General features: G+C 36.9%; 10 protein-coding genes and 1 non-coding gene across 11 annotated transcripts; 4 read left to right on the forward strand and 7 right to left on the reverse strand.

Moving 5' to 3' along the window:
- The first annotated feature begins 5,639 nt into the window (after positions 1 to 5,639).
- Positions 5,640 to 25,891, forward strand: LOC146170327 (serine/threonine-protein kinase SIK2-like). The gene is made up of 19 exons (XM_083380419.1): positions 5,640 to 5,999; positions 11,396 to 11,512; positions 12,106 to 12,169; positions 12,819 to 12,934; positions 13,193 to 13,238; positions 13,704 to 13,828; positions 14,535 to 14,658; positions 15,243 to 15,343; positions 16,465 to 16,587; positions 17,350 to 17,508; positions 18,077 to 18,266; positions 18,708 to 19,003; positions 19,585 to 19,731; positions 20,620 to 20,863; positions 21,330 to 21,514; positions 22,375 to 22,535; positions 23,306 to 23,473; positions 24,315 to 24,503; positions 24,830 to 25,891. Exons 1-19 carry the CDS (start codon positions 5,874 to 5,876, stop codon positions 25,200 to 25,202), a joined length of 3,054 nt encoding a protein of 1,017 aa, XP_083236545.1. The 5' UTR covers positions 5,640 to 5,873; the 3' UTR covers positions 25,203 to 25,891.
- A 4,295-nt stretch (positions 25,892 to 30,186) lies between these two features.
- Positions 30,187 to 50,361, reverse strand: LOC146170328 (MAPK/MAK/MRK overlapping kinase-like). The gene is made up of 13 exons (XM_083383096.1): positions 50,187 to 50,361; positions 47,798 to 47,912; positions 47,088 to 47,177; positions 46,099 to 46,169; positions 44,005 to 44,083; positions 43,888 to 43,936; positions 42,832 to 43,010; positions 41,114 to 41,215; positions 38,823 to 38,999; positions 34,648 to 34,777; positions 32,870 to 33,034; positions 31,951 to 32,055; positions 30,187 to 31,286 (listed from the first exon to the last, which is right to left on the reverse strand). Exons 1-13 carry the CDS (start codon positions 50,350 to 50,352, stop codon positions 31,209 to 31,211), a joined length of 1,506 nt encoding a protein of 501 aa, XP_083239222.1. The 5' UTR covers positions 50,353 to 50,361; the 3' UTR covers positions 30,187 to 31,208.
- A 10,964-nt stretch (positions 50,362 to 61,325) lies between these two features.
- On the reverse strand, positions 61,326 to 111,891 carry LOC146170329 (disheveled-associated activator of morphogenesis 2-like). Its single transcript, XM_083390874.1, has 24 exons — positions 111,514 to 111,891; positions 102,530 to 102,619; positions 101,998 to 102,072; positions 84,838 to 84,929; positions 83,528 to 83,663; positions 82,648 to 82,845; positions 81,371 to 81,490; positions 79,477 to 79,647; positions 78,275 to 78,392; positions 77,428 to 77,563; positions 77,020 to 77,078; positions 76,426 to 76,616; positions 75,643 to 75,705; positions 72,463 to 72,924; positions 71,631 to 71,693; positions 69,937 to 69,963; positions 68,609 to 68,758; positions 67,738 to 67,877; positions 66,599 to 66,687; positions 65,802 to 65,970; positions 65,361 to 65,468; positions 64,515 to 64,719; positions 64,059 to 64,229; positions 61,326 to 63,672 (listed from the first exon to the last, which is right to left on the reverse strand). Exons 1-24 carry the CDS (start codon positions 111,706 to 111,708, stop codon positions 63,442 to 63,444), a joined length of 3,459 nt encoding a protein of 1,152 aa, XP_083247000.1. The 5' UTR covers positions 111,709 to 111,891; the 3' UTR covers positions 61,326 to 63,441.
- Positions 111,892 to 113,727: 1,836 nt separating this feature from the next.
- Positions 113,728 to 113,846, forward strand: LOC146170330 (U5 spliceosomal RNA). The gene has a single exon (XR_014501359.1). It is a non-coding gene; the product is annotated as a U5 spliceosomal RNA (small nuclear RNA).
- Positions 113,847 to 114,217: 371 nt separating this feature from the next.
- LOC146170331 (potassium/sodium hyperpolarization-activated cyclic nucleotide-gated channel 2-like) lies at positions 114,218 to 122,163 on the reverse strand. Its single transcript, XM_083388294.1, has 10 exons — positions 121,525 to 122,163; positions 121,143 to 121,345; positions 120,285 to 120,393; positions 119,051 to 119,212; positions 117,922 to 118,146; positions 117,441 to 117,590; positions 116,685 to 116,816; positions 115,918 to 116,043; positions 115,275 to 115,419; positions 114,218 to 114,393 (listed from the first exon to the last, which is right to left on the reverse strand). The coding sequence occupies exons 1-10, from the start codon at positions 122,161 to 122,163 to the stop codon at positions 114,218 to 114,220; spliced, it is 2,067 nt and encodes a 688-aa protein (XP_083244420.1).
- An 824-nt stretch (positions 122,164 to 122,987) lies between these two features.
- On the reverse strand, positions 122,988 to 127,002 carry LOC146170332 (protein mono-ADP-ribosyltransferase PARP16-like). Its single transcript, XM_083389025.1, has 4 exons — positions 126,832 to 127,002; positions 126,456 to 126,590; positions 125,652 to 125,858; positions 122,988 to 124,909 (listed from the first exon to the last, which is right to left on the reverse strand). Exons 1-4 carry the CDS (start codon positions 126,964 to 126,966, stop codon positions 124,334 to 124,336), a joined length of 1,053 nt encoding a protein of 350 aa, XP_083245151.1. The 5' UTR covers positions 126,967 to 127,002; the 3' UTR covers positions 122,988 to 124,333.
- A 4,275-nt stretch (positions 127,003 to 131,277) lies between these two features.
- Positions 131,278 to 134,590, reverse strand: LOC146170333 (lysophosphatidic acid phosphatase type 6-like). The gene is made up of 4 exons (XM_083389076.1): positions 133,965 to 134,590; positions 133,459 to 133,613; positions 132,396 to 132,592; positions 131,278 to 131,877 (listed from the first exon to the last, which is right to left on the reverse strand). The coding sequence occupies exons 1-4, from the start codon at positions 134,431 to 134,433 to the stop codon at positions 131,469 to 131,471; spliced, it is 1,230 nt and encodes a 409-aa protein (XP_083245202.1). The 5' UTR covers positions 134,434 to 134,590; the 3' UTR covers positions 131,278 to 131,468.
- Positions 134,591 to 136,852: 2,262 nt separating this feature from the next.
- Positions 136,853 to 153,044, forward strand: LOC146170334 (rab3 GTPase-activating protein catalytic subunit-like). Its single transcript, XM_083388311.1, has 13 exons — positions 136,853 to 137,140; positions 138,347 to 138,446; positions 138,610 to 138,741; positions 139,095 to 139,225; positions 139,587 to 139,668; positions 139,967 to 140,065; positions 140,210 to 140,289; positions 140,642 to 140,770; positions 141,186 to 141,362; positions 146,862 to 147,100; positions 148,873 to 149,040; positions 149,642 to 149,808; positions 150,248 to 153,044. The coding sequence occupies exons 1-13, from the start codon at positions 136,865 to 136,867 to the stop codon at positions 152,851 to 152,853; spliced, it is 4,386 nt and encodes a 1,461-aa protein (XP_083244437.1). The 5' UTR covers positions 136,853 to 136,864; the 3' UTR covers positions 152,854 to 153,044.
- LOC146170335 (Parkinson disease protein 7 homolog) lies at positions 141,783 to 144,184 on the reverse strand. The gene is made up of 4 exons (XM_083397864.1): positions 143,933 to 144,184; positions 143,238 to 143,399; positions 142,786 to 142,936; positions 141,783 to 142,000 (listed from the first exon to the last, which is right to left on the reverse strand). Exons 1-4 carry the CDS (start codon positions 144,020 to 144,022, stop codon positions 141,849 to 141,851), a joined length of 555 nt encoding a protein of 184 aa, XP_083253990.1. The 5' UTR covers positions 144,023 to 144,184; the 3' UTR covers positions 141,783 to 141,848.
- A 966-nt stretch (positions 153,045 to 154,010) lies between the features above and the next one.
- On the reverse strand, positions 154,011 to 159,221 carry LOC146170336 (pseudouridylate synthase TRUB2, mitochondrial-like). Its single transcript, XM_083389351.1, has 6 exons — positions 159,039 to 159,221; positions 158,290 to 158,451; positions 156,932 to 157,012; positions 156,169 to 156,388; positions 155,457 to 155,596; positions 154,011 to 154,763 (listed from the first exon to the last, which is right to left on the reverse strand). Exons 1-6 carry the CDS (start codon positions 159,157 to 159,159, stop codon positions 154,432 to 154,434), a joined length of 1,056 nt encoding a protein of 351 aa, XP_083245477.1. The 5' UTR covers positions 159,160 to 159,221; the 3' UTR covers positions 154,011 to 154,431.
- A 4,253-nt stretch (positions 159,222 to 163,474) lies between these two features.
- On the forward strand, positions 163,475 to 180,630 carry LOC146170337 (molybdenum cofactor sulfurase-like). Its single transcript, XM_083388323.1, has 13 exons — positions 163,475 to 163,480; positions 164,545 to 164,653; positions 165,616 to 165,761; positions 167,394 to 167,508; positions 170,064 to 170,169; positions 172,735 to 172,827; positions 175,051 to 175,226; positions 176,210 to 176,347; positions 177,204 to 177,330; positions 177,891 to 178,013; positions 178,486 to 178,620; positions 179,590 to 179,725; positions 180,430 to 180,630. The coding sequence occupies exons 1-13, from the start codon at positions 163,475 to 163,477 to the stop codon at positions 180,628 to 180,630; spliced, it is 1,611 nt and encodes a 536-aa protein (XP_083244449.1).
- The last annotated feature ends 29,898 nt before the right edge of the window (positions 180,631 to 210,528 follow it).

The raw sequence follows: 210,528 nt of genomic DNA on the forward strand, positions 1-210,528 counted from the left end.
CGATTAGCCGATTTTTGAATAACACAAAAACAACGACAACAGCAGTGAGCATGGTAAAAAGCCAGTCATAAGATAAAACGCTGTCCTAGTGTGAACCAATGTTTTGGCAGCTGGTTTCAGCTAAACCTAATTAGGTTAAATAAATAATTAACAAGAGAATACGTTAACCAGCTTACGAAGTGGTAAACCTTAACACTCTGCAAGAATATCGATAGAACTTAACAGTGTAGCCCAGTGTTAGTAATGACTGAAGTCAAGCCTTGACTTAAGTGCATTTAAGACACTGTGTTTACTTGACTTAAGACCCAATTCTTTTGGGAAAAATTAGTTCACTTGACATTGACTTGATCATTTGGACAAAAATTGGGTTATTTGTATTCAGTTTTTTTCACGTAAAGCTGTTTGCTTGCTATATGTTGCGTTTTGCTCTATTTTTTTTACTTAAGTTATTGCTCATAATCGGAGGAATTTACCAATTTTAATACTTTAACGTTTTGGACTGACTGGCCATTGACTTGCTCTGATTATGGCTTGAGTGGAACTTGTTAGTTTTTCGAAAATACTTGGTCTGGACTTAGTCATACTCAAACAAATGACTTAACTTTGACTTAAGTTATTTTACAAATGACTTTACTGTGACTTCTGACTTGTTTACTACACCAGTGCAGTCTACAAGATGCTGTGACGCGAAAACTAATGTTCCCATGAATTGTGCAATCTGACAAAGACAGAACTGTAGCACAGTGGTAGTGGGAGGCAGGTCGCAGCAATCCTTGGCTTGCTCTAATTATGACTTGATTGGAACTTGTTAATTATTCCAAAATACTTGATCTGAATTTAAGTCATTTACAAACAACTGCTATGAAAGATCCGAACAGTGATACGGGAATTGACATTACGTGTTCGGTAAGCTAATGACTTAAATAACATAGTGTTAGTTGGAGGCGGGTTGCAGCAATCCGGGCAGTGCACTAGCGGAAGCGGAAAAGATAGCAAAAACGGGAGGCTCAACGGCGGAAGCTACGTAGCGTTACGCGATTGCCAACCGTCGCTACACGCGTCACATCAATTCCCAACAGGCAATAGCTAAACAACCAAGCTGCTGCGTTCAGTAAGTGAACACAACTGTACAAGTACACCTATCATACAATAAGTTGCCCTGTCTAACCGTTCATTAACTGAGTTACGCAATGTGAGGATCCGCGAATTCATCGGCACTTTAACGATTTCAGACAGTCTACATTATAAATACTACAGTATCTTTTTAGATTGTGAAGATCGTTTAAAAAACTGACCGATGTGTTGCATTATAAATATATGTACAGACGAAATCAAACATTTAAAAATGCATGGAAAGTATTTTGCTGTTTATGTCTACTATTTGTTGTCAACAAGGTTTCTTTTTATTTCAGTTAAACATGATTATAAGCATGGAGCTTTTTGTAAAGAAATACTCAGACATATAATTTACCTTTGAAGCTGATTGAAACAGTTATTAGGTATGTAAAAGCGTTCTTCTTGTGCTATATAAAAATTACACCACACATTTGGCTTTAGAAAGAGGTCGCACTTAGCCCTTATCATTTCGCAGCTAGAGAAAAAACAAAACGCTTTAGAGCGGTATCGTTGAAAATTGAAGAGCGGACCGATTCACACAAAAGCGTCAACGGCGAAACTCCCCGATCGCCTGTTGAGGTTTGCTGTGGTTTATTTGTTGCCGCGTCCGGCCCAACCGGTAGAAACACCGGTCTCTTTCTCAGCTTACGTTGCCTGCCTGGCAGGATATTACGGCGGTGGCGGCGTCGGCAGAGATACAAAGAACTGCTGCTTTTGTTGAACACGCAATATCTACGTAACAGCGGGAGGCGTGCCTTGATGCTGCTTCTGTTCCTGATGCTTTGTAGCTGCTGAGAGGATTGCTGTTTTAAGGCTATGTTGTCTGCTGGGTGTTAATTGGAACAGGCGCCAGGAGCCGTAAAAATGCTCGTTACTTTTGAACGCGACTGAAACACTTAAAATACTTTCATAAGTAAGAAATCTCCCGCAGACAATAAAATGTTAAAGAAATATTCTTGCGTTCGTATCAGATGATCTTGAGACTGCTTATAAAAACAGGTATAAAACATAAAATAATTTCTTAAAACTTTGCGGTAATATATATTTCGCCTTATAAATAGGCGATCATCAGTTTCTTATTCAAACAGAAAAAAACTGCAATACCTGTTTTTATAAACAGTCTTAAGATCGAGTAAAACATTTTAATTAAAATATCTGGTTAAGACCTTTAAAATATAGAAGTTAGCTACGTTTTAAGTGATGAGGTCATTATGAGTTGTAATAATAGATTAATTGTGTCTTGCGATTGAAACACAATCTGAGAAACTTTAAATATTTCTGATTTATTATTTGTGGATGAGCAAAGATTTCATTTGACGAAGTCCTTGAAAATATAGACTGTTTACAGTTTCAGCGATCAAAAGAGTTTCAGTATGTTTAACTGTGTCGCCATATACTGTACATGTAGTTGTTGCAATTCTCAAACCGGCTCATTTTTGAAGGGCCTCTTCAGTTTAGGTTATTGTGGCTGTGCCATGCCAGTTGTGTTCTTGTTGTCTCTTGTAGCAGCAGAGTTAAACCGTTGACATGTTTGTGTGCGCCAGTTAAAAATGAAAGACAACCTAGATTATAATGCGTTACAGATTGTTCGGCTATCGCACAGAGATTTTTTGCGTTTTCCACTGATGAGAAAACTTTTGCGTATTCCACTGATGATTCGAAGCACTTTTTGCGTCGATATACGACTGAAGTACTGTCGATGATAACAGGGTATCATTAAAGTAGGGTGTGTTTTCTGTAGTGGTACAAAAAGACCGAAACTCGCAGTTTCACTGTACACGTGTTACCCGAAAGGGAAAAAAGTTCACTGTCCATGCACCCAATAGGCACCGCCGTGCTTTTTAATTTTTGGCCTTATCCTTTGTGTGAACTCGGTAATCTCCCCTGTAAGAGTAATGACGTCATCAACATGTTACGTCATACATGTAAAGACGTCTCATAAACCTCAAGTCAGAGGCAAACCAATAAATATTTGGAAACAAATCAAGTAAAGGTAAAATATCGCGCATTTATTTTGAAAATAATCTATTTTGAAATAAATATATTGTGATTTTTGTAACCGCACGTTATGGCATACATCCTTTGCGTGAACTCGCTGGAAAAGATTTTCCGAATCCGTTTAACCGCGGTTCTCGAGACCAACGTGAAACGCGTCAGCATCCCACAATATCGCGCCCGGCCTGGATGACAAATTTACAGCGGAAGCGCGGAATGACGAGCCTGTCCATGGGAAATGCGAAAACGTTGGTTTGACTCGAATCTTTGAACTTGCGAGCAAGTGCTTTTGGCAGTTTCGGCGATGCGAGTTTGGAATGAACCGCATTTTTATGTTACCCTATCGTTCTATGTATGATATATTCAAAATTGGCGGAAAACCTACTCTCGTGTGGGGGTAAGGAAGTCAGTTACCAAACGTGTCGAAAAAAATAACAAATATATATATATATATATATAGGAAGTCCTAGAATGGTCAGCCATCACAGAACCCGGTGTACTTTAGCCATGCATCAAGATGTTTTAAAAACTATGGTTGCAACGCTAGCTCAAAGGCATCAGTTCCTTGTTGTTCATGTTCGCACTTCATTGCCTTACACGGAATTCACGGAGTCAATGATAGGCGGTCGGGAGACAAGAAATCAATGCTTGTGCACTATGACGTCAATAACTTCGAGCGGGCGCCTGCAACGTTTCAGGTAGCTTGCACCATGTGCGGGCGAAGCTTGTGACGTCATAGCGACCGTTGTTGCGTCACGTTTAAGGGGGGTGAGAGTCAGAGTGCGATGGTGAAGGAAGGTTTTGAGTTTGCGAGGGAAGATTCCCTATATAGTAAAAGAGACCTCTGAATGCGGGTTACAATTGATGTCCTATTTTTAATTTTAATGCGATGCTTCCTTGAGCGACCTTTACGATTTTTTCTAGAAAATTTCATATTTGTCAACATTGTTAGCCTATTCAACTTTGTCGTTTTTCAAATGGCTATGAATCCCATTAAAATGCGGAAATCACAGGCAACTCATTCTAAGCCTAGAAGATATCGAACGATTGTTAGTGTTTCCCGCGTTAAGCGTTTTCTTTATCTTTAAAAGACATTCCTATTAAGGCAAGGCAGTTTTAATTGCCGGACATATCCTTTGCGTTTGCAACCTTTTGCAAAGTAATAGTTAAATCACCAAAAAAGTTTAAAATTCGCGGGCTTGGGAGATAATTTATTGAAAACCGCGACAAGCAATTAAAAAGCTTTTAGTGTTTGTGGTGTCATATATTTGTTTGCCGTGCAAATAAACTCGCCTTCAAAGGCGGAACTTAAGTTGACGCTGGGTCAACACATCAACGAAACATTCCCATGCTGTTTAACTTTAAATGACAAGAAGATTCCTTGTGGTTTGATTCTACAACTTAAAAACAATAGCAAACTAAAAACAGAAAAATTATGTAAAAGTTTGAATTGTTTATAATTAAACTATAGAATTGAGTTGTTTTAGGTAAAATATAACTTCTTGCGTTTTTTGACCGTAAATCGCTTTTGTGATGAGTGCAAGTGGTGTTGATGAGTTTTTATTGTGAAAAAAGTTTTTTTTGTGTATTTTTAATGAAAATTAGTAACGTAATGTTTTAAAGACATGTATTTTATTCGAAATTTTATTGTTACGTTATTTGGCGTAATTTTTCCTCTCAAGTACAAGTACAGTTTTTCGCTTTAGAAGTGCTTCTCACTGCCCATTGATTTATCGACTGTTACGTCACACCCGGTAGTTTTGACACACTATCGTGTCAAGTGGGCCCATTGACGCGCGAGCACCAACACGTGACTCACGTCTCTATGACGTCAAAATCCCCAGCCAAATATCTGTGCAATTGCGAAATGGCCTAGCAAGCACGCGTTGGCCATTCATACAGAGCTTGCCAGTAGCTGTCTTACGGATGACAGAGTCACAATGAATATAACGGGGTTAAGTTAAGGCAGACGAGTATTAGTTTTTCAGACTCTATAGCAGTGATTTTCAACCTTGTATGATTTATGGCACCCTTCAAACACAATAAATAGATTTTCGTCACCCCAACTGGATTTTTTTCTTGAAAGGTTACTGTAAATTGGAACTGGAACAACACAATCAACTAACATGTAAGAAATTGCCCTTCGATATAATGGTCTCTATTCGTACACAAATAGTTGTATCAAGAAGCTTACCAATTGAGCAAGAAACTTAAAAAAAAATCTCAATACCTATCAGCACCCTTGAGCATTACAAAGGGCGCCGCGGTACCCCGGTTGAGAACCACTGCTAATTGCTATATAGCGTTCTATTTTTTAACTTGAGTTTAAATTAGAAAATATGCTCTTTAAGAAAAAAAGATGCTTCCTTTAAAAGATGCTTCCTTTAAAAGGCGTCAGTTTTCGCAAAATTCTAGCCTAAGCAACACAACCGTAATTTGATGTACCCGAGATTGGAGATTAGACAGCTAAATGCCGAGGCGTATATCGGTGACAAGGTTTTGCAACTTTAATTCTCTGTGATAAGCTGAAGTTTCTCTTAAAATTACGATTAACGCTGTTTATGCTGGGAAGTTAAGAGTTTACGTGCTTCGGCGTTTTCAACATGCTTTTAGATTGAAAAAAAAAACGCCTTATTGAATTTAACACAGCTAACCAATATATTTTGTTTCCTCATAGCGACAAATTTACCTAAGTTAGGAATGTTTCTGTGAAATTCCGAGCAAAGTGCAAAGAAGCAAACAAAAACCGCTAGCCGGTTACTATGGTGATGGCGGAAAACGCTCGAAGAGGCCCAATTAGCGTCGGGTACTATGACATCATAAAGACAATTGGCAAAGGCAACTTCGCCGTGGTCAAGCTGGCCAGACACCGCGTCACGAAAACCGAGGTATGACGTCACGCTTTGTTCTGTGGATTAGGAAAATTTGCGCTATTTCGGGCTTTAGGGATTGTCCGGAAATACAATGGAAGCAAGCTTTAAGGCGAGTCCGGACAAAATGCCCTTCTTCTTTATTAAAGGCGCGCCAATAGTTGTTAGATCTTGTTGGTACCCGAAAAAACACTATATTTAACTGTTTTTTGATCACTACAAACACTATATATAACGCTTTTTAAACGGCGTTTCGCGACCTTTATTCTATAACACGGTATGCGTTGATTTAATTATTTTTATTTTTGTGACAATATTTTATATTTTATTGCTATAGAGATGTATACGATATATTCACATATTACTGTCAAGTGTCAATAGTACGCCTAAAACAAAGAACAAAGTACTCCTTTTAAATTTAAGAACCACTGCTGTGGAGGATTAATTTATTTATATTACCAGCTTTCGAAATCGCGGGTATATGCGCAGGATAATTCCTAATGGCATATTGATCAAATCCAATCTAGCGATAAAGGCCCGGGGTCACCTTGCTCGAGATTTCCTTGACACGCCGGCGCTGAAACGCGATTAAGACGTCACACAGGGCTCGGTCAAATCCGTTTATTGCGAGCCTGTTGAACCCAGCTGGCCTTTTACGGAACTGTAATTCGTCACACAGAGCAGCCGCCTTAACCTTAACCGCATCTTTACGCCCTCTTTTAATTCTCACGCCCACTTAGAAACCCACGGCTTCCCCTATTCCAGCCTTATGTGGTGCTGTTGTATGTGTAACTGGACGTATTACCTTTAAAGGAACCAGCCTATTTTATTCATTCATATTCAGGTCAAGGCACATGGGCAAAATTAAGAACAATTGTGGCACACCTTGTAGCATTACATAAAAATCCAGTGCTTTTATAGCTTGGCAAATGCTATTACTACAATGCGAGGCAATAATACTACAATTATTATCAGTTGTCCAATGAAATATTGTACATTCACAGTCTACATGCTTTCAACCTTATTTTGGAATACGAATAGACCATATAAGCGTAGTATGTGTTTCCACAACATAATCTTGCCCTCCAACAAAACACATAATGCCGACGATAAAAGTTCTAAAATTTCTACAGCGGTACGCTTTTCAAGCTAACACGAATAGACCATTTTCCCAAATTTACAAAAATTACGCGAGAGAATCCCCAAATGTACATTTTCGAGAAATACAGATTGCGAACCACTGGTTCAATGTAAATGCCCAGCTTTTTGGAGCGGCCATATAGTCACCTTGTGTACCCCGGCCAAACGATGACCCTCGCGACCGCCTGTTACCTAATAATGGTCCTCAATTCGAAAATCGATTGTTGGCCCGCGTCGCGAGCGTGCAATTGTCCACGTCACAATGTGTCTCATTGTCTCAGCGCGTATCTAATTCACTATCCACAAAACTAATTGTCACATATCTTGGCTAATTGCCATTCCCCGTATGTAAGTAAGTAACATGTTTTGCCAAACAACTTTAAAGGTTAAAATTTATCTCCGCGGCGCATCGTTTCCTTATATGTTAACAATGTCGCTTGGCGGTGGCGTTACGATAATTTGCCTTGAGTTACGGGCGAACAACGAGTAAAGTCATCGGCGCCTGATCGTAGGCAAACACCAGCACGCCCATATTTGTCCCACGCGGTTTGTTTGATCGCTGTATCACGCAATCGGGAGTTGGCGAAGAGAGATAGACCGCATAACTACTATCCGAAATGCACCAGGCACTATTTTCTAGCGATGCCTTTTAGCCGCTTTATAAAACCACTTAGCCAGCTGCAAAGCCGTTTTTTTCCTTTAAAAGGGGTTTAAAGAAGGCACCTTTTAAAAAGGCCTTTGTAAGCTGGGCCGTCGCGGTATCTCTTAAAGTTTCAACCAAGTTCCATTGGCGTCATGCCTTTGAAGATAACGCCAGACACCGCCGTCCCTACGCCACGCGATTTTCGCCGGCAAATTATCGCTTCGCACTGTTGTTTTTTGAGATTTGGATGGAAAATATTCGAGGAAATGTGATAAGGTTCGGCCGCCAGACGATACGCATATTTGGCGGTCGCACGACCTGTCGCCTGTACACTGTACAGCACAGCTTTATGCCCTTTATCGGTTTTGCTTGAGATAATATCGCCCATTTTGCGTTGGCCATGACCTAAAATGGAAACCGCCGTGGCTTAATCCAGGCCTCTTTAACTGTGAACTTGATTTCTTCGGGGTTAAGCTTTTTGCCTTGCTAATGGCGCTAAGTTTATTGTGGCAAGGTTAGAACTTATATACTTGTTTAAATAATTTATAACAAGCTGGGTTAGGTTACAAGCCTATGATCAAATTACTGTTCTTTATTTCATTACCCTTTTTTCCATGTCAGTAAAACTGCCAATATACTAATAAAATGAACTTCAAATTTATATTTTAGGAGCTAAAATCGTAGTGGGGGAATTTTGCTACAAATAGACGCCTAGGGGCAAGCTCCAAAATAAGTAGTTGCGGTTAAGTTGTACCGCGTTTCAATTTCCCCGAATCGCTATTATTTTTGGACACTATTTTTGCTTTAAACTGTACTTTTATAACTTTACGTATGTTTGCTGTAGTTTTCATTTGTTAGAAATTATCTGCTGTATTACAGTGTGTTCCTAGATTTGCGCGATCCAAATAGTACTACAACTATCGTATGCCTACAAACTAGAATTATGGTGCGAAATACGCCATGCTTGTATTCAGTCACGCTCAATGTCACACTTCACTGGCGTTTTTTTACCTGGGCCCTAACTTTGACGCCGTAGGCACGTATATGGCATTTTTACCCTTTGCTTTGCGTTTTGCTTATTTTACCCCGACATATTGTTAATACGAGGGTAACACCTGCTTAGAGCTTTGACAAACAACAACTTTGCCAGACATTCGTCATTTTTCAGTAACAACTGCCTACTAAAAAGCGGAAAGTGTAACCCTTGGGTCACTGAATATTTTTGGAACATCTTACATTAAACGTTGCAATGCCACAATTTTGAAGCAGCCATCAAAACCCAGTGTTGTAAGGAAAAAACTATTTCGACAAAAACCTTCTTGTCTGTGACAAGAATCTTTTTGTTTGTCCAAGGAACAAAATGAAAAAAGTAAAACCCAACCAGTTTTAACCCCCCTTGCAACGCAAGTTTCCAGATTCCGTAAGCTAACCAAACCTTCACGTGTTTCGGCGATATGCTGCGTAGCTCGAGGCTACCGCTGCCCAGGCCTCAACCGTCTGCTGCTGCACTCTGTGACATCACAGGGCAAGAATCTCGTGCGCACAAGTGAGCCGCTCTGACGCACATGGGCCCTTTGTGTGTCACTGTGCGTCTGATAAGCGTCGAGCGAGCGGCTGCGCCTCAGCCTGGGTTCGACAAGCAGCAGCCTATCGTGTGTTTCACTTGCTAACTGACGCTTTACGGTGTACAGAGGGGAGTCATTGGGTTTGCTGTTGTTCCGAGGTGGAAGGGGGTCATTGGGTTTGCTGTTGTTCTGCAACTCATTTGCTTTCTTCATGAAGTAATTTGAATCGTTTTTGTTTTTTGTTTTTTTTTTAAATTACGATTATTTCGAAATCAAATGAGTTAACGAATCAATGCAATTGAAACCTTGCCAAACTATATAAACGCTTGTGAAAAAATACAAGTACACTGTCCAGTGTGGAAACCTTGGGTTCAAAATGCCATTTTTTTTATCAAAAACAAACAACAACCGTAGTTTAAAAGAATCAAAAAGCCTACAAGAATCAAAATCATAGTTTGCACAGAAACGGATACCGAAACGTTTTAAGCAAAAAAATGTTTTAAGCGTACAAAAATAAAAAAAAATTCAATACTACCAATAAAGTCCAAGTCGTCTCATTTAAAAACAGTGACTTGAATGCATTAAAGTAAGATCATTATTCCTAAGGGTCTAAGACAGTGGTTCTTACCCTTTTTTCTTTCGTGGCCCATTTTCGTTGCACAAAAGTTCTGTGGCCCAATAAATGTTTATGAAAAAAAAAACTATAAAATAGGTTTAGAACAAAACAGGTTTCAAAACAGATTATTTATTCAATCGTGCATTAGTGAGATACTTGCGCCTGAACAATAAATTTACATTCCTTCTCGATTCCTCCCCAATCCATTATTCTTGTAAAATTATGTATAGTGACACAAATGAAACTAAATTCCTCCATAAATCTAGCTTTTTTAATTGTTCTGTGGCCCACCAGTGAGCCATGGCCCGCTTGTCTAAGATGAATGAAGTTTCCAAGCAACTTCTTGCACCAGTTTGTTTTGCTCGCAATGATAAGCTCGAAGTTGTCCAGTGTTTAATTTGACGCGATCGCTCATAGCATCGTGACGTCTATTTACGACACACACCCGGGGTTGTTATGATTGCCGTTCCGCCCGATTGCTCGCATTAGCGAGGAAAACTTGCCGGGCCCGAAGTTTTCACGTGACTCTCGTGTTGTGTTGTTTTTGTCGCGTCATAAACGCGCCTTTGTGACGCACCGCCGGCCGATTGTTCGCGGTCAGCCGGGCGTGACTGTTGACACCGGCCCAGATTTGCGTGATTTTTTGCTTGGTCGGTTGTTTTCCAGAGTGCATTGCGCTATATTTGATGGACATGCTTTAATATGTCAAAACAGGAATATTTTTCCTGAACATATAAAAGGGCGTATCCTTATGGAATTCAAAACTATTAGCAGCAGGTTTTTGCTTGTCGATCACTGTTCCGCTGACACGTATATAAACAAATGTACTGCGTTATTTAGCCACCGCGGAAGTCTATTTTGACAACTGCAAAACAAAATCAAAACAATCTCAATAAGAAACCAATTTGCCCGAATGCAGTTAATTTTGGTGCCGATATTGTAAAAAGCAAAGATGCCGTTTCCTGTTGTTTTTAATTTTATCCTAGAACTTATTCCGACTGAAAGTTGTCAAATTTGCCCTGGTTTCAATTTATACCAAGGAAAGTTTCAAATTTTGTGTTTGTTTGTAATTTATTCCGACTGCAAGTTTTCAATTTTGTCCTTGTTTTCAATTTATACCAACTGCAAGTTTTCAATTTTGTCCTTGTTTTCAATTTATACCAACTGCAAGTTTTCAATTTTGTCCTTGTTTTCAATTTATACCAACTGCAAGTCTTCAATTTTGCCCTTGTTTTCAATTTATACCAACTGCAAGTTTTCAATTTTGTCCTTGTTTTCAATTTATACCAACTGCAAGTCTTCAATTTTGCCCTTGTTTTCAATTTATACCAACTGCAAGTTTTCAATTTTGTCCTTGTTTTCAATTTATACCAACTGCAAGTCTTCAATTTTGCCCTTGTGTTTGATATACTCATAACCCTCACTTTAAGTTTCGATTTACCCCTTGCAGGTCGCCATCAAAATCATCGACAAGACGCGCCTGGACCAGACCAACCTGAAGAAAATCTACAGGGAGGTTCAGATTCTCAAGCTCCTTCGTCACCAGCACATCATTAAGCTTTACGAGGTAACAACGCTATTTATTGTTTGCCAAAAATCTATGCATTGGTTTGTATAGTTATAGGTAGGCTGGTAGAATTTTGTAATTGTTTTTTCGAGAGCTGAAAAACAATATTTAAAAAGGTTGGCGCCGTTGAAATGTCGACCTTATTAGAGGAGTTTATTCTGCGTTAAAGCAAGGGCCACTAATTTTTATATATTGTAAAAAGTCTATTCACTGGTTTGTATAGTTATTAGTAGTCTGGCAGAATCTAATAAGTTTTTGAATATATTTTTTTTCACCAATTTATTTGGTTTTCTGGCTGATTCTTCGGCCGACATAGTCGCCAAGTCTCCAGCATTCTGCCATATGGTTATTGGAATATTCAGTAAAATTATTAAGTTTAAAGTTTGAGCGGCATAGATATGGTTACTTGAAAGCATCTGCGGGTTGGAATGAACTTTTCAGAAAAACAAAAAAATATAAATAGGTTAACTCGCAAACTAAGTGCATAAACCACAAAATATCATCATACTAAAGTCCATCGATTTTCTATCGGAAGTTGCTCGGAACACTTTGCCCTTTCACCGAATGATTTTAACATTGCTGTGGTTTTCCAGGTGATGGAATCCAGCAGCGTGATTTACCTTGTGTGCGAGTACGCAAGCCACGGTGAAGTGTTTGGTGAGTATCTACTACCTACGTTCGTTGAGCTTATCCTCTTTTTGTTTGTCGTTTCTATGTGTTAAAGTGTGGGTGTTTTTTCGCGGACATTTTCGCGTATCTTCAACCTAACCGAAAAAAATTACCCTGAATATCACAAAAATAAACTAAATCTTTAAAAAATGAATTCATACCAAAACCACAACGAAACATTGTATTGTAACGTTTAAAATAAGAAAGTGTTTTTTTTATAAAAGTTTAACGCGTTAATCACACAATCATACGACAATTTAAACTTATTTTGCTGTCTTTGGATTTAAAACTGCTGTCGTTGGTTTCCAAAGATACACATTGATGTAAAAATCATTCCCAAAATTAAAACGGAAACCGGAAAATTCTCAAACCACTATCGCATTAGATTATCCTAAACGTTTAAAAACCAAGCAAACTATAGGCGGCCAGGCTTGAGGACATGTAGATTTTACTTGCATCATTATTAGTTAGTAAATTAAACTTCTACGATGTATACTTTTTTATGAAGCTTTAGACAAAAGAAAACCATAGCAAACCAAAAGGGAATAGCGGCAAAAAACAAGGTTTACCCCGAAAATAAATTTTCGGCACATATAATAACACGTGGCTCTTTAACGATTGTGCGTTTCCGTCCCAGACTTTATCACACAAGAGGAAAAGATACCTGAGGACAAAGCTCGTCGTATGTTCTACCAGGTGCTCACCGCCATCGAGTACTGCCACAAGAACAATGTCGTCCACAGGGACCTAAAGGTAGGCCAACTGTGACGTAGGCAACTCGCGTTGTGACGTAACAGTAGCGACGCGCGACCGTCCCACGAGAGCCGATCTTTGTGCGCTTTTGGTTTGTTCTATGTGGACGTTGGTTGTTAATGCGACTTGCGGTTATTGCGATAATGGTCTTTTGGCAGGTTTCGGCCGCGTTTCGTTAACATCGATTTTTATTGAGTTTCATTAACGTTGATTAAAAACGACAATTTTATTGAGTTTATTCGTTATTTTTTCTTCCAGGCAGAAAACCTTCTTCTGGACCAGAACGACAACATTAAGCTGGCAGGTAGGTTGTTGATTTTGTCAGGATTTTATGATAGTTAAGCCATGTTTTGTACAAGTTGGATTGCTTTACTGCCAACAGAGTTTCGCCTTTAGTTTCCTCTACTTTGGATATATTGGTTCCTTTTTAATGCGTGCAAGATAACAGGCGTTATTTATTTATTTGGTCTTTATAACTCTTAACCTAATATTCCCACCCTTAAATCTTTAGCCACATTTTTATAAATATTTAAACGAGCTGTTCATAAAAGAATAAAAACGAGTCTGACCAAGAGTTTTACAAAAAAAGTAAGCCCATACAAAAATTGGTAGCATTTTAAACGCCTAGAATGACTCTTTGTTCACTTTTTGTAAACGTTCAGAATGCTACCTACTGGTGTATATGGGCTTTGATTTTCTTGCTACGTCATTCTACAACCTCCAACCATTATGCTCCAGACTTTAACCGATTTTATGTAAAATTGTTCAGACTTCGGCTTCGGCAATTTCTTCCAGTCGGGGCAGTCCCTAAACACGTGGTGCGGGAGTCCCCCTTATGCGGCACCCGAGGTATTCGAGGGAAAACTCTACGAGGGACCCCAGCTCGACGTTTGGGTGAGTAGCCTTCTACTAGTGAGTATCCTACTACTCGTGTGAATTTTTTGTGTAACTAGAATCGAGTTTTAGGCGTTTGCCGAGTTCAATGGTCAAGGCGACACTACTTCATCTTTTTTAAATGGTGTATTGTTTTTACCAAAATGTTAAGGCAATAGAGAACCGGATAATTAAAAGTGATATTTATAACGGGAAAACGACCGTAAACTACCCATGGGCTATAATAGCATATTAGCTCTGTTTGTAAGGGTACTGCTATTAAAAAAACACAATTAAAGTGAAATGTTTAACGGGAAAACTACTGGAAAACTACATATGGGCTTTAAATAGCATATGAGCAATGTTTGTAAGGTTACTGCTATTTTTCAATGAAAAAACCCCAAAGCAGATGCAGTCAATCGTGCTCTGATTGTTTCTAACTTGCCAAGTTTACTTGGTATCTTAATGTCCTCACTATAACAGGGTCTATAAGTTCCAATAATTCCAAATGCTAGTTTTCTATAGCATTGAATTGCTTTTACAGGATTTCCTAACAACAATTCTATTATTAGTGTTACTTAAGGGCTCTGGCGTCCGTTTCTTTTACCAGGGCAATTTCGTGAGGGCCTGGTCACAGTTATACACGGTCAAAGTGTTTCTATACACGTTACTGCGATGCAGGTTTTATCTTACTGAATAACCTCATTTTTTTCATTTTTTGCTGCAGAGTCTCGGCATCGTACTTTACGTTCTCGTGTGCGGTACTTTCCCGTTCGATGGCACGAACCTGACTATTTTGAAGGAACGCGTTTTGGCTGGAAGGTTTCGAATCCCGTTCTGGATGAGCCAGGGTAAGAAGTGTAAAAAGTGTTTCCTCCCTTTCTGTGAAGTCAAATGGTCCATTTATTTCCAACTCCATATTTGGTCAATTGGCTAAACAGCAGCAAACCTTTATTCCGTGTTTGCTGCGCAGCTTTTAGGGTAAGAAGTTTAAAAAGTGCGTATAGCTCAGCTTTCTGTCAATTGACGCAAGGTTGATTACGCACGTAGGGGTTATCTATCTGGCTGGCTTTAGTCCAAACAGTCCACCTGACAGGTCAACCGTACGTTTAGGCGATTTGAAGAGGATGTCCTGCTTATAGTTACTTTAATAATGCAAAGATTTACTTGAGGAAATGGCTAGTTGCTTTAGGAATGCAAAGATAGGTTGAGGTTTCAGGTTTCATGAAAACATACAATCAAAGAACACGTCAATTGGCAGAAAGAACATAATTTCGTGGTCATCAGTAATCTCCCGTAAATATTTTATCTTTCCAGTGATTGAACCAAAAATTTAAATGCGTGGCGAAACTGTAGCAATCACGAAAGACACAAAGCCGTTCCAGCCTGATTTTTAACGACGTCCGACAATAAACACCCTCGATTTTTGTTCCAGACTGCGAGAACCTGATCCGTCGAATGCTGGTCGTTAACCCGAAGAAGCGACTTACAATCTCGCAGATCAAGAAGCATAAGTGGATGCAGGTGTTTGCCCAGGTAAGCTACAAAACTGGATTTTTAATTAAGTGCGTTAATTAGGCCTGTAGTCCAGTTTTTCTCATCCTTTTATGGCTAGCGGCACCTCTGAGAGAAATAACAAATAGATTACAGCACCTCTATAAGATTTGTCCGTGGGTAATTTACTAGAATGTCACAATAAACGGACCTGGAACAACACACATCAACTCTGAACAATGTAGGAAGTTATAATTGGATTCATTCCACTGTAATCTTACACAAAAAGTTGTAGGAGTCAACCAAAAATCAGATTCTTAAACATTTCCAAATATGTCGCGACACCCTTAAGGATTAGAAATGGCACCCTATGGTGCCGCGGCATCCTGGTTGAGAACCACAGCTGTATAGGCTCTGTTGTTTTGCTGTTATAAGCAGGATTTCTAGGCAAGGGGTATCCGCCCTAACAATCTACTATGGTCAACTGACGATGTAAACAATTTCTACGTGCCGTTCCTTGTCAGCTGTTCGCTAATTGCGCTGTTTTTGCTCGTCATTTTTGCCGTAAGCCACTATACAAGCGTCCATCAGTTATACCTAACGAGGTCGCGAACGCGCTGTTTATGAATGAGAGATTGCCAAGCCGGGTATTTTCGATCATTATTCAAGTCCCGTGCAGCGAAACAGCTGCTTTCGCAAACCAATTGACCAACGTGAAGATTGCCGCTCATTATGTTAAACGCCAGGCCGCCTGCTGTATGTTGAACGTGTTGACACGCATGCCTTTAGTGCAGTTTTTCGCAACTTTTTTTGGCTTGCGGCAACCTACAGAAATTATGAATATTTCGCGACACCCTTGCTCATTATTAAAACGCTTACTAGTAGGGCAAAAATTGGAATCCTGAAGAATGTGAAATATCTCTCGGCACCCTTAAGCGGTAAAATGGCACCCTAGAGTGCCGCGGTACCCCGATTTAGATTGTAATAGATGACTTGATATAGTTTAACAATAAGAGCAAAAACACATTTTGCGAAATAATTGTTTGTAGCATATTAAGGTTAAAACTGTAAGGGGTATGTGATGTCCGATACCCGATCATAAACCGTTTTTACCTTAGCTATACACTGATAATAAAACAACAATTTGCTTTTGTGCCTCGCAGAAAAACGACGTCATCACGAAAGCCGACTCTCCGGCGCCACGTGTGGCCGGAATGCCCGAGTTTAACGAGCACGTGTTAAAATGGATGCAGAGTCTCGGTCTAGACAGACTGGAAACGTTAGAGGTAAAGCATTTGCTGGTTTTAAAGTTAAGTCAGATACAATAAAGAGATTATAAAAAATATATATATATTTCGCCAACAAAGGCATTGTCAGCATATCTTGTATAAGTAGAATTGCTTTTTACATATCCTTTAAGATCTATTAATTGTGTCTGACCTGAATTGCTAGCTGTGCTAGAGTATTTTGAACTGTTACTGATCAGGAATTAAAGTCGACATTTATCATGCAAGGGCCAAGGTGATTTCTATTATCACATATTTAGTGCAACATTAATTTAAACCGATATATCCTTTTACAACCCCGGTTTGGGCAAGGAAAAGGGTATTGAACAAGGATTTAATCGGAGATCTTGGTCTCTGCAGCCAAGTGTATTTAATATATGTAAATGCTTGACATCAACTTGTATATTTCGAACATTGGCTGTCTATACGGTTGTATAAGTGTTTGTTGAAAAATGCGCAGCTATAAGTGTGACAAAGTCACTAGATAGTTGAAGTTTAAAGTTCACCTTGGCACTTTTAAGATAAAAACGTTTAAAATTGATCCACACCATACCGGGTACCGCATTTCTGTTTTTCAATCGATCGCTTTCTGGTAATTGTAATTATTTATCAACATTTCGGCAACCTATTCAAATCGCCTTTGTCAGGGTGAATGACACTCAAATTACAAATTACATTTACCAGGGGAGCTGTTTTTTGATTTATATTACTATGCCTGGTAGCAACAGTTTATGTAAATCGATCACTTTGTTGATTATTTAGTCTCTGCGGAATTCCTCGTACGACCACCTCTATGCTATCTACCACCTCCTAGTGGACAGATTAAAACAGCACCGAACCAGTTTTCCGCTGGAGGCGCGCATGTGCTTTGACGCGAGCCGAAGAAGACCTTCGAGCATCGCGGACCAAACGCTTACCAAGGTAAAACGACTTTGGCTTTTATTGGATGATGATCTGCTACTGTAGACCACTTCAACGTGAAGTTGCTTGTACTAACAGAATTTAGCCAGCATTGGCTTATGGTTGTTTCTCGACTCGCTCCTCTCTTAGCTCAGTTGGTAGAGCGACGGTCCCGGTATGACTGGAGGTCGTGAGTTCGAACCTCACTGCAGGATATTCTTTTGTCGTTGATTAGGAAGATTTCCTTATTCACATACTTTGTGTGTTCCCGTGAGAAACATGGAACCACAATCAAATACATTGGCAGTTTTAGACAAACAGCTGTAACCATCAGTAACTGATTGGCAATCGAAATTGATTTGAAACCACGATCAATATGCTCATTGCTCAGCAACAGATTTTCGCCCAATTGTAGTCGGTACAAAGCTACGAAACCAAAAAAAAGATACGAAACCAAACAAAAAGCTACGAAACACCGTTTAACGTCGGCCATATTTTACTGATTTATTTTGTAGTTACAATACGTTTTGCAGATAAATCGATAACCGACTGACTTATTTGAAATTGAAACCTTTACCATTTTACTCAGGTACCCCTCATCACCCCCAGCGTTAGCCCCTTTCAGCCCGAAGTCGCCCACAAGCCCCAGTTCTTTCCAACCAAACGCAGCACGCTGCAGCACGCCTCACCTATGACGTCATTCGACGATGACGTCACGCCGGCCAAGCTGCTGCACGCGCAGGCGATCGAGCGGAACTTCGGCGATGATATTTGCCACGGTTCGTACGGGACAGACTTTCTATTGGAATTTATCTAATAAGAAATTGTGGGGAGTGATAAACTTGATGTATCTCTGTTTGACTTTCTATTGGAATTTGTATATTTCTCTTTTTTGAACTTGTTTGGAGAATATACGGAATAATACGTCTAACACCTAATAATTTGGGTTTTGAAAACCCTGAAAAAATCTCTCAAAATTGTCCCAAACTTTATTATTCTAAAGTTATTTTTTAATATTTATTGATATTTAAGGATATAAATATTTTTTATAGATCAGACTATATATATTCAGACAGAGTTGTTTAAAAAATTTTGAATGTTTCGCAATGTGATGGTTTCAAATGTGTGATGTTTATAGATCAAACAATATGTATTCAGAGATGGAAACAACATATTTTTTAAATAAAAAGATACTAAATCCTCAATTTCTCCTCGTTCAGAAATCCCTCGCCTACAGCGCAGCCTGGCCATCGGGGGCGTCGGCGCCCAACAGCCCCCCGTGCACCACTCGCCCCCCAAACACCGCTACACGACCCAGGGGCCCGGCCCCAACCGGGGTCCTCTGCCCCACCAGCCCTGGTCCTTCCATTCGGGGGTTCGCATCTCGGCCTACCAACGAATAGCCAACCCCAGCTCGGTGCCTCGCTATGGGGAGGCGCGTGACGTCATGCCGTCTGTGACGTCAATCGACGAGGGCGTCGAGCTTTCTGACATCACGGAAGAACAATCGGCGATGGTGAGGGGATTTTTTGTGTGTGTTTAAAATCGAATGAAATCTTGTGTAAAAAAATAAAAAATGTACTGAAAAATGTGACACAAAAAAAAACAAAAAAAAATGTGTCGTCTAATGCTAAATAACTACAAGTACAATGAACCAGATATAAAAACTGCACTTAACACAGATTTTTCGTGTTTAAAATTGAACAAAATGTTGTGTAAATAATATAAAAAATGTCGCCTAACGCTAAATAATTATAAGTATAACTGATATCGCTACAGCGATCTGGCGAAAGCAAACTAAGCTCGTACCGGGGTGACGTCATTTAAAATTGAACAAAATATTGTCCCTATAAAAACCCCTTCATACTGTAGTTGTACCCAGCCTGGTGACCATCTTTTCTGATAAAAAAACACAAGTACCCTATCGTTAAACACGCTTTTGTTATTTACAACCTTAATTGATTTGTCAATGCTTTTAAATTTATAAACATCAGCGAAATCAACTTTGCTGATGTGCGGTAACCTGTAAAAAAAACCATAACTGTCTTTTTAATATACTTTTTATGGCAATTTACTATGAAACTGATTTTTTTACAGATGCGCCAGGCGTCGCAGCATCGACGTCACACGCTGGTCGTACCAGACGTGACGTCATACCCCCCCAACCTCAACTTCCACGACCCCCAGACGCTAAACCGATCGACCGGCTTCGTCGGGATTACGGCCGATACCCATCACAACACTGTAAGTTAGCAGTATATGGTCAGATTTAAATACAAAGACATGGCTCATATTAATTTAATTCTTATTAAAGCTAGTGTCTTATTTGTGAGATGTTCACTTTAAGCCTACGAAATGTTCACCAAAGAGAAACTGTGTAGTCAAAGCTTTGCTGTTGAACCTACGTCTAGTGTTTGGGTTGCCGCCAAAAAAGGTTGAGCAACTCTGAATTAACCGTTAAACTTTTGAAAATGCGCTAATTAGGCAGTTTTCTTAAACAAACTTTAAGTTTTAAAGCTTCATACAGGCTACCCTGTATTTTCCGAGCCGACTTTAAACCGTTCGGGTGCTGGTTATCTGTATCCGCCAAATATTTTATGTAGACGCCAGGAATTTTTTATGCGTTGTGGACGCAGGATCGGGGCTACGAAGTGGGTTTAAAATAATCGAGTCCGACTCTCGAGTCTCGGGCCCGACTCCGGTCAAATGTGCGATTTCGTCGAGTCCCGAGTCCGGCCCTGACTCTACAGCCTTTATGGAATACTCTATTAGTTTTCAAAAATCTGTCACACTAAAAGTAGTGCAAATAAACATTGACATCTTAGTAGCTTTTTCACCTCTTTCTCAGGTTTAAGCGAACGTACAAACTGACTTTAAATCAATAAAATACTTTAAGAGTGCCTTCGACGGCGGCGATTCGAATTTTAAACAAAGCAATACAATTCACACTTTCCCGGTAGTGTTTGCAGTTAGCGCTCAATCGACTGAAATATTGTTATTTGGCTTGCATGTGGGATACTCTATTAGTTTTCAAAATTCTTTCACACTAAAAGTGGTGCGAATAAACACCTGTCTTAGTTAGAACTTCTCTTTTTAGGTCAAACTGACTTTAAATCAATAAACTACTTTCAGAGCGCTTTCGACGCCGGAGACTCGCTTTCGAGCGCCTTCTCGGAACAAAGCGACGTCCTGGAAATGGACCTCCAAATACCCCCCATGCCCAACAACCCTGCCTATGACGTCACCAACAACCGTGGCTATGACGTCACGCCCAAACTGGTACTTTCCCCGCCCGTCGACGCCGCGCACCCGATGGTGGATCCCCGAGTGACGCAGATCGAGAACCAGCGACAGTTGCTGGACGTTTCTCCAACAGGTGAGAGCAGTTATTCTCAACCTTTTATGGCTTACGGCACCCCTCAAAAATAATAAATAGGTTTTCGGCACCCCGAATGGATTTTTGTTATGGTATTTTACTGAAATGTCACTATAAATGGAACTGGAACAACACAATCAACTTGAACATGTAGAAAAATATTATTTGATGTACCGGTCTCTAATCGTACACAAATAGTTGTAAGAAGCTTACCAATTGAGCAAAAATCAGATTCTTAAAAATTCTTAAATACCTATCGAACCCTTGAGCATTACAAATCGCACACCAGGGGTTGCGGCACCTCGGTCGGTAGTGCGTAGGTCTATATAGTTTGACGATCATTTGAAAAAACGCAGCATTGCACTTGGTTCTTTTGGTAAACGCCCAATCGTTAACTCTCACTATGTTCGAATCCCACAACCAGTGGTGACGTAAAACACTAACGCCCCTCCCCGTCCAATCACAGGCTTCCGTCAGGGCAGGAGGGCCAGCGACGGTCTGCTGTTGCTAGGCGACAACCGACTGGGGGAGCACCTCAAGTTGACCAGGGTCCAGGGATTCCCCACCATCACCCAGGAGGAGACCGATGACGCCTGCCTGGAGACCAGTGACGTAGAGTCGGATTGCGTCAGCACGATGCCCTACCAACTGGTGAGTGACGTCATGATTTGTTGTTGAGTTTAAATGTAGTGGGAGTTTTGTTATTAAATACTCGTTTAAGTAAATATTTATCGCGCGGTTGTGAGTCGTGACAATTTTGCAAAAAGGAAAACGTCAAGCAAACATAAAATCCAGCGCCGAACCTTTTGCCGCATATTTAGAATATAAAAAATCCCAATTTGTTTTTTTTAACACCGCATGCTTGTCTTTGTAATTGCCAGCTGCAGTTATTTTTTCTTTGCAACTCACGTTTTGCTTCTTTAATTCCATCTTACCGTTACACATCAATCCTGTCGGCAAAAAACCCTCAAACGAAACACATCGAACTTACCAACTGTTAAAAAAGCAACTAACTTGCAGAAGCTCTTAGCGTTAAGTCGAATAGGGGGATATGTGTTATAGCGTAATATTTTGATGTATTGCTTTTGCACAATGTCTTCTTATTGGAAACAATTCATTTGGCTGATATTCTCTACCTGTTTGATACAATTTTATGCTTCCAAATCTTGTGTTAACGGAACACCAAATTTACAGCAGTTGGTTCGGTTGCTGTTGTATATGCTTCACTTTAGCCAATATTGTTCAGTTTTAAGTATTTCGAGCTAACTCTGGGGTAACCGTTGGAAAGCCACTGTAACGATAAGTCATTTAACAAGTGTAGTCTACCGGGTATTTTGCGCAATTACTCTATCCAGGCGAGCATTGAAAGATGAAGACACTCGCGCCAAAGTTCGTGTAATTTAATAACCACTGACTCTTTAGTTTGCTTTGCTTTTTACCACTTGGTTAGGATGCTTATTGTCATTTAAAACAAGCTTTAATATTAATCTTATTTTTTTCATAATTTTTAGAATCATCTGGCAGCTCAAAAGACCACGCACAACGAACTGGGAATGATGTCATCGCACTCGTCACACCACCTCACCAAGGGCGGTGACGTCATCAATTTCCAGCCCTACACTCCGACGAGCCGAAGGAAAAGCCTCCAAGTTTCCCAGGCGCTCGGCGAAAGGTAAGACTCGTTTTGTTTAGCTCTTAATTCGCTGACGAGATTTTTGTGAAGTTTTACGTACCTTTGTGGAAATGTTTGCGTGTTTGGACTGAAAATCGCTGGAAAACCTAAAAGAACTTTAAAGAAATACGTTTGAACCATATTGGCAACACAGGCTAATTGCACCTATATGGAAATATTTTGAAAATAGCTGTGAAAATACTGCATTGGAAATATACTAAGGCGGATGCTCCATTTTATAAATATCTCAGAAAGCAAGTAAAGTTAACAAATCGAATTCCGGTCGGAAATACTAACACAGCAAGCCTCGATTGGCTTCTCACTGTATTTATTTCATTTAAAAAAAAATTTTTAGTTTGCTGAACAACGAACAAAAAGCAAATATAGCAAAACTACCAGTTTTCGGCCAGCATTCATAAAATAAGTCACGTTTAAAAATATAGGCACATCGGCTCCACAGGTGGAACCACGAAAAACTTTCATAAAACTCCCAAAACAATTATAAATCAACCCCTCGAAGCCATGTTATATGCGATGTACAATTCGGTAACTTCGATCGTTCAAATAAAGCAAAGTCAAACGAAGATAAGGTTTTAGAGCTTTCTGTAGCCACAACACAAGTAGAAATAACATATTATAGCATAGCACTATACTGCAGTGTTGTAAACAAGTCTTTTTAAAATGACGACAAGCGATTCAAACATAATCGTCTGACCCCCATTAGTCTTCCATCATAATAATCAACAATGTTTTTTCCTTATTTCCTACAGAAACAGCTCTTCAGTCACACTAAGCGCCTCGCCTACCAATCATCCATCAGCGATGGAGCAGCTGGCCGCCTTTCAGCAGCAATACATCTCATGTGATGCACCTGAAGCCGACAGCCAGTACCAATGGTCCTCGTGGAAAACGGTCAAGGAGGAGAATTGCATTCCTGGGTGAGCAAAGACTGCTTGCGACAGTTGTGCGCAATGTGAAGCTAATAGGCGCGGCGTAGTATGAATATCAAAGCCCATACTTTGATTTTGAACGTTCCGAAAATCTATTTGTAAATTTTCAACTTTTTATTTAATTTTCTTGGAAGTTGTTCGAAACGTACAAATTGCTAGCTGCTTCTGTATGGGCTTTGATATTCTTATTTCGTCTTACTACAAACTCCAACCATTATGTGTGAGTTGGGTGTTTGGGACAGAATAAGGGAAGTATACAGTCACCAATGATGGTCTAATGGCTTCAAGCCCTGCTAACGACGCTTCTTGAAAGTTAAGCATTATACACAGACCACAGATTCTTTTGAAAAGACCATAGAATTGGCTGTTTAACCCTAGCAATATCAGGGTTGGAAAGAATAAAAACTTGTTTTTAATGGCATTCAACAGAATGACAAGTTTATTACACAATTCGTTACAATTTTTAAAACGTTTGGCGCGGGTAGTCAAACTAAACGTGTGCTAAAAGAATGGCGTGTTTGCATATGTTAAAAATGAAGCTCTGTTTGCCTCTGTAGAAAAATATCACAGACGCGTTGGTAAAGTAATTTCCTCCTGATGGTACACATACATTAAAAAATCCGACCTGCTCAGAACAACAGATTTTAACGACTCCGTTTAAACACACGATGCCGCTTACATTTTTTAAAGCGTTTAGCCAGGAAGAAATGAAGCTCTGTTTTCCTCTATAGAAAAATATCACAGACGCGTTGGTATAGGTGTACACATACATGAAAAAAATCAGGCCTGCTCAGAGCAACAGAGTTTTAACGACCTTAACTCCATTTAGACACACGATGCCGCAACGCGTGTCTTCCAACATGGCTCGTGTCTACGCCGCTCCATTCGTGGTCGCGTCAGACGAGTCCATGATCCGGTCGGCCGAGGTCGAGCTGGCCCAGCGCCAACCCAGCCTGCCCAGCCCCACGTCCCACCACATGGGACACCCGAGTCTAGGCCAGCAACTGCAGCAGCGAAGGTAAGCTCACGTTCGGCTTTGTTTTGGTTAAAGCAGTGCTTCCCAACCTTTATCAGTTCGCGAACCACTTTAAATGCAAGTTTTTTTGTGCGACCCACAGTGAGATATGACCAAATAAATAAAGTTCTATAAAACCTGTATCTCATCTCCATTTTTTTCGCTGCTGGCAAATATTATTTTTGTTTACTTAGCAGAAATAGTCTCACAAACATAGGCCGCAATACTCTTCAAAGTAAAAAACAGATATCAATTAGAGATCAGCCGCTTAAAACCGCAGTGGGTGTGGTTTACAGCTGTTTAACGTTGGTTTATTTGCTAATCCGCAGATTAAAACGGCGTCTGAAGGTGGCACACAACATGCAGTCGACACCCACCTACCAGTTGCCAGTATCCGAGCTCCAGCACCTGCAGATTGACCCTGAGTTCGTAACCGCTCCCTTTGCTGGACAACTGGACGCCTCCAGCTACCCAGAGGAGCAAAGTGTAGGCGGCTACCAGCAGGCCCCTCAAATCGCCGCCGACCCTACAAGCCTTAATCGCGCCTTTTCGCCGAGAGGTGGGACTCTGAACCCTGCAAACTTCCACTTTAAGTCGCCTTCATTCGAGGAACGGCAGTCACCCGGGCTCCCAGCTTCCGGTTACGCAAGGCACCAGCCGGTCGAAGTCCCCAACGCTATATTGGACTTTTTTCGCTCCTGAACGCACGCGAGCGCGATAGGTGGACACTGTGACGTAACAAACGCCCCCCCCCCGTCCGCCCCGACGGTCATCGAACAATCATTCACACTATGTACCTGTTCTTGTTGTTGTTTTTTGTGTTTTGTCGTTATCGCATTCTTCCTATTTATTCGCGTTCCTAACCCGACCGTGGCAGGTACACAAGGGGTTAATTTATCCGGTGCTGTAGCAATCGTTGTTAACTTCTTTTTTTGTTTTGTTTTGTTTTTCTCTTTACTTGTCAATAAGAAAGCCAGCAAACCTTTGACGGTAAACACGGCTTTTTACAATGCTTAAAAATAGCGTACCTCGCAAAAGCAGCTAAGTTACATTAACTAGCTTCGCCTTTCAACTTTTTGGAAACAAGATTGCTGTTTTGATGTTGCAAGAAGACTGAAAGCTGTGTTTTTCTATTTCGCACTTCCTGTCGTCCACTAAATCGATAGCATTGGGGCAACTATTACGACAAATTATTACTAACCACAATTACGTCAATTCAGTTCATTTACTGGAGCATATGTTTTATTATTTGATGTCAGCAGCCCTATTTGAAAGTTTAACCAACCGCTCAATCTAGTCTGTTTAAAGTTACAGTCAACATCGACAAGAATAGACCTTTCAAGTGAACAACCAAGTTTGTTGCCACTGTACGCGCTTACCAAAATAAACTACAAAACAATTTGTGTTCGTTTGCATTCACTTTAAGTGGAAATGTGAAGTTGATTGTTATACAAGCATACAACTTGCAAGAATGGCAAGGAAAAGCAAAAATAGAAATAATTAAAAAACTATATTTTGCTAGTTTTGAAAAGGACTTTGCTAGACTTTTGACTTAGCAAGAAAGGAAAGAATTAGTTTGAATTGTTAATAAGTGCTTTAAAAAAACTATTATAAAAGTGCCTGTAAAATGTACTCAGTATAGTATAATGCGATAGTAGGGTAAAAGAGTGGAGCACAAAAAGTATAAAAAATACGTCATTACTAGGCCAAACAAGCAAAAGAGATGAAAATAAAACGTGGGTTAAACATGTCTACAATGCCTAGATCCACTTTTTCTGTCGGATCAACATTCAAACAACCTCAGTATCGCGGAAAACTTTGCCGACTCTGCAATCTAGTCGGCAATTTTACAATAATAAACAGCCCTTAAGGCTACAGTAATTAAATAAGTTACGCGACGTTTATACGTTTCTGGTATCAATAGTTTCACACCCTGGTACGATTTGTACTCTAGAAATGTCCGATACTTGGCACTTTGTTTCTAAACGTATGTTTTAAGACAAGTTTTATTTTAAATGAATGTCAACTCACACAAAAGCGATATTATCTTTAAATGCATGTTTTCAATAGCAACATAGCAGCCTAAGTAAACCATTTTTAAATTGGAAATAAAACAATGACGACTCATTGTAGCATATGTATAATAATAATAATGTATTAAACTGGTAAAAATCACCTGTTAAGTTGGTTTTGAGAAATTTTGCTTGGCTTGCTTGAGAAGAAAAGGTGTCGTGGTAGGTCATATTAGGCAAAAATGTCCATAAAGATTGAATTCCTTACTAAATGACTGTGTTGCAAATAGCCTACAGTTTAGTATTTTGGTAAACTGGTAAAGTGTAAATAACGCCGCTTGTACTACCATCATGCTCATAACGATTCGTCAGTATTTAAGTATTTTGTTTTAGGAAAAGCTAAATAATACTTGGAAAAGTAATGTTTAAATCAATGTATGCATCCGAAAAATATTTTTAATGTAGTCATCGGGCTAAAAGGAGTTGTATTTGAAGCAGGCAAAGCATTGTGTAACAAGTGCGGAGTATAGCCTATCAATATTTGAAAGAGTTATTAATTGTTGAATGATGGCCATTGCATATTTTCAACCGGTGCTTCGTGAGAGATCTTTAGGTGTCCTGCAAAATATATTAATACGGCTAACTTCCATGGAACACAGGCCGAAAAACACTGCTATAACCCAATGGACGCAAGTAGCTTGATTTTTCTGAAAATTTTCCTTTTTTGAAAAACTTACATATTGTAAAATTACACGCCATCTGTTTCCACCATTCTAATTTTCGAACAGGACAATCATGTGAATGCTACCGAACAGATATGACTGGTATTTCAGGATTTAATTTGATACGCGATTTAAGTACATGGTTTGGTACTCGTCCGATACTATAGAGTGGTGTTGGTATTTTAATCCATTGTTGTGATCTAATTGAGTGTTGCACTTCGGTAATTGTTTTAGAAAATGGTAGCTATCAAGGTAAATAGGTACACCAGCATTACAGCATTTTCTCCTCACAACTCCGAAAACATTCCGTTTGCAAATCAAATCAAAGCAAAACAATTTCGACACAAACAATATATGTCAGCGTAATTTTGTATCGGGACGGCCGTGCTTTTGTTGCTTCGAAAATGATTGGGAATCATCGACATTGAAATGAAATGCAAAGTATCGATTATACCTTACTGCAATGGTCGGCAAACTGTGGGCCACAGAGCCATTTTTGTGGGCCGCGAGTTATTTTTGAATCCCGTAGTTGTGTGCCGCGCTAGACCCGTACATTTATTGCATTAACTTTAGAAATTTGGCGTGGCATAGAAATTTTATATTGGATCAGCTGGAAAAGGCCCACGTGACAAATGTGGTCCTGAGAGCCTGTCGAACTATGTTTTTGTTAACTTTAGCTATATGTAAACGCAAAAGTACCGTATTGTTTTCGTTTCATAGTATGTTTTACATTATGACATGATAACGTTTAGCCCATCAAGTCGCTGTGCAATATTTCATCTAAATCAAATATCCTGTATCCGCCACTGTTTTCGTAGTAGTTTTATGTAGTGGGCCTTTAATAGCTCTGAAAAGATTGCTTTGGGCCGCGATAATAAAAGTTTGCCAACCACTTCTTTACTTTAACCCCTTGCCCCATATTCACATGTCAACAACTGCACGATGTGGTGTTGCCAGAGATACGTGACAAACCGAAAGGCCTTCGGACTCAGCGTTGGCGCTCGCCTAATATCGAGCAGCAGCAAGTGCTCACTCATACCAATTGATTCCAGTAGCCTGCAATTTAGCAGCACTCCACGTCGGCCCTAACATATTGGCAGGCGCATCAGTCATCAGCAGTAATTCGCTCGTTCGCCGAACCGCGAACAACTTGGGGCCTAATCCGTCAGCCCGTTGCCAACGGTTACACTCGCGCCAGGCACTTGTCACGTCATAGTGAAGCTGAGTGCTGGCAATTGTGATGTCGCGACACCCCCGAGAGGCTTTTTTTGGGGGGGAGGGGGGAATGGATTTTTTTATAAAAAAATAGTGCTAGAAACGTGTCACAGGAGTCATTAATACTACAAGTTTCAAACAAACAAGATATGGTATTGCTTCCAACACCGACTGGCAACTAGCCGAGTGCGGGTTATACGGCCAACTTTTATGATTGAAGATGTTATTTTATATTGCCATTTGGGCCGCCCTTAAGCTTGTTTGGAGTGAGTTTATCGTACCAGCAGGTGTCGCTGTTCGACAGCTCTTCAATTTTTGTCGTGCAAATCGAAACAAACTAATTTTTTTTAAATTGAGAGAAAAGGGTATGCCAGGGCTTTTTTACTACCAATGCAAGGCTTTATTTAAGGGTGCATTGCTAAAAAAATCGCAATCATGGTGCAAATGATCCTGGCTACACAGAAGACTGATCGGCGTTTATGCGTATACGCAACACAAACGACCTAAAGATGTAGGCCAAGTTCCAAAATTTTGAGGTTTCTGTACCACGATCTTTTTTCTGGTGATACATTAAACCCCCCTCACATAATGCTCGCCAATTGCGGAAAAAAAACTTATATGTTTAGTGAAGCACCGTATTTACAGAAGTGCCTACCTATCTGCTTCGGATGCTGTTACACAGGTTTTGAAATACAGTAAAATGTGCAGTATTTTTGAATTAAGAACGAGACAGACAAACAGCAACTAACAAATTATTTTAGTTTTTATCATAGAAATATGACTTTTTCTATAAATGAAAATGATCAAGAAAAAGTTTGCAGCAAACTTGTAATTCTTAACTTTATATTATTTAACCGAGTTGGAAACTTATCAAACAACACGTGCGGGAATATAAAAGTATTTCCTTTCTGCGAAAATCCCGCAAACCAAATTGGGCCCGGCATCTTCTAAAAAGTGAGAGTGGTCCTGCCGAGCTCTGAATTATTAAAACCCTGTAACCCAAGCCTATTTCCAAGCCATTTGCTTCCAAGAGAGGCGTCGATAGTGCGCAAATCGGCCGGAAGAATAAATGACCTCTCTTGTCATAACAAACCACAGACTAAGGTCGAGCACACTTCAGGGACTAATCAGATTTGAAACAAGTCCGTGCCACAACCGGTGCCATCATGACATGAGGGGCATAACGGGTGCTTAGTCGACACTAAAGCTGTCGAAATTGCCGCAGGGCTGTCTGGCCTTGTGCTTGAAGCGTCGGGCGGCTTATGATGGTCATTAATCAGCAATACTTGTTGAACGTACCGCTGCGGTATACTAGCCTCTGATCGACCCGTGCTTTTCTCCTGATCTGCGACATGGGACGTGGCGTTGTTTTGCATAATGTGCGCAAAAATTGATCGCACATCTTAACACGCCTTTAAAAATGTGCACACTTTTCTAGGATGTTGTTTTGCACAATGTGCACGCTAAAATGTGCAATTTTGTTTAGAATGAGCGCACATTTTAAAATGGCCGTAAAAAAGTGCGCACATTTTTGTGTTTACGTTAGAGTCAAAGTTAGAGCTAGGAGTTGTCCCCGCATTAACTATTTCAAAATGTGCGCATTTCTGAAGGCATTTTAAAACGTGCGCACTTTTTTTGCACATTTTTCTGCACATTGTGCAAAAAATGCTCGCATCCCCGCCTGACTCAAGTGCTGCTGCTCCTGCCTCTGCTGCGTTCATAGAGGCGGTCTTGAAACAAGTCGCTTTGTTACCCCGTTCAAAATGTTTTCGGGGCCAATTCACATTTTCGGGCGAAAAAGAAACGAACGGTTAAGGCAGTGGTTCTCAACCGGGGTGCCGCGGCACCCTGGGGTGCCATTTATAATGCCCAAGGGTGACAATAGATATATTGACAATGTTTAGGAATCTGATTTATGCTCAATTCTTACAATTTTTTGTGCAATATTAGAGTGAAATAAATCCAATTAAAACTTCCTACGTTTGTTGTGCAAAGTTGATGTGTGTTGTTCCAGTTCCGTTTATTGTCACATTCAGTGAATTACCTAAAAAAAAACTTTTTAGGGGTGGCGCAATCTATTTATTAGTTCTGAAGGGCGCCGCAAGACATAAAGGTTGAGAACCACTGGGTTAAGGATAAGGGTACGAGGCACAGCCGAAAAAAAGCGTAAGCGGGTGCATTCCGAACCGGAAAGTTTAACGCGATCTAATATATAATCTTCTAAACTGAAAGGTACACAAGCGCACATTTAAAATTAGGTGTTTGCTGAAATTAGAAACTGTTCTCGAAACTGTGAATTGTTGCAATGAAAAGTTGTAGCCGACGTTTGAAGAAAATCGGATACCTTTGTGTATGCGGTTTGTTCAAAGTGCATTTTCGCCCACAAATCGCAAAACAGCGGTTTTACAGTTTATCGCCAAACGTCTACAACCATTGTTCTATCTAAACGTAAACGGCGAGAGATTGTCGCAACGCGCCGTCAAAGAAAAACAAAAGCAAAAAAACGATACGTAAATTATACCTTGCGGCAAACGAAATAACAACAAAGTGGAAACCGCGAAGATTATTATTAATAAACGGCTTTGCACAGTGACGCGTTGTTTTTAATATTTGGGCGAAAAAATGCCAACCCACTACAGGGACTCGATTTAAGAACGTCCTTCCCGCATTGGTGGGTGGTTGTGCTCGCTGTGTGTGACGACGTGATGACGCAACACTGTGACGTCATGGTCGGTTCGTGACGTCACACGACGAGGGGGCTAGTTGTGGTAGATGTGGCGGTTGATGGAGGGCAGTTGGTAGTGGCCGTACATGGTTTTGGTGGGAGGGTCGCTCGGCTGTAGATAAACGAAAATCAGTTTAACTGTTGCTGCCAGGCAATGATATAAATCAAGGAAAAGTGGAGTATTAATGAAAAAACAGATCCTCTGGTAATTGTAATTCTTTACCAACGTTTCGGCAACCTATATTCAAGTCGCCTTCGTCAGGGTGAATGACACAAAACGCTTGTACAATATTTGGAAATCAAACACACAAGGAAATAATGCAAGAAATTTTTTTTTTTTATAAATATTACTATGCCTGGTAGTAACAGTTAATATAAAAAAGTTGATTGTTGGAAAAGACAAAAAAAAGGGAACTTTCTCAATTCGGAGATCAAGGCAATTTAGTTGTGCATTACAACCGATTATATTGAAAAATGTTTTACACATGGCATCGTTGCTAGTCATATGGGCTATAAACTTTCCAGGCAATGCTACAGCCGATTTAAAAATTTAACGCTCTAGCAAAGCACTAAAAAGCAAAGCAAAAGCGTTTTTGAAGCAAATATTAATGTTATTTCTTTTACAAAAAGTGTTTACATGCTGGCTCTAAAAAGGTAGGTACTACTAAATCCCAAGTTAAACCGTTGGATTGACAGAAAATTCCTAATAAGTATTCCGAAATAACTTTAAATACGCGAAGAGTCTCTCTATACTCTTAAGAAAACGCGGCACTTGCCTTGATTTTTGTCTTGTTGAAGGCCTTGGGCTGCAGCATGTTGGTCTTGAGTATGCCAGGAAGCATGGTGGAGGCGGTGGGTTGGTGGTGGTGCGGAAGGTGCACCTAAGAAGAATATACAACCAAGGGTAAAAAAAGTAATTTTTTTTTGGGGGGGGATGTTGTTTTAGCTACTTTGCTGATCTGCGTGTGCGCTTTAACAAGTAGGATTTATTTATGGCAAAGGTTAGGACGTTTGTGACTTATTTTATCTAAATGGGCGAAAAACTAACGTGAGCTACAAAAAGACTGATAATAACCAAGAAGGATAAACGACCAAGGGTAACCTGTTTTATGTTAACCGCTTTGCTGAGCTATGTGCGCGCTCTAACAAGTTTAAGATTTATTTATGGATAATCAAAAATAGGGTATAATGCAAACAAAATAACTCAAGCAAAATGCATTTTTCACAGAAGTCATTGTACATGGATAAAATATGAACCAAAAGGATAAATTGTTTGGTAACTGTTTTACTCTTTTTGCAAAAAAATATTTTAGGCCCCACAATTAAAATAAATGTCTTTTAGTCAATATTTTTATGAACCCTTTTTTGAGACAATAATTTTATGAACCCTTTTTGGGGTAAGCCAATACAGAAGTAGGTATATATCATTTTAAACGTTTCGAATAACTTTATTTTCAACATGGTACCTTCTTCTGTATGAGCTTTGATATTCTTATGACGTCTTACTGCAACCTCCAACCATTATGCTTCTTCTTATAAAGAAAAAATTTGGGCCCATACCTTCAACACCCGACAAAAACATACTTAACCCGCATTTGTAATAGCTCGTTTTAAATCTACGCAGAAGATACTTACCCTGCTGTATAAACGCAAGAAACTTTAAATCAAAACTTAAAAAGGATAGAGTTAAAGCACCTTGGGCAGTGTGGTGTACTTGGAGAGCCCGCTATAGTTTGACTGTGCGTGCATGGAGGTCCCGTTGACCGGCACCAACTGCGGAAGCGCGTTTCCAGTGTGCGCCGGTACGCCACCTAGTGCCTGGTGGTTGTGGTGATGCTCCACTAAGCGTCGCTGTCTCCTCTGCAAAACATGGAAAAAAAAAGTTTTATTTCAATACTTTTTATAAAAAAATATCGTTACATTTTATTGTCTGCGGGTGATTCCTTACTTTCTAAAAGTGTTTCATTTCCTAAGCTCCTTTCGCATATTCTCCCGAAGTTAACTATGCCTTAACACCGAAGTACTACAACCCTGAAATCTGTCAATACCTGGTTCAACATCTTCAACCCCTTACTGGGCTGCTTCTTAGACTGGCTGCCACCTGACTTGCTCGATTTCGATTTTTTCTTTCCGCTCTCTGGCGCCGAACTGTGGCCAACCGTTTCGTGACCATCGTTGCTAGCTTTCGACTTTTTGCTGGCGCCCTGGCCCCTCTCCGACTCGGGCACTGTACCCCGCGTCTGTTTGGGGGTGTTCTGGAGAAACTTCACCCTCTTGATGTCGTGCTGAACTGAGTTTTCCTTTCGACGCCGCTGCCAAATATCAGCCGCGTCGCGATCACGTGACGTGGCTGAGTTCTGCGCATGCGCAAAAACGCGTCTGTTGTTTTTGGCGCGTTTTTTGAAAATAAACAAGTCCTTCCTGGTGTGTATACAGTATACTTTCGATGGACAGATTAATCTGTTCTAATGCCTGCATTTTAGTGACTGACTCCAGGCAAAATATGGCTTAAAACTGTTTGTCTGACCTCCGATGGATGACTTAACCTTTACGCAGGCAAACAGGATTTTCTAGTGATTTCAATAAAAATGTGATACTAAAACTCGATAAAGGCGACATATTTTCATGCATTCAAAAACATTTAGGGAGAAATCAAGCCATCTTCATTGTAAAATTAAGCTAAAAAAAGATAAAAAAAAAACATCTATTCTTGCTTATATATTTTTTTGAAATTGCTACTAAAGTCGATGTATCGTGATTTAATTTAGCAATACAAAACAGTTATTTGCTCTACTTCCAAGCTGGTGTAAGTTGAGCTGACTTGTTATATAAACTTGTACTGTAAGCTAATTTAGCTCCTTACTCATTTTCTGTTATTAACAATATTACGTAGACGTTTGTTCTATGATGCTACAAAAGCGTCTAACTTATGAAGACGCCCGACCCAACCTTTCTTATGTTAAAGCCAGGGCTGCAGAATCGGACACCATTTCACTTTCACATTTTTGGACCGAAATCAGCGGATTTATGAAGTTTATTTGTATTGTGACGTAATTTTTGAATTTTTTGTCCACGCAAGGCCCCCAAAAAATTTTAGGGGTCCGCGGTAAAAAAAGTTAAAAAAACCCTGCTCTACAGCCTGTATTTACCCATTTACGTACAAACAATTTAAAAAGGATAATATTCAGCAATTCACTCATAGGGTGACATAAAACTCACAAAGAGACAACACACGCCACCTTTACAATTTAAAGTTTGTGGCGTTATCAATTTCGAAATTTGGAACTGCGCATGCGCACGTCTGCCTTGGTTCTCGGGTTGTTTTACGAAGTCTTACTCGAGTCCCTAATCCGACTCCAGCAAAACTAACCGACTCCGTCGAGTCCCGAGTTACGAGACCAACTCCGCAGCCCTGGTTAAACCACAGTATATGAACAACGACGCATTTTTTCTTGCGCCGCTCGAAAACTCACCCTTTTCTTCTGTATCTGGTTTTGTCTCCACAGCGGTACATCCCCGGCGTTGGAACCGGGCCCGCCCTTGACCGAGTTGGAATCGTACTTGGACAAATGGTGGGCCTCCTGGGCTCGCTTCTCCAACTCCCTGAGAAAGAAAAGAAGCGGGGGTGTTAGGAAAGGATAAAACTGATGTTTGACGCGTCAACTTATCACACAAACTTATATTCCCGTGTTTTTTTTTTTGTTTTTTTTTTCGCTACGCTGTTTGGAAAAAATGGTTAAACTTGCGAAGCACTTAAAGGTATAGGAATTTTATTCTTTTTTGGCTAAAAAAGTTATAGGAATTATACTATTTTTTTGCTAAAAATCCTATACAAAAGCAATCATATTTGATTGTTCATTTTTTTTAAATCTTTATCAATTGCAGACTTTTGTTGTAATAAGTTCTAAAATATATGCCAAGTGATAATTAACATCTGCAGGAATTTTATTTCCGCAATGGGGTTTAGATACGAAACAAAATCACTGTGCGACGACTCTGGAATTTGAAACAACGCACTTCGGCGTCACCACAAACAATTGAGTAACCTCTGCCTCATACATTTGAATATCAACTTTAAATTTATAGAAACCAGGGTTGCCAGTTAGAAAAAAAAAGGCTTTTGTAAACCTCTTGGGGTTTTATTTTTAAAAATCCAAATGAAATTTAGCTTAATAAGACTTTTTTTTGTTTTATTCAAAATTTCATGAGTGTTATGCTAAAAAAAAATCAAACTGACACAAAAAGAGAAAGGAAATGTACCAGCATGACTATTTATTGTATTATATTTGGCTTTATTTATATAAGTTTGGCTTTTTTTTATTTTGGTCATCTGGAAACCCTGATATAAACTGAGATACTGTTTTTGCGCTTATCGCAAAACATACAAGTAAAATAAATAGGCACAACTCTATTATGGCAAAGGTACCGGAAGAATTTTGGAAAGACAACTTATAAAACTGTGTTAATTTTAACCTTGGTAAGTAAGATTTTTCAGAAAAACTTTTTTCGCTGCAAACATCGTAGTGTTATATTGTGTTATAGTGACTCCTAAATTACAAACTAAAGTCATTGCAAACCATCTTCTAACTGTACATTATTACAATCACCAGAATCACAATTACCAGGGGAGCTGTTTGTAATTAATATTACTATGCCTGGTAGCAACAGTTTATATAAACTGTACATTAATTTGCCGGTTGCTTTGTAGAAGTGTTTGAAAAACGCAACACACTAAAAGCGTTTTGCTGCTCACATTGTTAGAGTTCGCGCAGGGGTTCTTAAACTGGGGTCCATGGACCCCTTGGGGGTCCGCAAACTAGCTTTAGGGGGTCCATGAAGGTCTAATTGAAATATTAGTGTATATTTAAGGGATAATCAATTTAATTATAAACAAAACGATTTTGCACTGAATGTATTTAGACTCCATTTCACTTTCACATTTTTGGACCAAAATCAGCAAATTTAGGAAGTCTATATGTACTGTGCCGTCAATTTATGACGTCATTTTCTCATTTTTTTGCCTACAGTGGTCCACGCGAGATGAAAGAAAATTTTAGGGGTCCGCGGTAAAAAAAGCTAGAACCCCTGAGTTAGCGGCATATGAAAAATTGCTGTCAATTCTCTTGACTTTATATTACATACGACCTCTCAAATAAATCTCATGTTCACGTGGTGATAGAAGCTTTTAAATCAATTTAAGGGGTTAAATATTAAACAATAGTTATGAAAAAAATCACAAAATGTAAGTCCAAAAGTAAATAAGGATGTTTGTTTATTTTCACGATTTTTTTTTGTTAGGAAATATGAAGAACTACAAAGATAAATATGCAAAACTTAATTTCTTACTCGACTTCCTGTTCGTCTTGTGGCAAGCAGATTATGGTCAAGTTGTAATCGACCTTTTTAGGAATAGTCGACATAACGTCCAAGTTAATTACACGTCTTGTTTAAGGTAATATCGTGGAAGCATAAGCTGAGCCCTATAACGTAACAGGTTGTTGTAGTAAGTACATTCAACATCGTAAGCGCAGTCAAATAAGCAACAGGGGGCGTGGCGTTGTTTTTGCACAATGTGCTCAAAAACGTGCCCGCGAAAATGTGCAAAAAACGTGCGCACATTTTAACATGCCTTTAAAAATAAGCGCACGTTTTAAAATGGCTTTAAAATGTGCGCACTTTTTTAGAATGTGCGCACGGCTTAAAATGCCTTTAAAAATGCGCACACATTTTTGCACATTTTCGCGGGCACATTTTTGCACACATTTTTCAAAATATGCTCCCTTCCCCGCCTCCAAAATAACGTAACCAACCAAGCACATGTACAAAAGGTTCAACACAGTATATAAAGGTAAACTGTGTTCAAACAAACGTCGCCAAGAAGTGGTCCTGACCTTTCCTAAACTTACAATGGCGTTAATGTAAACTAAATGTTTATCGAAGATACCACCTCGCCCTTTGTAAATAACTGACGAGAAAGACGTGGTTCATTCGTATAGGGAAACTGATTATGACATTCCGTTGCAAAATGTATTTCTCTGTATAAACACTGGGATAAAACAAAAACTAAATTTTTGACAGCGTTCCAATTCGGTCGGAAGAATAACATCGATAAATATTGTGCGAAAACAGCAGTTAATAGTAAATCGCACTATTTTAGCGTTTTCTTCTTGCCGTAGTGGTTTATTTTAATCACACACAACCTAGCCTAACGCTGCCATAAGGAACACGTCCATTCTTATGCGCTTTATCTTGGAAAGCTAAACGAGCGAGAGATTTACTGCGTGAGGTTATATATTCGAGGGCAGACAATGGAAAGAAGATGTCGAGGCAAACACAGCCTTGCGGCTTGATAATTTTACCAAATTGTCGGTGATTTTCAGAGCTAAAGAAAGGAAAGCAGGCCTGATCAAACAGGAGAGGGATCGATTCGCATTAATTCGAGTTCCGAAATGGGCTTCAAACACGGTTCCTTAAGCTGGTCTGATGCGACAAGTGCCCGCACAAGAGATAGGATAGCGGACATGTCGCGGCATGCAAGCGGCATACCACACTCCCCTCACGTATTACGTTCACATGCGGGGGAGAAAGGGTCAAAATCGCTTTTCAAATATGCCTAAAAACCCGCAGAAAGCGGCGAAAAAAAGCATTGACACGAAAATTTCTAAAAAAAAGGCTTCTGTGCGTACTTAGTGATCTTTTAGTTGTTAAAATTAAACGTAATTAGGGTCGAGTGTGAGAGTTCGTCCTTGAGTTTACTGACCTATGTGCATTACAGTATCGACTCTAGTGAAGTTTACGAAATGTCAGCCAAGTGCTAGTCGGATATACTTTTTTAAGATACTCTATTGGCGAACAAGGTTTAGAATCACTGATTTACATCACATATAGGTAGATAAAGTAAGTTTTGTCTATTTCAAACAAAAAAACTGTCCGAAACAGGATTGATAAATACTGAAAAAAAGTTCTTCTGGTATTTGTTTGTTTGTCCAACGTCTTTACAGACTTCATCAGGAAATGACACACACGGCCAACACGACGCAAAGGAAATTGACACAAAGGCGCCGTATCAACAGTTGCTAAAGATAACAACAGAGTTGTGCGTTGTCGCTCTTATCGATTTTTATTTTTTGAACGTTGTTTCACGAATTTTATCTCTTTTTTTCCTTTTTATGTAGAACTTATTTTTTCAGAAGAACCTTTTTTAGTATACTGTGCCTGGAAGCAGCAGGATATTGAATAATAAAGCACTGGCCCCTTAGCAAGCCAAAAATCAAGCCACCAACATCCCATCCTCCATGAACAAAAACGTAAAGTCAAACCCTAACCCTAATCCTCGGCAAAATAGTGGGCCTTTGTGCCACTTTAGTGGGCCGCGGACCAATTTTTAATTTTTTACCTTAATCCTGTACTTGTGGTAATCCTGTACTGTACTAATCCTGTACTGTACTTTAATTGTCGTTATGGTTGTTAACTGCTAGAAAGTCAGTGTGTAATAAATTTAAAAGTACGTGATATATTCTATGTGGCCAAATTGTAAAATTGATGAACGATAGAAACAATGCGGCCGTCAACAGCTATAAGGTTGGGCACCCTTGGCCTAAACCTAACCCTAACCCTTCATGCACAAAAAACGCAAAGTGCTATATACCTGAGGTCTCGGAAGTATGAATGCCGTAGCGCCTGTTTGGCCGTTATTCTCTCGTCAGGATCGTAGGTGCACATCTTGTATATGAGCTCGATGCATTGCTGTGAGGCGTGAGGAAGAAGCTTCTCGATCCCCGTTCCCTTCTTGGGCGGGAAGTCGAAGTTGATGCCGCGGTTTCGACTGTGAAAAAAAAAAGTTGGTTAGGCTGAGACGCAGAATGTCGCTAGTTGCGACTGTATATCATTTATTATACTGCTTGCAGCAAAGTTTAGCTAAATTATTATGTCGATCAAAGGAAAAAAATAAATAATAATGAAAGAAAAAAATAACTCGACCAATCATCCCTCGATACTTTAGCCAACATTTTAAAGTTAAATTAAACAACTGATAAATGGAATAATTCCTAATACTACTAAATAAAAAGATAACTCATTTTAAACTCAAAAACAAACCCTTGTTTTATGTTAGTGTTTTATGTATAGGTCAAACATTTTATGTACGTGAACAGAGGTTGGATAGGCCGAGCGGCAGATTGTCGCTATAGCTGCGTCCAACTTGGTTTATTCTGATAATTTTTAGGCGATTTTGTCGCCAATAAATTTTTGTTCGGCAAAAACGCGGCTATAGTTCAGCTTATTAGGCTGCGCAGCATACCAAATAATCAAAGTCCTTTAAAGTGGTAAAAATATAGTTAAAATCAACCAAAATTCCTGGTTAATTCATTATTATATAAATGTGTGGATTTAATATATCATACTGTAGATAGGGCGAAACGTTTGACAACGTTGCCTGTGAAAATTCGGCTTTCCAATAGTTGCCTTGCGGGGAAAAATTGAATAGGTAGCCTTATAGATCTTTATTAGTCATTGCTCCTTATATCATCTATTCTAAATGCTTACAATAAATTTACTACAATTTGAGCAAAAGGGGCCGCGAAAAAAAGAAAAACTACAGCTCTAAAGAAAACGGACCGGTTAAAGGGAGATTTACTTTGGTTTTGACAAAATTTAGTGAGGTTATGCGTCATTGAGTTTTTAGAAACGCAAATTCCATGCTAACGCCGATAATAAAAATAAAAGGTAAATTAAAATGAAACATTCCGACAGCAACGCAATAAAACCGCATCGCAGGTCGCAATAAGTAATATCACCTGTAACACACGACGTAATTTGTTTAATCTTTAAACGGCAAAGGATCAAGTATATTTGCGCGACAATAAAACGTCGTGTGCACACCGGTACAGGTTTCCTGTTAATAATGTAAGTGCAAATTCACGTCGTAAAAGTTGTCATTTTATGGCCGGTAAAATGTAAGGCTTTTTTATTATAACCGGCGTTTTATATAGCGGGTGATAAATTTAGGTGCAGTCCTTGATGATATAGGGATATACGTCGATAGGCCTTCTGCTTAAAGAATGTTCAGTAAAACCTTACACTATATTAGCATAAAAACAAACATGTTGCAACACCATTTAATTGGAAAATTAACATACTTCCTAAAAGTTGAAGTACCACTTTAGAAATACCAAGTTTTGAAGAAGTCGACGCCAAAACTTATACAGAGATACCAAAATGTTAAAAACGAATAAAGAGTTATTCAAAACGTTCAAAATGCTTCCTACTTCTGTATGGGCTCTGCTATTCTTATTACGTCTTACTTCAACCTCCATCCATTATGCTCCAAGGATACCAAAGTGTTGTATCATATTTGTTGGAAAGATAAATAACAAAGCCTATTTGAACGTAATATCATCTTAAAGATCCAAATAAATCTTGATTCCGTTTTAGCATTGATTTGAAAACATTGTCGTATTCCTTAAGACTTGAGTGCTATTTAATACCTCTTCAAAGTTAAATTTGGTAAAATACATTTTGTTTGCCGAACATATTTTTCATTGCTGATGTTCCTTATGTATAGTTTGCTTTCTTTTATTATCGTTGATGAATTCTATACTTGCTGTAGTAACCTGAGTTTCTTATAGCTTCAGGGTCAACTGACTCGATAAACATTTTGTGGTTCTTCGTTGATCCTTGCTGCTGTGTTCGCATTGTAGCATCAAATAAACAGTTACATCGTATTGAAAAAAAAATTGCCGTATTCCACAAGTGCTATATATAATACCCTTCAAAGTTAACTTTGGTAAAATACATTTTGCTTGCTGTTATTGTAGTAAACGAAGAACACGCTTGAAGGCAAAGTCATTCGATTTGGGCCTGCTATACCAGGTCAGGGAATAAGCAGCCAAGGTAGTTGTGAACAAACTAAATTACTTAGTTGCTATTGTATATACTTACTGCTTCATCTTGTTGAGAACGGCCGCATCTGGCGTCCCAAGAACGTCGTGGATCTTTGCGATCTGATCAACTTCGTTCGATCCGGGAAATAGCGGGTGTAAGCTGCACGCAACAGACGGTTACTGTTGTGTAACAATGACCGTTTATGTCTTAGTTAAAAAAAACAATTCCTTTAAAATTGCCTGTAGTAAACTGCTGATTAAGAATGACCGTTTTCGTCTTGTTTGAAAAACAACTTCCAGGAAAATTGCCTGTAGTGCCTGTGCGTTAGGAATACACGTGGCATCCGCAAAAACAGGCGTAAAATTGCGCTTGTCAGTCATTTTGTCCGAAGCATTTTCACAACTTCTTTACGTTGGCATTTCGAAACACGTAAAAACTTGAAAAAAAAAAATTTTTTTTTTGGGGGGTTGCGAAATTCTGTTTACTGAGAATGCGTAAAAAGCAAAATAAACCTACCAGCGTAGCATTGCGTTTTAACTAGGACAAAGCTGATTAAAAGACTACATTCGTAAACAACACAATATACTCGTTGTTATACTGAAGTTTGTGATAAAACTGTTAACCTATAGTCGGTGGGCATTTCCAGCAGCCATGACCTACACACTTATTACAATGGGTTAAACTCTCTCAATAAAGAGAGGACTGCAGCAGAAAGACTAAGCCCGCATTCCAACTACCTCCGCTTTGTTTTATGTTAACTACAAACAGTCTTTGAAACAAACCCGTGAACCGAGAACGTTTTCGTCACAAGAAAATATAATAACTGAAGCAATTTTACCAAGGATTGTAATATTGTAAGGTCGCCTCATATAAGCGAGCACGCTCTTGGCACATAAAATACATTTAAATAATTTGAAATTTGTTAAAAATTGACAACTATTTTGGCTGAACTTGATCAAAACGTGGATAATCTGGATAGGCACACCAGGCAGCTTCTTTAGCGCAAATATTTTTTAAGCAAACACCGATTCGGTTCTTTGAATGACAGACAATACACACTTGATTTCAATGGCTGCCAACTTTTGGAAGGTTCCTTTGTATGACAATTCCTCGAAAAGCATTATCTCACTGATTTATTGACATTTAAGGAGAATCCGTGCGACAAAAAAACTTCTTGTGCCATCAGCACACCCCTATAGGTCAATTGCGAAATTACGCACCAGGTGCAAGCAAATTATCGATTATACCACTTTGGGCCGAAAGGACATTAATAAACCAAAGGCGGAGAGGATAGTGGTGATTTGAATAATCAAATCGATTTATTTTGAAATTTACAAAAACTGACCAATTTTTAGAACTAAAAAAACCAAAAGTTTCGAGGACCGCTAATTTTTGTGTTTGTAATGTCAACTATTGTTCAAAATTAGATGAGATTGTCAAATTTAATAGATTAACTTAATTGATGCTAATATTTTAACCTGGACTTGTTTTAATACTTATATATTTCATGCTAATGACGTGACCAGCGTTTATTTTAAAAGTTTAACATTATTGTGACCAATATAGTTTATCTTACACTTGACTTAAACATAATATTATTTAAAAAAAAGTTTAACTGTATTGGTGCCGATAGTTTGATTTAGACTTGACTCAAACTTAACATGCTTAGGTCAAAAACCTACACTTGAATAGCATTAGTCCAATAACAAATTGACTTTGTTATTGTTGCTTATAGAAAATGACATATTTTAAATAATTAATTGCCTCAGTAGTACCTCATGACTTCAAAGAAGACGCAGCCTACGCTCCACAGGTCCATACGATACGAGTAGTAGCCGTCAGTGAGTAGGCACTCAGGAGCACGGTACCACCGTGTGCTTATGTACTCGGTGTAGGGCGGCTTGCTGTACACGCTGCGGCACGAACCGAAGTCCGCCAGCTTCAGAACGTCGTCCTGTGAAAAAATCGGGACGTAAGTCAAAGCAAACAACATCCATAACAACGCCTATACGTATTCAATATATGTGCGTCCAAAAGCTTCTAACAGAAGCCTTAACGAAATCCGATTGCGAACAACTGTAAAAGGATTGTGATTTAAACTGGTAAATTTCCTGCGCCGTATTTTTACGCAACTTTAATTAGATTTGAATACAGCGAAAGCAAGGATATCTTTCTATAAAAAAGGATCGCACTTTTCGCCCAAAAGCCATCATACAATATCTTTGATTATATAAAAGGGTAAAAAAATCGGGACTTTTGTCAAAACATCGCCTCAATACGGTTTCAGGACTGCGGATTTGGAGTCAGTCTCGGTACTCGACGGAGTAGGTTTGTTTGCTGGAGTCGGACTCCGAACTCAGGACTTGAGTAAGAATACCCGAGTCCCGAGTCCAATATGCGCAGTACCAAATTTCGAAACTGTTAAGGACGCAAACTGTTAATTGCAAAGCTGGAATAGCATACAATTTTTCAACAACATATTGTGGGCGGATAAATTTATATAACACCACTTGGGTGGATTGCTAAATATCTACATTGTTCTGTTGCGTAAGTGGTATTAAAACAGACTGTAGAGTCGGAGCATTTGGCCGGAATAGGATTCGGGTTCATTTTTGCCAGGAGTCGGATCCGGTTTATTTTTAACTGAACGCTAATCAAACAGTTATAATTTTTGGTATTAGGGGTAAAATTCAGCATGGGAAGAATTACAACTTGAACACAGGGACAAAGAAAATTTGGGCCACCAGAGGAAACTTAAATACATTTCTGATTGTTAATAGTTTTTAAACGGTTTGAAAAACATTATTTAACAAATGTTCAAATGCAATTACCTTTATTAAGATGTTTTCTGGCTTAACATCTCTGTGAAATATTCCACACCTATGAAAAGCAAATAAGTTTATATTATCATAAAATAAACGTATTGTTATAATGATTTAAAATCTTACCTGTGCATATGGTCAAGGGATTTCAAGAGTTGGTACATGTAGTTTTTGACTTTTGTTTCAGGAACGTAATGGCGTCGCCCTATGTAGAAATGAATTTTTAATAGGATAAACAAAATGAACATCTGTATATTCATAATTATGCAATAAATGAACAGCAAAAAATGCATCCAATGGAATATTGCAACAAAAATACAAAAGGTATTGAAATTAATTTTGGCATATCCCTAGAGCAGGGGTTCCTAAACTGGGTCCATAGACCACTTGGGGGTTTCTAATTTTAGGGGGTCCATGAAAGAAAACTATAAAATTAGTAAATAGTTTAGAAATAATTAATTTCTTAAAGAAAATGGTTTAATTAAAACTAGAACGTTTAGGACTGAATGTATTTAGACTGCATTTTACCTAAATCACCAGCATATCCCTGAAAGTCTATTTGTACCGGTATTGTGAGGTGAATTTATAAAAAAACAGCATATTTCTGAAGTCTATTTGCGTGTGACGTAATTTTTAAAATTTTCTTGCCTACCATGGTCCACGCGAAACAAAAAAATTAGGGATCTGCGATAAAAAAAATTTAAGAACCCCTTCCCTAGAGTCACCCTTTGATCCATTTAGTTTTGATTTCTTTGAAAATAAAAGGTTACATCGCTGTACAACATCTTCCACACAACCGGTCGAGATTTTGTAAAGGCTCAAAACAAAGACATCCGTCCGGCCTATCAAGTTACGAAGCATGATAAAGGCGGGAACACGCACACAATCGAATAATAAACGCCAGGAATCGACAACAAAGGACCAAAACTACTGGTCCCAGACGTACAAGCCACAACAGACTGTCGGACAAAGATTCAACTTTGCCCGTCCTCTGCTTTAAAAAGGCGCACGGTTATGGTGTTGCCAAAATAGCATAACTTTTAGTTGTTCAGGTTTGCACAAACAAATTTAAAAAATAAGTGTTGAAAAACATGACAAAAGTGTCGATTTAACTAAATTAGAGTTATTTAAGTTTTAAACCAGTTTATGCAAAATGGAACATAATTGGGCGCTGGTGTAGAATCCTACCACATTTTTCCTATAGTAATGAAACGAGTTTTAAAATAAAATGGAAAAAATAAATATGAGAGAATAAATATAATAGTAATACTTGACCTACCCGAACTCAAACCCAACTCGCACCCTAACCAAAATAATGTTAGCAACATAAAATCCTGGACGAAAATGGAGTAGGATTCTAGATCAGGGCCCATAATTGCAACGAAGGAATGCTAAAAATGAACACACCCTATACAAAAGGCATGACCGGAGGTCGTGAGTTCGAATCTCACATTATTTTTCTAGACTGCTTCGCTTGCATCTTCATCAACAGAATCGGTTAAATTCTGGAAGGCTTTCGGTGTTACCCATAAACAAATCTATTTTCAGGATAAAGGGTGTTGGAAAAAGCTATTAAGAAAGAAGCTTCTTTCTTGATGTCATTTCAGTCAAAATCGAAAAATATTAGAGCTAGGAAACAACAGGCTAAGGGCAATAAGGCAAGGTTAAAATATCAGCAATAAAATATTCATGGCAGCATGATATCATAACAATGCCCCTAATATGGCATGCAGAAACTTAAGTAGCACAAAAGTGCATTTAATATTAATGCTTTGAAGAAATTGGAATAGGAAAACACAATTTAACTAAAAAGCTAAAACTTTCACAAACAGTTTAAAAACTGATACGTGAGTCACAAATACAAATCATAAAATTGTGTGCACAAATAGATTCAGAAATTATTTTTTTTTGTTTATAAAAGTTTTTCAAAGAAAGCCAAAATACAATACAATTGGTAATTCCTTTTTATATAAACTGAACAAGCAAGAACTAGTAAGCCAAAACTATTTAAGAAATAATAGAAAGAATAGAGAACTATTGTATTGCTAAACCTGTTACGTGCAACGTGTTTCTTTTTTTACATGTTGTATAATTTAGCAGATTAAAATCCTGTAACTTTTAATTTAATGGCAGTACACCAGAAACTGACAATCAAACAGTAAAAAGCATGACAGCAAAAAAAATGTTCAACTAGTATTAATACTACAAGAAAATACATACCGCGGATAAGCTCATATATGTTCATATCCATCAGTTCACATATTAATGCCACCATTCCAGTTTTCTTGTCACTGAAAAGAGTATTAATAAAACAATAATTTAGTTATATGTATTCTAGTTTTAGAATAAAAAAATATAAAATATTTTGAAACATAAATAGTTGGGGTTTGGGAAGAATCTAAATTAATATTTAACAAATCAATTGTATACACACTCTTTCATAGAATCAAAACCTTAAAAAAAAAATCACAAGCTAATTGTTCACCAATAGACATTTTTTATAAATGTCATAGTTTCAACAGAAACTTGTATTAGAAATCACTGTGTCAAACCCATAAGAAGAGAGAGGAAAAGAGGTAGGGTAGTTTTATCTTTTGTGATTTTATAACCCTTGTAAATTGGCCTTGACAATATAATGATGGATTCAACAACGGATGAAGTTCTTAGTAATGGACAGACAAGCATCCAAAGGTTCTTACTGTGTTTTGACAACCTTCAGACTAACACAGAAAACACTAAGCCCAACCACTTTTTATTAGTGAGTTGCTGAAATCACATGGTCTTATTTAAACAAGCCTGCTCTGAAAGTCAATATTTAATTAAAGCGTTTTAAAGTCCCAATAGCTTACACACAAGACCAACGGTGCGAAAATGGTTCACTACACTCTATATTATATCTATAGGTATAAGTTCAAAATAGAAAAAACTAAAGAAAATGTTTTGTAAATACAAAGTTTTTCGGATGTTCGTCATAAAGTGCAGTTTTCCTCTATTTTTAACACGAAAGTCAACATACACATCTTGCTATACCAAGAAACATTGTAAGCATAAGCATTTTTACACATTTGACTCAATCGATTAAAGTGTTATATATATATATTTACAGTAGAGAAATCAGGTGGCAGTTTTTACCGACAAATTGTATTACAACAACGAAAACGGTTTATCAATAAAGATATATATTTACAATCAGGTAGCATATGACTTACTAAATGATTTCATGCAAGCCAATAACATTAGCGTGTGGATTGAGACGGCGCATTGCTTGGATTTCACGCAAGTTATTCACTTGATCAATTCTGTAAATATGAAAGATGCAAATTATACACCTGATTAGAAGACCTTTAGTACATAATTCAGTTTGGAAAATAATTATGAATATGGGAAAAGGTTTGTAGCATTTCACTAGTGTCTTATTGGTTTGAAACACAAATGCAAAAGCATATACTGTACATATCTCTAGATTATAGAGTACTATGCCAACAAATTATTAGGGAACTTAGTGATGTACTTAGGGGTGGGTTTGGGGCTAGGTGAAGCGCTGTTTAGGCCTGCTTATGGTCGTTTAGGTCTAATTCCGACTGATTTAGGATTTATTCCGATTTAAACGACACTATGACCATTGGGTATTAGGCCTATTTTGGTCTTATTCCTAACTGTGTTTTATAGACAATGATGTTGTTCTTATCTTGATCTTATGGCTGGAGTTTCCCTTTTGCTTTAAACAGGTTTTGTGAAAAACTAAAAATGCTACAATTTAAACGAAACACTTCTTGATTTTAATAAAAACCTTTGTGTTTGAACCAGTTTTTATGTGTGCTTGTTGGCATTATCTTCCCCTTATAACTTTAATGACAATTTCTATGAAAAAAATGTTATATGACTCAACTGTCTGTCACGGCAATGACTTTTAACTTACCCGTCATAGTGCTGCTTCATCTTTTTACAGGCGTAGAAAGTCCCATCCTTGACATGCTGGCACTTAAGCACTTCAGAGAAAGTGCCTTCCCCCTTTTTGCCCAGGACGCGATATTCTGTGGTTAAACGTAACAGGGATTACTATCCAGAAGTACTTTTGACATCTTCAATAATGACTATATTCAGCAAAGGGAAAGTTACTACCATATTACAGGTAACGAATGAGGTGTTTTTATCACTAATACGAAAAGGCTACATTATGTATTTTTCCGAGGTAAAGTTTTTGAAAATAAATATGTCCAAAAATCGACAATACCAGAGTATTGGGAGCCTGAAATGCGTCAACACTGTTAAGTGTTTTAGACACAGTATCAATGTACATTGGCTGACTATTACTCTTATCTAACTCTAACAACACAAACTTACTTGCAATATACCATTGTTATATATAATGCCTTTAAATCTTTCTACTGAACATATGGAAATATTACAAGAGAAATTATATTTAAATCTCACCCTGTTCAAATGCTTCAAGATCTAACCTAAGTCTTGCTGGCCACATTTTCACTTTCCTCTAGCATTTGGTACTTGCTCTGTACAACAAATTAAACATATTTCAGAACTAATCAACTAATTCAAGTTATTCTGCTCTCAAACTTTGCACTGATAAATTACCTTCTCTGTTTTCAGTCTGGAGTTCGGCTCTTCCTAAATCACTGTTTACAGCAACCTTTATTATTTATGAGTAGCAATTACCAGATACCCACCGAAAAACAAAACAAGTCATATCTTGATGCAATCTTGTGGGATCACAAACTGTCATTTTGTTGTTTTCACACATAATCCCACAGTACATTATACAGTTACCGTCTGATTAAAATGTTTTATTGGAATAAGTTCATTTACTCACTAACTATTATACCTGGGAATTATAGATCTGGGATGGTTTATGTAAAGCATCTTGACAAATCTTTAAATATAGCCATTAATTCCACCAATTTAATCCTGTATATATATATATAGTATTTCATGTAATAATGAAAACAAAACAAATAAATTTGCCACTTGTTCATCTGAAAAATATGGCAGACCTCAACGAGATCTCACAAGAACTTAAGCGAACAAATAGGGGTGACTGAATGCATACAGATTGAAGTGCAAGACACCTGTTTAGAATCTGGGAAAATTGGGGTTAAATTGCATATTGTTCTGTTATAAAGACCAGCGTGCACCTACCATGCTTTCCACAGTCAGTCACTTTGAATACCAACTTTCTAATTTGCTGATTAATTTATAAAGGTTAACATGCTACCTTAACCATTTACTGAATAAAACTTGTCTTTAAATTGGTATGACACTTAGATTTTAAATTGTTAATAATCTATGTTAAAGCTTTTACTTACTGTGCATTATAGCTTAAGCGAAGAGTGGAAACGCATGCAATACGATCCTAAGGTTTGTGGCAAGCAGGATCAACTTTTCTTGCCGAATTATGTTAAATACTCATGGCGAAGAATATGTTTCATTGCAACTTTACATTTTTAGTAAAACAACCCTAGTTGTTACTGAAAAAGGCCAAAACCTTTATCAAAAAACATTATCTATGATTTATACACATTCAAAGCTAAAATATAAGCTACAATTTATCTTTAGATCATATCTTTAAATTTTTATTGATCTGTTTTTAGTTGCTTATATATTGCGCATAATAAATCAAAACATAATTAAACTTTTTCAATACTTAACAGACTAAACATAAAACAACAGCTATATCTGCTTCAAAAATTTAGGCAGGTTATTTGTTAGTAATACAAACTATTGTGAGAATTAGTATAAGGTATTACAAGTTGTCTGCAAATTTCTCGATTGCAAATTCGCTTCACTTGCAACTTAGCTTCACGTTACCATGGTTCTCATTCCAATGTGACTTACCAGCGCCTTCTAGCGCATGCAGTGAATTTATAGTGAGGATATATTATTTAAATTCAATATGGGGGATTTAATAAGCATTGCAAATTGGTCTGAAATATTGTAATATAAACACTATATTAAAAGTGCGTATTAAAGTCCTAGTTAATTAATATGAAGTTAGTTTGAATATTAGACATGAAATGTAAGATTATGTTCTTGAAAAAATTCCTAAGAACATTAAACAAAAGTGATTAGCGTAACGAATATTAATAGTGGACAAATTGTTACCAGGAATGCATATGTTTTAAAGATGTTTTACCTTTATTGAACTATTTTATAAAGTTTTTTTGACGAAGGTCTCTAAAAAGATAACTCTGTTTTGTAATTATTTAGATTTTAACTACAAGAGAATTGGAATCGCGTGACGCATAATTAGTTAACAAGAAATAAATAAATCAGAAAATGATGTTTACTCTTACCGTGTGCACGCAAAGTGTTGCTAAACACGAAGTCATAGCTGCTTTGCTGTTCTCTGTGTGAGGGCGGCAACCCTTTACCATAGGCCAGTAGATCCTTGTACAGCGAGCCCATGGGTAGCTTGGACTTGCCCTGGAATTTGTCAGGCAGAACGCTGGACAACTTCATCGGACCTGCTTAGTAGCTTGCATCAGCGTTTCTTTTAATTCCCTGTTCAGTAGCTATTCAGATAATCAAAAGCAAAATTCCACCGGCTACATACTTATAAAGAGACTTAAAGGAAAAAAGATCTACAATAAAACCACATTTTTTTTAATATTTAACAGTTTTTCTATTTGTTGAATCAATAAAAGATAAACAACACACGAATGAAATAAACTCTGTAACCAAGCACCATTCTTGTTTTCAAAACTGTTTTAGGCCCCACCAGAGTTACTATTTTCTTTGCCATAAAAATACAACTTTCTCTGTCACTATCTACCTTTATTGTCAAATTGTCTCGTCGTGGTGAATAACCTACTGGTTACCACAGCAAAAGGACAATTAATATATAGCCTACATATACATTTGGTGATCTGCTGACTTAGAAAGTCAAGCATACGTGAAAATCGAAGGGCACTGTTCTTACAAGCGTAAATATCCAAGGTTACATTTTCTGGTTGCAGCCTTACCCCAGCATTTTTTTACAGTACGGCAATAGTCAGACTCGTCCCATGCGGCTAATTCAACTATACCTTCCAAACTCTTACATCAAAAGGATTTGTGCGTACTCTGATTTTGCTCAGCACAGCACAGCCAAAAGCGTCAACAGAGTGCTTACGGCGAATATGAGAGTGAGCGACATTTGTTGGGCCAGAGGGGCCTACAGCTACAGCAAGAGTGAACGAGTGTTGTTACGGGCTCGAGCCACTTGTAATAACAGATCGATATATTCGGCTTCTCATAATGTCATTCTGTGTGTTTTGCTCCGCGCAATTTTGCCCAACATTTGCTTTCCGGTTAAAAGCAACGACAAGCGAAGTTTTCCGCGTGACGGCTTCAAGTAGATTGAAATGGAGGGAATTAATCCTGTTTTTCTTTTCGGGAGAAGGAAAGAACCAGCGAAAATGTGTTTCAGCCCGAAACAAGATTTGATCTTGAATAAAATTTTTAACTCATGCCCATCGTAGGTATTTCACTGGATAGCATACGACTTTTGCAAACCACTTACCAACTGACGTAAAATCAAATGTTATCTTTATATCGCATTTAAACTACAAAGTACATAAAAATATTACATTTAGCATTAACAATACATTAAAACAAGAAAGATAATATAAACTTCGATGTGTTTATCGTAACTAAAAATCTCAACCGGCTGAACTACGCAAGGCTAATTACACATGTTTTAAAACACACAGCAATTTTGAGAGAATTAGAAAATAGCTTTGCACTGAGTTACACATCGTTAAAAAAATCCACTGATATAACTTTTAGGTTTCACAATAAAATAAAAATAAAAGTCGCAACAAACACAATTTTTGCATTAAATACAATAATAAGTCTCTCATAGCTATGTAGAAAATCGTTCACACTTTATTTGCGAGCACTTCCTAAAGTTTCAACCAAAGTATCAATCAGTTCTAAAGAATGGCCTTTAAATCATTTGTTCGCCAATAAAATAAACAAACGTCCGTAAAGGGTCGGCATTCCGGAGGCAGAAAAACGACATCACTTCTCACACACAATGGCGCCTGACTGTGACGCCTAAATTGTCACCTTTATGACGAATGTGCAGCCCCGTAACTGTGGGTTACGCGCGGGTAAAGGGCCGCTCCATTATTCCACACCAAGCCATTATTCGCTCATAAGCAAACACTTAGCCTGGAGGGTCATTACAGTAGCCGGACCGAAAGCGACAACGATTGGCGCAGTCGAGCTAACCTGCTGTGGCCTGTGCTGCGCTAGTAGGTGTGAGTTTAACCACAGCCTGTTGTAATAACAAAACTGCCAGCCAAGCGAACTTCACAAAGAGTTTAAATCCTTCCAAAACAACACAACTTTCGACGTGTCATGTCCTCATCAAGTTTGGCGTAACAAGGAGTTAGTAGTGAAGTTAATTTTACAAAAGAGCGGTTCAGTCTCTGTCTATTTCCAAAATGACAACCTTCTTCAGATTGTTAAATGCAATTTTAGAGCTACATTTTTTGTGGAAAAACGCACAGTAGTGAACCGAAAAGGGTTTGTAAAATCAAACAAAATATATTTTAACTGTATCCATCTATATTATTTTATAATATTAAAAAACTACGTTGATATTTAAGGTTATACGCCGGACATAAAGCGTCGGGTAAAGGCGAAAAGTACAACGCCAAGTAGCTATGAAACATCTTAAAACTCACAGCTTTGTTATTTTATTAGGCGTCCTAAGAACTGAAACGGCAGTTTCGCGCTCTGCAACTAAAGTTCTTGACAAGGAAACTAAACAACACGAAATGAACAAGAATATGAATTTGTCGGGCAACTTTTAAAACAGAAAATGTTACGGAGGTCGATCCACACTTTTAAACTTAGTAGCGATTTTATTCATATTTAAGTGATATATTAACTAATATGGCCCTTAAATTACGACCACCTTATACCACGATTCGAGAAATATGGATTATAATACAGAATACATGATTTCCACTTTTGAAGGTATAGTCTTAAAGCTTTTAACTCTTATTTTTTCGAACATGTCTTCAGGTAAATTCTTTTTCAACGTTGAAGCATACTGGCTGGAGGCTGTATAGTTAGATGTTGAAAATAAATAAAGAACTATTCCTAACCTTCAAAGTATGCAAAATATGCTACCTATAGGCTCTACATTTCATTCTACGCCTTCTTCAACAGTTTATGGAAATTTTAACGGATGTTTTTCATGTTCTTAGCAACTAACAAACTTTGAAAACTAATAGTTGCTACGAAAATAAATTTTAGGGGGTGAAACTCATAATGGATTTTACAATACGAAACTGGTTACCTACATAGGATAGTAAACATGCCAAAATAAATTAAAAGTTGCTGCACTGTGTCGTATAGACGTATACCATAATAAACTGACAACATACTTTTTTATCTTGGCAATTTTATCGCCTCATTATCCAACGGGTATCGATTCTATGACCTGGTATCACGTTTGGTTAAAGAACCAATGCAACAGACAAAACAAACGCACATATAAACTATAGGCTACGTGTCGCTATTGTAACTCAACTCAACTCAACTCAACTCAACTCAACTCAACTCAACTCAACTAAGCTCCTTAACTTACTTAACTTAACTTAACTTAACTTAACTTAACTTAACTTAACTTAACTTAACTTAACTTAACTTAACTTAACTTAACTTAACTTAACTTAACTTAACTTAACTTAACTTAACTTAACTTAACTTAACTTAACTTAACTTAACTTAACTTAACTTAACTTAACTTAACTTAACTCAGCTCAGCTTAACTAAGCTTCTTAACTTAACTCAACTCAACTCAACTCAACTCAACTCAACTCAACTCAACTCAACTCAACTTAACTTAACTTAACTTAACTTAACTTAACTTAACTTAACTAGTAAAACACAAACGTAAAAGCCAAGTTAAAAACTTAAACAACGGAAGCTCAAAGTATATCCAAATAGGCAACGGTACACGTAAACGCGAAAAGTTCAGCCTTACAAACGAAATTTCTAGCGTTTCAGTCGCTCAAAGATCCGGCATAAATCACACAATCTTGCAACCCAAGACTCAATCAAAGACTTCCAGCCTATTGAATTACAAACTTGGAAGGGCGACTTTGACAATGGGCGCATATAGTGCGAAAGACTAATAATATATCGCGGTGTAACAATAACGGCGCGGTCTTTTTTGTGTTGACTTGACGTGCTCTTGGCTCCTTTTGACCAAAGGGCTTCAGCTTGCTTAAGTGATTTTCGTTTCTATATACGACGAGTTGGTTTACCTTCCTAAGTTGCGCTTATACGACCAAAAATAGACAAGGGGATCTTGAATTGAACTGGGGATACTTAGAAATTTAAGGAGCTTTAAGATTTTGTAAGGTCAAGTAAGGATGTATTTTACTAGTAACATATAAAATACAGTCAATTTAATATTCACTTACCCACTCATAGGCTTCACCTTCTTAAACTTCTTTATGACGAAATTCTAAGTGTTTAATTGTTACAAATGACGTCACAATTAGAGCATTGTTGTTTTGTCCTTGCATCACTAACCTAGGTGTGAAACAAAATTTAACTAATGATGTCGCAAACTTTAAAAAACTGAACAATCTGTTGATTATGCGTCTTAATGCTGCACTGCTTTGTCAAAATCATTTATATTTGCGTCTTAAAACTTCGATTCAATGAATAAGTATTCTGAAAACTATCCTTGTCCGCCACCCAAACCTCTATTGACAATCATTTTGTACAAACAGGGTGCAGTTGACTCGATGTACCTTACGGTCTTTCACTGCATCCTGGAACAAACAACTGTAATTTTCTTCGTAACTTTGTGCTGCGCTCTAGTTGTTTCGATTCCCAAAAAAATATAATCTATCTAACTATCTGACATTTTGGATTTTACCTTAGCTGCGTTTATTAGCCAAACGCCAGAAAAGCCTGGGAATTGCTTCTCATCTGTACAATAAATGGTCACCCCTAGGTAACGGTCAATAATTGATGTGTGTTTTCCTTTATAGAGCTCAAGGCAAGCCTCTGTCGCGTAGCTTTGAATGCGGACTTGGGCAACGGGAAAGTCGCCGCTACTCTGCCACAACAATAGCTTCCATACATTATTGATGGCGCCGTAACTTTGGGGTCAAGTGGCACGTAAAATATTTATTTCCACTTATCTCGCTTTGTAGCGTCCCTTTTTGATCTCAAAACGTTAACGCAAATCCTTTTTTAAATATTCTGTTGGTAGAAGTAGAAAACAATAAGATAAAAAAAAAACGGCCATTAGAAATACGAATTATCAGCAGGGTTACCATCAGCTAAGATAAAAAAATAAGCACAAATCTTAGAAATAAGCACGGTATGGCAACCCTGATTATCAGCAACGAAACGAAAAATGGATTTTTTTTAACATGAAAGATTCACAACATTTGGTACCATTTTCTGAAACAGTAAAATAAATAAAACGTTTAAATATTTCAACCCACGTTTCGTTGACCGTTTAAAAAAATCTAAAAACAGCTGTTTAAAACAATAAACAAACTGCCTCCAACCGCATAAAAGTTCTTATTTTCCTGCCCAGATATAATATTACGACTATGATTTTGAACGGACCTGTTCGATCTTGAGTTTACAGACTGTCCCAAAGCACTAACCGACAAGCTGATACGGTCACTACGGAAAGCGTAGGGCTCCCTTTTTTCAGCCGCTCTTACACAGTTTACAGCAGTGGTTCTGACAACCATTCGAATTAAGGAACTGATGATGCCACTTGGCGAAATATATTTTCCTTTAAACAAAACGTCTGATCCTGTTTTTACTCATGTTTTTAACTATGAGGTTTACTTGTTAATATACGTGTCAGCGGAGCAGAACGACTGGCTAAAACCTGCCGCCGATGGTGTTGGATTTTATAAAGATACACCCTATTGTAGAGTAATTTTACAAACGCTTCCAATACGACAAACTGTGTAAATGTCTCAACGTTACAAATTTTCACTCGAATCACACTAGTATGCCGAGGCACACTGTTTGTGAATCACTGGTTTACAGCTTTTCAACATCAATGGATTAACAAGCTTAAGACTCGCATTTTTTTCCCTTATATTTACATTTTCATACGCCGTAGGTTCGCATCGCAAGGGACATAAAACGTATGCGCCGCGGTTAACATTTCCATTCGATTAAAAGCCTTCGTTGCGGCCAAATCCTAATGGTCTAATTAACTTGGTGAAGTGTATGACCGATGATCGTTTTATTTTTCTGACATTTTGCTTTACTTTATTTTAGTCTATTTAGTAAAAAAAGTCAATTGCGTGTAGTATAAAAAATTAAACACTTTCGTTTGAAATAGTGTTTTCTGAAAAACTTTTAACTGATCCCATAAACATCTAAGGATGGTTAAAATTGCTTGTTTTTTGGACAAAATGTCTAAAAGAGTTTATACATATTTCCATAGTCTGTAAAACTAGATACACTATCTGTCGCGTATGCAAATTAAACGTTGTACCATCGACGCATCTTATAACTCCGTTTTTGTTAACTTGACACATGATTAGCTTATCTCATCAGTTGCATGTATTTTTTATTAACACTATTTGCTGTTACGATTCTTTATTCACACCTTTCAAATCAAATTCACTTTAAAAACGTCCGCAATTAACTCAACTAATGATCGAACGAGTACTCACTAATAAATCTCCAATACCTCGCTTTAAACTCTACAGGGCGATGTTGGAATGCCGCGCGATTTGCTGGCAGTGCAAAACTACATATGCGTACACGTGCAGGAAAAATAGATTTCATGAGTTCAATACTTTGATGGTCAAACAAGTACAGCAACTTGTTTAAATGACAACCCAACTTATCTTAGAGGCGGATTTACAAATGGGAGACAAAAAGAAAACACTGTCTACAAGCTGCGCGAATTCCGAGCAAATATTGGAAGAGAAAACATCAATAAAACACTTATCATCGGATTTCACGCCGATTGGAACAGTGCTGCTAAGCTTTTGGCCGCAGCGCGACCCGAATCGGTGTGAAAAGGCGTGTCATGGAACATGCCTACGTAAATAAATCTCAGCTAAACACAGAAGGCAAAATGGTGGCTTTTCCCTTGGCTACGTTGCGCATTTAATAAATATCCTGTTGCTACCAGGCATACTATATACTAAAAATAAGTTCTTCTGATATTTATTTCTTTGTCCAACGTTTCAGCTAACTATTTAAAAAGCGTTCATCAGGAAATGACTCACACACATTTTCTTGTGTCATTTTACTTTGCGTCTTGTTAGCCATCTGTGTCATTTCCTGATAAAGGCTTTCTGAAAAGTTGACCGAAACGTTGGACAAACAAATTAATACCAGAAGAACTTATTTTCTGTATTTACCAATCCTGTTTCGGACAGTTGTTTTGTTAGAAATAAACAAAACTTACTTTGTCTACCATGTGTTGTAAATCAGTGATTCCAAACCTTTTTTCGCCCATGAACTATATATTTACATCAGGGAATGACACACATGGCCAAAAAAAAAGTAAATACCAGAAGAACTTATTTTTAGTATAGTGACGCATAGCAGCGGTCTTGTTCTTAAACAAAGACCCAACCGTGTGGGTTTCGCGTTTTGAAGTGGCAAAATAAAATCAATTTACCACTCGCCCTGTAGCAGTGGTTCTCAACCTTTTTAGCATACGGACCGGTAAAATTTCAAAACAAGTTTTGCGGACCGGTTGACCTATAAAAATCAAAATCATTCCAAAATGTGTTACGACAAATCTATGCAACTTAAAAGCAAAGAATGGATATTTTAATTTAATGAGAGTTTTACCGCTGTCTTTTTGGTATCATATTTGTTATGCGTGGTTCTATTGAAGTTTTTTAAAAACAACTGGTCTTAAAGTTTAGCGAGCTGTAGCCTACTTTTGAACAGATTGGCACAACACTTACAGCATTGTGACGTACGATAAAGTCCAGCGAAAACGATTAACTATATATTACGTCACAATCCTGCAAATTGCGAAACTGGCAAAGTTCTAAATTTGATGGACAAGCCTTCACAAGTTGCATTTTGCAGTTGAGATATAAAATTGAATATATTTGGCGGACCGTCAGAACGCGGACCGGCGGTTGAGAACCACTGGCCTATAGCGACGTGTTTTTACCATTGTATCTTAGGCACGTGGGCGAAATAAGTGGGATGCCGCGTAAAAATCAATAGGTGCTGCCCACTATTTGCTACAGCACAACAGGCAATTTATTGACTGTATTTTAACATTTTAACTCTCCGTATATGGTCAATTGAACTACAGACATTGTCAATGATTTGCTACTAATTCCAATCTATAGCATACAAACGCCAAGCACTATATAGAAATCACATAGAAAAAGACGCTGGTCGCTTGACGACGCAAAACTAATTTAAAATATATCAACATATATACTTTTTACATCGTTACCCATTTGCAAATAAAAAGCAAGGAAGACACAAACAACTCAGGCGTTGTTCCACCTGTAAAATTGTTCTTCCGGCAAAATTTTATTAAAGAACGACAGATGTTTATCTTGTTTTTCGCGCCTCGTGGTTTAGAAACTTTAGTTTTAAAACGTGGTCAATTGTTGTTTTTCTTTTACTGTTTTTTCCTTTACTGTCTGGTATGTATATATATATTTTTTGCCTAAAGTTGCAATTATATCGCCCTGAAGAAAATTGCTCTAATATAGGTGGTCGAAAAGTACTTAAATAAAATTTTACCGGAAGCACAACTTTACAAGGGTTGAATGTTTGGCAAAGCCGCCTGATAGCTTGGCGCAAAGTTTGCAAAGTTGCATTTAAGATAACACCAAAACAAGTGTAACCAAAAAAGTGTAGTGAATTTGAAGAAATTGTTATATTCTACTCTAAAACTGCAGTAACGTCACGGTATGAAATTTACAACCAGCACTTTTTATTGGAACTGGAAATTTCGCTGTTTGCTTCTATAGTAAGGGCGGTTGAGAATCTGAACTAAACACATATTACTCGTTACCGCCCTCGCGCGTATTTATTACGACAATAAAAAATGACAAAAAAATTCGGGGGGTAGGGACTAAATTGGTCGCTATTGACGCTGTGCTAATCACGCTACGAGAATTTGAATATCAATTATAGAAACCTCGTTTGACCGTAAAACACGAAAATCAGTAATTATAAGATATATACGAGTTGCAAAATGATTAAAAACTAAGTTTTTATAACAATTTTTTGATTGAAAAATCGTGAGAAATTATAATGTAGACATTTTGGAAAACAACCAAAGCAAAAAATCGAGTACCTTTTTGAGTAAAAATGAAGTATTAATATTTACAGTGTCTTTGTAAAATAATGTGGTTAATTTTTTGCGGCGGTTCTTCGATAATGTACCCGGAGACATAAATTGTTGGAAAATAACTACATATTTTAGCTATGCATTTAAACTTCAAATAAATAAAAATGCATTTGAAAATCTGATACTATTTTTGATATATAGTATTTAAAGATGGCTGATTACAAAATAGTAAAAACCGTATTTTTCTTTTAAAATTATTTATTTAACAATACCCATAAAATATATTCAACAACGTCAATCAAAAACAAAATTTAGAACAGGAATGAGCGACTCGCTATGTAAGACAAACAATATAAAATCCAGACTTGGACAACTATAACCATCTTAGCTTTTTAAAATTAGATGAGAATTAGATTTAGAGCATTTCAGTTTTTCCAAATTAGTTTACTTTTGAAAATTAGATGCTTTTCGTTTTCTTAAATTAGATTAGAATTTTCGAGTTCTTCAAAAAGAAAATTTAAACTAGAATTTGAACTAGAATAATATTTAATTATTCACAATCAATTTAATTTAAATCGCAATTTATTCTTATTAGAATGTGAAAGGTAAATATTAGTCTGATAATTTTTATATGTTTTAACATAGATTATGCTTTTCTGATTATAATAGATTAGAATTAGAATTAGCCGCATTTTGCTTTAATTCATTGAATTAAAAAATTAAAATCTAGTTGTCAAAGCTAATGAGGCGTTACTGCAGGAAATTTGCGCTGGAAAATAGGTATATCCCCCATGACAGCAGGGCCTGATTAATGGTACTATAGGCCTAAGGCTTTTACTTAAGAAGGGCATAATTACCATAACTTCCATAAGCCTAGATATAGGCCTACCTAATTTAAAAATACACTCTAACTTAGTGGTTCTGAACGGCCGGTCCGCGTCAACTTTCCTGCCGGTCCGCCAAATATATTAATTATTTCATGATATTTATAACGGACCTAAAAATAGTTGGGTAGCTCTGGTAGCCTCGCAACTCATGTCGTTGTAGAATTTGGCATTTGTATAACATTCATGGGTAAGCCTTTTTCCAGGCTATAGGTTTCGCCGATCCCTCATCGGTAATACTTACTAATGTACATCTTGAGAATGGACTTTAGATTGCAAGCACTCCAGTTAAGGCGATTCTGGTGTATAAAACAATGCGTTTGGTCAGTGGTGTGAAGTTGCGATTTCGTGTCAAGTGGACTCGATCACATATCACTTTACTGTTTCATAGGGCGGTATAACATACTGAAGATCGATCAAAGAAAGCGCAAGCTCATTCCACTTTATCTAAACCTAGGTTTGGCGTGGAGATTAAATTATTTGGGAAAAGATTTTCTTTGTTGGTAACTTTCCCCGAAAAAGCAACGGAGCCCATTAGCCTGGAACCATTTGTGAGGTCATTGCCCGACACACCTGAGTAATTTCGGGGGTTAGGGGGGTCATTGACGCCACTTAATATTTCGGCTTAACCTCTTTTTCGCGTATTAATTTTTTGGAAAAATAACTTCCTTTAACTCCCTTCCGTTGCGCAAAACACACTTTTTTTTAATTTTTTTGGGCATTTTGTTCTTGTTTGTTTTTTGTGCAGAAACTGATAATGCCTATTCATAAGGCGAAATATATAGGGTTTCCATAGTCTCTTTACAATTTAAAAAAAATATTAAAAAAATGAGATATCGCAATGAGGTTTGTTTTATGTTAATCAGTATTTCATAAAGTTTTTATTGACACTAAAATTTATTGTTTCAGACAAAATTTCTAAGTTAACCGTTTAGATGTGCTTCGTGTTCGTGCAACTAATGGTGCCCATATAGAAGTGTATTAAATAAAGTAATGATATTTTTAATTAAATGTTGATTAAATGTTTAGAAGTGTATTTAATGTGTCAATAAAAACTTTATGAAATACTGATTAACATAAAATAAACCTCATTGCGATATCTCATCATTTCACTCTTTTAATAATTTTTTAAATTGTAAAGAGACTTTATGAACACTCTGAATATTTGTGTAAAATTTTAAGAAAATATTTCATGTTGTATACCTGAACTGGACCGAATTGTGCAGAAACAATATATGCAGCAATCGCGAGCAACTGTTAAAGCCATGGATTCTTTATTAACCAGACCGGCCTTCGCCAAGAAGGAAAAAACGCGACTGGGTGACGTAACATGGTACCGTGGCAACGAGTGACGTACCTCGAACAAGGAAGTGACGTCACAGAACATAAAACGCCAGTAACGCGAAAGAATCAGTAAGAATGCAAATTTGTCCAAAATTCAAATAGCAAAAGATACCACACATGCCACGCCTTATCGAACATCTGTAAGATACGGCATCAATTTTTTTGTTTTTAATTTTTTTTTAAATATTTATATTTTTTCCCGGAATTGTTACGTCACCACGCTGGCGGCCTCGTTTCGGGAAAGTGAAATTAAATTGAGACGAGAAGGAAAAACGAAAATTTGAAGCGTGGAAAACGTGTCATCATCATTGACGCTGGAACAACCGAACTAATAATGTACAGGAACAAAAGATCTCGCGCCATTCGCAGTCATTTCACGAAAAAAACGAGAGAGAGAGAGAAAACAAGGAAAAAATCAGCGATTCGGGCGCGAGTGTGACGTCACAAACAGTACTTTGTTACGCGCGAGCGTCGAAGAGCACCGGACCCTTGATTGGCTGCCTCGTGCGAAACGACGATGTGATATGACGATCGCTCGTGAAGCGAAAAAACTAGTTCGGCGCAAAAAAAATAGGTAAAATCGTCTGTTTACGCTCGGGCTGAGGATTATTTTACTTCAGAAGGGCAAAATACGGCCCGGCCCGAAAAGCAATATAATCCAGACCTCGGCTCCATTTTTAACCATTTTTTTTTTAAACAGACCTTGATTTTTTTTTCTTTATTTCAGAATATATTTTATTGAATACATAACTATTCTAAGGCATCCTCACCTATTGATATTTAAATATTCGGTTAAAATGAATTGCACGTTGTATTACGTGTTTTTCAGAACCCAATTTTGACACGGCCCGCCATACATTTCTGTTTCTCATGCGGCCAGCTGTAAAAAAGTATTGCCAACCTCTGTTTTACTCACTACTTTTCAAATTGCGGCCTTAGTGAGGTTATTCGACGAGCGAAAAGGCACGTTGCCTATACGTGTAGACCAGGGGTTCAAACTTTATTTACCATGGACCCCTATTTTTTTGCTTCGCGTGGACCAAAATGACGTCATATATTAAAGTTACAAAACAAATACATGTGTTGATCACGGTGTAAAATGTGAAAGTGAAATGGAGTCTAAATAAGATTCAGTGCACAACCATTTTATTTTTAATTAAACTATTTTCTTTGAAAAATTGATTACTTCTTAAAAATACAATTATAGTTCAATAAGGCCTAAAACTAGTTCACGGACCACCAAGGGGTTCATGGACCCCAGTTTAAGAACCCCTGGTGTAGATAGTGTTACAAGCCGTTGGCGACGCGCGAATTAAAACAACGGAGTCGAAAGTTGAAAGTTGGCGAAAAAACGTACAGGAAAAACAAAAAGCTCGAAAAAGCGCAAGCTGCTACCTAACCGCGCACACACCTTGCATCAAACGCAATACAGTGAGCCTTTGTAGCCCGAACTAGCGGGCTTCGTCGTATGAGCTGCTCTTTTCTCGGCTACTTTGCTAAGAGATATGTGCAATGCCAATCCGCAGGGCTCGAAACCAAAAGAGGCGTCTACGCTTCCCGACATTTCTAGCCCTGCGTATGTAACAGAGGCAAAATGTTAAGCTATTCGTTTCTAACTAGGACTTCAATACATTTTTAGCCCTGCGATTAAAACAGGGCCCTAAAAAATCCATTTCAAACCCTGACGTTGTGACAAAGTCAAAAGTGTTGAGCCCTGCGTTGTAACTAAAGCTGAAATACATTTCTAGCTCTGCGTTTGAAACAAGGCCCTAAAAAATCCTTTTAAACCCTGCGTTTGTAACAGAGGCCGCATTTTTCGCTGTGTTTACAACAGGGTATGAAGTAGAGCCATAGTACGCCGGACACGAACGCACACAATTAAAAACAGCGAAAAGAGAAAAAAAGCAAGGAAAGCGACTCGCGCGACACCAGGTGGACGCCTGCGCCCCGAATTTCAACCGCACGGTGGCTCCACATGCCCGACGCCGCTTATGTTACTGCTGCTGACACGCCCACTCTTTAGAGAGCCGCGATTGGTCAGATGTTGGTGGTGATCTTGGAGATGACGCGCTCGCGGTCGGACTCGAGTCCGGATGCAGGACGACGGTTACGGTTCCTCTTTTGGAACTTGCTCACTTCCTTGTCGAAGACCTCACCGGAGCGGAGAGCGGACACGAGATCGTCGAACTCACCGCGAGCGTCTTCTTTCCTCCCAACACCTCCCGGAGGATGCTTGGAGCTCTTGCGCTTCTGACGGTCGAGCTCTCTCTGTCAGGAGAAAGGGTGTTGTGTTTTTAGTAAAGAAATTTTCGGAATTTTTTAAAAGGGGTTTTGGGCCGTTGAGGTGAACGAAAGACAACAAAGCCGTGGCTTGATCAAGAAGAATGGCAATGTGCGGATCTGGACAGTAACTTGAACTAAGTGACCATATGTGTTCCTAAATTATTTCAATGGTCTTATTCGATTTTCACAACTTGAATTTTGTATTTTAGCACCTGGCTTGTAAACAAAGCCTTAAGAAGCGTGCTATAAACTACTGCCATTTAAAAAAAGTATAAATCACTCTCAATGTTTCAAGGGATTTTTTTAAAGGATCTATTAGACTTTTGATGTGTTGCTTTCTTGAAACAGCATCTTAACATCGGCGATCTCACCTCCTGCTCGACCTTTTTCCTCTTTTCGTCGTCATCTTTCTTCTTCCTCATTGCGATGTTGTCTTTCCTTGCCGACTGGAAAGAATCGACGAAGGTGGTGAAAAGACCGAAGAACTCGTCGGGCTGAAACTTGCCCGGGTTTTCGGCGAACAAACCGCAGATCTTGTCGTACTGCAAAAACGTATCACGTTATGTTTTTCGTTAATTATGTGACCGCAAAAAAAAAATATTTTTAATTATAATTATTATTAATTTTTCTGGACACATGCTATTTTGTCCGAATCATTAGTGCTTTTAGTTCCTGTTTTTGTAACGCTTAGGCCTTAGGCGTAGTTTTAACGAGCACAAATAAAAGGGAAAATAATTTTTGACGGTAATTTGCGGCATATGGCTTTGAGATCTATTTTACAAGTTTCTAAAGAGAGTTGCTTTCTGCTATTTCACAAAAAAACTCACCCTCTTCTTGGCCTCGGCGTGCAGTTCTTCGAGCTCGGTGAAGCCGAACGTTGCCACGGTTACGAAGTCGGTCATGACCGGCACGAACTGGTCCTGGGGGTCATTCTGGCCACTGGCCGCCCGGGTGCTCTGGATGGTCAGCTCGGCCTTGAGGTTCTTGAAGCCCACGCGCAAACTTGCAAGGTCCTTGTCAACTTCGGTCAAGCTGTCAGGTAAATGAAGCAATTACTATAGGTATGTTGCATGGATTATTTATCGTTTGTGTGTGTGTTATTTGTTTCCATATATTACCGTTTGTGTGTGTGTTATTTGTTTCCATATATTACCGTTTGTGTGTGTGTTATTGTTTCTATATTTTATCGTTTGTGTGTGTCTTATTGTTTCTATATTTTATCGTTTGTGTGTGTCTTATTGTTTCTATATTGCATGGTTTGTACGTGTGTTATTGATTCTATATTTTATCGTTTGTGCGTCTATTGCAGGGTAGATGCTCAAAACAAAAACGGACTTGCCAAAGGTCCAATATTTGACCTTGAAGACGACAAAAAAAAACGGGCTTGAGACTAGAAAGATCAAATATTTGACCTAAAGGTGACAAAAAACGGACTTTGACTACCAAAGTCAAATATTTAATCTTAAAGATGACAAAAAACGGACTTAAAACTACAAAGGTCTACAAAGGTCAAATATTCAACTTTTGGGACCACAAAGGTAAAATATTTGACCTTAAATCTGACAAAAAACGGACTTGGGACTACAGAGGTAGAATATTTAATCTTAAAGGTGACAAAAATGGATTTGACACTAGAAAGGTCGAATATTTGACCTTGAAGGTGAGCCACTCACCTGACGCGCGACGCGGCGTCGATGTGGGCAAGGTCCTCGGGAAGGTTCAAAAGGTCAGGCGAGTTCTTTTCCAGCATTCCGATCAGGAAGTGCATCAGCGTCACGTTCCTTTGTGACGTATGAATGGCGATTTTAGATTAAAAACACAGAGGAATTCAAAAGATGCAAAAAATAAAACGTTGAGGCTATTAAGTCGGAAAATAATGTTATTATCCAGAATGAATGCAAAAATATACAGAACATTGAAAATCTAATAGAAAATACAAAAGCCTGTGAAAAAATCATGTTTTAGCTTAAGAACTTTTATTTGTCAAGCGAATAAAGCTGAATCAATGGGAATGGGAAAGTTTAACCAAATTTACTCAAGTTTTCAAATAAAAATTAAAAATGTTAAAATTCAGCACAAAACTGTGAAAACAGAAAGAAACATTTTATTTTCACCTGTTGGAACTTGACTTGGTGTCGGCAATCTTGTTGAGACTCTGCAGCCTGAAGCCGTAAGCGTTTCCCCTCTGCCCCTTGTTCATGTAGTTGCCGAATGCGAGAACAAGTTCGAGAACCTTCCGCAGTCGCTTGCTTCCCTCAACCTCACGAGCCGCTTTCACGATCGCTGAACGAACGTTCAGTTACGTTGTGATGCGTAACGTTATGTTGCCAAAGAGTGTTTAACCAATTTTTAAGTTGTTCTCCCAGCCATTCGTTGTAAAATAATCTAAGGTTATCGAAGTTCAGGAAAGGGATACTGTAGGTCCATTTTTACATTCACCTGATGAAGCACGGTTATGCGAAAGCTTGTCGAGAATACTAGACAATTTATCTTTATATAGTTCCACCTGATTACCTTATTTGGAATCAGACAATTACGGCATTTTACAAAGATTGAAATACACACACAAAAACACCCACACTTCAAACTGGCGGGGTATTTGGTGAAAAAGTGCGAAAAATGGACTAACAGTAAAAACGAGGGCAAATTTCCCCAAAACGTGCCTTATAATGCCGTCTTTATTGTTTTTAGGCACTGCCTAATTGTCAAAAAGTTTTTTTTTGTTAAATATCCATATTTCAATAATCTTGCTGTTTTTTGCAGAATTTTGAAGCAGTGAAACGCCTTCCAATGTAAGAAATCTTGTGTTTTGTAGGAAACTGGTAGCATCGCACAGCACATGGTTGCTGGGAGTAAATAACAGCCGCTCTAAATCAGTAGCTGTAACTAGAGTTTGGTGCAGTCCGCCTACCTTCCACTTTAGGCTGAAGCTCGGATATTCGTTCGTGGAACTTCTTCTTGTAGAAGAGCGCGTTCAACTTTTGTTCGTAATGGTTGATCCTGCGAAAAAAGGTGCTGTTTTAACAAACTGGATGAAAAGATTAATTTGAAGAAGATACTAAAGCCCATAGAGCAGAAGTAGGTAGCATTTTGAACGTTTCGAATAACTCGAAGAGTTTCGAATAATAAAAAGAACACAAGACACGTTTTTTAGTAATTTCAAATAAAATACATAAGACATTATAACGGAGTGTTGCTCTTCCAACAGTATTATATAATCAATCGACGTTTCGACGTCCTATACAGAACGTGTTCATCAGGATACTGACATATCATGTAAAAAAAAGACTGCTGGAAGAGCAACACTCCGTTATATATTATGCCTGGCAGCAATAGCTTATAAGACATTATATTCGATAAAATCGACATTTCGTTGTTTACTGACGTTTCGGCATCAGTGTAAAAATATAAGTGCATTTAAAAAGCGGTTTTAAGCACAAACAAGCTTCCCAGCGTCTCATTTCCAAGAGCAAGCGATGAATTGTTAACAGCAATGCCACTTATCACATAACTGTTGAGCAACATAGCAAATTCATAAAAAAGTTCTAATTTATCTTTGATTTCAAAGCGATCTAAGCACAAAAAAAACTTTCACTGGCTCATTTCCAAGAGTAAGCTAGTAAATTGTTAGCAGCAAACTTATCTACCCACAATGTTTTGGCAACTGGGAGAATTCTTAAAAAAGTTCTAATTTATCTTGGATTTCCGAGCGAACTAAGCGCAAACAAATATTCCTAACGCACTGCTGATTGAATTTCTTGATAATAACGAAAAATTAAGTTGATTGCCAACCGCTGGTTTGCAAAAGTTGGCGATCAAATCCGGGTTTTGACAGCAACTTAAAAAAAAGTTTTTTATGGGGGAAGTCCCATGTCTTAATATGTCCTTACGTAGAATGACGTAATATGAATAGAATGACGTAACATGAATTGTTAACAGCAGCAAACTTATCTACCTATAACTTTTGGGCAACTTGGCAAATTCATAAAAAAGTTCGAATTTATCTTTGAGATCAGTACGATTTAAGTAGAAACAAAGTGCCCGACTCACTGGCTCATTTCCAGGAGGAAGCGATCTGCTCTTGCCATCTTGCCGAGGTCGGACTTGTGTTCGCTCAGCATGTCAGTCTCCTCCTTGGTCGGGATGTACTTGAGGAGCTGCTCGAGCATGTCCTTCTGCAGATCTTCGCTCTGGTGGTGAAAGAAGGGGAGGACGACTTAGGATGATGCACAACAGGTTTAACTTGCAAAGTTAGAAAGTTTTTGCTTTGTTCTAGCTCAGTGGTCACTTTAAAGGGTGCCTTTTTTAACGCTTAAGGGTGTGGAGATATATTTCAAATTCTTTACGATTCCAACTTTTGCCCTATTTGCAAGCTTCTTGATACAAATTTTTGTGTACGATGATAATAAAAGTGCAAAAAATGAAAAAGTTTTTTTTCAACCTTGTTACAGTTAATGTGCTGTTTCAATCTCGTTTATTGTAACGTCACAGTTAACCACTCAGCATAAATACGAGCAAGGGTGTCGCGAACTATTTCTAATTTCTGTAGGGTGCAAAAAAGTATTACGAAACACTGTTCTGGTGTAAGGTTCTACAGGTGTTAGAACATAAGACGTTTTAAAGGCTAAAAGCTGCTACTGAACTGCGATGATAGGTCATTAAATTATTTTATATCATTTCTTACACTCCAGCTTGTATTTTTTTTAATTGGCCATACAACAAATTTAATATTTTTTTACAATTGGCTAAATAACAAATTTAGTATTTTTTTACAATTGGCTAAATAACAAATTTTTTTGGGGGGTCTTGCGTGCCATTTTTTATCAGGTCGCGTGCCACATTTGGACGCCCCTGGTATAGAGAAATAACCGCTTGTTTTAGACGAAACAAAAGAATCTTGCTTTGTGGGGCAGAGCTGTACCTTATCACAACTGAGCACGGCTCTCTTGATCTCCTCGTCGGAGAGTTTAAGTTTGGAGAGGAGGATTGTGCAGTTCTGGGCTCTCCTGCCGTCAATCAACGACAGCTCCTTGGTCTTCTTTATCGATAGGTCCTCCTGGGATCCGTACTTCTGCAGGATGGGAAGGAAAAGCGAGTTTTAAAAGATTTGCACTGTTTCTTTGTATGTTGCACTGAACATGTTAGAATATAAATCCCCTTGACCCTTGCAAGACAAATATCGACCTTAATTCCTTTACAAAGAAACAGCAAAATACTCTAGCAAAGCTAGCAATTTAGGCCAGACACAATTTACAGATCTTAAAAAATATATACAGTATATATATATATATATATATATTTTGCCGATAAAGGCATCGTCAGTATTTCTTAATTTGGATGAATTAAGATTCATATAACCTGACGATGCCTTTGTTGGCCAAATATATGTATATATATCTTTTAAGATCTGTTTATTGTGTCTGACCTGAATTGCTAGCTTTGCTAGAGTATTTTGCTGTTTCTTTGTAAAGGAATTTTTATAATGTTGCAAGCACGAACGGAAATTAAGGGTGATTTGGCGATGCATACCGTGACATTCGATGATACAAACAACAAGTTATTAACAGAGTGTTGCTCAATGCTCATTCATCAGTTTTATTATAAACAATCGACGTTTGGACGTCCTATACAAGACGCCGCCCTCATCAGGATAATAGCATATTATGTGAGACAAATTTTGACAAATATATAGGCAGTCGAAAGGTCGATTGTTTATAATAAAACTGCTGGATAAGCAACACTTGGCGATACATTATGCCTGGCACTGGCAGTAATAGCTTATTTCAACAATTTATTACTTTACCACTTATATTTTAAGGGTTTAATCTTTTTGTTGCAAACAACATTTCACATTGGTTTAAAATTTAGGTACATCTTAGCTACGTTTGTTCAAGATAAATTTATTATTTTTAAGCAAAGTAGTTTTGTTGTTACAATTAATAAAAAAGAGCACTTCGAATTAAAACATTTATTTACCGTTGTTAGTTAGCAATAAAGCTACAATAATTTTTCTAAACATTTTGGAAGTTTTGGAACTTTTATTGTTGATATATACAAACTTGCATTGCTTTCTTTAACATATTTAAATCATTCATTAATAAAGTCATCTAATTCGCACAAATTTTAATATTTGTTAAATTTTTACAAAGTACTTACACTTAATTGCTGTATATTGCCATAATGTTACACAAACCCCTGAGCATACATGCAAACAATACAAAAAGACGAATTATCGTGTTAATCTCTCACCTTTACCGACTGTGTCTGTGGCGCTTCCTTTAGATGAGAGTGTGAGACATGCGAAGAGCAATTTGCAAATGGTTAGTCACAAAAATCGCACCGGGTGAGTCAGCGCAAATCGGAGCAGCATGATTCAGCAAAAAACAGGTGGTTCCCGAAGTATAATTTTTATTTTTACACATTTTTTTGGTTTTTACTGGCGATTTGTTTTTAAGTATCCCAGTGTTTGAGTAAGATATAATTGAAACTTCTTTCATGAAATATATAAAGGAATGATTTGTCACAGTGGAACTTCCATGACCGGTAGGGTGTTCAGTCGAAAATACCCCATTGATTTCGAAAATAGGGCATCACTAATTATTAAATTTTCACATTCAGCCAACTGTTGCTAACCTAACACCCTAAATTCAACTGTCTGTTACGTAACGAGTCAATAGAGGGCGCTTAATGGGTGAAAGGTGTGGATGAATACAATACCTTGGCAGTGAAACGCCCTATCGAAGCATGCCGAAAACTGGAAGCCCTTCAAGCTGTGTGTGTGGATTGAAATGATGTTTCGTGTTGTCACATGCATAAAATAACGAACTTCGGGCCATGCGACTGTTTCGGCATGTTAGAATTATGTAACATATCCATGATTACGTAACACTTGATAACGTAACTTTAGTCTTTTAGACAAGTGACTTCACTAAGTCGTTTAGCCAAATGACTTGACTTGACTCAATTTTTTTGGACAAATTACTTTAAAATAAAGTGTTTTCATTAAGCGTTTTTATCAAATTGGGTGAATGATCTTTATTTTTGCACACAAAACAATCTGCTTGTTATATGTTGCGTATAGTTTAGGTATTGCTTAGAATCGGACAAGTTTACCAATTTAACATTTGCTTTTTATGACAGGGACTTGACTTGGTCTAATTATGATTGACTGGGACTTGACTTGGACAGGTGATGACTTGACTGGGACTTGACTTGTTATGTATTCAAAAAGGCTTTGACTTGGAATTCTAAATGACATGTTTACAACGCTGCAACACGCACGCTGTACCGGACAAGATGGTCTAAAAAACGCTTCGATCGTTTACCGTAAGGGAAGTTAGATTAAAAATTACAGCTGACATAAGGGAACCACTCGTTTGCGATTTAATTATTCAAATACGCTAAAAATTACATCGCTGTCATTGCCACAAAATCTAATGCATATATAGTTAAAAGCCCAAAGACTACAAAGTAGCCGAATACCAAACTACTGCAGTTAGGGCCTATCGTTATGTAGCGAATAAAGCAGGGGGTGTCCAGCATGTAGCCAAACTGGAATTGTTATCATAGTAAAAAATATTGAGATTGCTACCAATTAACAATTAAATAAAATTTGTACTTTGGTTACACGCAAAAAATATTGCTTAATATTTAAATAACTGATAATTAATTTTTGTAGCTGTGTTTTTTAAAGTGCTCTTATAGCTGGACAGGACTTTAAAAAATAATGCTTCACGAAAATATTAGCACAATTAGGAAATACAATCGTTATCTATAGGAAATACATTTGGACACCCCTATACAAAGCAGTCACCTACTAATTTCCCCAGCCGTATTTTTCCGGTTAATAAATGCACTCTCCAACGTTAGGCTTTATAAGCACAGTCGCGCGAATTATCATGCAGAACCCATGCAGTTGAAAGTATTGCCTCGAAAGCTCTTACCTGTTGCTTTTGGAAGGCGGAGAAGGTGTTGTCCAAGTTGGGCAGGTCGATCAACTTGAAGGCCTACAAAATTGCGAGAAAGCTTGTTGAAATTGTTACAGCAAGAAAAAATACTAGGATTATTAAATGATAACAAATTTAACACGAGATGGTACGGCGGAGCTCGATTTTTTTGTACTTGGATGTAATGTGACTTCAAGGTTTCAAAAGAGCGTTTAAAATCAGTCAGTTTACATTATTTTGAATTCTAAACTCAGTTTACAACACTTTGATAAAAAGGTTGGTATGGCCTTTTTCAATTAGAGCTGGTACATGGAAATATCATTTAATCAATATTACAAAACGTGTTCTTAAGTTGGTCAATAAATATGAGAAAATAATGACTACAACAAACATGATATGTAATCTTATCAGCCCGTTCTAACTTTATATCAAAAAAGGGTTAATATATTCTACTAACAGGTTGAACCTGTTTATTTCACAAGGCACGCAAATAATAATCAACCATAGGCAAAAATGCTAAAAATCTTCAATTAAACCATACAAAATCAATTCCAGTGCAGATGTTTTTGTGCTGCATAAACAGAACTGCTTGGGCTAACAAATTCTTAGTTGGAAGAGCCCCACAATTTCGTATTTACACTTTCTGTGAAGTTGCGAAATGCACGCCCAATTGTAAAGGTAACTACTAAAAAAAAAATCCACTAAAGATGTTGTTTCCTGTACACTGATAGCAAACAGCTTAGTGAAGCATTTTTTCTGTACACTAATAGCAAATTGCTTGGTGAAGCATTTTTTCTGTACACTAATAGCAAATTGCTTGGTGAATCACCTTTGAGTCGTCGAGATCCATCCAAATAGTTCCATCCAACTTACTCTCGGCCAGTTTCATCCAATTAAAAGACTTCAACGGGTTCGAAGCTTTCGGGATATTTTTCTTGGGTAAGTTGACCTTGGGGGCCCCAAAACCCATCCCCATAGGGGGTGGGGCCATGCCCCCTGGGGGCGGGGGGACACCCATTCCTGGAGGAGGTGGTATACCCCCCGGGGGAGGAGGGATCCCCATTCCGGGGGGAGGGGGTATTCCCCCCGGGGGTGGCGGGATGCCGCCAGGGGGTGGGGGAATACCCATCGAGGGGGGAGGGGGGATACCCATCGAGGGTGGAGGGGGAATTCCCATGGAAGGGGGTGGAGGAATGGTTGAGGAGGACAGCGATTGTTTTAAATCTTCCGAGATGTTTCCGGATTTTATGACCTGCTGTAGTTTTTCTTTCTCTTTTTGCTCATCGAGAATCTGAATAAGAAAGGACTGTTTAGTTAAACGTTAAAAACAACGAAACCTATTTGAGGGTTTATGAAAAGGCTTTATTTTTGACTTAAAATAGAATAATCAGGTCGCAATATATATGAACAAATTTTACATTGAATTCTCAACAAGCTTTCGCACAACCGTGCTTCATCAGGTCAAAGTAGAAAAAGTATAAAGAAAGAAAATCATTTTCTACTTTGTCCTTATGAATCACTTTTGTGCATAATCTTGCCGAGAATTCAATATAATTTGTCTTTATAAAGTGCCACCTTGATTACTCTATTTAGAATCAGACAAATACAGATATTTCCAAAATTTTTAAACTAATTTTCTTATTTATTTGAATTTTCAGGTTTAATTATTTTAGGGTTTAATTTTGGTCATTTAGAAAACATCTTATTGTTTATACGGTTGACAAGCAGAAGCCTGACAATTACAATTCTAATAAACGATAGTGTTGGCTATGTTAGTTTAAATCAATCATAAAAAACAAAATAACAAAGAAAAAATGTTTTAATTTTGTAAACCAAAGACATAATCCCACAAAACACATCTGCTACAACTTCAAAGTAAAATATTGCAAACTAAATGTGCAATAAAAACAGTCTACAACAAAAAACAACGGAATACGTCAAACCACTAAGTACTTAATATTCAGTATTAATAACCTGTAACTTATATTTTCTAGTCTTGTCCACATGCAATGTGGCCCACATTTGGGTGTGTCCAAACGAAACATACTGGTGTTAATACGTTTTAACTACAGACAATAATGCAAGGACTATAACATTCTAAATCAGGGTTTCTTATCCAGGGGTGCTCGCGCCACCTTGGGGTGCGACAACTGTTCCAAGGGGGTGTTGGGAGGCTCAATCAGACCCAGAAAATGTATTACTGTAATACATTATTTCGCTCAGTTAAATGGGAAAAAAATTACTTGGCATTATAGCATTGTGTTACTGTGTTATCAATTACTTGTATAAAAATAAAATTACTATGGTTTTGTTGTTTAGGCAATTCTAAAACGGGGTGCGAGAATTGCTCGGCTATTTCAAAGGGGAGCAGCAAGAAAAAAGGTTAAGAAACCACCATATTAATAAAGCGCTTGTAAAATACAGCGCAATAAAATCGCATTGTTTTAAAATATTCACTAGGCCGATTGGCCCAGTGTGTTGTATCACAACACATGTACAAACGAGGAAATCAATAAAGAAACATAAATTCCCATTACAAGACAAGAAGTGACATGGGCGCAGCAGTGATCTGCATAATTAATGACTGGAATTCCGCATTTTCGCGACTCATCAATCACAAGCCAAGTTTAAAGGATCAAAAAATGTTACATTTCGGGGTTCGATAGTTATTTTAATGTAGATGTAACAAATGGGACAAATTGTCAGAAAAAATGAGGTTTCTAGTTTTAAAGAAAACTCTTTACTTACTAACATTATAAACCAAGATTACTCAAAAATAGAAAGGAGACATTTTTGGCTCTGAGCATTTTTTAAGAGCTTAAAACTCTAACATTTGTAAAACGGTTTGTTTTGAGTTCTGCTGATTTATATACAGTTTTAATTTATTTATTTATTATTATTTTTTTACTTGGCTAATTAAATGTTCGATTCTAATAGTTTGTTTTATTATGAAAATAAGCGAAATGGTTCTATGAAAAAAATGAAAATATTTACTGTGATTGTGAAACTAAAAGAATATTCAAGACAATTTATGCCAAAAACTTTACGAAAAGTTGTTGCTCGAATGTGTCACGATGAAGTAGAGTTGCATTTTTGGTGTAAAAAACAAACTTGGGTTATTTTTTTGTTCATAAATACAGACTCTGAGCTTCAAATTATTCGGGCAGAAAACAAAAAATGAGAGAATTCTTTATTTAAGTAATGTGCGACCCCACAAACAAAATGCCTGGATGAAAATAAACTAATGTTTCTCAACCCATGCGTCGCCGACTGAATTAGTTGAAATAGTTTTAATTTATTGAGATGTTCTGAGCAAGATTTTGTCCGAAATTTGACAAAATTGCGGAAGCTGTACGAATAGGTGGATCATATAAATCTAATTCGAACTGATTAACGAATACTTCTCAACGGCAAATCGTCGTTTCACAGTGTCATGTTAGATTGAATTTAATTGGAGCATAATGGTTGGAGGTTGCAGTAAGGTCGGAGTCGGGCTCGGGTAAGACCTTGTAAAACTACCCGAGTCCCGAGTCTGACATGCGCAGTACCGAATTTTAAAACTGATATGGCGGCCAAATGGAAATTGTAAAGGCGGAATATTATATGGTGGAATATTTTCCAACCATGTATTGTAAGTGAATGAATTATACGACACGCCTATAAGTCGATTGCTGAATATCCGCGTTATTTTAGATACGTAAATGTGTGAAATACAGACTGTAGAGTCCGGGCCGGACTCGGGTTTATTTGTTTGGCCGGAGTCGGACTCTGGACTCGGGAGTCGGACTCGGGTTATTTTTAACCGACTCCGCAGCCCCGGTTTAAACTATAATTTGGTCATATTTGTTCCATACCCTTAAAAATTGAAAAAAATCCAGCCCAGAGTCTGAAACATGCGATAAAACTCGGTTGTTATAAGAAGTACATCATGCCAAAAAATATATTTCATGGGAATCTGTCATGCCAAACCAAATCATGATCACGTGAAATCAGCAGCATCACGTCTTACCGTTTCGTACACAGATTCTGTCGGCACTTCGCTGTACAGTCCCTCGGTATTGGAAGTGACAGACTATATGGAACGCATGTCGGGGATTAAGCATTAGTAGAGAAAACATGCATCAAATTGTCACCGCCGGTTGAAATGCATGAATAGCATTCAAGCGGGTTATAAAAGCATGAAGTTTTTTTTATCATTTCTTGATGAAATGCGAAAGCAATTTAAAACATGTTTTGGTAAACATGTTCAAAGAGCTGTAGTTTTGCAAAAGGGCTACAAAAATTGTAAAAAGTGTATTTAAACAAGAATTTATTGGATGTTTTTACACAGGTATGTCCAGTAATAATTTCCTATGCATACAACGTCAATAAGTTTGTGAAAGCATCTAGAATTATATAAAAAGTATCTAAAAACAATTACATCAAACATTGCCCGTCAACTCTCCTTGAAAAAGTCAAAAGCAAATCATATAGATTGATAATGAATTACAAAGCCAAAAAGGTCGAATAGATCGACATCATCTTAATTAAGACGTTTCGATACGAACTTGTATCATCTTTAGTTAATGTTTCGTATTGAAACGTCTTACTCAAGATAATTTCGATCTATTCTACATTTTTGGCTTTGCAATTCATCATCAAGCTACACTATAGATCAGTGCATAGTGTTAGCCAAAAATCATTCTAAAAAGACAAAAGCTTATAGTTTTTTACATTACAATTATTATAGAAGAAAAAAGTAAAAAAATTATATAAAAAGTAAACAAAAATTCTAAAAAAACAAAAAGCTTACAGTTTTTCGCAGGGTTTCTGCGTGTTGCGTCATCTCGTTCAGTTTGACCTCCGTGCTCTGTTTGTCCTTGGATTCACTCTCCAGCTTTCCCTTGAGGATGTTGAGGGTTCGCATGAGTTCTTCTTTCTCTTGCATCTTGGCTTCGCACTCACGCTCCTTGCGATCGAGCTGTACTTTCATCTCGTCATGTTCTGAAAGGTTGCACGGTGTCAGTGTTGTAATGACTTAATTCTCACTGTTTTAAATGAGTTGACCTGATTTGGGTAAAACTTTTTTGGGCAAATTCCATTAACTTATGTATTTGGGTGAAATTACTTGACTTGAGTTTAAGTTCATCCGAAAAAAATGACTAAAATGACTAAACTAATTCAATGCAGCAAAAAACTAAAAAAAAATGTCAAAAAATAGAAAATTGAGTAAACTATTTCACGTCAAGTTACTTGACTTGGCTTTGATATTTTGGGTAAAATTACTTTTTTCAATTTAAGTTCAACAGAAAAACTAATTCAATGCAGCAAAAAACTAAAAAAATGTCAAAAACTAGAACTTCCAAACCACCTGTTTCCGACATTGACCTAATAAAATACAACTTACTTTTCCTCATAGTTTCTGCTTGTTCTTTCCACTTTTTGATTTCGTTTTCATCAACTAATCTAAAAAACGAGAACAAAATATTGAAACTGCGAAGCAACACACGACACTCTTATACAATACACCAGTGGTCTGCAAACTTTTTTTTCGCGGTAAAAAAATACTCTTTCCCACTACGTAAAAGCACCACGACAATAGAGAGAATCCACTATTTATGTGGGGGTATGCAAATTTTTAAATTGACGTCACAAGTTACGCCACACAAACGTTTTATTTTTATTTATTTAGTGTAACAAGTGTATATGAATGTTGTACCATTGCATCTGTTGGTGTATTGCAGGTGCAACCGGTGCAATGGTATAGCATTTACAATAAATCATACGTGAATTTAAATCCGGGCAACATACTTACAATTTAAGGCACTTTTCGAGGTTGAAATCTCTCAGGAAGGTCACGTCTGGATCGCTACCGTCGACTTTTTGCAAGGTTATTTGCTGGACGATGCGGTCGAATAACTGCCAGTGGAACGGACAGCCCCCTCGGTTTACTGAAAAAACAGTTTTGGATTTTTTTGCTGTGTTGGAGAGTTTTGGAGTGGGTTTATTCTAGGGCTGCGATGTCAGTTAAAAATAACCCGAGTCCGACTCCGGCCAAAAAAAAACCCGAGTCCGACTCCGGCCAAAAAATAACCCGAGTCCGACTCCGGCCAAAAAAAACCCGAGTCCGACTCCGGCCAAAAAAAAAAACCCGAGTCCGACTCCGGCCAAAAAATAACCCGAGTACGACTCCGGCCAAAAAATAACCCGAGTACGACTCCGGCCAAAAAAAAACCCGAGTCCGACTCCGGCCAAAAAATAACCATAGTCCGACTCCGGCCAAAAAAAACCCGAGTCCGACTCCGGTGAAATGTGCGATTTTGTCGAGTCCCGAGTCCGGTCCTGACTCTACAGCCTGCATACCGGCCATTTTCGTAATTAAATTCAGTGGATATTTAGCAATCCACTCATAGGGGTGCCGTATAATTCATTCACTCAAAATACATTGCTGGAAAATATCCACCGTATGCTATTCCGTCTTTGCAATTTACAGTTGGCGGAAATATAAGAATATTAAAAATAAACAAAAGGTCCCAGAAAATACAACAAAAATTATTTTAATTAATCTTAAAAAATTGTAAAATTAATTCTAATACAAATTGCAAGTTGTTTCGGCTAATTTTTTTATATTACGAATACATACAAATTAAGAAATCACTTACGCGGCAACAGCATGCAATGGTGCAACAGCGATAAGAGGTTTGGGTAAGCTTCGGTGAAACAGAGTTTTTTCTGGATGAAGTCGAACATATCGCTGGCACTTTTCGTGTCGACATGTTCCTGAAAAAAATATTTGTTTGAAATTGATGGATCATGAGAAGGGTAAGGTAAATAAAATCACAATAACAAACATGCTGCCATTGTTTCATTTTTAAAGAAAGAAGAAAAAATGTCTAACAAAAAATGACAATGTAAAAAATTATGCAATTATCATGTTAAAACTAAAGAACAACCGAAAAATAAATCATTCAATAAAAAAATGTAACCTAACAATATATGTTTTACTGGGGGTGGTTAGTTTTCTGTCAGATGTGCAACGATACCAGACTAGTATTTCCGCACTTGAACGACAGAATAATTCCAAAATAATTGATAATAATTCTTCCACAAAAAAATAGTGCACATTTCAAAGTTATCGACGATGATTGGCGACAACTTTTTTTCATGCTAATAAAAGCAAATGAATATGCTGTTGCTGCCAGGCATTGTTTTAATTGTAAAATTGTTCTTCTGGCAACATTTTATTTAAGTACCAATCAAATTTAAATTCAAATTTTCGCCTTTTTACTTTTAGAAATAATATTTCAGCCACGATTTGCGAATCAACGCAAAGTTTTCTTCCTTAATCGGAAATTTCTCGAGAAAATTAAAACTTTTATCAAATGGAACTTAGCTTCAAATTTTGGCCTTAAAATATTAAATTACTCCGATAAGGCAGCATCCAGTCCAGCTATAAAGAAATTGCTAAATTTAAAAAATAAATTTAAAAAAAAGGGCCCCGTTTCGATTAACTAACCGGGCAATTTTCTCCAGGGCAATATAATTGCAACTATAGGCAAAAAACTCTGTCTAGTAAATATAATATATACATTTGTTTTTTCGCTTTTAGTTGTAATTATAATACCCTGAAGAAGATTGCCCGAATAGGTAACCGAAAGGTAGGCACTTTAATAATATTTTGCCGATAAGAACATTTTTTACAATTGTATAAGGAAAATCTAAACATGAACATTTATAGGTTAAATTCTAAAATAAATATTAATTCAAAAATTGTATTACAGAAAAAAATAATTCTAACACAGAAAAAAAAAAAAAAAGGGTACATTTTTTTTTAATTTGATAATAAAAAAAACATTTATCTTACCACGTCGAATCTTGAAGCCACTTCCTCGTCGTCCTCTCGCCTGACAAGTTCGAAGAAGTCCAAGTGCTTGTTGAGCACGTCGTTCTCGTATTCTCGCAACTGAACCATGATCGGCTGGATCCCGAGCAGCAGCAGCTCGTATCGTAGATGGCACCGAAACTCGAGGTGGTCCTAAGCCGGGGGATAAATATTGAAATTGTAAGGTTGGACAAAATATACGGCAAAACCCTTTTAAAAAAGAACAATCATTTTTGACAAGGTGTATGAATATAATAAATGAGGTTTTCATAACTTTTTTGACCTATAAAATTAAATTTTGACAAAGTTTTGACCAAAAAAAAAGATTAATTTTCATTTTAACAACGTATTGTTGTCTGAAGTACTGCATTAGTGTTTTGGCGTTGAAAGTTTACTAATGTGGGTAATGAATTTAAACAGTTGGTGATGTAAATAGGTATACAGAATGAAGACAAGATTTGTATAGCTTTTAAGCTATTTCTCTTTTATTAAATAGAAATTAAATGAACATGTGTTAAAATAATAGAGAGGAAGTAGGGTAATTTTAGTATATTTAAAAAATATATATTTTTGTTCAACTAACTTTTATGTATAATAAAATTAAGCTTACGATAAGATTAAGTGTTTCAATGTGGAATTATCAAGCAGCGTATTTCAACAGACAATTGCAAAGCATTTAGTAACAAGTTTCACTTAATAAGAATTTGAACATTTTCAATAACCCTTTATTCATTAGCTTTGATATTCGTATTACGTCTTACCACCATCTCCAGCCATTATGATCTAAGTCTGAATTAACTTCAGAATTACAACAAACAACAACAATCTAAAACTGTAGAATTGCTCATGTCTGTCAGACGAGATAATGGGATTAGCTGTCGGCGGTGGAGGTTCAAATAAGGCAGTGAGCAACGTAATCAGATAAGGCATTAAGTAAATCTCACCAAATTAGATCAAAAGCATTAAGGTCTCAAGTATAAACTTGACTGCCGCACTTTAAATTGCCCAAGGCTAGTAGCATATGTGCAATGTGTAAAATAAGATTTTTGCTGCACTTAAAAATCATATTCAATTTGCTATTGAACAAAAGGCAATGACGGTTTTATTTCAATGCGTTTTATAAGAAACCATACATATTTTGGAGCATAATAGTTGGAGGTTGTAGTAAGACGTAATAAGAATATCAAAGCCCATACAGAGGAAGGTTGCATTTTGAAGGTTTCGAATAAGTCTTTATTCATTTTTAACATCATCATGTTGTATGGGATTTGATATTCTTATTACAAATATTTTGATCTTTGTAAATGGTTTTCATTTCTACTTTGACCTGATGAAGCACGGTTGTGCGAAAGCTTGTCGAGAATTCAATACAATTTGTCTTTATATAGTGCCACCTGATTACCCTATACATATTTAGGGGGCTCTCTTATAATAAGACAGTAATATTACAAAGCGGCGATCAAAGAAATTGTTTTAATGGTTTAAAAGGAGTTATATTTAGGGCAGGTTCCAATTTGATAGAGATGAAAATTACTGAAAACATAGGAACAAGTTATTCTTTCAACAAAATATAACAATAAACAAAAACCAAATTAAGATTTCATTCGATTTAAGAAACTGATGATGCTTTTCCTAGCGAAATATATTTATCTTATTGTAACATCCAAACAAACTGATTTTCGGTTTACTAAGTTCTGTCGTTAGTTTAATCTTCATAATTGATGTGCAACCAGAATCGTGTGTTTTCACCATTCGGATTCAGGCAGATTTTATTATTCGAAAAAAAAAATTTGCTTTAACACCAAAGGAAGTTGGTTTACATATGAATGATCAAACGTGGCTTACATAGAAATATATTAGTTGAATTAAGTTTTACCTGACCCGCTCCACAATTAATGAGAGCATTTAAGAAGGACATGGCGGCAGTTTTCAGGTCAACTTCAAAACTGTCATCTTCGGGCGAATGGTGGCTGCACGCAAGTTCGTTGACTATGTTCTGGAAAATAAATTGGTTATTATCATGGGCTGAAACATGCTTATGTGTTGTTCTTTTTTCGGAACAATATCTAGATTTTTGTATGTTTGCCTGGCATTCTTCACATGAAAATGAATTAAAGTGTTATTCTTTTTAAAAAAATACAAAAAATTATTTAAGCTGACACAAACAGTATTTTATTTCATATCGTTTTTTGTATCTTTGTAGGACAATGCACTAAAATCTTATTTTTTAAGGTAAATTTTTTTAAACTATCGCGCGTATTATCTTGACCGAAGGCAGTTTACTAAATTTCGACGTTATTGACACAATATCCACCATAACTGGCAGTATTGCTCTTTTCGAGTCAGTGTAAGGGCAGTTTATATTCAAGCACACCAAAAAAAGTAATCCTGCTAACATTTATAAGACGCATATGTTCCATAAAAAGGCGTGAATTTTAATAATGCACAAACAAGTTTTATTTCAATTTTCTCCATGGAAAGCATTTCAATGTGTTTTACACTCGGGGTCCATATGCGCTGTTGCCTTGGAAACAGGGATGTGCATTAATTATTTAAAGGGTTTTCATCAAAAATTTAAAACAATTTGTGAAGAAGTTAAAACATTTATAAAATATTCATAGATGCAGTTATCGATAAATAAGGAATTTTCAAAGGTGAGTAGCGCGCACAATTGATATGCGGAGTGACGGTTTAGCAATAAACCTTAGGCATTAATATTATGTTCATCAATATTTTTCAATCAGCACCAATCCATCATTTCCTCGGGGAAAATTATTGCAAACAACAATAAACTATATTTTCAACATTGGAAAGCATATTTGACAATTAAAACGAAACACAAAAAAATCTAAAAAACAATGTTTTGGGTAAAACTATGCATGCGTTTGTAATGTAGCTTGATAATGAATTGCAACGCCAAAAAGGTCGAGTAGATCGACAGCATCTTGATTAAGACATTTCCATACGAACTTGCATCATCTTCAGTAAATGTAACGCGAAAGTAAATAAAAAAATCAGTTAATTGAAGATGATACAAGCTCGTATCGAAACGTCTTAATCAAGATGCTGTCGATCTACTCGACCTTTTGGCTTTGCAATTCATCATTATCAAAATAAGGTTTTCATAAAGATACTTTTGCACTTCAAAATTACCTGAAACCTTGTTCTTTCGTGTGCAAACTTCTGGTAGTGGAGCATGGCTTCTAGAACCTTCTTATGGCCGCCTGGAACAAGACAGACGGCCCCGAGAATCTCAAGAACGGCGGTTTTGGTGCGGAGACTCTCACAGGCCAAACTCTGTGCTATCACGTTGATGGCGTCCGGGTGGGCCAGCACATTCGCCCTTCCTTGCTGTAAACAAAAGCAGAAAAAAGTTTTTTTTTAAAGGGTTGTATTAAATACTATTTATAAGATGATAACATTTCAATTTTCTGTTGACCATTGTTGTAAAAAAGTCTTTTTAAAATGACTGAAGTTTGGTCAAGTCATTTGCAAAATAATGTCAGGCCAGGTTAACTAATATCTGAAAAAGGTAAAATCCCACCTCATTATCATAGCAAGTGATTGACATTAAAAAAAAATCATAAGCTATTACTAATTGGTAACTTGTCTCATATCAAGTGGTATTTAAACAAAATAAAAAATGTAACCAATAGAAAGAAAATTGTTTTAAAATACAAAAAAAAAAATAAAAAAACGTTTTCCAATGAATAATACCACAACAGTCGTGTCCAAATAAGTTAGGAAAATATTTGAGACCATTCAAGCTATTTGAAAACTGTCCTAAACCTTGTTCAAGTACAAAACTGTTTTATATCAGTGAAAAAAAAAACGTTGGAAAATTGCGATCATTGCAAAATTTTACAGGTGGTTTTCTAAAAGAAACTCATGTAACCAGTGACTGTGATAAACCACAAACAGATAGTCAGCTACAAAACGATGGCAAATTGCAATCACTACAAAATTTCACAGTTGGTTTCCTAAAGTCATACAAACAGTAGTAGCATAAAAAGACAGTAAGTTTTTGATTTACCGTGTTGTTCATCAGGGCCTTTACGCATCCGATGATTGACGTGTGGATTCGGCTGTCTCTCACCTCCGGAACCATGTTCTTGAGGAAATTGAGGATGCACGACAAACCGTCGAGCTCTGTGAATCTCACCACGAACCTGCGTGTGTTACATAACAATGAACCATTGTAAGGGGAAGCTATCGAGTTCTTGTGTTTGTGGCAAAACATGAGCACAGATTTCCGACACCAAGGGTTAAATAAGGTCACATGTTGTATCAGTTGCTGGTGGATTTGTGTTGCACAGAGTAACAAAGACACAAAGGGCATCTCTGGAGAAATTTGCATTCAGAAATGAATTGTGCATGTCAAGCCAATAACAGACGTTTCGACCCACACTTTTATATCATCATCAGTTAATGTTACAAGTGTGTATCAATACAAAATTCCGTTCTGCTTAAGGTCCCTAAAAAAACATAAATTTTTCTTGCAAAATTCTTTGAATATTTTATAAAAAAACTGCATCCATTCGGTTATAATCTGGCCAAGACAACTGTACCCATATCTTTTAGGCACAAACAGGTGTAACTATACCTATTTGTCACAGAGACGTGTAACCGACTCTAAGGGTTAAATAGGATTACATGTTATATTGTATCAATTGTTAGTGGATATGTGTTGAACAGAGTGACAATCACACAAAAGGCGACTCTGACGAAATTTTCATACAGGAATTAATTGAGCATGTCAAGCCAAAAAGGTGGAGTAAATTGATATCATCTTAAAAAAGACGTTTCGGTAAACAATTGTATGGCACATGTGTATTGAATATCAATTGCTGGTGGGTTTGTGTTGAACAATTACACAAATAATATCTGCCGAAATTTGCATACACATAAATTGCAGCTTGAAAATGAATGTCAAATAGGTCGAGTATATTGACATCATCTTAAAAATGACGTTTCGATACACACTTGTATCATCAGTTAATGTCACAAGTGTGTATCAATACAAATGTGTCATACAAGTGTTTATCGAAATGTCTGTTTTAAGATGATGTCGATATACTCGACCTATTCTTTGACATTCATTTTCAAGCTACATTACAGATTCGTGCAAAGTAAAGACACTTTTAAGCATATACTGTAGTTTACAAAAGTTTCTTTTGTAGTGCTACCTACAGTTTTTTGAATAGTGCCACCTACACTTTTCAAATACAAATAAGGATACACGCAAAGATATCGGTTTTTTAGATCTTAACCCAAAAAACGCATTGCCTGAAAATTATTTATCGACTTCCAAAACCTAGTTTTATTTTAAAAAGATTATAATACCTCAATGGCTGTGTACGAAGAGCTGACTTAAGTCCATCCACTAATTTAAGTCGGATTTCTATTTCTTCTTCGTCGTACATCAACACCATTATCTGAAATAGTTGTGAACATTACTTCAAACAAGGCAACAATTGTAATTATAAATTGGTTTGTATTTCTGTGTTGGCAAATAAAATATAACAGAATTAACTTGGACATAAAATAAACAAAAAATTGTAAAGTCTAGCAGTTAACGTTTTTCTCCAATTAATTAAATAATTTATTGGAATCATAAGTTATACTAGTGGTTCTTATCCGGGTTGCCGAGAGATATTTAAAACCGGGTTGCCGAGAGATATTTTAAACTCTTTAGGATTTTCATTTTTGCTCTATTGGTAAGCTTCTTGATACAATTTTTTGTGTACGATAAAAGTGCCAATGACTAAAACAATTTTATCAACCTTGTTGCACAGTTAACGTGCTGTTTCAATCTCGTTTATTGTAACGTTACAGTTAACCACTCAGCACAAATACGAGCAAGGGTGCCGCGAGCTATTTATAATTTCTGCTGCAAGCCAAAAAAGGTTGCGAAACACTGAGTTCCACTTTAGGCATGGCAATCAGGAGGCTTAGTCCCGCCAGGAAGTTGAATTGCATTGTTATTTTAACGCAATGAGCTGAATTAAGGGAGAAAATGGAGAAGTAACGAATACAATAAACCTGTATGTGGTTAAACTTGCTAATTTGGTGCCAGTTATATAAAGTGAATTATGAGTACGAATCAGAAGAATGTTGTGTCCAAAACAAGCAGTTCATCTTGTATTACAAATTATCGTTTTTAGTTTGGCTTGGTAGTGATTACAAATTGGCATTGGTGGGTGGTATCCATGATAGGATTGCTTAGGGGTTTAAAAATGTTGGTTTTGAAAAATGAACCCCGATATCAAGGCAGCTTAAAAGTCTGTGATCAACACTGTGGCTGCGAAAAACCACAATAAGTTTTTTTAAATCGAACCTTCAAAAATACACTGTTTTGATGGGTATTTGTAGAGCAGCTTCAACTAAAACTTTTTGATTAACACTGTGGCTGCAAAAATACATAAAAAAGTTGTTTTAATCAACTTTAAAAATAGATTGTTTTGATGGGCATTTGTAGAGCAGCTTTAACTAAATTTTGTGAATAACACTGTGGCTGCAATAATACAAGAAAAAAGTTTTTTTTAATCGAAACTTCAAAAATACACTGTTTTAAAGGCATTTGTAGAGTACCAACAAGTCAAATTTTGTGTGCTGTGGCTACGGAAAACAAACAAGTTTCAGGAGCAGCTAGAAGGCCAAAAATAGTTAATTGTAGAGCAGCGTTCCAGAACGGCCGAGGCGGGGAAAGTGGTTCCCACAAGACAGCGCGATGTTCCGATTGTCGCGCAACAATATAATCACAGGGCGCGGTGAATGTGACGTCACAAACGCAGTTGCACGCTCGAACGCGCGGCCATGCGCGAAAAACAAAACAATCGAATTATGGGAACAGATCAGGGTGGCCAGATTGGCCTTTTTAAGGCCAAATACCTCGAATTTGGCTTTTCTAGGGTCTATTAGCCTTGGAAATTATACATTTGGCAAATCATATACAAACTATACATTTATTGTCATGCTTTGTGATGTTATAAGTAAATTTATGATAAGTAAATAAAATTAGTGACTAAAGACTTGTTATAAAAGTTTTTTTTTTTTTTAATAGAAACAGATAAATATCTATTTGAGATATTTTCCTTGTTTTGGCCTTTTGTTGTATTATTTTTAGCGTGTTGCTATTGGCATTGAGCCGATATCGGCCGATATCTCTTCCAGTTAGTTAGTTGGTTTCAGGGATGTTCGAAAATATCGGATTTGACCGATATGCAATTTTTCGACCACAAACAGCAGGTTTCTATAGTCTACCTGTTTTATGACGTCAATTTATGACGACAGGTCTAAAAACGTCATGCCGACTCTGGCTCGCGCGAATCAAAATTGTTCAAGGGGTTTCGCGTTAAAACAAAGTTTAACAACCCCTGGTGTAAATCAAAGAACTACTTTCGTTTACTTAACACCACAGTTACATTTGTCCAGTAAAATAATGACGTATTATTATTTTGCATTCATGCTTACATGAAGATAATATAAATACGGCCATTGATAATTAGGAAATAGGTTCTATTTTGTTTTAAACGAGGACCCTAGATGGATACGTTTGGATTTCTGTGCATCAGCTGGGCGGCAGAAAATTTTTGGGTGTGACTGATAAATTGACGTCATGCAAAAAGTAGACACAAGTTGTGGTTTTCGGCCAAAAAATCGAAAACTAATATATTTTATCTGAAAACATTTAAGCAGAAGGCGTAGGCCTATTTTTATCATTCAAACATAGTAGGCTGCACATCAGTAGTTTCAACCCAATGTCAGTTTAAGCACCGCTATTACCCATTACATGAGAAATCGTGTGTTAAAAAAACAGCAGTCTACTCTAAACTGTGGCCGCGTAAACCAGGACTGGTCGGTTAGGCTTGGACGAAACAACAGGAAGCATGTTATATGCAGGGCTGATGTTGTGCGAGGCGCTGTTGCATGCACACGACGTTCGCACAAATTTGTGTACTGGTAAAAACACCAACAAGGTTTAGATGCAAACTCGTGGATTTGTTTATATCTTATAAGGCCGGCCAACATGGCGATTTACAACAAAGAAAGCTTCCCTGTTTGAAAGTGCGTTCTTGTCGTTTTCCGACCCTTGGCTGTAAAAACGTTATAAAAACTACAATTCCGCGTTATCGCAATTCACACACATAGGTTTTAAGGTTTTTGGCGACACTTTTATATTTTAATAGACCGCCACAATTTCGTCTAAGTATATGTAAAATCAACAGAGTTATTAAGTTACGGAAGTAAGTTATAGGCTATATACTTCTGCATGGGCTTTGATATTCTTATTAAGTTATATATAGTTTTCGACCGTTTTAGTTCCTCAAAGCACCTTGAAACCAAAATGCAAAACGTAGGTCGACATTTTTTTAACATGAACGAAAAAAAAATGGTCGAGTTTTTTTTTAAACCTACTGGTCAATTCTATTTTGTGCAAATGATGCTAAAAAACACCAATTTAAACGCTATTTACGTTAGTTTAGCTCAGTGCTTCTCAACCGGGGTGCCATTTTTAACGCTCAAGGGTGCCGAGAGATATTTAAAATTCGTTAGGATTCCAATTTTACTCTATTGGTAAGCTTCTTAATAGAATTTTTTGTGTACGATAAAAGTGCCAAAATTTAAACAGTTTTTATTTTAATCTTGTTGCACGGTTAATGTTCTGTTGCAATCTCGTTTATTATAACGTTACAGTTAACCACTTAGCAAAAATACGAGCAAGGGTGTCGCGATGATTTGCCAAAAGAAACACTAGTTTAGCTTGTACGAGTGAAAACGCAAATCGTACACTACGACAAAAACGCTCACGTTCCAAGAAATACTTCGTGACCTTTAATCTGGGTGACGTCATTGAAAGCGGCGGGATGTTCGAGCAAATAATGATCGCAGCATCGCCACTACGTCCAGTACAATCTGTCAATCACGCGCGCACTCAAGCGCGACCGACAGGCGCTGACGTAGTGACCGTCACTTTTCCGTGAAGGCCATTTGTCTTTCGCCAAGTCCCGGAAAAGAGGTCACAATAAAGCTGGACGTGTTCTGGGGCCGCCTAAAACGGGGCTGGCTCTTTATTTTTTGCCTCATTTTCTGGCCACTTAGCTAATGGTTCTAAACCGGGTTGCCATTTTTAATGCCTAAGGGTACCTGAGAGATATTTGAGAATCTAATTTTTGCTTAACTCTTACAACTTTTTGTGTAAGATTAGAGTGGATTAAGCAAATTCTATGAAACTGGCCCGAAAAGTTACGAAAAACGGCAAAATGATTGGGACAGTCTCATAAGCGACAGCCAAGTAGTATGCTCGCCTCGTTTTGTTTGACAAACGCGCTGACTGATTGCCGACGTTTGGCATGTGTAGCTTACATATGTCGGTGGTACGGTGGAGAGGCGACGACACGACAATAAATCCGACCTGGTTAACGGTGCCTTTGCATTGCTTCACAAGTGGCTTTTACGAGCTTCTAATGGTGAACCAGTTTGTTTAAGGCAGCCTATTGCGACAGCTGCTAGTCGTGCAGAAACAGCAATCAAGTCAATCTCAACAAGAAAGACGAAGAATAGCCTCTGCTATAGAGATCGAACGATGTCACACGATATTTTGGATTTTTGCCAACCGATACCCAAAACCGACACACTATTTTTATTATTGACAAGAAATAGGCTTAAAATTGAAAAGAAAAACAAAAAAAAAACATCATATTTTCGCAGTGAAATATCGGCTAACTTTACCGATACCGATGTATCCGTAGAATCAAAATATCAGCCGATAATTATCGGTAAACCGATATATCGGTCGATCTATTCTCTATTACGCTGAGGATAAGTTAAAAGACCGTAAAATATTAAGCAAAACCAATTTAAGTCAAATGCGGCTTTATGAACTAAATAGCAAAGTTTACGAATGCTCATTTTTAAGAGTCATTACACCAAAGTGAAACAGGACTATCGCGAAAAAAAATGGTTTACTGCGAATTGATAAGAACAGCAAAACCGCGAAAGGTTGTTAACACCCCTCTACCCAGTTGCCAAGTGTCACTAACCACTGAGCACATAGCACACAATGTCTTTTGTTTTACATTTTGCGGTAATGCCAATGAAAGGTTGTGTCCTATTGTGGGATTATGTCAAATTGAAGTGATATTACGAAACTATTCATTTTCATTTAATCAAGAATAACTAATCAAAATAAACAGTAAATACGTAATATGAATATCAAAGCCCATACAGAAATAACTATCATTTTCAACATATGTAAAAAATGAATAAAGGGCTTTGATATTCGTACTACGCCTTACTATACCTCCAACCATTATGCTCCAAAACAATTAATACGCTCAGGTTTTTCTATTTGAGTTTTAAACTTTTTGTGTAATACCATATTACATAAACTACTATACTTTTCCGTAGTATCAATGTAGCCTATATTGTGTGTGTAGCCGCAAACAATGCGTAAATTATTTTTAGCACGAGTTGCTGGTAATCTTGGTGATACCCGATTTAAATAATTAACTCTTTTTACAAGTGAAAACAATGCCAGGCAGCAACAGCATATTCATTAAATCATTCACCCCGAAGAAAGACTTACGAAAGGTTGCCGAAACGTTGGTAAAGAATTACAATTACCAGAGGAGCTGTTTTTTTATTAATATTTCTATGCCTTGTGACAAAAGTTCATATATTCCTTAAATGATTAAATAACTTGCTAAATAGGTCTGTTCCAAACTTGCAGCATCCGCACGTCAAGATTTCAGATGTTTTCTATTTTGCTTCTTAGAAACCACCACGTTAGGTGACGGGGCCCAAGCTCGGTTTTACCCCGCACCGAACGCTGTGACGTCACAATGGGACTCCCTTGTTTAGACCCGGAAGCGCCCCGCGATCGACTGCTACGTCATAATGACGCCATGTGCCACGAATTGCACGATTTCTTTAAACTGCGAATATCGTGTGAGACTTTAGGGAAATTTTGTTAGTAATCATTTATGGTGGTTTTTATGCTTAGTTGGGTGGTTCTTAACCGTTCAAACGGTGTTAGCTAAGAAGATTTTGAATATCATACGAATAAACATTTTTTTGAATTATTAAGCTATGACAGTATGATATGTCATTAATAAATAAATAAACAACGTTAAAATTACCTAATGATTTACATTTAAATAACGATTAAAAATCTAAACCTTTATATATAACCTTTTTTCAGCGGTCGAATACTGCATCTCATATCATTGTTAAAATTATTCCAAAAAATGTTACGTTACCAAGTTTGGGGAATAATTACCAACGTTTAAAACAAAAGTGACACCATTTATTTTAGAAAGATAACCAATACAAACAGAGCGGGAAAGGTAGTCGGATGTTTTCACATTTTTATACTAAAATTAATTTCACCTAAAGGCTCCAACTGTAAAAAAAAACTCAGATGATAACAATTGCGTCCTACCTTTTATAAGTGAAGCTTTGATTTGCTTTTCAGTCACACTAACTGAAGATGACACAAGTTCGTATCGAAACGTCTTAATCAAGATGCTGTGGATCTACTCGACCTTTTTGGCTTTGAAATTTATTATTAAGCTACATTACGTGCATAGTGTGCCCAAAAACCCAAAATTAAGTTCTTCTGGTATATGTTTGTTTGTCCAACGTTTCGGCTAAAGTTTTAATTCAAATTTTTCTGACGGCGAAAGTTTTTAAGTGCACGTCCTGCAATTAACCGTAACTTCCGCCGCATCTCCAAGACTATGACATGAGGATTTGATGCAATGTCATCGCGGTTTAGGCCTATTTTCGTCGAGTCACGCACTTCATACCAGGGAGAATGCTTTGACAAAAGATGGTAAACGCCGACACGATTCAATTCACATCTAAACACCCCCAATATTTGACGACTTGGCAAGAATGGCTGCAGTATTTCTATACGTTCACAGTGGTTCTTTAACTGTTAGTTGCCGATTTAAAACGGCAATATTAGTTGTTTTAGAAAAAAAGGAAAATATTTTTTTTTGGAAAAAAAATGACAATAAATTGATAAGCGACTTTTGACCGCTCAATAGCAATATGTAGTTGCTTCTTAACTATGTAATTGTTTAAATTTGTACCTATGAAATTTATATGCAAACCACATAAATTTTGTGTTGACCACATTTGTCACATTTAAAAGCGGGTAATTTTAAAAACTTTAGGTCTATTCTTTGAGTCTTGGGTAACAAAACTGAAAAGTGGCACTGATATATATATTACCACAAAAATAGGATTGCAAAACCGCGAAACATTTTTGACAACTTCCGTTTGGACATAAATTTAAAAACATTAAAAAAATCAGCACGCGTGTTGCCAAAAAGCAGAAAGGGCGACCTACAGTGAAGTAGCATACACACGAGTTTGCGCGTAAAAATCCTCCAAACACCAACGGCATGTTAAAAAATCAGCGCGCACGGCTGCTCCCAACAACAATGCAAGCCACAAACAGCAAAGATTGATTTTCCGACACGTTTTTCTGCAGAAAGAGGCTCTAGAGTTAGGCTTTATTGCAACGCCGAAAGGAGGAAATGATTTATCACAGGCCAAGGTCCAACCGAAAAATGCACAGAAGCAGCAAACCGCGTTTTTTTCCCAAATAGGACTTGTGTTTTCAGCAACGATTTAACTTGCCAAACGTTGTGAATTCCTTATAAGTATAGGGCGAATATTTTTTGACTTGTCAAAAAAACTGAAAATTTTGTCAAAATTTACACGTTAGGTCAAAATTTGTCAATATTTTTGTAAGTCAAAATCGAATAAAAATGCACATAAATCGCTTACAAAATTAAAAAAAAAATAAAGTCAGCTTTTAGAAATTGGTCGTTCGGTTATTTTGAAATTTATCTTTCATTTTATCAAAAAAAAATTGATATAAGTTCAAAGTCATTTTAACCCTATTATATCTTTATTAGAGCAATATACAGTATAAAAAACGCGTGATTAACGACGCCCAAGTTATTTAAATCAATGTATTTCTAACAGGTCAAAATTTGTCAAAATTTTAATTTTTCAGGTCAAAATTTCCTATTTTTTTGGTCAAAAAATATTCGCCCTACTTATAAGTATTCGTTGCGGAATATCATAATGATGCATTCGTTTTAAATTTAAAAATCATATTGCTAGCATGAATATCGTTTGATTGACTGGTTCGGTTAGTCTGCTGGAGACTTATGGTGTACCATAATATGTAAGCCGTTATTGTTGATCAACGACCGATTCAGGGGGGTGTACGTATCTTTCATTGAAAAATTTATTATTATGACATGTATTTGGATATATTGGAAAAGTTGGGCAAATGTGTTTTTTCAACAAAGGTAATCAGGACAACAAGTGTTAATATGGCCACTTCGAATGCCTTAAAATGCACACCAAATGTCTCCATAAATGTTTTCTCTTTAGACATCTTTAACCAAAGCAGATATTAAGCAAAATTTCATAATGTTTGAAGTCTATAGTAAATAGTAGTAATAATACCAAAGCCCAAACAGGAGTAGGTAAAAACATATTCAGACTATGTTAAAAATGAATAAAGAGATATTCTAAACGTTCAAAATGCTAGCTACTTTTGTATGGGCTTTGATATTCTTACTGAGTAAAATTAATATGCGAAATAGTGAAAACGGGCTATAAAACTGGAGGTTTAATATAGGATGTCGGGAGTTCTAACAAGAAACCATAAACAATCGCTGTGTACGCCAATTCAACCATACGATGTTTGGTGATTGCCTAAAACTGAAATGGGCTCCCGTTTTAAAAGCGACAGCCGTTCTGCCAAAAGCGACGCAATCCAATTGTTATCGACTTAATTTGTTTAAAATCACATTTGAAACCAGACGCCATTCTGCAGACGGGAGATTGCTGAACCAAATACAATTGGCGAGTCCTAATGTAAACGCCACTGTAAAACGACCAACAAAACACGTTGTATAAGGCCAAAGAACGTCCATACGTCTGGTTAACGGGACTAAATATTTAGGTCGCTTTTTGTTGCAGTAAACAAAACGGCAGAAAAAAAAGCTTTTTAAGCACATCAGGAACATATAATCGGGCTATGCTTTAGCAAAAACAACAATTTGGCTTCGAACAACAGATTGACGAAGAGCGATATTGCATTGTACAGTCTGTCGCACTGAATTAGACTGAACAAAGGGAAAGAAACCCTCATCGTTAAAACAATGCGTAATACAGAGAAAATGCGTTTATTAACTGTCAGTGCGGAAATCTGTACAAAAATGGGCGCCAGATGGAAAATGTATTGCTTAATACGTCGTCTCGATTGTAAAAATCGCAAAATCGCAAAATAGCACTTACATTGCCAGGCAAAAGCACTTATTTTTACAAAAGGCATTTAAGGCTTTGGGACATAAGGAAGGCGAAATCTCCATTATACATAATGCAAATTGTTCTGTCACAGGGGAGACAAACACCCGTTTGTGTGACGTCACAAAGATTATGCAAAGGCTGCAGAACGCAGGAGACGGGGGGTCTTTGATATATCCCGCCCTTGATCGAATTACCAAACCCATCTGCTGGCTTGGAAAGGTCGCACAACGGTTGGTGCGCTTTCGTGCGGGCGACGCGCCCAATCGTTGTGACAACTGGGAAAACGATACATCGGCCAGATTTCTTGTTACATTTCGATTGTGACGTAAAAGAAATCATGAATTGGCAGCGCGGCGAGAGAGCGATTTGAGACGAAAGGTCGAAGCTTTGTCATCTGCAACGCCGAGCACAACATACTTGGAAGTTTTGTAAGCCAAAAAACATTTCAAAAAACGGATTAGGCTTTGTACTGTATGTGTGCACTGTGTACTGTAGTGAAACAGGCACAATTTGGTGAGTAATATTTCGGGCCTAAAATGGATTGAATATATGGGATACTTAAAGGTCGCTATTTGTAAAACGTCAAAATTCGTTAGCATTTAAAAAAATCCCCATAACCATCTGCCACCTCGCTCAACAAACACTTATGTCATTAATATACAGGTTTGTCGCAAAATTTAAGCCAAAAATCAGGGCTTGTGGAAACTTTATGCCCTAATTGGGCTGCCGCAATTTGCACTAAAAAGGTTTACAATACATTGTACGTGTGCAATACAAAAGTCCTTTGTTCATTTTTATTCACTTCCCCAACGGAGTTGCAGAATACAAAACGGCAATTCTGGGTGATTCTTCGGAAAAGCTAAAATTCGTACATATTCCCGTCAGTCACAATAACAAATTCGGCGGCACTCAAAATACAGAAGCCTTTCCCATAGCGCGTGTTTAATTTAAGAAAAGGGCGCCAAAATCAGGGCATATAGTTGGCTGGAGTATGTGTTTTTTGTTCAGTTTGCACTGAAAAACGATTTATGATGACAGCAGGCCAAATACAGCCAATTCGTGAACGCGTTTGTGGCGAATTCGCGTATTTGATAAAAAGCTTCGCATCGAGAAGGCCAAGTCGGCCGCAGTAGATGTTGAAACTCAACATATCGGGAGCCCGAATACATTCTCAAGCCATGCGTTGTGTACCATTGCCTCGGTTATCCACTAATAATAATGTTGTCCTAATTATGAGCGAAAAATCAAGTTGTTTGCGACTCCTGAGTACCGAGTCCGGCTCCAGACTAACAGTCTGTGTTCCACCCATTAACGTAACTAAATAGGGCCCTACAGTACACACTACAGAAAAAAATAAAACGTGAGTTGGCGCAGCAAGGTACGATTTGACACTTGAGCTGTTCGCGTGCCGTGTGCGACAGAGCGGAACCGACAAAGTCCTCAAGTATTGACTCGGCTTTGTCGCTTCGACTCGCACGGCAAACAAAACGACGATTCGCGCCTTGTAAGTGCAAACGCGAAATGGCCGAAGGCACACAACACGACGAAAAGCTGCCTTTAGCACTCCGCTGTGCCGAAATGGCAATGTGTTGGGTATTTTCGGGGAAATATGGCTTGTCGCTCTTGCGAAACGTCAAGTGCGAATTCGAATTTCGTGAAAGGTCAGTTGATAAGACAAGTTCCAAGAACAAGGTGTTCTTCTTTAGAATTGCTCGCACTGCAGTAACCCGGGAATACAAAAACTATAGAATATAACTGTAATATATTAAGTCAGAGGTTTCTAATTTGTTTGTTCTCACGACCCCTTTTCAGTTTTCGAAACCTTGCGCGACCCCCCAATTATAGTGTATAATATAATAGATCAACCAGAGTCAATGAAAAACACATTTCAAAATTGGCAAAATTCAAATAGGGAAGAAATCTAGACGGATTGTGTCCAGATTGTTTTAAAATTTGGTTGAAATGCCGGACTTAAGGACGCACAATAAGCTAAAGTTACGGTTTGAGCGCCCAATTATTTCTATTAGACAGTGTCTGACTGAAGCTACGCTTGATTCATCAATTATAAAGTGTAATGGCGACGTCATAAACGCGACAGGTTCACTGCAGTAAAAGCCACACAAAGACAAATGTTAGACTGGCGGTTGCTTTTGCTCTATACTGCTAAACTTTAAGCACATATTGCTTATTTCCAAAAGTTTTTTCTTATCATACACTACACGGCGACCCCCAGGTTGGGAACCACTGGTCTCAGAGGACGCGTTCTATAGAATATTTAACCAAATCAAAACATAAACTTAATAGTAGCAATAAAGATTTGATTCGTTTTCCACAAAAATTAAGAGTGGCTCTGGCCCAAAGGAGATACATTTACAAACAATTTAAAGGCAATTATCGATTTCTCATGACAATAACAATCAGACGTAAACACAATGAAGCAAACAGTTAAAAAGTCTTAGTTTTTTTAAGTTAAACGGTAAAAACCTATTTAAAGCATTATTTTCAATTTTAGGCTGCAATAGAAACAGGACGCGCTACAAATAGCCGATTGTACTCCCGGGCTCACATTACCAAACGTTGATTCCTTAGGGAAGAGGTATCTTGGTAAATTTAGTTTTCGCCGAGCCAAAAATAGCAACACTTTGGACTGTTTTACAAGGGAAGACATTACGGTTCAATTTCGTATCTGAAAAAAAACCGACGCGGGCAGGATAACGTCTTTTATCGATCCAAGCAGACGCAATAATGTTTGATGTGACTTTATTGGCGTTCCAGTAATACAGTGATTCTCAACCTTTCATGGCTTACAACCCTCCCTCAAAAATAATAAATAGATTTTCGGCACCCCGACATGAATTTTTGTTGATTATTCTACTAAAATGACACTATAAATAGAACTGAAACATCACAATCAACTTAAAACATGTAGGAAAATGTTATTTGATATAATGGTCGTATCAGAAAGCTTACCAATTGAGCAAAAATCAGATTCTTAATAAATAATAACTATCGGCAACCTTGAGCATTAGAAATGGCACACCAGGGCGCCACGGCACCCCGGTTGAGAACCACTGCTTTAACAGAACATTACCAAAAAAATGTGTGGTCGGACGTTTGCAACACTTCGGATCACAGAATACGACACAATGTCATTACTCGCGCTCACAAAACAACCTTTATTTTATTTAAATTAAAAGAGTTTTTCGCATGTTATTATGTATTGTGGTACACTGTGCAAGGATCTGTAATGTAGCTTGATAATGAATTTCAAAGCCGAAAAAGGTCGAGTAGATAGACATCATCTTGATTAAGACGCTTCGATACGAGCTTGTATCATCTTCAGGTAATGTGTTCAGTTAAAAAACCCATGTATTTTATCTGCACGGTTTTTTAGTCCTGGACAAGCTAACTCAACGCCATCATATCTAATGGCTTGAAAACCGCAGCGTTTAGACTCGAAAGAGTTAAAAATAGAAGGGCTAATGTTCGGTGCCAGTCGCGGTCACGCGAGACTAATCAAGCGTCTCGACACCAAGACGTCACAGGCGGTAAGTAAAAATCTCAAAAGCGGTGGAAGTTTGCGTAACGACTACGAGACACGCCTTTGAAACGAAACGTTGGCGGATTTATCAAATGGTTATAACGTATTAAGACCTTATCGCTAAAAAACGAACATTTGTACGTTTTACTATTTAGCTCAGTGGTTCTTAAACTGGGGTCCGTGAACTTATTTTAGCGGGTCCACGAAGGCCTAATTGAAATGTTAATGTATATTTAAAAAGTAATCAATTTTTCAAAAAAAGGGTTTAGTTGAAAATAGACGTTTTATCACTGGATGTAGTTCGACTCCGTTTCACATTATTTTGAAAGTAAGCAGATTTTTGTTTTACTTGTATTTTGACGTCATTTATGACGTCATCTCTAAAAATTTTCTTGCCTACCGTGGTCCACGCCAAGCACAAAAATAAATTAGGGGTCCGCGGTAAAAAAAGTTCAAGAACCCCTGATTTAGCTTATTTTATGATCTAGGGATGTCTGATATCCATTTGGTATCGTATCGACGGGCCGCGCTTTAACGAAATTAAAAGCTCTGTTTTAGCAGGTGGCGTAACTCAGTGTCTGATGCGAAACTTAGCGGCTAAGGACCGTGGGTCAAAGCAATTATTCTATTCCACAATTATTTTGACTAACAATAGCGTTTATAGTGAAGGTCAAGTGTGCGGTTCCGAACGTAATATAATGTCTGCCCGCAAGTTTAAAGGGGCTTTTAATTATTCGCGCAGTTCGCCGTTTACATTGCCACTTAAAGTTCCACTTTTTAAAGCGTAATTTGGTTCAGCGAATTTGGTAAATGCGTGTTTTGACAATGGCGTCAATTAAAGGGCACAGCATTTTTCGGGACACTTAACAGTACCGTGTAACGAGAATTGCGTTCGCATTTAGCGACTATAGTTAAACGTATTTCTAATTACACACGCATATAAGCCATTTATACGACACTGTGTATGACTTGAACAAGTGATTGTTGGTGCTTTGAATATATTTTATTATTATCTTTACGTTTTCTAGTCCGTCGGAATTTGTAAAAATACTCAAGTTTGAGTTTTCAAATATCTAGAACTCGCAATTCGGCTTAGATTTATCGCATACCTGGGTGCCAATATGGTGGTAACACTGCAATTACTCAAACAGCAACTCACCAGAGTGTAAGGCCTTTGGTGTTGCTGATATAACTTAATAGTTTTTGTAGTTTGATTTGTGATACTTTTATTTTCCAAAAGTCAATGTTTTCATATTTTTTTTTCAATTTTTTAAATTTAACTTTAAAACCTATGAACATTCGCTACGTATAAAGGCGATTAAATTCCTTAATCGGAGAACATTCACCGCATCTCGGGTCAACGAACTTGAAACGAAAACGTCTGAAACGCGAGCGGACAAAGCGAGTGCGCTTTATGACGTAACACAGGAAGCGAGCGCGTCATCACCGTTTTCTGAAAAGCGAAGTGCGAAAAAATCAGACGAACAACAACATCGCGTCGAATTTAGCGTAAACCGACACCGCTCTCATCCGCTCAGACACGGACGCGTGTGTGACTCAACAAAAACGTGACGTCATCGCCGACTGCAAATCAGTAGTGACGTCATTAATAGCGGCAAAACTGCAAGGCCGGTCTAGATGCGAAGTTTGCACATAGTTGAACTTACCGCAGATAAGTTGTTAAACAAAATGCAAAAAATGCAACGTTTTTAGGAAAACACAATGATATTTCATTGCTTAGTTCAGTGGTTCTCAAATTTTCTGCCTTGCGGCACACTTTTAACAGAATAACAATATAGTGACTTTACTACCGCCCTTACCACACAACAAAATATATGTAAATATCTCAAAATTATTAGTCTTGAATGGATAGTGCGTATTTAAGTCTAAAATGCTTGCGCGTATGCCTATTGGTTAGACAAAAAACTTATTTTCCAAAATTAAAGAAAGTTTCGCTGCACACTTGACAATTTCTCGAGGCACTGAAGTGTGCCGCGGCATACAGTTTGGGAATCACTATGAGCTGGTCAATTCAAAGAAGTGATTGTATTTTTTTACATTTTTTGTAAGTAGTAAGAAATACGTCAACTCGTACCGAAAAATTGTTTTTCATTTTGTCAATAAATCGGGGATATTTCGCTCAGTCCTGAACTACAACTTACAGCTCATTGCCTGCGGTTGGCGTGGTTGAATCGAACAAAGATTTTGGTGGCGTTTCGATTTTACGACCCTCTTTTTCCGAGAAATTTGGTATCGCTTCCAAGGGGAGAAAAGCATTTTTCTTTTAAAACATACATTCAGACTTCAGAGTGTCTTTTTTTTCGCCTCAGCAGGATGATGTCATAATGGTAAACTTACCTGACCTCAGTAACTTCAACAGTTCCACCACATAGTTTATAGTTTTCGATTTTAACAAACAAGGCTTTATCGCCGCATGAGATTTACATAAACTTCAGACTCTCGACTAGTCATAAAATAAACCGTGGGTGGGTATGATTGGGTGATATCATATTTACAGAAGCGATCGGTAACCTTAAGAAAGGTTAAATATCATTCCTGTTTTCGACTTTTTGGGGTTAACAGTACTTGCAAGTAAAGTGTAGTACTTTTAACCTAAAACACTGGCCAAAAATGTGTTGTGAATATATTTGTAAGTTTGTAGCTAAGAGATTATTTGCTCATGTGTTGATGATTTGTTCATTTTAATCGATTACGGTATAATTAGTCATACACAAGTGCAATATATTGCTCGAGTCAGGCAAGCGTTGTGTTTATCAACACGGCACACACATTTTTTAGCAAAAATGGCTAATGATCGCATATTTCATGCCTGCTGCAAATTGCATGGCCGCCCTTAAGGCACACACTGAATAATCGTCTTTTAAACAAGGGAGGCACTTTTGGCAAGCGATATGCGTAAAAGGTTACAAGGGGTCTAGTCAGTCTCTAGTGTAATCAATAAAACTCAAAGTTTAAAAAACAGAGTAAAACCACGATCAGACACTTTTTTTAAAGGAATATATATTTCGCCCATACTGGCATCGTCAGTTCCTTTATCAAATAGATTTAAATAAGGAACTGACGATGCAAGTATAGGCGAAATATATATTCCTTAAAAGTGTCTGGTCCTGGTTTTACTTAAGTTTTTAAACTTTGAGTTTTATTGTTAATTTACGCGTCAGAGGAACAGTGATCGACAAGCAGAAACTCATGCCAACGGTTTTGGATTCCATAAAGACACGCCCTTCACTAGTGTGTGTAGGGTTTTAGTTTGATTACGATGATTAAGTAAACTCACTTCACCTCATCGCATACACGTTCTATTAGTCAAGAGCAGCAACAACGGGCCTTTCCAGGGGCGGTCAATATCACTTAACGCGCTTCGTCCAAACTTATACAACTAGATTTATTTTGGCTTTTAAAAATTAGATTAGAATTAAAATTAGCGCTTTTTAGTTTTTCCAACTTAGATTAGAATTAGGTCATTTTGAGTTTTCTCAAATTAGATTAGAATCAGAGTTACCGAATTCTTAAAAAACGAATTTGAACTAGAATTAATTTTATTATTTATAATCAATTTCATTTTAATCAAGAAATATTCTAATAAGAATGTAATTTGTAAATATATGTGTGCTAATTTTGATGCCTTTTAGCATAGCATATGCTTTTCAGACTGTGAAAATTACGTTCCAACCAAAGAGTTTGAATTCAAATTCTTTGTTTTAACTAAGAGACTAAAAACACCGTTGGACAAAGTAGCATTTTTGGTAAAATTCCAATTAGATTAGAGCTAGAATTAGAGCACTCAAGCAATTCAAACTAGATTAGAATTACAATTAGCCGCATTTTGCTCTAATTCGTTGAATTAGAAAACCAGAATTATCTAGTTTTCTAAGTCTGGCTCCGTCCAAGTGAAACCGGCGCGCCGATGTTTCGACACAAATCGCTACTCATCGGTTCAGGTTTCACACTTAATGAAAATTACCCCGAGTGTCAAAACTCGGTTTAAGGCCAAAATACGTCGGAATCATTACGCAATCGGGTTCGGGCGTCCATGAGTCATTTTCCCACCGTTTTAAGGCTACGTCAGGCGTAAAACGGTCACGGGCAAAAAGAGATGAACACAGGGGGGAACGCATCTTTAAAATTGGCTACCTTGGGTCTTCGTTTGACGAAAAAAAAAGGAAAATGTGAAAAAAGGTAGCTAGTCTTTCTATAACCCTGGAAGGTAAAATTATCGCATAAAACATTTCAGTGTTTGTGTGACCCTGGAAATTTGTCCAAGGAAAATTATCGCACACAAAAAAATGTTTAAGGTAAGAGTATCATAAAAAAGCGGTCACTTTTTTTTCTTTCCTGCATAAAAACGGCAATTTTTTTGCTTTGCCATGTATTGTCCCAGGATTTAAACCGCGTGGTTTACCCACAAAGCTGATAACATTCTGGTCCCCTTTAAACTTTTCAGCCCTGAAGTGAGCGTAGAACATGACTCAGTAAAGTAGGTTAAAAACAGCGTACTCGTGTATCTATTGTGGGGAACACTTCCAAGTCGGTGTATTTGGCCACAGCATTACTAGACGACCGCCGTGGGAAGGCTGCTTCACGAGTGCTGGACTTACCGTGCTCATTGAGTTGAGGCGGTCGATGTAGTAGTCTGGCCAGCTTGTGGCAAGCTTGTTTGGATCTTCTTGTTCCTGAACGAAAATTTATCGGTAGAAACGCGTTAACAGTAACAAGGTTCGATTTTAATTTAAAATTCGAATTTCGGGAGATTTTAATGGACTCAATATCAACGTCGGAATATAATAGATCAGTTCACTTTCGATGGTTTTAACGCTTGCTACCGGGATGATGTTACACAAGTAACGTATCAAAGCAGTCAATACTTGTGACTTCATCATTGTAATGGGTATAAAAATAATAAATATGCGCACATTAAACGACGGGCTGTAAAAACAATCTAAAACAAGATAATTTTGTACAGCAAAACTTTAATTAACGCAATGACAACCACAAAATTAACAAAACGAAAACTTGACCGTTTTCCGGATGACCGTTTCGTTTGACACCCTAATACTATCAAATCGTTTCGACATTTTTTCAACTTTTCCCTGGTCAAAGAGGTGGAGGCGCATTTTCATTCAAACTCACCTTCTTTTTGCTGCAGTAGATCTGCCATTGCTTTTCGGGCGTCAGATTGAACATGGCTTGTCGGTGAGGTGCGGGAAGGTCAAGTTCGTCCTAAGTAAATAAACAGAAGGTTTGTTGCGAAAATTGAACTGGGTTGAACGTACTTAGCAACTGAAATGGACGCTGGTATAGAATCCTACTACTTTTTTACGGTAACGAAACAAGTTTTTTTTAACTAAAGTTGCAAGGAACAAATAAATACCATAATAATACTTAGAAGTGTTCATTTAACCGCTACCATTCTCTAAATTTGGCCGACTATTGAACGCCTATGTAATACAGGAATATATTATAATGTAAAAAGGTTGTTTATCTTTTAGATAATTATTTTGAAAAGCACTCAACACGTAATGCGTGGACATTAATATGATTGCGCGACGACAGAGAAATGTTATAACCGCTAACGGCTGTTACCGCGAATTGTAAACACTTAACAGTTTACGCCAATTTACGGGCTACAAGTTTGGTGCCCATGGTTAAAGGTCGCCGTTTCTCAGAGTGCCATAACCTCATTTCGCGTTAGTGTAGTTTCGCCGTAGTGTACGTGACCCTTCTAACAAGCGGGCGAGTGTCGCAAACCGTTTGCGCTCGACCGCGAAAGAACAACTTTGGCAGTTGCTCGCTAACAAGGTCGCTCGTTACCAACGTCACATTGTGACTGTGTTATTAAGGTTGGGCAAACACGAGCGGCCGACGACGACAATGACTTGTTGACTCTTTCGGCTTGACAGTTTGCTGCAGACTTCTCGAAGGAGTCGTGAACGTCTGTGTAATATCGATGCGGAACTTTTAACATTGCTCGAACAATAATAACGAAAACAAGAGCTAAAACGATGACGTCACAATATTTTAGGCTTTTGTTCCCTAACCAAAGGCCCAGCAAACTCCGAAACCTAACATGCACCTACGTACCACTCTACGCCATGTCTGAAAATGTGGAAATTCTACGATGTATACTTTTCTATCTCAGCTCCAGACTAAATCTGTATGAAACATACCCTAGCAAACCATAACAACCAAAAAAAGAATAACGGCAAAAACAAGATATGTCCAGAAAATAAATTGTCGGTTCATATAATAGAGCTGTTTTAGCAACGCACGAATGTAATGCATATTTGGTTGCAGATCGCGCGCAGATCAAAATTATTAAAGTATGAATATCTCCACTTCCTTACATCACACTATTGGGCAACATGTGTATCAGCTAAGATTGTCGAGGTTTAATTACGTAATTTTATTGAAATTGTAAATACCCCTCATAACGCAAAGAGGTTGGGCAGGCGTGCCAGCAGACAAACGTTTAACAAAAACAAATTGGCTTTTCCATATTTATTGGACCCGTTTTACCGGCATGGATTCAAATAGCGTTGTCCGACTATAAAACTTGCCTAAGATATCATAATTTAAGTGATATTGGCCACAGTACTGTAATTTCGGGGCATTTCTCCGTTGGGACAAAGACAATCAAATAACGTTGAACTTAAGTAATTCCGGTCGAATGGGGAGAAACTTCCCAACATTTCAAAGCGATGATTCGGTCTTCAGTAATAGCGTCCGTCGGGGATTATTCGCGATGTAATGATACGTTCTGGGCGATGATACACAATTGATACGAACGACGTTATTGATGGAAATATGGATTCGGGATGGCCAGATCAGCATAGGCGCAGAACGTGGGTGGGTGCGAAGCGTTCTTTTTTTGACCTAACAAATTAACCTCCATGGCTGGCTTGAAATGCAATTAACGCTCAAAATGTTTATTAAGTGTTCTTGTGACTTTATTACCTAACCAGTCGATCGAGAGTCTCTAAAAATCTTTCAGTAGATCGCAATCAAACATAAGTTGGCTACACCTGATATAAATTATAGAATATCACCCTAGTACCGATAGTACCAATTGGAACCAGCGCCGTTCCGATATTATTTGGGCATCTCCAAATACCAGCCATGCCAAAGTGGGTTAAAATAATCTTTACACATTCGAACAACGCCCCAAGAATAGTTGGGCACATGGACTCTGTACATTGTACAATATGACAAAGTAACACGAAATGACTCAACGAACGCCACGACCGCGATTTCCCAGCAAATTACGTCACTACGGGCTTGAACGGCAAATTCCGCTTAGCGCAGAGGACTTGAAAAAAAGCCCAACGATGAGGTTTAGGGCGAGGACGGGCGTCGTGCTTTGAAAGCGATAGTTCTTCGGTCGGCCACAACAGTAAAAGCAACGTCCGAAAATTGCTTGACGTTAAATACGAGCGGTCGCGAAACCTGAGACGCAAAGGGTGAAAGGCGTCGCGCTTTTTATGTCCTCAGCACTCTGGGCTATTCTAAGCGGTCAAAACGAGGTTAATCAGTGCTGGTCTTAGACGGTTGCTACAAATGCACCAGCTCGTGTTTTCACGCCTTTTTCTAAGGTCTTTCTAGTTAGTGTCGAGAAACGGAAAGCGACTGATTGTGATGCTCTTACGTCAGGGGTTCTTAAAACTTTCTTTTACCACAGAGCCCTAAAAATATTTTTGCTTCGCGTGAACCAGGGTATGCAAGGAATTTTAGATGACGCCATAAAGCAAACAAACTTCAAAAACCTGCTGTTTTCGGTCCAAAAAATGTTAAAGCGCAATAGAGCCAAAGACCACATTTCACTGTCACATTTTTTAGACCGAAATCAGCAGATTTATTTATAAAGTCGATTTGTATTGAAAATTTTTGACGTCCTTTTTGACAATTTCTTGCCTACCGTGGTCCACGCGAAGCCCAAAAAATTTTTAGGAGTCCACGAAAAAAAAGAACATTTTATGACGATTTATAACGTCCTGTTAGAACCCCTGGTATAAGGGGTTAAAACCGAGGTGGGTGAAATATTCCAAACGACAGGCGTTACATACATCGCAAGAAAATATATTTTTTAATTTTTTTGCTTTCAGCTGTAATGGGACGGGTCGCTTTTACAGGCAGATTGCCTTACCACCAACAACTAGCGTCATTGGGATCAGCGCCGTGTACACAAATCCCTAAACAGCGGGGCTTTGCATGTTTGGGCACGGAAATGTCAAAAAACACGCTGTTTATTGGCTTAAGCTGCGCAGTACACAACGCCCGTTTCCTCTCACACAATCTTTTGAGAATTATTATTTTTTTTGAAACTTTTTTGAGAAAATGTTTTTTGAGTTGGCCTTTAAAAAAAGGTTCTGTCAGAGTTGGATTTGTGTCAAAGGGCAATCTTTTCAGAAATTTCGCATAAGATAGTAATCAAAGGCAACTAAGCTTCTTAATTCGGAAGCAAATTTTAGCGTTATATCCTAAAAAAATACCTTTAAATGCTTTAATTTACATATTTGCTTGTTTGATCATAGTAATGATGCCGTTTGGTATCGCATCTGGCAGCGACACTTTTGTACAAAATATTGAATAAGTTTTTTTTTTTTAATTTATATACATATTTTATACGTGAACGAGCTATTCTTAAATTGTTTGTTTTTGCGTTTAAATTTTAGGTTAACCCCTGTAGCCAATTACCCACACACAAAAAAATTTACCGCCACGCACGCACTTAACACAGGCTGCGGTTTCGCGTTCAATAATGCCGTGGGGTTGAGCTCGACGAAACAGCCAGTCGTCAATAAAGCAAGCCGTTAAACTTAAACAGTGTGGGTCAAACTTGTCGTGAGGTCACTGAAGGTTTGTATTAGAACAAAATGCGACTAAATCTAATCCTAATCTAAATTGTAAAATTCTTGAGTGCTCTAATTCTAGTTGTAATCTAGTTCGGATTTTACCAAAAATCCTACTTTGTCCAACGGCACTTTAGTCTCTTAGTCAAAAAAAAGAATTTAAATTCATCTTTTTTTGTTGGAACGTAATTTTGAACATTCTGAAAAGCGTTTGCTATGCTAAAAGGCATACAAATTAGCACACACATATTATCATTCACATTCTTATTAGAATACTTCTCGATTTAAGTAAATTGATTGTGAATAATTAAATGTAATTCTAGTTTGAATTTGTTTTTTAAGAATGCGATAATTCTATATTTCTAATTCTAATCTAATTTGAGAAAACTCAAAATGATCTAGTTCTAATCCAACCGGAAAAGCTGAAATGGTCTAATTTTAATTCTAATCTAATTTTAAAAAGTTGAGTAAGTCTAGTTTTCCAAGCCTGGTTGTGGTATTCAAAACACAGGGTCAAACTTGTCGCGAGGTCGCTGGAGGTTATAGTAGGGGGTCAACATTGGATTTGCGACGACAAATCTCTCACCCAAGGGAGGCTAGGTTTAAAATTAACTTTCACGGAGCCGTGTCCGAAGCCTGTAGAGGCTGTTTACAGTGGAAACAAGCTGTATGTCGCCCCAGTATCGCGTTGCCTCCCTGATTCGAGCAAAGATGGTATACAGGAAATTGCGCCAACAGTCTCGATTTTTATGTTGTTTCGAATCCAAGGGAACTTATTTTTTATGTTGCGACACGTTATACAAATGCCTAGCCCTAAGGGGTGTTGACGATGTCCCCTTTCGTAAACTAAACAAAATATAGTAATCTAAAAAAATACCAACGATCCACTTTAACTTTACCGAACACTAAACTCATCAAAGCATTCGATTAACGTTGATTTACCGCTTGATTTTGGGTCACAAAAATAACGAGAAGGCTTGCATATATCAAGGCTCAGGTAGGTAATTGGCCACGGTGTGAATGCGTGATCCACGAATAAACGGCGCGTGTGACAATGGCTAATTGTGAACTCAAAAATCACAGTATGTTTATTTTTTTTTAGCAAAATCAGTGTTTTTTTTTGAAGCGGTACCTGTTGGGCCAGTTTCGCGGGCTGTAAAAGGTCTTTCGTTTTGAAACCTCAAAAGAGTAATGGGTTGACGCGAGGCAATGTTGTACACTTTGCTCTGTTGAATTTTTGTTATAATTTCTCGCGATCTAAACTCGCCATGCGAATTTTTATAAAAGTTTGAAAACCACCGGCCTACTTATTTCGCTGCATTTTGCATCCCAAGCCCAAAAATAACACTTTGATCAAAAGCGTTCTCGAACTTTCTCGATAGCGGGGAAAGTTTACGAGCGATGAAAATCGCGCGCCGCTCACCGCACTATGACGTCACACAAACACACGCCAGATGGTTATCTAGATCAGACGCGCGCAGGGGACCGCCATGCGAGGCCTGTTTTTTCGTTTGAGGTAAAGGCGGTTATGCGCGCGACGACCAGGGTTGCCAGTTAGTTTTTTTTAAACCAAATTTGAAAATTTTACCTTTTTTGACCATTTTGGATTTTATTTTTTGAAAAAAAAAATCCATATGAAATTTGGCTTTTTTAGGCTTTTTTTTGTTTTATTTAAAATTTCATGGGTGTTATGTTAAGAAGAGATGAAACTAACACAAAAAGAGAAAAAAAAATAAGAAAAAAAATGACAAGAGAAAACTTGCCAGGAAAAAATTACGAAAAAAAAAATTCAATGAACCATCATGACTATTTAACGCATTTTTATTTATTTGAGGAAAAACGCAGGCTTGTTGGAGTTTGTAGTATATTTGTTTTTTTTTGGTTTTTTTAGGTTAGTTTGTTTTTTATTTCGGCCATATGGCAACCCTGGCGACGACAGGGCCTTACAGCGACCTGGAGTGGATCAGGGTCGCGCCTGTGGGATTTTAAAGGGCGCTGGGAATATAGAGGAAACGAGACGCGACTTGCATTTATTAGCTGGACGATTTAACGGCGTCTGGCCTTTACCGCTGCATCCTTTAACAAACTTCGACGACCCCGTCTTCTCTTGAGAGTTTAATCTTTCAACAGTGAACAATTTAGAAACCGTGCAAAACCGGCGTAACCTTTCGATGCAAGTAATAACATGATTTTAAAGACATTTTTTACACGTTTTCGTGTCTTAACAAACTATGGAAACCACAGTGCGGTTCCAAGGTTATAAACATTTAACACTAAAATGGTAATAGAAAGCGGCGGCAGAAATTGGAAACCCTTGTAAGCGATTAACACGATTAACGGTGGCCTTACTGGTTGCCCAAAAGACACAAGACCTGCTTTGACGCAAACTTTAAAGATGGTTGTCTAAACATCAAGGTAAAAGGCTTTATTTCAACACTTTCGTGTCCTACATAATATGTCACTGTACTCCCATGCGGTTGCGTCGATTAGAAAAGCTCGTCTTAAACGGCACAGGCTTGCTTCGATGCAAGTTGTTCCACAAATAAAGATGTTTTAGAATTTAAAAGAGATTTTGAAAAAATTTATTGATTTTTTTTAAATCCTAACGAAACTTGAAACTCATAATGCGATTTGACGGTTTTCAAACGCTTATTTTGCTTAGTGGGTAAAAAACAAAATCTTAGCTTCGTATAGCAGCGTTTAGGACTCTACTTGTCTTGTTTTGTTCGCTTTAAAGTTCTTTCCGTTCGCACTTAGCACCTGCCAATGCACCCGACTGTGTATACACGACAAGATAAACACTAGGGCTTAGATGGCAAATCGGAAAACGCTAAGGGATTGGGACCACCAACACACTATGTTAGGGCTTGAAAATCGTGCTAATAGCACGCATACTGGGTCTAAGAGTAATTTGTTTAGCAATTGGAAAATTCAAAACAGGTAAAGTTCATTGCGAAGGTGCGCAGAGCGTCGATAAATCCATACAGCTTGCGTTTGTTTCTTCAACTACTGGCATACATAACTACAATGGTTTCATAATTAAACGAATCGATTGTAGTGTGTAATACAAAAATGGCGACTATCATACTGATTATATCATAGTTATGACCCACGCTAGCGTTACCAAACACTAGCCGTAAAATTCATCAAACCATGATTTACATTGATTTAAACGCTTGATGATTCGGTCAAAAAAATAGCGAGAAGCCTTGCATATATCAATCAAACGAACTCGAGCCATTTAACAAAGGCACAGGTAATTAATTGGCGCATGGCGTGAATGCGAAATCCACAAATAGCCGGCGCGCGTAACAATGGCTAATTGTGACCTCAAAAAGGGGAGCGACCACAGCGAAACGTTTTGTGACTGGTCTGGTCATGTGACCGGGAAAATGCCCTGACTCAAGTTAAAGCAGGCAAATAAAAGCGGGGACGTGTATTTAGAAGTCTATTATTATGGGTAAAACGTTTCTGCATGTAGCTTAAGTGTAACATTGCCTTGTAACGATGTAAACTTGTGGTGGGGACTGGGGACACTTTTTTTTGTCGCGGCCCTTTTTTTGTCTTCTAGATTTTTTAAGATTGATAGTCTCACTTAAAAATTTACCTTTGTAGCGTTTATAAGTCACTCAGGGCAAAAAGCAATAAATTCTCTTAGCCAGACCATTTTTTTAAATACAGTACAATGAATTGTACTGCTATCACACAGCCAACAATTCCATGACAATACTGGAATATTAAAAATTAGCCCGGGCCTATAGAAATTGCCCCAATGCCCACATTTTGGCCACAGCCGACAGTTTGCTGACCACTGTTAGTAAACTATCCTAATTACAAGAAGGAGGCAATGTATGGTTTAAAAGAGGGAATAAACAATTCACAGTCACAATTTAAACAAGGGAAACATAAAAGAAAAAGCGCAAAAATGGCATGACATTGCACTCACTACACATACATAATTTAATAAAAAAAAACTTTATAAAGGTAAAAGCAATATTTGTTCAGTTAGGTTTGTATTCCTAACATTACCAATAAAAAGTTTAAAGCAATTTAGTTTGCTATGCACATAGTCAAATGGGATTAACTGGTTTAGTTTACTCTTATTGTTTTAGAACAATGCACAGTTTTATTTTCCATTTATAACTTTGAACCATAGGTGTTGAACGCGAGTGTCCAGGGCATCTAAAAACGCTCTAAAATTTTACAAAATTTACACTCTTAATGTGCAAATTCAAGTTTAGGTTAACTAAACTAATGTGCGAAACTTACAGCTAGGGAAAGTGTCCGTTGCCAGATATATAAACAGAAGTTTGCGATACTGTTAAGAAAGCATTTTGTACTGATTGAAAAAAATCCTCTGTAATTTTGAAATTTCAGGTCCCTATGCTTTGAACAGTGTGCCAGCATAAACCCTGTGAACTGCAATTGCTTGCAACTAAGCTGGAGTAAGTCAATAAATCCAGTCAGTGACCTACTGAGCAAATATGCCAGCACTGGACATCACTGTTTACTAACAGGGTGGACGCATGCTGTGCATACTAACAGTAGCCACTGATTTACAGTTGTAGAAAATATGTTATACACAAAAAGAAGCAATGGTTAAGTTAAACATATTTGACAACATTTGTAATTTCTTTTTCCAATTAGGTTTGGGAAAAAATAATTTACTGCCTACAACCAACAGCAGCCCTGATTTAAATTAAAAATCCTATTTATTGACATGTCAGATGTATGTACACAGCATACAATTATTATATTATGTACCAATAAAGGTTGAAACCATTTGTAAGACTGTGTTGTATTAACAAATTTTTAGTTAATGTTTCACTGTGTATTAAGCACACTACACAAACATCTTTCTAGGTGACGACCTTAAAAAAACAATTACAAAAGTAAAGCAAAATGGTTTGTGTGGAATAACTTATTTAGATAATATACACTTTAAAATTTTACTAATTCGCCTTATTATATAGGTCCCAAGAACAATCATTTTAAAGCAAAGGCACTGGTCTAGAATCCTACCATTTTTTTACAGCAACAAAATGAGTTGACAAAATTGAAATTGCAAGGAAGAAATGGCAGAATATATATAATAACAATACTTGACCCACCCAAACTCACACTCTTACATTAATAATGTTAGCAACATAAACCCCAGGACAAAAATGTGGTAGGATTCTAGCCAGCACAACAAATAAACATGTTATGTGACACTGAAAAAATGACAGAAACTTGTTAAAATTTAGGGTAAAATGTTCTATAGCTTACCACAAGTTCAGCAAATTTCTTTTTTAGTTCAGTGGAGGATGGCATGGGTAGCGATGCTTCAAGCATTGGTGGAGGCATGGCCATTGCATCGGCCGTCATATCTAGCTGAATCTCAGGGGGTTTATCCGACCCCGTCCCAAAGCATGTTGCAAAAAAACCTTGGCCCCCTCCTGCCTTTTTCTTTCTTCTCGGCATGATGGCGCTTTTTGGTAAATAATAAACTTAATCCTTTGATAAGTTACGTCCTTTTTGTGATATTGGAAAGATATTCACCAGCAGGGTTGCAAAATAAGCACCAACTTTCAGTGTTGGCTATAGGAGGACACTTACAGTTTAAAAAGATCATTCACAATTATCACAATAAAAAAACAAAAACTGAAGTCTAAAAACAATGAAAATCAAATGAAGATTTTTATAATTATGTATATAGTTGTTATATTTGATAACCAATTTACAAGCTATTAATGGTTGCACAAAATTTTGACAAAATCATATAGACTAAGATAATTTGTGAATCAATTACAAACTTAATTTTTACATTATCCACAATTTCAATATTACGATGCTCAATTTCATGGGTAGACAGGCTGCTTTACAGACAGACAGAAAGTCATTTCAGTTCGGGGCGCACCCGAAAAACAAAGTTGGCATCATCAATCATCTACCCACACACTGATTTTTGATAGAACATCTGTCAGTTTAGCTAATAACTATATATGATTCACCAAACATTGCGGTAGGTTTGTTTGACGAAGCCATTAAGCTGAAGCATTTATTAAAAAATGTAATATAGTCGGAAGAATGTAATATACAGTAAACACAAATTTTTAAATAATAAAAAAATCTCAATAAACACTACTTTTTAAATAATAAAAAAATCTCAATAAACACTACTTTTTAAATAATAAAAAAATCTGAGCAAAGATATTAATAGTGATCTAATAAAGCAAAATATTATATGTTCAGGACAAAAACAATGCGAAATCCAGTATTATAAGATACTTTTTAAGGTTCATTAGTAGAAAATGCTGACGAAAAACGGTCAAAACTGTATTTACATATTTTTGACAAACTAAGCCATGCACAACAGTTACTGCAGCAATAAGGAAGTTATACTGTCACTTAGAGCATCATGTTACTTGACAGTTCAGCATAATGCGAACAGGATGTCTAAATATTTTGCAAATGGCAACGTTTCAAAAACTGTATTTGTAAGCTCTGCTGGCAAGCATCTGTAAAAAATGCATTTAAGAGAATGAAATCTTCAGGGTTGCATTTATGAGTTTTACATATAAAGCCCTACTTTTAGCCGTAAAATTAGGAATGAAAGCAAGAATAATAATACTGATTCATGGTGAGCTCTATTCCTAGGCAAATTTTACGATGTTATCAACAATTCCACCACGCATTCCTAGCTTTATATACATACCAAGTTTTAAATATAACGTCAAAATTAATTGTTTTGTATGACATGAATCCAGTTCAACTGAATTATTGAATCAAAAGTAATTTTTAAGCATAATAGAGCTAAAGACTACAGCAACAATAAAAAACAACAGTCTTTCAATTAAATGCCTGGCAAAAGGTAAAACAAAACACGCACATTTCTGCAAATGCAAAACTAGTGCTCCTGCATGAAAGTTATGACAAATAGTTGTTAGATATATTTCCAATTTACAGAATACAACACAGAACAAAATGTTCGTGTATTTAGGTAAACTAATACCTGAAAATACCCATTTCCCACTGATAAATCACAACTCTAAAATTTGCTAGAAACTTTACCATTGCGGTGCTAACTTTAAAGAACTACTTTCAGTTCGCAGCACAGAGTTAAGACTTGCAATATTACAGATGTTTCAAACAAAAGATGGCATTCGGTAAATTACCAAGTCTGATTATAACTTTTAAAAACAAGCGAGTGAGCGCTTTCTCCAAGTGCTTGAAAGCAACGAATAGCTAACTTCAAACTTTCAAACTTAGTTCTGCAAGGCTTTCTGCTTACCAGTGCTTAGCCGCCCACACTGGCTTAACTGTTCAGCCCCGTTCGAAGTTTATTTTACTCAATTACGAACGAAATTAAATCATTACGTCATGTTTCACGAGGTTTGACCCGTGACTGCCAGACAGCGGTTGCAATTACAGACTAGAATTTTCGCCAGTAGAAGACTGCATGTTTTTAGCTTTAAATATTACTTTGACGTTTGGCACATATCACGCTGGTCTCATTTTACAACGTGTAAATCTTTCGCCTTTTACTTAAGATTTCGGCAAAGTGGGACATTGCAATGGGTCTTTTATTATTTCTTGCATCTGCAGACACGTTATGAAAAAAAATAAAAAATAAAAAAGCGTTTTGCACATATTGAACACCGACCAATACACAAGCTTAAACCAGTGTTTCTCACCTAAAAAGCATGTCACTCAGTATAATTCGGTTGATTTATTGTTTGAATACTTATATCGGAAAAAAAATCTAAGTTAGTTAAAGCTCAAAAAACGCCCAAAATAGTATCTTTGTTAATACTCTGACGCTTTCTTTTTTATATAATTTAAGCATGACTTATGTTAACAATTATCTTGTTTTACAGTTCAGTTCATATAACACAAAAACATACGAACATAAGCCATCGCTTCAGATTGCAAATCATTCTTACGCTCAATCGTTACACAGACATCACAACAGAAAAAAACGTAGGACAAATCAGTTCTTTTGCGGCGTTTTCTTGCCGCTAGTTCCAGGTTTGGTGCTGTGGTATTCTTCCAGCATTTCGCTGGATTCTTCAACAATCTCGGTAAGCGGACTGGGCGGCAGTTTTTGGGGACCATCTAACGGAACGATAGAACAGGTTGATGTAAAAGTGTCCTGGGCGTTGTTGTCTGCAAAGCAGGCAACATATTGTTTAATAAAGCGATGGATGTTTAAGCGTTAGTTTGAGAACCAAAATGATAACGTATAAAACTATTCTATCGTAGTAATTTGTTACGACGTACAAATTAAGATAAGAAAAAACACGAAAAATGCAGTGTTGTAAACAAGACATTTTGAAATGGCTAAAGTCCCAGTCAAGTCATTTTGGTCAAAATACCTAAGTCAAGTCAATAAAAAACAGTGACTTAAGTGCACCTAAGTCATTACAACACTGCTAAAATGTATAAAACTAAATAAAGACGCGGTTATTTTAAACCAAAATCTACCTAATGCTATTAGCTAAAAAAAAACCTCTTAGGTCATGTAATGCAGGAAAATACTGCTCTGTTCTTAAAGGATTTTACAGATAAATGCACAAGAAAATTGATTATAGTTATGAACGCCAAACTGCATACAAAATACATTAAAACAATAAAGACGGGTTTTTGCGCAAACAATAATACAACTAAACAATGTTAACGTTGAGTGCAGCTGCTGTTTGAAAAAAATGATCCTACAAAAAACGCAGTAACATATAAATAGCCTTTTACGTAGTTAAAAATAAAAGAATAATGATCTACGTTTTGATTAAAACACTGATGTAAAAAAGTCATTTGCTAGCTCTTAAAGCTGTAAAATCTAGAAAAAAATGCAGGCAAAATACTTATACAATAGATAGAGATAAATTTTGCCCAGTTTTGTGCCACCAGTAGTGAAAATATGCCTACTGAACCAAAATACGGTAACATGCTTCATGTTCACCGAATAGAAATACATCATCTTTGTTTTAGTTAAACACTAATGTGTAATAGTCATTTGCTAAATCTGTCGAGTAAGATATTCATTGCACCTTTTATTCTGCTCTGGGCAACGATGGACAGTTTGCTTCGTTGTTTGGGAAATTCCTTCAATACTTCGTTAAAGTCGCCAACGCTCAGGGAATAGAGGTAGCAGTAGGTGTCAGCCGAGACGCTCGCTATGCGACGGAGATTTTGCTGCCAATGAATGATTGTTATTGGAAACAAGGACGACAAGAGAGTTTCCACACGTAACTCACAACTCGCTGGTAAAACACGTTTAAAATATTTTTATCAAAATTGAAAACAAATACCGCACTGGTCATCTGAATAACTGTTCGAAAGTACATGGCCGGTGTAAGGGTACTGTATGCCTAAGGCTGTTTACTAGAGAAGGGCTTAGTTTTGCAAACCAAGCTACAAAAAGTAATAAAAATACGGATATCTATCAATTTCAGCTTTACAAAAATTTAACTTAAATTGAAGGATGATTTTTTTCGGATCTAAGGCTATACCCTTAGTATAGCCTAATGGTTATATCAGCCACCGCGAAAGTATATTAATATTTTTTTTATTAAATTTTTTAATTGAATTTTCAAAATTGAATTTTGAATTTGAATTTTCGATCAATAAAACACCAACAAACCCATTTTTACGGCAGCATTTGCTATTGTTTTTTTTTATTTTATAACTTACTTGTAGCAGAGCAATCTCTCCAAAGTAACATCCGTCCGAGAGGCTCTGCTCAATGTTGTGCTGAGCCGACTTGATGGTCACCGTTCCTCTGTTGATGAAGTACATCTTGTCGCCTGTTGAGCCTTCCTGAATCGTAATGGGGACAACAAATTACAGGTACTACTTTTCTATTTATAAACGTCGTTTAACCTTCCGCTGTTTATATACTTTTTAAAGCAATGGTCACAAGTAATGTTTGACCCCGATCACAACACTGCACGGTAAATGGCAAACTTTCATTTGCAATTATTTGCCAAAGCTTTTGGCAGTGTTGTAATGACTTATGTCCATGACTTGACTTAAGTCATTTGGGCAAATGACTTGACATTACTTAAGTCTAACGGGCAAATGACTTAGTTAAAAATGAGGTGTTTAAAGCATTTTTAAAACTAAAATCCGTTATATATCTTAATTTTTCTACAAATGGTTGCTTGCTCTATGTTGCGTGTTTGGTACGTTTAGGCTAAGTTGAGTTTTTGCTAGTAATCGAGCTAATTTACCAATTTAACGTTTACTTTTTATGACATGGACTTATTGACTTGGAGTTGACTTGCAAAAATTATGACTTGACTGGGAGATTTTACTTGGAATTAAGTTATTTTACGAATGACTTGACTGGGACTTCATTTTCAAAAGAGTCATTTTCAAATGGCTTGTTTACAACACTGGCTTTTGGTGTACTATATGGAAATGTCCTCGACGCATCTTGAAAAAAATATTTTCCTCACCCTGACGATTATTTCTCCAGACAGAAAAACTTCGAAGGAGAGTTTCTGCAAAACCGAGCTCACGAAACTCTCGTCGGCCTCGCTGAAGAAAGGAACTTGGTCGACTAACTCCTTACAGTTGTAATTTATAACCTGGAACAAAAAAAATTACATTCATTTTCAACAAACTTGGTCGACTAACTCCTTACAACTGTAGTTTATAACCTGGAACGAAATTATTACAATAATTTTCAACAAAATAGGCCCGATTTAATACGGGTCACCGAACAGCCAAATATTTGAGAATGTGTAACTATGCAGATCTTGCAAACCAGACCAGTACAGGTCTTCAGGCCATTTTTTTTAATGAAGTCACACACAGTTGTTAACCTACTTTAAAAAAATACATCTTTCAAGATAGAATCGCTGCGCTAGAATGCAAATCATGGCTGAAATTTCCTTATTAATTTGGTATCGGATACCTGCCTAGTATCGGATGAGTACAGAAACCACCACTTGATATCGAGTATCGGTTCCGATCCGATATTATCGGACATCCTCACTGTTTACACGCCAAAAATAACGCTGCTTGGTGGGATTTTTTCATTCTCGTTATATCGATAATTTATTATGATTATTGACCGGCCTGAGAGTGGAATATTGGCTTAAAAAGTGAAATTAAATAAAGAATGCATTTTTTTGAAATATTGCTGTCGTAAAACTTGATACCAGTGCTATCCCAAACAAGTCTCGCAATGTAATTAATCGAATACTGACCTCTTCTCGAAGATTGTGGTTAAGTTCAGCCAAAATCCTCTTTTCATCGAACATCTTTCCCTGGTACCTGTTTTCGTAATAATCCGAAATCTTGTGACGCAGTTTTGCTGGCAGCTTGCGAAACTGCATATACTCTTTCACTTGCATGTACTGAAAGGAATTGGTGTACGTAAATTTAAAAGCACTATAGTTGAAATAACTTGAAAGTAAAAAAAAAATATTGGAATGACTTTAAAAACATATTTTAAAGGTTAACAAAAAATCGACATATTTCTCTGCTTTTAGATATTTGACAATCGCCAATACCATAGTCAGTGTAAAAATATAGTGAGTTAACTAAATTTATATTTGAAGAACAGGCCTTTATGGGTGCTGAACTATTCTCAAGAAACTGTGTTAGGATGAATAAATTGCAAAGTAGTTGTTTCGAACCAAATGCGTTACTCATACCGCTAATATCACTAGGAAAAAATGAGTCCACCTTTTCCTTGTACGACCTCTTGGACGCGTCCATTGACTGAATAAGAGAGGTCGCGTTGCCGATAAAGAGGGCAAAGCACATGGCACCGGAGCACATGCTGACGTAGGTCACCCAGAGGTCGACTATGCTGTGCGGCGGCTGCTGGCCGTAGCCGATGCACAACATGTGGCTGGTGGACTTGAACACAGACCAGGAGTACCGCTCCCAAACCGTCACGTGGTCCAGCTGAAAATGCGCGGGAAAAGTCTTGTTAGGCAGAAAAGCAATGAAAGATGCACACACATATGTGTGTTTTTGAATTATGATATGGTACGACAGATCCCCTTTAATGTGAAGTTGTTTGTACTAACAGAATGGGGCAAGCGTTGCCGTCATATTTGTATCTCGACTCGCTCTTCTCTGAGCCTGTGTAGATATGTTGGTAGAACGATGGTCCCGGTATGGCCGGAGGTCGTGAGTTCGAACCTCAACACAGGCTAGTTGTTTTTCTAGTCTGCCCTGCTTACATCATTGATCGACAGATTCGGTGGGTCTGCGTTGGCTTTCGGTGTACTAATAGTCAGAAATGCTTTTTAAATTTTATATTGATGTACATTGGGTTGTGGTGCTGTGATCGGTTTGCAATAGGCACAATGCAAAAACAGATTCCTTAAAATAGATCCTTGAAAGTGACTAAGGGAACTAAAGGTTTTGGTTGTGCCAAGTTTTAACTGAACACGCGTTATTTGTCACAACCGGTTTTATGGGATTAAGTGAAATTGAAACAATATAAAACAAATAACTCACGATCTTATGTTTTTACCATTTTGGGGTTTAAAGCGATAGCAGTTTTTGGATATATATAATGTGTAAGACATGTACATCATTTTCTCTTATGCAAACAGTAAATAACTCCAAAGTTTAATTTTAACTTAAAAAACTTAAAATTTGCTTAAATGTATTTTGCGTGCGTGAGAACACATTTTAGGGCAAGTCTTTGAGGAACAAAACGATAAAAATAAAAATAGGATAAAAAATAACATATAGAAAGTATTGACTTAAAATACAAAGCATACGCGTAGGAAAATTAAGGTTGTCTGGAAAGCATGGCCACAAAATATGAATAAAATAAGTGTTTTTAATATCTCACGTGTAAGTTTCGTTCCTTTGCCCAGGTTCCATCCGGGAATTCTAGGAACATCGGAACCATCCATTGCAGACATCCGTTAAAATGACATATGAACAGCATCAGCATTATAAGGTTGAGGATACGTGCAAAGGCGAGTGCCAGTTCGTACTGGAAATTGAAGATCTACAACAAAACAGATGTTATCCGCGGGGTAGTAAACTATTTCTTTCAAATCGAATCTGCTGCTGCGCAAATAACACCAAATCGTTGTTTCAAAAGGCAGTGGTCCTCAAACTTTTTTTATGCGATGCTTTTCGATTTTTTTTACTTGCGACATAACCAGCGATTGAAATTTTTAGCTACCAAGTTTTTTTGATTTGTTTATTTGTTTGTTTTACAAAATGTTAATCGATTTCTGCAGTTTTCGTAACATGAATTCAAATGCACATTTAATAGGATAATCAGTGTAGTAAACAACTCATTTTAAAATCACTTTAAGTCCCGTCAAGTAATTTTAAAAAATAACTTAAAGTCGAGTCTTTTGCAAAAAAAAAAAAATCAAATCCCCAGTCATCGGTTGCCCAGGCCAAGTCCCAGACAAGTCATTACGTGGCAAGTCAATTTCAATTCATGTCATTCACATAAAAGTAAACTGTCAAACTATTAAAATTGGTAAACTCGTCTGATTATAAGCAACAATTTAACTAAAAAATAACATAAACGCAATATACAGCAATGACAGTGTTTAATGTGCAATACTTAAGATAAATTTTAATAAAAAACGCTTATTTTAATCCCAAGGTATTTGACAAAATGACTTAAGTCAAAGTCAGGCCATTTGTCCAAAAGACTTAAGTCAAGTCTCAAGTCATTTGAAACAGTGACTTAAGTCAAGTCAATGACTTACAACACTGGGTATAATAATGTACGTAAGCATTGTATTAGCGCAATTTTTTTTTCAGGCAAAAAACACAGAGTACAATTATTGGTATATAAAAACAACCAAAGTTATGCCAATATCGCATGTGTTAAGTTTACCGTGTTAAAATTTTATTTTTTAAGAGGAATATGGAAGCACTCCGGACAACCGTATCTCCAACGAGGGAGAGGAACGGAATCCATAATGGAGGGGAGGCGCCGGGTTGACTGGGTATAGTGGGCCTAGCGCAATAAAATAACGGAAATTTTTTAAAGCCTGTGGAAAATTAAAACGACGCCCAGTTTGAAAACCTCTGTCACATTTGCTTGTTGTTACCTCTTCCCATTGTTTCATGTATCTTATGAAGCGCGACAGTCGCAAGAGGCGCAAAAGGGCCAATATTTTTGCCATTCTTAGGAGACTAAGAGCTTTCATTCCTGATCCGCTGATTGCACCGTTGGCTGTCATATCGGGACCTGACTGTTTCTGAAAATAAGGGGCAACAATGTTAACTTGGTATATAAAACAAGCAAATGTCATTAACAATCGAGTATTCGAGTTCTATCACTGAGATGCATAGGAATACGCGGTAAAAATAGCTTACTTTAAATACCACAACTTGAATGCGATTGATAATCAATAAATGATACCATAAAATGAATTATATTTGGTAACCTCGGTTCACTGGAACTATACGAGAGCCAAATAACGCTAGGCCTGTTTTAAGGGACCGGTGGCCCATGCTTTACATCAGTGGTATTTATCCACAATACGCAAGAGCCTCTTAAGTGGTATAAAGTACCATTAAGTTCACATTTCATAAACGGAAAGCATGATTTTTCTCGCTTTGACTAGCCTTTAAACTTAACATTGCGTAACAATTCCTAAACAGGTATAAACCGCTTCTAAACTAAACCTTATATCAGTGGTTCTTAACCTGAATTTTGCAGTTGGTAAGCTTCTTGATACAACTATTTGTGTACGATTAGAGACCATTATATTAAAAGACATTTCCTACATGTTTTAAGTTGATTGTGTTGTTCCAATTACATGCATAGTGTGATTTCAGTAAAATAATCAACGAAAATTCCAGTCTGGGTGCCGGAAATTTATTTATTATTTTTAAGAGTTGTCGTAAGCCATAGAAGGTTGACAATCACTGGCTTATTTAAAACATGCGCCACTGATTTATACGATAGCCGACTTCTACTCACCACAATTGTGAAGGGCAAATCGAAAGGAAAGGTTGAAATAAAGTCGACCACAAACCAGGTTTTGAGGTACATCTTACGAATCTGTTTAGGATCTAGAATAACTTCGCTATCTGGCCCGTCAATCACTATCCCGGTTCTGAAGTTGAATACGATGTCCAATAAAAACCAGACGTCCGATATTCCCTGAAAATTAAATACATTTGGTGTTTTTTATAAACGATAGGTTTACCAAACTCGTAAAATAGTAAAAATTGTCACAATTTTGGTTTAAAAGTTAAAAAATGCTCTATTTCCCAAAATGGCTCACGAATGCACTCTGCAACGGTCAATAAACAACAGAACTTTAATAACAAAATAATTACCTTAAAAGTAAGCCACCCGACTTGGTTGTCTTTCCAAAATGAAATGGCAACCGGAATAAGAATTATGTTTATAAGCAAAAGGACCAACGTGAACGAGTCCCATATAAATCTGAAGTTACTGTACGGATGGATAATCAAATTCCCAGCCTTTTCTAGGCGACTTTGTTCCTCTTTAACTGCCTTTTCGCTGCCGTATATTTTCAGCGACATTTTGTTCATGGGAATGGACATAGAGCCGGTGACTCCGCGACGAAACTGGTTCTTATCCGGATGCAGAAATGCCGAGCTGTCTTTGGCGACAGAAACCTGGGAAACGAGCTTCGCCATTTCCTTTCTTTCTCGCTGCACTGCCTCTTGTATGTGCTTTTCTTCTTCCGCCTTCATATTGGCTTCGAACTGCTGGCTTTTTCGCCGCACCATACCGGGATCCATGTTCATTGCAAGAAAACTGGCAGTAGGCTTAGCGCCTGAATCGGCCGATAAGTCCGACCCTAGCGTTGATGGCTGATCTATGTCTATTTTAACACCTGTTTCTTTTGCATTTTCGTCTTCTCCGGTTAGGAATATAGCTGGAATTTCGGCACTTTCTTTGCGACCTTCGGCGCCGGGACTGGAACCGATTTTTCTTTTGTTACTCATGGTGTAGAAGCCCCACGTCTCGGCGTACAGAGAGTGGTCGTTGCTTTATTTACAAAGTGTCGCTACTCCATGATGTTTTCAAATCAAGCAGAGCTTTCGCACGATAACAGTGTCAATCTGCAGTTCATTTTAGCCAGTAAAACTCTTAGCACTGTTCGAGAACAAAGGCCATTGTTCGGAAATAATCAACACAAGTTTTTTGTCAATGATACTATTATAATTAGTATCATTGGTTTATGTCTCTAAAGTTTATTAATTTTATCCAGTACCCATATAATCTTGAATGCTGGCGAATGTTAGAGTAATTTAAGCAAAATAAAGAAACCTGACCGAGGCTGAAGGGATGTTTTTACGACTTCATAAATGTAATGTAAAATGATATAGGTGCCTGTAAATTTCAAGGCTGGGCTAATGATTGTTTAAACTTTAAGGTTTACAGACTAGACTTCATACCAGTATTCAATAAACTTTTTGCATTAGGGCCCACCTGTAAATATCTAAAAACATGGTGGCCAGCAAAGCGAGCACAAATTGTTTTGGTACACCATTGGTATTTATGTGAATGTCCACCAAGTTTTGGTCACATAGGCCTCATAGATAAGAAATAAGTATTGACGTTTGATTGACAAAGCTAAATGAGGAAATAAAAAACTGCGTGTTTTATATTGTTTTTACATTTTCCTGCGGCGCACCTGGCAACCTTGCATACCCCGCCGGTTTTAAAGTGCGGCTTTATACTAGCCTACTGTCGTTATTTCACCTGCAAAAACAGATTAGCAGTCGACCTTATATTACTTCTTAATATAAAATCAAACTAACACAAAAAGCGTGTCTCAATTTTATTGAAATGGAATACACACTAAGGGTATAAGGAAAATAAACTATGTTGTACCGAAAGCGTGCAATACATACTGAAAGAAAGTAATAAAATACTTGAAAGAACATAACAAACACCAAATAGACATCCAATAGTGAAAATAACAGTATGTAAATATTAGGCTGTAGCTTTCACAAAGGTCACATATAAACATAATAGACCAGCACAGTAGAAACAAAGATGGTGCCATACTGTATGATAAAAGAAAATGATGCTTTATCATAATATAAAATAAGCAAGATACATTCTGTGTATATTAATATTAAACTTCACGAATAAAACAGTTGGTGAAATTAACACACTTTTAAGATTGAAGAGTAACGTTATAGGAAAATTGCGTGAATTCAACTGAAACTGATTTTTATTTAAACAAAATAAGAGAGGTCTGAAGGCTTAAAGGCCAGTAATACTAACATTTTAGCAGAAATAGCCACCGTCCAGATTTCACACAAAATTCGCAAAAGCGCAGAAAAAGAAACAACTCATATCGTTAAAATATACGGATATAACCGTTTGTTTGTAGGTCCCAATTTGAGGTGGTTAGGTTTTTTTTTCCTTCTTGGCAAACGCTCTTGTTTATCGTACAATACCGCCATTAAATCGAAAACAAGCAAAAAGGTTTAAAAACTACCAACTTTGAAACACATGGTTGGGGAAACTATACTGAATTGTAAGCCTACACATTACCACGAATTTAATGGAACCGCGGTTGAAAAAGAGTCTATTTTAACAAAATGACACAACCAATCCGATAACTTCTGCTTCGCGCTACACCAGTAATAACACCATATTGCTTTTTAGTGGAGACGATCATCTCCTACTGTCAACGGCAAGAAACTTGTACAAAGCATAGGCCTACGCAAGTCCAAGTGCGTGTAAAAGCGAAATTAATATGAAACATGTGCGACAGGGTTTTGTGCGCAAATTTTCTCTCACTTAATGTTTTTTACGGGAATTTTGCAGCGAAAACGGGCGTATGCTGCACAAAGGCCTTGTTCTTAAACAGGCATACCTCCAACGTTGATGCAGTTCTCTGCTGTGGCTGATAACAATTGCGTCCAACCTTTTATAAGTGATGCTTGACTTGCTTCTCAGTCACATTAACTGAAGATGATACAAGCTCGTATCGAAACATCTTAATCGCGAAGAAGTCGATCTACTCGACCATTTTGGTTTGGCAATTTATTATCTAGAATTATCTAGTTTGCTAAGTCTGCCTCAGAACACCCGTAAGAATCTAGGGTTGGAGAGCACTCGATGCAGCAGTCAAGAAACCTTGTCGTTCAACATGCTTCACCTCAGAAACGAGGCGTCGTCGTTTTTAAGCGTCGCCTCACGCCACCAGTTGGTGAATGCGCGCGAATTGAGCACGCCTATGAGCGCAAGAACGACCGCGTAGAAGGCCATGAGCAGGGTAAACTGGTGCCGGGCAGCAAACTCTCGCAGCGGGCTTTTGGGCGCCGTTTCAGCGCGGATTCCGCGATCTTCTGCGCTCAAAAGCCTCCTTATCAAGTCCTTTTTAGCCTTTGGAGCGTGCACCAGGATAAACTTGACCCTGACCAAGTCGTCGTTGCGCACCACGTAGTACTTATCCGGTATTTCGCCGCCTTCACTGCCTCTTATACGCGAGCGGTTTTTCACCGAGGGAGAATCGTCGGTGGATGCTTCCGGGTCTCGACTTCCGGTGGCGCCCTTGAGCTTGTGAGCGGCTGAGCACTTGACGTCAGGATGGTCTATGACCTCACAGACGGCCACGCAGCCCAGCGAGTCGCCCAGCAGGCTTTGTGACCAAGTTTGGGCTGCCGGGCTGAATGCGGTCGAAAGGCTCAAGGCACTGGAAAGGTAGATTCCCTCCCCATATAATGCGACCTGTAATAACATGTCAACGTACGGTTTATATTATATTGAAGATGTCTTGGCTGGAAATTAAAAAAGGGAAAATTTTAGAAAAAAAAAACTTGATAAAAGACAAGTGTCCACTTTTAACCACTGAAAGGTCGGCTTGAATTCGCTCAATTTGTTCTCTGTTTGTCGAAAATTCTGTAAAGGTACATTTAAGTTATTTTCTATGTCTCCTGCTAGTTTGTTGAATTATATTGAAGATTTTTTTATCGTCTGACAACTGGAATGTAACACAAATACGCATTGTTTACAAATTCAAGTAAAAAAATGTAAAACCATTACATGGCGATTTATAAAATAAAAAAATAAAAATGCGGTTAAGTAGGTAAAATAGAAAAAAATTAGACACACAAGAATTGACACTGGACATTATATAAAACTAAAAAAAAACTTGAATGTTGCAGCCTTATAAAACTGTGCAAAAAAACACATGTGACTTGCAAGACGTGGTTTGGTCACCCCTGATCTCTAAGTCCTGTTAGTATGCCTTTACAATCATATACAGTCATCTAAACCAGTGGTTCTCAACCGCCAGCTTTTGCCTTGTTTATGCTGTTGCCAATTCAATGCAACAGTAATTTTATCCATATTAAGTTGAAATACCACTTTATGATACCTTACTTGCACATAGTCATACACAAAGCCAAACCAATCCCCACTGGAAACTTTGATTGAAGGTCGTACTACCGCTCGCACAATTTATTTTTACCTTGTTTAGATTATTTCGCAGGCCGGTCTGCAGTATGGAATAAAAATTTTCCACTCTGCTTCCATGATAGGCATAAAAATTGCCAGAGCTGCTGCAAAGCTTCTGGAACTTGGCCTCTTCTGCTTCTGTGTAGTTCACTTCGAAGACAAAGTCAGGTACAGCCGCATACTTTTCACTTGTACCGACAAGGTTTTGTATTTCTGAAAACTAAAACTAAACAATGTAAGCAATTTGACCTTTGGAGATCGTGTACCAAGGAAGTCTGTGGCAATTGCGTTACTTTAAAGGCATTTATATATGACAAAGCTATACAAAAACATTTTCACTTTCAAACAGGAAAACAAAAACCTTTGCCATAAGGTGATTTACTTTTTATATACTTTAGATGGCAATCAACATGATGGTGGTCTAAGACCATAAAAGCATCAGCATTCAGTCACAAAACAATGTGCTGATAAAAAGTACCTGCTAGTTACACAAATAGTGGGGCCTAAATAAATAAATTCAATAGACAATTTTCATATATTACAGCCATGATGCAACTTTAAACTTAATAAACGACCCCCTTGTGCAATGTTCAAGATTTCAGTCTGGGGAGGGGATATCAAAGAATTGGCTAAGCTGTTCGATCTCATAATAGCCCTTGGTGTATTTTCATGTTTAAAAACAGTTTGGCCTTTTTTTCATAGATGGCCCATTTTAAAAAAATGCCTTCTTTAATTTTGCATAATCTGGTCACCCTGGTTGATTACTGACCAGTTTTTTACTGACAGTAACTTTATGATTAAAAACTAAAGTACTTACCACTTCAGAGCTTCCAAGGGTGATTTTAAATCTTTTGGGATTAATCACCCACTTTAGCAAACCAAGCGAACTTTTCAAACCATCATCTTTCCAATTGAGTTGATCAAATTGTGGAACTTTCGATGATAAGGTTTTCTAAAAAACAAGAAAGGTACTCTGACCTGAATTTCAGACAACTTTAAAAAAATAAGTAAACAAATATTTACAAAGTGATATAAAAGTGAAACTTCTGGAAAAATCTGTTTGGTATCATGTTTTTGTTAAATAGGAATTCAATACTATTTGCCTAATTTTGCTGTGTAAAAAAGCTTGCTTGCTATACACAGGACAATTAAGCAACAAAAATAATGACAAAAGATATATAACATAAACTTACCAGTTGTTTAAAGTCTTTTTCTCCAGATTCTGTTTTGTATTGATTTGGAAATGGTCGGAGCAAGCTATCTTGTTTATAGTGGTTCAGTGCTGATAGAAACAAGCTCCAAAGAAAATCAGAGCATACAATGTCCATTACACCACATACCCTAACACAAATAGCTCTAATAGAAGTTCCTGTTTATATACACAATATAATGTTCATTGGATCAATGCATAATTAAAAAAATTAAACATCAATTATATATAAATATATATATATGCATGGACTACACTCACACAGGTACACTATAGTCAAGCGGGGTAAAAAAACAATTTTAGCTAACTTGTCTGCCTAACTTTTGTTTTTCGCAACAGAAGTGTAATTTTTCATTCTTACTGAGCTGATGGGTCTACCTTTCCAACCACATAAAGGATTTTTAATTTTATTATAAAATAAAAAAATTATTTAACAAAATCTGTTGTTTTGTTTTACCCTGATAAAAGGGCAAAAAAAAACAATGCCGGGGTAAAAAAAAACAATTGTACATTAGGACCATTTATAATTGTTTATAGAAGCAGGTTTGACTTTATTTGAAGTAAATAGACTAAAAATGCTCTTTCAAAGCCACAACAGCACACAAATTTTATTTACATTATGGTACCCAGAATTTGCACCTGTTCTTTTTAGCAACTAATTTTTCCATGGTAAATTAAAACTGTGCCTTTCCACAGTTAGCACTGATCATCAGTGGTATTTCTAGGCCCCAGAAGAAGTAAATTACCTCAACAACATGAGTTTTTAGATTTGTGGAAGTCCAAAGACAAACTGGAATTTTTAGCTTTTTCTACTTTTTTATGAAGAAAATTGCTAAGTTGCCTTTATTTCTATGAAGAAAAATTGCTAAGTTGCCTTTAAGAGAATAGACCTAGAAGTTTCAATTTAATCTTTTTTGCCTGTTTGAGCATAATTATACCTTCATGTGGTATTGATTTGGATCGCGATACACTTTCTTGAAAAGTTGTCTACCTTAGTGTTTTGTTTTTTTTTAACAAGCCTCATTATGTAGTTTGGTATTGGTACATATTTGCTAGGCATATTTAGTTTACTTTTCAATGGGGGGTTATGGGGTAAAAAAAATGACATTGGTGTAATAAAAAACACTGTTTTTTTTTACCCCATTCCCATAGAATCGATCGGGGTAAAAAAACAAAACAAAATATCTAAAAAACTAAAACAGCTAGGAAAGTAAGGTATTTTTTGTTACATAGATCAATGTTATGACACAACATAGAATAAAGGCCATTGCCACAAACTTGGTTGTATACAAATTACACAAAACTTTCTAATGGTCTTACAAAACATTTTAAGATACGAATTTAACAACTGTTGTTTAAACCAGCATAACTTTTGTCAGAGAAAAAAATTAAGATGGTTGAGGGCTTCTTGGTTAGGCCAAGAATGTATTTTTTACCTGAAAAAAAATTAAAAAAAAATTATATATACTTTAGGTGTGATGGCATTGTTTTTTTGTACCCCAAGTGACTATAATCAACCATATTCGTTCTTTAATCAACAGTCAGAGGAATTTTTATGTTACAGCTAAACATAACTAAAAATAAAATGGCAAACTTACTGTCAGTAGCAAAAAATATACCATAAAGTAATGCAATTAATGCACAAATTGGGCACAAAAAAGTACATTACCGAAAAATATACAACCAAAACCAAGAACAGAACAAACAAAAATTGCAAATTACCCAGCAAATAAACTAATTAGGCAAGAGTAATGTTATTTTTTTTTAAGCTGTACAGAAGCATCCATTTGAAAAACTAATAAAAATCAAGACAAAAAAGTCAGCTCATAATAAGTCTAAAATTAAGGTATAAATATATACAAGACATATTGGCATAGTTTAGGGTGCTGGTCTAGAATCTTACAACATTTTTTACAGTAACGAAATGAGTTAAAAAAGAAAATTGCAAAAAAGAAGTAAAGGCGTTGGCTGGTCTACAATCCTACAACATTTTCCTTCTGGGGGTTACAATTGCTACGATTAAATGGATTAGGGTGTGAGTTAGCGTTTGGGTCATTAATATTATATTCATACTCCCATATTTGTTACTTCAATGAAATTTCAATTTGATAACTCGTTTTTTAACGTAAAAAAAGTGGTGGGATTGTAGACACGTACTGAAATTAATGTGGGAATAAGTATAATTGATACTTGACCCATCTGAACCCAAACACTAACTCACAGCCCAACCCAGATAATTATACTAATAAACCCCCGACAAAAAAGTTGTAGGATTCAAGACCAGCAGAAGTTAGCATGGTCCTAATCTTTTTTAAGGTGATATGTCAAAACCTGTGTGTCATACGATGAGGATTTGTGTACAGACCCATCAGTTTTAAAATTCAGCCTGTTTGCTACTGCAATGCTCCTGAGATTTCTGGGTTGTGCCTCTAGCTTTATATTTTCCAGTTTTAATTTGTCAAGGCCCACTTCTATTAATACTTTACACGAACTAGTCACTATTCCTTTTGCTGAATAATCCTCGTCAATCCAGTACCCAATAACACCACAATTATTGGAAATATTCACAAAACCACACATCCCTATCATGTTGGGGTGGCCATCAACCAAATTTGAGCATTTCTTTTCAGAATTAGCACCTGTAAAAATCCCCAGTTGAAAAGCTTTATGGGCAAGCAACTGTTCTTGCGTTTCTTTGATAAAAGTCAGTTCGTGCTCCAAAGTTGTCACATGCTTCACCCAAAAGAGCCATTCGGACAATCTTTTACGGTTTTTATTGATTAGTGCCAGGCTGGCTTCGGCGTCTTTTTTGAGTAGCGGCCGTAGTATGACGTCATCTTTCACACGGTAGACGTGTTCTTTTATCAGTCGCAGTTCCATTTCGTCGCAATAATCGTTGACGCACATATTGTTAACACTGAGGAGTCTCAACTAAACCGTGCTTCACAAAGTTGTAGCTTCGTTTCAGCTTTGTTTTTTTTTCGAGAGCTGGCAAACACCTCAAAGTCCTGAATGATGCAATATTATGAAAAGATAACATTGTCAAAAACTTCTCTGGCTCCGGAACCCTTTCTTTACCTCATTCACCGCATTCATCATAAGTTTAAAGACTTTTTTGTGCGTTGATTTCATAACTGTGGTAGGAATCTAGACCAGCGCGCAAAATTGGAATTTGCAATCAACTAATTCTGGTTAATTTCATTCCGACAGTCGTTCTGTTCCTACAGCTTCGTTCATTTCATTCCGACAGTTCATTGCGTTCATACAGCTTCGTTCATTCTATTCCGACAGTTCATTCCGTTCCGACCATTCATCAAATTAGTTTCGGCCCTATTCATTCCATTCCGACAATTCCGTAAATTAGTGAGCGTTCCGATTATTCCGACCATTCATCATTCCGTAAATTAGTGTTACCCCTTCTTACAAAATTAGAAGTATTGCAAAGTACAGAAGTTGTATATCTAACTGCGAAGAACTAATAACGCCTGCAGTTTTTTGTCGCAAGCAACATCGTATGTTTACGCTTCGGCCTCGAAGTTGGTTTGCAGTAACTCGCAGGAAAATACTTGGACCAAATTTTAAGCAGCTAAGGTATATCCAAACATCGTAAGGTATGACGTGATGCCTTCTGCATCTATTTATGTTGGGATGTGGGTTAAATTATTAGCGTTTGGGTTGGTCAAGTACTAGTATAGTTATTCAATGTCAATAGATATTTAAAAATAGCTTGATACTAAATTGCAAAGCCAAAAAGGTCGAGTAGATCGACATCATCTTTTAAGGCGTTTCGATACGAGCTTGTATCATCTTCAGTTAACCTAATTAAAAATACATTACTATTTAAAATATTTTTTATCTTTGCGAGTAGCTGCATAAAGCATTAAGTCATATCCTGCTTTGGACTCAACATTTGGTCACAGTATTTTCCCGAACCGCAAAGTGTTTTTTACCGAAAACTGGCCATTTTGCAGTTCCATATACAGTTCAATGGTCACGATACAGACAGTAATCGTTCTGTTTAGTGGCCCTAGAATCGTAGTTGGAAAATATCCCACCTTTATGTTTTACAGTGTGCGGTGGTTATGACTCTACTGCGAAGTGCACTTCGGACTTAAACCGTCTCAGTCGAGTCACCCCTAGCTACATCAATTTTCTATCAGTTGTTCTACACTAATTAGGGTACACATTAATCAAGCTAAGTGGATAATGAAATTGGACTAACGTTGTGACTGGTGTAAGTTTTCTGTTCCTCTTAGGATTTTGAAATTTTGTTTTTTTTTGCTCAAAACAAAATTAAATCTTTCCATAATTTTAGTTACGTTTTACCCGCTTTAAGCAACATTCAGCAAAAAACTGAACAATATTTGCTGAAGTTTCAGCAGAGAAAATGCTTATCATACTAACAAAATAAAACAACAGCTTATTACTCTTCGAGTCAAAAATTTATTGCAATTAAAGAATTTTCATAATCTTACATGCATTTAAATTAGCAAGTAAATTACTACACGTAAGAACAATAGGTGGCAAATTGGAACACGGTTTTAGAAAGAGAGTATAGTATTGAAAAAACACCTAAAATTAGGTATAAAAATATCACCAATTGAACTAAATATATGAAGATCATTGAACTTTTGGTAGGTGCTGTAAAAGTCTGTCACCTTTAAATTCTCGATTACACTTTCTTTCATATTCAGCACTGCTGATATTATATTTTGCGATGGCTTTTTTGAACTGCTCAAGAGGACAATAAGCTCCATCACATCCATCAATTACCTTTTCCTCATTAAGGTAAAGCACACGAATAAAATGGTCGGAAGGTTGTTTTTCATAGAGTTCTAGCCTAATATCAGCACCGTATGGCGGCCAAATATCATCATTAATACCAAGTGCATGCAGCAGTGGAATTAAAGTGGTGTCATGGCCAGAAAAAAGGAGCATTTTCTTTCTGCTTTCTCCGTTGATTTTGGCGTCTATGTTTTTCAGGAAGGTACCTAGCAACGGACCAATGCCAAGTTGAAGAGATAAATCGCTGAAATGCAACATTTAATATGTGTAAAAAGTTTATATTATTATTATGGGTAAAAATATAGTGTAAAAAGGAGCAATACAACATTAGGTTGTCGACCAAAGTAGATAACTAACTAAGTTTCAGAACAGAACAGTATTGTTATTGAGTAAACTATTATAATAATATGTCAAGTTATTATTCATGACTTTGGTGACCGGGGCTACACTGTAATTGTCAACACAAAATAAAATACGATTTAGAATACGTAGCATTGTGAACAGGCCCTTTTAAGAAAAATAAAGTTAGCTTATAATTATAACTGCTGTAATTATTAAAAATCAGACACAATAAGTTGGGCATAAGTCACATTATTTGAAATCAGAAGAAGAATTTTCCAAAACAGAAAGTAAAAAAAGAGAAATGACTAACAAATGTTAATAAAAAAAATGTAATAAAAAATAAAAACACTTAGGCATCCCTGTCCCTAATAACCATTCTTATATAAATAAGTTGTGCAAATAAATTTGAATATTGTATACCGGTCCTTTTCTGATCCTGCAAACACAGTGTCCATTATTTTGATGGCCGCTTTCTCCAAATCACTCTCAACGTGTGGAATTAGGTATTCCTCAGGCATGAGACCATGGAAGCTGTTACAGGCTATGTTGTCTCGAAGGGTCACCAAATGAACATCCTCATTAGGAGACATGTTATATCCAATTTGAATCTTTTGTCTCTGTTGTTTCAGATTAAAACCATTGTTATATAAATGCATTGCAGTAAGTAAGATGTATTACACAGTTTGCCAGGTTCAGAGGCCATATTATTATTTTTTTAGCATGTAACTTTAATTTTTTAGCATGTAACTTTAAGGAAGCTCTAGCTGATAGTGATACTTACACTAAAGTTAAAAAAAACTTTCGCTAAAGTTAAAAAAACTTACACTAAAGTTAAAAAAATTTATACTAAAGTTAAAAAAAAACTTAGGCTAAAGTTAAAAAAATGTACGCTAAAGTAAAAAAAAACTTAGACTAAAAGTAAAAAATGTATGCTAAAGTTAGAAAAAATTATACTAAACTTAAAAAGCTTCTGCTGAAGTTACAAAAATACATTAAAGGAAGAAAGAGAAACATTCACACTTTGCTGGTTATAGTGACATTTGTCAGATTATGAAGCCTGTAAAAAATCTAGCAGTTAATATAAAGCTAAAGTTTATAATATTAAAAAACATGCAATAAACATTAATTTGTCAGGAAAGCACTCCTAATTCACTAACTTAGGTGATTGTAGCTGTGCTTTCTAGTATATATAGCAAGAAATGGTCTTTTATCCACTAAAGTCAATATCACATTTTTTTTTCAAATAATACTGGCTATTTTTTATTGTTAAATTTCTTCAACATTTAAGTTTTTTTTAACCTTGAAACTTTTTAGGCCTTTGCCCAATATTTTTTTAGGGGATGGCCCTCTTAAAAGAAATCTGTTGCATATCAGATTCATGCACAATAAAGACCTGACAAAACAAAGCGCAAACAATGGCGATAAGAGGTTACTGTTCTATGAAAACTTTAATATCTTTTTCAGTTGAGTTTTAATAACTTACTGTGGCCTTCATATCATCAATAAGATCTGGATCAAGCCATACATATTTGGAAATATTTTTAAGGTAAGGGCAGTGTTCGAAGTTGGGAAACATGGCATCGGTGTCAACAGCGTGAATTACCACCGGAATAGATTCATTGGTGTCCGGAAACAAACCTGTAATAAATATTGCAAAGATATATTAAGTTGTTATAAACTGGAGTTTAGTGGCTGGACCTGTCTGGAAATTAAGGCATATATTGACAAGATCTTGTGGGTGCACCCTAAAAAAAGGGGTGACTGACTGCAACTGAGATAAAAGTGCCCCACGCTTCTATTATGAATTCAAAAACAGGTGTATATTCATTGTGCAAGTTTACCATCCCATATTTTTCATAATGACAGATAGGGGTACTTTTAATGACAGATAGAGCCTCAGTTAGAATTAAAGATAGACAACAATTGCCAGCCAACTACAGTATACACAGAATGTGGGTAATAAAGCTACCGCTACAAACCATATTTCACCTGCAAGAGTGCTTCTAGCAGATTCAATAGCTCTTGGTATTTCTGTTGCGCGAACAAAGACTTCCTCATCAGTATATTCGGGCAGAAGATAACCCAATTCTTTCACATAATGATTGCGAAGGCGACAACCGAACTCGTACATTTGTTGAGCACCAGCGGCAGTTAGCTTGCCGTGGTGACCTTTACCGAACTGCTTAGTAGGCTTGTATGGCTGACCGTCCGGCGTCAGGGGCGAAAATGGAACACATGTGTAGGGTTCATGTTTCAGGAAACTCTCGGGATAAGTAACTGTTGGCAGGTACTTTGGAGAAGTGAGCGGGGTTCTGGCACCATGTCGAAAAACAACTTGAACCAGTTTCAAGTTAAAATCGGTCGGAGCAGTGCTTTTAGTCCTTGCATTGGCACACTGCTTTTGCATTAAATAACATAGTATTGATGATGAACCGACAGCTAATGCTTTCAGCTTCATTCTGCTTCCTTTTACAACAAAACATTGGTCAGTTTAACATTGGTAAAATATTGCAACAAAAAAGCATGCTGATGCAGAACTCATATAGACTGCGATGTATCAGTGACAACAAACTGTTAACTAACCATAGTGACTAAAACTGGTTTGATGACTTAGTGTCTACCAATTGGATTTACATTCACGTTAATGCTCACCCAAGAAGCTTTTCGAAATTCACAACTAAGTTTTAAAACCTAACTTTATGATGTGACACAATGACCATCATAGCACAAGTTAAACGGAGATGTTGCCCATTAACACGCCTCTGAAATGATTCTATGGCAAAGTGATGTGCACAAAAGGATTGGCCATAAGCCAAAGAAATTGAATTGGACAAATGGCTCAAGTCACTTTAATATAACGGACAACGGACAGGGGTTTCATATGCTGAAACGTTAGTACAGGACCATGGACCATTAATAAATATATTATAATGCTTGACCCACCCTCGCCCAAACACTAACCGAAATATTGTGCACTGCTTTAATAATCGTTTAAACGCGCTGGTCGGATTCTAGACCAGCGCCATAATTAAAAACACGCAAAAAAGACTTCACAAAAAAAATCCGCTTTGAATTTACTGGTAAACCAAATGGCAGTAACAACAAACTGGTCTCATAAGTTAAATATTACCGTTGGTTTTTGATATCACGCGAACATAAAAAGTCAAGCCTCAAGGACGTAGCAAAGCTACTTAAAAATCAAACCATCCCCAACACTTCAAGTCGTCTGCGTGGAACAAAAATTGCTAAAAAGGGGAACTCCTGCGGTTGTCGGTTTTCGACTCAGATTTCTATGAAAGAGATGCTGGTTTTTAGTGATGCAATGCAAAGGAAAGACAAAATTTGACTAAATCCATGTTTTGCTGGCTGTATATTGCATTTTTATTATTTTTGGTTGAGTTATCGCTCATAATCGGATGAGTTTCCAAATTTTAATAATTAAACGTTTTTTTGTTTCTTTTGTCAAATGGCATGACTGGAAGTTGATTGCTCTTGTATATTTCAAGAGGGGAACATGCTACAGCAATCAAAACCTAACTGTGCACATTGTGCGCACAATTTGCGAAAAGTAAAAAAACAAGTAATACTAATTGACGGAATGATGAATGGTCGGAACGCTCACTAATTTAAGTGTTACCCCGTTAAAACAATTATTAAACCAACGCACAATATTTGAGTTAGGGTGGGGGTTAGCGTTTGGGTGAAGGTGGGTCAAGTGTTATTATATTTAATAATAATACTGTGGGCGCTCCGGCCATTCCGACCATTCATCATTCCGTAAATTAGTGTTGCCCCAAAAAACACCTTCGAATTACGGTAACCGACCCATTTTCCATATGTGTAACAATGAGCCAGTGTTCGAAGTTCGGTAAACGGAGTTTGTAGTAGTAACTAAGAAGTTACGTTCTTGTACTACGCCTTAACTCACAGCGTTGAAACAGCAAGGAAAAAAGTACATATAGTTGAAATATTTAGCACTTTGCTAGGCGAACCTGCTATTATCACAAGCACAAACAGACATGCTTCGCTGTTACAGTGGTAATGTTTGTTATTATTCAAAGTTTTGAACTAATGACTTTATTTCAAGCTTCATTATTCTGTAGCAACCAAAACCACAACGAAGCTTAACCAAACTGTTCATGCAAAACAAATAAATAAATATTACTCAGTTACAGTGTTGTAATGACTTAAGTTAATGACTTGACTTAAGTCACTGTTTTCAAATGGCTTGACTCAAATTAAGTCATTTGTGCAAAATAACTTGACTTGAGTATTTCAGACTTATGACTTGACTTTACTTAAGTCTTTTGAACAAATTACTTGGGTTGAAATGAAATGTTTTCCTTGAGTATTTTTTTTTTTTATAAAATTGAGCTATTTCCCCAAATGTTTGCACATAAAACAAATTGCTTGTTATATGTTGTCTTTTTTTATTTTTTAGTTCAGTCATTGCTCATAATAATCATACTAGTTTAAAATAATGGTTTAACGTTTTTTATGATAAGGGCGTGACTTGAAGTTGACTTGCTCTAATTATGACTTGACTTGTTATTTATTCAAAACGACTTGACTTGGACTTAAGTTATTTTGCAAATGACTTGACTGGGACTTAAGTCATTTGAAAATGACTTGTTTACAACACTGCTCAGTTATACGAAAATTATATTGAACTTAAACACTAAAACTGGTCAAATGTGTTTGTCCATAAGGTTTCAGTCAAAACTAAAGTACACATAAGCCATAACAACACTGAATTAATTATCGCTATAAACATGCATAATTCCAATATAATTTTACAGTTATGTGCACATCCAATAAGTAATAAAATTTGCATGCAATAAGGTTAAAACTTGTACACTTCAAGAAGGTGAATCAAAACTAAAAGAACGATGGCTCTCATTAAGACCTTCAGCCACACAAGACTATTAGCTGAAAGCTTATTGACAACCATCGGAAAACAAAGACTTTCACATCTCAGCTTTTCCGCAAGTTCTCGAGTTTTGCTCAGAATTTCAGGGGTTAACCATCAACCAAAGCAGCAGTTTTCGTATATGCAACATCGCCAGTATTCCAAGCTACCACGAAACACGGTGGTACTTTTTGTTCCTCAACAAGAGGCATGGGTCGTCGAGCGAATGGGAAAGTATTTCAAAATACTGGAACCGGTGAGTGCTGTTTTAAACCTATTTCATAGATTTAGATCACTAATTTTTTTTCATTCTTTGAATATCTGTTAAATTTTGGGCAAAATTGTTGCACTACCAGCCGGCATTTCGTGATACTTTAAGCCAGTGGTTCTTAACCAGGGTTCGATCAAACCTGTGGGGTTCGACGAAGCTGCTTCAGGGGTTCAACGAGAATGTCTTCTGAAATATTTTCACACGGCCTACTTTTTTTTGCCAAACTATGTAGGCCTAAATACATTTTTTGAACGCCACGCAAACTTTGTACCCTTAGCCCTATGTTTTTGTCCGTTTTAGGAAAATCTAATCAGCCCTTAATGGCTATTCTGCGGCAAGTTGCGATTTTGACCCCATAAACACTACCAAGTGCAAATTATATTAAGTTAAACTACAAATGTCTTTATTTCAAGGTAAATGACAATTTTTTTAAATCTGATTATAACCGGTTTAAGCTGCGGTATTCGCTTAATAACAACAATAGGTGGTTTCAAGATTAAGTGTTCTATGACGTCATGTTTAACGTAATTTTGTCACATCATCCCTGAAATCTTTCATGTTTCCTCCAAACACAAATTCTGTGGCAAAATTTGGGGCTCAACGAAAGCTTGCAGAATAACATAGGGGTTCAACATGTTAGCAAAGGTTAAGAACCACTGCTTTAAGCCAAGTCCAGTCTGTATTCTGTGGCAAGTACACACACTGACTTGTTTAAAATGTGTTCACGCCTGAATTAGTAAATTGCATCTAAACTTTAAAAAAGGTTTAAAATTGTAGTGGAGTCAGAATCAATGGTGATAACCTAAATTGCACACCTCAAAAGTTTGGTGCTAAACACAGGATTTTCGCAAATATTTATGCAATGCTGACTGGCAGATGGCAATTAAAGTTTAATGCACATCTGTGGTTTAATTTTAATATATACTGCAACTCAACCACTTATAAAAACGAAGAATATATTTTCCGAAATAAAGTTGTCCAATCAATTTTTTTAGATGCGAATATTACTAGTGAGTTTTACAAAAATATTAAACCTTTAAATAAACAGCGAACCTATTTTTGTAAATGCAACATTTCATAAAATAAGTTTATCTAATTAGAGTAAAGGCACAATCAAGAGGCAAAAAACAGCCTAAAAATTGTCTTTTTAATTGTATTTTTTATATCTAAGTAACCTAACTATATTTTTAGGGCCTAAACATCCTAATACCGTACCTTGATCGAATCAAATATGTTCAAGTTCTGAAAGAACAGGCCATTAAAATTCCAGAACAAAGTGCAGTAACAAAAGGTTAGTTGATCTATATAATATAAAGGGATCGTACCTTATATTTGAAACTAGTCATACCATTTTTATTATATTTTCTTAATATTTCTGCTAAACTATTTGTAAAATCACAACCTTTGTAAAGTCTTTGAAAAATTAATTTGCTATATTTTTATGTGTTGTGAAGATAATGTGGGACTTCATATCGACGGAGTGCTGTACGTTCGTGTTGACGACCCATACAAAGCAAGTTATGGCGTCGAGGACCCGGAGTATGCCGTTACACAACTTGCGCAAACAACAATGAGATCGGAAATCGGTAAGTAGCGGTGCAAGCCGCTTGTAAAACTTGTTATGATCATCAATGCTAAGATTTCTTTTAGTTTTTGATGGCTGTTTGTCTGCCTGTCAAAAATAGTTTTATTGTATGTTTGTGTTTACCAAAAAACAGTTTGCTAATTTTTCACTAATAAATGTGTTGTATTTTTCTATTACACTTTTTTGCAAATTCTTTAATCAAAAAAATGTTAAAACCTGTTTTTCAATGTATTTTTTTGTAAAACCAACAACACTTTTTGATATGCAATATAAAGCACCACCTATTATCCTTTGCTAGTTAAGTATTTTGCTTGTAAAATAAATAAAAAATAATAAATAGTTGTGTTTTTGTAGGCAAACTGTCCCTGGACAGTATCTTTCATGAGAGGGAGATTTTGAATATAAACATTGTGAAGGCTTTAAACGCTGCATCAGAAGAACCATGGGGTATTCACTGCTTACGCTATGAAATCAGGGATATTCAGGTAAGTGATGGTCATTGGATTGAGTATAATTATTTTGTAAACTTTTATATCTTCCGTAAAAATTTTTTCTATGTGTACATATATATTTTAGGGTCTAGTTATCTTACATACTGTGTTAATGGGAATATATCTTATCATTTAAAAATGTTTAATTACCTAAGCAGAATTAACCTTCTATTTTATTTCATTTACCCTTTAAAACTCTTGATTTTTTTATATTGCAATTTTGCAATACAACAAATACGGCAAACAATCAAAATTATTATTCTGACTGCTTGATTGGCCTGTAATGAATCAATTTGAAAACATGACAGATCTGTTGGCTTAAGTTTGAGACAAACTCACTAAATATAACATTTAGGTTCCGAAACGTGTCCAAGAGGCGATGCAGATGCAAGTCGAGGCAGAAAGAAAAAAGAGGGCATCTATTTTGGAATCAGAGGGTATGTTTTTTTTATATTTTAATGGCATTTAGAATGTGGTTTTAAATGCTTTGCTTCATGTTTTTTAAGTCAATTTATAATTCAATAATTTATATAAATTAATTTAAAGCATAACAAATTGACAGAAAAGTTTTTTCAGGTAGATTAAAACTTTTACTCTATTTTTTTGTTGTTCTATCATTAAATATTACTGATCATACAAATCTACCATTTTGTTAGTGGAAAAATAAGAAAAAAAAGTAAGCACTGCTTTTACAGCCCAACAAATTTTCCTAATTTCCACTGTTTTTGTTTGCAGGTGACAAAGAATCAGCCATTAATATTGCCATGGGAAACCGACAGTCTCAAATTCTTGCCTCAGAATCGGAAAAAATAGAGCAAATAAACCAGGCTGAGGGTATTCATGTGCCTTAGGAATTAAATGATTTGTGATAATTGATACTGCTTAAATATTAGCCTCAGTATTTTATCTGTTGTTCAGCAAAAGATAGGAGCTATAATTACTCATAATTTGAAGTTTAATATAAACTTTTATTTTCAGGTGAGGCAAAAGCTATATTAGCCAGAGCACAAGCCAAGGCAAAAGCAATTGAAGTTGTAGCAAATGCCCTATCACAAAAGGTAATGTCACTATGCCATTGTACTTCTGTGAATAAAACAGTGATTCTCAAACTGTGCGTTAGAACATTTTACTATTTTGGAAATTAACCTATTCGTATTACAAATTGCCACTCCGACAACCAAGCAGGATTTAACTGAACAATACCCGACATAAACCTGGTAATATTAGGATGATTATATATATACATATAGTTATGCTGTATATTAAGGGCGATCGCTAAGTGAAGTTTAGTAAACAGTATGTCGCGAATGTATTTTTAATATTTTTACTGTGCCAAAAGCCAAAAAATATTATCAGTACTGAACTAAACTTGAAAGCTGGGTCTAGTCTAATTCGTTCATTTGTTTTTAGCATGGTGGTAATGCTGCAAGTTTAACGGTGGCTGAACAATATGTCAATGCGTTTGGCAAACTGGCCAAGGAAGGAAACACGATTCTGCTTCCCAGTAATGCTGGTGAAGTTTCAGGCATGGTCGCTCAGGTTGGTTGATTTTAAACAATGTATAAAAAAGTAATACCTTCAGTTATGAATATTCAATCAATTCTGATGCTAGGCTGGTTAGTTATATAAATAGAAAATTCAGGAATGAATTTCTATTTAATACAACAATTTCTACCTTTCATTTTTTTAAAAGTAGTAGGTTTACAACTGGAGGGAACTCAAATTTGGAACGGTAAAGCAAATTTTGACCTCCATTCCTTAATAAATAAAGTTTCAACTTGATCTATTTTGCTTGTTTTAGGCATACTAATTAAACAGCAAGTAATTGTTTTAAGTATACAAAATTAGAAAAAAATGTCCAAATAAGATCATTACAAAGCTTGATGTATCTTGAAACCATAATCTTAGTTGTATTTTTGATTATATTGCTGACAGCATTTTTTAATTTTTCCAGGCAATGAGCATTTATTCCAACCTTAAAACAAAACCAACTAAGGATGTGGAAATTTCTAGAGATCACGATTTACCGATTGAAAGTTTTAACGTTGAAGATGAAGAGAGTAAAGTTGAAGACGAAGAAAATTCTTATTTGTTTTCAGATGATTTAAGAGAAGAAGAACCTAAAGAGCCTAAAACCTGACCTCAATTACCTTTAAATTGACTGTGGTTATGTGACTGATTTTGGACAAATAGATAAATTGATACAAGAATAGACAAAATGTTAAAGCCCATACAGAAGTGGGTAGCGTTTTCTAAAGTTTCGGATAACTACTTTTTCATTCTCAACATCTGATTTGTCCAAAAATCTCGCTAAATCCTTTCTATTTCTGTACGGCTTTGCTTTATTCTATGTCTAACTCCAACCTCAAACCATTCTGACCCAAAGTGATAAAAGAGTTTCTTATTTATAATCTTGGCTTCTTAACGAATTAAATTGTTTTGTAATCGGATTTAGAATGACTGCACATATTGACCCTGACCTGTGTGTAGGTTTGGACCACAAATTAAATATATTTTTTTTTCTGAAACTATGAGTAATGTTACCAAGGCCACATTTCAATACAGTTTATTTGTAAACATCACATGATTTTAAGGATAACAAAGGTTCCATTAAGCACTATAAGATCATAGGTTTCGAAATTTGTTCTCTCTTTTCGGCACCACAGAGTTCTTCAACAATTGCAAGAGAAAAATCAAATGCTGTTCCAGGCCCTCGACTTGTAATCAGGGTGCCATCTTTTACCACCTTGGCCTCGCTATATGTGTAACCTGTAATGTGAAACCAGCTGTTAGGCAAAACCAAAACCAAGGCCAAATGTTGCTTTTCTTTTTGAATATAAAAGCACACTATAACAGCAGAAATTTCTTTAGTGGACTACTTTCTATTTATATTTTAAAAGTTCAAATATTTATATTATTAGATGGTTATTAGAAGTAAGAATTCAAGAAGTTCAAAACACTAATAATACTATTCAGATCTGGATGGTCCAATTCAAGAACTCTTTTATTGGTTACAATTAGGGCAAATATTAAGGAATAAGTAATTAGCAAATAGCAAATGTGTTTATATTGTCAAGTTACAATTAAAATTAAATTAATTAAACTTTTGTGACTTTTTCATAAGCATTCATATAGCCCAGTGATTACCAACGGTGGTTCGACTTCCAATGCTCAAGAGTACCAAGGGGTATTTCACAATCTTTACAAATCTGATTTTTACCCAATTGGTAATACAAAACTTGGTGTAAAATTAGGAGTAGGATAAATCTAATGATTTTTTTCCAAAATGTGTTGAATACCATAAGGCAAACAACTTATCAAAAATCATGGCAAAGCACTTATCAAAATTCTCGTAGAGAGACAGAAATCAATGTATTATTTATATGGGTGCCTCAACCCATAAAAGGATGGGAACTGCAGATATAGTCAATTGAGTTTGTACAACATGCAAAGTGTTGCACCCATGAAAGCTGACAATCTTAAACCACCCTGATTTTGGTAATAAAAGTGTTCACACACTTTGCAAATTCGATTAAAATGACCTATCCAAATACCTTCTAGTTGGTCCTTAACTGAAGGGTGGGAAGTGAGGGTTTTGCCTTTACAGATGCCATGCGACTGTAGAGCAATAGGTGCGGCACAAATTGCTCCGACCACTCTGCCTGCCTTCGACTGGTCACTGAGGATGTCTCTTACTGTTGACGCCTATAGAATCGAATGACTTTTATTAAGTATTTAGCTTTATTAAGGGTTTTTACAATTTTTAACAATCTAAGATATGTGCAGCTTAAGTCATGTGTTTAGATAGTGCCGGTAAAAAAATAATAATTAAATAACTATTTTTAATAGTGTTGACCAAGGCATTTGTTTTGTTTTTGAATTATGTCTTTGAAAAGCTATGAATTTTAGTACTTTGTAAATTAAAAGTTTGAAATTTAATGTTGAGGGGGAAAATTAATTGACCACTACCCCCTGGAACTGTTAAACCATGTTTAAAATTTTCTACCTTTGCGAAGGTTTTTGCCCCTTGCAAGCCTCCTGGGAGAATGACAACATCGTAAGGTCCATTCTGAATGGCTGTGGCAATATCAGTGTCAGGTAGAAGTTTAACTTGCCGGCTGCATGTGATTGCTTCTGCTCCCTCAACACCAGCAATGGTGACATTAATCTGCGTGCAAGCAACACAGCATCATTGCAAAACTTTGGCGTTGATCTAAAATGCTGCTAATGTTTTTAGTAGACTACAGTAACAAAACTAGTTCTTAAAATTGAAATTGCAAACCTGTAGAATAAATATAAAAATACTTGAACTACCCAAACATCCACCTATACTTCTCTATTTGCAATATGAATAGGTACGGGTAATACTAATTTACGGAATGATGAATGGTCGGAACGCTCACTAATTTAAGTGTTACCCCGTTAAAACAATTATTAAACCAACGCACCATATTTGGGTTAGGGTGGGGGTTAGCGTTTGGGTGAAGGTGGGTCAAGTGTTATTATATTTATTAATAATACTGTGAGCGTTCCGACCATTCATCTTTCCGGAAATTAGTGTTACCCTAGCTACCGGTAATCTTCCAAAATTACAAAGGTTCTCGCGAAAATAAACACTGCTTTAAACTAAAGTATCGCCCATCAAAAGTAACTCGTGTTTGCTAATTAAAACAAATTTCCAGAATATTTAAGTTTGCTTACTCCAGCTCTTCGAAGGACGTCAGCTGTTATAACTAGTTCCATTTCTTCGGAGCCGTTTGCAACGAGCAGAAGAGCTTTTTTATCAGACATATTAACAGTTTTCACGATTGTCAACTAAAAAAGTGATTGATTTAGAATATAACGGGAAAACGTACAGGCTAAATCGAAGGGTGGAAACTTCCTTATTAAACTTTTTAAATCTGCGTTGAATTCTTTTTAGAAATGGTTATTTGTCTAAAATTTAAACGCTGATTGCAGCAATTTTATCAACATTGTGATGTTTTGCGTGCAGTCATGCGTAAAGCAAGTTCATTACTCCGCTGTGCAATAAAATAAGGAATTTTAATGAAATAATTATTAAATCAACCCAAAAAAGGTAGCAATATTCAACTAATTATTGTTTGTACTAAATTTCGAAATATTTATACTTTTAACCTTGCTTTCGTTTTTGCATCGAAAAGCAAAACCAACTGAAGCGTGAAATGTGAAATGTGTCTTCATTTTCTCTCTCTGTAATTTCGTAATAAAAAGTTACATGGCTATATGCGTAAAGCTTATATTATTGCAAGTGTTGCAATGAATTAAGTAAATTAGAATAAATTGACTTAATTCATTTAAGCAAAAGTTCCTTGACTCATGTCGTTTATCTAAATAATTTATATGATTTTTTTGCTAACAAGTTGTTTTTCTGCATTACGGTTAGTTTTTTTATTTGCTTAACTGTTATGTTTAATTTTTTGAGTAAAGTACGTTATTGAAATCAACAATTAAAATTATTTGTGATGCAAATAACTAGATCTGTTGTGCCTTTAACTTGTTTTGGGATTTTTACTGTTATGTAAGAAACTACTCAACTTTGACTTATGTTTTTTACTAATAACTTGACAACGAACTTGAACTTAATTTCAGTTTGACTTGGTTTGTGCTGATCTTCTTCCCTGCATGTTATATAATATTGTATTTTTTTTTAAATATAGAAATGGCCCCGCCTAAATACGGGTGGTACTAAATACCGAATGGAACAACATGGGATCGAATGCTAACGAATGCCAACCAAACTAAACGTCTGTTTTACTCCTAAATCTGATTTAATTTACACTGAAGCATATCTTGTCGCATGAGAGTATTTTAAAACGTATGAGGCCTAAGAAGGGTTGCAATGAACATGGTACCGAATGGTACCGTATTGAACCCAATAAAACCCATTGTAACTCGTAATAGAAACACTAAATATCGTATGGCACCGAACGGAACCCAATAGAACCGAACGGAACCCAATAGAACCCACTGTAACTCGTAATAGAAACACTAAATACCGAATGGCACCGAAGGAACCCAATAGAACCGAACGGAACCCAATAGAACCCATTGTAACTCGTAATAGAAACACTAAATACCGAATGGTACCGAATGGTATCGAATGGCACCGAACGGCATCGAACGGAACCCAATAGAACCGAACGGAACCCAATATAACCCATTGTAACTCGTAATAGAAACACTAAATACCGAATGGTATCGAATGGTACCGAACGGAACCCAATAGAACCGAACGGAACCCAATATAACCCATTGTAACTCGTAATAGAAACACTAAATACCGAATGGTACCGAATGGCACCGAATGGCACCGAATGGCACCGAATGGCACCGAATGGCACCGAATGGCACCGAATGGCACCGAATGGCACCGAATGGCACCGAATGGTACCGAATGGTACCGAATGGAACTGAATGGCACCTAATGGAACCACATGGGATCGAATGCTAACGAATGCCAACCAAACTAAACGTACAATGGGTTCTATTGGGTACCATACGGTACCATTCGGTTCCATTTCGGTTCTATTGGGTTCCGTTCGGTGCCATTCGGTACCATTCGGTATTTAGTGTTTCTATTACGAGTTACAATGGGTTATATTGGGTTCCGTTCGGTTCTATTGGGTTCTGTTTGGTGCCATTCGGTACCTTTCGGTATTTAGTGTTTCTATTACGAGTTACAATGGGTTCTATTGGGTTCAATACGGTACCATTCGGTATCATTCGGTACCATTCGGTACCATTCGGTATTTAGTACCACCCCCTAAATACTATGGCTGATTTTAAAAGACAGCAACAATAAGGTTAGCGGTTCATCAAAAGGCACACACTTGAATAACATATGAACAAGTACGTATTTTACTTTTTGAGAAACCGGTTTGGCCTGTTACAAAAAAAATTTGGGTGTACTTGCCATTTTTCCATAGTAAAACATTGTGGGCTATTTAAATTGCATATTAATTATTGAAATGACATTGCATCCTAAATTAATCCTAGTTAAATTTATACAACTTGAACAACTACAACTAGGTTTTAATTACATAAATTTTAGCTTAAATTTTGGACATGTTTCAATTTTTCAATATAATATGCAAGGCTATTCATGGACTTTTTACGATTTTGTACCGTCTAGATCTAGGGTTGTTTTGCCTCTCATAAGTGTGTCTGTTTTCAAGTGAGTTTATAAGGGTTTGTCAATGGGAATTCACTTTGAAGGGTGTGGTTTAGGGGCGGGATTCAGTTAGCAAGAATGGCGTAAAACTGTATTTTTTGTTGTATTCCATTGTATATAATTAGCACAATATTATAGTACCACCAAGAAGCCAAATAAGTAGTCTTGTAATTGCTAAAAGATATTAATTTTTAAAGGTTAACCAAGTTCAATGCATGTCACAGTAAAAAGCCGTTTGTAAACAATGTCTCTATAAAATATGATGTATTTTTTATATTTCACTCGCTTTTTTGACAGAATGCTTATTTGTTAATACCTGCACATATGTTTGTAATATGCAGTTAAACATGTTTTGCAATTTTTAAAGCAGCTTACTATGGTTATCTTTAAGTAACAATGCTTACCCTAATGATTGGTCAATAATAATAATTCATTTAATGGAAACATAAGTCAGTTGAAATGGCTGAAGAATTAGAACAACAAACACCTCAGGAAATTCACGAAGAGGAAGTTTTTGAGATAAACGATTTCACAAATGCCAGTGAGTGGGAAAAATTTATCGCGCATATCGACGAAAACATCATAGAGTGGCAGCTGAACCGTTACATCAACTTGGCACCTTTAAAAAAGAATGAGTTAACAACTGGAGAATGGGAGACAAAAACTGCTTCACTTTGGTAATTTACATATACTGGATATATACATTTATATAAACCAGAGGCGTGCAACATACGGCCCACGGGCCACAGCACGGCCCGCGCTACCTTTTTACCTGGCTCGCACAGACTCCTTCAAGTAGCGCATTGATTTTTAATACTTTTCACTGTTTAAAAAGTTATTTTTGTAACTAAATCGTTAGCATTTTTCAATTTGTATTATGTCACACTGACGGAACCTCCATTATTGCGTCATAGTGTGCATTGTAGTAAACTGCCTTGTTCTGCTGGTAATGATTCAGTGACCTGATCTTACTTTATGGGTGCAGTGTTTTGAATATATATTAATATTTTACGTTTTTTTAATACAAACTGTAAATGTTATTCGATTGTCTGGCCCGTAGCACCATCATAACTATACATTATAGCCCGTTGCGATAAACAGTTGCACGCCCCTGATATAAACCATTGCCTCAGTAAGTTGATATGTAATCACATTGGATTATATATAATATTGAGTTTATCCATGTATTTTCTCAACTTTAAAACTGCTTTACTCTGGAATTTCTTTTATTAAGATTCGTCACATTAAGTTAAAATTTTGTAAACTTAGGGCTCGAAATACAAATTATGAGCACTATATTTATGCTTTATAAGTTTAGTTTCACTTTATAGAGTCATCAAACGGGGCTAGTGTTTTTCTCCATATATGCATGTTGCAGTTATAGTTAAATCAAATATTGCAGGAATCCAGCAATACTTACATGTGTTTCCAACAGTACATTACAACTTTTTTGCATTGATGTTTCAGGCTAGGCTTCCAGATTTTTTAGTTTACAATAAAATAGTTTTAGTTTACTCTTCTCAAGGATTCTATTTCGCTTTTAAATGTTTTTACTCTTAACATGAAATGTAATATCTTTCTATTGGCTAGCTGATGGATAGGGCTCCATCTTCTAAGATATTTTAACAGTGTTGTAATCAAGTCATCATGAAATGAGTTAAGTCACAATAAAGTCATTTGTGAAATAACTTAAGTCCTAGTCTAGTTCACGTTAAAACGCAACAAGCCAAGTCATCATTAGAGCAAGCTTTTCCAAATAAAATCACTTATATCAAAACAAAACAATAAACGATTTAAAACGTCCGATTTGGATCAAAAGTCAACTTAAAAATAAGAAAGAACAACATGCAGCAATCAAATCGTTTTATGTGCAGCAATTGACAAAAAAAATTTGTAACAAGATGGTAAATAAAAAAACTTTTTCAACCCAAGTCATTTGACTAGATCACTTCAGTCCAAGTCAAGTCCATTGTTCAAAAGACGTAATTCAAAGAAGTCATTTTATCCAAAGTCAAGTCATTATAACACTGTATTTTAAATATATATTTAAGAAAGAAGAACCACAAAAGATACATATTTTTAGTGAAAACAACACTATATACAGGGTGGGCCAAAAGTAGGCTTACAGTTATTCCGCAGCGTTGGCTTGGAAGAAGAGGTAGCATTGAATGGCCACCACGCTTACCTGACCTGACGCTTTTTTGGGGGTGTTGTGAAGGACAAGTTGTATGAAAAGAACCTCATAACACCCAAACCCTGACTTTTTATAACTGTAAGCCTACTTTTGGCCCATTCTGTATATATATATATATATATATATGACAATAAACAGTCAACTACTAGCATTGTTAATGCTCTGCAATACAACACCAATCAAAATTTATTCACATTGCTTAATTTGATTATTTTGCATCCAATCAGTAACGGAACATGTGCAATCAATTTTCAGGTATTCCAATGTGCCGTTCACCCTTACCCTACATCAGCTAAAGCAAAAGGAAAACGAACATTTTGAAGAGTTTAACAACGACGAAGATGAATTTGAACTGCCTTTATATGGACGGGATGCAATGGACATGACAAATGACTTTCCAGCAAGGGCCCACTGCCTGTCAAGGTTCACACCATATTTGTATATACAGTACATTATAGATATATGCATGTTCAGTGTTTTAAAGACCTTGAATGGACTGTCAAATTTCTCAAAAGGTCTTTCAAAATAGCCTAATTCTGTAACTAGAGCGTAGAATAAGTAGTTCACCAAAGCAAATCTGTAATGAAAACCACATGTGTGTATGTTTAAAGTGTTGTAAGTTCATTGTTCTGTAGTGTATTATTTGGATGGAGGTGCATAAAAATATAAAATGTATACCAAGCAGGTATTGTTTTTTAATAAGTCAATAGGCAAACATTTTACTGCTATGAAAAAATATTTAATCACTAGATAAATTTTTTGACAATGCTTTTTTATGGTTAATCAATGCTTTTTAGGCTACAGTTTAAAAGGTGGTTTATTACTTCTATTAGTAATCAAATGGCAATAATGACATCACTTGCCCAGTTAAGCAAGGACCGACCTAAATTAACAGCTTGTGGTGAAATTCAAAGTGATGAATTTGGATAGAAAATCTTTTAAGTAGGATATATACTAAATGCATTAAATATTTAAACCACATTTCTTCCAATTCAAGTTTAAAATAAATATTTTTATTGTACAGATGGTTTGGACTGAGAAGTTTTCTTATCATCAAGCCAGAAGTTCCTATTCAAAGCTTGTCAAAGACAAGTCTCTTGCTCAGCTCAATTGCAGTCTCTCTCAGCAACACCTTATGTAGCATTCCCATGTTTGTGCAGATACAAGAGTTCTGGAGAAGAATGTATGCAGGTAGGAATCCTGATTCGCAAATGAAATTTTGTTGTTAATGACTTTACAAACATCCAGTTAACTTGACCCGGCGGCTCAAGCTAACATATTGAAAGACTAACCCCCTTCTATTTTAAATCTTTTTTTCAAAAAATTGCTGTTTGACCAAACCCTTGTTTTCTGTAGATTATTTTCTTGTTTAGTTCACAACTATTTTAATTTAAAGTTGTTCAACTATAACGATGAACAGCTAATCTTAACACAGAAGTAAGCATTGAAAAAGTTTAATGCCATACAATTTTCTAAATTGTCACTTTTTTAGGTAAATTAAGTCAAATTTTTTTTAATAGCTTCACCCAATCAAACAGAACATCGGTTTATCTGTGTCTTCTCAGTTTCTTTTATTTATTTTTGTAATAATCTATTGATCACAGTTAGTTAATCTGCTTAAAACTTTCAGGACATGCTACCAGCCCAGGAATGCAGACCCAATACGACATGGTCCACCTTAAAAAGTGCCCAGTCCAACACGCGCACCTATCCGGCCTGTTACATCTCCTTAAGGGAAAAATAGGACTTACTTCACTTTCCTCTTCGAGCTGTAAAGTGGCCACAAGGTTTACCTATGTACTTTCCGACTGGGGCAGCGGCGGCAAATGGCCGAGCAAGCTGCCAAACCCGGAGATATTCGCACGCAATTTCAGCAACCTGGTAACTGGATGTTTAGAGGACCCGGTCGGCGAACTACACCTTGCAACAACCTGGCCTTACCGCACTGGCGATATGATAATCGACAACGACCTGCATTCTGATTACGATCCGCTCAAAGCGCCTGGCTGGTCGATCAGGCTTCTCTATGTTGACGACGTCACCTGTTTTTTGAGCTACTACCTTTTCGAGTTTATGAAGTCGGCCGAGCGCAAGGAGACTTTGTCTGATTTGCTTCACTTTCAAGAGAAAGAGCAAGATAAGGGCATAGGCCAGGCGCTTAGTCGCCTTACAGACCCGCAAGCCAACACTGTTATCCCGATTATACCTTCAAAGTTGGCGTCCGGCATTTCGAAAGTTGTTTCAAACCCGCAGAATTTCCTCAGGCGTGGTGCATTTGCGGTCAGTCGAAACCTTATGGGCGTAGAACGGATAAAAGCTCACGATTTAAAGGAAATTATGAAGTTCATCTTCTCCGAATCAACTGAGCAAAGCGACACGCCTGCAGAAACCGCCGTTCTGCATCAAAAACTCAAAGCGGCGCCTGTTCATAGTATAACCCACCGATTAGCCATAGCTGCCATGGTTGTGAATCTTTGTCACGGAGGTATTTGGTCGATTGCCTTGCTTTGGCATGCCTTTGTGACCGAGTTGAGACGACGACTGGATTCGGCCGAGGGTCTTCCTGCGTTAGAGGCTTCAAACCCCGACTTGAAGACCTGCTTGCTCCACCAGAAGCTACAGATGCTGAATTGCTGCATCTCTAGAAAAAGTGAAAGAGAAAGAAAGCGCTCTCGGAACGGAAATGAGATCGAGAAAGAAGAAGAAATGCAAACAGAAGAATATTTGCCGAAGTCAGTCGAACCTAAAAACGCGGAATCGACTGAAACAGAACTAAACACAAAAGCCAATGGTATGAATCAAATTGAGAGCGAAACTTCTGATCAGATGGATACAGCATCTTACCCACCACAAAAATCGCAAGAAGAAGGTGATTTTGCTGACGAAAGCGCCGTTACTAGTACTTCCGACTCAAAAGAAGGCACGACAAAAAGATCAAAGATTCCGTCATTCCAGTCTGATTCTGACGACGACGATGAATTCTTTGAGTGCGAATCAGCCGACGAGATGTCATTGGAAGAAGAAGATGTCGAAGCTCCCGTAGAAGAAGAGCAAACAGACACAACTGAAACTCCGACGATTACTCAATCAATTGCCAGCGAAAATGCGGACAAAGCTCTAAACGTTGTTTCCAAAGATAAAACAGCTGCGTTGAGCGAGGCCGCTGGAAGACTAGAGCCATGTGGAGAGCTGAAGCTGCTCTACGAGGATCGACCTCTCTTTGTTCCCGTAACACAGGAGCACGCTCCACATACAGAAGACACCCTGGAGGAACAAGCGGAGGTCTTTTCGAGACTCGGAGACACTCAGGAGGGATCGCAGGTTCGTGCAAAGATGCAGAGCACCTCACTTATGTCCGATATGGAGGCCTTTAAAGCGGCTAATCCCGGATGCGTGCTGGAGGACTTTGTGCGTTGGTACTCGCCGCGTGACTTTGAAGAGGGATGTCTCTCTCCTCGGATGAGGATCCCAGGCAACCTCTGGGTGGTTACATGGAGCTCCGCAAGACCTATCGCCGCTCATCGTCAGAAGCGCATCTTCGATGACACAAAGGAAGCGGAAAAGGTCCTCCACTTCCTCACGAACCTCCGCCCTGCAGAGATACTCCAGCTCCTACTCCCAGTCTGCATCCAGGAGATAGTCCTCATCCTTAAGGCAACATCCGCCGGGATGTCGAAATGTCTTCCAAGCCTCCCGCTCATCTGCAGCCAAATTGAGACACGCGCTTCTCAGGTCTTCAAGGGCTGGAAGATGTCGTCTTCAGTCGCCAACCAGTTCATCCCGTGGTCTAAGGACGACCGCTCGCGGATTGACGACCTTCTCCGTCAGGTGTCCTTCGCTGAGAACCTCGTAGAACGCGCAAGGTCGCTTCGGCACAAGTTCTCAGGTGTGGGCGACGAAACGGCGGTTAACGCTTTTGTGAAATCGCTGCTTGAACATCCAGAAATGGACTTAGATGGAGGCGCTAATGGACGACAAGGGAAGCTCATAAAGGAGTACTTTTTCAGTCAGCAGGCCGCTGCTCAAAGGGAGGCACAAGCTGGTTTGGGTGAGGAATCTAGTGCTGTAAAAATTCCGAGCCTACCTTCACCCGCTGGTAGGGAGTTTATAATCCGCGCCATGGTCAACAGTCCTTCTTCTTTTTCGCACCAAGTCCCGCATCGCTTGTACGCCGTTCTCATGCAAAGCGAATTCCGACTTGCCTGTTCCATTTCAAGTGATACCACCTTCTTTTAGCGACGTCAGTATGCCAAGATACGAACGTTCGATTCAAATAGTTTTATTGTTGTTTGCCTATGGCGGTATTCTTTTTGCAAGTGCAATCGTTTTACAGATGTTTTATGCTTTCTTTGTGGATTCCTACGAAGCTATTGTGGGCTGAAGAACGATTTACTTGAGGAAAATACATCGTGCTGTTTTAGATTCCAATTACAAACCGAAACTAACATGTCTATGTGTGATTTTTAAATAACTAGGTTAATATTTTCTAAAAAGTTCAACATTTAACAAAAGTACGGTCGTAATCGCGTGTGTCCTAGTCTGTAGTTAACAGATACAGGTTTTAACATGTACATTAAAAGGTTGTTTATTTTATTGGTACGTTTTCACGTGTACCTTCGTACAATATGGATGCGACAACGTATAAGGCATTGGTAAGAGTGAACCGGAACGGTGTTTTGCGGTAAATAGTTGTTGTAGGAAGCCGCACCGGTAGTGAAAGACATAAAATATTTTTTTACTATGCCAATGGCACGCAAGCCCCGCAAAAATACAGCCAATTGTCATTGTGAATTCACAATACAAAACAATCCCAGCAATTACGACAAGAATTACTTCTGATATAATAACACTATACTGTTTTTATTTTTTGTATAAAAGCGCTTTTAATATTTGCAAAAATAGTGCCAAACTTTGGCACGGGAAGAAGTTATAAGATAAAAATTGGCACGCCGGCATGTTTGAGTTGGACACCACTGTACTATGCTGTCCCGCCGACTCCTTCAATGTGTTTTTATAAATGTTCGTTCCGAAGAAGATTATTCTACCTCACCCCTGGTATAACGGCACAGTGGCCCCATATACTGAAATATGCGTAGGAATAGGCTAAGTCTATGTTGGGAATTTATGAGAAATGGTTAAATGTGGCTGAGAAAGGTATTGTGTGTACTTGTGCAGTACGTCTTGCAATCACCATTTTATGACGTCATACCGTCGCTGTTTTATGACGTCATTATTCATTAACGTCAAGACGGAAATTAGGGGAATTCCCCAAGTTAAAAATTCAGGACCCCCCCTTTTTGATTTTCTGGATATGCCCCTGATTTCCCCCCCTGGAAAATGTTCTGCGGGCGCCCCTGGTTGCGAATATGTGAGAAATAATTTGATGGCACAACTTGACATGCTGAGAAGGGTAGTGTGCGGCGTGTGTAGTACATTTTAAATATTTTCCTAAAACTTGAATTTTAACGATTGCATTTCCATTGTCAAATAACTGAACAACAGTTCTGCGAGTTTTATGATTATTTATAAACGAAAAAGTCGTACAAAAAAGGTAATTTTTTCAAGTAAGCAAATATCTAAGGAGGTTTTTGTCAACGAAAATGTCGTACGGCAAAACCTCAAGCCTCAACTTCAATGAAATCATTCTCAACCGGTTCTTTACGATCTTTTACATTTTTATAAAAACGAGAAACGCGCACAATGCTTAAAAAAAATTCTGTTTTATAATTTCGAAATTTACAAGCTATAGGCGCTTTACGACCTTTTTCAGTTTAAAACAAAAACAACGAAAAAGTCAAAGAAAAATTGATAAAGCTAACTAGCGCTCAATAACTTCGTGTTTTCTAAAAGTTTCGTTTCTTCATCAATTCCTTCGCTAATCCGCGGCACTTCGACGGTTTTAGTTTCGTAGTGCGATTTTTTTCGCAGCAATTCGGGCGTAATTATTGTTCTGACGTGCGCCATGGACTTTAGAACATTCTCAATAGTAACTTGTTGTATGATCAAGGTGTGCGGGTCTTCCAAGAGCAAAGGGCCGTCCTGTAATCGCCTCAGCTTTGTGCATATGGCGCTCGTCTTTAAAATGATGCCCATGTCATGCACCAGGCGTCGTAGGTCCTGACAAGCCTCGTTTAAAGTCACGACATCTGAAACGAGAGTTTTTTGTCAACATTCTATACCAGTGGTTCCCAAATCTGGGAGTCGCGAACCCCAAGGCTGTCGCAAGGGACAAAACTTCATAATAAATATCAACTTAAGGTTTAGCAGTATAGAAGGAGCAATAGCAACCGCCAGTCTAACGTTTGCGTTTATGTGACTTTTGCTGCAGTCCACTCGTGTTTAAGACGCAAATGCCTAACTAAGTCACAACTGATCTTCAAAATCTCATGTTATTTAAAAAAAAAATTTACTTTGTATTGCATAAGGTAGTAATGCACAAAGTTATTTGGTATTCAATACACAGTGTTTTTAGGCGTATTAAACCAAAATCGATCTCCGCCAAATGTTGTCATTTTATGTACTTAATAAAACAGTTCAAGCCTATTTTTTTCTTCATCAGTCTTACTAAACGCGGCCTGTAATTTAGCGACTCAGGGTATATACTAACTTAGATAAAACACATGCGAAATTTAGCGACTTTAAATTCCACCATTTTTGGAGAGAATTAATGAATTACAAAAGAATAAACATTACAAAATAATGTTAACTTTATTTATGACTATGTATTTTTTTGTTTCGTGTATGCTTGTGATTTTGTGATTTTGTATTGTCCTAGTGACAAATTTCAATAACCTAACATTTTTTTCTTAATTTCCTGTTGAACAAAAGAATATACTTACCAAAAGTGAATTCAGGTGCATTGAAGTCCACCAGTTTTGCACTGAGTACAATTGTACTGCTTATTCCGTCTGACTTCACCAATAAACCCTCTGATGCCATTTCATATGCTTTCTGACTCTGCAGATCAACACCAGAGCTCCTAAACAATATTTGTCGTCAAAAATTAAAGTATATAGATCAGAGGTGGGCAATTATTTTTGATAGCGGGCTGTATGAGAAGCAGAAAATGTTTTGGAGGGCCGATAAAAAGATGATCTGAAATACAGACAATACAACGTGTGATTTCTTTTTTAAAGAGGTTGTAATTATTCTTGTTTTTGTAAACTGGTAAGGGTAGTAATAGGTAAGGATGGTAATTTAATTTATTCAAGAAAACATTCTAAAATTAATACATTATAACATATAAGCTTATTTTTTATTTCAATAGTTTTATGGAAAATAAGCCGGCCGCAACAAAAAAAGTTTGCAGACCACTGCTCTAAAGCTTAAGACCTAAGTCAACATTTGGACTTGGTGTTGTTGACAATAACTTAACTTGGAATTTCGTGATTTTAAAATGACTCTTTCACAACACTACATAAATATTGTAAATTATGGTTTCCAATCATTTTACCGAAAGATTAGAAACTAAAAATTCCATCAACTTGAAAATGGCACAACTCTTTTTTTTCACAAAACCTAAAGGTTAAGAAAAGAAACGCAAGTGCTTACTTAATAAGGGAGGTGCGATGTGCTCCCTGTATGTGGGTCAAAACCCTGTCAACTTTCTCGGAAGACACATGCCCCCAGGTACTTCGTTCCACTGGTTTAGTGTCTCCAGTGTGTGACAGGGTTGCAAGACCGAGATGACAATGAACGCGATACTTTCTTGGAAGCCTTGCCCTGTTGTATTTCTTTAATGTCAACGCGCCTTTGTCTTGTAAACCAAAAACTGTAAGAAACAACTGTCATTACAAAAGGCAACTTAAACATAAAGGTCAGGCTACCAGACGAATCAAAAATGAAGGTCAGTATACTAGGCAACTTTAAAATAAGGGCTAGTATACAAAGCACACTAAAAATCAAGGTAGTAGGCTTAAAAAAAGAAATGTCAGCATACTAAGCAACCCAAATTAGGATAAGTATACAAAACAACTTAAAAATAAAGACAGTATACAAGTTAAAAATAACTGCAAATTAGTGGCTTTTTGTTTTTTTTACACGGAGAACCTTATTTAAAAACTTAAAAAAACACAGTAACATTCAAATCAGTACTCATACAAACCGGTAACTGTTATCCAGCTGTTGAATACATTAATTTATAAATTCGCTGCTGCTAATATAATTTATCAGTCAATGAATTTAAAAAGTCAAACAACCCATGCTACAAACTATGTTCAGGTAGCTTTTGTAAATTAAAAACTGTAAATTAATTTAGTTTACATTTATTATCAATGATTAGTTTTCAACATTATATAACAAACTTAGCACTTACGTTGAATTCCACAGGATTTATGGTCCAATGTATGTCCGGAGCTTAATAGGAGATCTCCTGTTTTGTATCTTGGTCCTTGTACTACACAGTAGTAGATTAAAAAAATACTTCATTACTAAGCGCATTTTTGCACGAATTTATGGACACTTTTAATGTGAGCAAGCAAAAGAGTAAATGTTAATATTGTTCAAGTTTCAGTGCCAATCCTGCTGGAAACATCACTATTTTTTTAAATATGAAGTATTTAAACATAATACGTTTAGTACCCAACTAAGTCATGAATTTACTATGGGTATTGTGATCTAGCCCAGCTAAGTGGTAGTGACCACACACTTATAATAATGTAGAGCATGCCTTTGGAAAGGGTTCTACCAAGGATTAAAGTGCCAGTCAAACTTAAAAGGGGTGTTAGGTATCCAGCGTTTACTTCACTAAAGTTTAACACCATATGTCTCCAAAATAAGCCCCTTTGGCTTTGGGAATTTTGTGCACTGTTTTCGGCGTAAGTGCAACTTTTTTTGGCACCTCCGCACATGGTAAAACAAAATTGTTTTATTTTATTATTTATTTTTTGTGAGGGGGGGGGGGGGGTCATGTTTATTATCTTACACACTACCTTTGAAGCAAAACTGAATTGGCATTTCTAGGTTAAATAAAGTGTATACCCCCATTATTTTAATTATTTTATTTAACTTGAAATATTTTACTTAACAAACTTATACATACCGTATTTATCTAAAATCTTTAAATGCATTACAATGCTGTATCCTTAGCGAGCATAAAATGAGCATAGTTTACTTTTTTTAAATGCTATTAAACAAAAAACGACTAGACCAGCATCCGGACCGAGCATTATCAGCATTATCGTGACTTTATTCTACTTCATGCTATTGGATGGGATGCAGCCTTAGATAATGGCTTTAATTCTGTGTTATGTTATCTTGTGTACTGAGATTTGTGAATATATACTCAACGGCAATATCAAGTGAGTGTGACTCTGTCTAGAGTTCAAGAAGTTAAGGACAGGTATCTTTGGAGTCACATAAATCTACAAAGAAAGTTTAAGGGACTTGGCAGCCGACAGCTCTCGCTTTAAAGGCCAGCAATAAACGAACAAAATTTACTTTTATTTATATGCTATTTACCCATTTCTCAGCACAAAAAAAAAAACGATTTTAAAACATTAATAGAAGACTTGTCATAACCAGATGATACAATTTACCCATTTTCTCAGCAACAAAAACAAACGATTTTAAAACATTAATAGAACACTTGTCATAACCAGATGATGCCATTTACCCATTTTCTCAGCAACAAAAACAAACGATTTTAAAACATTAATGGAATACTTGTCATACCCAGAGGGTGGTCAAACCAATCGGGAACTAAAACAGGTTGAATTGAGCTTTTCAGAGCTGATGTTGTGTCAAGATCTTCAAGTTCTGGGGTTACGGTAATATTTTTTGGTGGTTCGAAAAGAATCATGTTTTTCTGTGGCCGTTGCTTCATGCTGTTCAGTTCTGTGAAACAAAATTTTGTAGCGCTAACGGTTTTCAATACAGTACAGCCGCACAAACTAGGGCAGAAATATTATTACAGCCGCGCATTTTCAAGCTGCAAAATCGTCTCCCCCGCGCTAAACTTAAAGTTTCCAATCTAGTAAAAGGCTCTGGTTTACAATCAAATTAACTTTTTTTACAGTAATGAAACACAGATACAAAGCCAGAGGTTAAAATTTAAAACTGGAAGAGTAAATATAATAATACTGGCACGTACCCAAACCCGCACCCAAATAATGTGCGTTGATTTAATATTTTAAACAAATAAAATAGGCAACATTTACCATATTAACACATTTACATCGTTTGGCGCTGGTCTAGAATCCTACCACAACGAAACACCATTTGGGTTAAGGTACAGGTTAGCGTTTGGGTTAAGGTAGGTCAAATATTATTATTAAATTTGGAATATAATAATACTTGACCCACCCACACCCAAACGCTAACCCGCATGCTAACTCAAATTTTGTGCGTTGATTTTAGAACTGTGGTAGGATTCTAGACCAGCACCCATCGTTTATCTGTAAATACAACAAAAAAACACAAACCCTGGATTAACTTTTGTAAAACCGTATTTGTGAAGTTACTGTTGCCCATTGAAGACGGTTTGTGTACAGCAAAAACTCCATTTAGTCTTCGCAGGACGGTAGGAGCAAAGGTTAACGACATAGTCTCTTTAACCTTGCTATTAAATAGCTAGTCGCAATTTTTTTTATCAAAATTAGTGGAAACTGAGGTGGAAAACCGAAAATACAATGCTTGCAAAATAAAAAAGTACCTAAGCTGAAACTAAACTCAGTCAACCGTAACCAATACGATTTTTTGAAAACGAAAACATTTTTTTGATTCAGGTTTGTAACACACGAGGCAAATAAAGTATAAATACAAGTCTGTGGTACACATAAATAATTGTTATTTTTGTGGAGACGCTAGTACAACATCTTGGTAGTGGTGTAATGAAATAAATTATTGACTTAACTGGAGTGCACTCAAGACCAGGGCTGCGAAGTCGGTTAAAATAAACCCGAGTCCGACTCCCGAGTCCGACTCCGGCCAAAAAAATAAACCCGAGTTCGATTCCCGAGTCCCGACTCCGACTCCGGCCAAATGTCGAACTATTTTTATCCATGTTTTATTTAATTGGATAACAGGCTAGCAACAGGACGCTCAAACTTTTTCGCGCGAATCGATAATGTTTTTGCAATATTGCTGCTGTTTTGTGTGTTATCACACCTTTTGAAACACGATAACGCAAAGTTTAATTTTTGCGCTTACTTTTTTATTTGCGCTGACATCGCAGCCTTACAACTGTGGAGTGAATGCCCTCACGACACGTTTGTCAAAATCATCTCGTGCACGAGCAATTTATTGTGTGTCCAATGCTAAAATCCTCCTGAATTTACAGTTTAGCGCCAATTAAACCCAATTTTTTTCGCGTTTTCGCGACCGACGACAAACGTCACTATTTTCAAGTTGTCTCAGTGATATTTAATTAAAAATTCCGAATTGCTTTTCGTAGAGAGGGGGGGACGCAAGGCATGGGAAAATTACCAAGGGGGACACGGCTGAAAAAAATAAAATAAAAAGCAAAATATAAGCTATACATTATAATGCTAAAAAGGAAAACTCTGTTTACTGATGAGCTACGCCAGAAGTATCCATCCGTGTTTCAGAAAAGGACGTGTTAATTTCGAAGCTGAATGCAATACTTAGATATGGCACGTTTTTCTCAAACGTAACAATTCTACTTTCGATTTACTTGCAGGCAAGAAAATGTCCCCTAAGGTGCTGAAATATAATAGCCCTACTCTACAGCCTGTATTTTATCCATTTACGCAACTAAATTATGGTGGATTTTTTTCCAATCCACTCATATTGATGTCATAATTAATCCACCATCATTACATGGTTTAAAAATATTTCACCATTTGCTATTACACTTTTACAACTTACATTTTTCCGCCTTAACAGTTTTAAAATTTGATACTGCGCATGCGCACGTCGGACTTGGGACTCGGGTAGTTTTACGTGGTCTTACCCGAGTCCCGAGTCCCGAGTCCGACTCCGGCAAAACAAACCGACTCCGTCGAGTCCCAAGTCCCGAGTCCGACTCCGACTCCGCAGCCCTGCTCAAGACTCAAGTCGCTGTTTTTTAATTTTTAAGCAGATACACTTAAATCACTGTTTTTTAAATGGCGGAGGTAGGAAATATAAAAAAAAATTATTGGATTTGTTAGTTTTAATTACATACATTTTGGTTACTGGCTAATTTTTGTTTTTTGGTGTGAAAATATCTACGACTTGACTATCAATCAACACTTACCGGGATTTGACTTTCTGTTTGTTAAAACATCTGATGTAAAGATATTGCTTTACGATTTTGCATTTTGGGCAAGGAAATTCGCCATCAAAGCCATAGGAGTTACAGGCCACTTGGTATTTAGAGAGCTGCATGGTTTGCAAGACACAAAATTGATCCATGGTTAAAATAGCTTTCGGAGATTGATTGTCATAAAAAGCTGAATCATAACATGCTTAAATAAGATAATGTACAGCGGATTTAGGAAGATAATAAAACCATAAACAACACTATTGACAGGTAGCTTAATCTCTCAAGCGTCACTTTGCAATTTCTTTAAACTTAAATCTTAGATAGTTGCGGGTTAAATCGTATGCCTATACAACTAAGGCTATGTTACATGGAACCCACCTATTCATTTATGTGTATTAGTTTCTCACTCAGTTGCATAAAATATATCAGAAGACATGTTTAGAATGATGGGAAGAAAATACAAGTTCTTTCTGAATTTTATAAAAGACAAATGTCGTCGCAATTATTGTGTATTTTTTACTGCACTGATCAGGAAATTATGTGGCCTAATATTACAAATAGCTTAGCTGTGACATATTTTCCAATGTGTAATTATGGTCATGACAAACAGTAGGCGAACATAAAAACGTCTTTTTTGAATACAGGTCAAATTCACGCATACGCGACCAATGGTCTACCCAGGGTTTCTTGACCAGGGGTGCTCGTTCCCAAAGGGGTTCGAGAACTGTTCCAAGGGGGTGGAGGGATGCTGGATCAGTCGTAGGAAATGTATTATTACTGTAAATTATTTCTCTGCTCAATTAAATGTAAAACTAAATAACATTTTAGTATTGTGATGCTGCTTTATCTGTTACTTGTATAAAAATAAAATTGATTTTGTTATTTAAGCAATTCTAGAAGGGGGTGCAAGACTTGGTTGGTTATTTAAAAGGGGTGCAGCAAGGAAAAAGGTTTAGAACCACTGCAGTCTACCAAATGGAAATTTGACGGATAAAAAAATGAGGTATATAGCCTATCTGGTAGTTATCGATGGAAGTAAAAGATGTACTAAAGGAGACCATAAAAAAAACGAGAAAAAGTAAAAAAATAAGAAAAACACAAAAGCTAGAAATGAAAAAACAAAAAAATGGGAAAATCTGAAACTATAGTGTCTATTTGCTTCGATCTAGCAATCAATTTTTACTATACAATTCAACATACACGAATATTGCCTTTAGCCTTATTCGATATTACGCAACAGGAATGCAACTCGATATGTCAGTTACCGCTTTTCGAACAAACCCATTTTGACCCTTGTAAGAACATTGTACGTGGGCCACTGCTTGGCCTTGTAAACACAGAAAGAACAATATGTCTCGTTTTTATAAATTGACTGTCTTGTGATCAAGTATTTCGCCCACGGAGTCACGTACGAAATATCTTCAGCAATATATAGCAAATTATATATAGGCCCACTAGCTGTTGCTACCAGGTATAAGATTAGTTAAAAGAGCATTGCTGGTAGTCGATAGGTTAGAGAAGAAAATACCTACCTATAAAAGGCTGATTTTATTAATTTGGAGAAATAGTAAACTTAAGTGGATTTCGAATCAGTTATTTGGCCACTACTTTCCTTCTGCTCTGTTTATATAGTTTTCTCATTTGACGTTACAAGCTGCAGACTATATTTTCAAGTTTCGTAAAGTTACAAAAAATTAGCAAGAGACTATATGTATACCAGATAAAAAAAAGTAATTAAAAATGGTATACAATCACTAATAGGTGGATGCGCCCACAAGCAAGCCGGGCAAATAGCCCGACACTTCCGGAGGCTACCTATCCGACTAACAAAGTAATTCAAATAGATTCGAAGATGTAAATACTGCAAAACTTGGAAGATTACATTTATCAATATAACCAGCCGAACCCAAGTCCCAACCCTATAACCTAAATGTCCTAAATCAATACATATTTACAAATAAGTGTATATCCGAGCTATCTGTCAATAGGCATTTCTAAAAATATTCTTGATTGTTTTAACCTTCTAAATCAGTAGTTCTCAAACTTTTTTAGCTTGCGGCCCACTGAAATAATCTTAAATATTTCGCGGCACTCTTTTAACAGAACAACAATAGACCAAATTTACAAACACCTCGAGAAAACGTACTAAGGAAAGTATAATTAACTTCAATGTATTGAAACCAAACAACCCTATATTTTTTTCACTGAACTGGATTGGTCAAGGTAAATTACCTAATGGACACAAAATGTAACAGTGACATTCCTGACATATTCGGGAAAATTCAAACGTTGGGTCGCCCTTAATACGCAACAAACCATATGTAAATGTATCAATACTACTATGTGTAATGGACCCCGACCTAGCTATAGTCGCGTTTAGTAATACACTATACGCCACCGCGACAACCAAAGTCACGAAATAAGATATATGCAGCTTAATTAGCTCACCGGTATCGTAAGGATAATTGCGATAGTTACGCGGGGGATGAGACCCAAGGGCTTCACGTGATCGCGCGAATTTACATAGCCACTTCAAAAGACAGACGTTCCGTGCTAATTTTGTCCCGGAAATAGATTAAACAAGACAAAGCGGAGCCTATTCCTAGAAATCGCTAGTAGAGCTACACACTGCCAAGTAGAGCGCCCGAAAAAATGGACGTATGTATATGTAAATTAACCGAGCCCACAGATTACGACGCACTGAGATTATAGCGCCGCACCCTGATCGTCGAAAAAATAGAGTGTTTCAATTTGTCACTCAAAGATGACAGCAATCAGTTAGAGTTAGGCTATTGTAGTAGACTCGGCTACTAAGAACGCGCGGTAAAAATGCATAGCTGTCTGATTGGGTAAAGTTTAAAGTCAGTTAGTTTATGTTTGTATTGTGTTGTTTTCGAAATTCTGTAAAGTTTTAGGTAAATTAAAACACGGCTAAATGATTTGAATTTCCGTTCGTTCGTTATTTTCTTTACGATAACGACTCCGTATGAAAAACGTTGTTAGTAGAAACTATTTTGCATATAACTAAAGAGAGAAAAATAGCAGAGCGGTTAGTTTCATTGTAGGCATCGTCTCAGGCTCTTCTACGTTGTTGATTGCACTAAATAAAACTGACAGCACCATTTAAGTTAATAAATCGTACCAACTCCACATGGACCAGTTTGTGTTAAAAATATTCGGGTTAGAATAAATGTATACTGCGAAAACTTAGACAAGATTAGAAATATCTATAGTTCGTGAAAGTCCGGTTAAGAAATACAACTATGTGAAGGTCATTATTTTACTTGTGTTATGCTTTGTGGTTTTGTATTGTATTTTAATTCGTTAAAATATTGCCTAAATATCTTTTATTTATTGCAGAATTGTTCTCAAGATTTTTCGAGCAAAAACGTCGCAGTCGGTTTTAACTTTGTGACTCACCAAATACTATGAACTAATTTTGCATAAATACGTCATTATGGTGAGTCATGGTGATCATTCTGTAGGCCAGACTTAATAACTAGGCAATGATGATGCATTGCATTTACGAATTACATTGTACGCGTTATTACGCATTTAAACATGTAACTTACATATGCGAAAAATTTAACATGACGTAATTCAAACCTACACATATGGCCACACCCACACGCCCAAATTTAGTTGTAGCCTACGCATGTTAGTTTTTTACTTATTTTTATTTTTCGCCGGGCTTGTGTATTTTACAATTATTATATTTGTAGGGATCAGGATTTTCAGTAGAGCGGGAAGATAAAGACAACAGCTTCAAAGGAGCGAAATACCCAGGAAATCTTCGCTCCATACGACAAAACGAATTTCAGCGTCTAAAAGGTTTGAGCCAGAAAACGCCACACCATTTCCCATAATTTCCTGTTTTAGAAAGTAACGATTTTTATTTGTAGCTTCTTTGTAAAATCCAATCGGGGAAATTTAGACTGAATGAAATGGGGGTTAATAGTTAATGTCTTTCTGTTTTTCTTAAGCTAATATTTCACGTTTTTGACAGACTTCAGGATTTCTTGTATTGAGATAACGGCAATAAATAATTTTATTTAAAAAAATGTACACCGCAAAGGTATTGCCATAACTCAAATTTAAGCAGCACTGAAGCTTAAAGTGGCAATTTAGCATCGAAATCTTCTGTAGTACAATGTGTCCATGATTCGCAACTAAAATTAGGTCGCCTTTTGTTTAGTTGGGTCGCCAACTGAAGCAGTTCATATTGTTAGATTTGTTGAGGGTAGTTCTGAGCAGGATTCTACCAAAATTTGAGAAAATTGCAGAAGCAATACGAAGACTTTGGTCATATCAATTAAATTCGCTTATGCTAAAGAACATTTCACTAAATCTTCGCTGTTGTACAACGTTTAGTACAGGGGTGGGCAAACTGCGTCTCGCGAGCCACATGCGGCTCACCGCCATGTTTTTTATGGCACTTCGTAAAATTTTAAAAAAATTGTAAAGGCTACCAAGAGTAAAGTTTATGGACGTTTCTCTCTTTTTATTTTCTTTATTTAGGCCAGCATTTCGTTTATGACGTAACACTAGACGTAGAATCAGAAGAGTTAAGTAATAGCAAGTCTACGGCGCAATTCAATGCTAAGACAGTAAGCTTTAGGTCACAAATTTGAGGCTCTCTTGTACTTGTATGTTCTGCAAATGGCTCTTCCATTGAATACATTTGCCCACCCCTGGTTTAGTATTTCGCCACGATTAAAGATTGAGAAACATTTTTCTAGTTAAACATTGCAAACAACATATGCTCGCATACACTTGCTTCGTCGCAATTTCAGGCCATGTTTACCTGGACTTTACCGGCAGTTCAATTTACTCTTCGCGACAAATGAACGAGTTCAAGAAAGACCTCGATCGTAACCTGTACGGGAATCCACACAGCGCCAACCCCAGCAGCAACCTTATGTCGAACGAGGTCGACCAGGTAAAAAAACCTAAAGATTTGACCTTAACAAATGGCGAAAAGCTATTCGAAAATATTCTGTGTACGTAGCATATTTATTATTATACGTTAATTTTAATTTTATGTTGCTTTAAAATTGTCTGTATACGTATAGCACATTTATTATATTTATATACGTATTAATTTACGTTGCTTTAACTTGTAAAATTTAAAAGTGATCATACATCCAAATTATTACAGCATTTGTTTATTGTCACGTTATTAAAAAGTTGATTTGTTTCAGCTCAGCTTTGAATTGCCTATATATAACCCAATAAGAAGATGAAAATGGCGCAAAAACGTGGTTTCAAATTCTGCGCGTCGCTGTACAAATTAGCCTTTCAAACGCTGTCCAGATGTCGGTAACATGGTATAACTTAATCCGTCAAAAAGGAATACAGATTTCTCGAAAGTGTGCTCAAACTTATCATCATTTCTTAAACCCTCTTATTACAACCGCCAAACACCCTTTTCTAGGTGAATAAATAAATAATGAATTTGAAGATCTTGGTCCATTTTTTATAATTTTTAGCCCGAAGGCGTCCTCATCGCACTCTCGCAAATGAAACTTTTGGTAACTTAAACGATATAAGAGGTATTTTTGGCAATGCGCTCATTGATAACATCTTTGTAACTAGCTTTCGTGTTTGAAGTAACATGTTGACCTCACTCTAAATCAGGGTTTCTTAAACTTTTTTACCGCGGACTCCTAATTTTTTTTGCTTCGCGTGCACAGCAGAAGGTAAGAAAACTTCAAAAAAGTACGACATAAATTGACGTCACAGGGCTGCGGAGTCGATTAAAAATAAGCCGAGTCCGACTCCGGCCAAAAAAATACACCCGAGTCCGACTCCCGAGTCCCGAGTCCGACTCCGGGCAAATGTAAGATTTTGTCGAGTCCCGAGTCCAGCTCTGACTCTACAGCCTGTATTTTACCCATTTACGCAACTAAATTAAGGTGGATTTTCTGCAATCCACTCATATTGTTGTCAAAATTGATCCACCCGCATTACATGGTTTAAAAATATTTCACCATTTGCTATTACACTTTTACAACTTACATTTTGCCGCCTTAAAAGTTTTAAATTTTGATACTGCGCATGCGCACATCGGACTCGGGACTCGGGTAGTTTTACGTGGTCTTACTCGAGTCCCGAGTCCCGAGTCCAACTCCGGCAAAACAAACCGACTCCGTTGAGTCCCGAGTCCCGAGGCCGACTCCAACTCCGCAGCCCTGGTCACAATACAAACAGACTTCATAAATCTGCTGGTGTCGGTCCAAAATATGTGAAGTGAAATGGAATTTAAATACAGTCAGTGCAAAACCGTTTTATTTTTATTTAAACAGTTTTCTTTAAAAAAAATATTTACTTCCTTAATATACACAAATATTTTAGGCTTTCATGGACCCCTAAAACTAGTTCACGGACACCCAAGGGTGAACCCCAGTTTAGGAACCCCTGCTCTATGGCATAACATAATGACGTCTTTTCTGAGAAAAAATGCCCATCCCCGAACAAATATCTTGGATCAAGGGCTTACCCCTTTTACGCTGTCGGTTTAATTTGTTCTCATCAAACGTCAATAAATTTGAAAGGTTGTTTCTTTGTTCAGGTTCGCGAAAAGGTGCTTCGATTCTTCAATGTTACCTCACACGAATATTCAGTCGTTTTCACGTCGGGCGCCACTGCAAGTCTTCGGCTGGTGGCTGAATGCTTCAACTGGTCGAGTAAGAAAATACCTCGTTGCACATTTTTTAAATTACGGCTTACCGAGAAAGTAGTGTGTGAAGGTTGATTAATTTTAAAGGTTAAGGGCTGCAATTTTTTTTGTTATAGTGTTGTGTATTAGCAATATTATCAAAAATTATTCATAACAAATTAATGGTGGTATTTTATCCAAGCCCACACAGAAGTATGTAGCATTTTAAACGTTTTGAATCATTCTTGATTTATTTTCAACATGCGAAGAGTTATTCGAAACGTTCAAAATGATATCTACTTCTACATGGGCTTTGATATCATTCTACGTCTTCTACAACCTCCTGTCGTTAAGCTCCACGGCGGTATTTTGTTAATTTTGCTTTTCTAAATGAAGCTTATAATATATCTAAATTATTTCTTAACACTTTAAGGGTCCAATTACCCCGGGAAAGTACCCTTTCAGCCTTTCATTAAAGGGGAAGAGATACATTTTGGGGGGTCCTTGTTTATAAATTTTAAACGAAATCGACGATTCGGCAAATAAACTATGGTTTTCGAGTAATTGTTAGGTGGTAAATTCCGTCAAATTTACAAAAGAATTTTTTCTTTAAGTAATTTCGTTGAAACGAGAATACACCAATTGGCATAAAGTTTTATTTTCATTTATGCCGTAGAAAGTAAGCGTTTTCAACTGTGGTAAAACAATTCAACAGAAACCAACATGTAAGAATGCCGAGTAAAGCAATGTGATAAGTTTTAAAAACAATTTTTAATATTGTCGTATTGGTTAAATCTTTATATTTACGTGCCGCCCACCACTTATTGTCACTTTCAGTAGCCTTTATTAAAAACAGTTGTTTCGACTATCATCAAAACATGAAGAACGCGTAGTATTTGATGTAGGCCTAATCTTATGTTATTCTGAGACTATAACCGAGTCTAATGTCGCATTTCAACATCCATCGAACACTTTGTGCACCCATCATCGCTAAGTAAGAAGTGTATGTTTCCGGACCGTTTTAAGGAAATATATCAGCCCAAACATGTAAAAACTAAAATTTTCGCGCTTCGCCATAATAAAAATAATAAATAAGGTCGAGATTACTTGAATTATTTGCCCATGGGTTCACTTTCGAAGAGCGGGTGTTTATAAGTTAAGTTGTTTTATGACGTCACGTTATGACGCAACTTATGACGTCACCCCTTTAATTTTAGAGGTTTTGCGGCCCATCGAAATTTTAAAGTGGCAATGTGGCCCATTCTTAAAGGTTTAAAAGGTCAAGGAGGTTTGAACCGCTTCTACACAAAAGGAAATTTCCGTCTAAAGATTGAACATATTAAGTCAGCTTAAACATATCAATAATGAATAGGTCTGCAAGTTTTACGGTCGTCAAGCATTTATAATTTAGTGTGACGCCAATAAATGTCGCTGTGCGGTGTTTGTCTAGCTGTAAGTGTATTTTAACGAGGGAATTTCCATAACTTGTCAGGTCTAACTTGAACAGTTAAACGCTTTAAACAAAGTTGCTGTTTGTTTGCAATCAGAAATAGACTGTTCATACTCAGCAAACTTTCGTTTTACTTTGATTTCTATGGAAATGATTTATAATTTAACGTAGGTCAAAAATTTTTCTTTTGATTAGTGATTTTTGAATTATTTTTTATTTTTGTTAGGGGCACAATTTTTCAGATATGGCGTCACAAGTTGCGATATAACCGGACGCATAAGTAATCTTAAAAAGCTGTTTTCAAACGAACTTGTGTACAATTATACAACTAAAGATATAATTTAATCGCACGAAGGGCACAAAATTGACTTTACTCGTAAGACAGGACTTTTACCTTTAGAAGAACACTTACAAAACAAAACAAAATAACAATAAAACTTACAAAATAATAATGAAAACATATAGATAAAATATGCACAGATGGATTATTGTACCGAAATCTGGTTGAAGTTTGCAGGAAAAAACGCATACATTACATTCATCTCGTAGCTGTTGCTAACGATAAATTAAACCGCGTTTACAATGTAATTTAGAAATTGTAAAAAAAATATAGCTTTAGGGGGGTATGGCCTCGTGCCCATGCTGGTCAATTAATCTGGCCTGCGGATTTTTACCTTCATGACGATTAAGTACAGTTAAAAGGTTGCCGAAAGCAATTAAAAACTTTATAGTTTCATGACATTTTAAACTGTAAGTCTCTCTACAGTTTTTATCATATTTTCTTTATATTTTCTCTTTTTAACGATAATAAAGTATAAAAAATCGAGAGTTTCTTGATGAAGAATAAATGAAGGGTTGCCGAAAGCAATTGAAAACTATTGTTTCATGACATTTTAAACTGTACAACGTCATTAGTTTGAAAGGGGGTGTGGCCTCGTGCCCCTCCCCTTTCTGAACCCACCCCCTATTTCCCTACTGGAGATCTGAAAATCGCGGCCTGGGCGTTCCTCGAGCCGCAGTCATACCGAAAAATATTTTAGTACGATGGCGAGGATGCTTTCGCTCGTTAACGAAACATGGTGTGTCCATGAGATTGATGTTTACACGACCACCATCATGTTTATACTTAACAGGCAATTCGATGTACGCCTTTCTTGAAGACAACCATACATCTGTGGTCGGGGTCAGGGAAATGGCGGCTGTACACGGAACTAGATCTTTCTGTCTCAGGTTTCCCAGGTAAGTGGTGTTTACGTTTCGTGGTAGAACAACACTAGGCCAGACCATCGGGCAGACTATAGGACAACTAGATAATTCTAGTTTAATGAATTAGAGCAAAATGCGACTAATTCTAATCAAATTTGTGCATTGCTTGGGTGCTATAATTCTAGTTCTAATCTAATTCGGATTTTACCAAAAATACTACTTTGTCCAACGGCATTTTTAGTCTCTTAGTCAAAGCAAAGAATTTTCAAACTCTTTGGTTGGCACGTAATTTTGACAGTCTGAAAAACGTTTGCTATGCTAAAAGCAGGGCTGCGGAGTCGGACTCGGGACTCGAGTAACACCACATAAAACTACCCGAGTCCCGAGTCCGACGTGCGCATGCGCAGTATTAAATTTTAAAACTAATATGGCCGCGAACTGTAAATTTTGAAGGCGGAATAGCATTCGGTGGATATTTTCCAACCATGTATTGTGAGGGAATGAATTATATGACACCCCTAGAAGTGGATTGCTGAATAACAACCTTATTTCGTTACGTAACTTGGGGGAATACAGGCTGTAGAGTCTTGAGCCGGACTCGTGATTCGTGACTCGTTCGAAATCATACATTTTGCCGGAATTATTCTCGGGACTCGGGAGTCGGGAGTCGGACTCGGGTTTTTTTTTTGGCCGGAGTCGGACTCGGGAGTCGGACTCGGGTTATTTTTAACTGACTCCGCAGCCCTGGCTAAAAGGCATAAAAATTAGCACACACATAATTACCGTTCGCATTCTTATTAGAAATACTTCTCAATTTTAAAGAAATTCATTGTGAATAATCAAATGTAATTCTATACTTCAAGTTCTAGTTCAAATTTGTTTTTAAGAATTCGGTAATTCTAATTCTAATCTAATTTGGGAAAACTGAAATGCTCTAATTTTAATTCTAATCGCATTTTAAAAAGCTAAAATTAATCTAGTTGTCCAAGTCTGCCATAGGGGCAGACAGCGGGCTGGTCGGTTAATACGGCCCGCGGAATATTTCCTTGTATGACGATAAAAGTGTTACCAAGATCAATAAAAAACTTTGCTTTCGTGACGTATCAACTGTAATTATCACTGCAGTTTTTATCGCATATTTCTTTATATATTTTTCTTTTAACAATAAGAAAGTTGAAAAATTTCAGAACACATTTTTTGAAAAAACTAAGTAGGCTACATTTGAAATGTTGCCGGAATCAATTTAAAACTGCATGTTCGTAAAATTTAAACTGTGGGTACAACATCTCATTAAGGCTTATTTATGTTTGTTTACATAGGTAATTATTTTTTCTTCGTTTAACGAAAATAAATTCGAATAAATTCGACAAAAATGTACTTTTGCTCTGCGTTTAACAGTTATCCGGCCCGCCATGGTCAGCCTATAAAGTGATCCGGCCTTTTGTTAAAAAAATTTGGTGGCCCTCTTGGTCTAGAACCCCTATGCAATTCTACAAGCGTTCGTCGAATCCCAAATTTTCGCTCAGTATTCGTTTCTTCCTCCTAGCAACTGAAACTGGGCATAATCAAATAATAAACTTGCATTTATAGAGGTTAAATTGGCCAAACTTTCAACTTGTAACGTTACGTGACACCTTGGCACATAAAAAGATTCGAATTTAGCTTGAAATAACAGCATTTATGTTTCAGAGGACGTTCTCGCCGAACCCTTAAAAAAGTTGCGAGGGTTAAGAACCACTGGTCTAAACTCTAGAGTAGAACTAAAAGTTTTTTCAGGCCGTAATTGATATCGAAATGTATTTAGGGCGCAATGAGTCGAATTTGTTATAGCCCTTCTGAAGCTGCTTTTTAACCAACGATAATGGCTTACGTAAAAAGCAATTGCAGACCAAACGAACCTGTCGATCAATGATGCTAGCAGGACATGCCTGAAAAACAACTACAGTGAAGTCCAACTCACGATACTGTTTTTCGTACTTCGTTTTTTTTTTTTTTATTCACAGAACAAACATGATTGAATTATATAAATAGGATTCAACAAACACCATTCACCGGTAATAGCGTGTTAAATGCGCTGAACGAAATCTTGCAACAATTTTATTGCGAATTCTACAAAAACAGAGAGATGTACAGCTTTCTGTCGTAGGTTGAATGAAACTTACAACGTTTAAGAGGCACTGGCTTATAACACACCGCCATACATCAGTAGACTAATATGTATGCCACCAAATGGGGTTTAACCGATAAGCTATTGTTACATATCATAAATTGACGACCTGATCTAAATTTGCTTTAATATATTGTTTATTATCTATCTAACATATCCATAATAATACCTTTCTTAATCCATATGTAATAAGAATATCAAAGCCCATACAGAAGTAGGTATCATCTTGAACGTTTCGAATAACTCTTTATTCATTTTCAACATCAAGATAATGCCTACTTCTGTATGGGCTTTGATATTGTTATTACGTCTTACTACAACCATAATCCATATGCATTTAAAAAAAAATAGGCGATAAAATTTGTTGGTAAGTCGGAAATGTTTTTACTAACATTTTTTCGCTAACAAAGTGTACGTTTTTGTGTTATCAGGGGCGACTTTGAAGACTTGTCCGACATTGATAAATGGAAACCGGTCGCGATTTCAACTTCCAGCAAAGAACTTCAGAGTTATGCCACCAACAGGTTTAATATTATATCAATGAAATAATAGGAACAATTGATTTTAAGTGCTGCTCGATTTAAATGGTCCTGAAGCTATGATTTTTTGGGGCAAATAAACCTATTGTTTTAAGTTGAACTTTAATGCTTCGGAATTTAAATTCCAAGAAAAGTACGAAGGCAGCACGAGGACACAAACTCTGCGTATTTATTTTTGGCACCGGCGAGTCAGGTCACGTAAAACTTTACCAAGTATCAAATGTTTAGAAATTTCTTGAAGTTCCGGCCTTTCTGTTAAAAGCGGCTCTCATTAGGGTTCAAAAAATAAAATGATTTATCAGAAGCATATTTGCGCACAAGTTCGCTAGAACACAGCAGGTGTTTTTAGATTGATTGTTTCATGACTTAACTTTTCGACGTCATCCCTGATTTTTAATGCACCCTAAGCAAAAACAGCTTGATTTAGCCTTTTTGCGGCTCCTTTGAAAATTTAGAATGCTTACAAGAGGTTGACTCAGATGCTTACAAAGGTTGCAACCACTGCTGTATACATAATGAATTAAATGACTGCGGTTCAAATGGAGTACTTTCGTTAAACTTTTTTATTTACTTTGGGTTATTTATCTCAATTTTGCACATAAAACAAATTTCTTGCCTAATGTTGCGTTTTTATTTTTTTATTTGAGTTACATCTAATATGCGGACGAGTTTACCAGTTTTAATATTTAGCGTTTTATTTTTATGACTTTACTAGACGTTGACTTGCTCTAATAATGAATTGATTAGGTTATTACATTACGAATGACTTGACTTGGACTTACGTCAATTCAACATAATTCGTGTACCTTACTGATGTCACTTAAAACTAATAACATGATATGATTGAGTTTCTGAAGAAGTTTTTATTAATTAAAAGAGCATTATAATAAATTCTCCAACGCTATACAAGAAACAAAAAGAGTGCGTACAGCGAAATTTCACCAAACGTTTTTGTCAACCTTAACTGTAAACTATACGAATAAATGTTTGTTAACTTTAACGATATTCAAACACTCTTTGCGATTGCGTTAAGTCCCTACATTGTAACACGACCTTAGTACTGAATGTTTGTGCACGTTAGTGTAATTGCGCCTATCATCTAATACCATAAAGTTTTATTACACGTCCATGTCTTGTTATTATACAACGCTTTTAAGACCAAAGTTCAGTTCAAAGTGAAAGTTTGCCAAGTCAGCCTTCTAAATGCAAATATTTTTTGCGCCCCCCGCGAATATTTTACGCCTTCATAAACATGTCACGAACTGAGAACGGTACCTCGAACTTGGCGCGAAAATAAGACAAATGTAATTATCGCATTTCCGCTAACCTTGCGTGTCGAGACAGCTGTTGAAATGCCCTTTATAAACTTTTGGCAAAAAAAATCATGAACAAATTGTTTCGGAGAAAACTACATAGCAAACGCATTCGCGCACGTTTTGAATGTTGCGGTACAGTTCAGTTTTTGACTCAATACTGCGCGTACAGTAAGTGGTATTTAACGAAGCTTTGGTAAGCAAATTATCTTCACTCAACTTTTTTCAAGCTTAGAATGAGCAAAGAAGAAATAATACAGTAGCAATAATAAAGTCAATTTCATTAAATGTGGGTCATGTCTTTCAAATCAAACCGGGCTCGCGGCCCATAGGTTGAAAACACTGCGTTATATAAATCTTTCAAGTCTTACGCGAAACTTGGAAAAGTTTATGTTTTCCATTTTCAATCGATTAATTTAAACTCTGTTGCTAGCGCTGGGCGTGATGTATTTTATTGTTAATTTGCCTAAAATGCCTGTAAATTTGCCCAGAATGCCTTGGTATTAATCCAGATGGCTTACAAAGACAGCAAACTGCCACGAGAAAGAAAATATACACCAGATGTGGCCAATGCGCAATTATTTTCGCTTTTACGAAAGGTGCACCGCACGTCCGCACGTACTTTTTATTGTTAAAAGAAGATAACTCATAGTCGATTATGGATCAATAATGTCAAAAAAAATCATTCCAATTTTACTTTAATTCGTGTTGTGCGATTTTCTAGAAATCTGTTATTCATAACTTAAAAAGCTGGCATCGATTTTATTGTATTATCTTTGGGGTACAAGCAGTCGTGAAAGTAACCTGGAACACTCCTGGATACCGTTCCCGAAAGAGAATTATTTTCTACATACGTGAAACCGGTTAACAATATAATCTTTTACATTTTTTAAAGCACTTCTCATCCAAACAACAGAGCTAGCGAAACTCACAATCGAAACCCCTCGAAGAAGGAACCGAAAGCTTTCAACCTTTTCTCCTTTCCCGCCCAAAGCAACTTCTCGGGAAGGAAACACCCTTTGACCTGGATCGAGCAAATACAGCGCTCGGGAATTCCGGCGCTCAACGCAGGTACTTTTCGTCTGTGTGTGTCTATGTCCAGGGCTGGATCCTTCAGCTAACATGAGAGCTATGTAAGGGCCCCTTTGACACTTGTGACACTTGTCGGTCTGACAAATATTTGGAAGGTTACCTATTTTGATTTTGAGGCTTTTCGGAAATATAACGCTTACAAACGCTGGAAAAATGTTGAAGGGCTAATTAAATGGGAGACGGTGGCCCTTATCCGGTAGGCGTACTTTAAAGCAGGGGTCGGGAACATATGGCTCGCTTTTTGTGACGCCATATGTTTTTTTTTTTTTTTTGAAAAAATAATCTTGCGTGCAGAAAAATGTTAGGGATCATTTCTTTGCATAATATGAATAAAACTGCACCTTTTCCTAACTTTATGTTTTCCTCTTTTTAACACACACAGTAGTAAATTTTTGGGCGACACGGCTTCCTTAGCTAAAAAGGATTCCTACCCCTGCTTTAAAGTGTTAAATGATGACATAAAAAAATTATTAATTAGTTTCCTGTACTATTAGGTGACAATTAAAAAAAACAGCTGTTAGATTTAACATAACGTTATGCATCGCATAGCTTTTCGTATATTTAACAAATCTGATACAGTCAATATACTAAAAAACATTTTATTTGAAAATCGATCAATTTTTAGACCGTTTAACAGAAAGTGAAAAACAGGAATATATATCATCTTTTAAAACAATAGTACATGTGTTTTACCAAACTGTCTAAATCTTCGGTTTTCTGAGTTGTAAATGCGTGCTATGGTAGCAAATAAAACTCTCGGCAAAAAACATAAAGTTCAGGATCACTGGTTTAAGTTACCTACAACATGCTTTTCAAGTTTACCTCCTAACTTTGTGGAAAAATACTGTTGAAATATATGTTAAATAACTATTAATTTTTGGGAAAGGTTTCATTTTAATGACTATATGGCCTATAAAAGGTAAATACCTAAGGTATCACGATTCTTGTTAAATTTTTACCAGAAAACAAGTCGTCGTCCAACAGTTGGTCAGTGTTGCTTGATGCTGCTGCCTTTGTTCCTTCTTCGCCGCTCGACCTTCGAGAACATTCCGCCGACTTCGTGTGCATGTCATTCTACAAAATCTTTGGCTTCCCCACAGGTAAAAGTCATTCTACAAAATCTTTGGCTTCCCCACAGGTAAAAGTCATTCTACAAAATCTTTGGCTTCCCCACAGGTCAATCAAAAACTTCCAGCAAACCTTTGTTGACCATATAATGCAAGGGTTCACTTAAATACACGACTAAGCACATTTCCTATTTATAGAAATATTAGAAATATAGATAACACGACTAATAACACATAAACCTCGCTATAAATGGCCATAAAGTGGAAATATAGAGTCTATCCCAACCTAGTTTTTCGTTTCCAGTCTTGTGCCTTAATTAAGCACGTAACAGTGCCATAACCATACCACGAGTAAAAACATTTTACAGTCGTAACGCAAAACGGCAAAATTCTTAATTTTTATCTAATTTATGAAAATTTTATATTCGCCTAAATTTTGTTCTTATCATGCAATGAGGTGTTGAAAATGAATAAAGAAATATTCGAAACGTTCAAAATGATACCTACTTCTGTATAGGCTTTGATATTGTAATAACGTGTTCTTATCTGATTTTCAATTTTACCTAAACGTTTTCGATTTAGCATTTACAATTTTCATTTAAAACAAAATTCCAATCGAATTTATAAGATTAGTTATCTTCTCACATACTTGGGTAGACTTTGCTCGTAGCTGGATAATAATTCCAAAGCCAAAAAAAAAAAAATGCTAAATAATGCTTCAACTATAGAAACTAGGAATGATAGCAATTGCGTCCCACCTTTTATAAGTGATGCTTGAATTGCTTCTCAGTCACATTAACTGAAGATGATACAAGCTTGTATCGAAAGGTCTTCTCAAATACTTATTTGTAAACCGAAAGCTAACGTTAATTTGAATAAACTTTTCCAGGTATTGGCGCCCTGCTGGTGAAGCGAGGCTCCAGACTTACCAAGGACGCCTTCTTTGGTGGTGGAACCACAGAAGTTTACTTACCAAGCGAAAACTTCCATGTTCTAAAGCCGAAAATTCATGAAAAGTAAGTCAAGTTTTATGGGCAAATTGGTTTACAAACCCTTCTTATCTTATAAAAGCTAAAATAATGTTCGAAATTTATATCAAAACAATTTGTAAAGCCTAAAGATTTTAATCTACCATACTTGAAGAGAATTTTCTTTAAAACACAGTTATTTTAGGAAAATGACGGAATTAGACTATAACTATCCCTTAATAACATCGATGACGTAAAACAAATCCAGATAAATTCCAGCAGAAACTTAAATATAAAACTTCGAAATATAACATATAATATTATCTACCCCTGTCTAACAGTTTACAGTCCAAACCGAAACATTTACTGGACAAATACAGGCCAAAACAGGTTGTACAAACATACAGAATAATAATTTACAGTAAAGTAATTTTCTGAATACTGATTTCTTCGTAAAAATAAACAATCTAATTGAAATCTCTGGTTTATCTGTGGATATTTTTATTTTAAAATAGCCTAATTTACACTGTGACCTTACAAACATTACAGAGCTAGATTTGAAAGCGCCTTAACATTATAACACAAAAGTATGTTCTTTTAATTTTCAGGCTTGAGGAAGGGACAATCGACTTCTTGAATATTCTGGCGCTCAAATACGGTTTTAGTACTCTTGAACGCACTACGATGTCAATGAAGCACATTCAGCTGCACACATTTTCGCTTATCAAGAGGTATGGTGTTTAAATTATGGGTGAAATATTTTTTTTAAATAGTATATAATATATATTCCATATTCTATATTCCCATATTTTTATGTACATATATTAAAATGAAATTTAGATTAGTTTTTGCAGAAATTAAAAATCTTTTCCACGTCGTTATTTAAGTCGGAGTTAACTTGAAATACAGCGGGTATTCATTGTTTGTTTTTACGGATTTAACGTAAAGTACATCAAAAAACTTTTACTTAGTGCGCCAGCTATTCTTTAATAGACATTTACCAGATGATATGTTCGTAAAATAATTATTACTCTTTACAAACGTTAAAAATATGTTACCATTTTACAAAATATCATCAGTTCATTAAACAATGTAAATGTTTGTTTAAAAAAAAGATTTTAAACTTGTAGAGTGAGTTAATATGAAATATACAAGTTAAGTCACTAAGCAAAGCTTGTAAATGTTTTTGTGTAAATTGGTTAGATTACATCAAGGAATGATAGCAATGCAGCATTTCAACGGACAACCAGTCTTCAGAATCTACGCGTTTTCTGATTACGATGCCCCGGAAAAGCAAGGGGCAGTTATATCCTTCAACGCAATGAGGCATGACGGGAGGTAAATTGTTAAGTTATTCATCACTTTTATGGTTTCAACTCTTTGTTGTGAGTTTGTAATAAACCCACATGCAGTATTATCTTGTTTAATGGTGAAAATAACGGCCCAAATTGACGTAAAAAGCGACATGCTTTTTTGTTCAAACGTTTCGGCAAATGCTCATGCCATCATCAGTGATATTTGCCGCACTGTTTGAACAATAAAGAATGTCGCTTTTTACGTTTATTTGGGCTGTTATTTTTACCATTAAACTTATGAACAGATCCGAAAATAGTGTTTAAAATATTATATTGGTTCTTGAACTATGGCTTCAACGCTTTGTAATGAACACACATATGCAATACTATATTGGAACATAGACAATATAGTAGAATAACTTAAGAAGTCCGATACTTGATATTTTTTTCTTATCTCGATACCGATACCCGGTATTTCAAACAGAAAATATCGCGATACGATCCGATAAATGACGTCATAACTACGCTCGAACAAACAAAGTAGAATAAATTGAATCGTTTAGTTAACCTTCAGTTGCTAACCTAGAATTTTTTTTACCGTTTATGACAGAATCGCTGCTTTGGGTTGCTAAATATGTCTGGAATTATTATATTAATTTAGTATCGGATCGGCACCGATGCCACCCTAGTAACAGACGAGTAACGATACTACCAACTTGCTATAGTAATTAGTAATAACCAATTCTTTGAAATAAACTAGAGATATAAAAGCATTTTTTTAAACTGTGACCTTTTTTTGATGATTATGATAAATTTGTTTTGTTTCACCTATAAAGGTATGTTTTTATTTCACCCCTAGATCATATCAGACTTTATCGTATACACTAAAAACACGCAATTAAAATGTTTGTCACTGTTAAGATGAAAATAACTTTAAGTTAAATTTTTTATGTCAGTAACTTGTTTTTCCTGCAATTTTCATTTTTTTTCAATATTTCATTTTTTCGAATAGTTACGTGGGATACAACGAAGTTATTGACCTTGCTTCGAAAAAGAACATCCATCTGAGGGGCGGTTGCTTTTGCAATGTGGGTTCATGCAACACTCTGTTAAGCATCGGAGACAACAGGATTAAACAAATACACAAGGTACTGGTTAGGGATGACAGATACTAGATATTTTATTCCGGTACCATCAGAAGATATATTGAGCAAAAATACTGCCATCCAACCGTTTTGACTTTTACAGTCATTGACTTGAGTCATTACAACACTATGCAGATAGTTGAGTGACCTGTTAGTTATTGATTTATAGCCTCTATATCAGGGGTTTCTTAAACTGGGGTCCATTTGGGGGTGCGTGAACTAGTTTTAGGTTAACCATGAAGGCCTATTTGAAATAATAGAGTATATTTGGAAACTAATCAACTTTTCAAAGTAAATAGTTTAATTAAAAATAAAACGATTTTGCACTGAATGTATTTCTACTCTGTTCCACTTTCATGTTATTTGGACTAGAAACACCAAATTTCCGGCGTTTGTTGGTAATGTGACGTCGATTTATGACGCAATGTCTAAAATTTCTTGCTATACCCTGGCCCATGCAAAGCAAAAATTTACTTTAAGCAAACACTTAAGTGCACTTATTTAAGTCAATCATTGAACTAAATTATCACAGCTCGTGTACTACAATTACAACTACCAGAGAAGCTGTTTTTTATTAAAAAAAGAGAAGTTTAAGCGCGAACAAAACGTCATCAAGATGACAAATGGACAGCTATCTTTCAATTCAAATAATTTTAAACGGCAAAATAAAATTTTTACTAAATACATAAATTATTTGCAACCCACAGTCGGGCTACAAATGCGGGGAGGTTGACTTGGTCGACAATCTTCCCGTCGGCGCCGTCCGGGCCTCTCTGGGGCACGTCTCTACCGCTCAGGATGTCAAGAAGTTCCTTCACTTTCTCAAAAGCACTTTCGTGACCAAGTTGAAGAAGAAAAGATTTGGTAGAAAGAGCAAAACCACAGTCATCAAGGTTTCACCTTTATAAGTGGAAAATATTTAATCTTTTTCATCGTTTTCCTGTTTGTGTGTCGTTATGAGACTTATTTATTGACAGGCAGCTGTTGACTAGGGATGTCCGATAATTTCCAATTCGATCCGATTATATCGGATGGTATCGGTACTCGTCCGATACCAAATTGATAAAGGCATTGTAGTTTCATATTTAGATCCAATTTACGAGATAAAAATTAAAGAAAAGCCATCATTTAAAATGTGTTATCACTTAGATGCGGAAGAATGGTAAACTTTTTTATCCTTTTTATGTTTGTTGTACAATATTAGGACTGCGGGCAACTATATGGGGTGACAATACTGTTTTGATGCTTGATATCAAATGGTAGTAATGTCGTTACTTGTTCGATACAAGAATCTGATACTAAATTGATAGAGGCATTGAATCTTATTATTTGCAAAGATTTTTACAATAAAAGGTTACTTTGTCATTACAAAACTAAATGTAACTAAACCAAGTGACGCAAAGAAAATATCGTTTTACAAAGTTTAAAAACAATGGTTTGGATCTTGGCACATAATGGTTGGAAGTTGTAGTAAGGCGTAGTAAGAATATCAAAGCCCATACAGAAGTATAGGTAGCATTTTGAACGTTTCGCATCATACCAACAACAACATGATGTTACCAATGAATTACAAGCCACTTGAAACCTTCAAAATGCTGCCTACTTCTGTATGGGCTTAATAATTAATTATGCAATGGACCCTTTTAATTTTACTCAATTTGCCTGTTCCAGTAACGACGTTTGGTATAGGATCGGAAGGCCGTACATCCTATGAAAATATAGACATTAGTATCCGTATAAAATTACCATGTATACCACCGTGAACTGCGATTTTGATTTTGTCGTTTTCTTACAGAACTTGCAATATTTCTCTTTTCCTTATCATGAAAGTTTTTTTCAACGTAATCCACAATGTGTGCCTAATTTGTGAAGTTTTCCGCCTTCCAATGTTCCAAAACCCTATTTTACTGGCCGCTGCATTTTACGATAACAAACAACCGGTGTTAGTGCAACCTAACTACAAACGTTTATAAACTGACGTTCTGTAAATGCGTACAGCACAGCTATTTTTTCAGCTTTTACCAAGCTAATATTTTGAAAAATAAAAAATGGCAATGGATATATTGAAAAAAAGTTTTTTTTTGTAGTGTTTTTTATAGTTTTGTATAATGACATTCAACTCAGTACTTTTATCATTAAGTTATTTCCCATATCATAGTTGTTTTTTCATTACTGTTCTTCAAGTATTAATAAATAGTTTTTTTAGACAATTAATGATGTTCATTTTGTTTCAGGGCAAGAACGTTAGCCAAGTAGACTTAAATAAACACAAAATTGTTTTGTTCTTAAAACATGTCCCATTTAGCAATGGATTACACGTTTTTATATGCATATAGAGGGCAACTGGGGGCATATTATATGTATATTTCCGGCTACCAAGTGCGCTTAAGTCACTGTTTTAAAATGACTTGATTTGGGCAAGTATTTTGGACTAATTACTTAAACGTGTTGTCATTAAGCATTTTTTTTTTATAAAAGTGGGTTATATATATCATGTTGTGCACGCAAAAAGAATAGCCTTTTTTGTTATTTTTAGATAAGTTTTTGTTTACAATTGGAGAATTTTAACGTTTATTTGTCTATGACACGGACGAAAAACATATATTTTCGCTTAAAATATATTATTTGCCTAAAGTCAGTTACCTATCTAGTTAGTAAGGTACCAATTTTACAAATTAGTGTAAAAAAATCAGTGAAAAAAACAACAAACAATTAAACAATCAGCGGATTCCAGAAAGCGTCGTAAGCCAATCAGCTGACTGCTAGTCTGGACTGAGTCAAGCAGTGTTGTGGATAATCCATTGCATATAGTTCTAGTGCTGTTTGTTTTCGTTTTATTGAAAGGTTTGTGAGATACGAAAAGGGTCGACGCGACAAAATGGATGTAATGTAAAGAAATCAAGGTAAGATAAATGTCAAGAGTCCATTTTTCAGGCTTATATTTTAAATCAGTGCGGACTTGCATGTGTATTGCGTGTTTATACATAATTGTTATGCGCATAATAGTTGAAATGACTGTAGGCGTATAATATAGTTTAGTGTGTAGCATTTATTATGCAATATTATTAGCAGTAGGCAAACATTTCAGCTCGCGAGAACCATTTTAAAATCACTTAGTTAAATAAAGAGATGACTTTTCATACTTAGAATCGTGCACAACAAACCGCCATTTAGCAGAAAGTATTCAGCAATTCATATTAGTCATCAGTAGAAGTGTATGGAACGTGTCAAGAGATACGTGTAATTTCCTTTGAATTATAGCTTCAATTCATCTCTCGCGAGGAATATCTCATAATATCATCATATCAGACCGAATTTGATGTATACCCCAAGGGGTAGTACCGTAGTACCAGTCATCACCCGATACTAGGATTTTATTGATTTGATACGAAATTATTTGCGAACCAACTGAACTTTTTTTAAAGTTTTTTTTTTAAGTTTTAAAAGTTTTTTTTTAATTGGACATCAACAATAAAGCAACTGTCCAAGCCTAATTTTTTTGATCAGGATAATTTACACTGAATAGGTTGGTTCGTTTTCGTTTTGATTTGATTTGGCTTATTTGGACATAGTTATGACGTCATTTTGGGCCAGGCCGGCGCTTTTTTTTACCAAAGTATGATGTATTGGGTATTGGGATAAAATTCCTTCTAGCGGATAATAAATAACTTTCTGATGGCCGCTAGGTAAGGCAAAAGAGATTCACTTTAGAATGAAGTTGCCAATCTTTTTTCTATAGATCAGTGGTGGCATAAATCCAATTCTAACTTCCTACGTTGTGTAGAGTTGATGTGTTTTGTTCCAGTTCCAATTATTGTGATATTCTAGTATATTACCTAAGGAAAACTCTTATAGTGTTGCCGCAATCTATTTATTATTTCTGATGGGTGCCGCTAGCCATAAAAGGTTGAAAAACACTGCTCTAGATGAAAAACAAAAACTGCGCCTGAAGCAAAAAACGGTTTTAAAATTTCGGTGTTTGAGTTTAACCAGCAGTAAATTTATTTTGCTATGGTTTTAACGTTTAATTGGTAAAGCTAACCTGATAAAGCACGGTTGTGCGAAAGCTCTTCAACAGTGTAAACACAATTTGTCGAAAGTTTCTCTTGATTTCTAGCCTTGACAACAGAAAGTCGGCATCAGTGGAAAGTGAAAACCTTAACACTGCAAACCGCATTTAAAAATCATTTCATTCATTCCAAAGTTATTTTGTGAAACACTATCAAGTTTACAAAGTTAGTAGCAAAAATTAGAGATAAAAATATCAAAACTTTTAAAATAATCACAAACTTTTTGTCCCACATTGAAATACAGGATGTCACAATCGGTTAAAGGCAAAACCCAAACATCGTAAACCGCGTTTGAAATTACGTCATTATTACTTCCAATTTTTGTTGGTCTATATATACAAGCATACAGGAATATAATAATTATTAGCTAAAATGGGTGATTTTCACAATTTTTTTCTTTAAAAATCAATTCTTTAAAAATATCTACAAAGATTTTTCACATGTTTTTTTCTATTACCCTTGAATACCGAATGTATTCATCGGTAAAACCTAAACATAAAAATCCGCGTTTTTAAATTATTTCACTTTTTTCTATGTTTCTATCCAGGATTATAATGGACTGTAGGAAAAATTAAAGTTTTCTATACTTTACCACCTTTAATACAAAATTCAAATTTTTTCGGGCCAAAAAATCAAAGCTATCGCCCTAAATCCGCCACACAACTCACCTTTATTACAAATGCGAAGAAATGCGGATATTCTGAATATTTCAACCAAATAACCTTGGTGTTAGCTATGCTCCATAACTTACCAAAATCATAAACGTTTAGAAAATGATAGTTGCCCATCTGTTTATTACAAGCTTGATGCATGGGGTGAATGTGATTTGGATACTTTATGTATAGTTTTCTTGAAGGGTGTGTGACTTATTAAAGTCATGATTTGTACTTGGTAAATATTTAAAGGTATAACCTACTACTGCGTACAGAACCTTGGAAAATCCATACATTGCAACTTACCAGAATTCCTCGATTTCTTGCGAACTCTGCCGCTTCTTTCGTGTCAATTGGATCGTCAGGGTTCGAATCTGTCATAATGGTGATTAACTCTGGAATGTTGAAACCCTGGAATCCCTTACACCGGCTTCAAGGTGAAACATGTCCAGAGCGAAACGAACCGCCGTTCCAACATTTACAGCACCTTTGGAGTGTTGAAAGGTATTTAAGTATGTGTTTTCGTATGTGTTTGTTCAGTGTAATTCACCCTGACCAGGTTTTTTTTTAAGGTTTGGGTGACCGCTAAGTGGTTTTAAGAGACCGCAAGTGTTTCATTTAAATAGCAAAAAGTTGCAAGTTCAAAATTTGGGAAACCCCTGGAGAAATTTGGGAGACTTTCGGTCCCCCAAAACACCTTAAAAACACACTGACCCTGACAAAGGCGGCTTGCAGGTTGCCGAAACGTTGGTCAAGATTAAAATTACCCGAGAAGCTGTGTTTTGATTTATATTACTATGCCTGGTAGCAACAGTTTATATAAACATGTGTGTCTGAATCAGTTATTCGTTTCGTTTCATCTTTTATACTTTTGATTATACAAGCTCGTATCGAAACATCTTAACCAAGATGATGTCGATTTACTCGAACTTTTTGGCTTTGCAATTTATTATCAAGCTACATTACAGATCCGTGCATAGTGTACCCAAATGAAACAACTTTGTTTTATACTGGAGACATGTCGAGGGTGTCGCTATCGGCTCTGGCAAAAAATACGAACTCAAATAAAACTACGAAAAATGCTTAAATAAAAACTATAAACATTTAATTTAAGAAGTTTGATACAAGCAAAGGCATCTTTGAAGTTCTTCGCCGAGAGCTGATGACGCCATTTTCAGCGTAACTTCAGTCTAAAAACAAAATTGTTTTAGATTCTTTTGGTGATCTATGATTCTTTTTTTAATCTTAAAATTATTTTATAGAAAACATAATAACCAACAACTGACAGTGTTGGAAGATGCATATAGATCATAAAATGAATTACAACAATAACATCAACATTTCAACATGTAGACAAAAGGCAGTATAGAATGTTTCCTCTCTTAACCCTTCCCTTTACGTCATTTATATATTTAAACCCACGCAAACCTTTTGACATCAGCGGCTTTTATCTTAAATCAGGGACGTGCAACCTGCGGCCCGCGGAACCAAAATATGTGGCCCGCGGTGTGCTTTGGTTTTTGGCCCGCACCACTAAACATTCAGGTGACTGTTAAAATATTGAAACTTCCTGACAGTTCCTTAGTCTAGGTCGCCTTATATAGCATGTAAATTTTTAGTTTATTAGAATTAGAATAGAATGTGACCTGCTAACAAAATAAAACTACAAAATGTGTTTTGGATGCTGTTGCGGAAAGTGTACAACTTTGTTTGAAAGTGAATTGCACTGAGGGCTGCAATTTTTTTGTTCTTGAAATGCTTTCGAATAGCTACTTATGGCCATGTAGGAAAAGCATATTAAAAATGTCCGTTTGATCTTTTTCGCTCATTTGAAATGAAATTGTTTTATTTTCAATTTCAATGTTCATGTGAGTTGTAAAAAAATACAAATTTCTCTCGTCGCAGCTAAAAAGTAGTTGTTTATCGCGAACATCTCAAACTAAATAAGTTTCCACAGCTGAGAAAATTTGTCGCTTTTAAGGAGGCATTGTTCGGTTCAACGTACGCACGCGTGTGAGCACTATTTTTTGTGGTAGTTATAACAGTACAGTCGTAGGCAGTGACGTGCGGTGAGGTTCCTAGGTGGTGAGGCACAACTTTTTTCGAGTTACCTTTTTCTTTAACAACCACAAAAACCGGTATCGTAATAATAAAAATAAAAAAAGTTTGAACTCTTTTTGTTTAGCTTTTTTCATTGTATGAACTGCGTATCGAACACAAATAAATATGCTGGCAAACCGTGCCGAGCAGCAACTGACTGAGTTTTTTAGAGCAATACTCAAAACTTATTCAGAGAGCAAAAACAAAATCACCAAAAAGTACAGTAGTAAAACCACATTAATATAGCAAAAGTAATAATAACTACATATTTTATTAAAGCACGATTTAGGTACCGGTATAGAAATATTAAAGCACGCTTTAGGTATAGAAACGTAAAATTTGGTGTAGAGATTAACTGATATAACTTTTGCTTGATATATCTTTTGCTTTGCCAGATGTTAGCAGGTGAGGCACTGCCTCCCCTGACTGCACGTCCCTGGTCGTAGGCCAACTGTGGACCGCGAGTTATTTTTGAATAGCTTGGTGTTATCATGTACCGTAGTTGTTGGCCGCATGAAAGCCGTACATTCATTGCATTTTATTATAACAATTTGTGTGGCATATAATGTTTTAAGTTGGCTCAGCTTGGAAAGACTCACGTGCGAAATGTGTTATTGTGAGCCTGTAAAACTATATTTTTTGCCAACTTTAACTCTATGTAAACGCAAATTTTTCGCGCTTCGCGCGTATATATATTTTTTTTATATAATCTTTTATATTATAGCCAATGCGCCACTGTTTTCGTAGTGGTTTTACATAGATGGCCTTTAAGTAGCTCTGAAAAGAGTACTTTGGGCCGCAACAAAAAGTTTGCCGGCCACTGCACTAACAGGTAGACGACGAGACATGCAAGTGGCCCGTGGTCTAATCCGAATACAAATATTTGACCCGGCAGTATAAAAGGTTGCCCGCCCCTGTCTTAAATGATATGAAAACATATGAACAACAACTGGCAGTGTGGGAACGGACATATTAATATGAAATGGACACCAACAATAACATTTCAACATGATGGCAAAAGGCAGTTTCGATTCAGGCCTATCTAAACCCGCCCCTTGTATGTGCAAACCTTTCGTCATCAGAGGTTCCAAGCCCTGGTTGCACTGGGGTATTCCCCCGTTGAGTACGTCACTGTTACAGCAGCATGTACAGAACGAGTTGGTTTGGTCAGAGTTGCATTGAGTAGACTCGCCCGAGCTACGGTTGTTCTGTAAAATAAATATTTGAAAATCAAGCATTTATTTTAAGTTACCTAATGTGGCCTACAATTTGGAATATGTTATTTGACGTGAGGTGCCTCTGAGAATCACATTCTCGATAATGAAACATTTCGTAAACCGATACCTAATGTAGTTTTTATGTGTTAAATAGCTTTACCTGAAAGTTTAACAACTCGCGCGAGCTACATTTGTTCTGTAAAATGAATTAAGGTTTTTTAATTTATTCGCTCAGTAGTAATGGCCAACTAGTCGGAGACCCCGACACACATTTGCTCGGAATATCGGGGATCAGAGTAAAATTCGAGGTATATGGCTTCTAGGGATGTCCGGTAATATCGGATCGGAACCGACAACCGAGGTTAATTGGTAGTATTGGCACTCGTCCGGCACTGAGCTGGTATTTAGTACATGGCCATCCGATACCAAATTATTATTAAAATTTTAATCATGATTTGCAATCCAATGGAGTGATTCCTGCTGAAAGGTAAATTATGCTTAACGCTGGAGGTAACAAAACTTCCTAACGCTAAAACAAATTCAGGCCATTATCTGGACAAATTTGTTTGCGAACGTTTCCTATTTTATCTGTTTTGATTATTTAGTTAGCATAGCATTGACGTCATTTGGTATCAAATCGGCGGTAACTTGGCCCAAAATATCGGGTATTGGAATGAAATTTGACCTATTGGACATTCCTATCTAAATCACGAAAAGACATAAAGCAATGATAAATGCAAGACAAACATCAATCCAAATTATGCTGCTTATATTTTAAATAAAAAGTGAATATATATAATTGAGTAAATAGATAAACATAACACCTCCGTTGATTTCGCACAAGAGCGCTAACTGCAGTTATATTAGAATATTAGACGTTGTACGTTATGAATGAAATTTATGTAAAATTATGTAAACCGTTATGTAAAAAACGTAAAAAAAATGTAGTACCGTATTATGTACTCTTTTATTATTATTTAAGCATAGCAAAGACGTCATTTTCTAACGGATCAGATCGCAATACTGTTTGTTCAAAGTTAACGTCAGAAATAGAAATATCAGAATAAAATGTCAAATTTAGGACATACCTGTTACCTAATGACATCCATATTAGTATCAATCATTACTCAAAAAGACACAATCGTTGCAAAAGTACCAACTAAACAACGTGGTATTATACTGTGCTGTATATTGTGTCAATGAACCTGCATTTGATTGTTGTTGCAAGCCAAAGCACCCGTTCAGCGTTTCGTTACAGTAAGACGTCCACTCTTTCTTCGTACAACCGTTTCACATGATTGCTGAAATAAAAAAATAGGAAAAGTCTTATTTTAACCGTTCATTGTGGCAAGCGGATTTGGGTGTGATCTTAATTTGAGATTGTGGATAAAAAATTAATAAATAGAAAAAATTAGAGTATCCCCAAAAGTATTTTTGAATGCAAATCAATATAATTTCATATATCTTTAATAATGTACGTATGCACCAAGCGTAATATGGCATTATGTAGAACACATTTTTCTGAATTATTTAAAACATTGTTGAACGAGGTCTTATATTTTTCATGGTTTACGTTTGCAGAGATGCGGAAAAAATGCGCCAAATATTCCCTGGTTTTGTTGACATTCCGTTAAATGACCTTTGACATCACATTTTTCGAAACCTGATCCGGAGCAAGTCATGCACTTCAATCCTGAGCGACTCAGAACTTCATAGTTCGAAGGTAACAACCGCAAAATAGAACCAAACATATAAAATAAAAAATAATAGTTTACGCCCAGCTTTATGATTAAGAAGGATTCTTTGCACTCGGCAATATTTAGTTGATGACGATTTTTGTTACTCAAAATGCTATGGTTAACAGCAGTTATTTTTGCTGGAAATTCTACGTTTGAAAATCATTGACTCAAAAAGCTATTACTAAGAACGAGTAAAAACGTTTTTCCTTTTACTTGAATGCTATCAGTTTAAACTCGAAACGCTATCGTTATGAACAATCTTTTTACTTGAAATGATATCGTTAAAAACGATCTTTTGCAACTAGAAAAGCCGTGTTTAGGAAGGATTTTTTACTCGGCATGCGACGACTACGGACTGAATTGCTAAGTTTAAGAACAGTTATTTTAGTTTGAAGTGTTGCGGTTAAGAACGGCAGTTGGGTCTAAGGTACGGTTAAGAACAGCACAAAACGTTTTTGTTTTCGAAATTATATGTTGAGGAAAAATATATTTTAATCGATATACTAGGACAATAGTTTTACTCTAAATACTATGAATATAAACCGTATATCTTGGTCAAAATAGTTAGGAAAAGGGTTTTGGGACAGAAAAGGTTCGTTTCACTCGTTATACTATATTTAGGAATAAACTTTTACTCAACATGATAGGTTGGATTTAGGCTACACTATACTGAAACTATACTGACCAATGACACAATTTATCAATAACCGAGACATTTGACAAAATCTTACCTCGGAAAATTGCCCTTGCTTTTGATATCCCGAGGGCGTGTCGTGAAATCGATTACCATCTTAGTGTAAAATTTCAAAGGACCCCGTAATATATGGCCAGGCGCGGATATAGGATTTTTGAGTTGGTAGGGGGGGGTGGGGGGGAGGTGAAACATTTCCGAGATGACATTACAAAGTTACGGCAAATTGCGACGTCGCAAGTAACAAACTATGGCTTGGTCCGCAAAATTTCGCACCGTGGAAAAAATGTGTTTGTGCATTTTTTGGTCTTCAAGTCCCGTTTTAAGTTCACTTTCTTATAGCCTGTGCTGTAATCGAGTCATTTTGGAATGACTTAAATTTTACTTAAACTTTACAAGTAACTCTAAAATAACTGAACTAAGCTCAAACGGCTTAAGTTAAGTCAGGTCATTTGTGACTTAGTTCACATAAGTTAGCTCTTTGTCTTAAGTTATTATAACACTGCCCTGAAGTACAGATTTTATCAGATCGCTTAAACGCAAAAAAACATTGACCAAGACTGCCGTAATTAGCTTCTCAGCAGTTGCATTGAGGGTGACAGTATTTGACTGTCTTTGCGGCGAAAACTAGTCTTGCTATATAAGTACCGCCAACAACATGTAAGTTTTAACAAGGTGATACATTCAATTCAGCACTTGGCACAGGTACAAATGGTAGATCATGTAGCACATGCGATTAGACATTCATGCATGCGTTTTCTAAAAGAAACATAGATACGGTTACAGAAAGCATAACACTGGCTGTAAACAACAAGAGGAAACACTCACCGAATACTTGTGGCCTTAGTGAAACTTCACCGCGTGTTACAAATGGATTATTTAATATTTTTAGCTTAATTTTTAGGTAAAATATAAAGAATTACGGTTAACTAAAGGCCATTCCAACAGAAATAACGCAGTTATGTGCAATAAATTAATTATTTGGCTGCAAAGCACATGTTATTAAGAAAGACACGACCAAGTAAGATTTCTATTATTTAACTTTTTAAACAATATAGGGATGCGGTGTTTCGCCGTAACAGACCACCTTGTTTAAAAGTTGCAAAAGCGCAAAAATAAATTATTTCGAAACCTTGCCGCTTCGCTAGCAGTAGAAAGGCTATCTTTTTGTGCAGAGTTTGAAAAACCCATTTTAAAACAGGCCGTCAAAACATGGCCATGCCCCTGTATCCGCCCCTGTGCCTGGCAGTAAAACCGCGTAGTGCGAAATGTGGTCTTCAGGTGCATTTTGTTTTGAAAGTTTTGTAAGGTGGTCGTTTCGGTTTCGCACTTTTCCTAATCTACCGTTTCGAAGATTGGATGTTTTGTTTGAAGAACGTGCTTGTGGTTGCCTTGGCCTGAGCGCTTTCAATTTTGAAAGTTTATACTTTTAGTGAAACTAAACACGGCACCACACAAGCGTGCAGTCAGATTTTGTAAAGGGTAATTTGCTATATGGAATGTTTTTGTGTGTGAAGAAAAACAATCCATTTGAACTCTTTAAACCAGGGTTTCTTAAAACTTTTTTTGCCGCGAAACCCTAATATTTTTTCTTCGAATGGACCAGGGTAGGCAAGAGATGACGTCACAAAAATGTTTTGTAATTAAACTTTTTTCTTAAATTGATTACTTTTCAAATCTACACTAAAACTAGTTCACGTACCCCCAAAGCGTGCATGAACCCCAGTTTAAGAACCCCTGCTTAAAACATACAAAAAAGTAAAAAGTTTTAAACAAATGTTGTTGCAAATCTGTGAAAAGTTCAAGACTGTCAGAGATATTCAGTTAACAACGCGCATTCCACAAAAAAAATATTTGTTCGAATAACCAGTGCATAGGTCTACTTAAATCGTTTAATTTTTCTAAAGTACATATATTTTGTTCGATGGGTGAAAGGACTTCCATACCCTTCGAAAACCACCGTTTTTAAACAAAAATTTATAATTTTTGTTTTGTTTTCAAATTTCGTCATTTATTCTTCGCATGATTTGCGTAAACGGAGGGAACACTATCTAATCATGAGGTGGAAAACTTTTTTTCCGTACCCACTACTATATTTACAATTCCAACCCGTCGATTGCGGCAAGCTTTAGAGATCAAAGAACCACTCTACGTTGTGGAGAACTGTCTTGGTCACGGAGGTCGCGTCTAAATAGCCTTTAAAGCAGCAGCATCATCACACACAAGAGAGCTGGTCCCGCGTGTATAAACCTCACGCCCAATTTGAACCAAGTGAAAGCGTTTCCCCTTTAGGATTGCCGCAAGCAGCACAGAGCTAGCTACCTTTCAATACACCGCATAGCAAAGGCGGACCTCCAGTTTGACATGATGTTGACTCGGCGCAAATACACTTGACCGACACGCTATGTGAATATCGATTGCCCTTGCGAGCCAAATATTGCCGGTGGCTTTCTAAAGCATTTGCGGCGGTTTTATCCTCTGTAGTACCTCTGGGGACTTAAAGCGTATTTTGAAGCGTTGTCACTATAATGGTGTGCATCCTTCTATACCACGGCATTTTGTACCGACGGTTGAAATATGTGCAAAACATTTCTCACCAAGCAGATTCACATGAAGTGCTGGCAAATTAAAGTCATAGTGAGGATTTCAAGTTGAAGTTGAAGCGTTATCACTATTACGGTGTGCATCCTTTTATACTGACGGTTGAAATATGTGCTTGGTGAGTTAGACTTTGGGCAAAAGCATTTCTCACCAAGCAGATTTACTTTAACCGAAGTGTTGGCAAACTCAAGTCATACTGGGGATTTTAAGCGTGTTACATAGCGTTGTTAATAACCTTATGGTGTACGTCAGTGTCCGCCAACCCTTTTTTCGTCCATATTATTAGGCGAAAGTATATCAGCGATGTTTTGGCGACACATTTCTTTATTGAACTGTTTGTAAGCGAACAACTATAAAAACTTTGTTCTGTTTTAGTTAATATGAGCAGTCTTCGAATTGCTTGCGCTATTTTTGATTTTTAGAGAAATCTTGAACAGAACCAAATCTGAATAAATCTAACCATGTGGACTGCTGCATATGGCGGCCCAGCGAAGAATACAGTAACCCAATTTCGGGTCGAGACCCTTAGGTGTAGAACTTGGGAAAAACTGGTCTACAACCTTTTATATTAACTATTCAAATCTGTGCATGCTGGGTTGAGTACAGCTAAAGCATTTTTCATCAGCCAGATTTATTTAAACTGAAGTGTTATCAACCCGAAGTCTATTCTTCATGTGTTAAATATAATTAGTACAGATTTTTTCGCTGGGCGACACACTCACCCATGTACGCTAAACAAAATCCAATTGTACAGCAATGTGGCTTGCAAGGCCATACTCCGAGGCAATTTCAAAGTGAAACACAACATACCAATCATAATAAGTTCTATTATTTAAAATACGTTTGCAGATAAAAAATGGTAGATTTGCAGATAAACCCTTTTCAAATCACTATAATTTTTGTTGTTGTAGCTTTTAAATTATTGAGAACGTAACAAGAGTATCTATTATTGAAACATGATTTTGCCAAAAAATAATTGGGTAGGGTCATTTTTCTAAAAGCAAAATGGTCAATGCACCATCTTAATATTGAAAACGCCTTTCGTGGCGAAAAATAGCTTGCAAATCGCTGGTGATACACGCTTATGACGCGTGCGTAACTATATACGCCCGCACATGTCTTGGACAACTCAGCTGTAAGGGACTGGCATGTCCCCAGCTATATGCGCCGCCAATGCGCATCTATATTGATTCGCGGTTTGCGTATTTGTTGTCGAAGCTTTCAGAGCGTCTGTAATGACATGCACCATAGGTCAAGTCGAGACGTAAACTCCATGTAGACAGATGACAAAAAAACAAGCAGATTGCATAAGAAACCGCCGTCAAATTGGATTTGACGAGCAAAGGATGTAGTGAGTTGATCGAAGTGGCAAACTTAGACGAGTCAAAATATTTGCTCGCAACCTCTAAGACATGTTTTTGCTGAGCTATATCGGTTGTGCGATGTTGCTTTGTCGTTAGGCGCCTATTAAAAAGTCGTTAGTTATCGAAATAGAGCTTGTACAACGATTAGTTCTAGACAAATTGGGTTCGATATCGGTGTAAACATTGCTTTAGTCTGTCTGCAGTCGAAATCGTGCAATTAATTATTCATTTGTACCGCGTTGTGGTGGCTTTGATGTTGAGTCTGTGACCTTTGTAACCGTTTTGTATTTGTTCAAGTTTTTGTGCCAAAGGCTGAGTCTCGTGTTTCAAAATCCATCCAAAAAGTTTTACGCTTTGTATTTTTTTACTATAGTCTATATTGCGCATAGGCAAAATGTTCGCATCAGTCGGATTACGGTATCTTACTAATTTTGACAATAACTCCAATCAAAATACGTTAATAATAAAGATGTGCATAAGGATATGCTAACCATGCCATTAAGCCTTCAAAGCCTTACAATGAAGGTTAAATTGACTTTATAGTGCTGTAAGGCGTCATGAACAACTGAAGTAACAAAGTTACTTTGAACATGTTGGTGTAATACACAGGGCAAAAAAAGAAAAGAAAAAAAGATAAAGTTTATAAAATTACACCTGCACAAAGTCAAAATACTTGCCTCGATTGCATATATATTCATCGCGTTAATTCGACTGATCATTAAAAAGTAGCCCTAAAAATGCAAGTAATACACCTTCGGGAACGTAACATCCTGGCATGGTTTCGCAGCACACTGGTTGCGGGGCACTGCAATAAACGACAAAACAAGCACGACCTTGCAATGCAAAAAAGAATGGTTAGATCAGCTTCTTTGTAGTATTGCCATGTAGAGATGTAGTAAATTGAATTCAAAGCTAAAAGTACCTTTCTTTTGTCGTTTGCAGAAGATGCCATTTTGTGTAATTGTACAGATTAGATTTGAATACTATTCACATTTCGTTTTGGTAATTTGTATATATAATTTTATTTGTATTGTCGCTTCAATTTATTTTTCTTGTATTTTTGCAATGTTTTGAAAAAAATTATTATGCTATAACTTGGGATGTTTAAATTGAATATCGGATATTTAAGTGTAATACACAGGGGATGGAACTAAAATGATTTTTTTACCTGAACGATAAAAAATATTTCTACATACATTAAGATGTGCAGATATGGCATCACAAAGTTTGGAAAACCTGAGGTTTTTTTTCGATACAGTGCACAAATATGCAACTGAAATCTTGGTTTAAATACATTTAAGGAAATGGCGATACGGCTTGGTGACAAGGAACATGGCCGGGAAATTATTTACCGGTATGACCTAACTGCCAAAATTATTTTACCGGAAAACCATTCTGAACTGTTATGGCTTACTTCATCACTGGTAATACATAACAATTGTTGTCATAAGCAGGAATCCAGGGTGCGGATACATTGTGGGGGTGTGGTTTTGCATCAGGCCATGCCCCCTCCCCCCAAAAAAAACAACATTTTTTTTTACTTTTCACGCACTGTGTCATTCTACCTTGAAAGTTACGCAGCGCGATACCAATTTTAGTAATTTTGAAAAAAAGGTAACAATGGTCCAATGAAAACTGAAATACGTTGTTTCCGTAAGCAATTTTTAATGTTGGCAGATGGTTAAATATCGGGCTCGCATCGGGTTCTTTAAGTTTTGATTTCGATATAATAGACACGCACTGTCTGCGCTGAAATTACGTTGAGAGTTGTGCGGCGTGCTATACAAAATTATTTCTTTTTTATAACATATACAATAACGCAATGCGCTCATCGAAAATTGGAACACAGTTTCGCCGTAAACATTTAATGTTAACAGATGGTTAACCCGCACACTCGTGTTAGGGGCTTTTAGTAGTTTACAGGTGTAGCGTAACATATCCGAGACAACACGAATTTGATGCTAAACAAGCAAATTATGTTCGGAAGCCGTTGGGGTGTTAGAAGCCGCAAGCAAAACAGGCGCCATAATTGATTATTACGCTCCTATCTTATTTGCTGTAATCTTATGCAGCAGTCGATGTTACACTTTTGTGTTTTGTTTGTGAATATTTTTCAAATGATGTCACAATACATCTGTAGATCAAATATGCAAAGTGAAAAACAAATTCGAGGCTGAAATTGCTTATAGCACAAAACGTGAAAAAACTTCAGTTTAGAACGTAATTTAAAATAAAAAACTGAAGTAAATAAATTTATTTAAAAAAAACGGCTAACAACTGAAGTAAATAAATTTATCTACATACAGCTATAATTTTGGCATAAAAAACAGGAAAAATTACCCTAAAATGTTACAACGCCATTGATTTTGCATGTTTGAGCATAGTTATGACGTCATTTATTATCGGATCGGGCCGCGATACTTTTTTCCTCAAGATATTTAGTATCGGAAGAAAATGTCAAGTATCGTACAACCATAAAGTCTGTGATGCGCAGGCCTGTTGCGTTTCAAACGTAAATATAGATTGGTTATGACATCACTATACGTTGAGAATATTCGGAATAATCCATAAATATGCCGGACAACAGAATTACGATTTTTGCCTCACGCAATAAGCTGCAATATTGACTTAAACAAACTAACTCTGCTATTTTAAAACTCGGGGTCCCGTGGTTGAAATCCAAAATCGCGCATGAAAGCAGGACGACGTTTTAATGCGATGCACACACAATCCCCTGAGGATTTTAATGCCGCTACGACGCGGAAATTTCAAGGCGGCCAAATGAATTAAACGCTGTAATTTTTAATGGCTATTGATTCCCTTTTTGCTTGTGCAAATACCCGAGAAAGTGAACCGCAGTCCAGAGTAAAGCTGTGCGCTCGGCTTCTTGCAAAACTGGTTAGCCGCTTAAAACCAGGTGTGACGTAAAAGCGTGACGTCAGGCATGGAATTGTTGCGGCGATACGCTCCGAAATTAGCCTGAAACTGAATTGCTCGGAGCAATATCGACTGAATGCACTACGAAGTTGTCACGTATACTGAGCATAGAAATCAACACAACAAACGCGTATACTGTTTGCTTTCTATTCTGGCTTAATTATACTTCAATTCCCGGTGTTGTATGATTTATTCAAAGCCTTGACTTGCGTGCACTTGAGTCACTATTTTTAAATAACTTGAATTGACTAAAGTGCACTTAAGTCACTATTTTCAAATGTCTTGGCTTAAGTCACTATTTTTTAAATGTCTTGGCTTACGTCACTATTTTTTAAATGTCTTGGCGTCGTTTGGTCAAAATGACTTTGCTAAACCTAAGTCTTTCGGACAAATGACTTGGGTTGAAATGAAGTTTTTTTAAGTATTTTTGCATGTACAACAATTTGAGTGCTGCACGTTGCGTTTTTAAAATCTTTTACTTAAGTTATTGCTCATAATAGTAATCGGGTGAGTATATCAGTTAACGTTTTATTGTTATAACAAGGACTTGACTTAAAGTTGACTTTCTCTAATATGACTTGACTGAAACTTGACTTGTGCAACCGATGACTTGGACTGGAACGTGACTTGTTGTTGATTCAAAAAGACTTGACTTCGACTTAAGTTATTTTACGAATGAATTAACTGGGACTTAAGTCATTTCAAAACGTCTTGTTTACAACACTGCCAAATCCGTTTTTAGAGTTGTGTTGTTCTTCAAAAAACAACCTCAAAACAGACGTGTAGACGCGTGGAATAGTGGAGACGTTAGGCTCCTAAATAAATCTGAACACAACTGCTTGATGCGCTATCGACTGAATGCAATAAGACGTTGGCAGATATACACTGAGCAAAAACAAACAACACACCAAACCCTTATTGCCTGTTTTCTGTTCAGACTCGATTATTAAAAAAGAGTTGAATTATTGCCCTCGAATGCGTCAAGGATAATAACAACAAGTGAAACCACATTGACTTGTATATCTATGGATTGCACATTATTGTCGTCCTGTCCTGGGATAACATTTAAATTATGTTTTGGTAGCCCACATCTAAATAACACAGCGTTGTTTTCAGCAAATTCGCAAAATTTATTATTTAAACCTGGCCCTAACCTTTTAAAAAATGTCGTGTTTTGTGGTCCAAAGTTATGTTTTGCCTAAAGCCTTTTAACGGCACAATTTTATCCTTAACGACTTCATGCAAAGGCGCGACGTGCCATATTGCGTTGCCTTTCGGGTATTTTTTCTATGATGAGTTGCGATGCACAACAAAGCTAACAACTTAAAAGGGTCACAAGAGCGGCCTGGTCTGGAAACGACAGTCCAGCGAAACTTTACTAAAAAAAGCAGTGGCTGGATTTGGCTGTAATGGAATTAAGTAGCTTGCTAAAAATGTTGCTGTAAGTGATATTTCTAACTATTATTTACCACACCCGTTTGCAAATGCATTTTGCTGCATTTTAAACATTAACAAAAATTCACAAAATATTTCTAGCTCTGACGCCGTTTGAAACCTTGATGGCCTTATTGAGGTCATTACTCATTAGTAATGAAAAGTGTTTGTGAGCTAGAAGCTGCAGTCAAAAGTTGCAATCAACGAAAAAAGGTCTTTAAAATGGCCAACCTCATTATTAGACATTCAGCAACATCAAAAAACAGCCGGTTTAAATTATTTTTCAATTTCCATTCGCGCTGCTGTAGCCACTTGCTGACTATGCGTCTTGGGTCGCATGTACTGTGATCGTTTTGTCGTTTGCAGCTGCAAATACACCGTAACTATACCACAAAACCCCAACAAGAAATTTGCACCGCTTTTACGGCGACTTTTTGGCGCAAACCAGTCTAAACCTGGCCCCAAGAAAGCTGGGAGTTTGATTGTTTGCTCTTTTTTAAAACCCCGCTGAACCTTGGCGGGCTGGTTTGCCGCGAAGCACAACAACTGGCGGACTTGACCTTTTGCCCTGAAACTTATCATGTGTGTCTGCGGCTTTTGTACGAATGGCCCCACATGGGTATTGAGTGGTTAGTGGTGGCAGTTGGATTTTTTCAGTGGAATTGTTGTTTGGGGTGAGCTCAGGGCATCGCCGAACAGAAATTTTATTGTTTTTTTTATTATGCCCGATTTTGTTTAGTAGGGCCTTTGTAAGCGGGTCATTGGAAAGTCAAAACCGGAACATCCTGGTTGGCGCGAATATAAAACTTTCATTGAGGTGCACGTGTGTAATTTGCAAACAAAATAAGGCTTTTTAAAGTTAGGAATGCGCCAAATACGCAAAAGCAAGAAGCGTGATCGTTTTGCTATTCAAGATTTTATTTATATTTTTGGCTATAACAGTTATAAAAGCACTATATTACTAGTTCAAAATATAAAAATGTCTAAGAAAAACTTCTAAGAAAAACATGACAAAAAGTTTGTAAATGTCTGAACTTAAGGCAAAGCTGTTTTGCGAGTCAGGAGACAATTGTAAGCCGCGAAGAAAAAACAAGACTGTAGATAATTACTACAATCACTCAAATAATGTGAGAGGTACGGCATAATTGTTTTTTTAGGCTTTGTTTAATGTCTGGTAATATCGGATCGAGGCCGATATCCGATTCCAATAAGTAGTATCGGTTGACCTTCGATATTAGGATGGTATCGGTGCCGATCCGATACCACACTAATTTCGGCATAGCCACGATTAGCGCTTCAAAGAAGAGTTTTCACTTAAAAGGTCATTTTTAAAAACAAGATAAATGACGATACATTTTATCTCTAGTAATTAAGGTTTTTTTAAAGTGAAAAAATATATGCTTGCAGTTCACAGAAGCCAGGGCTTTTGTAACGTAGCTTGAAAACAAACATCTTTTAGAAATGAACATGTTAGCTTATAAACAATGAACACCTTAGCTCGGAACCTCTAAGAAGTGGAGTTGATTTCAGTCAAATTAGCTGATAATGATACAACCGAAGTGCGTATCTAAACGTCTTATTATGGATGATATCAATTTGCTCGGCATTTTTGGCTTTAACATTAATTTTTAAGCTTCATTACAGATCCGTGCTTATTGTACCGAAGTTTTGTAACAGTAATGAATATGGATGTCCGGTACTTGCTTAAAAGTTAATATATTTTTCCTTTATTTTACTACCACTTATGAGATATCGGAAACAAAAACGAACTGGTTTGTATTAATAACCGAACAGTTGTCGTTGAATCTTTGTGATCAGATACTTGTTCATAATATGAAAGTTTTTAAACGAATCTCGTTTATATTTACCCATAATTTTTTATTTTGCCCCATAGACCCTGAAAGTTCCATTTTTTACCTCCTAATTAAATTGTTTACCCTTAAGTCATCCGATATTAACAGACTTCCCAATTAATTATCATATATTTTGAAATTAATATATGTATTTTAGCCACGCTTTTCCACCCAATGCCGCAATTTTTATTGTCAAAGGTAAATTCATTTAAATATGTTAGGTTAACGATCTGACGGTAACTAAACTTCTCCGGGCAAATTTCGGCCAATTAACATGAGAAAAGTTACTTTTGGGCAATTTAATTTAACGTACACTTAGTTTGTTGGAGCATAATAATGACGTCATTGTTCTCGGATAGGATCGCGATCCTTTTTTTTAAATATCGGGCGTCGATATTTATCGATATCGGGTTAACATGTCAAGTATCGGATCGGACAGCCCTATCCTCAATCAAGCCATTTATATTTCAAAGTGTTGTAATGACTTAAGTCATTAACTTGACTTAAGTGCACTTAAGTCACGGTTTTTAAACGACTTGACTTGACTTAAGTCCTTTGACCAAAATGACTTGACTTGACTTAAGTCTTTTGGACAAATGACTTGACTTGTACTTAAGTCATTTTGTCAAATAACTTGGGTGTAAATTAAGTGTTTTTCATTTAAATTTATCTCAAGTTTTGCACTTTAAACACTTTAATTGCTGTATATTGCGTTTGTGTGTTTTTTTAGTTAAATTGTTGCTTATAATCGATCAAGTTTACCAATATTAATGGTTTCACAGTTTACTTTTATGTCAGTGACATGACTTGAAATTTACTTGATCTCATTATGACTTGACTGGGACTTGACTTGTTATTTTTGCAAAAGACTTGACTTGGACTTAAGGTATTTTTCAAATGACTTGACTTGGACTTAAGTTATTTCAAAATGACTTGTTTACAACACTGATATTTCACAATCAACTATTTGATATTCTTTTTCAAGAAGTGTATTTTTGAACTGACTTCTTTACTTTTTTGGCTATAGGCAGCGCAAAATAAACCAACACAAGGAAAAGTATATGTAAGACCTCTCTTTTTAAATTAAAAATATCGGCTAACGGTATCGGATTAAAATGTCCAGTAACGGAAATCCCTACCTCATACCGCTTTTTCGATCCAAAAAAGTTCCTTTAACTCCACTAGTTTAAGCGGAATAAATTTACTCACGGGCCGTTGTTGGTCGGTTTCGCGACAGCCAAGTCGCTTTGTGACAAATTCGATTTTCTCATTCGACGCCATATTGATTTTCCAATGAAGTTCCCCAGTGTCCTACAGCCCCGGTTTAGATTAAACCAACAGCAAAAACCGAATTAAAAGCGCCGAAATGACAGGCTTCAGTAGAGAGAGGAGGCGCTTTTTTGTGAAAAATGACCTAAATATTTGCCTACAGGGCAAAGTCGGTTATTTACCTGTAAATCTTAAATACATGGATTTACCAACTTTGCATAATCCTAATAGTTTTATTCTTTAAAGTTTAAACCGTACAGCAGGGGTGTTCAACATGAGGCACGCGTGCCAAATGTGGCACGCGACCTAACAAAAAATGGCACGCAAGCCACCAAAAAATACAGCCAATTGTTAAAAAAAGCTAAATTTGTTGTTCTACAGCCAATTTTCATTGTTACTGTGTCTATTTTTTGTATAAAAGCGCTTTTAATATTAGAAAAAAAATAGTTGCTAAACTTTGGCACGCGAACAAGTTATAAGATAAAAATTGGCACGTCGGCTTGTTTGAGTTGGACACCCCTGCCGTACAGCATTATGCAGTTACAATACAATAATAGCCGTACTTAAGTTTTCTGATTCATTTGACGAAAACGTTAACCGTGGTGTTATGTAAATATAAAGTTTGTACAAGACTCGGTATCTTAAAAAATGGCGATTTTGTTCACTGCCTACAGGCTAGCTACCTAAAAAATCTCTAGGAATGTAGTTATTTGCCAACCAACAGAGTATTGAATTACTCCAAAACGGACAGTAATCGACTTCAAAGCCCCTGTGGAGACTACTAAGTTACAAGATCCATTAGATAGAAAAAAATATTTTAATTTCCCGCTTATAGGCTTATTTACCATTAAAAAATCTAAGGGGTGTGGTTTTTCACGTACTTATCGCCTTAACCACGAACGCTTCACCCTTCAAACAGATGGGAATCGACAAAGCCGCTATGTGATCCTCAATTATAAGATCTGGTACATAAAAATGACTTTGATATACCGCCTATAAGCTTCGTAACAAATAAAAATTCTAAGGGAGTTTTTTTTAATATATGGCCTTGACATTGGCCGCTCGCCTTTCAAACTGACAGTAATCTACTTTAAGGCCCCTGTGGGCTGTTAAATTATACAAGATCCAGTGTGTAGAAACATGGATCGGTTTACCGCCTATAGGTTTTGCTACCTTAAGAAATTCGACTTCAATTCCCCTGTGTAAGATTTGGTACATAGCAAAGGCCTTTTATTTACCCCTTATATAGACTTTTTTACCTAAAAAATTCCCAAGGGGGCGTTTGTTTTTTACCTAATATATCACCTTGGCCACGGCAGATCCGCCCTTCAAACTGATAGTAATGGACAAAGCCACTATGTGATCCTCCAGTACAAGATCCGGTACATAAAAAATGCCTTTGGTTTACCGCCTATGTGTTTTGTAAGAAATAAAATTCAGTATACATCGCCTTGAGAATGGCCGCTCCGTCCTTTAAACGGACAGTAATCGATAAGCCGCTGTGTAATCATCAATTAAAAAATACAAAAAAAAAAAAAAAATTAACAAAATAAAAATGCCTTTGATTTACCGCCTATAGGCTTCGTAACAAGTAAAAATTCTAAGGGTATTGCTTGATTTTTAAGTATATATCGCCTTAACAATGCCCGCTTCGCCCTTTAAACTGACAGTAATCGACTTCAAAGGCCCTGTGGGTGGCTTGATTACACAATATCTGGTACATACAACAAAAGAGTTTGATTTCCCGCTTATATTTTTCGTTACCTTCTAAAAACTATAAGGGTGGCGTTTTTTACCTAATATATCACCTTGACCACGGCAGATCCGCCCTTCAAACTGATAGTAACTGACTTCAATTCCCTTGTGTAGGATCTGGTACATAGAAAAGGCCTTTGATTTACTCCTTAAATGCTTTTCACCTAACACATTCCAAGGGGGCGTTTGTTTTTACCTATATATCACCTTGACCACGGCAGATCCGCCCTTCAAACTGACAGTAATCGAATTAAAGGTCCCTGTGGACTGCCTTATTATACAAGATCCGGTGCGTATAAAAATTCGTTTTGGATCACCGCCTATAGGTTTCGTTACCTTTAAAAAATCTAAGGGGCTGAACGGCCGATCCACTTTTAAAGTTAAACTGGCAATAATCGACTTCTAGGCGCTGTGAGATCCTAAATTATACGAGATGTGGTAAATACAAAGAGTGTTTTTCCCGCTTATATAGGTTTCGTTACCTTTAAAAAATCTAATCTAGGGAGTGTTTGTGTTTTGGCGCATCTATCGCTTTGAACATGATCACTCCACTCTTTAAACTTACATTAATCGACTCCAACTCCCCTGTGTAAGATCTGGTACACCCTGTGTAAGATGTGGTAGAAAAAAACTTTTCATTTACCGCTTATAGGCTTTTTTACGTAAAAATTTCCAAGGGGGCGTTTGTTTTTTATGTATATATCGTTTTTACAACGGATACTCTACCCTTTAAACCAGGGGTTCTTAAACTGGGGTCCATGGACCCCTTGGGGGTCCGTGAACTAGTTTTAGGGGGTCCATGAAGATCTAATTGAAATATTAGTGTATATTTAAGAAGTAATCACATCATTAAAGAAAACAATTTAATCAAAAATAAAACAGTATTGCACTGAATGTATTTAGACTTCATTTCACTTTCGCATTTTTGGACCAAAATCAGCAAATTTATGAAGTATATTTCTTTTGTGACGTCAATTTATGACGTCATTTTTTTTTTGCCTACAGTGGTCCACGCGATATGAAAGAAAACTTTAGGGGTCCGCGGTAAAAAAAGTTGAAGAACCCCTGCTTTAAACTGACAGTGAGCTCCTAAAACCCACAGTAATCGACTTCAAATGCGCTGTGGGCTCCTAAAACCATCAAATACCCGATCCATACCGCTCAAGCCTATTCCACACGATTAATCCGACGTAATAATCCCCTGCGTCGTAACGATAGGAGAAACAAGATCGGATGAATAAGCAATCTCACGTATTCTTCACGTCCAAGTATCACGCAGAAGCATTATTGGATCACCGGCCCCCCAAACGGCGGTTATTGGATCACCGGCCCGTCGGGAAATTTCGTTCAGCAATCTAAGCTGTTTAATAAAGCGAAGAGTAATATCGGGTGATGATCGAGCGGCCCGCCGGGAAAACGAGCTTAGAATCCGGCAGAGCTTTTTGTGGTTGTGGTTGTTGTTGCTTTTTTGTCACACCGCCGCCTTTTTTTGCGTTTTTGGGCGAGTGCGGTTCTCCATGTTTGAATGGTTGCGTCAAATGCATTCGGCTATCATTTGGTTTGATAGCATGAGGTTTGCACTTTGGGTTGAAAGTGTTTCTTAAACCATGAGTCGCGATCCACAATTGAGCGGCAGTTTGATTTCGTTGGTCCGCTGACTTCAGTACGGTTAGATTTATTGCGATTTGTTCTGTGCAAGATTTCTCCACAAATTTTAGAAAACTGCAGATGCAATACGAAGACATTGGTCATGGTATAATTAAATTTGATATTATTTATGCTATTTTTTTTATGTTTTATTCGCTTGCAAAAAGCTTACTGAATAGTGTTGGGTCGCCAAATCTTCGCAGTTATACTTACGCCTAGCATTTTTGTTGCCACGAAAATCTGTTGGACAACACTGGAAAAGGGTAATTTCTGTGAGCTGTCTGTAAATGGTAAAATGCACAAAGCGAGAGATATAATATTTTATTAGTGGCGAAAGGATCAACGAAAAAACAATAAGACAGTTCTCGAGTAGGTTGAAGGTGTACGGAATGTTGTCCTGAAAAAACACTTTTCGTGAAACCTATAAAAAGCAAAGTGTAATATGCAAAACCAAAGCCTTTATACGACAATTTGCTTCTATACACGAAAAGCTTTTTTTAGGGTCAGATAATCTTACAGTTTGGATCCTTTAAACCAGTGGTCGGCAATCGCCGGTCCGATCGCCGGAGGAGTTGATTACCGGTCCGTAGCAGGGTTTCCAGATGACATTTTGATCAAAACCCGATTTTTTTATTGTAAAATCTAACTCCTCGTACGTACAATATATCAAAAACGGGCCATATATAATGTTTTTTTTAAAGTTCAAGCGTGCTCACCCTAAAGTGCAATAGAATTAAATCATGCAAACAATGTTGATGTTCAGACAGAAAATTTTCGAAAAAACGCATGCATTTTAATTGGGACATTGAAAAAAGTTGTAATAAATTTCATTTACAGAACATTTGTTTTTTTTTAAGGCCGGTCCGCGACAAAATTTTAGTTTCAAACCGGTCCGCAGTTTAATAAAGGTTGCCGACCCTTGGTTTAAACCAGTCGCCTTAATCAGATCTGAATGAAGTAAAAAGGAAAGCATCTATAGTTTAGGCAGAGGCACACATAGCATGGCTGCGGAGTCGGACTCGGGACTCGACGGAGTCGGTTTATTTTGCCGGAGTCGGACTCGGGACTGGACAGAGTCGGTTTGTTCTGCCGGAGTCGGACTCGGGACTCGACAGAGTCGGTTTGTTCTGCCGGAGTCGGACTCGGACTCGGGACTCGACAGAGTCGGTTTGTTTTGCCGGAGTCGGACTCGGACTCGGGACTCGACGGAGTCGGTTTGTTTTGCCGGAGTCGGACTCGGGACTCGACAGAGTCGGTTTGTTTTGCCGGAGTCGGATTCGGGACTCGAGTAAGACCTTGTAAAACTACCCGAGTCCCGAGTCCGACGTGCGCATGCGCTGTATCAAATTTTGAAACTGATATGGCGGGGAACTGTAAATTTTGAAGGCGGAATAGCATACGGTGGATATTTTCCAACCATGTATTGTGAGGGAATGAATTATATGACACCCCTAGAAGTGGATTGCTGAATATCAACCTTATTTCGTTACATAAGTTGGGGGATTACAGGCTGTAGTGTCTGAGCCGGACTCCGGACTCGACGAAATCATACATTTTGCCGGAGACGCCCTCGGGAGTCGGACTCGGGTTATTGTTAACTGACTCCGCAGCCCTGATACATAAAGGCGTGAGTATTGTGCTTTTTCAAAAATACGAAATGTTTAAATTTCCAATTCGGCACTTGGTGTTTAGTTTCTCCAGGCCTTGTTCAATTTTAACATTTGTTCTGCAGAATCAACTCTACGAAGGGGTATAAGCTGCTACCTGCATTTTCATGTTAAGCAATTTTGGCAAAAACTTTTTAAAAATTAGCATGTGCTCTAGGTGGCTTGAAGGGGCTAAAGCTCGACTAGAAAAACTGGTATATGGCCAAAATCGATATTACAGTTTTAGCATAACAGCTGATATACCTCAGCGTTCGGCAGTTTGCGCCAGAATTTGTTAGAATGATGTTTTAAAAAAATGACAACATGCGGAAATCGCAAAGGTGCACCTGAAAAAGCTACTGGTCTATTTTTTAAAGAGAAAAGTCATCAGAACCCATCGGACTGAAAACTGTGTTCTGTTTAGGCTTTTAGACGCCTCGCTTGACAGGCAAACCGCGCTAGGATCGAGTTTACGTGTTTGGGCGCTTAAAGTGGAGCGATGAAATTTTATCAGCTGGCGATAATTTTTCTGTGTTTTTTGATAAAGTAAGGCTTGATTATGTAAGTCGCGCCAGCCTAGACTTTTGAAAGTGTGTTCATTGCTTCTTGATAGCAATTCGTTTGCTCTGTAGCAGACTTGGACAACTAGATTTATTTTAGCTTTTGAAATTAGATTAGAATTAATATTAACGCGTTTCAGTTTTCCTAAATTAGATTAGAATTAGGTCATTTTGAATTTTCTTAAATCAGAGTAGAATTAGAATTACCGAATTCTTAAAAAAAAAAGAATTTTAGACTAGAATTCGAACTAGAATTACATTTGAATATTCACAATCAATTTCAGTAAATCGAGAAGTATTCTAATAGGAATGTGAATGGTAAATATATATGTGTGCTAATAGTAATGCCTTTTAGCATGGCATATGCTTTTCAGACTGTGAAAAAAAAGTTTGAATTCAAATTCTTTGTTTTGACTAAGAGACTAAAAGTGCCGTTGGACAAAGTAGCATTTTTGGTAAAATACGAATTAGATTTGAACTAGAATTAGCCGGATTTTGCTCTAATTCATTGAATTAGAAAACTAGAATTATCTAGTTGTCCAAGTTTTCTCTGTAGACCTACACTTTTAACGCTGTTAGCTAGTTTGCTGTTTACAAAGAGTACACCGATTAACTTTGGTAGTTTCAGCCTTTTTGGCCGGATTCCCCCATATTTGACTTTTATATGGTTGTTTGTATGTTAAAATCAGGGCAGATTAATTATGTAAGTTACTCCAGTGTATATTTTTTGCGTTTAAACCCGAATGCATGTTCATTGCCTCTCTATAGCAGTTTTACACCTTTAACTCTGTTGGCTGGTTTGCAGTTTGCAAAGAGTACTCAGTTTAAATGTTGGTTGTTTTAGTGTTAGCCTTTTTGGTCGCATTCCACCATAGTTGACTTTTCTGTGGTTGTTTGTAAATATGCTGTTGCTACCAGGCATAGTATGTTTAAAACAGGTTCCTCTGGCAATATATATTAGAATTATAATATATATTGCCAGAGGAACCTGTTTTAAATATGTGGTTGTTTGTGTTGTGCAGTCAGGCTGGATTATGTGAATCTCGACAAGCCAGACTTTCCAATGCATGTTCATATCCTCTCGATAGCTATTTGGTGACACTGTGTAGCTTCTGGCTGGTTTGCTGTTTGCAAAGAGTACGCAGGTTAAACTTTAAAGTGGTTTGCACCACCGTATATGATTATTCGGTGGATGCTGGTGCATGACAAAAAAAAAAGTAGATTTTAACATATTATATCCATTGTATCTCTACAGCAGTTTGGTCGTGCAGTAAACGTTAATGATCTGTGCTGTCATTTGCTTGGAAAGTGGAGAAAGGGTAAAGAAGTGGTTTCAATTTTTTTAGGATAGCTATTGTTGTTTCTGTGCATCCTCTGATTACAAAGAACCATGTTTCGAAAATATTGTCATGTTTATTAAATCCAGGCGCTAAACAAAATACGTTGCGTACTGGCGTAAGCTACAGTTTTTAGATTATTGGTCAATTTAATTTGGCATAGAGAGAAAAATAACTTACAGCAGCCGCAACGATACTACATTTGCAGTAATTTTCCTTAACTCCTGCATAAAACCTAAAATTACTGGCCTTTTCCGTTACGGCTATACGTCAATACCCCCATTGCATATCTATTGCATTCAAAGTTACACTCTTAGCCTTCTATTTGCGCTGTGATGAACTAACGCTGTACACATCTGCATGTGCTATGTAAGTAGTACGTTGGTGTCAGTCATCGTTTGAACTGAGTTCACAAGTAACATGAGCACTAATTACGTCACAAGTTCAAGTAGAAAGGTTGCTAGGTTTGCGCACAGTTGTAAGTAAGGACGGCAATGTATTTCTAGATGGGGACGAAACCAGCCTGTATTTTATTGGTACTCGTCTGATATATTAGGCACTAGGGATGCCGAATCAATATCAATGTTTTGTGGATGTTTTAGATGTTTGTTTTAAGACTTAGATTAGCATTTTCTAATTAGCATTTTATTCGAAACCGGAAATATAATCTATTACCAAATCAGGATAACAATAAATGTAACTGTAAACAAGGTAAAGGACAAATTCGACTCAATTATGTTGCCAATGCAGCCTTACTTTTCTGCAACATGACGATTCCACCTTTTACAGGGTTATAACCATAAGAATAGGAGCAAACGTATGCTTTATACAAAAATATCGGGTGTCGGTGAAAAATACAAAGTATCGGGAGTCCATATAGCTTAACAGTTTATATGCCATTAATTCGACCAATATACTGTAGTGTCTAGAGCAGGGGTTCTTAAACTTTTTTACCGCCGAAAATTATTTTTGCCTCACGTGATCACGGTAGGTAAAATATTTTTAAAAATGACGTCATAATGCAAATAGACGTTATAAATCAGCTGATTTCAGTCTAAAAACTGTGAAAGTGAAATGGAGTCTAAATATAGTTAGTGCAAAACCGATTTTTTTTTAAACTTAACTGTCAGTTTTGAAAAATTTATTACATTTTAGAAATACACTAATATTTCAATCAAGACCTCATGGACCCCTTAAAACTAGCTCACGGACCCCCAAGGGGTCCATGGACCCCATTTTAAGGATCCTTGGTCTAGAGTAAAGCAAAAAAAGCCCAACAACATAATTTTCGTCTCGACTAAAGTGCCAGGTTATTTTCGTTCTCAGAAAACCTTAAAATACCTGAGAACGATCGTTCGAAGCGGTTTAACTTGGGTGGTTTAACAGAGCGTCATCACTGGTTTAACTTGTTGAAGTGTTCGATCCTTGCGTGGTTTTGTAAATTGAGGTTTGAAGTCGGAAAAAAACAGAAGTTTAAAATGTAAAACCGATGCGGACTGGATTGTGTTTTCCGCGCTACGTTATGTGTTTTTGTGAAAAGCGAAACGTTGTTGATTTGTTTTAGTATGGGAAACGGTGCAAACTAGCTTTAGCTTGTTGAAGTATTCGAAACCGGTGTGGTTTTGTAAATTAAGGTTCGGCAGTCGGGCAAGTCTGATTGCAGGCTAAGTTAGGTTGCTTTGAGTAATGTGTAAAAATTTTGATCGATATCTTGTTTACTTCCTGACTTATCACGCTTAGCTTCGTGTGGTAAAAGGGATGGCGTATACTTTATTTCTTTCAAAAGTAGATTGGTTTAAATCGCAATTTATCCTTTCGAGAATGCGACTGGAAAATATTCATGTGCTATTTTTTTGCCTTTAGCCTCGCACGTGCTTTACAGGCTTAAAAATCACCTACAAGCTGTTCCGACAAAAGAGTATCAATTCAAATT

The sequence above is a fragment of the Ascidiella aspersa genome, chromosome 1, assembly GCF_963924565.1.
Source record: "Ascidiella aspersa chromosome 1, kaAscAspe10.2, whole genome shotgun sequence".
NCBI lineage: Eukaryota > Metazoa > Chordata > Ascidiacea > Phlebobranchia > Ascidiidae > Ascidiella > Ascidiella aspersa.

Excerpts from the sequence above, each read along its gene's own strand:
- LOC146170327 (XM_083380419.1), top strand. The coding sequence starts at position 5,874 with ATGGTGATGGCGGAAAACGCTCGAAGAGGCCCAATTAGCGTCGGGTAC. Across the intron at positions 15,344-16,464 it reads GGATGCAGGTGTTTGCCCAG|AAAAACGACGTCATCACGAA; the intron begins GTAAGCTACAAA and ends TGTGCCTCGCAG. Across the intron at positions 22,536-23,305 it reads TCCCAGGCGCTCGGCGAAAG|AAACAGCTCTTCAGTCACAC; the intron begins GTAAGACTCGTT and ends TATTTCCTACAG.
- LOC146170328 (XM_083383096.1), bottom strand. The coding sequence starts at position 50,352 with ATGAAGTTGTCCAGCGTTCTGCCTGACAAATTCCAGGGCAAGTCCAAG. Across the intron at positions 47,913-50,186 it reads CAACACTTTGCGTGCACACG|AATATCGCGTCCTGGGCAAA; the intron begins GTAAGAGTAAAC and ends GTTTAACCACAG. Across the intron at positions 33,035-34,647 it reads ACCAGATACAGAAGAAAAGG|AGGAGACAGCGACGCTTAGT; the intron begins GTGAGTTTTCGA and ends CATGTTTTGCAG.
- LOC146170329 (XM_083390874.1), bottom strand. The coding sequence starts at position 111,708 with ATGCCGAGAAGAAAGAAAAAGGCAGGAGGGGGCCAAGGTTTTTTTGCA. Across the intron at positions 77,079-77,427 it reads CTCGAAAAGTGCCTTAAATT|ATTAGTTGATGAAAACGAAA; the intron begins GTAAGTATGTTG and ends CTCGTTTTTTAG. Across the intron at positions 66,688-67,737 it reads TTCCTCCTGGAAATGAGCCA|GATCAACCATTACGAACAAA; the intron begins GTGAGTCGGGCA and ends CTTTTTTCGCAG.
- LOC146170331 (XM_083388294.1), bottom strand. The coding sequence starts at position 122,163 with ATGAGTAACAAAAGAAAAATCGGTTCCAGTCCCGGCGCCGAAGGTCGC. Across the intron at positions 121,346-121,524 it reads TCGGGTGGCTTACTTTTAAG|GGAATATCGGACGTCTGGTT; the intron begins GTAATTATTTTG and ends TTTAATTTTCAG. Across the intron at positions 114,394-115,274 it reads TGCCCAGAGCAGAATAAAAG|ACAACAACGCCCAGGACACT; the intron begins GTGCAATGAATA and ends CCTGCTTTGCAG.
- LOC146170332 (XM_083389025.1), bottom strand. The coding sequence starts at position 126,966 with ATGGACATTGTATGCTCTGATTTTCTTTGGAGCTTGTTTCTATCAGCA. Across the intron at positions 126,591-126,831 it reads AAAAAGACTTTAAACAACTG|AAAACCTTATCATCGAAAGT; the intron begins GTAAGTTTATGT and ends CTTGTTTTTTAG. Across the intron at positions 124,910-125,651 it reads TGCGAAATAATCTAAACAAG|GTCGCATTATATGGGGAGGG; the intron begins GTAAAAATAAAT and ends ATGTTATTACAG.
- LOC146170333 (XM_083389076.1), bottom strand. The coding sequence starts at position 134,433 with ATGAAGCTGAAAGCATTAGCTGTCGGTTCATCATCAATACTATGTTAT. Across the intron at positions 132,593-133,458 it reads TTGATGATATGAAGGCCACA|AGACAAAAGATTCAAATTGG; the intron begins GTAAGTTATTAA and ends CTGAAACAACAG. Across the intron at positions 131,878-132,395 it reads GCAGGATCAGAAAAGGACCG|CGATTTATCTCTTCAACTTG; the intron begins GTATACAATATT and ends GTTGCATTTCAG.
- LOC146170334 (XM_083388311.1), top strand. The coding sequence starts at position 136,865 with ATGGCTCTCATTAAGACCTTCAGCCACACAAGACTATTAGCTGAAAGC. Across the intron at positions 140,771-141,185 it reads TTTCAGGCATGGTCGCTCAG|GCAATGAGCATTTATTCCAA; the intron begins GTTGGTTGATTT and ends TAATTTTTCCAG. Across the intron at positions 149,041-149,641 it reads AGGGCCCACTGCCTGTCAAG|ATGGTTTGGACTGAGAAGTT; the intron begins GTTCACACCATA and ends TTTATTGTACAG.
- LOC146170335 (XM_083397864.1), bottom strand. The coding sequence starts at position 144,022 with ATGTCTGATAAAAAAGCTCTTCTGCTCGTTGCAAACGGCTCCGAAGAA. Across the intron at positions 143,400-143,932 it reads ACGTCCTTCGAAGAGCTGGA|ATTAATGTCACCATTGCTGG; the intron begins GTAAGCAAACTT and ends GCTTGCACGCAG. Across the intron at positions 142,001-142,785 it reads AGTTAAGGACCAACTAGAAG|GTTACACATATAGCGAGGCC; the intron begins GTATTTGGATAG and ends TTCACATTACAG.
- LOC146170336 (XM_083389351.1), bottom strand. The coding sequence starts at position 159,159 with ATGTCGTTAACCTTTGCTCCTACCGTCCTGCGAAGACTAAATGGAGTT. Across the intron at positions 157,013-158,289 it reads TTGGTTTGACCACCCTCTGG|TACAAGGACCAAGATACAAA; the intron begins GTATGACAAGTA and ends ACTACTGTGTAG. Across the intron at positions 156,389-156,931 it reads TAAATCCTGTGGAATTCAAC|TTTTTGGTTTACAAGACAAA; the intron begins GTAAGTGCTAAG and ends TGTTTCTTACAG.
- LOC146170337 (XM_083388323.1), top strand. Across the intron at positions 172,828-175,050 it reads CAGAGTTATGCCACCAACAG|CACTTCTCATCCAAACAACA; the intron begins GTTTAATATTAT and ends CATTTTTTAAAG. Across the intron at positions 177,331-177,890 it reads AAGCCGAAAATTCATGAAAA|GCTTGAGGAAGGGACAATCG; the intron begins GTAAGTCAAGTT and ends TTTAATTTTCAG.